This window comes from Camarhynchus parvulus, chromosome 2 (assembly GCF_901933205.1).
Source record: "Camarhynchus parvulus chromosome 2, STF_HiC, whole genome shotgun sequence".
Lineage (NCBI taxonomy): Eukaryota > Metazoa > Chordata > Aves > Passeriformes > Thraupidae > Camarhynchus > Camarhynchus parvulus.
Genome location: NC_044572.1, coordinates 64,500,684 through 64,753,524, shown reverse-complemented (window position 1 = coordinate 64,753,524; position 252,841 = coordinate 64,500,684). Strand labels below are relative to the sequence as shown.

Sequence of the window (252,841 nt, the reverse complement as noted above, 5' to 3'; positions counted from 1 at the left end):
ACTGAAAGTACTGCTTTTAGAGATGGCATTGCAGGAGCTGACTTATGAAGTGCTTAAGGGGCTGCAGAGAGTATAAAACTAGTATGCTATGTCTCAAATTAGTGGTGGGTAGTGAGTTTTTTTTGTTGATTTTTGTCCTTTTTTGGTGCATTTGAAATTTTGTTTTTGGGGTTTTTTAATTTGTAATTTAAAGTTGCTTTCAAGATGAGCTTTTACTGAGAGTCATGAAGCACAAAAAGGGAAATCAATCTAGAGAAAAGGATTAAAAATACCTGAATCTTCTGATTATAAGCTCTGGAGGAAGTTGTGTAAGGCACAAAGCAATGCTATGCCAAAGTCTCAGCTTTAAGAGTAACTGCCAGAAGCAAGCAGCTACTTTGATTTTGCACCCTGCGTGGGGTGGGGTGCCTGCCTCTGCAGAACAGCTGGGCACCCTCTGGATCTGCCTCTGGACACAGCAGGGATGTTCCACTGCCACCCTGCTCCCTGGCTGCCTGCCTGGGACCTCTGCAGGAACATCTGTGACATTTGGGCTGTGTCCCCAGCGGGAGCCAGGGACAGCAGGAGCTGAGAGCACGAGAGCTGCTCCAAGGTAAGTCATCTCTGTGCGCAAACCAGAGCCCTCACCCCAGGAAGAGCAATGTCCAAATGCTATTTCCAGTACCCCACAATGGCTCATTCACAGCTGAATTTTTTTTTCCTTCTTAAAATGTAAGATGTGCTCATTTATAAGACACATACTCTCCCCAAGAACAGATTTTCTTATTTTCTGAGAAGTTTTGTTTGCTAAACGGAATGCTGTTAAGCATTGCATCTTACATTGCCTCACAGAAAGGTTTTTAAATCAGTTTCACTCTTCCTGACACATGAGAGAAATAATATGTCAACTTTAGAATACCAAAAGTAATTAGCCTGGTGGGTTGGGTGTAACCAGAATAAAACTGTGTTAAAGTGTTCTACATATTTTAACATATATAATATGTCTACAAACATATATGTAATTATAGACATGTAAATATATATATATGTATCCATATTTACTTGAGCTTCTCTTCCTGGCTGTACTTTGTATATTTGTTATTTTTCAAGTATTCCTGGTAAGCTTGGGCACAGAATTACAGTGTGGGTGAGCCTTGTTCAACTGTAAAATAGGATATGAGTTTAAATTTTTCAGGGAGCATGAGGACACAATTTTTATTTCAAGTATGTTCCTTTTGTTCAAATAAATTATGGCATGTGTCAGCTCAACTCTGCTGATGGATATTAGAACAACACTGATAATTGACATTCCAGGCATGACAGATACTAGCACTATCAGGGGTTTTTTAAATTGTTAAAAGCTGACTGAAAATATTATTGTAAAATAGCAGCTTGAAATGTTATCAGTGGAAGGGGAGCCAGAGTAATCAGTAGTCTGAGCCTATAGCTTCCTATTCAACATGGAATTTATCCAACACAACTGTTTCAGAACAAGGCTTAGCTGCCCCTTTGCACAGCGCCTGACTATCAGCTGAGCAGCACCTTTGTAATGTGGTTGTATTTTACTTTACAGCTGTCTAAACTGTCCCTGGTGCTATCTAAAAAAAATAAATAAATAATGGTGCCTTAAAAAAGAATGTTTCTAATGCCTGCACTATTTGTTCCCTCTTCAGTGTTGGAGCAGTTACAGCTAATGGATGCCTTTCCATTTCCAAACCTTGCTGGGTACAGCTTCTGCTTTTAGTACAATTCCAAGTGGCCTCCCTCATTAGAGGTTATTTGTTGTTCCCTAACCACCCTGGCAGAGGTGTGCAGCCCTGCTCCTAGCCCTGGGCAGCCTAGAGCCTTAGTCCCTGACTCTAGCCCTCTTGTACTGGCATGCATGCGCCCGACCTGCCCTACAGAGCTGTAACTAAGTGTGAGACTATAGAAAACTGTCATCTAAAGGCAGGATGGGAAGTGTGAGGCCATAGCATTGCTCAGTGTGCTAAAATGATAGGGTTTAGAAAATTGCTTTTTAACAAGTCGAAATTGGGGGTGTTATCACATAGCTTAGTAACTTGAGTGATTAGGGATAAAGCATAACAGTTCTTGAGAAGTCAGTGACTGGCAGACAGTGACATGACAGGCTCACTGGATGTCGGTGAAAATGCCCTGACAGTCCATTAGGTGGCTTCAGTGGCACATACTTTGGAATACCTTGAAATAAAAGCATGGAACTTGGCTAGGGTGGGGAAGCAGGGCAAGAGACAGGGTGGGCAAGACCAGGATGCACTGAATTATGGTAAGGATCTTTGTAGAGTGTGAAAGGGAGCAAGGAAAAGTGTATTTCTCAGAATGGGGGAAAAGGATGCTGCAATAACAAGAAGGGAGGCAGCATGAGCTTCATCTGGAAGGCTAGGAGAGTTTTATTATTCTGAATATAAAAAGGTATACATCCACATCAAAGATCATGCCTCAAGTTTAGCATTTTTAATTATGGCAGTTCTGTACAGGAAGGGAAGGAAAACAGTGAGATATGAAAGAAAAGAAAAATGTGCTGGAAGAATTAAAAACAGATTCATTTTCATACTTCACCCAGCTCTGCTTCAGAGTCAGGTGCTGCACAAAGGTACACACCCAGGGCTGTTTTCCTCATGCAGAAGGAGCATGTCCTCTTTTATGTAGTCCTTATTCTGTGTTTTTTGGGATGCCACCAGTTCAGAAAACTCATGCCTCTATTAACTAATAACAAAATAATAAATTAAAAACCTGTTCAGGTTCAAATAACATTTAAGTTATTTTTATCTAAATTGTTACTTTGAGGAATAGTAGAATAAGTGCTTAAACACGTTGTTCTTCCACAAACACAAGAAAATATTTTCTTGATAGTTTTTAAAATGAGTAAACAAAAAGAACCAACGAAGTGCTACGTACTTCACTCTACCAGGTCATAGGCTATGAATTTTTTGGTAATCTTGAAGCAATGTATAATCCTTCCTTTAGAGGACTGTTATAGTATAAGGGTTGGATGGTTTGTTTCTCCAGCACCAGGAATTTTTCTAATATTTAAGCAAACCCCCTGCAAAGCAGAAGTTCTGTCACTAGGTGGTAATCTTGGCCTATCCATGATTTCTCTCCCTCCTTTCCTCTTTCCTCCCACGCTGCACTTCTAGATAATGACCAAAGCAACAATGCTGCTTTAATGCTGCTTCTGAATATTATGTCTACAAAGGTAAGTAATCTTAACATTTAAAAGCTTAGGACAGACTGAAACTATTCATTCTCACAGTTTTCTTCATAACTTTATCTTTGTTTATGATGTCTGGTACTCAAGGTATTATTTATTATTTATTCCTGGTCGCATGTTTAACATTGTGCTCTATGACATGAATATTTCTAAAATTCAAACTAAAAACTACAGGAGCAGATGAGAAAATCTAGATCTTTAACTCTTCAATGTTAAATTATTCTTTACCTGACTCAAAGCAGAAATGGGGTTTTGGTGTTGATGGTGGTGGGTGTTTTTCCAAATAAAGGAACAGAGCAATAGTCGGTTGGCTCAGGAATTCAGGGCACAAGATTTTGCCCGGTGAGACATAGTAAGGAAACAGTAAAAGTGGGAGTGTGCAACAAACTGGGACAGAAGGGAATCTCTTCTTGAGGCTATACTTCTATCTGGCTTGCCACAGCAGGTGCTTTCTTTGGAACACCTCCTTTTTTTCCATGCAGTGCAGCTCTGCAGGCTGACAAAGTGGGCCTGTAAAACTGGGAGTTTTTCAGGAGCTGAATGTGACAGTTTTGCCATCTGTGTTCACTCGTGCAAGCTAGGACTCAGATTCCCATAGGCCAGCTTCAGGCTTGCCTCTCTCAGTGCACAGCCATTGCACTAAGTGCTCTCATTTCACTGTGTGTTTTGGAAAGTGAAGTCCTGCTTGGCTTTCTAGTTGGTCAGATTGGGATACGAGATACTTCAGGAAGAAGTGCTTCAGTGCCAAGACAGGGTCTGGCATTTAAATCTTTGCAAAGCACTTCCCAAGGGTTTGGCAGTCAGAGTAATTACTTTGCAGACAGAGAGGATCTTGGTCAACTAATGCCTTGACTGGCATGTCTGAGGAAGATGAGCCTGAAAACAGCCAGATTGTCAAAGTCACATTAAAATCTCAGTGAACTGCAAGAGAAACGTACCAGCTCTCACTGGAAGTAGAGCTATTTCACAGGATTTCATGTCTCGTGGGAAAGACTCCAAACAGTTCTGTAGTGAACTTCAACTCCAACAGCTTTACAGTAGAAAGTGCCTGAAATTCCTCATATAAACATTAAACCCCCCATACCTCCACTTATCTGCCTAAACAGTCCCATAATCACAGTGATTGCATATGCCCAGAGCTGAGCCACCCATTTTCATATTGAAGATTAATGACTATTTTTATGTATTTTATAATGTCTTATCCAGGAGCCAATCAAGGGGAAAATAAGAACTTCAGCCTATGACAATCCTCTTAATTTCAAATTAACTCCTTTTGGGATCAGTAAGAGTCAGCTCTTTATATTTAATTTTGTCAGGTTCTCAGTACAGATTTCAAGTAGGTTAATAAGATAAAGAGGACTTCAAATCTCCAAATTTAAAAGCTGTGGAGGATTGTTTGTTGGTGTTTTTCTCCCCTTTTTCTTTCTCAAGTAGGTTAAACAGTCTTTGGAGTGCTTCTTCTAACTGAAGCCATCCAACTAATTCTTTCAACATGGTGAAATCTGTTAAATCTAAGCTATAAACATCTTTTAGATATCCCGTGGAAACTTCCAGTTGAAAAAATAAATGGTGAGTCCCTGTTGTAAACTTTCAACAATGCCAATAATAGCAATATTCTGCCTTTTACCATAAGCCTAAGGAGTGAGTTTTCTAGTGATTTTACAATTCAATGGCTGAATGCTCTTGCTTTTGCTGAGGGGTCTCTAAGCACAAGCAACGCAGTGTGTGGATCATATGCTTGGAAGGTACTTTAAATAAACTGCAAAGGAGAGATTTATTACTTCAGTAATTAAACAGGAAGAGTAAAGCAAGCAGTTTTTTAATGCCAGAGATTGCATGAGGGATCATTGTTCCATGTCAAAACATGAACTTACAAGTGGTAGAATAGCCATTGAGTAAGTTCACATAGTTCCAGTTTTGAACCTGAAACTCATAGAGCTATGAGTTTTGAAGGCGTCACAGCTTAATTTAAAAACAAAACAAGCAAACAAAGGGCTAAATAGTCTGGCCTGTTGCAAAACAAGTCCATATTCAAAGGTCAGAGTGAGTTCAAGAAGCAGAGGAGGAATGAGCGTGGATATCCATCTTCTGAGAGGGGAGAGTCCAGCCTAACCCTCTGAACACCCAGTGCTCCTCAGCAGAGCGGTCAGGGTGAGCATATGCTGCTGGGGCTGGTCAAGAGCTTCTTTCCCTGACTTCTCTCTCCAGGTGAGAGAAGGGGACAACCTCCTTAAGTGAAGTCTCAATGTTAACTAAACAATGAACCCTATTCACCTGTAAAAATGTGCATCTGAGGTTTTTAAAAGCATATCTGCTCTTTGATAAAATGGCTATTACAAATCTTATACCACAGGTCTGCAAGGTACAGCCTAGTCTCAGGCTTCTTAAGTGTTCTGTGCTCTGGTCTTCCTGCAAGTGTTTGACACGGGTCTCCCTTGGTTTGTAAAGGTTCAACCTACCAATTTCACCCTATACGTAAATCAGGGAGTTAGGACTGAACATCTAATAACCCCATGCCAAAAAGAGCAGGAGCAGATGGTGCTGCACCTGTGTGAAAGTATTGGTGATTGTAACACTGCCTGCCCAATTGCTTCCTATGAATAACAGATGGGTCACAAACAGGTTATATCAATCGATCTTTCCAGCTTCTTTTCTGTATTTGCCAGGAAATTTCCCTTTCCAGGCTCAGTTTCACGAACATGTAATTTAATGGGGTCATGGTTGAATTGCTTGGCTCCTATGGTTATATAAAAATAAATGCTGAGAGCTCAACACCAGAGCATGCACAATTTGGGGGGACAGGGTGGAGTGCCATAACATTTATTGTTATTCTGTAGTGAAAAAGTGTGATATTCACATTCTCTGAAAAATTCCTTCACTGAGGATTTTTCTCCTGGGAAGCGAGAAGCCTCAGAGAAAAGGGAAAACAACTATTATCTCATTTGCTTCTCCCATGTTTTGCTCATCTGAAACGTGTTTGGAGATTGTTTACCATAAGGTGATTGTTTCATTGGATTCTGGTGTGAATTGTTTTCTCCCATTAGCCAATCGGTGCCAGGCTGTGTTGGGACTCTGGAGAGAGTCACAGGTTTTCATTATTATCTTTTTAGCATTCTGTAAGTATCCTTTCTGTATTCTTTAATATAGTTTAGTATAATATTCTTTAATATAATATAGTATAATAAAATAATAAATTAGTCTTCTGATAACACAGAGTCAGATTCATCATTCCTTCCTTCATCAGGGCACCCCACAAATATAATAAAAAAGAGCCCTACAAAAACTGAGTATGGTATGAATTTTGGGTGTTCCTTTCTGTGGCAATGAATATTCTCTGAAATCTCCCCACTGCCTGCACAGTTTCTGCTATTGTGTAAACAGCACAGGGAGTGGTGTGTAGGCAGTGGGCAGTGGTAGCCTGCCATAAGTTCCAGGTGTGAATATCTTTAGGGCTAGCTTCTTTCTCAATAGTTCCTACTCACTAACAGCTGCTACTCTCTTGCCTTCTCTTTCACAGGTTCTTGATGTGGTTTTTGCAGCAGGACTCTTCTAAAAGGCTGCTACCTACCTGCACTGGTTCCTGCTCCCCACTGGTCCCCCTGGCCTCCAGTAACTGACCCCTTACAGTGAGCACGCGATTAAGTAAAAATATGGGATCCATTTTTTTCCTCGCCATAGTCAGCTGAGATGTTTTATACAAAGCAATAATCATCTAGGTATACCCTAGGTGTGGCTCATACATACATATATTTATTAGAGTAGCACAAGCTGGGGTGAAGGAGTAATTCCCAGTTTGTATCAAGTCCTGCAACACACACAATCATATTTAGTTGCTCTTAACAAAGCACTCAAAGGGTTTTTCAGTAGCCTTCAGTAGTCTGCCAGGTCTTATTCATGCTGTGGTTTGCTGGCAGCTATGCTGACCTAGCCTCTTTTTCAGTGAGTGTAATTTTCTTTTAAATAACTTTTAATTCTTCCTGGAGTTATCTCTCTGACTTCTCATTTTTTGTTTAAGGTGACACTTTTTTTAAAATGTTTTCATTTATGTTCTGATGTGAAATTACAGCTGCTTTTGCATTCTCCTGCATCACTCTCCCCTCTGTCCCCAGTTCAAATAAAATTTGCTGTAAGATATTCAAAATTATTTTTCTTGACCTGCCTGGGATAGTTGATATTACAAATATGATGCTATGCAAAAGTACTGTCAGATATTCCTTTTCACCTAGTTTAGTTTTGGCTGGATTCCTTAAATGAGCTATGGAGAACAGAGCTTTATGTTCATGCAACTTGAGACAGAAATTATGCAGGCTATAACTGCTTCTTTAAAATCTATTTTAAAAATCAATTAAAAGAAAAAAACCCCACCATTATATTGTGGGCAAGCAAAATTACTGTTTTCTCCCTACCCCTGGGTATCTTTTTCCAGGTGCTTTTAGGACATGCAGTACCTGTCTGACTCTATGCATTTATGACTCAGTTATATAAGAGAAAAAACTAATTGATTTATGCCAGACAAAAGGACACCATACAGAGAATGTGCCTCTTGGATTTTAGGAGCGAGGGGAAACATATGGGTGTACAACAGTAAAATTTCATCTCCTTCTTGTTCCATGGTGCTCTAGGAAAGGCAATCTGCCAGGGAGCAGTAACAAATTTCAAGCTGAAGATGAGCAATATTATTGCAAATGTGTCTATCTTACAGGATATTGTAAGTTGTTGTTCATTTTCTTTCCTGCCATGAGGACTTAGTGTTGCAGTGGAGAAAGGGGGAAAGATGTACTGGTGTAGTCCCATCTTTTATTCTGAGACCGGGGTTATTTTAGAGAATGGCAATTCTAGGACAATAGCTTAAGTTAGCAATATTCCTTAGCTAGATGAGCACTACCACAGCTTTAGTTAGCACATGTACAGGGCTTTAAATTTGCTTTTGTCAATATGCATATCTTAAAATCTCTGGTATCTTTTTCCTAAGCCAAAAGACAGAATAAAAAGAAACACACCAAAGGAAAAAAACCCCAAACAAACAAAAAGAAAAAAAAGCCAAACCAAACAAGTCCCCAAACCCAGACATGGGCATTTCAAAACTTTTCAATTATGGAGGATATATTTAGAAGTATATGGAGGATTTCAGGCTTTGCAGATGGCTGTTCATATTGCAAATGCCACCAGAACAAGCTATTAGTACAATCTGAAGGATGACATGTAATGAACAGGCTTGGCAGTAGAATGATTTTCTTCCTGTAAGTGTTCATAATTTTCCTGGGGCAATGATATCATGAGAAAAAGGGCGAAGGTGTAGGAAAGGAGAACATGAAGAAGTCCTGTTGCTTTTTTCTGTGGCATCTTGATTTATGGATAGAGAGAGTGTTCCCTGTCTCAGTACCAAATAGTATTTGTCAGTCATTCAGGAGAATTACTGTTATTTTAAGCATGCTCTGATTTATTTTCATGGAAAAACTTTTGATAGATGTTTCATGCCACTGACCTTTGTAAGTAAGCACTCCATGTTTCATTGAAGCAGCAGTAAAAGCAAACCATACATTAGAAAATGAATTTCACTCATGATTCTTCATTGCAGCACACTTCACAGGGGCATCGACCCAATGTCAAAAGAAGGAGTCAATTTAGTTTTAAATCCTCAGCCTTGTGACAGCAGTTTGGGATCTGAAGAAGGATGAGGTGTACCAGGTGCAATGGCTACAGAAACAAATTGCCTATGGATAGGCACAATCTCAGACACTTCAAAAACCACAGCGGCTTGCAAGGTAAGATGCGTAGGGCCTGGCTTCCTACGGATGACTTCCACAATATGAAGTTAAGGTGGAAGAGTAATTAATTCTAAGGTAAGAGGGTTCTACAGAAAGTTTCATGGGAGTGCTTAGCCTAGATCAGGTGCAGACAAGCGTTGTTAAAACAGCCCTCTAAAACTCGTGTGTCATGTGAAAGAGTTAACTGATGGGTCCTATATGGTGCTGACAGAGATATCTAAGACCCTTATGACTTACAAAAAGCGATCACACTAATTACTGGCTAAAGCAGCAATGACAAAGCCCTAAACTTTCCCTTTTTTTTCTTTTCCCCCCACAATATCTATAGAATCCAGTGAACATGAAGTAGTTGTTTAGCATCCTACCTACCCATGCCTGCAGTACAGTGGCCTGTTGCACACCCCTGCTCCTCCTCTCCTGTGTGAAGCAGCAGCCTCTATTCCTGCAAAAGTGACTTCTGCTGTCAACACCAGTATGCTATGTCATATCTGGAGAGAAAAAAAGCTCAATGTCTCCATTAGGATATGTTTTGTTATGGGCAGATGAACAACTGATGAGAGGAAATGTCCTGTGGAAAAAGTTGCTGAGTGATGGAGGATGGTGAAAGGAAGCAAATGAGCAGTTGGTGATTTAGAGAGAAAGCCACAAAGATGTTACAGGTTGGTTCTGGGAGTAGCAAACAAAGTATTTCACTCTAATTAGCTGAAAAAATATTGGCAGTTTTAATTTCCTGAACAATTAGGACAAATAGAAATGTCTTTTGCTTGCTCTGAAAAACATCAAAGAACATCAGGTTACAAAAAGAACTAAGGATCTACAATAACAGAAATGGGAAGTGTAATAATCAGCTAATTACACCTGGACAATAGATCCAGACCACATAAATAAGATCACAGTCTCTCTTCTGGTTGGCACTGAATGAAATCCAACCTTTTGCAAAACATGTTTTGAATGAAAGCTAATTCACTTCCATATAGTGTCTGCTTATTTTCTCAGGAAAAAAAGAATATAATAAAACAAAGTACCAGTGAGTTGATTTTGTAAACTGGAAAGAGAAGTGTGAAATTTCAACAGTGAAATTTTATGGAATGCCAGTAATCCTTGGGGGAGCAGGTCTCCAGTGGGTACAAATATTCAGAACTTCATTATTCTGCTTCATTTTGTAGGTGGCTTTGCAGAAGCTGAAGGTTGCCCCTGGGCAGCCCAGATGCCAAGCCAAATTGTTCCTCAAATGGTATAAATGGATAAAATAGTTAGCTGTGTGTTCAGGCTACATGGGAGGGAAGCACTGCTTCTCTTCACAACTTAATGGCTCACCCCCCATTTCATTCTCAAACCCCAGAGCGTCCTCATGGCAACCTCATTATTACTTTGCCAGGAAGTTAATCCTAAATGGAAACTGTGGCCTCCTTGAGTATGATCAGCTTTCTGTCCCTGCAGGACTGTCCCCCCTGTCACTGTGAAGCAAGTGGACAGCAGAGCCCTGCACGTGGCTCTCTGTGTTGTATCAGTGCTACCAGCCCTGCTCAGAGGCCCCTGCACTGGGCTGTGTCCCTCTTCTTGAATTAATCATTTTGGGTTAAGCTTTGCCAGAGTGAGTTCCTGGGATAGGTCTTGTTTTTCACCTCTGAACAATAACAGAACTGGCGCACTACCAGGAAGGGCAGTGGCTGGGCTGGGTAGGAAGGAAAGAATCATATAGGAAATAATTGTGTAGGAGGTTTATAAGTATGAGGAAACAGAAAATAAGAGCCAGGACTTATACAGATTTGTGATGAATACATATGTTCAGCTATAAGTGATATCTGCATAGAAAACGGATCTATTTTTAGTTGGCAGGCTTTGAATCACTGTTCTAATTTGGTATTCTTGTTTTTCCCAAATGTATTAATCCCTGCAGGTGAGTCTAAACTGGAAGATTAAATGTGAACAATTTATAGCAATGGGGAAAATTCAGGCTGCAAATCCCAACCTGAGATTCATACTCATCTCTGATATGTGTGAGACTTTGAGAGATAATATCACCTGGAGACTGGAACTTTGTTGGAAAACTGGATGACTGCCCAGGATAGGGATGGGATTGAGGAGAGGAGACCTGTGATTGTTGCACAGGTTGCATTCTGTTGCACTCACAAAGAATGCATTTTCTCTAGCTGCAGAAACAACAAAACGTCCTGGCTTCCCAAACCCCTGTAATGCTCTGGCCAGTTGATGGATACCTTTTTCTGTCTATCCAGAGCGGGCAGACTACTGCCAGCAGACATTATTTGGGAGGAAGGGGAGGTCTGTGAAAGTGAATGACTGGCATTGCAACTTTCCCTTATTTCTAAGGCTCTGTGTTTCCTCAGAAGAACAGATGGGGGCAGAGGAGAAAGAGAAAGCTTTTTCACTGTGTGGATTACCAGTGAAGCAAAGAGCTGGTTGTCTTTAATGCACTTCTGAGAAGAGAAAGTAAAATTAATGGCAACCTTTGGATTTTTCTTCAGGAGACAGTTATGAAGGCAAATTGCACTTGTTAAAGAGCTTATTAGCACTGTCTGTGATCCAGCTGACACTTTCTCTATTCTTAGTTAGAAACTGCTGGAGTGCTTGAGGATAATTTTTGGTCCTTGCAAGATGTGAATGACTGGTAACTTGTTAGCCTTCATTTATTTTTTTTTTTAATATGGTGGTCTGACAATTCCTTCTGAGAGCTGTTAGAGGTCGTCATGTAATTGTAGTCAGAAATAGAGCACTACATAAACAGTAAGACAGGCAGAAAGATGCCTTAAGAAACTGCCAGAAATGGAAGTTATTACACAGGACATCTACCTGGTTTTGAGCAGTTTGTTTCCTGGCTGTATGGTGTTACACTCTTGCCCAGCAGATCCTGTTCTAGAGGCTCTCTTTGTAGCTGTTTTCTGATGTGGATGTGTTTCATATCCACCTATGCATAAATTCTGGGTGCCTTTGGGAATAAGAAATCAGTGCCTACCTTAGCCTGACTTAACAGCTTTTGGGGATCCATGTGAAAAACATGGCCTTGCTACAGACAGCTCAGCTGTGATCTTGGCAGTCTTTCCAGCCTTCAGTTTTGCTATTTTTTATTTTTTTTTCTTCCAGGTTTTCTACTTTTTTTTTCTTTGCAATTCAGCTAATGATCTCTGGCTCTAGAGCTTGGCGCAAAGGCTTTTATCCCACTGCTGCAGTGGTGTGTTGTGAGGTGCACTGTGATACTCTGCGAGGGAGAAGGGATCTTTGATGATATCAAAGAATTTTTATGAAGCAACACCACAAAGATCTGTGTTGTTTGTACTGCTATTGGCAGGAATATCTGGAACAAAGGAGCATATGAGCTCAGATAACCTTCAGATCTGAAAGAGGAGCAGCAAACCTCAAAGTTGAAAGCAGGGTGAGGCAGTAAGCTTGATCTGATCCACAAAAGAACAGTGTAACTACTTTCTGAATTCTGAGGCACACTTGATCTTTCCTTCCTTGATTCTCAGGACACCATAAGTTATGCTCTACCTGTGGAATCTTGTGCTTCATACACACGTGTCAGGATTTTGTCTGTCACCTTAGCAAGGGTGATTTATTTGGTCTCCCATCCCTTGTGCCCCTCTCCTGCAGACCATGGGACTTGGTCAGTCAGCCAACATCAGTAATTAATAGTAAATAACATCTTCTCTGCACAGTTATTTTATAATCTGTTTGCACAGACTGGTCCCTGAACAATGGCAAACAAAAGGAGTACATATCTTGAGCTGTTTACTCTCAGTTTACGAGCAGCAATGAAGTGACTACTTATTTATGAAAGCAGTGCAATATGCAAATGAGGAAGGTAAGAAAGTGATTAAAGAGATGACTTAGTCTAGCTGGGAGCTAACACTACATTAAAACAGGTAATTATTTGTAATGTACTGTGTAAATATCTGTTTACCACCTCCTTATTGTGGCATTTACTTTATTTTCAGTATGTGGCTGCATATGCATATCAATTTTTTAACCTCTTAAAGGTTAGAGATTCTTACATCTCTTTCCTGCTGTCACTTCCATAGAGGCTTCAAGACAGACTGACCCCAAACCACTCGGTGTTGTTTTCAGAAAATAGCCAGAAGTGACAGAACCTGCCAAATCTTTCCTTTTCATTGAAAGCACAGTTGTCTTGAGGGAGTGCTGCTTTGCAGGGACCTTTGCAACCTTTGTTTTTGACTCCTCTGGAATGTGACACATTGTTATCGCACTTGCCTGAGAAGGCTTTGGTTGCAGGTTTATCGTATACTCCAGGCTCATGAACCATTTCCCTGGGGACCAGCTGCAGTCTTGATTTGCATGGCGTCTAGTGGCCAGCCAGCACCATTCAATTCCTGCCCTCTTGGCATCCTGTCTTAGAAAATGACCTTCTATTCTCCCTCAGTATCTCCAAGTTGCTATTGAAAAAGTGCCTGCTGTTCAGGAAGACCCACAGGCGAGTCTGGCAAGAGAAAACAGCATTTGAGTCTAGGAAGTTTCAGTGATGCATATATACACACAGACACACACACAGACACAGTCATCTCAGGAAAAGCTGAGCTGTTTATGTTCCTGTCTTTGAAATGGTGAAGAATACAGAAAAATTCCAAATATGTACAGTATGAAACAGGTGCAGAGCAGCCCAGTGACAAACAAAGGGCAATGTAGAAAACCCTTCCAAAACACGGGCTGAGTTTGTGCTTTAAAAAGTGCTAATTCATAAGTTATTTCCAACATACAGCTGGGCAGATGCCAAGTTTTCTTTGACTCTGCCTTTTTATTTTTTTTAAGAACTCAGTTTTGAGAGGAAAACAATAAATAATTCCTTTTTAGGAATTCATTACCAAACCATCTTGCAGCTCTCACATGGTAATACTGTAGACATTAAGGCATTTGTACAGTCGACAGGATACCCTTAGAACATATTTTTTAATCCAATATGCACTTAATCAATTACCTTAGTGGAAGACACAGTGAAGCTGTCACATTTTTGGAAACAGGTATCCACTATTTCCTCTCCACCAAGTAATGACCTTCTAAAAATCACACTTTGCTGACAGGAAAAGCTCTTCTTTCCTTAACTACCTCAGGAAAAATGTCAATTGTAATATATTTAGTTTTAATCAATGAGAATTTTCATAACAGTACAGAAAAACATTTCTTCCATCTTACATTCATTAAATTGTCATTCCAAGTTTTAACAGCGCAATCCTAACTGAGAAAAGGGAGCAATATGTGCCTGATTTATGTTGTAGCAGTCCCTTGTAGATCTTACCCTTTCCAGTTTACCAAGATGGGAAAATGCATATTCAGCTGCACACAGCTTGTTTTCAACGAGTTAAAGGTGGGGCACACACTCAAGTTCCTTGCTGATGTGCATCTGTCATGTGCAGTCCATGCAGTTTGGTGTTTTTAACAAACACAGCCAAGCTGCATTCTAGGAGAGCATTGCTCTTATGGAAAGCCAGTCCATAGGGAAGAAAGGAGCAGTTTTTCCCATCTGTTGCAGTCCTAGCTGGGCTCCACATGTGGGGTTAATGGCCCTTGCTAAGTAGTGACCCTCAAAGAGCATGGTTAAGTGAGTTTCTGACTGCAGCCCTTTCACCCACCTGGAGGACAAAGGGATTTCTGTGGCACAGAAACGGGTTCCTCTGGCATGGCTGTGTCTCCCCTGAGTGCCCCAAAGGTGAGCAACTCCCAGTGCTGGAGCAGGAGGTGTCCTGCCTGCCTCCAGTTGCATTCGAGCATCTCCAGGTCTGGTTTAGCCTTATCAAGGAGCATTGTACTGTGCATATTACTTAAAAAAAAAAGTTAAAAACAATAAACTTTTTGAAGTGTTTTCTACAATGTTTAAAAACCCAGCTAAGAAACAGTGCCCTAGGAAACCTTGGCTCAGTACCCAAGCATTTTTCACCCATGTTTCAGTTTCAAAAATAGCTCTTGTTTTTAAGGCTAATCTCAAGACAATAACAAAGTAATGATTATGATGATGATGGGGATGATAATAATAATAATAATAAAGAGATCTCCACTTCCCTCAGAGATTGGGTGGCAGTTCATGCCTCTTTCAAACCTTATTTTAAATAAGGTTTAGCTTTTTCCCGTGATAGCCCTTAAGGCAATTTGAATGCTATCACTGACCAAACAAAGTCACATCACTCTGGAAGCAAGAAGCAGGAGATTTTTCCCTTAATGTTTTAACAAAGAAAAATAAAAATGTGTAAGTTTTTATATTCAAATATTTATCTTCAGCACTGACAAAACTAGCATCAAGAACCAGAGGCATACGTCCACAGGTATGTGCTTTTCCAATCCTCTCAGTCTCAGCAAGTTGTGATGGGCAGGTTTTGTTGTGGGAAAGACCCTAAAATACAACATCTTTCGCTGATTTCAGACTTAGAGAGCACCCTGTTGCTGCCCCATGTCAAGCTGAGCCCTCCCCAACTTTTCACTTTCCACATAGTTCCACTCTTGATGTTATTCCCATGTCTTTGCCTCAAACACCGAAAGCAGACATGAAGTGTGCCTAGGTCTGACATGGTTATATGCTCCTTTGCTGATTTTTATGTTCTTAATTTGATTTTATTTGATTTAACCATGTAGGTTCAAATTGATTATGCAATAAGCTCTTCTGGGAATGTTGAACCTAAATTGCAGCCAACTATCACCACTTTAGTCATTAGTAATATTTGTTCTGATAAGTTCTCAGGTCTTGCTATCAAAACAGACCAGTTGTGCCTCCTCTTACTAAAATAAAACAACATTAAAATGTCAGTAATTCCTTTTCCCTCACAGGAAATAGATGGTTATGATTGAAATTTGTTGGGTTTTTTTTTACTCTCTTATGACACTTTAATGTACCTGTTGAATAGAAAGATGTAAATAAAAAACTTGCATGTAATGTTGCTGAAAAGTTCTGTAACAATTTAAAAGAAAATATTTGTTGTTTGAAAACTTAACAAAAATATAAATATTTTTTCTAAAGCCTGGGGGTTTTTAGCTAAAAGCTTTCCAGCATAGAAATAGTCATATGATTTCCTGAAAAGTTCTTTTTCATTCAAGTAGCATTAACAATAGCAGTACAGTCATTTCTAGATATTACTACAGACACTGATTTTTAGAGGAGAGGCATACTCAGTGAAGAGACTATCTGAAACACATTGCAATTTCTTCCCAAAACCAAATTTTGCTTATCTGATAATGATAAAGTTTAAAAAAGATATGCTAAAATGCTGAATTAAACTGTTCATCTGAAATTTAAAAATATTTGAAATCTGGGAGATTCTTTGCTAGGTGGGATAGAAAGCCTAGTTGAAATGGATCACACTGGGAAACTGTTGATGATAAAGGAAAAAAAAAGATGAGAAATTTCTGAACTGGACTAATACTGGCTCAGTATACAATAACTTTTCATTCCTGACTAGTTAGATGATGTTTCTTTGCTGGAACAATTACACATGCACCTCCCCAGGGGCCCATGTCCTCATGGAAGTGTTAACACACATTCCTCTCTAAAAGATTTTGGGCATGTCCAGCTGAGGTCATGGTAATTAGAGATAGAAAAGACCCTTTGGATTACCACATCGTTCTCCCTGCCAATGCAATTTTGTTTCTTTAGGAGGTGTATTTACAATTGACTCGACAAATCTTTGGAAAAGTGACTCAAGATGAGGCTATGGAGACAGTTACACAACCAAGAGTTCATAAGAATACTCCTTTTTTTTTAATGTTTTCTTGCATTTTCCTTGCTACAATTATTTTTTCATCTGATATGCACCTGGGAATCCCAAGGAACAATCCAGTTTGGAGCTTGTCTGTCATTAGCAGCTTCCTACTTCGTCACATTGCACATTAGCTCACTCCTTGAGCAGACTTTTAGGATTCAGTACATGATGTGGACTTCCTTACCATTTTATTACTCTGTTGTTGAGCCACTTTCTTTCCTGGAAACCCTTAAGATGTCCTGGGCTTAAGTTTGCTACATGTAAACAACAGCATCAAAGTCAGACCTGAAAGTAAAATTATTGTTTTGAGGGAGGTTTGGGTAGGGGGGCAGAAATATTTTTTTCTGACTTCGGCTACTTTTTGTTCACAATACTGCCTCAGTTATAATTTAGTTACTTGTCAACATTATCTCTCCCCAACACCTCCTTTGACTAGATTGAAAAGCCTGATTATGAGCTCGCTTAATCTGGGTTTACATCACTGTAATTCCATATGGCAAAACTGTAACTATAGATGTCCAAGGCAAGAGTGTTTTTTACCTCTTTTCCCTGGAGTTAACTGGTACAAGTCAAATGTCCACATTTCCATTGTCTCCATGAGTCCTTGCTTGTATGTGCTGATGTATTTATTTACCAAGAGATGCTTTTCTTTCCCTGCCTTGTTCACTGCACCATGGAAAAGGCTTCATGTTCTGTCATATTAAAATAAATAACCTTGTACCTAAAGAAGAAAAAGAAATTCCTGTGTAATTGTTTTCAAAAGCTTGATGAGGAGGAGGTTGCTTTCCAGTCCTCAGTGGTGGTTAGGATAGAAACAAAAAGAATTGGGAGATTTGTTTTTTAAAACCCCCATGTTCACAGCGGACTCTGCTTTGTCAGGAGGCTGGACTGGATGATCTCCTTAGGCTCCTTCTAACCTGGCTTAGTCCATGACCCTATGAATCTGTTTGAGGTGCAAGCAGGTAGATTAAATGCATCACTTGAGGATATATCAGTAAAAAAATATTTGGTAGAAGTTAATTTTATGCTTCTTTCTTACACGGCTGTTTTTTCACACAGAGACACAGTATTTTAGAAGTAGGTCTTCTAAAATAATTTTCAGAATTTATCTCCATGTTGCATTTCTATTCTCCATGTTCTATTCTGATATCAGACACTATGAGACCACAGTTTTGTTACTTGAGAGTTAAATTGCCTGCCAAACTCTGCTTTAATGTCAAAGTGTTGCTTTTACAGAGAAGATAAAAGCTCAAAACAAACAAAAATTTAAAAGAAAATCATGCTAATCCACAGCAACTTTCAAATAGCACGCAGACAGCAGGGTGCCTTATAAACATCCCTACTTACAAAGTCACCTTTTGAAATACCAGCAATTATACTGCATGAGGCACAGTTGCTACTCATGTGCCAGTTGTCGCTTTTTGAAAGATGACTATTAGTTATATTTCCTCCCTATGAGACATTGTGAAGCTGCTTAGCATTTTGAGGAAGCAAGCATGTTTTCCAAAATGCATATATCTTAGAAAAAAAACAAAACCCAAAGCCACAACCAAACAACTTGGCATTTACAAATGGCATAAGATATTCATGGCATAAATAAAATTTATGCCATGAATTTATGATTTTCTGTTGTGGGTGAGGGCTGCTGTCTGCACTCTCACTGCAACCTCACCACTGGAAGACTGCCATGAATATGTACAACACATAGGAGACCAAAAAAGAAGAAAGCAGGAGCAAGTTGTGGAATAGAAAGTAAGTCTATAACACCAGCTCTGGTGTTAAAATATTTTTGTATCCACTACACAGAGCTCCAACTGCTGTCCTTGCACCACTGTTGTTTTTAAAGCACTTTAAAAATTTCTAATAGAATGCTCTTTTAGGTTCATTGAACCCTTTACACAAAAAGAAAGAAAATAATTGAAAACCTGGCTCAAAGGCTGTGAAGCAAGGGCTTTTAGATGCCTCTTCAACTTCATATTGGTCTCAACCTGTACTTATAGACATTGAGAATGCAGAGACAGATTTAGCAAAAGGGTTTGGTTTGTAGTAGCTTCCAAATCTCACTCTGTTATACTTCTTTCTTACTCTGTCTGACATTAAAGATGCCATTAGAGATGGAGAAGTGGCAGAGACAGAAATAGAAATACTATTCCTGGGATGAGGCAGGGGGAACAAACTCAACCAAAGACCTTTCCAAAATGCCAACCAAGGCTTTACATCACTGCTCCTCTCTGCTCTCTACATGTGTATAAGTGAGTCAGCTGAACAGACATGGAACAGGACTCAGGGCCATTGCCAGAAGGGGTAGAAGGTGGCATGATCTTTCACCTTTATTTCAGCAGTCAAGTGCCCTTGCACAATCTGTCTGGCACTGTCTGATGGCATCCTACCTCCTGTGTCACCTGTTGTTTCCTGCTCAGCCATCCAGTGACTGGATGCCTGACATGAAGACAGCCTGAACTAGATTAATTAAACAAATGGCACTTGTGCAATAAGGTGTTCTTGCCACTGTTCCTTGAGAAGCAGCAGAGGCCTGGGCTGGGAGTGTCTGCTGTTCTGGCCTTTCTCAGGAGCTCTGTGTTGTGTGAGCCTCGTGTTATGTAATTTCTTGTGCCTGCCAGATTAAATTGCAAGCCTTTTCAGAGCTTGGGAATGAAATGGTTAGCAAAAAGCCTCCAGTGTACAACTAAGCTATGCTGCTCATTTTTCATTGCAATATGAATTTCCTGCAGGGACAGATGAGTTGTATTAGAAATCACTGTATTAGAAAGCTCTCATTTCTTTCCGTAAGTGGCACCAGTTTTAACAGAATGCAAACTGTTCTGTGTTCCTAAAGAACCACAAAAATTTGCTTGGGAAAGGACAACTAGGTGTTTCTCTCACATGAAGTCAAATGAAATATGGTTGATATTTACCACTCCAACGTGGTTCTGAAGGTCTTTATGTCTCCATAAGCTTCCCAGACTTTATTATAGCTACAGCCTTTATTAATGTGAAAGTTAGGAAGGGAAATAAAAAAGTAGGTATAATAAAGGGAGTATTTAAATTTTGGTTTATTAAGAATGAACAGTATTTTTTTATTTTAATTTCTGAACTCATATTCCCAGCATAAGCCACCATGGGGCTTGATACCTATTGCTCTAAAATGTTATTGCTTCTTATTTCCATTTAGGGAGGAAAAATCTTCATTGTTATGGATAAGTAGTCACAGGAGAACCTGCATTAAATCAAAGCTAATCAATACTGTGCTTAACAATGCATTACCTGGGAAAACAAAACAGATGTTTGAGAAGAGCAGAATTACCATTCAGAATTACCATGTTTTGTGTAAGTCAGTTCTTGCACAGTTTTTTGAGGAATCCTGATCAGCTCTCCCCCCTTATTTTTTTTGAGAAAGAACAAAAATTTTCTGCTTGCTATCTCAGATCTGACTTCTAGCCTCTTATCAAAGAATTGCCTGCATCTTTTCCCTTAATGTTCATTTTGGGGTATTCCAAGAATAGTTGTCTTCAAGGACTTGGTTTCATTTGCTCTGAGATCTAGAAAAGTTTGTTTTCATCACCATATTTGAAACACCTCTAATTCTTGAGAAAAGGATAAATCTTAGCATTTAATTAAACCGAATGTGATTTTTCTGTGGTTGCATTTATGAGAAAGGAGGTAACAACTCCATGCACAACAACAGGCACAAAATATTTGGCTAACAACAGACCTGTGTGTCCTACAAATAACCCTTGCTTTTAACAAGTTTTGGTGGAGGGATCACTGCTAGATTTGAGGACAGACGGCAACATTTTCTCTCAAGCTAGAGAGCTCAAGAAGAGCTATTCAAGGTTCCTCTATATGGAGAAGCTGTTGAGGAATAAACTATTGGGAGAAATTAAAGAACAAAAGGTGGTCTCTGGGAAGAGGTTGTAGTACCAGACTGTTTCTATGGAGTGCAGTAGCCACATTGGAAGCCTCTAATTTTCCTTCCATGAATAGGGGTGTCATCTTGGTTTAGAGTCCACTGTTCTAGTGTCACTTAATTATGAGGAAATCTGATTTTCCATAAATAGAGCACAAAAGGCAGAAAAAGAGATTCTAGACATCATTTTGCTTCTGAGAACAGCATAGGGTTTAAGGGGTCTCTGGGCAGAATACAAACAAAAAGAACCCCAGGCTGAAGTACCTTTAATGTCACAGTTTTTCAGCATGGCATTTAAAGTCAGTGAAAAGCAGAGTGTGGTGGCAGACCACACTTATCAGTAACCTGAATCTCTAAGAGGCACAATCAAACTGAACCAAGCATGGCTTAAACAAGTAACACTATCCATAGAAGAGTTTCCAGGTATTGAAATAATTCAATTAACAATCTATTTTAAGCTTTTTTGCAAATTTTGAATATTAGCATTCATCACTGTGATCCAAGACCTTATGCTAGCTCCTTAGAACCAAAAACACAACAGGCTGAATATAAAAGTAAAATGGTCTCATTCAACAACAAAGTCCAAGGTGGGTGAAATGTACATAAGAAAAGAGCCATATATAGCCATATAGCCATAGTATTTTACACAGCTACTGACAGTGATGCTAAGAATGGAGTTGGTTGCACAATTTCAATCTTCTGTGTGCACTTTTGTTTCAAATACCTGAATATGTGCATGTGATGCTTGTTTCTTTGGATTCTGGCTGAGAGTGAAAGGGGAATAGTGTCCAAACCCCTTTTTATCTCTCATTATTGTTTTGGCACAGGGAGAACTCTCAGTCAATCATTTGCATCTACGGGCTACAAACAGCGTGGCTTGAGGTTTAACTCACTGTTCTTTGTCCTTTCCTGTGTGTCTTTGCTGTAATATCATTTACTGCCACGTGGCTGCCAAGGCACACCCATGTCACCCCTTCCCAATGTCACTTTAGATGGGTACAGTGATAGGGTTTAATTCAGCTGCCTACACAACGCAGGGTCACTGCTCACTGCAAAGCTGCAGCACTGCTCCAAGTGGTATGCGGGCAGTAGGGAGAAGGGAAGGCAGGACAAGCAGGTGAGTGTATGGGAATAAAACAAATAAGGAGCTGTAATTGCAAGTAATGTGCTTGGCTTGATTGCTTGATAACCTCTATTTTCAGCTCAGTACAATCATATGAACTTCGTGGCCCAAACTTTGCTGAAACAATAGATATGGCTGTGTAATCTTTGCTAATTAGAGCCACAATAACAGCACATGGCTGTACAGGAGTGCCTAGCTAGGTGAATGGCCAAAGTTAAAGCCCAGTGGAAATGTTTTTGCATGCATTGATCCAAAGCCTAGTGAAGACAAAGGGAATGAATTCTTGTGCCAGAAGTGAGAAGATCCAGATCCTCTTCTGATTAAGTCTGGAATGTTCTGTCCAGACTTTTTAGTTTCAGGTGTTTTGAAGGTAATTTTTGCTTTAAGTGCTCCTCTATTTCTGGGAAATCCAGTTTGGTTATTGGAACACCTTCATGTATGGGCAGAGGGATACGCTGAGTGATAGAGCTGAAGTGGTAGCAGTGGCCTGTCCTGGACATCAGCAGCCCTGTCAAAGAAGAAACAGTGAAGTTCCTTTTGTAGGAAGGTTGAGGAAATGGAATGGGGAAAAACAAAGCGGGAGAGCTGGAAGCAGATGGTAATATTAATCAGTGATTATTCTGAGTTATATGAAATTTTGAGATCATCTAGTCAGGTACAGGGAATTTAGCAGGGCATAGACTGGTACAAAAATGAAGGGGGAAATAGATGGAGAGGTTTGAGAACTACCTGCAAGCATGGCAAAGCATTAGGGCAGACTGAGAACTGCACCATGGGAAAGGACAATGCATTTCAGACTTGAATTTGCCATAATAAAAGACCTTTCCTAAAGCTTGGGTCAAAATGACACCAACAAATTTATTCCACAAGCAAATGCAAGCTGGGTGAAGAACTGTATCCTTTGAGTTATTTTCTCTCCCCTTTAGCATTTGCAGCTTGTGGGGCACACCTGAGGTGCACAGACCTGCTCCCCCACTGGACAATGGATGAGCTGTTTTTCCTCAAAGCCACGTGCCCATCCTGGAGTCCAGTGTGCAGCAGGACACTTGTGTCGCTTGGGCAGAGGTGGAGAAAGCCACTCTTCTTCCATTTCCACCCTCTCCTTCTTTTCATCTAACAGGAATACCCTAATCAGGGAAGTATGCACAGGCTGCTTTGCAAGGGGTCAAATCCATTTGGATGAAATTCCAGGGCTTCAAGGATAACAATGGCAGGAAGAGAGGTTTTTAAACGGGCCCACACAGTGGCTTGTTGACAGATATGGCCGGCTGCCTCATGCTGCCTACCCTTGGAAAGCCCTGGCTCTTCCCGACACCAAGGAGAACTGACAGCTCAATACAACTGGAGTTAAATAAAAGAACCTCTCCATTAATTATTAAATTATTCTGTGACAATACTTCTTGCCCAAAGCTAAATCTCCTCTTCAATGCTTTCGACATTTTAGGTGTTTTATGGAATGGTATGCTAGCAAAAAGGGAATTCTACTTTGCCCCTTGCCTCATTCCCTAGAATGAGGCATAGAAAAACCCTCCTATAGAAACCCCTGTCTAAGCATGGTTTTCATTACAAGCTCAGGTCTCAGATATTTTCCATCTGTATGAGGGAAATCAGGCTTTACTGATTTATCCTCAAAGCCTATGGGGCAACACACAAGGAATGAAGACACAGCACACAGATTTTGTGTGCTTGCTGCCAATGTTGGATACAGTGGCTGGTTTGTCATTCCTTCAGCTGCTGTTTTTCCTGCTTCCTTGAAATTCCCCAACAGTTAACGTAGGTGGGCAAATGGACCAAACCCAGGGCACAGGACTGCATCTGGCATTTGCTTCTGGAATGTGAGTGCTGTAGACTGGGAGATGTTTCTCTATCTGGCTCTGACCCTGGGATGAGGAAGGGGGAGGAACTGGAGGGCTAGTCCAAGTTAGAGCACATTTTTTCATTTCTAACACGCCATGCAGTGCTCTGCTTGCCTGATAGTGACTGTATGGGAAAATTCTGTCTTATCAATTTGTTAAAAATGCCTTTGTCATTGGGGAATAGGAGACGGCACTCACATGCACAGACAGAGAGTGTAGGAGTGCTTTGGGAGGGCTCTGATAATCGGGAAACTCCAAACCCCAGCAATTCTGCAAAACAAAACACAAACTCCTAAAAGGCACCACGACCACTAAAAGGAAAGGCATTTTTTCTGTCAGTGTAATGACCAGCTCAATCTAATTTCTGTCATGACTGTTTCGTTTCTTGGTTTGGTTTTTTGTTTTCCCAGCTGACCACAAGAGTGCACTCACGGAATGATGTCCTGCATTGTTTCCTCTGGGTAATTTCCTTTCCCTCAGCTCTGGAAGTAGCCTGCAGCATGTGGAGGTCAGGGGGTCAGACCTGGGCCCACGTGTTGTTTCTCTGGACATATAGATGCTGTGTCCCGTGGGGAGGAAGACGCTGCAGCTGTACATTGAGTGGAACATACTTGCATGATGAGTACACAGACACGTCACCAGGGACGCACGCTGGGGGGACATCTGAGTGGCACAGGCTTTGCCCACAGGCTGTGCTTGATGTTGGTAATGATTTTCTTCCTTATAAGGGATGGCTATACTTAAAGGGCATATCTGAGATTCTCCCACAGTCTCGTCTTGCTGTATAGTTGGGGTTTGGGTTTTTTTTTTCCTTCCCTTTTTTCCCCCTCCCAGTGCTTCTCTACTACTCTTCTGTGACCTTCTAACACCGAAGATCATTTGTCAAGAAGCCAGTAATGGCTAAACAGAGGCCCATTGTAGCAGGCACTTGCAACAATTTGTTAACAATAAATACGATGTGATTAGTAATACCTCATAATTGAGCTACATTATGTAGAAATATCAGCTTTGGTATTTTTCAGAATGTTGTGGGGTTTTTTTAATTAGCTTTCCTCTCAAATAGTTGTGGTGACTTTTTTTCACTTGCTCAGTTTTTTCCTATACCTCTGATTCAGGACTGTGGTTAAAGTTCAGCTCTGAATTTGTATCAGAGTCTAGGACTGAGACTTAGGATGACTAAATAGATCGATGATTAGAAGTAGAAATGCAAAGGAACACTTGAGAGTCGATTCTCACACCACACACAGTGTGCCTGTGGATTTGACCTGCCTTGCAGGGCTTTCTTTATCAATAAATGTATTGCTGATGGAAGATGCATGATCTTTATATCCGGAGATGTACAACACAGAGAACAAGAGTATGAAGTTCCATTGGTTCATGAAGGAGCTTCTTTCATGGCCTGGACTACTAATAGCAGAAAGGTCAAGCTGATCCTTCACTGGTATGTAATGAACTACACATAAGAAATAAATTAAATTTTTATGATGGCTGCTCAAAATAACTCTTTTTCATTTTTCCCCCCGCCTCAATGCTTAAGTTTTGAATTCAATACAGACCAGACTGCCCATAAGCTACAGGCAATATATATATATTGCTGTGGGTCTGTGACCCCTATGATTTCCAGATAGTTCTTCTTCAGATAATGTATTTCTCCAAGCAGGAATGGTAGCCATTTTATATTCCCTCCCAAATCTTCATTCAAAGTGATTCTTTCCAAAATCAGAGCTGAATAAAAGAATCATTTGAGGTGCAATTGCACAACTACCAAACTCACAAATTATATGCAAGTTGTAGCGATATGAATACTCAAATATTTGTGGTTTCACTTCTGCAACAACACAAAAACAGCTGCATAACTAAACACCTCACTATCATTTAATATAAACTCTTTCTCATAATGCTTTCCTCTCTTTCACCCCCCACAATTTTTTTATTTCTACTCCACCCACTTCCAATGTTCCTACGAGCTTTTCCAATTGTTCTGCTCCTTTTGGGTTTATTTGTACTGTACACCATCCATAAAGGCATCTCTGGAACTTTTAAGTAGTTTTGCAAAGACAACAGTGGGAAGGCAGTTGCACATCATATTGTTTTTGGCTAGACCCTTGAGGAACAATGGCTATTGTTTGGCAAGCTAGCAACAAGGAGACTGCATTAGTGATATAAGGGTTTAGAGCCTGGGGGTGGTTCCACAAATGATTGTGAGGCATTTTGGAGTATGTGTGATTCAAAAACATTTGGCAACATCTGTTTTTTAAAAAAGAAAAAAAAAATAGGGGAGGGAGATGGTAAAGAGAGGAAAAAAATGAAAAAAGTGCAAAGCATCCACAAAACTGAAGCGATGGACAAAAACAATGCGCTCTATTAACTTTCAGGTTTTTTCCTCTTGCGCATAATTGTTACATGTGTTGATCAAAATGACATTCTCTTTGTTCTCCCTCTTCCTGTGATTTTGACTTAATAAGGCGGTGTTGGCTGACTGTGAGGCGCCGCAGTGGGACACCGCGGGGATTTGCTTTCGGCCAGGGGCAGCTTTGGGCTCACAGATGTGCGAGTGCAAGAACGCCGGTGCCGAAGGACTGCCCCCGTGCTCCAGAGGTGAACGCTGCTGCATCCCTGAGCATCCATCAGGCGTGTCCTGATGGAATTACTCAGTTTAGGGGAATTACTCAGCTTAGAACGCTGAGGCTGCTGCACCCCTGAAACGCTGAAATCGCCCACCCATGGATGATGCAAGGAGCTGCTGTGGGGAGGGCGTGGCAGCTTTCCGCGGTGGGAAAGGGCCCTTCCCAGCGCTGGGGGCCGGCTGGGGTGTCCCGGGAGTCGCCCCGGGATCTCCGCTCCCGTCCGCGCCCCTCAGCGCTGCGGGGGCGGGAGGGCGCTGGTGCCGCGTCGCCGCCAGGGGGCGCTGTGGCGCCTCGGGATGAGGGCCGCGCTCCCGCCCTGCCGCGCTTCCCTCCGGGAATTGCCCCTCACGGAGCGGCCGCAGCGCCGGCGCGTCCGGTGGAGCGGAGCTGCCGGGCTCTGCCGCGCTGGTTCTGGCGCTGCCGCTGCTGTGCTGAGTGCGGCGGGTGCTCGGCACCGGTGGGGCTGCGCCTCCGGTGCTGTGTCCGCTTTTGGGCTCCGCGCTACAGCAGGGACATGGAGGCGCTGGAGCTGGCTGCCCACAGGAGTCGTGGAGCTGCCGTCCCTGGAGGTGTTGAAAAGACGCTTGGATGTGGCGTTTTGGGACATGGTTTAGTGGTGGACTTGGCAGTGCTGGGTTAATGTTTGAATTCAATGATCTTAGAGGTCTTTTCCAGCCTTAATACCTCTGTGGTTGAAAGTGTGGTTCTTCCCTGTTTGAAGTGCACTTCCACAATTGTGCTTCTCTCTGTCCACAGCTAGAAAAGCCTGGTGGAAAGAAATGCTTAACCATGGAGATTCTTTTATACACGTGTCTTCATTTCCCCCCTTGAGCACTGGTGCTTTTGCACACCCACTGGGGGTTTTCACACCAAAAAGTTGAACTCACATCTCAAAAAGCATCTCATCTTGAACTAGCATCTCAAAAGTCTTGTGTTGGTATATATTGGTTTCTTTCTCCTCTGCCTACGGAACCTAGTCCATACCAACAGTGAAAGCATATTGTCCTGCATCCTTGAAGGAGATAATTCTGCTCATATTACATGTAAAATAAAGCATTATTCTCTTATATGTTTGCTGCTCTCCAGGTACTGAAGGAAATTACCCTCTCAAGGTGAAAGGAACTTGAAACTTTGCTTAAAGCTTCATAAACAAGGCAGGCAGCTTTGTGTTTATGTTTTGAGAGCATTTGATAGAAAGTGACATTTGAAACACCAAGTATTACCATTAAATTTTATAGTTCAGAACTATTATTGGGCCATATCCTAGGGGTTTAACTCAAACCCTTGTTTTTAGACTCACCATGTCTGAAATCTAAACTGAAGGGTAGTGACATCAAACACTAAAGGAATTTGGTTTGCTTTTCAGGAACATTGAACTCCTTGCAGTGTAGGGTCCCTGGAGACCTCAAAAGGCAAAAAATCTGCTTTAGGGCTTTTAACCACTTGTTCTGAGGTCTGGCCTATTGCAACTGTATTTAGGTTTTACCTGATGCTTCTTTCCAAATGGTTAATTCAAGAACAGTTTTTAGCTGTAAAGCAGGAGCTTTTGTTCAAGAGCAGTTCTTGATATTGGGGTTATTTAAATGAATCCCCACTGCCAATAGCCTCTTCCTCTGAGGTAAGAGGTTACTACAGATAATCAGCAAAATTAAATACTAACAAAAATTATTATGAACTGCAATGATTTTTTCCCCAATATTTACTGAATAACTTGCCTGGGAAGTAGGTCTTAGTTTGGGTCTCATGGTTGATTCTAAGCCATCTCTTACCCATACCCCTGAGACTCTGGTTAATTTTGTGGCACAAAATATTTAATTATATGCTCTGCCAAGTGAATACAAGGTCTCAAATTGAATTTCAGCATCCCTGGGCAACTATTTTAGACACTTCGGTAGAATGTAAATGCATATTTTCTGCATGCCAGATCCTGGCTCCATATCCATCAAAGTAAATCCTCAATAGTTCCACTGAAGGCTTGGAACAATCTTAAATTATGTTTTTGAGGTCACATTGTGACCCTGAAGCTTTGGCAGAGACCCAAACCAAGAAATTTGTGTGGGAAACTGGGGAGGGAATAAATTAGCACTTGCCTATGCTTTTTGTGGAAGTAAACTGTTACAAAGGTGTGAGTTAAGATGAAAGCTCCTTGTGGTGGTGGATATTGCTTTCCAGCTGTTTCTGCTGGAAACAGCTCCGTGTTTGTGTGTATGGGATGGGTCCTTATTTTCTGGTGGTGCTCTGTCTTAAATAACAACCAGTTTTGCATTTCCATCCCCCCACTGTCCCTTCCCACTCACCCCCTCTAAACAAATATCGCTTAATATTGTGAAACGAAAGTCCAGGGGTAGGTTCTAGTCTGGCTGGCTTTTTTTCCTCTGGTGAATTTAATCCTTCATTTTCTCTCTCTCTGGCAAATGCAAATGGCAGGTCCAAACAGTATTAGGAAATTGTGGTTGTCATGCTGCAGATTGCACTGTGGAAAAATTAATTGCTGTTTTTTCGCTCAGGGGTTTGAGCCGTGGTCCCTTCGTCTGCCTGGGACAGCGTCGTTTCCCTGCCCGTTGGGGCTGCATTCCATGGAGCAGCATGAAAGGGCTCCTGTGCAGCTGCTCTGGGCGAGTGGGCAGGCACCTCCTTCGGTAATAACAGCTAATTTATACAGCCATGAACATCTATGGCTATAAATAAACAGTTCTGACTGGCTTTGCATGCTTAAAATGAAATAGGAGAGACTGATGGACTGGAAAGAGAAATCTGGTGTAAATGTCATCAAGGCCAGATCCTTACACAGGGTGTCTCAGTAAAGCCTTTTGAAAAATCGTGGGGAAAATGTTGGTTTGTGAGCAATGACACATTTTCCTCCTTTCAGAGTTTTGTGGATATGAGAGAAAGGAACAAAGCAAATCCAAGATCCCAGCAGTTGTGTTTGGGGACAGACATTCCTCATTGTTTTCCCAAAGTGCATGACTGGAATCCAGCTTCTCTCCATACAAGTAGTAGCAGAAAGAAGTGCCTCTTCTGAGCCCTTTTCAAAGAAGTAAACAACTTCTCCCGTGATTCTCCTCAAAGCCCTGTAGTCCAGGAGCTCAGTCACCACATCAGATCCCAAAGGTACCACTGGTGTGAGCAGGAGCTGAGGGTGAGGTCTGTCATTTGACTTCTCTTGTTGGAAGTGGAAAGACCTATCCCTCTGTGCTGGGGCTCAGGCTTTGTTTTGAGTTTCTGACAATTAAACTGTACTGTAGTATCAGTACAAAATAAATGAATTTAAAAAGAAGAGAGGTAGAGACAAAAACACCCAACAAACCTGTACAGGCAGTTCCCATAACTTTCTCTTCTTCCCTGATTCCCTCCGTGTTTTTTCTTCTGTCTGTCTCTCCAATATATTTCCTCTGACCAGCATCTTTCAGCTTCAACAAAAATGAGGCAGGAGTATGTTTATGTGTGGGCATGTGTAATTGCTTACATTCCCCTTGCAAAGTTAGCTGGAGGGAGTTATCTAGATAGGCTGGGAATTACTGAATGCATGCACGCATCTCATTGAGTTCACTTAGTTTACAGTCTAGGCCTAGCATGTTAACTTCCCAGATTAGAATTTTTATCAGGTGCTTAACACATGAGAAGGACAATCTTATGTATACACATTATCTTTTTATTGCTCACAGGCAGCTTACAATGTGTTTTGTTTTTACTGAACTCCAGCGGCATTTGAAAGGTGAAAATAACACCCCAGTGAACGGCGTGCACAGTAGCTCTAAGCAAGGGGTTTTGGCAATGAGGATGGATTTAGACATTTAAGTACTGCAACTAGTTTCAAATCCTCTTTGAATGCAGGAATAATAAGAGAGATTTTTCTTTTTCACATTGACCATTAAGGAACACTTGTGCTACTCTCGGTTTTGCATGTTTATTGGAGTTTGCAAAGCAGATCTCCAGTGTTTTGGATGTTAACAAAATGTTGAGGCTAATAACAGAAATCAACTATATTGAGGAAAATTAGTAAACATGTGAATGGAGTGTAATTATATGGCAGGCAGCTTTATGTTAAACAGTGCTTTAAATTAACATGCTTTCTGTCAAAGCAATCATACAGTCAGTATAATTAGGTTACTTTTGCTGCAAGATTAACTGAAACCAAGAAAAAGGAAGAAATTGTTGCCTTCAGATTTCCTGTTAAAATGGAGGGGAGATATTAAGCATAATATAAGCATATTAATATTATAGAAAGTTTCTCGTTAGAAGAACTCGGTTTCTTGGTGAACTTTCTGAGCAGACATTTCTAATTACAGTTGCTTGTTAGCCCAATTTGTTATCTAGCTAGCTTGGAAGTCACAGCACTGTTAAAATTATCTCTCCTCTTAATTTTTTCCAGACTTGATGAAGGGCAATCCAAACAAGAGCTGGCTTGCATTCACAGGTCTTTTACAGAGTGGTGTGAGGCTCATGAGGGAGTGCATTTACCAGTGACAACTTTTAACCATGGACACATCCTCACGTACGTTGTGCAAGAGATGAGAATCTGTGTAAACAGATGAACACAATTTTCTTATTCATAGCAGTTGCAGAGTTATCATGAAAGGGGTAAACATTTCATATTTTCCACCAGTTTTCCATATGTCTGATGTCATAATGGCTTCACCAGAAGCTGCAATGCATTGGAGAAAGGATTTATCACAGCTACGTTTATTTTCCTCTACTTCATGGCTTCAGAATTCATGGAGGCATTGTTTGGCTTCAAGAGGAGGATTCACTTGCCTTTCCACTTGTGGTCCAGTATTACTATTGAATCTCCTGTTTGGAGACAGAGGAGAAGACATTATTGGGATCTGAGGGGGAAGGCACAACAGAGAAGTCCTTTTACACATCAGGGATGAGGAGGATGTGAAACTGGCCCCAGCCTCCCAAGATCCCTGGGGAACTCTACCCATCTGGGAGTGGGAGTGAACTGCAAGTGCAGTCTTGGACCAGCTGCTAATGCTAAAGTGCTGCAGAAGTCAAATGAGCCTGGGATGTCCCCAGCAAGTAACAGATTACTCAACGACTGAGGAATTATTCTAAATCTGCCATGGGCCACACCCATTGAGAATAATTGTGCTTTGCCAGCGGGAGAAAGTGTCTGCCACCAAGCAAACCTAGCTTGTTGTAAGAGCATGTGAAAAGCTGGAGGATACTCACATGGCTGGTCAGGACAGCACAAGACCTACTGAAATCCCACAGCTTTCTGAAGCACCAGGTATTTTGCTACTGTGGGGCACCCAGTGTGGCAATAATCAAATGTTTATGGATACCTTTTCTAACACACTGTCTCAGCCTCTCTTCTTCCCCTCTGATGATTGTTCACTCATAGGAAACTCTCCTTTAAATGATCTTTCCTTGTCCATGGACCTCAGAGGCTCTGAAACACTAATTGCTGTATTGTACTGGTGTATACTGACCAAATTGATATTTATGGGTGAGGGAAAAAAAACTCAAACCACAAAGAAAAGAAATAGCCTGGCAGACCAGGACCAGCGTGTTAACCAGCACTTCTTAATGTCTGGCCTCCACTGATGAATTCATAAGCTCTGGTTTGTGAGAGGTTCCGATCCAGTCTGCCTCCAGTGGATTGCCAGATAGACTTATCACCAAAAACAGGACCTGTGACAAATAGTGCAAGTTTCCTTTACACAGTCAGTCATCTCTGCCCGAGAGATAAACTGCAGCTTTGGGGAGTGACAAATATGAAGGACATAAATGTGCCATCACAGGTTTGTGGTACAAGTAGGACGAATGAATGAGTCAAAAGTAAATACTGATATTTAGTTTTCAAACTCTGGGATTTAAATCCTGTAAAATCTGAGTTCCATTAATCATTGGCAATATAGGGAAATTATGGATATAAACATCATTTGGTCACTGAAAGGAATAGATAGACTCTGGACTTTTATTCTTTGCATGATACAACAAATCCTCTGGAAAGGAATCTCCGTTTAAAAATCCCTCCTGGATACTGTAATAACTAAGGGTGGAACCTGTGTCTGGAGTAATAACATCAGCATTTTAACATTCATACAAAACCCGCTGTTGATAAGCCTGTACCAGTACAATGGTAGCACGGCTTCGTGCCCCGCACAGTTGCCCTTTACATCCCTTCATTTGCCATTCGGGTTTCTGCAATCTCAACAGCTGCTCGGAATAATGACAGCATCAAGAATTCAATCTCATTATAGTATTGCTTTGTATTGCACAGATTTGTGAGCTGTCACATAGGCTGGATTTCCCAAGGCTACAGGGTATTAAGGGAGCTTGGTTTCAAAAGCCCATAAATACAAAAATAAAACTCAGGGAAAATAATCAGTTGTGAAAACGTGTTATATGGTTCTGGAAAATGCATTGAATGCAAAAGTACTCCAAAAAAAAGAAAGAGGAAAAACAGGCTAAAGAGAAGAATGTTGTTTAACTTTATTTCAGCCTTAGGTAAATATGTTTCAGTAATGTCTTCCTGAGATATTTAAGAGCTCATAGAAGATCTGGAAGAGTGCATTCACTTCTGCACTGAGCATGAGAAAGGTATTCCACCATAAGTTTTCTCTTTTTCCTCAAAGCAATGGCTCTTATTCCTGTTGAGCTGCTTTACCCCTTGCTATATAGTATATTTAATTTTTGTTTTTCCCCTGACAGTGTTCCTCAGCCAGCTGCTGGCCAAAGCTTTCCCTTCTAGTGGACAGCAAGTGCCTAGGTGGGTTTCTTGGAGCTGCTGCCCACTCCAACAATCAGCCTCCTTTCCTCCCCTGTTTCTCTCCCAAAGGACAGATCCACCACGGTGGAGGTAAGCATTTCTCTGGGATAGGCCTTGGGCCCACAAAATCTTGCAAGTAGAGGCAAAAGCATCAGGAGGCTTTTCAATCGCTGGTGGAGCAAGTAGCTGTTGCTAGCTATAGCTCCTCGCCAGCTGCATTTCAGAGTATTGAAATGAAACAGCTGATGAATGTTATTTTGGGGTTTTTTTCAGATGTGTTAGATGGAAGACAAATGAATGTGCTCCATCTTCAAATGTGTGTTCTAGATAAGAGACCTCACTTGAAAGGTTGCTCTGTCTGATGTGGAGAACTTTGATCCTAATTTTTCCCAAGGATCTGATTGTCCCTACAAGAGCAAACCCCAAGCTAGCACTGCTTTGCTTTATTTTTGAGGATTCTAGTTTGACTGGTCGAAGAAACATTAGATCAGTTGCCTGTGTGATGTTTTCCACCCTTCAGGAAGGGGAGAAACGATCACACGGTTCATCTTTGGTACTCAGACCCTGCAGCCAAGTTCTTGGCTGAGGTAAATTTATGGCAGTAAAAGAATCAGCTCATTGTTTCAAATTATCCTCTTTGGAGTTTCTCTATTGCTCAACATTGTCTTGTACTCTAGAAACTCTGGGATTTAAAACAAAAAGAAGTCATTACTGGTACTATTTTCTGTGCCTCTCAGGCTGTGCAGCTGGGTTGCCTTAGTTACCACCAATCCAACAGTGCAAGGGGAGGGAGAGGAGAGGCGCATGAGAGATAATACATTTTTAAAACCTCCAATACTGTATGAAACAGTTTGTCTATAAATAATAAAATGAATTGAGGGTCTGGCATCCTGAAAAGGAAAAAAATGGTTATGTTATTCTACAGCCTAGATTTTCCAGCTCTCGGAAATGATACTGCATCTTTTCGGTCAAGCACAGGACGTAGATTTAACACTTACTTGCTTGAAGCTGGAAGCTGCCATCTACAGACTTTGGAATAAGGTGGAACTAAATATACTTTTAAGTGTGAAAAAGAGTAAATATTTATGTAGCTGATTTTAGGAAAAATAATAATGGCCTGGAGTTATAAGGGAGTGTGGAAGAGCCCATGAAGCATTATGTGCTGTGGAACAAGCTTCATTAGCAGCCTTTGGTCTGCCACAGGATGCAAGTCCAGGAGGGAGCCAGGCTTTGCCACTCTGGTGGAGCTGTTTGCTAATGCTTGCACCTTTGAACAAACACCTCTGGGGAACTGTTCTTCATTTGAGTGGGAAAGAAATTAAAAGAAGCAACAGCCTCAGATTTTTTCCACTGGGGAGAATCCTGGTGCCAGCAGCCCAGTCAGAGAACTCTGCCTTATCAGATCCCACCAGCATGAGGTTTAATTTTTTGGTGGCTTCACATGTTATTACACAAGGTGTTTTCAGATGTGCCTGTAGGAACCTAATAGATATCTGTATTAACTTGTAACCCAAACTGCCTTTGAGGAATGAGGAGGAAGCAAAAGAGAGATCAAAACTGCCCTTCCATGTACTTTATCTTTTGAGGGAGAGGGAAGGTGGGCAGAGTGGAGAGTATGGAAAGATGAAGATGTCTGTCCTCTACCACCACTGATTGTTTTGCTTGGGGGGTGGGGAGGAATGTTTTTTGGTTGGTTTGTTGTTTTCTGCAGGATCATTTCCACTGCATCCTTTGCCTTATTGTGATGAGAAAGAGAGAGAGGAAAGGGTAGGATGAAAAGAAGTACACGGAGCCATTTTTGCTGTGGGAACAAAGGTATGTTGGAATTGCATCTTCATTCAGTTTGCAGCTCTTTTTTCTCTGGCAATGCTAAACCAAAAATTTGTCTCAGTCAGGAATATATTAAAACTCTGGCACACTGTAATTTGGAATAGCTTCCCTGTGGCTATGTTTCAAGGCTTATTGGGACTTCATTATTGATACCAGCTTAAGGAAGTCCTACTCTTCTCTTGGGTGGACACAGCTGGGATGTGGATCAGTAAAAACACTTGGCACCAGCATGGTGGGGAACTGTAACTCAAGGGGAGTGTCTTGCACGTGGATGAAAACGCCATGTAATTGTTAAGGCCAGGGTTTTGTGGCTCCTTTGAAAAAAAGCAACTATGCATGGAAAGGCAGACCCACCACACAGATGAGGCCTCCAGGGATCACAAGAGCACACCAAATATCAATGGAGAATATTGTGTATTGTTTATATACATACTCTGAGGTTACATCCATGCTACCACAACTGGGGTGCTTTTCAGCCTCTCTGTGTGCACAGTAAAGTTGAGTGCTTGCCCAAGTTTCTTTAGTCAGCTGTTGAATATGCATCTAATTTTTGCAGTTAATTTGATCTCTGTTTGGCACCATATTTTGTCCAATCAGTTAACACATTGGAAATCAAATTATTTTTATTCTGATTATCTCCAGTTTATGCAGCAGGCATACTCTAGCCCTAAAATTACTAATATGTACCCAGTGATGAAAAAAATCTGATACATAAATATATCAGATATCTCATATAAAGACTTACGCTATCATATGGTGGTGGTGCAGCCTTTGACTAACCGTAGTTACTATTTATATGTGATGCCTCTTAAACCAGAGCTAGTGCAGAAAGGCTGCAGATCTGTTTTCATTTACCAGCAATCCTCATCTCATATGATGCTTTTGCAGAATAGAATGTGGCCAAAATCTCCAAACATGGACATGTAGAGTGAGCATCTTGTTTGCAAAGGTAGCAAGCGGTGAAGTTGGTTATTCAGCACATTTGAAAGCCAATCTGCTGCTTTTAGGTAGCAGAGTACGGATGGTGAGAGACTAGCTACAGACACTCTACTTTGGCTTGACAGGCATGTGAGACTTTACAAAATGGATCATGCATCAAATGTTCCCTGAAAACAGAGGGAGGTTGTCTTATTTATTTTCAGAGGTGTTTTTGCAGTGTTTTTTCTTTAATCAGAAAGCTAGTTTAAGAAATTGCAAATGTTCCCACATTTGTCCTAAATAAAATACACACGTTTTCCTGACAGAAACACTTTCATCCTCAAAAATTCAATCTTGAATGAAAAAGGAGAGGAAACCAGAAGGAATAATAATGACAGAAATAATAACAACAATAATAATAATAGTATCCCATGCCAAACCCCCAAAGGTGCTTCCTCAGTTCTCTCTTTCTTCCTTGTTACTTGTTAAATATGCTTTCCTAAACTACATTTTCCCCCCACTCCAACTGCCTATTATGTCCAAGGAAGCTGCTTTACACTTTTTTTAGGTCACTACTGGTCATACCACTACTAAAGCAGAAGGGAAAAATTCTCAACAGTTTATAAAAGTTTCCAAAGTGCTGTTTTAGTCATGGAGCTGCTGCTGCAGTGCTTTTCCTTGGATACACGAATGCATTCCTGTAAATTTGCAGTAAACACTGCTAATCCCTAGTCTGACAAACAACATGTGATGCAGGTGTAAGGGTTTTAGCCCAAGACATGTGGCTTCTCTGGACCCTTCTTTGAGCAGGAATTCAAAATCCAGTGATTATGCTGGTAAGAGGTGCTTCTTGACCCAAATTAGAGGAAGCTGGTCCAACCTTTGTCTGGTAGGGTTGGGATCCTTGCTCCAATCTGTTCTCTATTTGTTAGCACACGGATGGGACACAACAATGACTATCTGACACTCAAGTGCCACCATCCCAACACCTTCCCCAGTGTACTCATGCCCCTCTTGCTCTTCCTGCCTGCCTGGGCAATCACAGCAGTTCATTTCAGGGGTATTTTTTTCATATGCACAGGAGTAATGAAGAAAATTTGGACTGACCCCATATCATACGGTTGAGGAACTCTCCGAAGTTGTAGAAGGCGACAATGATGGCAAGGCTGCCGGCAAAAAAGGCTGCTAGTCCAAGGGGGTTGAACAAAGCAAAGAGAGGATACACCCACTCTCCTGTTACAGAATAAATCCACAGGACCCTAGACAAGGAAGGAGAGAATTTACCTTTGGTTAGGACCATTCAAATAGAAGAACCACTTCAAAATTTCCAGCTCCTGAGGGGCTGAGTTATCAAAACAGGCTTGATACAGAGAAAATTAGCTCAGCTGTCAATACATCTCCTTGGCACTTGGGCTATTTGCTGCGAAGCACACTTGAGCCAGTGCTAAATTAGATGGGTTTCAGTGCAGGTTGAAATGCACACAATATTTTTCTGTCACCCTGGTGGCATTGGCTATTAACAGCAGTAAAAACACAGTAAAATAGCAAAATGCTCAGGAACAGAGATGTGCACTTTTGGCTATGCTAGTGAAGCTTATTCGAATAAGCTCTCACATATGTTTGCTCTTTAGATACAACAGCCTTTCAGCCCCTATCCAGATCCCTAGAGTCTGTGGAGACACAGAGCTGTTCCTCCCTGTCTCAATCCTTCTGCCGTCAACCACTGTTTTGAGGAGTGGAAAGAAGATTTCAGGAGGTGAGAGGGCAAGGGGAATTCTCCAGCAGCTTTTCTTTTGTAAGAGAAGGAAAAGAAGAAGAATGGCTAGGTGGGAAACAGATGTGGCTGCTTCACCCTTTTGTGCCAGAATTGTTTGCAAAGCATGGTTTGGAAAAGAAAGAAGATTAATACGCCTGCTTCATAGGGTTTCTTTTCTTCTAATTCTTCTCTTTCTGCCTTTTTTATTCTCTCAGAAAATATCTTGTAGTGGCTGTCAGTTCGCTGGTAATATCTTCATTGTTTATGGCTCATATGTGTGGTTAATAGAGAATGCCTGAACTAAAGAATATAAAAGTGATCTTTATATATCTTCAGTATAGGAAAAAATGCTTTTTTGTGAATACTTTTTGTGAATAAAATTATTTATACTTGTATTGATTATGTAAAGAATTTAAGAAATAGGGTAAGTCTTCATTGATTGTTATCCGGATGTGCCATTTTAACAGGACAGTACTTCCCTAAAACAAACTTCTGGGTCCAAATGGTCCTAAAAGGTTTGATTCTTCATTTTAAAAACCCATATCTGAGGATTATGCCATACTTTCCACCACCAGTGCTAACATGGGAACAAAATTGCAATTTTTTTCTGATGTCATCCGGCCTGCTACTGAGCATCATGCCTCAAACAGAAGTGACAAATGTGCTGCCACACTATCCTGAAACTGTGTCATGACACTGAGGAATGGGAGAATGCTAAGGAGGAAAAAAAAAGGCTGAAAGGATGCTTCTTCCTTTCTCTAGTATAAAAAGGAAGAAGTGGGGCATGAAAAGGTGGTTTTGTCTTGCCTGTAAATAAAGATTTACTATCCTCACCTGAGAGATAGAGTGGAGGAATGGAGGGGATTAATAGTAGAGCTGTCTGGACTGAGCATGGAAATATTTAAATGTAGGCACTCATTTTTATGATTCAAGATCCTTTCATCTAACAGACAGAGCTGTGAAGCACCTAAGTAATTTAAAAATAAAAAAAGAAAAAAAAAGGAAAAAAAAAAGCCTGCAGGAAAGGCCCCTGAGAGGCTGAGCAGAAACACTGAACTCCAAGTGCTAAGTGGAGTGCAAATGTCAGCATGTGCTCTTCACTGCACAAGAATTCTCTTTCCATATTGTACCTCCAACAGTAAAACAGAGAGTGACAACCACCTTTCTTTTATATAACGAGGAGCTAGGTTATCTTCATGCAATTTGGCCAGCTGGTGTGTCTCATATGAAGCACTCCAACCTGTATTTTCAAACCCAAATAAATGACTGTTCAAAGCCACAGTGACTCCTGCTCAGAGGCAGGTGTCTGCTGTGAGGTGTAACTGGCTGCTCAGTTTCTCGGCTTCCTTGGAGGGACCAGTCACTTCTCTGCCCATTGGGGCTGCAGTGATGGCAGTGACAGTCCAAGGAGAGGCTTGGAGGAAGGACTTTGTTGCTTGTGAAACATATGGTGCCCAAATGGGGCTATTAAATCACCAGGTTGTAGCACCAACAATAAAATATGTACATGTGTTGAGATTTCAGTGCTCAGGCCAGAAAATTTTTCTGTTGGTTGAAAGCTGTTGTCTGTGGTTTGCAGGGAACCATGAAGTAGAGGCAAAAAGAAAGCAGGCAAGAGGTTCCTTGCTGATTTGAAAACCATGTTGACATCCTCATATCTTTTATCCGCTCATCAGGGCCCTGGCACACAGGGGACAGGCACTCTAAGGGACCACCTTCCACTCAGGACCCTGGCCACACAATGCAGCACCAACTCATAGAAGATACTGGGAGGGCTCCAATGTGTTGATTGATGCCTGTGCTGATCTTCATTCTTTGGTGTAGATTCAGGTCCTGATATAAGCCATGTTTCCTGAAGGATGAAATTGCTCAGCTCATAGGGATTTTAGAGGAAAGCACGGCTCACATGGCTGCAAGACCAGTCTGGTCTCAAAGACAGTAAAACCCAAATGTTTTCATAAGACAAGCAAAACAAAGCTGGCATAAAGCAATGGGGTGAATCAGAACATAGAAAAGGAATTTAGGAAGCCATGGTCGTAATCCTATTAAGAGTCTGGGCAGGATTAGAATAAATAGTTCCTAATTTGCTTATGTAATGTATCAGTGAAGTCCCCTGTTTCCACAGCCACTCTGATGGGCTTCAAGTCACCCCAGTGTTTCATCTGGCCAGTTTATTTTCTATTTCAGATTTTCACTCACTGGGCTGCCGATGGTCTCTAGATGAGAGTGAGAATTGGTGAGTAGACATGGGAAGGATGGGTTTCCTCTTAGTTCCAGTGACTTCTCAGAAATCTTTGCATGAGGACAAGTCTCTTCCTCACTGACCAGTATCTTCCTGTTGTTATACACATGCTCTATATTGTCCACCCTAAAGCCAGGATGTTTCCTCAGCTCTGGGAAGTTGTATAATACCCTGAAATTATACAGCCCTCTTCCTGAGTTGAGTCTCCATACAAGGCATCCTCTGAGAGCTTTGAGGTGTTGGCAGCTGCTCACAGTTACATGGGGTGGCAGTGCCTCCATATCCCAGCACTGCAGCCAGGATGCAATGAGCAAACCCACTCCAGGGGTGCATGACACACACACAGCAGGTGGACAGATGGCTATGAGCTGTTAGAGGTGCTGATTAGATATAGTTTATTCTCTCAGGATCATTCTCCAGCAGGTTGGGGATCAACAGGTGCATTGCTGGAAATGGGGGCAGTGTCCACTGGTGGAGTGGGAGGTGGTGGTGTACGGATGTCTCTTTGCTACCCACCAGTTTGCACGTGACTCAGAGTACCAGTTTCTGTCTCAAGTTTCTAAAACCAGCCACGTGTCCCTGCCAAACACTAAACTGAGTTTTACTCCTGCTCCCATGATCCCCAGACCTTTTGGGATTTTCTGGTTTTGCAGCTAGCACGACAATGAGTGGAGGTAAATTTGATGGTACCAGTAGAAGTAAAAACTCTGGCCCAGAAGAAAGTACTCAAATTACCCCTGAGTTTATGGAAATTTAGTTACTTTCCTATAAGAGGCCTTACAAGAGCAGGAGACACTGTGTAAGGTCTCAGGACCTATATTGTGTTTGAAGAAACCTACCTTGTTTACATTTGGAAATCGTTTTCATGGGTCTCAGCTGAAGTTTAAATGATTTCTCCACAGAAAAGACTGCTGTCCTCCTTGTGTCTGGGTGGGAACTTCTGATCTAAAGTACACCATTTGGCCTTATTTTAAAAAGTAGATTACCTGAAGAAAAAATACCTAAATTCTTACCAACTGATATACAGAAAAGCAACAAATCCCAGTAGGATCAATCCCTTCTTCTTTGCTGGGTAACGATGCGGCAAGGCAAGGATTTCCAGGAGAGCAAATGGCAATACAGCCGTGTGCTGGGGAAAAAAAAGACTCTGTCACTGACAGATCACAGTGCCTCGCCTTCAGTCATTGCTGATCATAAAGTTCAGGTGCCTGCTCAGAAGCAAAGAATTATTTAACAATACTGAGAATAATTGTATACAAATGTGCATACTTCATTTTTTACAATGAAGTACCTCTACAGTAATAAGCACAAAAATGTTCTTGTTAATGAGATATAAAAATGAGTCTTGCCTGTAGCATGGTCTATGTTTATAATAGGTGAGCTCTCCTTTTGCATTTTGTAATGCAAGATTTTTTTTAATAGTTCCTATTACAGTACAAAAGATATTGAGCTCTATCATTATGTGCAGCTGAGGATGTCAGAAGAGTGCTCCTTGAACTCACTGAGCAATTGCTGAATTGCCTTCATGTTCTCTTCTAGTCATTATTGTACTTTATATAGTATCATTTATTACTTGCTCCAGTGCAATCCCAGTGTGTTGTGCTTCCCTTTGTAAATGGAAAAATGGGGTTGTAAACATAGAGGAGACTTCAGCTAGCTGTGATTGAAGGTGATGAAGAAACTTCAAGCAAGCTTATCCCAGAATCAGAAAGGAGTTAAATTGATGAAGCAGTGTTTTTCTTCTTTTTTTTTTTTTTTTTTTTCTTGTTGAAGAGTTTGAATTGCAGCTTCAGTTTCAAGGACTTTAATGCTAACTGTCTGAGCATGGAGGATTTTCAGCTCTGGGCAGACAGTTTGGTGATACTGACTGTTTTGTGGTAGGAGCTGCCTCCAAGAAGGATGCTCCTCACCATGGGGATGCTGACAGCACAGCAGAAAGCCTTCTGGGCTCAGATGGGCAATGCAGGGATTCATGGGATGCTAATGCCTCAAAGTTTTGACTGATTTGAAGCAATTTCAGAAAATAATTTGACTGGGTGAAATTTCCCTACTGAAAATTCTGTATTCCCTGTGCAAGCAAACAATAACTTTGAATTACAATACCTAGGACAGATGGCTTAAACAATGTTGGGGAGCAACAAAGCAAAACTAGTCAATGAAATGCAGCAGGAGAAAAACTATAGGAACAACTGTAGCTGATTAGTTGCTTAAATTCCTGGTAATTAAGTAAATAGTTTCATAGGTAGATAGGGGAGGTATGAGAGGAGGGCAACAGAGAAAGATAGATAGCATTTTAAATAGAAAAACTCTGGATTTTTTTTGTCTTTCTCCTTAAAGGCATAACCTGCTAGTTGTATGGTATGAAGATTCCTCTTGTCCCAAAGGAATGGTTCTAACATTTTTAATGCACTTGTTTTTCAGAAACTGTGGTCAGTATCTGATATGGTAATAGTGTCAAAGTTTTATTGCCTTATATTTATGCTAGAGGTTGTGAAAAATACACATTAATTTCTTTAAATGCACAGTGAACTATAAACAGCATGCATGTATTTATCTATTTGTTTAGAATAAGGATGTCCACTTTTGTCTGCTGCTTCCAAGTGACCATTCCCTGGAAGGTGAGTGTCCTTCCTCAGCCCTCCTACCACAACCAGGAGCTGCAATTCATACCTGGCTATCCTTCTATCAAAATAACCATTCCACCTCAGTTATTTATTTTTCAGAGAAAAGAGATAGAAAATATTTCTTTTATGTTCCAGTTCCTTTCAGTCATTGGCACTTTTTTTTTCTTCTATTCTGTTTCACAAAGATATTCTTCAGCTCTACAACCTGCTTGGTTGATTGCAGAAGTTTTGTATAAGTACAAGTGATTCCTGAATTCATTTAACCAGAAAAATATCTTCAGTGCACACCGTTTTCATTTATAATCCCTGTAACTTCTTTTAGTCAGAAATCTATGTGTTAAGCTGCTTTGAAAAATATTTAAAAGAGTTATTTTCCATAGTTGAACAATAGTTTGTCCTTGAACAAATCCCAAAATGCCCATGGCAAGGCAGCAGTGGTGGAAAACCTACACCTTGTCCTCATTTTTAGGCTTTAGCCTAAGCCTTTGGCGGGCACGCTGACTTAGAGCACCTCATTTTGACAGGTATTTTGGAGCATGCCCAGGAAAGAACAGCACAAAGAACCAGAAAGTATGAACAGTGAAGCAGCCCAAAGGCAGGCACAGAAACTGTGAATGCACTGAATGTGTTGTTGCATCTAGAGAGGAGAGGAAAATGAGAAGTTTCAAAGGCTTAAGAGATTGATGCAGTGATGGCTGTGATGGGCGAGTGTTCCATGTCCATCGTGTCCCTGACCAGAGGTGAGTGGCTCAGTGTTCTGCAAGAGAGATGTGGCTTCATGCTGGGAAGCACATAGGCTCCAGCAGCCCACAGACAACGTGTAGACAGCAGGACACAGTCACAGGGAGAGTCTGGGGGTGGTGAGGGGCAGCCTGCTGCTCAAACACGCCATGCATCGGCACTGCTGCTGAGCAGCAGGCTGGTAGTGCCTGCAAAAGATTGCTGGGAGATCTGCTTTGTAGTCTGTGCTGGTTTACAAAAGGCTGATATGCTTTACTACTCATTTTTGTCAGCCTCCTCCACTTATGTAGGAGTTAGAGAAAATACTCGGGGGCCTATAAATCAATAGAAGCTTGAAAGTTACTGGTAAAATTGGAAAATTTGCCTGCTTTTGGGAATAGCCAGGAGTTTAGTGGAAGGGGTAGGTTGAAATTTCTGCTATTCCTGATTCAATGAGCTTTCCACTACTTGTAAGAGTGTTTCCATGTCTAAGGACAGCAAGAGCATTCAGGAGTTGGCCTATCTGCCTCTTGTTTTGCAAAAGTTCTTGGAGCTATCCTGATTTGGAAAAACAAATGCAAAAAAAACCAACAACCCAAAACAAAGAAAGATATTTGTTGTGGCATAGGAAAGCTGCAAGCTTCTTTCTTCCCAAGTCCAGTGACGTCACTGGCCCATGACTGCGTGCTGTGTTTCTGTTCAAATAATTGCATCTTTTAAAATATATTTTGCCAAGTATATTAACTACATGTGAGGGTTTTTTGTAGAGTCATTTAAATTTGCTGTGAAAATCCCTTCTTGAGACAAATTTCTACAAAAGCTCTCAGCTTCCTCAAGCACTCCCAGGATGATTTTAAAAAAAATTATTATTTTCCTTTGTGGATATAAAGAGGCTTTTTTTTTCATTTATCCCTCTGCCCCCCAATTCTTTCTCATGTACACCCCAGGCTCGTAAACATGTGGGAAAATCTTCCCTCGCACTTCTGCTATCCCAGAGCCTATTTCTGCCAAGCCAAATTTGTGCATTAACAGTAAAATCACAGAGGAATTTCTATGGAATACCCAAGCAAGTTTATGACAGCAGATGAGTATTTGTAGAGCAGATACCAGGGGAATGTGTGGATGGCTACAAGGCGCAGAGCCTGCCCCTCGCCTACCACACACAATTGGCTTTCCACATGATTTCCCTCTCACAGCCCAGAGACGTTGACTTTGGCAACATCATTAGTGATAGAGCATATATCATGGTTAATCAGATCTGCTGAAAGGCTATAAAGGCTTCTCATATCCTTTTCTTAAAAAAAAAAAAGGATGAAAAAAAAAGATGTTTTTTCTCATCTGCCTTATTTTTAACTGTAGGTCTCTGGTGCATAGTCATTAAATGTATTTTCAATCCTACTTAGCAGCGTTTCATATTCTTAAACTGACGTATGTCAGAGGAGCACAGTATTTGTATGGGGCCAAATTAAAATATACAGTTTTGCATCTTCCTTTAAAGAAAACTTAATAATTAAGCTCAGATTGACACAGATCAAAACATTGGCAAAACTTGCTGGAAACAGTGACTCATTCTTTATTTCAATTAACAGTTTCTCAGTTTCACATATAAACAGTGAAGCTGTCAAAAACAATTATCACAGAGGGAGGGGAAAAAAACCCCACCTATTTCACTCCAAGATAAGGAAAACAGGCTAAAACAATAGCTGTGTGTACTGATCAGGATATCAATGAACCAAACTGAATCAGAGAGCTTTTCCCTACTCTAGGCAAGGATCCTGTTGCTACTTATTTTTTATGTTCTTTGAAATATTAATGTATTTATTTGTCTAACAACCTCTGTTTGTTGAGGAAAGCTTTCAGCTTACAAATTTTGCAAGAGCAGAATTTTTAAAATTTCTTCCTAGAGTGAAGAGATAAAAGTGATGGGACTTTCAAAATTATCACAGACATTTAGCTAACTAATCACACTTTTAGCCTAAATTCTGCTTCCAAACATTCCATTTTAAAATCCTTTGTGTCTCTTTTTGGCAGTCATTGTGATTTTCCATTTGTTTTAGTTTCTTTGCTTCTTTCCTGAAAAACTCAGGTGAAACTGAACTAGTTATAAAATTACAAATTTATTTTTTGTGCTCATACAAACTCTGGCATATGAATACAGGGGGAAGGATGTTTCTTAAATATATTCCGAACTTTATCTCAAATATTGGCATGTTAACTTTTCTCCTGCAGACAAGAACATTCCCCCGCTTCTTTACTTTTTGTTTCCTACCCTGTGTTGTATGTTTCCCAGGATACATTTCAGGTTCACGAGTTTAAGCTGAGATAAATAGTCCTCTCTGGATATGATTTCCAGTGTTTGCTAAGACCATATGGAATTTTTACTTCCCGTATTTTGAGTAATTCATGTATTTTTTTAATGCTATATCCTCGTTTCGCCGTTGAGAATTCAAGTAAGAGCGAGCTTCCTGGGGCTGAGAAGGCAGGGTTGGGTAGAGTTTGTGCTAAGCTGCAGGCTCCAGCCTAGGCTGAGCTTTGAGCCCATGAAAAGTCTCCCCAGAGCTGCTGAGATCACTGGTGCTCCTGACGCGTGTGTCGCAGCTGACTCGGTGTGACCTTGTTTGACTCCGGAGCGAAGGAAATGATGCCTCGCTTGACCAGCGCTGTTTGTTTCTAATTCGTATGCATTTAAATACCCTTCATGTCTGCTTTCCATTAACATGTGAGACTTTAGGGAGGGATCTTTTCACAAACAGCTACCACTGGCCAAACTAAACTCCACTGGGCACAGTTGGAGACCATCAAGTGCTTTTGAAAAACTGCCTGTGTTTCTCCTTTCAGACCAATTCCCCACAGAGCCTGTGTGCTGACAAGCAGTCGTGGCCAATACTCGTGCTTCTCTCTTCCCCATCGGTATGTTACTGCAAAGTAGGGAAAAACCCACTTTGGTGTTGCCTTATGAGGCTCATAAACCAGTGTTCATTGGTTGTCCTTGAGGTGTTTACTCAGATGCTCAGCTCTTTGTTGGAAAACATCCCCTTGTCTATGGAAATTTCCTTCAGTTGGATGCTTTCACGAACAATTACAGCCTGTGTTATCTGAGCATAATAAAACTAAATGGCTTCCTGTCACCATAACCTCTGTTTAGTTTTTATACTCATAATTTTCCAAATCTCTGTATGGTCTCTACTTTCTTGGCTTAATTTTGGAACTAATTCCCTCTTTTGATTTATTTTGCTATTATTTTGTCTGTGTTCAAATGCCTCCTTCAAAATTTTCTTTTGCAATCTTTCCCTATACATTTTTCCTCTTCCCTTAACCTCTCTTCATTTTTCAGGGTGGAAGGGGCTTAAGCTTTATTGTTCATTTTATTTCTTTAACTAGTACCTTGCCATGTTTAGTTGAAGATATAATTCGCTCTTAGGGTTGCTACATGTCTTTCGTGTTTCCAACCATCAGTGCATTTTCGGGGAACCACGGATTTATTTTATGGATAGAGCAGGAGGCATAGGGAGTCCTGTTACTGAGCAGGCGTGTAACAGATTAGTGAGGAAGCTATTGCTCAATTTAATTCCAGCAGCATTCCTCTCTGAACCTTCAGCTACTACCTGTTTCTGCCCTTTCCAGATCCATTCATCCTCACCTGTAAAGCAATAGAATTTTTTTTTCTTAGATGTGTAGGTAGTTTGGGAACATTATAGTGAAAAATGGATGAAACATTAGAGCAATTGTATGATCAAAGGTAAAAGAGCTTCAGAGATATTTTCTTGCCTGCACACATGCATTTTTGGGAATAAGGCCCTGGCTGAATATCCTATTGCTTACTAGCAAATGTTTTGTCTCAATGTCAATGCCAGAATTTTAATTGCCTTTCTCCCTGACATTAGATATGTAGTCTAAGAAACTGATGTTTCACTGCAGCTGGAGGCTGACATGAGACTGAAGTGACACATCCTTTGCTGTGGAATATTTTTCTCCAGCTGTTCCTGTGCAGGGAGGGTTACGGAGACTGCACCTGTGCACGCTGGGGTAGCAGCAGCCCGGGAGGATTCCCTGCCATAACATTTGTCTGTGAAACACATACTTTCTCCCTGAGGAAATGGGCTTATGTCAACAAAAATGGAAACTTCAAAAAAATCTGTGTAGTGCTGGGAAAAGCTAAGCATCTTTGCTCTTAAATGTGTGGGGTGATTAATTTTGTGTGCCATATTCCTCACACACACATTCTTCTTCTTTTGCCAAAAGCTGAATGTAATTGGCAGCCTGTGAATGTCCATAGTTGCCAGACAGCTTAAAATTGAGATACTGTGAAATGCAAACAAATGGAAATGTTTCTCCCTTGTGTAAATATGCAAGAATTATTAAGCTTTAAATAACGCTTGCAAAGAGAATAGTTTAAGATGGTCAAAGATGAACCTGAGGTTGTTCTCATGTACACACCTGGAGTAGGAGTCAAGTTAGAGTGGCCTGGACAAGAGGGTTCTGCCCTACAAAGTGAAATTGCGCCCCTTTTTTTGGTTAGTGATGCAGCAGATTCCTAAAATAGCTGTAGTAAGATGTAATCCTTCACACAGATACCCTCACATGAGGGTAAGAGTAACTTATATTCACATAACTTACATTTTTTCCAGATGGATGTAAATCATACTGATCCAAAATGCCATTTCTGTTGATGTAGATGTGTCCACACTAGGGAAGCTGAGGTATAGCTAGGTAGGCAGAACACAAGCAGCTCATATATATCAAGATCCAAGATGAGAGGGGACATAGTGAGTCCTGCTGGTACTATTGTCAGGGCATCTGTGGCCTGCTTCAGTGAAGGAAAATTACTTGTATGTACCTTGCTTGTTCTCTCACTCCCTTACATTTTCGTTTTTTATTTTCAGGTACAGCTTAGCCACAACAGGGCAAAGTGCAAAGGAGCTTCAGAAGCTCAGGCAATGGGGGATCTGTTGTCATCTTTGCTGAAAGTCTGCCAGTAAGAGATGTTTCTTCTGAGCCTCCATTTACCTTCCTTCCTTGTCTATTCTCAGCTTTATAGCTTACAATATCTTCTGAACATGCACAATTCATAACCATGTGTCAGTAGAGTGCCTGTGAAACTAAAATGCTGTTTTTGTAAAGGTGAAAGGGTAACACAGCTACAGGGTAAATTAGAAAAAGAGGTGGCCAAATTCAACTTAGCTGCAGTCTGAAAATAAAGAAAACTGTGCCAACAGACTGAAAATATAAATCTTCTTTTACGAAACACAATTGTACCATTTCTATTTTTGTGAACACATCTGCTCAACATTTATATGTATCTTTTGTTATAGATCAAAAATGTTTTTGAGTTATCTCTTCTGACCCACCAGTGGCCTACTTTATTTAGCATTCAATTCTGTCAGACCTTTCAAAGTATAGTGTTCCCCAATACTGCCATTAAGTTGAATAATACATGCACATGGTTTAATCCAAGCTGTCTCCAGCAGTTAGTCTCCTTCTGGAGAGTATCCAGATGTTGCTTGAAAAGTGATGACTGGGAAAGAAATAAACAAATTCACTTGATGAATTGGCCAGCGTATCTTTTGTCTCAGCCATCTTCCACTTCAAAAAACTTGTTCAAATAAAATAATTGTGCTTGAGACATAAGTAGAGTGGATTTTTTTTCATTCCCGAAGGTCAAGGTTTTTTTATAAAGATGGTAAAACATAATTATCCCAAGCAAACAGAAGTGGAAACTGAGACCTGGCTTTTGGGTTAAACTCAGTAGAAAAGCAAAGAGAGAAACCTAGATAGTCTGGAATATTTGGTCTCCTTCAACTATGAGCAAAATTCCTTTCTATATTAACCATCCCATCTGCAAAACAAAACATTTGTTCAGAGTGCAAAAATATGGCTAAATTATAGTGCTCACTCTGCAACTCTGGGCTACCAGGTGGGCAACAACAACCCTTGCCCACTGTAAGAGCAGTTCATGTGAGGAAAAAATCGTTATTCATTTCTGCAAGGAAGCATCACAACAAAGGCAAGGAGCTCAGTATTCCTGAAGTGGGTTTGCATAGTTATTTTTTAGGCTCACTCTCCAGTTACATAACAACATATGCTTTCCCTATGTACAACATTAAAATAGACTGAGATTTAAAAAAAAAAGTACTCCCACTGCAAATGATATGGCACTGATGGTTACTACTGATACACCCGTGTCTTTCTCCTCCAAAGCCAGCTACATGCTGCTTCAATCTGCCATGAAATGCCTGTAATCTCAGAGCCATAATGTAACGGCAATATGCAAGAAAGAAAAAGTGTCTGCCTGGCAATCAGAACTTGGAGATTGTCCCTTAAAGTGTTGGTATGTCTGTGGATCTCCCCAGTGTCTCGATTGGATATTTTGTGTTGGAAGAAGGAAATACCTCAGCTAAGCCTGAAGGCACCTGTTGGAAGGTGTTCTAAAACACAAGGATTGTCAATAGCAGGGATCAGTCTACGCTGGTGGCAGATGTTTTATGCTTGATAGTGACTGGAAGGAAAATTTCCTACCCAGGAACTGTCAAGTACAAGATGTCTGCAGTGTATTAAGAGCTTCAGAAAGAAAATATCAGGTTGTGATAGAGATTTGCTTTATGTGAAGTTTCTCTCTCGTCAAAATAATTTTCAGGGAGAATTGTTTTTCCTTTTTTAACACCTGTTTTTGACACTTCTGATACAGAAAAGCTTTTTATTGTAGTCACAATGAATCTGTTATGAAATGTAGATGTAGGTGAGGTAAGAAGATGTTATAACTGATATGTTTGAGGAGTTCCTGAAAAGAGTTCTTGCACATGAAATAAAAATGTATGCCCTAACACCTCTCAACCTTCCGATGTCATAAACAAATGTGGAAATGGAAAGGGCAAATTCTCAGCTGTGAGCCAGGATTAAAACAAGCAGCAAAGCCTATCTTCTCTGAGCTTCACTTTGTGCTACTCCCCCCTCGCCCCTTGTTCAGCACCTCCACCACTGTGAGGATTTTAAACCAGTTCACCATACTAAATCCTGGACCTGAAACCAGCATGATGCTGAGGACATGAAGAATCTTTCATTTTGGTGGATGATGGTTTTCAGAAAGAGCAGAGCCCTTTTGCACCTGTGCAGAGGTTTGGACAGCCACAGAAAGATCCTGGTGGAAATGAATTGGTGGACAGAGAGCAGGTGATGAGGTTAAAAGTGCATGATGGCTGTGGTTCCCCACTCGGGTATCAGCAATGCGGACATGCCTCTTGTGTCTGGATTCCAGTCACACGACTCTGAATGCACCTGTCTAAATCAAGGGGCTGTTCAAACCTTGAGCTGTCCTCAGCCAGACACCCCAAACCCTCCCAGATTTACCTTCAACACTCACTGGGTACATCCACTGCAGTGGATGGCAAGGCACTGTTCTTAAGAAATGAAGTCTGGAGAGAAATTAGTCTTCTATGTGATTATTTCATACTTTTTGGCTTCTCTGATTCAGCCTAGAGCTGAACCTCTCCCTTCTCTCCCACTTCCCATTCATCCCACGAGGCCTCCCTGACCTTGCAATCCACCCACAGTTTCCATGTTACTGTCAGCCTCCTTTCACTTGACTGAAGAGAAATATGTGATTATTCAACACATCATAAAAACGGCCAGTGCAAATGAAGGAGAAATCTGGAAAGTATTTATAGAAAATCTGTAAACAATCATTGCAATCCAGCTATTCAAAGCTGTGCACACATTAGCTTATTCGCTGTAGAGCTGTCAGATTCTCTTTTGTTATTTCACCTTTTTTAAAAATTAAGGGCTGCTTTGTTACATTCACAGCCATTTTGTATTTCAGAGACTTAAGTTAGCAGACACAATTTCTTTTTTGAGCTACAATAAGTGAGATTTTCTTTCCTTATGACTACACATCATTTCATTGACTTCAGAGGTTTGACAAGCACCGATTAACTGACGCTCCTTGTGTGCTAAAAGGCTTCTTGAGGCAGCTTCAAGCACACGCATCTGATTGCTGCGTACAGCTCAACATAAGATTCAGATAAGCAGGAAGGAGGAGCTGAGAACGGAAAAGTTGTGAAGCTCTTCTGGAAAACGGCACAATGCAGTGGTGGGGCACGCATTGCAAAATCTCCCTTTTCTCTGTAAGAGGCTGAGGTGTTTGTTACTCACCATAGCATGATTTAACCAGAGCGGGATGACTCCATCAAGGCTTTTGGGGTAAACCAGCTCTCGGTTGTAGGTATACAGTGTCCAAAAGGATATACACACAAACTGGAACCAAAATGCAAAATGAAAGAAATTTAAAAATGGAAGACAAACATAACTGATAGGATTTGGTTAGTGCTTTCATTTCTGAGAAGGCAAAATGTCTCCATGCTTTTTTTACATGAAAAATGATGACACTGCCAGATAAACTCATGTTATCTCACATTTACTCAGAGATTCAGTGTTCTGTGTTGATACTGAGAGAAAAAAAAACCCTGCTTTATAAACTGCCAACACTGACATTTTCTGTGGAATCTGAGATTAGCTGTTGGTTTTTTTTTCCTCTTTCCCTTTCCCTTTGCAGATGGGATCTTTTGATGGTCAAATAGTTCTCCTCAAGGGACTGTCTGTTGAGCCTTTGTTTTGCTCAGTAAGAAAGTAAAAACAGATCTTGATAAGGCAGTTCACATAAACTTACTCTTTACCTTCACATCTCATAAGTCTAATTCCTAAACTGCAGATGAAAGCTGCACACTGTGGGCACCCATTTTTTCCCCCCAATAGATCAGGAATTACAGTAGGACAACTTAACTGAAGGAAATGATCTCTGATATCAGTTACTGATACCTGGGAGCTGATTTGTAATTTTGGCCTGGCTTTGTATTTTGGCACACTTTGTGCTTGGGGCTAGAACTCAGGGATGTGAGATGCTGGAAGCGTGAGCCTGTGCCATAGTCCTGTGGGCATGGTGAGGATGCCTGGCAGGATATGAGAGCAGCATAGTGAACACCCTGACTCCATCCCTGGCAGGGCTTTTTTATGGAGCCAGCCAGCTGAGCTGCTTGTGGACCATGTTTAAGCAGTGTTTCTCAGCCCTCTGAGATTCAGTACTGGCTGCAGGCATCACTCTCACAGAGCATACCTACATGTATAAATAACCCATCAGTTCCTGTCCAACACACAGCATTTTGATAAACAGCATTGTCTCTGAGGGAGTAGGTGATCCATGATGAATCTGACGTAGGCTGTGACTATAATTATTTTCTCCATGAATCTGTTTCTCTCCAGGGCTTATTTAAAGTTACTCTGGTGTCAAAGAAGGAGATGTGAGGTTTTGCTGCCTCTTAGGTACTCTCTTGTGTCCTCCTGACCTGTGCTGCCCTTTAGAGAAAAGCCCTAAGTTGATAAATCCACAGCTATTTGGACCATGAGATTAACAGAGAGGTTACACCTCATTCGCCCTTTGGGGTCAATCTGTGTCCCCTCGAGGACAGCAACTCTCATGTTTGTGCAAGAGGCTTTGCTCTCAACCACGACAGGCTGAGCATTGTTTCTTCTTCTAAATGGTCCAAACCATTCCAAATTCAATGGTAAAAGAAAACTTTTAGTTCTTATCTATTTCATACACATACTTTTGGTACTATAGACCCCTAATCATTTATGCAAACGTTATTTTCACATACAGAGACAAAGGGTACTTACTGTGGACACTGGGAAAGCCAGGACACTGAAAAGAAGGTCTCTGCTGGAAATTATGCACTTAGCACATCGCAGTTTCTTAATTAGTCTCAACACATCAGCCAGGAAGGACACCCCATAGAAGACAGCCTGCAAAACCTAAAGTAATTACACCTAATGAGGGAAACTCATCCAGCTTTTATTAGCATGTTCCTCAATGAAATCTGTTCATGCTCTTCAGGGAGCTGTTTTGTTCATGAGCTACAAGCCTGTGTGAGGGAAATAGCTGTTGGCTAAATCTCTTTTACTAACCCAAACTGATTAAATAAAGTTGGTCAGGAGATAACTTTAACAGCATCCCAGTTAACAGATTAAACAGAGATGTGTGATGTGATTCAAATGGGTGAAGCGAAGGGACATGTTGAAAGCCAGCTCCATCATACTTCCTATGTTAATGGTTGACCACTGGATACATCTGAGCAAGAGAGAACAAATTATGCCAGGCCATTTTTCCTGTAAGGCAACTGCTAGATAGCTTTTCCACTATTTAGCCTACACAGGTTCTTCTTTCTAGGGACTCACATTGCAATTGATCTCAGTGTCAAGTAGCTCAAAATGATCTAAGGTGAGAATTAGGTGCAGAAGTTAAAAAAACAGAACCTCTTTTATTGAACTCAAAGGGATTCAAGAAAGGATTTCAAGTACCTAGAAGCAAAGATCCAGACGTCACCAACTAAAAATGAAGTTTTATTTAAGTTTAAATGAGACGATTGATAATGAGTTTTAGGATTGAGAGGTTGTGTTTTGAAGGTTTATTCCTTCTTTCTTTAAATCATTTATAGGTAGTGAGGGTGGGATTTTTTGGGGGGAGGACACTAGGAGGATTTGGTAAGGAATTAGATACATACACAGTGACAAAACAGAGTTCTCCAAATTATGTGTAAAATTGTCATATTACTGTTGTTTAAACCAATATTGCTTTTCTATTTGCTTCATTTTCTCTCTTAATACTACACAGCAGATCAAGATGAACCAGATTTGTCAGACACAGAAAGGCTGAATAGAATCTTGCAGAAAAATACTTCTTCCACTGTCTTGCATTTAACACCAAGTCAGTTTAGTTCACTTAACTCATGGGGTGACCTCTTCTTTTTAAGGCTATGTTGTCCCAGAGTAATGTAATGTGGGAAATGCAGCCTACTGCAAACACTAGATCAGCTAGTGATGCTTAAATGGAAAGAGGGCTACAGCTTTCAGGATGAGATCTCTTTTGCCATGATCTTACTCTGACTCAGATATTTATTTAGAGCAAAGCCTCTGAAATTGTGGCTGGTTATTTCATCAGTTTCTGAAGAAGCTGAAAAGGGTGGCGCTTGGGAGGGGACAGAATTAGTGCAATGTTTTTCCATCAGAAATTCCTTTATTATCAAAATATATGAGGGGGGAGGAGACTATGATTTCACCATGCCTGTTGTCAAACAAGGGCTTCTGCAAGCTTTAGTTTCCAGAGACTGAGTCTTCCTGGGCAAGAAAATTACCATAGTTTGCAGTTATCTGCCACTGTCCCCAAACATTTTGTTTCTTCCCAGCATAGGGAAAAGATACAGTCTTCCTTCCCTATCCTTTCCACAGCCCAGAGAGCCAGGACAGTAAGTACCACTGTTGGATTGTCCCTCTCCCTGTGCAGACCCACAGCAGTGGAGGTAGGGAGGTGCCGACCAGGCTGGGTAACTGGCCCAGGGTCATCCAGGACCAGGTATCAGCGGTTGTGCATCACCCAGCTCAGCTGCAAAGCCACGTGTTTCCTATCAAGGCCTAGGGTGAACAGACATATCTTCACATTAAAAATGAAACCAAGCAGCTTCATCAGAACCCACAGAGGGTTTTGTTCAATTCTGAGGGACTCAAAGCAACTCTTTTGAGTGTGATTTTCCCCTCCCCATTATCACAGTTAGCAGGCACTTTTTCAGTCAGTAGTGATTCAGCCCTCCAAGTCATGGGTCTAGTTCAGTAAAGTCCATGCTGGGGTGCAGTGTACTTAGACACAAACACAGGTTCAGACCAAATCCTTGTCCCAACCCTTGGCCTCACCAGGACACCAACACTGAGTCCTCGAAGAGCTAAGAAAAGCCTGGTAATAAACAGAAGCTCTTGTTAGACCCTGTAGAATCAGCAGCAACTTTCTGTAAAAGGCATGAAAAATGAACGTGAGGGTGGTGACAGTCCAGTGACACATGGTGACTAATTGCCAATAAAGCAATTAGGGAGAAGCCTGGTTCCCAGAGGATGGGGCTATTATTATCTTGTTCATGGTCAGCCTTACATTAATCATGGGACAGGGATAGGCTGCTTCTTTCCCCGCTTCAAAATTAACTAAAATAAACATTACTGAAAAGAAACAGTCCCAAAACAGCCACATTCTCAGCCTGGTAAATATTCTGTTATACACAGGGGAGGACAATGTTATCTTCTGTATGGAAAATGCTTATCTGAATGTGTAACCTGACCTATTTCTCCGGCTAAACATGGAGAAGAACAACTCCTGAAGAAGTTTGAACTCAGCCTCAGGAGCTTGGATTTGTGCTGCTGTAACTCTACCCTTGTTCATCACCATAGTTTCAAAGGTGTTGCAGACAATTTAGTGATCACCCTGTATTTCCAAGAGCAATGGAAGGTTATACGAGTAATTTTCAAACCAGAAAACTGAACTTAGCTAGGATCATCCCAAATACTGCACAGTCTGGCATTGTACACCCCCAGTAAATTAAAATCCAAGCTCCAAACCCACTGGAGTAATTCTTGTAAGAAAGGTGCATCCAAATCGTGTAGCCCTCCATTAAAGGGAAAATGTTGACATAAAAAAAAAAAAAAAAAAGAAAACATCAAATTATTCCAGATGTCCTGTGAATTTCCCAAGCAGCAGTGCTGGCACTCACAAATCCATTGCAGGCACTCATGGAATATAAATCCACTGGCTGTAAATAGAAAGGATTCCCTAAAGTGTTCCCACACGAACAGAAGGAAGACTGGAAGCATTCAGAAAGCTAATGATTAACCCAAAGAGGAGAATATGGATATGATTATTCCTGCTGGAGAGAGGCTGCTTTCCCCTCTAGACCCTGCAGAGTTCCATGGTGCTGGGTGCTGTAGAAACATTTAATTTGGCCAGATCAATTTTCCAAACTGAGACCCACAGTGACAAAGACAAAGCTCAATATTTATCTGGTGCCATGATCAAAAGGGTGTTTCTGTTTAACTAACCTGACATGATTTACTTTTGTGTATAAGATCTTGCCATATGTGTATATTGAAATCTCCAACTAGTACAAATAAATCGGGTTCCAAGCTCTGCCCTTTAGGGAGGGATAAATCCAATATTCTGAGCAAGTTATTAGACATAAAAGTCAACATTTAGTGTAGACACACATCCATGCACATGATAGTGTCTTGGAAAATATCTTTACTAAATACTGGGCCTATTCTGAAATAAATACAAAGCAGCTTTCAGGACAATTTCCATTATGAAAGACAAAAGTATAAGGAATAAGCTGGGCCAGGAACACAAGTAACAGTTTTTAAAGGTGCAGTGTGCTTATATGCAGTGATTTACTAATGGATTTACAGCAGAGAGCAGATTTTTATGAGCTCAGATATTTCAGGCAATGAATGATTCTGCTTGCACTGTTTTGTGTCACAGATGAATGAAATTAATATAAAAGTGGTTTTATCTGTCATTTCTGCTTTTTCAATAATGGGTCAATTAACCTCTTTGATACAAAGCCCACTTATCCTTTCTTTCCCCCTACAAAAATATTTCCTTAGTGAATCTTGATTGCTATGATCATTAAGAAGATGAATCTGAAGCAATGTCAAAGATGTAGCTCTCTTGGGAGAGCCACATGACTAGCAAGGAAGTGAATGAGGTGCTAAAAGAGGGTCATATCTAGAAGGAATTCTTCCAGCGTCTCTCCAGCAAAACTGAGAGACAAGCAGCACTTCCATCCTCTGAAAATGTTAGCTTTCCCAGTATTTATATTTCAGATCACAGTGAGGCAGCCAGAGCAGCTTTCCACAGAAAGAAATTTTTAAATGCTATTCCAAAGAAATAAGAGAAATTTTGGAGGGAAAATTTCCAAGTGATTCAGACAGGCAGTGCCAGAAGGCAGGCAATCCCAGTCTGGCAGGACATAGGCAGAAGAGCTGGACAAAGGCTGTCTCTGTGTTCCTGGCTCTGGGGAAGCCTCCAAGGCTCTGCCCAAGCCTGCCCAGCACAGCAGATCCACTGAACCAGAACAGCCCTATGTGAAGCTTTTGCCAGCTCTTCTTCCCCATGACCATAACTCCCAACATCCCCAGGTGTTTTCTAGGGCTGCATCCAGACTGACCAAAATTCAGTGTGTTGGATGTGCACCCAATGGACAAGTGTGGTTGACAGGCACCTCTTGTTCCTCGATGTTCCTCAGCAACAACAGGGAGTGGCTTAATGCCAGACCATGGGATGAGTCCTTTAAGTCCAGTGGAGCCCCACAGAGAGCACCACAGCATGTGGGACATATTGTCTTCTCACACTCTTCCTCTCTTATACAGCATCTCAAGAAGTTTTTGCCACCTTTTGCTGCTGCTTTACCAAAAAATGCTACCCAGTTCAGCAGGAGAAGGGGAGGTGACACCATTTCTTTCCCTAATGCCTCTTCATTTTTCGGCAATCCTTTCTTGAAATAAATAAATCTCTGAAGAAGAAGGACTACCATCCATGAAGGAGTAATTTTGCACACCCTTTCCCACTGCCACATTTTCTGCATGAGATAGGCAATGTCTTCACCCCAAACCATTTCCCTTTTGGCTGGCAGCTCCATTTCAGCATTGGGATCAGATCAATGAGTGGTTAAAATTTGGGAGCCAAAGGACTGGGGAAGTGGAGCAAGAGCCCTCTCTCATGGAGATTTAATAAAACCTGAGCTGTTCAGCACATCTGTAAATGAGCTGGCAAAGGGAGCAAATACTGAGGTGGTACACTTTCGTGAATTTGGTGGGTTTTTTTCCCTGTCAAAGTGACCTGACTGTAAAATTGCCAAAGAATCTCAGGGTACTGAGTGCCTGAGTGATCAAATAGTAGGCAAAAATCGGTGTTGATAAGTGCAATGTAAAGCATTTCATAAAAAATTTAAAAGCAGTTTCAATTATATATTTTTCAACAGTGGGCTCTATATTAGATGTCACCATCCAGTAAAGAAATATTACTCTCAGTGTCGATTGCTCTCTCAACTTGCTGTCTCCTTGCCTACCAGTGATCAAAAACGACAAATAGAGAGTTAAGAGCAGCCAAGAAGAATTAAACTACAAACAAGGAAACACCTTTAGGCCACTGTATCAACCCATATATACCCATAACTTGACCATTGCGGCCTGCTCCACCTACTCCCTCGTGAAACTTGAAAAACTGCTGTAAAGGGTGACATGGATGCTTTAATGAGAAGCAACCCTTTGTGAAGAGAAATGAAAACAGTTTGGACTTCCAGCCAGCAGAAAACAGTAACTGAGAGGATAATCCAATGCCATTCTAATTTGTGGCAAAGAAAACGTGAACAGGGATGGATAATTAAATTACAACACAGAAATAATGAGGCATCCAGTTCAGCTGTCAAGGAAGCAGGTTTACACCAACAAAATGAACTGCAATTTCACACAAGGCACACTTGCCTCATGGCACAGAGGATAGGAAAAGTACCAGAAGTATGAATAGGCATGTTTTTCCTTTAGATAGATGAAAGGAAGGCTTTGAATAGATATTAGCTACCTTAGCCTGGATTTATTTTTTGGCTGGCTACGCTAGTGGGACAGAAAAGCCATGGAAACTTCAGCTCATGCTTGTACATGCTCTTGCCTTGTGCAGCCTTTCCCTGACCATCCACTGCTGATCACTAAGGAAAGCTGGATGACAATTTCAGTGAGTATTTCTTCATCCCAGAATACTGGGAGATTGGTTACTTGCTTTGTCCTTTTGATCTCATGCTTTAGAGCTGGGTGGTAAATCTCATTATAATGGTGCCAAGGGATGGCAGTGGAGGTGCTGTTTTGCCTGAAAGTATGGGTGGTATTTTAGTGGGGTCAGCTATTCCCCCAAAATGGCAATACTGATAAACAGGCACCATCGCAATTAGCAGTGATACCACCCGACTGCAGTGATATATGTGTGTCCTCATCCTCCCACAGCTGGCTTGGCCACTGAGGAGAGGGCTGGGGCGACCAGAATCCCTGGGTTGTTGAGGTCACTTCACTTGCCATTCACTGCTTCTTGGTTGCAAATGTTTCACAGAGTCACAGAATGGTTGAGGATAGAGGAAAACCAAATTGCCCACCTCCCTGAAGGTCTCCAAAAGCCCCACTTGGAGCTGGGGAGCCTTTAGGCTTCCACTGAACTCCAACATAGGATGTCTCCTTGTGAAGGGTAAAAGTAGAGACAAACATGCCCCAGACCAGACATGTCACTGATATTTAACTCTGATGGTCACACAGAATGGATGAAAAGCTATGGAGGTCCCTGTGGTCATCCTTCAAACTAGCAAGTGTGCTGGAAATTTTCCCCTCATAGGAAACCTCTCCACAAGCCTGGTCTTTCCACCCCACCAGCACTACTTCCCTGAGCTGCTGATGAACGCCTTGGACTCTGAACAAGCCTTCTCCCCTGGGTATCTCACGTACTTTCACTTTGAATTTCTATCCTGTGAAATGATAGCACATTAGAAGAAACAGAACACATTACAGTCTCTCTTTTTCTGTGTGCTTTTAGGAAATGTGCAACCAGTTGAAAGCGCTGCTGACACTCATGTAATAATATCACAAGCAGCTCTCTCCACAAGCTGCTTTCCCTTCTGTTCTCAACTGATTGTCAAATGAAGCAGGTACTCTGAATGGCTAAATTAGCATGGTGCTTTGCTTTGTTTCACTTTTTCTGTAATTTAGAGGACATAAAAGCCTATTTAAAAATTTAAGTAAAATTCCAAGTAGTGTTGAAATGTTTTGAATCAAAGGTTAGAAAACAGGCACCAAACTTGTATGTGTCCTGGCAGGACATACTCCCACTTTTCTGTCCTTCTCCCCACTGACAATGTCTCTTTTACAAGGAGGCAGCTAGCTTTGAAGTACTTTCTGAAAACCAAGCATCTCAGCAGTCAATATTCTTTCTGCATGAAACCTGTGAATACATTTCACAGCACAAGCACAGATCCCTCCTTAATTTCCTTTGGGGTAAAAACCACCAAAGGAAGCAGTTTAACAGCAGCAAATACACCAGCTGCATATGTCTTGAGGCGCAGATGGCAGACAAACAAACAGACATATTGGTATCACTGTACAACAGGATTTGCTTACCAGATTGAGGACTGTCAAATATTTCCACTGCCCACCGTAAAGGAACACTTCAGATGGCCGCTCCTCTGTTTTTACGTGTGTGATGGAATAGGCAACGAAAAAGTACCAGACAAAAGCAAGGCAGTGGTACGTGGCGAGAGTAGAGATTTCCATGCTTCAGCCAAGAGCAACTGACAGCTGCTCTGAAAGCAGCTTTTCTCTTAAGGTGCTCAGAGCATGGGATAAGGCAAGCCAGGAGGGCTTACTTCAGAGCAGCCTCGGGACACGATGCCACTTTACTCTGGTCAAAAGGAAAAATCACAAGGCTGTGAACTTTGCTTCTATTTGTTTCCCTTTTTACTTTACAGATAGGCTGGGGGGTGGCGGGGATGAGAAGAATAGGCTTAGCCCCTGGATTTAAATGCCTTGCTCAAGATTACCAAAGATTAGTTGCAGAGTTACATAAGTTTTGGGTTGGGTTATTCTTTTGCAAAAGTGGGGGGGAGTTTTGCTGCTGATTTTGTGTAACAGGCTGTCATGTGTCGGGTAGAGAGTGAAAACAAGTGGCATTTTCCTCACTTGTAGCTGTGTGTGCAGCCATGTCTCCAACTCAGCTTGGGAAGCCTCTGTGACTGTTTTTGCCTTGTGCCAAAGAAAGAAGTGGGAAATATAATGGCCTGTGAGAGAAAAACCTACTTGATTTGTTGATAAGCTATGGAGGTGGCAAGGAAGCTGACAAGATTCATAGGCAAAGGTCCTTGGGGCTGAAAATCTCTCTGGCTGTTAATTTTTTTTTTTGTGTGGGAAAAGGCTCTGCCACCTTTATGCTGCTCCCAGCATCTGGAATTCATCACAGCTGTGCATGGCAGGTTGGACAAACCCCGAGTCACTCTGAAGCTCTGGCAGGGATGGAGACACAGGGCATAGGCCTTGGGTGACCAACAGGAAATGCTGAGCAGCCTGTCTTGCCTCTCTGCTTCTTTATTTGCTGCCATTCACCTTCAGACAGCCCCTCCTCCCTGGCACAATATCATCACATCATCAGGGCTGAGAAGAAGAGAAGAACCAATACAAAATGACACTAAAATGAAGCAAACAAAAAAATTCTCATGAGAATGGTTGCTTTTCCCTCTCCTCCTCCCTCACCAAGCAATCATAACTAGCACTGTAAAACACACACAGCATTTCCTAGAGTCTTCATAACTCAGCAATAATTGCCACCTGAGTGTTTCATAGGGGCCTTGATGGGGAACAGGTATCACAGCCCCCAGCCCACAGCTGGACATTCGTCATGCAGGATGGGGAGGCAGGATGCTCTTCCTGCCCCTGCAGACAGTGGCCCATGAGCAGGGCTCAGTTTTGGCCAAGCAGACTGCATTAAGAGATCTCCTTTTCCTCCCCTTTTAACTGGCTTACAGATGGCATTGAGCAATCTGCTGTGTTTTGGTTTGGTTTGTTTTTATCTGGCTTTTTTTTTCCCCTCCTACTAGATGCAAGGCTCCATGTGGGATAATTTCCTATGAACTCAGACAGCAATGTGCCTGCATGTTGGGAAACAAACCTCGCACTAAGGCACTTCAGTAGTCTCCTGTGTTTCATTGACTTCTCCTCTAATTCATATTGGCCGCACCCAGATCCCCCAGGCATTCCAGCCACCACAACCCCAGTGAATTATTGCTGCCTCACTTATGAAAAATAAAGATGTGGAGCCTTCTGTGGTTGTTTGAGGTTGGAAGAGAAAACTCCCTGCCAGGAAAAAAAAAAAAAAAAAGGAAAACAGGATGGGATTATGTTTTTTGTACTCTGACAATGTCACCAGTCTTGTCATAAAATCACAGAATCCTAGAATTATTTGGGTAGGAAGGGACCTTATAGATCATCTAGTTCTATCTCCCCTGTCATAGGAAGGGACATCTTCCAACAGAGTAGGTTGCTCAAAGCCCCTTCAACCTGGCCTTGAACACTTGAAGAGCTGGGGCATCCACAGCTTCTCTAGGCAGCCTGTTCCAGTACCTCACCACCAGTGAAGAATTTCTTCCTAGTATCTAAGTTAAACCCATCCTCTGTCAGTTTAAAGCCATTCCCCCTTTCCTGTTACCAAATGCCCTTGTAAGTCCCCCTCCAGCTCTCTTGCAGAACCCCCTTTAGGCACTGGAAGGCTGCTCTAAGGTCTCCTCGGAGCCTTCTCTTCTCCAGGCTGAACAACTCCAGCTCTCTCCACCTGTCTTCATAGGAGAGGTGCTCCAGCCCTCTGAGCATCTCTGTGGCTTTCTTTGGACTTGCTACAACAGGTCCATGTCCTTCTTTACAAACAGAACTGAATGGGACTGCTACAGGTGGGGTCTCATGAGGGTGGCATAGAGGGGCAGAATCATTTCATTTGACCTGACTGCCACACTACTTTTTATGCAGCCCAGGATGCATTTGGCTTTCTGGGCTGTAAATGAACATTTCCAGCCATGCTGAGCTTCTCAATAACAACATTCTTTTGGGGCTGCTCTCAATCCATTCTCCCCCAGCCTGTATTTGTGCTTGGGATTGCCCTGACCCAGATGCAGGACCTTGCACTTGGCCATGTTGAATTTCATGTTGTTCACACAGGCCCCCCTTCTCCAGCCTGTCCAGGTCCCTCTGGATGCCATCCCTTCTCTCCAGCATGCTGACTCCACCACACAGCCTGGTGTCAGCAGCAAACTTGCTGAGGGTGCACTCAATCCCACTGTCCCTGTCACTGACAGAGATGGTAAGTAGCACTGGTCTTGATGCTTTAGGAATGCCACTTCCACTGCTTTCCACTTGAACATTGAGCTGTTGACCACAGCTCTTTCAGTGCAACTATTCACTCAATTCCTTATCCCCTGAGTGGTGCCTCTGTCAAATTTGTGTCTCTCCAGTTTAGCAACAAGGATGATGTCATGTGGGACAGTGTCAAATGCTTTGCTCATGTCCTAGAAAATTTAGCAGAAAAGGGTTTTCATTTGCCTTTACAGAATTTCTGCATGGGGCAGTGCCGTTATGAGCTGCTTTTCTGTGCCTAGACTCATCCCTGTGACAAAAGGCAGGAAGAGAATAGGACACTGGCATGGAAGGGTCCTTTTTATTAATAGCTTGCATACCAAAGTCACCAGGCAGTCAGCTCTTTTAACAAGTAATCTTCACACCAGTCCTTCTGAGGTTGAGTGCAACTTAAGAAATGGGAAGGCTGAGCATTCTGCTCAGTAGGTGCCTGAATGCATGCAAATGAATGTAAATGTATGCAAAATGGCAAGGTGTGTTTTTTCTTTTCTGGAGGATTTTGGCCAGTATGACTGGGAAGGTGTCAAGTGCGGTGACAGTTTTCTGATGTGGACATCTGTCCCTCAGACTGAGACCATCTGCTTTGTTTTCCCATATACAAGAAGGAAGATACATTTCCTTCAGCCTAGCTAAGGGATACGATTTGGATACAGAAACATTGCAAAGAAAGCATGAGCACCAAATAGTATCTGAAATCCAATACTCCACACTTCATGAGTCTTTCTTATTTCACAGCCAGTGTGATGTAGCAAGCAAATACACGGGAAAGGTCATATCTTATGTCATCTCTCCATGGGTCTGAACATCAACTGAAGGTTCAGTGGAAGAGGGGATTCAGTCCAAATCTTTTTGCAGTAAGTGGAAAAAGGAAGAAGGCACACACTGGGGTGCAGCAGATGTGCTGCTGCAGATCTAGTGGGACTGTTTAGGGAAACACCGTTTTCCATCTGCTTAGTACCACACCCCAGCTTGCATCTGCTTCTCCCCTGGAGCTGAGCCACATTCACACACTCTGACAATGCTCCCAATCCACTTCAGGGGCTCATCTGATTTGTGCAGCAATAGCTGACTTTGTGCTGAAGCAAACTGGGAGCTCCCAGTTAGTTCATTAACATGGTTCAGCTGAAGGATAGAACAAGTAACTGGAGGCATAAATCCGGTTTATGTCCACAAAATGTCCTCTGCTTATTCCCAATTCTATGAGAGTGACTTAGGCCAGCTTGCTTGGCTGCACCGAAATGGATTTGACTCACTCATGTTATTAGTATGGTTCAGGTACAGAGGTGACAGCAAACAGTGTGAAGTGGCAATATAATTGTGTGTCTTCACTGATGGGCATGGTATTTCCAGGCCATTGAGCAGCCCCCAGTTAAGTCCATCATTATCATAATAGTGCTTAATTACCACCTCAACCTGTGCTAATGAAGCAGCTGATAGAAACAAATATTCTTGCTTCCTCACTTCTGACAATTTGTTTAGAGACCAGATAGGTGCCTTTCAAATCTTCTTCAGTATTTTGCACTGGCAAGGCTTCCTCTCTGCCATGGCAGCATCCAGTGATGGCAAAACAAGCGACAGTAAGGCAGGAAATTACTGGCAGGTGACAGCAGTTAGGATCAGATGATAGGAACAGATTCAAAACCATACAAAAGCCTAGGAAAGGTTTGGGGACTTAAGAACCCCTGTCTTTGTGCTTAGCTCTCTTTTCTAGGCACCATCTAAGAATAAGAGACTGGTACACCAGGGGGTCTTGCTTCTGCCAGAGTGATTTTATACGGTGAAAAGAACACAAGGAGTTGGGCAAGTACATATTTCTTCTAGTTTTTTGATGCATGTTTCTGTCCTTGACACAGTTCTGCTATTTCACACGTCGATTTCCTAGTTTGGTTGTTTTTAATGTACTGCTGTTGTCAGCTGGTTTGCATTAGGGTCAGCATCCCTTGCAAGGGGGCCCCGGGGCTGTTCTTGTGCAGCATCCTCTGTGCAGAATGTGAATGTGTCTGGGGGCTCTGCTTCCCTCCTTCTGGCTCAGCTGCAGGTAGGGCAGGGCTCTGTGTGGAAGATATTTTTTTCTGACAAGCCCTGTCTGAGAAAGCTTTTTAGCATGTAGTGTGAGGCTGCCTGAGCTCTATGTCCCCAGGGACATCTACGGTAACAATTCATTCTATGACAGCCCCAATGTATGAAATGAAACATAATTGACAAAATTGCCAGCTTGGCATAGTCTGCTCCAGGCATCATCAAATCCTGAGGCAAAGTGATATGGTTGGTGTAATTCACAAGACTTAATTCTCTCTGGTTTTATTTGTCTTGGGCTTTGGTAGCTTCTGGGAGTTCTGGTTGAGTTAACTTTTCTTTGCAGCGGTGCAAGTAACAAGTGTAAAAATATTTTAACTTCTAATAAAAGCTGAGGGCTTTGCCCAGCAATGCAGCAGCAATAGCAACAAGCAATGAAGATTGATTAAAAATATCCTGAAAGATTTCAGTACAATTTTGAGAATAAGCACTGCTGCAACATCTACCTAATGTGTGTGGCAAGCAGGAAAATTTTACGGTTCTTAGACAGCTTATGCATCCTCCTGCGTGCAACTCTCCTCTCTCTCTTGTGTAAGATTAATATTTTTAATATGTATTTTTAAGGAGAAGGCAAGAAATGGCTTACCTAATCTCAATATCTTTGTTCTGAATTGAATTAAAAGGTTGTTCCAAAAAGCCAAAATTCAGAGGGATTTCTCAGTCCCAAAGGGATGACTTGTGTACAAGCAGAAATTGGATTCAGTAGTTGGAAGTATTTACTTAGATTTCAGAATGTATCCTTCTCATTGAGTTGGCTTTTAAACTGTGCATTTATTCAGACTGCTAAATGAAATGTCACTTTGATCCAAGCCAAAAACTTCCTGTGTAACAATGATTTGACATTTCTGACTCTTTTAAATGAATGAGAATTATGACATCAATCAAAACAAAATCTTTTCAGCTAACAACTTGGATTCTAAAAGTAGATATGTTGAAATTAAGGAACATTTTATCAGAAAAAATGCTTGCCTATCTCATTATCTCCTACTCATAGGGGAAATTAGTAATTGTTTACCTTACCACCAAACCCCAAGAGCGTGTTCTCTCTTGGCAAGGTTAATATTGTTTAGAAATAAAAGGCATGTGTTTCACTTATTTTCCACAGCTTCCAAGAACTTATACACTTTCTTTTAAAGGGATATATAAGTTGCTTCCTAATTTTACCTTTTCCCTTTTCTGTCAGAGAGGCAAAATTAATATATGACTATTTAGAAATATTGTGCACAAACAGCCTGAAGTTCAGAGTGAAAAAACCACACCACAGTGTACTAGGGAAAAATGCCAGAGTATTTATCATGCATGCACAAAGTATAACTGATTCTCAGACTCTGTCCTTCTAGAAAATTTTGTTGGGCAAGCTAAGATATGAATTTATATATTTTTTTTTTTACTTTGGCCTTTCTAGAGGAGGGTCAAGAATTTGTCTTGTAAATAGATGTGTGTTTGATAACATACTGCATATCATGTTACTCTTAATGTGATCTATTTATAACCATAAGTAATTATTCCACATACAAGGCAATAGAGATCCAGCACTGACTCCACTAAGTGCTTGCTGAATTAGTGTCATTTATGTGCAACTCTATCTTAGATAATATTGGATTATCTATTAGATAATAAGATCTATACTGTGTATTAGTATAGTACCTAAATCTGTTTTCACAACGTTTGGTACTTAGATTGCAACAAATGCAGAGCAGAGCATGGAACTGCTTATCCCTGCCATGCTCAACCCTACCATGGAGAAGGGTAATCCAGAGCAGTGAAATGGTGTTCCAGTCACATGGAAATCTTCTGCTGAAATGTAAATTAATGATTATTCCCATTAAGCCCTGATAACTTCTGAATCATGTTGGAGGAAAGGACATAATTCTGCAAGAGATGTTGAAGAGGTTCTGGTTTGCTTCCCACCACTGGTATAATCTAGATGGATGACTCAGTGGGTTACAAAACATGTGTAAATGCCAAGAATTTCCTAAACCCTGCTAGATGCTGGGACCTTGCAAGGTGGCCAGAGTGGCAAGTGCAAGGATCTTCTCTCCCTTGGGACACTAATATCCTTTGTACGCCAAATCCATGTCCAGTTCCTGCTCCAGTTCCTACCAGGCACTGAAGAACAAAGTAATTTTTTCAGTCTGTCAAAGACAGGATAAAACAAAGGTTGCAATGTTTTAATGATGATAACAAAATAATGAAGTTTGAACCAGTGGGCTGGTCCGACTGCTGTTCAAGCAATGGGTACAGAGAGTGAGTTTCCTACATAAGAGCCAGTGCTGTGGTTTTCACAAGAAATATCAGCAGTGTCTGACACAGCTTGTGGCTCTGAATCCTACTTGTGTACTGAGCAGTCAGCTGTTAGTAGGCCCTTGCTGGAGCAGGGGTTACTCAGAGGGCTATTCCGGCTCAGGCACAGCCTAAACCCCCGCTCAGCTCTTCAGGGAGGCATTGCCATGGCAATCAGACTCTAGCTGGGCACCGTCAGCAGGCAAACGTTGGGTTTACCAAGTCAATGCTGCTCTTCATCTCCCCCTTCTCAAACAAAAAAGCAAATCCTGCAGCGGAAGCTGTGTGTGATATCAATGATATCTCAGTGTCTTGGCTGTTGTTCCTCACCAGAAATGTATGAGTATTCCTGCAACTGCGAAGAGCTGGCAAATTGCCCCTATTGTTCAGACCCTTTACCCTGGGAAGTTCTCTGACTTTTCTTGTTTCTTTGGTGAAATTGGGATGGGGAAGGGGCAAGCCCTGCCCTGCTTCCCCAAGCTGAAGTGGCCTGCTGCCTCTGCTTCATTTCTTCTTATCCTGATCACCAGGACCTTGGTAACCCCCACATAATGATATTTCCTAACACCAGCACCTTTCTGACTATGTCAACCCACTCCCTCCAGCTTCCTCTTAGTTATCACATGTATCCACACTCACTGTAGCTCCTAATTTTCATAGGTCTTCCTCCCTGGGTGGCTTCTCCTACCTCCTTCAAGTGCAGTGGTGATGTGTATTGCCCAAAGAGCTGTGCCAGGCATGACCAAATTCTGGCCCACAGCACCTGCCTGCAGTAACCTGTGCTCTAGCAGCGCTACATAAGAGGGAGGTGGCAGTACAAGCACTTTCTTTGTGCTTCTGAGCCTTTCTCTTGCTTTGCAGGCTGTGCTTTGGGCACAGCTTGAGTTTGCCCTCTGCAAGGGAGTGAGAGGCAATGGGGGAGCCCTGTGCTTCCTGTAGCAGCTGTGGCTTACCTTTGCATCTGCAGCCAGGGCCTCTTTACTTGATCTAGCACATCACAATTTCATGGATTGGATTGATTTAGTGATGGCTTCCCACAGGGCATTTTGCCATAGCTGTTCATAAGACTGGCTGTCTCCCATAACAATGTGTTATCCTTCAGGAGTTATCCTGTGTAGAAATGAACTTGAGTGAGGGAAAGAGGGAGGAAAAAAAAGACAAAAAATATTCTCCACAAAATTCACTTTTTCATACACCTAAAGTTCTCCTTTCCCACTGTCAGTTCCATTACATGATGCATATTGGCACATTTCCTTTCCTTACAGCTATTTTCAGTGCTGAGGAGAAGTGCGTCCAGTTTTTGCAACATTTCACTTGATTACTGGTCAGATAATCAGATGTATTTCTGAGGAATTTGAAAGTGGAATTAGGCCATTTGGTATGAAACTCTTGCACTGCCTCCTTTTCCTTGCCCTCTGAAATCATGCTGTGCTTCATTAATACTAAATGTTTTTGCAGGATCTGAACCTTCTCAGTCATGTGCTTTAGCTGCTTAGTGAAAACATAGGAAGTTTGTACACCTTTATGTTTCTGGGATCAGCTGGTGAAGAGAGGCAGTGTTTGCTGTTCACTTTCCATCTCAAAGCCTTGGAGTTTTCATGCATTCTTGCTTCCTAAAAGTAGGGGTGGAAAAAAAAGTGGGCCTTTGCCAAATTCAAGATGCTGGTTATCAGCTAATTCTACTGTTTACTGTTCACACAGCAAGAGAACTGCTTGTGTTTGGCAGTGAGTTTGAGTTCATCTGCAGAGTGCAGGACAGAGCTGCCTGCTTGTTTTCTTCAGGAGCTTTCTGCTGGTGGTTAATTGTAGCGCTCAGCGGTGATGTGCTGTACTGCTTTCTCTGTGTGCGTTCCAAGACCCTTTAAGGAAGGAGGGTGTCACCTCCCTTGCTCTGAAAAAGGAAACCTGAGTTGCTAGACAAGCAGTGCAGATGTGCTGGTTCCAATACATTAGATGGAAGCTGGTAAAAAGACAAAGAACAGTTAGGAGTTCAGAGAGTTTTGTTTCTTCAGAAATTTTGCCCCATGCTAACATGGACTGATGCTAAGTGATGCCACTGCAGGTGTCTGAGAGCAGGAGTCAGACTTGTGGTGATTCCTTTCTGTCATCTGCTGGTGATCAAGGAAAATATATGGTGGGGGGAGGATAAGAGTGTAAAAATAATCAGAAGTACCTCAGATCTGGATGAGGCTTTCCCTGAGTACCATCAGAACCAGCCTCATGCAAGCTGAGCTGGCATCTTCCTGGGATACCACACCTGGAGTTTTCTTGCAGCCAAATGTGTATGGGTCTGGGCAGTGCTGCCTTCCAGTGGTGCTGCTCTGGCTCGGAGAGCAGTGCTGCTGTCACCTAAGGAGGTGCCAGCACCAGCCCTTCTCGGCACTCCAGGATGCCAAGAGGAAATATCGGCCTCTGCGTCATTAGTGACAACTTCGTGTTGTTGAACTAATCTTTGATCCCTTCCTCCTCTGCAAAACTGCACAGTGGGTGGTAAATTAATCCCTGGAGTTGAGCCCAGCACGTATGCAGAAAGCACAGGAGGAAAAGGAGGTGATGCTGTGCTGATGCTGAGAGCCCAGAGCTTGCTGGTGTCCTTGGTTTTAGCTCGGTGTTGCGCCACTGACTTGGGTGGCAGAAGCTCTCACAGCCATGTATGTCAGTAGTCTATGCTTCTTTCCTCATGCCTGCTGGTGCACTCACACAAAAAGCATGATTCCAGATGCCACGGCTCTTCTCACTAAATGCTGGAGTCATTGCAGAGTAAGAGAACCTGGTTGAGACTACCCTGGCTGGAAGGAAAGGTGGTGGTGTCAGCTAAGTGGGCTCAGTGCTGGGAAACTGGACAGCATTGCTTCATGATGAAGCCAGGAGCAAAACAGAGGAGAATGACAGCTGAGGAATAACCAAATAGCAGACCTAGCAGGTTAAAGGAAGGGACTCGCAGTTCACACAACAGTGGGAGGAACAGAGGCTGCCACATTAAAAGGGTGAGCCTTCCCAGTTTCACATATTTTGCTCTTTTACCCTTTTCTTTGTCTTTCTCTCCTCTCCATTGAGATGCAGATTTCTGAACTCAAAATCTAATGTGTTTTAGGACACTCAAAAGGGAAAAAACTTTTGCTCTGTATGTGACTGGAAAATTGAAAAAATACACTCTTAACATGTAAAAGGTTATAAGCTTTTAATCTGCTAGCCAGCTTGGTGTGAGAGCTGAAGCAAACTGATGCTCTTCCAGAAGAAAGGCTTTGCTGGGACCCCGGTGAATGGATCTAACTACTGCCTGCTGACAGTGTCTGGTTCAATCCCACTATCTGTAGCTAGGATGTAGCACATGCCTGCAGCACATGCTGAAGATGCTTTGAAGTGTCTTTTTTGCTTTTATTTTTGCTTTAAAAAAAAATCGAGCTGTAAAATATGCAGTTCAGGAAGGTCAAGTATCACATGTGAATATTGCTGACTGCACAGCACAAGGAAGGTCTGTGCTGAATGAAGTTGGGCCTCTGGTTCTTTGCAGATATTTAGTAACAACCTTAAGCAGAGCGTCTTTGCTTTCCACAACAGTTCTGATAATTCAGCAAATGCATATTTCCCTCAAAGACAAATCTATACACCCTGGCAATTGCTATTTTTATGTAAAGCTCTATTTCATGTATTATTGCATAAGAGTTAGCCTGTGCACAGTGCACAGTTTCAGGGAGCTTGTCCAAGGCAGAATAGCTACTCTAAAGACAGTACCATGGGATAATGACTTCCAGACTGTCCAAATCTACATTCCTTCGAGCTTCTCCATCAGTGCAGTAATAAAAACTCTGAGCCACCTGGGCTGCATCTGTTCTGTGTGGGAGGTAGAAAGGGCTGCACTCTGCAGCCCTGCTCCCCTGGCTATCCAGATGAGGCCTTCTGTTGAACTTCCCCCCTGCCACATGCCTGAGAGTCCTTCCAGTGGAGCCCTGACATGCATCCTGATGGGGTGTGTGCACACAGGCAAAACAGGGCATCATCCCTGGAGGTAGCAAAGATCATGTTGGAGATGGTTTCCATGAGCACAGTGAAAGTCAATTAGGAGAGGCCCTGCAAAGGACTGGAAGGGCTCCTTCCCAGGACAGCTTTTGCAGGTTTGGGACTCACAGCTGGCAGAGGGATTTGCTGGTGCAGCTTTGCATTGCTCTGCTGGAAGCCAGTTCCAGAGGAGATTCTGAGCAGAGTGAAATTGAAGCATAAAATATGCTGCAACAGAGGTGGCTTGCATCTTTGTGGAACAGAAGCTTGTTTTCCAACAACACAAAAGTCAGGGCATGTGAGGACTTTGCTACAGATTAGTGAAAAACAGGGATAATTAAAAAAAATAAAATAAAAAGAAAGCTAAGCAGCCCCAAAGCTGATTCTTCCACAGAACTAGTTTTTGTGACTTCCAAGTGACTCCACAAAATTCATGGCTATGCAAGACTTGCAGAAGCTGCTCCAGTAGTGGCTCCAGCTTACAGGAGAGAGAAGATAACAGATTTTTCATTCTACAACAGGAGCCTTGCATTTCAGTGTTGGGACTTTGAATACATACAGTCAGCAGCAAATGGATATCTCATTTACTCTTTGGTCATTTTTTCTAAATAGATAGAAGAAAATATTAAATAATGCCAGAAATACATATGGAAACATGTAGGAGAACGTAGACTTAAGTGGGTTACGAACTGACTCAGTAGTGCACTGGTCTGGGCATCTTTAACTGATGAGTTTGAGGATTGCTGTTGCAAATCTGAAGTTAACCATGCAATCCTGTGGGATATGCATGGACTCTTAAAACTTACTTAAAGTGTCTTTTTGCAGTGGAGAAATAGGCTGTCTGTTCTGTGTAATTGGTTTCACTCAGTGTACCTTCTCTTTCAATGACCCTCAATGTTTAGATTTGAATTTAGGTCAATGAGAGAAGTGTGGCTGGCAAGAAAAGGTGAAATCAAGGATTCAAAAATATAATGAGAACTACAGGAAGAAAGAAGGAGGGCAAGGGAGAAAGCAGCCTAAAGGAATGGAAAGAGGAAAGAGCAAACAATCTCCAGGAAGCTGGATCATAACTTTTTCCAAAGTATTCTGCTTTTCAAACGTAGAAGATCACCTGTGCAAGTAGGTAATTAGGTCAGGAGCAGCAGTTCAGAATGCCCTTGTTACCTCTGGATATTGATTCCTTAAAGAAAGATGTACTGCTAAGGCTGGGTGAAGCAGGGAGGAGCATTCTGTCTTTCTGGAGTCCCTGTGTTTATTTTATTATATAATGTCCATGCGTGTGGATGACATGCTGAATGGCCTTCCACAGGCTACTCCATTTCTATCAGATGCTATGATGGAAGGAAGAGTCTGTCTGCACTGGACTCCTGTATGAGACCCTGGTGATTGACAACCACTCTTCAGTCAGAACTCACATTTCACCGGTAGGTTGCTTTTTCTTTGGTTAAGCCCCTACCCAAAGCAGGGTGAATTGAAAGCTTGAATAAATCCAGTATATTGCCAGTGTGCTGCTAAAGATCTGGATCTAGAATTAGACATTAATTAAAATGACAAAGCATAGACATATCAGCCTTGTCCCCAGTCCCAGAACCTGACCTGCCCTCAAAATTAGGTGATACTAGTGTGCTTGCCCTAAAGTGTTAACTCCTTTGCCCTCGTTTGCCTTTTTTTTTTTTGTCCCAAGGACCTCAGGAAAAGCTCTCTTGATGCTGCTCCCTGGAACCTGGTGAGATCTGTATGTCCCCAGTGCCCCAGTGTCAAAAGTAACTAATTTCCCTTGTTTCTCAACTGTTGAGAAGAAACAGCAGATAGTAATCAGTCTTTTCCTCTCTCAATAGCACACCCCCCACCCCCACCCCCAAAATGTGGGAGACTCCATGTAATCCTATCTTTCCTCTGTTTCTGGTGGAACCTTCCACTGAGGACAAAACTGTTTTATTTGGGAGGTAGGGAGACAGAAAGTAGGTATCATCTTTCACTTTTGTTTCTGTTTTGGTAAACCTTGTTTGAAAGTCACTTGAAGCTCACTGGCCCAGAGTGCTTATTTTGGAGAGAATACAATTCCTATTAAGCTACAGCTGTAATTGTATGTAATGTGTATTTTTTTAAGTGGATAAGTTATCCACAAATCCCAGATGATGATATGTCTTTCAAAGAAGATGCTGAAGAGGGCCAAGATTCCAAGAGTACTGCACAAAGGAGAAAATGTCATCAGAGGGTGAACAAAATGGAAATGTTTGCTAGGAGAAAAGAACCATCTATCCAACCTGGTCTTCACAGGCCTCTTTTTACTGTTGCTCTGAGCCCTTGTCCCTTACCTGTCCCAGACTTTCCCCTGAGACTTGAATGCATTTGTTTTGCTCAGTTTGTTGTGGGTACGGTGAGGAAAGGTGAAGTGACCTGTGTGGGGTAGGGCCAGTGCCTCACCTGCAACCTTGGGCCCCCTGTCCCGAGCTTCTACCACAGGTACCTCCTGGGCCCTTCTGGAATGGCTGAATTTTGGATGCTGGAATGATGGTGTAAATTGAAATGGATAAATGGACGAGTTGGGCTCAGACATGTTACTGGGTTGTGATGTTCAGTGCCTGCTCCACAGGGCTGTGCAGCCAGTGAAGGCAACAACTGCTGCTGCCACACTGGGAAAGCGGTCATTAAAACAGAGACCATTAGGAGGGGCTTCTCCTTCTGTGTTCTTTACTCTTTTTTTTTAATAAAGAAATAGAAAGTTTTGAGACTTTCCATCTGCCTGGAGACTCTCTAAGCCATCTTTTCTCAGGAGTTACCATTTTTATCCTGGAAATGATTGTTGTTGTTTTAATCCTGCTTTTTGTCCCTCACAGCCTCATTGCTTTTTTGGACTCTGCTCCATCCCTCCCCACTGCCTTCTCCTTACCCCTTTTGGACAAACTGCAGCAGCGTTTGCCTCGGTTAAGAAAAATGGGGCTAGACAGGGTCGGGCAAGGCTCCTGACTTGTCACAGAAGGGCCGTGAGGAGGAAATGCGGCCGCAACTGAGTTTATTTTGGAGCCCGCCCACTGGTGCCCTGCCCTTTGCCCCGGGCCCTGACACAGGCCCCAGCTGTGCCGGGCAGCCCCGCAGCGCTCGGGGGCCGCTCCTCCTGCAGGAAGGAAGGTCCTGGAAATCCCCAGCGCAAAAGAGCAAACACTGCATTATTTCATTTCAGCTTGGGACATGGAAGCTATGTGGTTTTGGTTTTTTAAATTTTCCTTCCCTTCTTCTTTGAATTCAGAGCAGAAGAGAATCTGCAGATCTGAATTTAAAAAACAAACAAACAAACTGAACACTTGCATTCCTTTCATTTTCACATGCACGTCATGATTTGGATAATCCTGCCATGCTAAAAGAGTGGGTCTGAATGTGCCGGACTGAGGAAAGGCAGTAACCACTGGGATGGCCCAGCGAAGGACTGGGTTTCCCAGAGCTGTGCCCTCCTCGGGCTTCGCTTTCCCCTTGCCCTGCCGTGCCGTCCCCTCGGCGCTGAGACGGGACTGATGCAGCCGAGAGCTGACAGTTCTGTGCAGCAGCTGCGAATCATTTCAATCCCATCCCGGGGTGGCAGCGGGGCGGGGGAGCGTGTGCCTTGTTTTTGTTTTGCTTTCCCCGAGCATTGCGCAGGCTGCGGTCCGCTGGCCGAGGCGCCCGGCAGCGTGTGACTCAGGGCGCTGGTGGTGCTCCAGGGCTGCAGGAGGGCTGCCCGCAGCCCAGCGGGACCGGGGAACCACGAGCCTACGTAGGCGCTGAGCTCAGGGATGGGGATGTTCCTCTCCCGCCACGGAGGAGCCAGGAAGATCCCTGTCACCGCTGGCAGTGCTTAGGCACGAGGCGCACGTATTTACAAAGGTCTTTGGGACCTTTAAAACACACTGCCTTTGCTTTTTTTCCCCTTTGCCTTTTCTTTTTTTTCCCTGCCACACTTAAAAGTCCCCTGGTGCTTCACCCTCCCTCGTAACACTCCCACAGCTCCTCTGCCAGCATCTCCCTTAGGATCGCAGCTGAGCAATTACCGCCGCTGCTCCCAGGGTGCTGGCTCCCAGAGGGATGAGTGAGGGGCCCCGGGAGATCTCCCTGCTTGCCTGCCAGTTAGGTTTACCAAGGATGTAACATCAGGGAAATCCCATGTGCCTCCTACAGGAGCAAACCAACCAGGCGTGCTATACACTCCCTGTGTGTGTGTATGTGTTTATATATATGTATGCATGTACAGAAAGATATCATTTAGTGGCATAAGCCCTCATTAATGGCAATGGGATTTGTGTGGTTTACAGCCCCTAGGAAGCTATTTGATAGCTTACTCCTAATTTGCAAATCTTTGAAGCCAATCACCGTACCTGGTGATTAAGGGTTTTTTGCAATAATCCGGTGCAGAGAAAAACAGAGGCCTCTCAGTGGTTTGCATGAAAAGGCTGCTGAGCGGGTCCTGTGATTCACGGGCCAAAAATAATGTGTTCTGTTTAAACAACGTTCGCTCTGTGATACAAACTGACAAAAGCCAGTGAAATTTAAAGGGACCCTGTCAAATCGGGTCTAAAAATAACCCCAGCCAGCTGTGTTTTGGTGAGTGGGCGTGTGTGCTCATGTGCTGTGCTCCCTCTGCTTTGCCAGTCTCGTCCTGGGCTATGGCTTTTTTTCAGAAACAAGCTAATATGACATTTGAGCTTTGCCATCTGGTCTCTCGGTGTATGAAATTACTCTGTTCTGGGAGAAAGGGTCTGGTTTGGCGTGGGAAAGAGCCCCCTCATCCTTGGCCACAGCATAGCCCTATCTCCCTGAAGGAGGTGAAAAATTGCTAGTGTGGGATTTAGTATCCCAAGAGGATGCTGCAGCAAGACTGCAGGGTATCATCCTTTAATTCAGCAGGATGGTGGCAGCACAGGGTCTCATCCACGCCCAATTTTGCAATGTTTAGTAGGAAGCCTCAGGGTGGAGTAGGACTCCTTCTTCTCTTCGCTCCTCTCTGGGATTTGGAGGCATCACCTTTTTGGGGAGTGTTGTGACTCTCACTTCCCTACAAGCACATGGGAGATGGGCTCCTCGTCACGAGATAGCTCCTATTTCTAGGATAAGGCTCACTTTGAAACTGGGGTTCCCCTTCTGCCAAAAATACCCCGTAGCATTAAAAGGCCTAGCTCTGCCAATTTGCACCTTGTCTGACCTCACCTTGCTCTCTTCCCAGGAAACCAATCTAGGCTTTCTACCTCTGTAAATGTAAGCATTCCTTGTGCCCTGTCCTCCTCCTGGGCATGTGAAAAGATGCCTAAAAAGAAATATGCACATAAAGTCTGTGTATGTGTGTGATGCAGCTGCTTAGATGAGCAGAAGCAGGCTTCAGTTGGTTTCCTCATCTAAAGAAGAAATGGGAGATGGAGGGATGGGTATTTCTCAGCACCATCTACCCCTGTGCTGTATTTCCCCGGGTCTTGTCTTTTAAAGTCAGAAATGGCAATAAATAGCTGCTGGGGAAATCCCTCCTGCAGAAACCTCAGGAAAACACCTTTGCCTCATATCCAGAAGCAGCTGGCCCTGTTTGCTCTTCCCTTTTCCATACACCCACCAAATTTCTTGCTACCATTTTTGCCCTCTCAAGGTTTCTATTGCAGAAGTCCCAGCCCTGTGGTTGCTCCATCACTGGCAGTATGATGTTGAGCATCTTCTTCCCCCTTGTATAGAGACTGCAAACCCCAAAAGATCCTTAGATCTTCCCTGCCAGGCAGAAGTTGAACATCTGCAGCATCTGGACAACTTTCCCCTTGCTGCCACACCAGGAGCTGAGTGCAGGATTGAGGTTTTCTTTAAATACCCCTTCTGAATTTTTTTTTACAGCTGTGACTTTATGTTAATTCCAACTAACGTTCCCAAATTGCACTATTCTTGCCCAAAATATTTACAATAGTAGAAGTCAAATCTTCCTCTCAGTGTGCTTCAGTGTAACTGGAGCATTTCCATCCCACTGTTTTTCTTGAGGATTTAAGTATTAAATCAGGTACCACAACTGACTGAAATTTGAAGCAAAGGTGGCTTTGGAATTAAGTTAAACAACTTTATTTTAGCACACTGAAACTGTAAATACTGCTATCAGATTCCTTTTTGGTATTGACAACATTTACTTTTTGATGTTATTTCCAAAACAAAATGTCAGCAAAACTTGATGTCTTGGCAGGATTTTGTGCTTCTCTGATTTTGCTCTAAGGCTGTTTTCCAAGGGAAGTTGTGCTCTTCCAATGGTGGTTTTGCTTTGCTGTATACTTACTGCTTCAGCCATCTCCCACATGGGGGTGAAATGTGCATTTTGCTGTAACAATGGAATAAAACTGATTACAAATGAGGTATTTATACTGATGTTTACCTTCTAGTAATTGATTTTTTTTTTTGTTCTAAAGCACTCTACCTTGACTCTGAGCTTCTAAGTGTAGTCCAGGACAGCATTGTCTAAGGATGAAGAGACCATCTGCTACCAGGAGAAAAGTGGCAGATATTCAGTATATTAGATAGCCTCTGGTGTTCTTCCAGGTGTTCACTGAGGGGAAGAAATAAGAAACCCTTCATTTTGATCTCATTTCTGGCACCGAAGTGCCAATGGAGTTCAAAAGAACTTTTCATCTTAAGAAGGAGAAAGGAAACTTTCAAGACGTTCCTCTGAAAATAGTTAAATGGAAGACATCCAGATTATGGTCTTTCATATGTACTGATCTGATCCTAGGAAAGAAAGATGGGGCAGGGAGAAGAAAAATAATTCTAAAGCACTTTTGACTTGGTATCATCAAATTGCACACTGTTCATCAGCATGAATTCATTATTTGCCTGAAAAATCAGAGGTCAGAGCAAGTGTTGCAGAAAGTCAACTCCAAATTTCTACCAGAATGCATCCTGGAATACATCCTCCTTTTCTGTTTACTGTCTGCAAATGGATTAAATGGTGAGAGAGTTATAGAATTCAAACCAAAAAAAAGGGAGGGGTGGCAAAATCACAAGCAAATATCAGTGTAGTCCCAAAAAAGCAGATTCTGAATTCATCATAATCATAAGTGTGGAGTTTTTTTCCAAAAACTATGGAGTTAATCATACAAATACAGTAAGACACTGGCTGATTTGTGTGTTCAATCAAGACTAATCACCACAGCTTGAATTTTGAATATTAAGTGTTTGTGGAGTCTGCTCCCAAATTATGTGCATAATTTTTGTCATGTAGATTAAGTTATTTGATGAATTATGTCAGACGACACATGTCTAAAAGTTAGGAAATGCTGGTGAACAAGATGCACACAGAGGAAGAGAGAGGTAATTTCTTATGAATCGTTTATTCATTTCTGAGTTTGATTCCAAGATATTCAGGTCTTAATTTTTCATCAATAGCAATTGATGGGCGACTGACTTTTTGCTGAGTAGCATTTATGGGGAAGCTGTCTCCCTTCAAAGTGAAGATATTGGGAGCTGCTGTCTGCTGCTGTACTGCAGAGCTGCTTCCTCGGAGCTGTGTAGCCACAGACTGTTTGTTCTGCTTGTGTCCTGTATCTCCTCATGTTGCTGCCAACTGCAGCCTGGGGAGGTAGACAGAGCTAGTGAGAATTGAAATTGCAGGAATAAAACCAGCAGCCTTTGGTATGTGAAGCTGATGGTTACTCAAGTAGAACTAGCTGGCTTGCTGAATCGCAGAGAAGCAATGGCCTGATTAAAGAAACTAAAGTGAGTTGGGAGGTGAGAGACAGTAAAATGCAGGAGTTCATCAGTGTGTGAAACCAAATCAAGCAGTGAACGATGGAGAAGAGAGAATATGAAAACATTGTGTAAGACATAGAATCACAGGATAGTTTATGTTGGACAGGGACCTTAAAGATAACCTAGTTTCACTCCCCTGTCACAGTCAGGGACACCTTCCATGAGACAGATTACTCCAAACCCCATACAACCTGGACTTGAATACTTGGGGGTAAGTGTTGGATGCAACTGTGGATGGGGTATCCACAGCTTCTTTGTTGACTTCAGGAAAAAGATGCAAACAGTACAGTGCTGCCCCAGGGCTGTGTGAGCTGAGTTAAAAGTCATATTCTTTAAAGTGTGGCTGAGGTGCTCTCACTGCCTTGTGTAAATGGGATGATTTATCAGTGTCTGGCTGACAGCTTCCCTGGGATGTCCTGGCCTTTCCTTGGAGTGAAGCATTTTAGCACCCCTGAGGTTTGCATGTAGATAGTATTTGTTGCCAGTAGAGGCAGGCAAATTCTGTGCCTGTGCCTTGCTGTGATTCCCTCCTGGCTTTACTGGGCATCTGGGTGGGGCTGTGGTCTCTTACCCCCTTGGCTGGGCGGCATCATGCAGGAGAGAGATTTTGTGTGTGATATCAATGTGTCACAGCTGAACCCCATCTCTAGGGTACGAGCTTTTTGAAACAGCATGATTCAGATTTTCTAATGCACTTTATAGGGTTAAGGACAAGAGTAATGCTGTGATTTGTAGTCTGCTTACAGGATAGACTGCACAGTTAATAGAGAATTACATGTTTTGGCACTTCTTGTGTTTGTGGAAAAAAATATTTTAAAAAACCCTGGCATAACAATCAAATGTATGTGGTAGAAGTGAAAACATATGCAATATCTTTTCCAAGGCATTGATTTTGAAGCAGTTTTGTTAGCTTAAATTTCACCTTGTTATGGACAAATACAAAAAACACTAGAAGTATCTCTGTAGGGGAAACTTGGGTCCTCCAATTGCCCCTGAATTCCTGATTCCTGTGACCTCTGGAACAATGAGTCTTCTGACACTGTCATCATCTGCATCCTTAGGAATGTGTCTGGGATTTGCTACAAATTCGGCAATGATAGGCAAAGAAATGCAGAAGATGTTTCTCTCTCTCTCTCTCTCTCTCTCTCTCTGCCTTTTTTTTTTAAATTCCAATGTCAACAGCTGCTTTTCATACAGGATTCTGTCCCCTCCCTATTTCAGCCTTTGCAATTGAATTGGGCAGTGACACTTAAGTGTAAATAAAAATAAAATCAACTTGATTACCAAAGCTGAGATATGAGGCAAATGAAAAATATAAGCTGACACAAGCCAAATGTATCATGCTGATTTTTTTTCATTAATAGGGTATTTTCAATTCTCAGTCTAGGCAAGAACATTAATTATTAGCCGAAATATTTGGGCTGCTAAAGTCACACCATCCTTCTAATGAAGAATTAAGTTAGGATAGCAATTGGGATAAGCAAACCTGCAATCCAAGACAAGATTGTTTTAAAAGTGCAGTCACTACAGTGAAACAGTACTATAGATCTCCCTGCTAGTGGTCAGGGGGCCTCAGCCCCAGCTGCCCCAGACGCCTTCTTGAGTAAGACTCACACCTCAGGGCAACTTATTGTGTATAATTTTACAAAAAGTCTCAGAGAGCAAACTGGAAGATTTGTTCTCAGCCTGCTGAAGCCCAGAGAGATGTCTCCTAATTATTTCCACTCATGCTGGAGCAGGGATATTCTAACACCTAACAGGAAAACTGGAAAGTTCTGGAGAATCTGTGCCAGCTTCCAAAGAGTACTTTGTTGAGCATATGGTGAAAAAACTTCCTTAAATAAGGGACAATTGTTTGAAAAGCTTGTTACCACCACAAGTCAGTACAGTCCACAAGTTAGCAAGCTGCAATTAAAAAAAAACAACAAAAACCCACCAAAATAAACCCTCCCAAAACAACAACCAACCAAAAAACCCCCAAAAATCAGGCAAAGAAAAATACAAACAAACAAAAGCCTCCCAAGAACAGCAAAACCCACAGCAAAATCCCCACTGTGACTCCCAAACAAACAGTCCCAAGGTTAAGAATATTCAGAGCTGCACTAGTATATGTTATCAAAATTCAGGAATGTATGTACTAGTGCCTGAAAGAATCCCCAAGTGTGGAAGACTGGTGAGAGATCTGGTCAGGTAACCCCATATTTAACCACTTCTTCATTCTTACATGGGCTTGTATTTCCCCAGGGGAAGAGCAGGAAGGTGGCTGAACTGAAACTTGCTTAGTCACTCCTTTGTCCACAAACCTCCCATCTGACCCATGTAAAAATTCTAGGTCTGTCACCCCTACTGCTCCTCGTGATGGGACAAGATGATTAGAAAGTTCTCTCTGTGGTTATTGGGCATCTTAGTAAAGGGCTCCCTCCATCTCGGTAATTCCCTTCAGTGGGCCAGTGCCACAGGCAAAGCGTGGGTGTTTGGAGAGGCAAAAAAGGTAAAATGCAGAAAAAAGAGAAAGTGAATTTGTTTCTCTCACAAGAAGTGAAAGGATTGATTTGTGTCATGGGAGAAATTAATGCCCACCCTGACCATGCAGGCTTGCTCTGTTTTCCCTTACATAGGAACCTATCCATGATCTGTGAGATTTATTTCTTGTGGAAGGACAGTTGGGGTAAGATAAGGCACTTTTGTGCATTTACGTGAGGTAAACAAATGCTTCTAAGTTCACAGATATCCATCTTCAGAGATACTCAAAAATCTGCTGGACATGGTTCTGAGCAACCACCTCTGGGTGACCTCACTTGAGCAGGGGAGTTTGACCAGATGATCCCCACAGGTCTCTTCTCACCACAACCAGGCTGATGTGATCCACCTCCAGAGGTTGCACGTAATGCTTGCAAACTTCCCATGTCTTCATGGGGAAAGGATGGGTGCCAGATCCCAATAACTTAATATTGGATAGAGAGAGGGAATACTAAGAATGGCAGAGCCTTTTCAATGCCTCTGGGTAATGAAAAGTGAACTCCCTTTGTTTTAGACCATGCTGTTGTAATTGCATGTATGCTTTCTCTATTGATAAATGTCTCCCTAAATCTGGCTGCCACTTCTCATAACAGGAATATCAGGGAAACAGATTAAATATATGTCTAGCAGCACAACTAAACTAACAAAAAACCCCACCCTCAGTGCAGCCTTTTCCAACTTGAAGCTTGGAATACAAAAGGGGAAACATGCCAGAATCCACTTTGTGCCTTTAAAAGCTGTTCTTTCTCTACAACTTCACCCGCTCTGGAGCAAATACAGGAAGAACAGGATTCTGACCTTTTTATTTTAAGGCTCTTTTTCAACATCAGGTGATGTTTGTCTAGGGTTTCTCTGACCCTTGCAGTGCAGGCAGTGTTCATTAAGTTAGAGAAACCTGTGAAGTCACCCCCCTCTTAGGTCTGACAATAGCAATGGCTGAGGTAGGCAATTAATGAGTACCTGCTGCTGCTTCTGTGTTTGCTGAAGGACCAGGGAACATTAGAGTATAGATTTTGCCAAAGACAGTGCAGGACAGGCACCTTATTTTGGGGAGAAGTGACATGATAAGCTGAGAACTAGTTGGAGAAAATATGTAGCACAGGATGTTGAAGCCCCACTAAGCAGAGCCTTCTTGGTTCTCACAGTTCTGCCAATGAGTATTTTTCTGGAAATTTTGAACTGCAGCATCTCAAACTCTTCTCTAAATGCATGGTCCATTTCTCCTCTTCCTAAAAGACAAAACAAAAAGGAAATGTTTTCAATCTATCACTTAAGGAGAGCAGGGAGTCTTGTGGCCCTCTTTGCTTTCTTGCTGGGGAAGAGCAAGATGTGGCAACTGGGAACAATGTTGTGGAGTGACTAATGGAAAGGGAGGTACTGTAACTTGGCATCTTCCATGGCACGTGAGAAGTAATTTTAGAGATGCTTTTACCATAGGGACAAATTTTAGCATTGCTAGCAGTTTTTTCTTTTCTGGTTGTAATCAGCTTTGTGAACAAGACCCAAAACTGTATTCACAACTGACTTATACATATAAGCATGGCATACAATAGATGTGCAGGCTTCAAAATAAATTCAAAGAACAAATTGTCTTTGTGATTGTTCTTGTTATAAAACAATTTTATGATTCCAGAATTTTACTGAACAGATAATATGTTGTTTCTCAAGCTGGCTAAGAAAAAAAAGTCCTGGAAATGAAATGTAGAGTTTTCCACCTGGCAGATCAATAGCTTTTCAACATTTTCCTTTTCTTGTGTTTCCCAAGTGGATGCCCAAGTGAATGTTATTTGGAAGCATAACAAAAATAAGACAGAAAATGACTGTAGGAAAATTCGAAGCAAAGTCTTTCATTTAAACAACTGTAACACATAAAGAAGCGATGAAATCTGATTTCTTTTTTTTTTCTTTGAGAAAAGAAAGTGAACAATGCTGTATTACTGCACAACACTCTTGATTTGTGGGTGTTGGACTGAGCAGGCCCTTTTCTAATGGCAAGCAAATAGCTGGAGTCAGTATCTGGAGGAGCATACTCCGTGGTGGCATTTCCAAAGCATCTAATGTAGATGTCCACAGCTTTTGCTACGTGCTTGGCACTGGAGACCTTGATGGTGTTTTTACATGGATAGCTGAGTGCATGAAAAGAGATCCCCAGTAATGCTTAAGTACTGCCAAAAAAATAGGATTTACCCATGGCTGCAGAGATGTCTCCAGGAAAGTCTGAGTTCTGCTCAGAGGGAGGAAGATCTGGCCAAGTTGTTCAAGCAATAATGCAAGAGCATTGTTAGCTTTCAAACTTCTAAATCTGCCAGTGAACTTGATCCTTTTGAGGGAGCAGAGTTACCTATGTGGTGGTTTGGGGTTTTTTTCCTTCTTTCCATCTATATTAATCCATGACATTTGCCTTCTGCACCTCCTGGCTTGTGTGCAGCTGTGATCTGCTGGTGATGCTCAGGAAAGCACCAATGTCAGCAAAAGAGTCTTGCACAGGAGTGCGTCTGCCAGTGGCACTGAGCAGGGGCAATGGACTGACTCCATGTTTCCAGTGAGTTAAGAAAGCAGTGCCCCAACAGCAGCTTTTAGGGGGCGCTTAATGAAACTAAAACAGCAGTGGAAACAAACTTAAAAGTGTGGCCAAGCCCAATATTGCTGCCCTACGAGATCCTGGAGTGGCCAGAGCAGCGTGGTTGCTTAGCTGAGCTGATGAGTGCTGGGGAGGGAGGTTGCTAAATGCTCAGAGAGTAGATCTTGGAGCAGGGGTGTGACTCTGCCCAGCATCTCCTCAGCCACCAGGTGAGTCCCAGTGGTTTCATGCACAGTGGGTTGCCCTGCCCCACCACCCACTGGGCCTTCTGTAGGGGAGCTTTGGACAGGAACAACAAAGGGTTGGGATTAGGATTAGGGTTTGGTGGGCCAATGCTTCAGCACCGCGTGTTTCCTGGGAAAAGCGGTTCATTTCCATATGCAAGCAGGGAACGGTGTCTAAAACAAGGCTGCAAAAAATCTGCCAGCTGCTTGGAAATCCCTGAGATTGTCTAGAAAGCTGGATCTGTCCTTGTGCCAGAAGATAAATCTGGCCTTACACTTTCTCTTTGGGAGAAGAAATTTCTACCCCATAGTGTCACCCACAGTGCCTTTACAGTCATGTCATGGGCACTGAGACAGGACCCGAGGAGAACACCTGAGCAGGTGAACAAGCACCAACTCTAGCAGGCAACTGCAGCTCTCTCTGTCCAAATCCAGCAGAGCAACTATGGGAACATGCTGGATCTGGAGGGCATCCTTGATGAAGGAGTGAAAGGAGCATGGCTTCTGAGACACAGTTTGCTTACAGAAGCATGTGCTGCTTGGGAATGCCAGGGGCATGTTTGCATCACCTTTCCGCAGTACCTGCTCTGTGCTCACCCTGTTACCCAGAGGGGGAAGGAGAGCACAAGAGCCAAGGGCTGGCGTGGAATGCATGACAAAGTTATGAAAATCTGAGGAGGAATTTGGGTGATAATTGTGGGACATCCGTGGGCTGTGGCAGCATCCTCTCCTGCAGAGGGACCTCTCACAAGCAGGACTGCTTCATGCAGACCCTACTGACCCTTCAGGCTCCTTCTGTAAGCTCTTCCCCCTGACTGTCCCTGAAGGTACTGTGGTATCTGCTCGACCCTGCAGAGGAGGAGGGCTCAGATTGTTCATCACCATGCCTGTCTTCAGCCTATGGCCACAGTCAGCAATTATGTTTGGCACTGCACACCCTCTGTTTGATTTGATTTAATTTGATTTTAAAACCTGAGGAGCAACAAGTTTTGCTTGATGACTGCACTCACAAAGCCACAAAAAAGGGTAAAGAGAGTGTCGTGGGTGAAAACAATGGATCTGGATTTCTCAAACATCTGGCAGGCGATTTTGAGGACTCAAAAGGAAGCTGATTTAAGGAGAGATGATTTTCAGCAGGCTGTAGGCTACTTTGGCTATATAAGGGTTATTAGGCAAGACTTGATGCATTCCAAATCACTAAAGCTTTTAATTCCAATCTTGGCTATGTTTTATCCTAACCATCACCCTGAATGCTACCTTTTATTCAGGACAAGTTGTCTTTTCAGCAGTGTTTGAATGCATTCTTAAAGTGAATTATCATGTTTTATGGTAGAGCATCTGAAAAAGAAAGAGGCTTGGGGAAAGCTTTTTGCTGGCAATAAATTAGATCCAAGTTTCTGTGATAAGCTGTAATGGCTCTTCAGAGCAGATGTATTTTATCAATTTAAGAACACAGACGGAGAAAACATGTACTGCGTTCAGACTTTTAAAATAGTATTTTCATGTTAGTGTGTTCACAGTCAACAATAAATCCAGAGAAGCTATGATTGTCTTCCAGTTAGACATGATGCAGCTTGTGCTGTGTCTGTTATTTATATATAGGATGACAAAGTCACTTTTCAAGCCACAAGTTGCTCCTCAACACAAAGCTGGGTGCTGTTGTAAGTGATGGGCTGTTGGCCCAGGTTTGGTCAAGGGGCAAGGCATGCTCCCAGGCAGAAAACTCACCCAAGTGAAGGTTTATGGACCCCTGGGACACAGGAGAAACCACTCTCAGTTATCTCTAATCCTGTTTCCTGGCTTGGGAGCCTTCTCAGCTGCTGTGGTTCTGCCATATGTGTGAGAGATGTCACGGACACCAACTTCCTCTTCCTCCTCTTCTTCCTCCTCCTCCCAAGTGTCTATGTTCCCAGCCCCCAGGGAGAAAGGCTGGCATTATCTGCTAGCTTGGTCTGTTCTGGGCTTGCAGCTGTGTCCTTTGTGCCTGCAGCACATGTGCATCTCACCTGACTCAGAAGGGTGGCCCTGAGGGTGGTAAGGCTGTAGGGGGTGTGGGAAACCCCAGCCAGGCTGTCCAATCCTGGAGTGCTGATCCACTGAGAAATCAACGCAGTGCCATTCTCCCAAGTGTTTCTGTGGCATTTCTCTGAGCTTCTTCAGAGGAAGCAGGTCCAGCTTCCCTGGATTTTATACAGTGAGTGTGGAGCATGGTCCTTTCCCTTGCTCTGTCATCTTCCTCCTTTTTACAGTGCCAGCCTGTAAGTGAGGTGGTTTTGCTCACCCTCAGCTATATGGGTTGATGAACACCATCAATCAACATTTTTCTTGCTTTTTAATTTTTTTTTTCTTGAGAAGAGAGCATTTTGAAGAGAAGTATGCTCAGTTTTGCAGATTTTTATCTGTTTTTCAACTGGGCTGTGAAAATACTCAACAGAATTTTCATTACTTATTCTCATCAAAAGACACTGGCAAACAAGGGAATATTTTGCTAAACACAGGGTTGATTTCCACACCTCTGTAGAGGATTGAGCACCCACAAATTTCAGCAAATCTCTAGGACCTTACAGATACAGATATGTGACTTCTGTGAATGGAAGAATTTCCAGTCCTACTAGCAGACTAGTTTGTTAGAATTAGAGAATTAAGAGAACAGAAAAGTAGCTACTTTGAATTTCATTGTTTTCTAGCATGGCTTTTCTAAGGAAGCAAGTCTTATGCAATCACTTTGGCTGCCTGGCTTGAATCTCTCAACGTTTGAATCCTTTGGTCATTTTTAGGCACATTTTTCAGAGGAGGAAATGTCTGAGATGTCACTAAATTCAATCAGTCATATGAAAATTAGAGTCTCCATTAAAAAAAAAAAAAAAAAAGTACGCTCCAGCACAGGCAATGTCTGCAACATGATTGCAGATGGTGTTAACTGCTGGAACACCCACATGAGAGAGAGACACTTTGTGAATGTCCCAACCACAGGAAAAGCTTCCCTGGGAGTTTGAAATCAACTGCTAGACACAGATCTTTAAGAAGCCAGATTATGTTGAACTGGGGTGTCTGAGGGGGTGGCTCTCAAATGTCTGCATTTTCCCCTTGCCAAGGCCATCCCTATATTGTCTAATTTGCTCTGCATCCCTGAGAAATTTACTCAGATCTCAAATATATGAGAGAGTTTCCCTTGAGCAAGGCAATGGATGCCAATAGATGTGCACATCCAGAGCACACAAGGGATTTTTCAGAAACCCTGCTGAGCTGAGGACAAGCAGAGTGAAGAGACATTTTCTCTCCTCATTGCCTCATTCAGTCTTCTCCCGCCCACAGGCAGGCAGACCTGGGCGAGGAGGTTTCCAGAGGAGCAGTGCTGACGTGACACTTTGCTGGTCACGTTGCTTCCTCCTTCAGTTGTGTTTGTTTCTGTTTCACTCTGTGGTTGGACCAACAGGGGTTGTCCAGGGTTTGCACTTTCCACTTCAGTTCCTTCTTTCTGCGTGGCGGAAATTTGCAACTTCCGCTCATGACATGATGTGATGTAGATCATTACTGTCTTTATGAAAACCCTTCCCTAGTCCTATTTCCCTTAAAGCTTAACGAGCGTGACCAAACCAGATTTGTTCACACGAAATTATTTGGCACAAAGTGGAGCAGCTCCACCAGGAAATCCTGAATCTTTAAGCAGAGTAGCCAGCAGCCTTGTGGTTCAGAAATCACTGGGGAAAGCCCATGTTAAAATCCCCAATCTGCCTGATTTGGAGAGGGAAGTTGAAGCAATACTGCTGAAGTGCCCCTTTCTGCCAGGGTGAGAGCTTCTGTCCTTTGTGTTGAGGATGGTAAGCTTTAAACCAGGTCTAGATTAGAAAATCAGATAAAAGCCCACATAATGTGTAGGAGAAGAGGCCTGCTTTACCTTGTCCCTACCCTGTCCATCTCAGTGCTGTTTGTACATGGTCACAGAAAATTAGATCCAGGATAAAATGTAAAAAGCACATGAGGATGGTATGGGAGATGGTTTACCGATGGTCTTGTCAGTGTCAGGCTTATGGTTGGACTCTATGATCTTAAAGGTGTTTGTGAAACTGAATGATCCTGTGATTCTCTGTCTGATCTGTCTGCTCTTCTGTTCTTTGGCTGCTGGGCTGGGTCGTCACAGGCATATTTCCCCACTGAGATGAGCTTTTCCTCTCTCTAGGCTCTGGTGCTCCTCAGGACAAGTATTGCCTCTTATGGTGGGTTTCTGTAAGGCCTATCACCATGGGCAGTGTTGTGAGACCTCTTACCATGATTCTAAAATGCAGAATAACAGCCCCTGTAGAGTCTGTTTGTTGCCTGTACAGGCCTGGTTTGTGTCTAAATAGGGTTGGAAGGAGATATGATAGAAGCTGCATAAAAAACTGCTTGCTTCTCCCTGGGCTGAATAGCCTTCTGGGTGGTCAGAAACTTCACTGGCAGGGAAATGTGACATTTGCCTTTTTCTCTTTACTGGATTTGGCCCCTAGGGGCGAGAGCTGGAGGCTGTGGTTTCTGCAGTTGAAGATTAGTTTTCTAAGTCACTGCCCCTGGCAGATAGGCATATCTATATATTTACTCTGGAACGTGATGATGGAAGTTCTATGCTGTCAAGGTGCTCTCAAGGAATAAACATTACACATTTTAATTTTACATTAAGATTGGAGCAGAAATTTCATTTCCTCTTAGATGCAATATGTGTTTAAAACAAAATCTCCATGTACCAAACAAAATCCTGGCTTTGGGTCCCAGAAGGAAAAAAAAGTCATGGTTGTACACCACCATTCTCTGAATTTTCTGCAACAGCTGAAACTTCCAAGAGACAGCAGTCAAGGTACTGAGCCAGATAAACTCTCTCATCCTCAAGCATCAGATATCTTCTAGACACATTCAGGTGAATGGCATATTTGAGAGTTCAGAGGAAGAGAATGAGAAGACATTTTTGGAAGAGCTAAACTTCATACGTCACTGTGTATCCCTTCACACCAAAGGAGGCTTCCTTATTGAATACATCCAGTCCCAAGGGTGTTACTGTGGCTTACTAAAGGATAAAACTTGCATGAGAGTTTGCATATAAACCCCTTGACTAGAGCAAGTCAAATGGTGAATTTAAAATTGGCCAGAAAAAATTCTTAGCAAAGCCACAGGACATTACTTTGTTTGGGAAAATTCAAGGACATGTGACCTCAGGGTGCAAGGAGCCTGAATTTTTCTTAGGGAAAGGGACAAACCTGTAAAAGTTCCTTTTGCAAATACAACAGCAGAGCCTCAGACAACAGAAACAGTTTTCTGGACATGTTTCTATTCACAAATTCTTCCATTCTTCTGTGATCTTTTTGTTTGTTTGTTTGTTTTGGGTTTGGTTTTTTTGTTTTTGTTTTTTGTTTTTTTTTTTTTTTTTTTTTTTTGGTTTGTTTGGGGTTTTTTTTTTTTTTTTTTTTTTTTTTTTTTTTGTTAATTAAATACCTCCTGAAAAGAAAACTGGTTACTTTCCAGTGCTTAGCCTAAAACTGCTCTGCAGGTCTGCAACATATACGACCCGTTGGGTTTCACAAAGCTGCAGCTTGGGGCACACAAGGTCTGTGTCCCACCACTGCCCTGCAAACAGGCGATGGATGGAGCAGCCCTAGCTGCTCCTGAGTCACTGCCGTGGCACAAACAGGTTCTGTGTTCTCACGGGTGGGAAAATGCTTGTCCCGGTAGTGTTTGAACTTTCCATAGCTCCAAGGGTGCTGGTGGTGTTATAAATAGCAGCGGTGGAGCTATTCAGGGATGCAGGCTGTGAGTAACACTGTTTGAATAGCGCGCTCTCTGCGGTAGATTTATGTTTTTATTTCCAGCGTTTGTCCAGCATTTACAATCTTTCCTTCCTGGAGTTCATGATGAATCTGGAAGGGAGAAGCTTTGCTTTCTCATTTTGTGAACTGGAGCAACCCTGTACATTGGGACTCTTTACAGATCTCTGTCCAAATGCACCCCACAGTATAAAGCAATGTACTTTATCCTCCCTCTTTTTTTCTTCGTTGCTTTAAAAAACGCCTTTCACCAGATTAGCCTAAGTGGTAATTCTCTGCCAACCATCTCCGAATCTCACCCTCCTACGTGTCATCTCTGACAGGGTAGAATGTTCTCCCTTCCTAAACGCTGGGAAAGAGGGAAGACAAAGGCAAGAAAGCCTCTGCCGGAGGCTGTGGGAGTGGCTGAAGTGAAAGCAGCCGGTGCCTGATCTGCTGCATGTGGCAGGTCACGCTCGAACACGAGAAGGTCTGAACTCAGCCCGGGGTGTAGGGAAGGTCTGAACCCAGCCCGGGATGTAGGGAAGGTCTGAACCCAGCACGGGACGTAGGGAAGCTGCCTCGCGTTTCCACAGCTGCCACTGCCCATGGCTGGGAGACCTCCCTGCAATGATGTGTGTGGCTGCTGTGTGAGAGGCAGCAGGGGACAATGAAGTGAAATCCGGGATTCCTCCAGCACAGCCCAGCATGCCAGGGGAGGCTGGGATCTGGCAGCAGGTAACAGCTGGCTAACACCGAGGAGGTGAAGCGCCAGGGACATGCCAGCTCCCTCCCTCCACACGCAGCTAAAGCCCAAGACATCCCTTCTAACAATGAGCTCTCTTGACAAGCAAAATTGGGAAAAAAACCCACAAAAGCCATTGCAAAGGAGCTGACACAGATTAGATATTCAGGTGAAATATTCAGCAAGAATACCTCCTGCTGGGTTAGCTTGGGGGAAAAAAGCACGGAACAAAAATTCACTGCAAAGGAAGAGTGCAAATTTTTAGATATGGATGCACAAATTTGAAAAGCCTGTTTCTTAAAATAAGGAGGACTCAAGGGTTCAATGTATGGGCTAAAATATAATGGGGAATGTAACTCAGATATGCAGATGTAAGAGTATCTTTCAGGATTGGATGTTTTGTAAAAGCTTTTTTTTTTTTGGTAAATAAATGGAGCTAAGAAGCCCTACTGGCACAGACCTCATCTAACAAGAAACAGTCTAATTATTCCTCAAGATTTAATGGCTTTTAATTAGGATCTCAAACCTCAGTAATAGGAGTGGAAATATCCATTGGAAAACATATTCTTAATTTTCTCAAAATAATGTAAAAATCCTAGCTTTTTAGTGGGATTGAAGTTGGCCTTTGAGGAACAATTGGAAGCAAATAGGAGTATAAGAAACATCTTTGTAGAAGCCAACAATGACATTTTTCCCCAGCTTTTCCCATGTGTTTCAGGTAGGCGCAGATTTATTAATGCAGACAAGTGTTACCAATTGCACCCTGAGAGAGCAGGTCCAGTCAAGCAGAAATCTAGTTTACATACCTTGCCTTCACCCCTCTGTGATTATTTTGCTCTCTATTAAATGGTTGGTTGGATTACTAATTAAAAAGGCAAAAACAAAAAGAGGCTTTCCATTTGCAATCATTTCGGGGCCCTAATTTCCTTGGAGGTCTCACAGTGTGTGCTGTTGACGCAGCTCAAACATTCACATCTCAGTTATCCTGAAAAAGAGCTGCAAACAGGATAATGAACTTAACACGTGTATCAGCGTGGGGAGCCGGAGAGGCCGACTCCGACCTGTTGCACTCCCGCTGCAGCAAGGAGTGGAGGATCATGCCCTGCATGGAACATCTGTGCAAACACTCACTGCCATGCCTGTTGAGACATCCTGCCCTGCTCTGACACTGCCCTTTGTCACATGGAGCCGTCACAATCTTACAATGAGGCCCACAGCCTTGCAGGAGGCTGAGTTCTGGGGACGTCTTGTAAGGCGGCAGCTGTTTTTCCGCAGATGCAATGGCATGGGGGAGGAAAAGAAAGCTTGTGGTTACCCCAGTGAGACCAGCAGAAGATACTGGCAGGTGTGAGACCATCTGGTGAACGTGGCACAGGGGTCTCCCATTGTGTTTGCCTTTTTTTAAAGCACATTGGCAGGTCTGTGTGTGAGCTCTTTCCCGCTCAGCCCATCTGAGCAGTCTCTGCCCAGCACACACCACTGCTATGGTGGCACATTTTATTTCCTCCTGCAGAGAACATGATCTAGTGGCTGTGGCCACTCTTCAGGAAAATGCAAGTCAAGGGCTTGTACAGCCTGACAGAACACAGCTTTCTACAGAGATGAGAAGTGAAAGAAGTTGTAGGGGCAGGAAAGTGAAGCTACTCTCTGGTAAAAAAATCAGCATGCTTAATTTTGTAATTCAATCCTGGGGTCCTCTGCCATCACTTGGGAGGCTCCCAGCAAAGCACATCTGAGCTGGTGACCCTTGTAGCAGTGGGATGCCCCACAGGAAAGGGCTCCATGGAGAAAAACAGCTGCCATTTAAAGCTCTTGGCTTCTCTGCCATGTTCAAGCACAAGCTACTGTCACACAAGATGTGTGACAGTAACTCTGGGGGCAGAGCCCAGCACTGGGAGATTTCAGATGAGCAGCCAGTGGCCTCTGCACTCCTTGTGTTCTTAGATGTTCCAAAGGGTCCTGAAGGAGATCTGCATCTCTGAAGTTATTGATCACAATCCTCCAGCCTCTCCACGTGTCTAACCTTGAGTTTGAGGGCAAAAGGAGTGTGCGCTCATGATGCAGGATAGGTGAAATCTTTGCCTGGGGATTGCCATAGGGTGCTGTCTTAGACACGCATGTGTTCATCCTCTAAATGTGTCAGTTTTGCTCAAAGTTCAGAAGACAGCCGTGTTGTCACCTCTAAGGCAGTTTCTTTCCAGAGAAGCTGGCAATAAAAATTGGCTTCTGCTCTCTGCTTGCAATATTTCTTGGGCCAGGGCAGCACCCTGCAGGCAGTCAGGAGCTGCAGTGCTAGACTGTGATTTCTGACTTTAGGACTGCCTGCCCCTGACACCAGATCTGCCCAAGGAGGGCTATTTAACCCTTAAATAACCTATCTGCAATCAAAAAACAACCCAAATCCAAGCTGCTTACATGCCTTCCCAGCTTGGCAGGAGAAATGGAGGTGGATTATAATCAGAAAGGGAACAGGTTCTGCCTATCAAGCTGCCAGAGCAGTCATCACTCTACATGGGATAGTTATTTGCTGGCCTAGGAGTAACTATGCAAATGTATTCAGTTTTTGTGAGGAAAAATGGACTTGTAGTCGGTATTTCAGGTGATGTCCCAGTATCCAGGCTTCTCAGGGGAAAGCAGAAAGAATCCAGTGGTCATATGGTCACCCCCTAAGCTGGTGGCTGTGACTCCTTGGTGATGCTTCCTCATGTCCCCAGGGACAGTGCGGTGGCCTAGAAAGTGGCCAAATGCTCCAAGTCCCCATGCAAACAGGGAGCAACAGTGCTCCTGCCCTCTGTGCAGTGTTTGAGGGATGGGAAGGAGTGGGAGAGAGGACAGTGTTTGCTGGAAGGGGATGATGTCTGCTGATGAACAGATGTCATGAGGGACCACAGTGCTGGTGTGGCCAAGCTCAGCCCTGTGGCTCAGCACCAGAAGTGACAGATGCTCATTTGTGAGTCCAGCGTGTGTGGCACATGCTTTTATAAATGTACACACTGCTCCCAGGCTGTGGTACTGATTTCACCCAAGTTAGTTTCAAATTGCTCTAGTGCTGTTTACTGTAATAATTTCTTTCACTAGATCATTTCTGCTTTCACAAAAGTTAAGAACATTACAGATTGTACATTAGTGGGCAAATACTCTAGATTTTGTTATATATTCTTTTTTACCTTTTTTTTTCTTTTCCATGCTGTTCAGCCAGCTCCAAAATTTACATTGGGGAAAATAATTTCAAGAGCTTTTATTCTACCTACCTTTGTGCTATTGAATGCCAATACAACTGCAGATTTCAGTTTCGTAAAAACAGGTTAAAGGCAATATGGAGTGTAACCCCCTTTCTGCCCAGCTAAAAATTAATGGAATTCCATTGTTTCACTCTCCTGTGATTATAACAATGCTGCCTTATATTGCAGTCTGCAAAAGCATAAATACGTCAGTGTTTTTATATATGTAGACGGTCACCTACCTGTTTCAGAGAAATGAATCTTTCCAGATTGCTCTGTCTGGGTATAGGAAAAACATAATGAGTAATGCAAGTAAAAGAAGCAGCAAAACAGTAATTCTAACTACCCTACCCTAAAATATCAAATGTGGGCAAGAAAAAAGGGTTTAATCAGTGTTTGCTCCAATGTCTCTCAAAATGGGATTCCTTTTTTCTCCACTGGGACACCGTTTATCATGGCACAAGTGCAAGTAAATAGTGGACTGCAGGTGATTCCTTACTTTGAACTGTGGGTAACCAGCTTTACTGGGTACTTGGATGTGACACCTGCTGGCCCCTAGTCAGGCACAGGGTAAATGTAAGAATAACTCTGCAGTCCTTCTGTCTGAGCTGATTTAATGCACAAGTCTATCACTAATAATAGAGCAAGCAAAGCCAAGGAGCACTGCAAAGCAATGCAGGGATTTACAGCAACCAGAAAGCACGGATTTAAACAGTCAGGAAGAGAAATAATTGTAAATTGCAGCATAACTTAGTCTTAATGTCAGGTGCAAAGCATTTAAGGAGCTAACCTCACAGCATGTTCTTGTGCAGACTCACACAAAATGCTTAAGGGTTTTGTTGGCATCCACCTCAATGATCCCCAAATGCAGGTGGAGCAGAGACCTGACCCAACAAGGCTCTGGACATCCCTATGGATGTAGTTGGAGGTTGAGAGCTCTCAGCATCCTGCAGTGCCAGTCTCCTATTTAAGATTGATTTGACTACTCAAAGTTCTGTTAAAAATGCTTTGTTATTGAATCCATTTGGAGAGATGAGCTGTGTTTACTAGACAGACGCTCCTCCCATCGTATGCATTGTCCTATTTTATGCACATAAGTTGTACTGACACTGGACAAAACCACATTTTGTGGAGGATTTTAGAAAAGTTATTAGTAACTTGAAAAAAAATAGAAGCCATTTCAACAGCCATTTGTCTTTCAGGACCCCATTGTCACCACTCCCCATTACTCAGAGTCAGGAGAGGACTCTCTCAGTATCTTCTGTTCTGTTTTACGAGAGCTGAATGCTGATTTCAGATCTCTGGTGTGGCACTGCTTGATGCTGCTGGCTTTTCTGCTTTGGATCGTCCATGTTTCAGTTTGCTGCTGTGCTTGTAAAGAAAGAGCCTTTAAACGTGTCCTCTTTTCTCCAACTGTCTTTGGGTTTTCTCTGTTTATTAACTATATATGTATAAAAGCAGTGGTTTTTAACTTAATTTTGTATTCAGAAACAGAAAGCGTTGAGTTGTTGTGGTTATGCAGGACAAATTTAAATAATATCTGTGGCAGCCTGGCTTGGAGAAACATTCAGAGTTAGAGATAGAATAAAGACAGCAGAATAACAATGCATGGACTTGAAAGCACAGATTCTTTCTCCTTTAAAAATATTCACTACTTTTAACACTTTGAAGGTTGTTAAAATAACAACATGATGGCTGTACCACTGCTCGCCTCACAGGACAGGATGGAGGACAATGAGCTTCTGCTGCTTTGTGTCCACTCACTATAAACCCCGGAGTAGGTCAGAAAAATGTTCTTGTTGGAAAAAGATACTCAGTTGCCCTTGGTCTTGATGGGAGCTGTGACCTAACCTATGATCCAGCACAGTCTTGTTTTCCAGGCCCAGTCATAATAGCTGCTGAACTGACACTCTTGCTCAGATGTGTCAGGCCATGCATCAGCTGGTGATGCCCTAACCAAAAAGTATTTAAACAATTGTCTCTGTGTCTCAGAAAATATTAGGATTGCTAAATTAGCCTCTTGGGCAGCACACCCTTTCAGTGATTCTGGCTACCCAGCCTTTATCTAAACACCTTGAGAAGCTTAAATCAGTGTTTGTATGGCAAATCTGCACTTGGTTTAAATAGACATGATTTTATCTATTTTAAAGATATGCTATTTCATACCAGCCAACATAATGGTACTTTCTTTCCAAAAAACAATCCTGAAAACTTTGTTAGATAGAATTTTCCTGAAATGTACACCCCAGATGATTTTGCAAAATCATCAATGCTGTGTTAATGCAGAAAGAAGGAGTTTTACTCACATTGTATTAAATGGCTTTGTTTTTATCTCCTTAGAGCAATTATTTCACTTGATTATCACAGAGGAATTTCATCTGACATTGAGTTTAGGTGCACCTGAATTCATTATACTATCTAATTTATATTTGATGTAAAATGACAATAGCTTGAAATTGTATTGACAGATCTTTATTGAAGATAATTACTCAACAAGAATCATTCTGAATGAATTACATTGAAAATTCACTTCAATTTTACAGCACTCCAGCGATAAGAAACAGAACTACACACGTTTCCTTTGCTAAATTGTAGCTATAATTTTGTTTAAAACTCTTTGAATTCTTTCAGGTAAATTTGAGCTCCCCAGAGAAGCTTATAACACCTAAGCTCAACTTCTGAGACTTGATTAATTCACAATTCAAGATGATATTACTACAGGCAGATGTCTCACTCTTTTCCCTGGAATGGCAGGTTGTCAGCTGTTTCAGGGAGACAGTTTTGTGGGAAGGGTAGGAAAAGTGGCCATTTTCCCTGCTCTCACCCAGGAGAGGGTTTGCTCCCCATCTGCAGAGCAGGTAGGAAGCTGCTCACTGCTGTGTGAGTCTGGTGATGTCTCTCCCTCTGCCCAACTCCAGGAAGGAACTGGAGGGCTCAGGTTGCACACCCAGTCCCTCTCCTCTGGCTGTTTCAGTCTCTGACTGCCACAGAACCAGCTGTAGGTTCAGGACTGAGCATCTCCATAACTTTGGGATTATAGAGGCCTTATGCTCAGCACTTTGCAGAATCAGTACATAGAAATGCTAAGTATTTTAGCTACAGTGGGTAAATATCTCTTACCTCAATAGATTGCAAGGATTGATTCCCTCAATTTTGATCTTTTTCTAACAAAGACAGCTGTCATAAATGAAAATCTAAGATTTGCCTTCTGTTTTCTTAATCTATTAGAAGAAATATGAAAACACAGGTGTGTTACAATATGTGTGATACAATGGTTGTCATCTATCTTGTATTCTTTGGCTACAAACTGGCATGTGTGCAACTGGCTTTTCAATATCTTACTTTTAGAGAAATTTTCTAAAATTATACTTGGCCAGGATATAAAACAGCAAAAAGGAGAAAAAAAATTAACAGTAAACCATGGGAGGGGAGAGGAAGGAAGAAAGATAAAATATCATCTGTACCTCTGAAATACAATTGTGGTGTGTTCACACAGAGAAGGTATTCAGCATCCACAATAGCTTGACCTAGTAAGTAGTATAATTGTCACTCAGACATATTGTAGTAGTATTTATTTCATGTTGTGTTTAAAAATTAACACAAAAGTTGAAAGTGAAGAATAGGAATATTTCTGAAGACAGGAATATTGAGGTAGAAGACAGAAGAATACGGAATGATCACACTGAGAAATCATACTGGGATTGAGTGTGCTGCAGATAAGTTAATTCCTTCATAGACTATTAATTAAAGGTTTATTTCCTTGTGTTGAAGTATCATTGTCCTAATGGAGTTAGAAAGGAAGGAAAGGAAAGAATAGGATGGATGTAATTCATCATCAGAAGAGGAAAGTCACTGCATGTAATACAGTCCTTCTATCCACATGGTCTGTCTCTCCTAGTAAAACACTTCTGGATTTTCCTCAGCATCTTAGAAATAATTTATATTATTGTGTTTCAGCTGGTTTATTAGTATTCATTTTCCTCTTAGCCAAATGGAATTGTTTATTGAGAAGCATTACTGCACATCACTGAGGATCCAAGCTATTTTAGTTTGGCTGTGCTTGCTTCCTTCAAGTCTCAAAGGTTGCCAGCTGCTTTGTGCTAAGGATCTGAGCCAGCAAATTGTTGGTACCCATCTAAACATTGACTGCTAGGGGCTTATGTGGCTCTGCACAGGAATGCGACCCAAAGGCTGCTCTCACTTTCTTTGCTATTCCCATCTGTTCTACCAGCCCTGCAAAACTCTTCATGAGGGATGCTATGTATGAGGCACTATGTGTGTGGGGAAGAGGAGTGGTCATTGCCTTAGAGGCTATGCACATGCTCTTTTCTTGTTCTTCACCCCTAATGGGACGGCTTCTCCTCTCTAGTTTTGCTCTTCTGGCTCCAGTGGTATTCTCCTGATTCATTCCATTGTGAGAAAGTAGAGGAACAGTTGGATTTTGAATCCTCATCTTGCTAGCACCATTTGGATAGCTGTGTAACTCTGTTAATTTCAGTTGAATGAGTTAATTTGGTGAGAAATGAATCAATTTCAATATTGCAAAAGTTGCTGTATCTTTTTTGTGTTGCCCTATATCACATGTATTTTCCTGTCTTTATTATAACTCACCTTTACAGACTTAACAAGGGTTTGCAGAATTTCCAGAAGACTTTGGTTAAACAACTGTATACTTTGTGCAAACTTGCTGAGCCTTTCTAGGAAAAGAAATAAAAATATTGTGTAGGACAATGCAAAGTATTTTTCCATACCTTTAGGCTAAGCACAGGAATGAAAAGCAAAGTCTTATGTGAGAAGATTTTGCTCATTTTCACAACCCTAATTACAGACCTGTGAATTAGATGCAGAAATAGACTGATACATTCTCCATCACATTTTACTGCCAGTCAAGTATTTTCACACATGAGTTATTATATAAAACCCATAAACCACCTGAAGGAAAAAGCAGAAACCTCACTGGAAAAAGATGCATGTGTGCTGGCCAGCTGTTGTTCCACCAGGAACCAATTTTAGCCAATACAAATTCCCACTGTAAAAGCTAATTTGGAAGCTGCTGAACTTTCCATCCATATAGATTTTGCAAATAGAAGATGAGGAGAAAGGTCATAGAGTTCAGCAGGTGGACTTAGTCTACCCTGTGGAAGACAGGAGCTCATGGATAATGCTTAGATGTCTTAAAGAATAAAAATAGTAGTCATAGTCTATTCAAGTATGTTATAGTACACTGATAAAGTATAAATCTGGTTTCAAACAGAACTGCCAGCCATTAAACACAGTATTTTAGAAGAATGATTTTAAAAATAAGATTAAAAGCAAAGAAATATTCAAAAAATTTAGGTCCTACAGACTGAGGAAAAAACATATAAAAAACCCCACTGGACTGAAAAGCCTGAAAACAAGGCTTTTCAGTGTATTTTTCTTTTGCCCTCTGTTTTTGAACCTTTGCTGATCTACACTTGCCAACCTCAGCTGGTCTGGGGCAGAAAAGGCACCAGGGGAATATGGAAATGTAGTGAGAGAATGTTTACAGAAAGGATGCAGAAAATTAGAACAGAGTTGAGGTAGCCGCTTCCTCTGGGTTTGGTGTTTGGTGAAAGGAAGCCCAAGAGAACCTAGAACATGTCAAAAGATGGATGGAATATCTTTTTTTTTTTTTTAACAAATTCATACTTGGAAGAGAACATAGAGAAGTAGATTACTGTGATTTTCATTTTCCCTATGTCTTACATGTTTGTAACAGCCTTTTGTAAGTAATGAGCAATTTTAAAAATTAAAGTCATATTAGAGCAGCATGAATGATGAATATGACTTCACCTGAGACATCAAATTGAATTGGAGCTGTCCCTTGCCTAAAAAGATACAGCACAAAGATTTCTGGGAGAGAAGAATAAAACAGCTTAGTTTGGGCAAGAACACAGTTTGTCCTTCTTCAGGAAGTGAGGGAACATTGGACTTCTAGAACACTAGAAAAAAATTCCTCTAGCAGGTAGAGTTAGTTATCCCTTAGTTATCTACAAAAAAAATTCTTGTGTGTCCTGTAACCCTACTTGTATGGGTTACAAGACACACAAGATACCATACTTGTATCATGGCGATACAACTTCCAGCAAAGGAAATTCAGTGCAAACTTTTAATACTGCACATCCTCACTAAACCATAGTTTATGCTTTGAGGAAAATTCCATGAGACAAAAAGTAGACAGTCTGACTATACCCCTTATTTTTATTGCTCAGTCTGTTCTAAGGCACCTCCCAAGTCGAATTTGCAAGACTCAGTTTCAAGTTGCTCACACTTTATGATAATCTGAGAGTAGCACCAAGGTTTAGGGCTTTTTATCCTTTCAGCAATGTTCCTATCTTTCAAGGTCTGCAATAGAAAGTTGGTCTTACCCAGGTGCCTTTGCATCACTGTTTGAGGAAAGTTGGTTTTGGGAGTGCAGATACAATTCTGCTTGACTTAAGTATGAGGGAGGCTTTCCTTGTTTTTTCATTGGAAAGAGCATTGGATTTGGCATATGTTCTGAAACATTTTATCGCGTGGTTGAAAACTGGGCTTTTGAGTTGCATATATGGTTTTGCTTAAACTCGCATCACGCTGTACATGGACTTTCTGAACTATTTTATGGCAATTCTTTAACTTAGCACTTGAAACAACTAACAAGGTAGACACATGAGAACTAAAGTTATTTCAAGTGTTGTTTCATAGGCAAGGACACTCATACCAAAAGAATTAAAGAAAATATTAGTGGTTTAATTCTAAAAAACCATAACTGGCTGTTAAGTCACTGTCATTGATCATAAAATGTCCTGGAGTTGAATTATTTCTCCAGACTGTTGTGGAGATACTTTTTCTTTCTCTGACTTATCATAGAGATATCCCAGGAATTGGAAGCCTGAAGGCCGGATGCTGAGATCAGATGAAGGATGTGTAACTACTGCACAGTAATGGCTATCATATAAAATAAAAATTTATAGGGAGAGTGAAGAACATCCATGCTTGAAATTTCCTATGATCTGATCTTGGCTTATGGTACAGGATAATTGGTTAGCCTGAAGCTTTTTTCAAATGCAATTAGGCCAAATTATCAAACTGAAGTACACAGTTTAGTAGCAGTAGTGAGACAATGTACTAAAGATGTGCCAACACTGAGGACTGCAGTCCATTAAAACAACAAAAAACCTCAACAACAAAACCTCTAATGGACCATCCCCTATGTTCCTTAAAGAGGTAAAATCCTTTATTTGCCCTCACCGGAGCAAGGGCAAACTGCCTAAGTAAGAAATATGGGACTGGTTTATGTATGTGTTATCGTTCTTCCCCCAGCTTGACTGAAACAACCCAGTACCTCAGCTCAGCCTGTCTGTAGCAAAAACTCATGAGCCATTTTTCCACTACTTGACCCTGACACCAACAAATAAATCCCAGGAGCTGAAAAGGACAGTTAGAGTGAGAAGAATAAGAAAACATATGGCAAGATCAAGAGATGTGTCTGGTTTGTAATCTGAAGAAATACACCTTCGGATTTTTCCTCTTCCTCTGAGAATGCAACTCTTAATCTTCTTTCTGCCTTGGAAAAGCTTGGTCACCCTTCTTAGATAAAGCAGTCTACTTATCTCATCAATTCCCACTCACCCATTACTTATTTCACAAGTTAGAAAGCTGTCAGCATTGCATAAGAACCATCAGCATGAATATTTGATGACCACAGCTGCCATAAGCATAACAAATCTGATATACTGCTAGCAGCCATTAAATATTCTGTTTACTCCATAAATGTACACTTTTAGAAATCTATGGAGAGACACTGTCCAAGGAGATTTGAAGCTGGGTATTTAATATGAATCTTAGTTTTGAACATAAATTATGAACTTTCCTGAGAATCTGTACAACATTTACATCCTCAGTGCATATTTCTGCATTTAATGAGTGCTTAGAATGCGACATCATTTTTTGCTTCTGACTATTGTGTGATGAAATGCAGTGACTTGTCAGTTTACACTCTACTGGAATGCATTTTAAAGCCACACAAATATGTCTGTGTTTTAATAGGCACCAGTATTTTAAAAGGGTGGAATAATTTTAAATTGTTTTTTATGAAATACTAGGTTGTAATTGCATATTTTTCCAATTTTTAATCCTATTAGAACTTCAGCAGCTTTGCTTTTATGAACAAAATTCTCCCTGGATTTGTAAGCAGGCTTCTTTTTGTTTTGCTATCTATGTTTAATGCAGCAGAGATTTCATTTGTCTGTGCTGGAATGTGCTCCAGTGGCTTATACAGTGAATAACAACAACTCTTTCTCTCACGTTTAAGAGTTACTTTTAGATATCAAAAATCCCCCAAATTTTCAGCCTGATTTTATTATATTTATTTTTTTATTACAGAACTCAAAAAATGCTAATGGTTTCAATTAGAAATCCAGTCAAGGGTGTTTGTTATGGACCAGTACTCAGCTTGTGAGACATTCAAGTGAAGATGACAAACTGAGGCAATGATCAGAAGAAAGTTTGGCACTCAGTAATTCCCCCATAGAGAAGCTGTTGAGCTTCCTTGAGGAAAAAAAGGCTATTTATTTCTATAAAGATATTGAGTAATAAGTCTTTCTTAAATTATTTTCATTCTGGTCTTAAAATGAAAATTATTTGCACAGGAGTCTTAGAAAGCAGGAAATAAAAATTGTTGTTGTTCAGTCAGGGGCCAGAGCAGACAGAGATGGTTTTCCTGGGGGTGCCAAAATGAGCACCACACACAAATTGGTGATTTAATGTCCATCATGCCCACGCCCATTCTTCCATCTTCCACACTGTTGCTCCCAAAGGCTACAAGACAGAATGGAAAATCTGCCTGGTTATAGTTAACATGCAATTTTTACCATTTGAGATGAAACCTCCTTCCACCAGTGTTTACAGATTCCAAAACTTGCCACGTTTGCCAGCAACCTCTGTAAACCTTTTAGCCACACTAACTGCTTCGTGTACTTTTACAGATTTTTGTGGCCATATTTATGATGTACGTTCTTTATCTAATATCAGATTATTTTGCAGGAATTTTATTTGAAGTCCAGTTTAAATAGCTTGCTATTAGATCTATATAGTTTAAAAACCCTAAACAGTGAACAGAAAAACCTTAATGACATTACTCTTACACTCATCAAAAGAAATAAAAATTTTCCTGGTTCAGCTGTGTCTGTCAAAAAGCAGGGCAGTGGTAGCAGTCTGAATTCATCATGCTGTATTGCCTCTCAGGAACACTGGCCTTTTCTTCTTTGCAAACAAAGACTATGGATCTGATTGAACTGGAAATTTTAAATCTGCATCTTTAAAAGAATTGTTGACACCATTTTAGTAGACAAGGAAAACAATGCAAAACATTCAGAATGAACATGAAGTATCAGCTGTACTTTTTAAAATTATTTTTCTCCTCCTTGCCAGTGTTTCTAGCATCTCTCTAGGAGCCTGAAATTAATCCATTTCCCTGTTGATTTGGGTTGACTTTTTCCAATTGGAAAGAAATAAAAGAATATGCTTTCCTTTTTTTCTTCTTTTCCTAGCATTGCAAAAGCCCCTCAAGAATTCTCTTCAAAGAAATCTGGTCAGTGATTTAACACAATATAAAATGTTATGTAAAAGGACTAAGAAATATTCTCATAAAAGCCATTTGGGAACAGAAAAAGAGACAACAACAAATGTTTCAGCCAACATTTCCAAAGGAAGATCTATAATTTTTATTATTATTATTTTTAGACTCAATCTTTTTCCTCATTCAAGCACATGAAGAATTGGCTTTTCATATGCATCTTATGCCAGAACCCAAGCTGGGAACAAGGTGCTTGTCTGCTCTTCAGCATTTGATATGCTGGAGATGAGGATTCTGAGGGGAGGAAACAAGGCTCAAAGCGACATTACAACCTTGGTCTTCAGGAGAACAGGCTTTGGACTTTGATCTGCTTGGAAGAATCCTACAGGAAACGCCCCTGGAGAGAAGAGTGGTCCAGTAGAGCTGATTGGTTCCCAGCACCAGAATGGTCCATCCCAATGAGCAGGATGTCAAGCAAAGGTAGCAAGAGATGGACATGGATGAACAAGGAGCTCCTTACCAAATTAAAATGCAAAAAGGAAGTGTGCAAAAAGTGGGAGCAGGTGCAGGTGATTCAGGAGGAATACACAGACACTGAGAGTGCATGACTGGGGAAAGAAAAGTCAGCCCATATGGAGTTGAATCTTTAAGGGGCACTAAAGGTTGACAAGAACAGCTTCCCTGGGTACATTATTAGGAAAAGAAAAACTAGGGAAAATATGGCCTTGGTGCTGTACTGGGGCAGAAGGGCAGGAGACTTGGTGGCAAAGAGCATAGAAAAGGTCAATGCCTTCTTCCCATTGGATTTTACTGTAAGACTGGACTTCAGCAATTCATGGGCCCTGAGACCAGAGGGAAAGCCCAGAGCAAGAGAGATGTGCTCTCAGTGCCAGAGGACTGGGTTAGGGAGCATTTAAACAAACTGGACACACTTGAGCCCATGGGAGCTGGCAGGGTGCCCTCACAGGCACTGAGGGAGCTGGCTGACAAATTGTGAGACTGCTCCTGATAACCTTTAAAAGGCCCTAACTTTTGGGAGTGGAAGAAAAAATAAAATTCCCTCCCTGTCTTCAGGAAGGAGGATCTGGGGAACTACAGGCCAGTCAGCCTCATTTGAATCCCCAGGAAGATGATGGGAAAACTCATCCAGGAGGTAGTTTGCAAGCATATGAAGAACAAGTGGCTAGGAGTCATCATGGACTTCAGAAGGGCAAAAGTGTGCTCAATCAATCTGATAGCTCTCTACAACAATAGTAGTGTGTTATGTTATGTGATAGGTGATACAAGGGAGGGAGTTAGATGATTTTTAGTAGAAACAAAAGTGGGAAAATAGCAGGGCAAAGGTATAAAAAGGGGTGGTTGTCCATAAGCTGTTGACTGATCAGTATGGTTGTATGGCTGTGCCCTGCAGCTGTATTTTGAAAAAGATTAGACTCTTTCATGCAGAGAAAAGGAGGCTTGAGATGGGCCTTGTGTGTATAAATATCTGAAGGAAAGGTATAAAGTGACAGGCTCTTTTCAGTGGTGCCCAGTGACAGGACAAGAGAGAATGGGCACACACTGAAGTACAGGTTTAAACCTTCATTCCAAAAGTGGAACACTGGGATAAGTGTCTAGGGAGGTTGTAAAATCTCTATCCTTCAAAACCCAACTAAAAATGGCTCTCAAAAACTGCTCATAGTTGTCCCTACTTTGAGAAGGGAGGTTATACTGGATGATCTCCATAAGCCCCTGTTATCAGTTTTGTAGTTTGGTGGTGTCAGTGTAGCTGAGGTGCACCACAGCAAAAGCTGGGAGCACAAGACCTCCTCTCCTGGACTGTCACCTCCAACAGCTCCACAACTGCCAAAGGAATTGGTGAGCACATCACTTGCCTCTGAAGGAGGGAGCAGAAGAGGTGACAAGGAAGAGCTGCAGTCTGTCCCTCATAAGTGGCAGTGGGAAAGCTTCAGCTCTGCTTCCAAGGCTGGCGTTGAGATTTTGCTGCTGGTGTTGCCCTGCAAGTGCTGCTGACACCTTCCTGCTGCTGCACACCTCTGCCCCTCACCCTGCCCCAGCGAGGCACAGCTGCCTCTTGGCATGTGCCTGGTGCGAAGCCTCTTCATGGAATCACAGAATCTTTGGGCTGGAGGGGACCTTAAAGACATCTGGCTCAAACCCCCTGCCTGGCTAGGGACAACATCCACTGTATAAGGTTGCTCAGAGCCCCATTCAGCCCATCCTTGGGTGGGTTAGGGTGTCCAGGGATGCTGCTAGAGAGACAAGACACAGGCACGAGCACCTTCCCCACGTTGCAGGAGGTGATGCAGTTGGGAACATGTCCCAGACCGCTGCCAGCATGGTGCCTGGCCACACTGCTTGATTCAGAGGGGGTGGTCACTTGGGAAGGTCCAGATACCTTTCACATCCCCTTCCCTGCCACAAGCCAGGCTCCTCTCAAGAGGCATCCCACTTTAGCATAGGGTAAACGTTATTTTAGTAAAATTTCTTTGGATTGCTCTAGACTCTTAAAAAACCAAAAAAAAGCTGCCTGCTAATTTTGGGCACTTGTTACTGAGACAGTTAACTCCAAGGGGAATTTTATTGGCCTTCTGTAATGCAAGTTAAATATAGGGGCAGCAGGAATTTCCCTCCAGGCCAGATAGGTCTCACACAGAATATTTGAACTTTGCAGGCATGCACACCCCATAAGGCAATGCCGAGTATTTCACCCAAGTAACAACATACTCTCCAGTATTGCAGCAGCCCTGTGTGTGAGTGAGGGTGGCTGATTCCCTTTGTCTATGTTTCATTCTTATGCTACTATGACAAAGTCTGTGTACCATCATCCTTACTCCTACCTGATCATTCCTCTTCTGTGATCCTTTCTAGCACTGTGAATGAATTTTTAATTCATACTTACTCCTTTGTGTGTAATTACTTCAATAATTTCATCTGGGCTACTCCACATTTCCACCAGCACACCAGAGAGAATTCTCAGTTTATTTACCTGTTTTGTAAAGTTCTGGAATTTACTCTTTCATTCATTAAAATTCCATGGGAGATGTTTATTTTGCCTAGCATTCAGTGTAAAGTTAATTTGAAACAAAATAATAGAAAAGGGGAAAAAAAATTAAAAGAGAATGGGCAGCTGCATTTCCTTCTCCTTGATTATTGCAACTAATTGGCCTGTCCTGGAAGAGCTCCTCTTTGGGCAAACTAAAGACCTCCACACCCTGTACATACATCTGAAAGTCCCCAGAGAAATGTTACTGTTCCAGCGTAAACTACTACTCACATATAAGTATTCACAGACAGCTTGCAGCCTAAAGAGGAGGGCAACAAAAGATGTCTGGTATGAAAGAGCAGGTCAGTGGAAATGCTCCTAGAAACTTTTCAGATATTTTTCAAATGAGCTCACTGTGTTAATCACTGTGCTTCTTCTTTTTTTTTTTTTTTTTGCAATGGTTGTGTATTCTGGTAGAGTAGAAGAGGAGGTTGTGCTACAACTAGGCCTGGATTTTGTGTGCCTCACAATCCTGGCCAAAGAGAAACACTGTCTTGATTTTTTTTGTAATTTATTTATTGCTAAACTGAGATCCCAGACTGAGCTGAAAAGATACATATTGCTCCAAACAGCACCTGTCTTTGTAGCAAGATACTAAGTGGATTAAATATGTAATGCTTCCCAAAGGAAAGAGTATGCTTGTAACAAATACAACTCTTAAACCTGACATTTCTGCAGGATAAAGGAAGACAAACAGTTCCCATTAGCTTTCCTCCCTTCAACACTACATTTCACTGTGAATGGAAGTTCACAAGTAATTAGATACATTAAGGAGGAGGTGAAGTTCCCAGAGAACATTGATTTTTAAGTAGTGAACATACTTTCTTGCTTACTTTGTTCAATACAGATTTCTCGTTTTCTGTCTGCAGAAAACCTTGCTGGGAGCATATTTTCACTTGCCTTGGTCATACTGATGCAAGTTGGTTGCCACAGTAGAGAGCTCCAGGTCTAATGCAAGTGTTTGCTCTAAGTACGGGCTGCAGAGCTGGGGCTCTCATTGTAAAACTGCATCCAGAAAATCAGAACTTAGAGGGGAATGGACAACAGGTCTGCCATACTTATAAACACCTACAGAGAGGCAGATTTTCAACAATCTGGGACACCTTGTCATTGGGTGTCTCAAGAATAATATTATTCATTTATTTTATTATTTAAACAATTTAAATGGTTTAAATAAAACCCATGGGAAATCTGTGCTCCCTGTGTTTGGGTAGCTTGAAGGAACAGGTTGCGCCTCAGTTTCCTCAGGTGGAGAATTCCTTCAAGGGGGACCCATTTCTGCTCTTCTTTTGGGGAAGAAGGCTGTCCACTTTGTTGTAACTGCTGGTGGTAAACAAATTAATAACATGAAAAAAGCCAGCAAAAAAACAACACCTACAACAGAAAGGACAACATATACATGCAGCTAAACTCAGGATTTGTTCCAGAGGTGAAGAGATGAAAAAAGGAATACAAGTCTGTTTCTTTGTTTTGTAAGCTAGATTATCTGGTAAGCATCATTTAAAGTCTGTGCTTATTCTTTTCTAATCTTCTTCCAGTAAAATAAATAGTAAAAATAAGTATTTTTAACCCATCTTTGTGGCACCAGCTTTTTGATATTTAAAGAGAAGTGAGTTTAAAGTAATGATCTTGTACAAGGGAGAAGTTTTATTGTCTCAATCATGTCTTAGAGCCTTCGTTTCAGAAATATTACTCTGCAGCATTCTCCTGTGCCTCCTGCAGATATTAATAACGCTGTGTCGCTCAGACCAGACTATCAAGCGAATTTACCAAACTAACTGTGGAGTAGAATAATTGAATCCTCCTCACAGTCGAGTATCTTATCATCCATACGCAGCAGGTAAGTTGGGCAACTGCTGTAAAAACTGAAGCCATGTGTGTGAGCTTAATGGTGATAAACAGAAGTCATTTCTGTGCAAAAACATCTGATGCAGCATTCCCTCATCTACAGAGCTCCTCCATCCCCAGTTTATTTTCCTGTTTATTCACCTTAAATCAGTTACTTTTACTGGTGAGCTTAGCCAATCCCAATTGCTGTAGCTTTGCTACCTGCAGTGTGAACACCTCTAAGCCAAGAGAGCCAGGTAACTGTGCCTGTGTCCACGAGGAAGCAACTCTCACCACAGTCTAGGCATGTCAGCAGCACCAAAAAGGGAAGGTGCAGAGTGTGAACTGACCTTTCCTGAGAAGCTGTCACACTGGCGGCAGCAGCACCCAGACACTGTGTAACATTGCACTGATGCTGTGCCTGAATCTGCTTTCTCACCACCTTCCTGCAAATCTGTTCTGTAGTGAATTGTCTTCTTGGAAGTGACAGACCAGGAAATTCTGATTGAAACACCCACTTATCAGGCTCTTCTCAGTTACATGCAGTCTGCATCAATCAGTAAAGCTGTGCTATGAAAAGTCACTTCGTTTTGTGGAGGATTTTGATATTGCAAAATCTGGTTTTGTTTCAAATTGGAATGAAACCTAAATTTCAACATTTTTCCATGAAAGGGAAAACCCTTGGGTCACTGCATTTCTGGCAGGCTGCTGAACAAGGGAGGGTGCTGGAAACCCTCAGTCTCTCATCTGAGGGCTTTCCATGTGACTGGCAGGACTGGGACCAGTGAGCCTGAAAATCACAGCATCTCCCATTTTCCCAGGCAGCTGCAGGGCTGCAAATTGGTGATTCAATTCATCATTCCCCAGCATTCCACATAGTGATCTCTGGAGAGCTTGGTGCTGTAACCCTTCCCTCCCTCCTCCTTGTGTGACTTGGTCCGGTCTGCTGCATGTCTTTGCTTCACGACTTTGGATTTCTCAAAGGATTCCCAAAGTGCAGACCCTCTCTGAGCATCCCCTTATGAGAACTGGGACCTTGGAATTCAGTCAGCCTTGGTATTCAGCAGGAGTTTTGGAGATGAGTGCCAAGTTTATGAGAAAAAGCTTTGTAGTTGATTTGCCTTTGGTGCCAACTCAGATCTTTAGTCAGAGTGAACTTGACCTCCGTGTAATGGTTTGTTCCCGCTGATGCAGACCCTGAGACTGGTCTCAGGTCTCAGAGACTCCCTGATGGCTTAATCAAACTCTTTCCCAGAGCACCAGCTCTGTGGATATTCTGGCAGGCCACCTCCTCAGGGACACATGATAGCTGAAGTGAATACTGCAGCATTTGCATGAGGTTTCCAACCACATCCCAATCCTCCCCCTTACAGCTCCCTCAACACTATTTTAGGCAGCACAAGAGAAATAGAGATCTAGGCAAAACAATAACATGTCTGTGTGCCATACTATGCCTCAGTTTTCTAATCATGCTGAACATTTTTGAGAGTTTTCTGGAGTCTTGCTCTCAGAAATGCAGAGCCTCTTATCTCTAGACCTAACCCTACAGCATGGACTAATAGTTTCCCTCTACCTTTTGTGAGCCCTAACCCCTTTTTTCTTCCAACATTAATAACAAACACTCAAAATTATGCGTCTTTGCACTACTTTTTTTATCATATCTATTGCATATCTTTACCATATCTACTGCAATGTCTAAATCTGTTGAAAGTGCCAGTGACCCATCTAATGCCTTACCAAAGACAGAGCTTCACCTCTCTTTCACCTACAGTATGAAGATTTCATCCATCCATCCATTACCCAAGTACAAGTCCCATGAAAGATCTCTGAAAGTAAGAGGGTCACATAGCATCAATAACTGGACATTTTCTGTAATCAGTCACTTCAGAGGATTTCGTGTGCATGAGTCAGCTTTCTCCAATGGGCAAAGAACACTTCCTTCAGAGAGTTTTTGACCATTTGTGATTCACTTGGAGAATGAGAGGACCAAGTTGAAGTGATTGGAAGAGCAAAAAGGCTTCCTAAGGGTGTGAGAGCTTGCCACCATTCTCAGCTGTAAATGTACCTGAGGACATGGGATGCTGTATCAGACTATTGTGTGAACACAGACTCATTCTACACCTACTTCAAGAGCCAAACTGTGATTTTAAGGGCATTACCTGAACATCTTCAACTCCACCTGAAGTCGAGGAGGGTCGATGCTGTTTAACATTTCTGAAAAACAGGCCTAAGATGCACTGGGTTATGTTGATGTTCAGCCAGGGGTTTAAACAATACAGTCCTTTCCCTCCCTTTGGAACATTGGGCCAGTCTGTTTTCTTGCAACAACACAGAACAGTACTGAGATTTTATATGATATTTGCAAGGTGACAAACATTTGATGGAAACCTCCATATGTAAGTCTGGATACAGGTCTGCTTTTGTGATTTTTTTGTTTCTTCAGTTGGTTAATTTGTTTTGATTTTGTTTAGGGTGGGGGTTTTGTTTGTTGGTTGGACCATCTAGAAACTTTCTGGAGTATACCAGAAGAGTTTAGATTGTTTACCTTGTCAAAACCAATGCTGTGAGAGATTATGGGAGTGGTGTATAAATACTGGGTAAACAGTGGGAAGATCACTGGCATGAAAAGACTAGGTTAGTTAAGAAAAGTTCAAGCTGGCAGCGAGGTGTTTCTGAACAGTATCTTTTTAGAGGAATTAATGGAAAGAATTGCCTTACCCCTTCCTTCCTTGGCCCTTCCTTTTAAAGACAGGGCTTTGTTATTTATACGAATTCAGATGCAGTGTGTTCTACAAGCCACAGCAGGGAACAATAATCAGACACAAGAAAATCTTCCCAGCTCTAAGGTCCTGGAAGTATCCTTTCCACAAGGGTCTGGGCTATGGAACTGACAGAAAGCTGATGAAAAAGGAATGTTATTTGAACCCAAGCCTGCTCCTGGTGAATTCATTTGAAAATTCAAGCAGATGACTTCAGGGAAATTATTATTATGTTGCTTGCTTAGCTGCAGCTTTGATTTCCTTTTTGCATAGCGTAGACAGAGTTTTACAGAATGTTTCCCAGCACCTCCTGTGCTAATTGACAGCTATATCTAAACCCAGACTATTGTTTCCAATAGCACAAAATCTTAATTGCAGGTTTCAGATTAGAAATTTATTGAAAAATGAATAGACAAATAAAGCAGTAAAGTATTTAGAATTTGTTTCACTCATTCATTTTTTATATGCACTCTTGGGTATATTCTCCTTCTGCCACATGCATGTGAACTCAATTGGTGTTTAATGGAAGCTTTGTGAAAATGTTGAAGAAAAACCATATTTCTCTGAAATGCAAGTAGTACTTTGATATCAGGTTGTATCATATGGGCATATGAGAGACTTTCTGTCTGAAGGAATATTGTCTGGCTTATTTCCTTTACCCTGTTATCTTTAGAGATTATTTATTTTTAATAAGGCAATGGCATCAAAAAAATTGCAAAGCTAGATTGTGCTGCCTACGCAGAATGGTGTGTAGGAGTCTAATGACTGTTTTTCCTCAAAAAAAAATCCCACAAGTATGCAAACTGCCCCCAGATGACCCTGCTAGGATGAAGGCTGAATCATAGAATCATTTAAGTTGGAAAAAAACTTTAAGATCATTGAGGTCAACCATTCACCCACCACTAGTGAGTCCACCACTAAACCATGCCCTCAGGTGCCACATATACACTTCTTTTAAATATCTCCAGGGATGGTGACTCAACCACTTCCCCAGGCAAGGTCCTAATATCCAATCTAAACCTCCTCTGACACAACTTGAGGCCATTTCCTATTGTCCTATTGGTTGGTACTTGTGACACAGCTGACTCCCACTCACTACAATGTCCTTTCGGTTTGCGAAGACACACGAAACCTCTGCAGAAAGTTTGCTGTAGGAATGAGGAGGTGGAGGAGACAGAAAAAATATTTGGATATAATGTCCCTTTCTCCATTAAGAGGATTCTTACAAAACAGGCTTGAATAGAGGATTGAGGGACTTACATTTTTTTAATTGTAAAACAAAATCTGAAACACCGTCACTAATCCACTAGACCACCAATAATCAGAGAGCAAGAGAGTACTGTATGACACTGGAAAGGATTTTATGCAGATGATGTCATTCTTTCTTTGAATGAGTGCTATTAATCTGCATCTGAAGCATAAAATCATGAGGTAATGGAATACATTAATTACTGCAAGCTGCCAGTGTCTCTAGGCCAGTGGTTACCAACATTTTTGAAGCCAGCCTCTTAGCACTTTTCCTCCTGGCCCTTATCCCCAGCAGATAACTTCCACCTTTGCCCACATCAGCTGAAATTTCCCATTTCATCTTGCCAGACAGAGTCTCTGCTGCTCACCTGTGTCCCAGGTCCCCATGCTCCTGCTATTTTTTCTGACTGCCAGCTCCCAAGAACAAGGCCACAGACACCAGCAGATCTTACTCACTTGGCCCCTTGCACTGTACTGAGCCTCGCCTTCAACGTGAACATACCTCACTGGCTGGGAAGGGAAATCCTAAGTTACCTGGATGGTTCTGCTAGCTCAGCAGGAATGATGGAGGGAACGTGAATGCCGAGGAACAGTGCAGTGTGTGTTCCATCCCAAATGATGGAAGTGTGTGAGAGCTCTCTGACAGGAGCTCATGATTGCATCCTTCCAGGTCCTCGGCACCTGCTCAGGAGGGAACCTTGGGGGATTTTCAGAGCATGGTGTAAATGGCCTTGCAGAGCAAGCTATCAGCATTCCCAGAGTATGTCCAGAACTAGTAAATTATTCTAAGGCAATAGCACTTCCATCTAGGTTTGGAAGGTTTTTTTCCTGGTTAGTTTCTTGGGACAGGTATTTTTGGTCTAATTAGATTGTACATCCTTTGAAACATATTTTGTAATTTCTAATGTAAGTACAGGCAGGTAACTGATCCTGATACTGAATATAGGTTTTATAGTAATGTATTCAAGGATAAAGATAGTCCTGGCTATTTTTATAATGGTGTAAGTGCCAGGCCTCTGACCCCATGTCTGGCCTGCCATTCCCTGAGGACTGGAGCTTAAGCTCTCAAGTTGTAAGCAATCAAGAGACTTTATTTGTACAGCTGACATGCTGAGGTACTTAAGGTGTCTGAGATCACGTCAAGGTGTCTGTCAGGACAGAGCCAGCAGCAGCTCCAACTCAGGCCTTGGGTTGAAAGGACAAAACTAGACTGAGTCCCCTTCTTTCCATCTTTGATAATCCATCCACATGCTACCAGCCAAGCAGTTGGTAGCTCCAAGAGAGAGGAGAAGTTGTGGAAGAGGAGTCTGGGAACCAGGGTTTAAGTGATAATGAGACAGAGGAAGCTAAAAGGAAGATGGCAAGCTTCATAAGGAAATGGAAAAGAGGGATGAGTATGGGAGCTGGGAGAGTAGAGTCAGAACTGGTTCAACAGTGTGAGATTGTTAGGAAAATCAGAATGACCGTGGGACAGGAAAAGTAGTCACGATAAGAAAAGGCAGAAGACTGGAGCTGGATGAAGGGTCTACAGAGGCACCCTGGTGGGCTCAGACTTTTTAGGAGGAAGCTTTGGGGTAGAACTGGGACTGTCTGGGCAAGGCAGCAAAGGCAGAGCATTCATCAGGGGCAGGAAGACTGTAGAGCAAGGGGGTGCTTGTGAAGCAGAAGGACTGAGGGGAGGAAGAGAGTCAGGTAGGGCAAAGTGCAGTTTGGCAAAGAGCCTCAGAAGGGGATTCACAGCTCAGAGGAGGAAGGAAGGAAGGGAGGAAGGAAGGGATTCAGCTGACAAGGAGAAATGGATAGGGCTGAGGAGAGCCGAAAGAAAAGAATCAAAGCAGAAACATCAAAGTGGGGTGTGACCAAGTCAGTCAAGCTTGGGAAGGAAAAGCAGAAGAGCATGTGTCTCAATGGACATCAGTGATAAATGCTGTCCCTCAGGGGCCTGTACTGAGACCAGAGGTATTTCATAACTTCATTAACGACACGGACAAAGGGATTGAGTGCATGCTCAGCCAATTTGCAGATGACAACAAGCTGAGTGGCGTCGTTGACATGCCTGGAGGACAGGATGCCATCCAGAGGGACCTGGATGTGCTCAAGAAGTGGCCTATGGAAATCTCATGAGGTTTAACAAGATAAAGACCAAAGTCCTGCATATGAGGTAGGACAACCCCTGATAGGCTGGGGGATGAACAGGTCAAGAGCAGCCCTGCTGAGAAGGACTTGGGGGTGCAGGTGGATGAGAGGCTGGACATGAGCCAGCAATGTGTGCTTCCAGCCCAGAAAGCCAAGTATGTCCTGGGCTGCATTCAAAGCAGTGTGGCCCGCAGGGCAAGGGAGGGGATTCTGCTCCTCTCCTCGCTCTTCTGAGACCCCACCAGGAACACTGACTTCCAGTTCTGGGGTCCCTAGCAAAGGAAGGACATGGACCTGCTGGAGTGAGTCCCGAGGAGGTCGCCAGGATGATTAGAGTGTTGGAGTACCTCTCCTGTGAGGAAAGGTTGAGAGAGTTGTGTTTACTCAGCCTGGAAAAGAGAAGGGTTCAGGATGACCTAATTGTGGCCTTCCAGTACTTGAAGGGAACATACAAGAAAGATGGAGAGGGACTTTTTACAAAGGCATGTAGTGACAGGAAAAGGGAGAATGGATTCAGATTGAAAGTTCTGATATTAGGGAAAAATTCTTGATTATAAGGGTGGTGGGGCACTGGAACAGGCTGCCCAGAAAAGTAGTGGCTGCCCCATTCCTGCAAGTGCTCAAGGCCAGGCTGGATGGGGCTCTAAACAACCTGGTCCAGTGAAAGGTGTCCCTGCCTTAGCAGTGGGGTTGGAGCCAGATAATCTGTATGGTCCTTTCATAGCAAACAATTCTGTGATCCTATGACCCTGTGTGCCTCTTGCAGCATATATTTTTTTGGTTTATACAGTGTCAGCAAACAGCACTGAAACCCACTTGCAAAGTGTGTGTGTGTTTGTGGTGGACGCACTCACATACGCAAACGTGCATGCCAGGTGAGAGCCTGTCAGATACACCAGGCCATGGTCAAACACTAATGAAAATTGTCCTTTAGTTAAATAGGTGATGCCTTCAAGAACACTATGAAGGCTCCTGTGTGCTGGGGTGCTGAGAGAAAACAGAAGCACATTTCTGTGCTTTCAGTGTGTTTTTATAAACTTAGGAAATAATGGCCATTTTTTTTCCCTTGTTAATGTTTAAAAATATCAAGTCCTTACTTTTTGGGCAATGCTAGAATTAAGGCTGCAAAATTCTGTCAGCCCTGAGACCTACAATTTTAACTGCGTCATCATACATACTTTTCCCCTCAGGACACTTCTTTGCTGAAGACACAGGATGGATCTGCTCTGGGACATATCCAGGGTCCCCTTCCTTACGGTATATTATAGAAATTGGCAAATGGGTATTGCATGAGACAAAGAACTGAGGACAGAGACTAGAGATTGTCAGAGTTGTATCTTGGTTCTGCTCTAATTCCTATAAGATGTTAGTCAAGCTTTGACAGTTTCACAGATTATTTAAGCAAGCGTGTTTCTTATGTACTGCATTCCAGATTTCAGGTGCTGATCCTTATGTTTGCAGCAAAAGTCAACGTAAATTGTTCCCTTGTCAAGTAAAGTGCTGTATAATGCTAAAGCTTCTGAAAGAAAAAAAAAATCAAACTGGGCATTTAAAATTAATGAACAAATGAGTATTTGTGATATTAGAGTGGCGGGTGTTATGGATATTAGTAATTCTGTCTCCACCACAAGGTTTGAGTGGCACCATTACTAAGGTTTGGTACCATGCCTTGAGCAGGATGGTAAAAAGGAATATTGAACAGGAGCTCATTAATGGTGCAATCACACACAATTTTCTGGCTGCAGCAGATCCTGTCTCACGGGTTGCTGACCTCTCAGGTCTGCTCGTAGAAGAGCACATCTCACTGTTCCTCGGCTTTGCAAAAATGATCTGCCTCAGCGTGGGCATTGCTTTGACTGCCATTTAAAAGAACACACACCCCCGTGCTGCCTCCCCAAAAAACTAGATCATTTGACAGGATTTGAGTTAGGAAATGACTACAGATGGAGCTGTGCTGGCAGATCAGAAAGTGTGATTATGTCCCTGGTAGAGAAGGGGTGATGAGCAGCTGGTGGTAGTGCCAGGGCAGTGACTCTTTCTTGGGATGAGCTGTGATCAAAACACATCTGATCCTTTTCACGGGGGTCCCACCCTCAGCAACATGCAGAGCAGGGGTTCGCCTTCACACACAGCAAAGGAGCACAACACGATGCTGGGCTCCAGTACTCGCTGCACAGGACTAAACTATGCTGCACAGGTGACATTTCTTATGGTGTTTCCCAACTGCTAAGTGGTGAACTTTACAGTGTGAAATGTATTCTGAGCACATTTTTATATGTCAGTACACATGGAAATACATGTTACGTAAGGTAAATGTGTGCCATGCATATGTATGGAAATATATTTTTGCTGCCTTTTCTTTGCTGTGCGCTAGGAAATACTCAAGGGGCAGATGAATCAGTCCTATGGCCCAGTCAAAATTACAATGAGTCTATCAAGTAGACCTCACAGAGAATATTTAAATCCCATAGGTATTTCAGAGACACTTACTAACTTCTGGTGCTCCTTAAATGTTAACAGCTGCTCTAGACTGCCGGACAAAAGATAATTTGGAAAGTGTTTTGTGCAGATCCATGACATAACGGTGTCTCAGTTGAAAAGGAGTGATTCCTTTAATCAAATCATTGTGTAACATGTTTGATTCACCATGGAGTTGCTAAGTAGCGTGTCCCAAGTCTCTGCATTAGATACATGGCATAACTGGGCTGGTTGGTGGTGGGGAGAGTTGAAAAGGGAGATGTTTTTTAAACCATGCCCATAACCTAAATCTTAGGCCAGAAGTGGATAAAACAAGTTTCCTAACTGAAGGTGGAGTCTAAAAGCTTCTTTGATTTGTGCCAACTGCTGGTCCCAAGAGCAGTTTGAAAAGAGAAGCAAATAGGCTGAGGGCAGCAACCAAGCATCAACTAGTGGTGAGGATGCCAGAGTCTAAATCTTCATGCCATCCTCCAAGAGGTTAAAAGGATATATAAGGTGCTCTGCTAACTTCATATTAGCAAGTTAGGCAATTCCCCCAGAGTGAAACCAGATGGTTTTCAGGACATTTTGGTTTTTCTCTGCTATTCCAAAAGACTGTAGTGAAGATACGTGGGCTGAGCTGGGAAACCTGCCCCTCTGCTCTGGTGTACCTTGAGTGATATTCATGTATGAAATGCATCTGTTTTGATTGAGAAGGATTTACCAATGGTAAGGAGGCTTGACATTGGCAGAACTATCATTCCCACCACCTGGTACAGTTTTCTGCACTGAAAGAAGGATTGAAAGGTAGTTAGAGCTCAAGACCCATTTTATAGAAATTTAAAAGACAAGAAGTGCACTACTACAGTGACATGAGTGTTGTGCACAAACCTTGAAATGCCTTAAAAGACACTTTACCACTTTTCCACACAAACCTTTCCTGAGGGAACTAATTTTGCCTGTTGGGAGAAAAATAATCTATTCTTCTTTGAATGAGAAAAACTGAGTTTAAAAATGGAAATCATCTTCTGACAAACTGCACTACAAAGGTGGAGAAAGCTTCCCGTGGCACTCTTGATGTGATAACCTGAAATAAATGCCAGTTGGTTGAAGAGGCTGTCCACATGGTAACCATTCATGCTATGTACAAGTGATGCAATTGATTTTTGTAATCCAGACAAAAGTAGACTCTTCTGAAGCATTGTCAGCCTATGAAAAGCTTCCAAAGACCAAAGCTGCTGCTGAAAAGCCAATGGTGTGGCCAGCTTCCAGCTTGGCATCTGCTGCTAATGTTCCATCTACCTAAAATTGCCATTATAACATAGTTAGAAAAGGCGTTTTTCATTTCCTGCTCTGCACTGATGTGTAGAGTTACTATGTGCTGTTAGCAACTAAGTGCTGGTTTTCACTTCAGGAACAGATGCCTTTTATTGAAGGCTGGATCCTGGCAGCCCCTCCATAATTACAGAGATGGAAAAGGGTGCAAGAAGCTGCCTGGACTCAAATGTGCATGTGCAATGCTCTTTCTATCAAGTTTGGTTTTCTCTTTTCACTGTCCTCATCTTTGCTTTCTCAGATGTGAGGCTTCTCTTCTGATAAGAGAACATGCTCATTAAGTGAGAAGAGTCCTCACTGCACCTCTCCAGGATGTGAGAGTGTTCCTGGATGCAGGTAGCTGCAGTCCCTGCCCAAATCTTCTTTGTGTAAAATTGTTGGTTCCAGCCTAATGGGCTGCTCTTTAGTTTCTAAAATATTTCAGACCTCCTCCATCAGGTAAGCAGCTGCCAGTCTCTAGAGAACAGGGTGTGATGGGCACTCATGGTGGCCAGAGTTTAGTGTCAATCAGATGCATTTTCTCTGAAGCAATTTGAGAAGCTGAAACTGTCCTTGTCCTCTCCCTGGATAATCTCCTCCTGACGGTGGTCATGAATCATCCTTGAATAACTCTTCCATAGAGATGGTTTTGACATTCTGTTGAGTCATCTGTGCAATCTGGGAGGGTTCGCTGTATACTGGCTCCACACCTGCATTTTCCAGAACAAGCCAGTGGGAAATGGCCTGTGCAGTTGCTCATGGTGTCCTGCACTGCACTGCACTGCAGTACCATGCACTGTTCTTGGTCACCCCACATCTCTTTCCAAAGGTAATGCAGCTTCTGCAGCATTCTTGCTCTCCGGGTTTTAGCTAAGCCAGGTCACAGGCACATGGTTACTGTGAGGCTGTCTCTGCTGGTCAAAGATAATGCCTCTGAGAAGTACTGGTGACTGTTCAAGCACAGAGGTCTCCATTCCCACTGATGAGCCAGCAGGTGGAAATGTGTTTACATACACGATTTGCTTCTTTACAGAATGAACTCAGTTATCTCAAACCACTGAAGAAAGCAGTCTGAACCAGCCCATGTGCAGTGGAGCAGCTCAAGGAGGGTCCAGACAACCCCTACTGCTGGCAGAGAAGGAGCTGTGAACTTCTGGTGGGACTCGGACACACACAGTCACAGCTGAAAAAGTAATGTAAGAAGAAGACATTTATCCACAGCCTGGAAATCCATCTGACTTCAACATGGTCCAGTTGAGGTAATGGTAGCACATGGACAGGATTTTAAATATTTAAAAATTCCAACATAAACTAAATTAAAACCTAATTACACAAACTTGCAACGAAGAGGGAAGAATAAACATAATAACTGAACTCTATTAAGGGATTTGCATTTGTACGGGAACATTTGCAAAACTAAATGTTTTAAAAATAGTTTCAGATAATTTGGCCAGGAATAATTATCAAATAAAATCAGACTGTAAACACAGAGAAAACCAAATTAAGCTGAGACATGAGGTAAAGTAAGATATTAATAAGAATCATTGTTTCATATTTTGTACACTTTTTTTCAACAGCCCTGAAATGTCTTATTGCAGGATAATTAGAATATAATCTTGTTCCAGGAAATCCAGCACTTGCAAGCCCAGCCCTGTGTGTGTTTGCATTTAAGTCTGTCCGCACACTGCTTGGAATTACCTGACTGATGTGTCAGATACTCACTAGTATCTACTAGAGAGCAGGGAGAAGGCAAGCAGAACTAATTTTTCAGTTGATTTTTAACTTAGGAAGGAGTACAGGTGCCACTAAAGACCACAAAAAATAGAGAGGATCTTGGAAAAGTTATTATCCTTATGGAATGGAAAGATCAAAGGGACAATCATTTTGGGGAAAACAGTCTAAAAGTGAGCACAACAGGTAGTGGTAGAAGTACAAAGCAGTAATTCAAATTAAAAAAAAAAAGAAAGAAAGAAAGGATGTATGTGGAAGTATGTTGGAAGTGGAGACCAATTCTTTCCAGATTTATAATGATTTGTAGACAAGCAAATTAGGAAGTCCTTGAATAGATTTTAAAGTAGCCTGGATGCAAACTGGAATGCAGGCCATATTATCTGGAGTTTGAAACTTTTGCCTTAAAGTACTTGCAATCCCTTTATTGCATCTGTGTCTTTCTTTAACTTCCTAATCTTTTGCTTGCTTTGTGACATCAGATAGATTTTTAGAGTTAAGGTCTATTCCAAGCCTTAGAGGTTCTAAAATCATAAGCCAGATGTTTGGAAATGGAGAGGGGGGCTTAGAGAAACAGAGAATGAACATAGTGACATATAGGTTATGTGTGTGTATATATATATACACACACGTGTATGTTTTGCAGCTTCTTTTGCTCATTCTCTCCATCAGGGTCCTGAGAACACTTAACAGTTCTCAATAAACCTGGCCAGCCCCATCTGGGACCTCCACCCAACCCTCTTAAAAGGGAGCAGAGCCCCTTTTTAGTTCAGCTGGGGACTGTCAGCCTCTGTTTGAGGTGTTGTGGGGTATTTTGGTCTCCAACTCAGCCTGTCTAGGGCTTGCTATGGAGACCTTTTCTCTGGAACTCATTGTCTGGACTGGTTTCCCAGCCTAAACTGGGCACTGTCCCATCATCATGGCCCTGCTATCACTGGACCTGACTTATGAACTGGCTGCCTGGTTCTGCCTTCCTGGTTTGATCTTGGATCTGCCTTGTTAGCATGCTTTTGCCTTATGGTCTGGACTCTCGGTTGCTATCTCTGAGCCCATTCTGCTTGGCTCCCTTGAGGCTGAGGGGCAGGCTATGGGGTCAGCTCAGGTCCTGGCTTGCCATCTCTTGGAGAAAAGACCTGGATTTGCTGCTCTCTCTTCTGCTTTTGTCAAGTGTGTGTGTGAGTGCACAGAGGTGAGGTGCTGTGCTGTCACAGTGACAGAAGGTGGTGGCTCCTACCTGCTCTACAGAAGTGCTGTAACTGAAGCCATCTTTTTGCCTAAGGAGGATGGAGCTGTTGTTAACTGTCTACTCTTCCCCTGGAAACAGGAAAGCAGCAGAATATACAGCAGAAGTCTCTGGCAGCAATGCTATATTATCTGCACCACAGGAGGAAAATCTAGATAACGGGTTTATTTTCAGATGTGAAGATCTGTGGTTCAGATTTAGCTAGAGGACTTTGCCCACAAATATAGATAATCCTCTATTCAATGTTTCACTTCACTGCAAAGCCTTGCTTGTCTAGGTAAGAAATGTGCACTGGCATGCCTCTTGTGTTTCCGGAGCTCAGTGTTCAGGTCATACTCAGTACTTCTTATCTCTCACACTGATCCACGTGTGTTTTACAGGGCAAGGGGACTGGGATTCTGCAGTAAGCTTCCAGAATCACCTTTTGATCAATTTTTCTCACTGCACCCAACCAACTCCACAATATCAAGGAATATTTTTGGCCTCAGTAGTAACAGAGTTGGGCAGCAGGTCCCAAATTTGTAAACAAGAAGCCACTATTTGTATTTCCATGCCTTCTCTGTGCTTTCACTGGGAGATGCTTAACAGGTATCCACCAAATGGTCAGCCCAGAGGGAGGATGATAGAGAAATGAGTGAAGGAAGCTTCAATCCTTCCTTTCCTAACCTGCAACTTCTCAAGATACGTCCAGATTGGGAAAAAAAAGATGGAACACAGTGTCTCCTCACATAGTCTCGGTAGGAAAAAGGTGCTTTGAAACTGGGAGAGAAGTAGTGTAGAGAACAACTGGATAAAGAGACAAAACACAGCAGGAAGACAGGCCCTGGGAATTGGTGTAGGGAATGAGGAAATAGTTTAAAAGTATGTGTAAGTGGAAAGGGTATATTAAAAATAAAGTTTATGTGCAGCCTGTGGGGCAAAAAGGGGAGATACAAAGGTAGGTACCATGACTTTGGCCTCCACAAACCAGACTGAATTATCCTGTTTACTTTATCCTGCAGTCCATAGCAGTGGAGTGAAGTGTTTCTGTATCTCTTGGTTTGTGTGAATAATATGTTCTTGGCATCAGCTTTGGTTTTAATGTGATTGGTTTTTAAACATAATTAGAAGTGGTTTTACAGCTTTGTGTATTTCTGTTTAAGAGACAACAAAAAGTAATGCACGGATGTGTTTTTTTAGCAGAGAAAGATCTCTAAAACATTACACCAGAAGGGCACTACTGTCTTGATAATAAGAACATGCATGGTGGATCATTGCAGAATTGGCTTTGAATGTTTGCCAGCAAAGCCTCTGACTCAACAGAAAGCACAACCTGTGGTTTGTTAGCCCCGTTGACCTCGGTGCCTTGTTGTGCAAGCTGTTCACAGGATCAGATACCCCAAAATGGAGCCTTAGATGGGGGAGGAGGTGTTCAGTAATGTTTCAATTTTGAACTTTCTTGATTTAGTAAAATTCACTTTCCTTTTTCATTTGAGTTTACTGTGGAGGCTACAGTAAGATCATCAGAGACTCCAGGAATGCATGGTCCCACATAAGCCAAGGGGATAATACATATGCTCAAATGATGCCTGTAAAACTTGATACAAGACCCCCTTAAGCACATGCTCTGGTTTTCTGAGAGTGCATTAGTGGGACTTAACAGACACACAAATTCTTTACTGAAGATAGGCACAGGAAAAATTACTCCACAAAGGAAATGCCTCTCCATAGAGGGACTCACAGCTGTGCTATGTACTCTTCCCCCTCACTGCACTCTGGTGCCTGAAGCCTTTGGGGAGCTGAGCTGTTCTTCACAGGCTTGTCTCCTATCTGTGTCCAGCATCTGCCTCATGTGGCTTGGTTTTCTTTATCTCAACTGGCCTGGCCTCCATACTGGATTTCTTCTGGACAAGCAGACAAACCCAGTATTTTTAAGAAGTGAGTGTACACCATTTTTGGGGTTTATGGTCTGACTGGCTGCTCCTCCTGTAGCATTTCTATGGCAATAATATAATCTAAGTATCTTGAAGAAACTTTGACAATTTAAGCCAGTGGAGTATTCAATATCTTAACTTCTGCTTTTTCTTGTGTTTCCATGAGCTTATTTGCAAGATTAACAGTGCATCAGTGTCAGATTCTACTTTCCACAAATGTATACACATTTAATTCACCAGAATAGTTGTTCCACAGTTTGGTCAAAATAATATGTAAACCACATTTTTGTGACTTAAAAAAGGCCTTAACATTTGCTATAAAGACAGGGCTGGGGAATGATTCACCTCTGAAGGAAATAGTGTGCTGTTTCTGTTGTACCACTTCTTAAGCCAACAGACAAACAGCTTTGAGACCTGCTGCTGCACCCTAGAACATGTTTTGATGTTGCCTTTCAAGTGTTTAAACAGAAGATAGAGTCAGTTGTGAAATGTCTTACTCCTTTTTGATGAAAAGGAGCTTCAAATGGAATGTGATGAAGCCATGGCACAACTTTCTAGAAGGGGTGCAATGTGCCGCTGGAGCTGAAGAAGTCAGCGTGGAGGCTGCCAAGCCAGACTGGAGCAATAGCTTGGGTCAGGGACAAACATGAGAGCGTGTTGCAGCCATCAGCTGCCATCAGCTAATCCATGAAAAACCAAGCCCCAATTATTTCTCTCCTTACTGCAATGAGAAGCCAGCCTTGACCCACGTTTCTTATTCATATCACTGTAGTTCCCCTTCATCTGTCTTTCCTCTGTCTTGTACGCTACGTGGGTAATTGTTTATCAGTGTGTGCAAATGGGTAAAGGATGCAGTCATACTGCTGTGATAGGATTTTGGAAAATGAGATCCATGGCTTTTACAGTGTTGGCTTTGTGAAATTTTGGGACAGCTGCAAGATTGCAAGCGCTGTGTTTTCAACTTGCATTTGTTTCCTACAGTGTGTTCTTTAAATTTTCTACACTCCTCAGCACTGAAGCTTGACATTCTTAGCCTTAGACTAAAAAGATTTATAAAATCACTGGCCACAACTAGAGAAAATTATTTTTCAGGAGACCCCTTAAACAGGGAAATTACATAGAACCACAATAATTCAAAGCAAAGCCATATGTTTAATTATTGTAGCCATTTGGATTTAGGGATGACTGAACATCTTTAAATGATAGAGCATGGCTTATAAAAGGTGAGCTGTGTGGTTTGTGATGCACCACTGCAAATATTCTGTGTACTATTTGAATGCCACTTCACAGTTCTGAGGAATAAAGGCTAAAGGAACTTGAAGCTTTGTTGTTGATCTGTACACAGTGATCTGCAATATGCCTACAAAGTAAACATTCCAGTCATCAAATAAATTTTAATATATTTGACAATTTTCAATAGAATGGGGATTATTTTCTCCTTTATGGATTTCTTCTATTCATATCTGTACTGGGAAGGAGGCAAGGAAAAACATTTCCACAGAAAATAACTCTGTTTTGCTTATTTCCTTTTAACCCTGCAACCTTTGAGCTGCTAAGCTAACTTAACGTGCTCAAAAAGTGATATTTAAAAGAACTCTCCCACACATGTCTGTGGCAAACAATACTAGAGGGCCACTGAATGGCAAAAATACTTGGGGAAGAAAGCATGGGTTGGAATGCTTTTTAATCATTCAGATATGTTAAAATGTTTGTGGTCAAACCTAAAGAAAAAGCATACCACTGAAGGCATCTTGGCAAGGTGCACTTGTGTTAAGTGCCTCGTGTCTCCTGTTTCTTTAACTGATAAAATAAAAGGCTTAGGAAAACATGCTGGCAAGCCATGCCATATTTTAATGAACAGTTCAGAACCTAGAGCTACTGAGAAAGAAAGATCAGAGTGAACTGGTGTGGTGAGGTAAAAAGGAGATGCAGTGGAAAATATGAGCAACTTCATGAAAAAGTTCAGAAACCTGTCTAACTCAAGCAAAAATACCAGGGTGGAAGGGAGTAAAAGGGCTGTGAAAGTGCAGAGCCTGCTGACCTATAGAGAAGCACCTCTTTGTGAAAAGACAGAAGCAATTTTCAGTGGAAAGCCAAAAGCTCTGGGACGTGCTTTTCATGGGTACATCTACACTAACTTCAGAGCACCGGCCCAAGCTCAAACTTGCCTCATGTTTGGACACAAGACTCTGCTCAGGGCCTTGGGCGAGCTCCATCTCTGGGAGGAGGTGGGGAGTCTGTGCTGGCTCAGCCCTTTAATATAACCCAAACAGTATCATACCATGCACTTCAGATGAGCCTTTGCCTTCTCCCAAATCCTCCATTCCAGAGCTCCTAATTCTGTTTGGCAATTATCTCCCTCCTGGAAGTGCTTAATGTCACATCCCACAAAACCCTGCTGGATGTGTGGTGTGCTGAGTATGAGGCATTCACAGCTTGCCAGTGGTCCAGCCTGCTCCTTATCCTGCTAAGGGCACGTCAGCAGCAGGGCCACACCATCTGCCTGCCACTGGGGCTTCCTCTTGGACAAAAAGGCAACAGTGGTTCAACAGGTACAATTTTAATTATTTTTTGTTTTCCTCCTTAGACACTGGCATGCCATCATAAATGGTTTGGCCAGACAGGGAGTGGGGCCAGCCTGGAAAGTGCTGAGGGTGACTCCCTGTCTCTTGGCCTCTGCAGGTGTCTCTGCAGGGAGGATGCTGCATGAGGTGTGGCCTCAGCACTGGTGTCACCGGGGCTTGCAGTACTGAAGGACACCTCACAGAGACTCTGTCAGAAGGTGTTCTTCTCATTGGCTGCTTTGCTCTGTCTGATCTGTCTCTTGTCTGATCTCTGTCCTGTGACCAGCCACATGAGGCCTCATGTGCTGGGAGGAAAGAAGGCTGATGTCAGGCTGTGGTGGTGGTAAAAGTAGGGTTAAATTAGGATTTCTTCTCCTATCTCCTTGAGCTGTCCTGTGATTACCCTTGGGGAAGCACCCCAGCAGCTGGGACTCTTCAAAAGAGGGAGAAGGACAAAAAGTCACCAAAAGAGATTTTAGCATGGCCTCTTAAACAGGTATTCTTGTCTGAGATGCTCTGATATCATTAAGATGAACATGATATAAATAAGTAGATATGGTATCAGTGACATTGAAGTCCATTGAAACGTTTGGTTAATAATACCTGGAAAAAAGGTGAAGCTCTGTCAGTGAACTGTGCCCTATATCACATGATTAACCTGAAGCTGGACAGATTTGTACCTGTTCCTGGCCACAGGACTACCAGGTACCACCACACAGAGCTGCAGTGTATATGCATAAATAAAAAGGAAGCTTGTGCCAAAATTCTTCGATGGAACAGTTTGCAATATTTAATACCAGTTTCTCCAAATCAGAAAGCACCGAGCCCACTTATGGGACAATGAAAAGCAACCCATCTTCAGGACATCCGGAGAAGGGTGGAGATGAAGGATATTGCCATGCAAAGTGTCCCAATGAACACCAGCTTCTTGTTTGGAGCTGCAGGCTGTGAGGAGTGGTGCATGACCAGGTCCCTGCGTGTTGCCTTTGCCTACCTCCAGGAAAGCGTCTGGCTGCTGCTGACAAGGGAGAGCTGTGAATATCTGGGGTGACAGCTACTGCTACATAAAAGGGGAAAGGGACCTCCCCTCACATCAGTGGTTCCTGCCCTATCTCTCCAGCCCCGCTGCAGGAATGGCAAGCCCTAGAAAAGCTCTAAGCACACGCTGGTACCTGGTAAGCCAAGATCCTCTGACTTTTACATGTAGTGCTCAATGAGAAGCCTCAGAGCATAAGCTAATAGACAGCAGTTCTTTTAGTGAAACCTTTATGTTAATTCAATACAGACTACTTATGGAATTTCCCTTCTCTGAGAAAATCTCAACTTCTGTAGAGAACAGCACTCAGTCTTGTTCTTTCTCTTTTCAGAACTTCAGAAGTTCCCTCGAAAATTCCCTGAAGCCTTAATAATAATGATTCTCAGTTGCATGTCAGGATGTAATGTACAATGTAAAGTTTTCACATTTGACGCTCAGCATAGTTAAATTTACCACAGTGCTTCACATTCAATTTATCCCAAGAATTCTATCAAAATCACATACTGTTCAACTAGAGATTTATCATGGGGTGCTTAACAATGAATTATTCAAGACAGCCTAATGTATCGTGGTTTCTTGAGAGCCTAATGTGTGTATGTGTATATATTTATACATAAAATACCTGTGAGCCATTACAGAAAACCAGTTTCTGAACGAGGTTTCAAGAGTAAAACAAGAGGATGTTTAAAAATAGGTGTCCTCCTGAAAATACAGCGGAGTTTTAAAGAGAAGAAAACCTCAATAATCTTCCTTGTTCAGCTGTACACATAGTCATTTAAAGAGGATCTATATCCTGCAGGACTCCTTTTAGGTGAAATTTTAAAAGTATCTAAATTCTGCAGTGAAGGTGGTGTGGTTTTTTTTTTTCCCTATGTGCATATTGATGTGGCATTTAAAATCTCGCTGAAAAGTTTTAAAGAATTTCCCTCATTTGCAGGTTTGAGAAGATTACTCTGTGCCTCCTACTAGCAATCATCCACAGTATTTTTCCCAAAGTACTTTACTGAGTGGGTAAGCACTTCCTTTTTACTGATGGAAAAACAGACAAAAAAAGATGAAGTGGTCTGCCCGGGATAAACAGCTTGGTATGCTGCCTTTTCAAAGCCCTTGGGATTGCATTTTTTACCTGGCCAGGGGGCAGCCTGCTGGAACGACATTGAACTGTGCTCAAGGCAGCCCTTTGGCCCTTAGCTGTGCTCGCTGGAGTGGAACAGGTTGAGGAGAGTCCCCAGCTCACAGCTGCCTCTGGCTGATTTTTCAGATGGCCCTGGAAATAATCCCAAGGGGCCAGACTTTCAGTTCTTGATTTTGTCCTCTGACCCAAACTGACTTTGGGATGACTGGTTTTATGTTCAAGGGAGGATCAGCTGCCACCATATGATACACATCCCTGAGGACCTGTCTCCTCTTTGACACCTCATTGAGTCTTTCTTGTTAAGACAGTTGTGCTTGTCTGTTAGAGGAAGGGCACTTATTATATTCCTGTGCACATAGGTGTGGTGAGAGGGCTGGGTTTTCACTCATGGGTGGGAGACAGTTTGACTACTTCTAGCAGAAGAAACCTTTCCTGCTGGCTGCAGTGGGTTTGCTATGGTCTCATTTCAACTTGCAGGCTGGAGCATCTATTTTGAACTTACTCAGGTCCTTGTGAAAAGATGAGTGACCTAGAACTGCCTTTGGCACCAGCAGCAGCTGTGATGGCTCCTTCTTCCTAAGGCACCTTGTGAGGAAGGGCCAGTATCTGACACTTTCTCCCTGATGACTCTGGTGACCACAATCTGAGGCTTCCAGACAATGAGTAGCAAAGAAGGATCTAGATGCTATGTGTCCCAGAGGCCTGCAGGACAGACTTCAAGGGACAGCTGAGCAGAACAAGTAGAGGCTCAGACCTAGCTTCAGAGGTTGCGTGGTCCTGGGTTTGTGACTGGTGAGACTTGGTACACTAATTTAAGCTTATGGCACCTGTAGGATCATATTCATGCTGATGTGTTTAGGATAACAGCAACTCTGTTCTTTAGCAAGTCAGAGTCCCAAGTCTAAAAGCCAGACAAAGGAAGAGCAAGGTGGGGAAGGGGGGGACAGACAAGGGACAAGACAAGCACTGTCTCTAGCAATAAAGAATCGTCATTTGCTTGTCCAATAGGAGCAGCAGAACACATTTCTCCTGAAGATACTCTTTGAGGGTCTGATTTTTCCAGGAATCTCCAGTTCAGCAATGAATACTATCTCTTGCCCTAACCACCAGTTGCAAACTAGCCAGGGATTTCACTTACATTTATTTGCCTCCCGTGTTGGCTCTGGGCAGGACATAGGACAGGTTACCCACAGCAGAGAACCTGCCACCACTGTAAGCTGGAAGTGTTCTCAAGGTATAATTTAAGTGAACTCAAGAGGAAAAATAGCCCAGAGACAGCGCCTGTGGCCAAAAGCTCTGGCAGAAGTGGTGTCATGTCAGTCCACAACCATGCAGCGAGCTACTCTGCATCTTCCTGCCTTGGTTTCTCCCCTGTGAAATGGAGATTAAAATACTCATCTGTCTTACGAATATGATTAAATGTAGGTTGAAAGGACTCCCTGTAAAAACCTTGAAAACTCTGAGAATGGTGGTCCTGTTTGCTTAAGGCACGATCTGGTCTGGACAGGGGACGCCAAAGGGAAGGAGGTAGCAGGGCCAAGGTGCTCACAGCTGAGTACACAGACTGCCAGGGGAGTGCAGGCACAGGAGGAGGGAGAACACGGAGGTGATGCAAGAAATATTTATTTGGGTTTGTTTGCTAAAGACATCATGTACTGGATTCAAAAGCAAAACCCGATCGAAAACCCAAGGGGCAATGAAAAGCTGCCAACACTGCTTTTCGGGGAGTTTGGGTGACAAAAGAAAAAAAAAAGAAAAAAAAGAAATGCCAAATTCCCCTCCTCAGTACCCAAAGCCCATCCCGGGCCCCCTCGCCTTTTGGAGGGCGGCCCAGCGCTCGCTTGCCAGTGGTGTGGGAGAAGGGAGGGCAGCCCTTGGCCGGGTAGTGTGACCCGGCACGGCGAGCGCACACGCACACAGACACACGTGTGTGCTGTGCACACACACCCCCGCAGCTGATGCAGGAAACCAACCGCGGCAGCACAGCCCCCACCGGCAAAACCCGCGTCCCGGGCCAAAAAAGGGGCGCCGCGGCGGAGAGCACGACGCGCCTCCTCCTCGTATTTCCTCCCCCGCCCACTTCCAGCGGCGGAGGGGCTCGCTGCCGCCGCCGGCTGCCGCCCGGGATGGAAAGTTGTAGCCGCGGCGGGATGCGCGGCGCGGCGGTGAGTTTCCCCGGCGGCGCCGGGGTGCGGCGGGCTGGGCGGGCGGGGGCGCGGGGAAGCCGTCCGGGCGGGCGGCAGGGAGGAACCTCCGGGATCTCCGCGTCAGCCCCGTCTCTCTGCGTGTCCGTCCGTGTGTGTGTGTGCGCGCCCGGCCGTGCCGGTGCCCCGGGGGCCGGGCCCTGCCAGGGGGAGCGCGACGCGCACCGCGCAGCGCCCCGAGCGGCGGCGGCGGCGGCTTCGGCCGTCGGGGGGAGGCGCTGCCTCGTGTCGCGCCGAGCGGGGACCCCCCCTGAGGAGACCCCCGGGAGCCGCGGCGGCGAGGTGCCCCCTGCCTCGGGGCAGGAGCAGGGGCCGGGGCGGCGGCGCCCGGGCAGTCCCATCGGTGAGAAGGAGGAGGAGAAAGAAGAGGGGGAGGAGGAGGCGGCGGGACGGCAGCAGCAGCGGCGGTCCCCCGGCCGTGCCTCCCCCACCGGGCCGCGAGGAAACCCCCTCGGTGACCCCTCCCCCGACCCGGGGAGGGGGCGGGACCGGGAGACCCGGTGACGTCACTGCTCCGGCCGCGCTTCCTGCAATAGAAAGTGAGAGAAGGTAAAACACCCCCCGCCCCCCCGCGCTCCCCCCGACGGTGACCGGGGCGCCGGGGGGAGGGGCGGGGCGGGCCCGGCGGGGAACGCGGCTCTCCCCGAGGGGACCCCGGCGGATGCGCCGAGCCCGCCCGTCCTCCCTCCCTCCCTCCCTCCCCGCCGGGCCCGCCCCGCCTCTCCCGCCTGCCAGGGGAGGCTCCCACTCCCCCGCCCCCCGTTCCCCCGCATTGTGTCCCCCCCCGTCCCCCGCCCCACGGCCGAGGGGCAGGGCCGCGATGGGGGCTCCCGGGTGGGACGTGGGGGATGGGGCTCCCGGAGGAGGGGTCTGCTGCCGCGGGGGGCGGGCGCGGCCGGGGGCCGGGGGGCTGCGGAGCGGGGCCGTGCCGGGGGGCGGCGCCTTGGCCGGCCCGGGGGACGGTGCATGGAGGAGGGGTGGGTGCCGCTGCCGGGCTCTGTGTGTGCGTGTGCGTGTGTGTGCGGGCGCGGTGGCGGCTGTGGCGGCGGCGCTGGGTCATGTTTGTGTTTGAGGTTGTCAAGTGAAGGAGGCTCCCGGCCCCCGCTCCCCCCGCTCTTTCTCTCTCCCTCCCTCCCTCTCCCTCCCGCCGCCGCCGCCGCCGCCGCGCGGGGTCGCCGCGCTCCCCGCCGCTGCCGCCGCCATCAGCCGCCGCGCCGGCCCCTCCGCCAGGTTTGCAGCGGGCCCCGCGGGGAGCGGGAGGGGGCTCGGGAGGCGCTGCGGGGACCAGGGTGCGGGGCGGGACGGCCGCCCCCCGCCGCCCCCCTCGGCGTGGAGCTGCGGCAGCCACAACACAATGTGTCCTCCACCGGCGACGGGGGGGGAACGGGCGGGCGGGCGAGGACGGGGAGGACCGCAGGCCCCGATCCCCCCCTCAGCCCACCGCGCTCCGCTGCAGCTCCTCCGGGACGCGCGGGGACTCCGCGCTCCGGCTGCGTCCGCGCTGCCCCCGGGGGTGCCGGTGCGCCCCGGCTCCCGGTGGGCTTGTCCGGGCGTCCCCCCCCTTCGCCCCGGGTCTGCAGCCGGGGTTTCGGGGGCACTGGGAGGCGCGGAGCCCCGGCCCGGCTCCTCTCGGCCCCGCCGCCGTCCCCGCTGGGTGCCGGGCCGCGGCCGCCCCCCGTCCCTCTGTCCCCCTTCCCCCCAACCCCCCCGCGGCATGTGTGCAGCGCTTTGTTCGGTGCGGCGTTGCAGAGGGGTTTTCCCAGGCTCCTCCCTCTTTATTCATTCATGGATTTTTTGCCTCCCTCCCTTCCCCTTCCCTTCCCCTCGCAGTCCCGCTCGCACATACCCGCGGCTCTCCGGGCCCCGCGGTGGGCTGCCTCCCGCCCCGCTCCCCCATTTCTGGGTGGATACGGGGGATGTGACCGCTGCGATCGCAAAGGCCCGTTTCTCCCTCTCCCCTTTTTTTTGGTTTTTTTTTTTTTTTTCCTTGTTCAAGCAAGGAGAGAGGGAATGACTTTTGGCGTGGGTCCTGCTCGGTGTTTCCGCCGTGGCTCTCACACGGCCATCTCTTCCCCGAAAGAGAGGGTCCTGCTGGCGAGCGGGGAAGCTTGGTGGCATTAAAGCGTCAGTAGGATGTCATTTGTGCTGCAGGAAAGCGTCGGGAAGGGGCTCCCGATTTACGGAGACACCGGGGGATTTCAAACTCTCGCTCCGAATAACTTGTGTAAAGAAGTGACGGTGTTTATTAGCGTCTTTAAAAACCTCAGCCCAGCCCCAGGGACTTTCCCAGTCGAGCCAGAGGAAAGGGGGGGCACTGGGGCTCAGGGAGTGCTGGTCGCTTCAAGCCATCCAGCCACTTTTCTCCATTTCCATTTCGTGCCTAAGACCTGGAAAATTGACCTGTTAGCATAAGGTTTTATTTAATTTCTAAATATTTCTGTTATGCTTGCAGATAAACTGGTATGAGTTAACAGCTTGACAGGCACTGTGCTCTGTTTCGGATTTTTTCCATCTTTTTCCTTCAACGTGCAGTAATACCCTAATGAAGAATCATTTAGTCAGAATAACATTTTCCAGCTTTCCTTTGTGTCAGCTGCAGTAATTTTTTTTTCCCTGTTTGGGTCTTTTTATGCAGCAACAGACAAAAGAAACATTAAAAATTAATGATTATATTCCTCAACAGTATGTAGACTGAAGGGGTGGTTGGAAGTAGTCTATTTTAATTGGGTTTGAATTAAATTTTCTCAAAAACATAGTTGCCTTGAAAAACAATGTAAGTGCCCCTAAATTAATATTACAACAAATGCTAAAAACTCTACATCCTTCCTCCTTCAAACAGCTGTCCTTTATCACTTTGCCTATATTAGGGGCCATTCCAAAGTTCATACTATTTTAAAAAACATTCTTCCTAATGTTCACTAAAAAGAAAAATCTGTTGACATGAAGCAGAATTACTTTAAAAAGAAGCAGAAACTTGTTATTTTTTTAATTTTGTTTAGATGGAAGAGTGTAATTACACCAGTCATTTTCTTCTTTAGGTTCTTGTGTGTAAGTAGTTTTCTATAGGTCTTTGAGAGATTTCACATCCTGTATCAGAAAGTGAACAAAACGCTCATTGAACTGTTAGCAATTCCTAAGAATGTCTGAAAAGTAAGAAAGTGCAGGTAGGTCAAGAGCTAGTGTGATCCTCAGCTGTACACTGATATTTCAGCAGAACTATCCTATGGGGAATTCTTCCAAACTTACATGCTGCATGTAAGGATTCAGTCGGTAATGTTACAAATAGGGTGATGCTTTGTGTGTTTGCCCTTCCCTCTGTACTTCCCCCACCGAAGCTGAAGATGTGTATCTGAAAGCCAGATGCCAAATTTTGTTTAACTTTTTGGATTTATTTGCATGAGACAAGGATTGTTGGAAGATGTTTTCTGGCTAGAAAACAGCTGACAAATGTGGAAAAGTGTTTTCGTTTTCTCATGCTTCCTGAGTAATCCTAAAAGGAGTTTCAGCCTCACGTGGTTTTCTTAAGATACTGGAACGCTTGCCTCCATAAAACCTGTTGAGGAATCCGTTCAGTGCAGGTTGTGCAGCCGCCCTGGGAGCTGCAGGTTGAGCTCTGGGTGGCGGGAGCCCGGGGCAAGAGGCCGGGAAGTGGTGCCGACGCTTTGCACAACAAAGGGCACCAGGATCTGTGGCCCTGCCAGGGGACAGGGACACAGCGGGAACCCGGGACTCAGCTGGAAGAACCCCGACTCTGGCACGCATAAGTCTGGGAGGGTGTAACAGCCCAGGGGATCCTTGAGGATCCCTCCTCTGAGGCACCAGCTTGGGCTGTTACTCTGTTCTTGCACCGTGAAAAAATTACTTAAAGGGACCAGGGGGCTGTGACTCTGCTCTGGGAAACGTGGGTTGAGCCGGCAAGGAAATCTTGTCTGACTGTGAGAGTGGAGAGTGGAGGGAGTCAAGCCTACTGTGAAAAGAATTCGGTCCCAGCAGTGTAACTCTGGTGGTCGGAGTGTGACTGCCAGGGTGGCTCCTGGGCTGTCAGACAGGAAAGTTTCCTTAGCAAATCATAGGTGCAGAAATATTTCTTGCTAATTTCCATAGTCATTTGAGGATGAAAGGGATCAGATAGGTATCTTTGTTTTTCTTATTGATGCCTACATCTCATAACTTTCTCTCTGTTTTTTTAGCATACGGATTAACTGAGCCCTTTGACAAGTTTATGGAGCTGCCATCTCTCTGCTTGCTGTACTTTCCGTTTCTGAGAGGAGAAAGTGGTGCATGAGATTAGAGGAAAATGCCTCGGACAAAGCAGATACATCCCAGAAATCTGAGAGGTATGTAGCTCTCAGTTGAGAAGGAAAAGCTCTTGGGAAACTCGGTTGCAGTTTCAATTATGAGGTTAAAGGAATATGTATTTAAGAAGTTGGTTTTGTTCCAAAAGTAACTTGTAAGCAAGTTTTAGGAGTTGTCTGTGAGACCGCTCTGATTTTCACAGAGAAATAACTGGAAGATGTCCTTATTCCTGCAGTCTGTGTACTTGACAGCATTCTTGATATTCTCCAGCTTACAGCAATAGCCAGCATGAACTTTGAAAATGCGAAGGAAGAAGCAGTTTCCTTATCAGAGAATTTACAGTTGAAATACAGGGGGAGGTGGGAAATGGGTGTGACATGGCAGAACTTGACGTCCTGCAGCCGGTAGTTGTTTTTCTTTAATAGTTGTCAGTTTAGTTTGCTTTTGAGGGGATCAAAACCTCCTCCCATGCATGGCTTCGCACTATTTGTCTATCACCTGTCACCCATGCTACCTTGAGTATTGCTAGGTTTGACTTTGGTCTCTTTGCTCTCCTGCCTTTGCACAACCACATGGTAGCTGGGCTGTAAGGGGCAAGCAGGTGAGAAAGCTGCTTTGCAAACTGGCAAGCTTACATGTCCTGGCATTTCTTTGAACAAAATCCCAGTTCACTTTACCAATCCCGTGTGAATGTGACGAATCTGATCCTATGCATATTTGTTACTGCCTTGGTAGAAGTGGCCCTAGAGGAATTAAATGAGAGGAAAAATGCAGGTCAGTTGAAGAGCAGACATCCGTGTTGAAGGAGAACACGCTTCCATCCCTGCCCTTTTGCCCAGCTTTTGGAAGAACATGCTTCCACCTGCACCCTTACATGTAGCTGTCATCAGCTTTTTTTCAGGTTAATTTTACAGTTGCAGTACGGAAGCATCCCTTCAGAGGAAAAAAGCCATTACAAAACCACAAACATCGACATAAAGCTTTAGGGGAAGGAACAGCATTTGATTCTGGTTTTAACTTTTTTATGTCAAAACACAGCAAACATTCTCATGTGTCTCAGTTAGTTTACAGTTGAGAGTCTCTCAAGGGCTTGTGCATACAGCTGTATCTGAGGCCTCATGTTTGCAGACTGTTGTCATTGCTACCACTAATAGTCTCTGCTGGAGAAGACATTTTTGCAGTGTCTTTATTCAGGAAGTGCTGAGTAGCATTTTGGTGTGATGGATAAACCTCTCTCACAGATCAGGAATTTTGCATTTCTCCTTCTTACAGGACGTGAAGTAATAAATCAGAGCTGAGTTTTCAATATTGCTGCTTACCAAGTTGCTGACATAACTGAGCTTATGTTTTCTGATCAAATATGATACTGATCTAATTTTAGTACTCTGACTGATATCTACTCTTGTATTGCTTGAAACTTAATAGGAGTTAAATCTATTGTAAAGCTGTCTATTCACTTAAATAAATAATCTAATTAAACTCCTTAATTGTGTAAGAAATTAGTTGCCTTTTTTTTCCTTGCATAATTTCTCCAGTCATTTAGCTTTTATCAGCCCCATTACAGCAGTTTTCATCAGTTCCTATTTTTCTGCAACTAATGGAGTTCTTGAATGAATTGAGATGGGTTAAATGTTGGGAAGGGAAATGGCAGTGTATACAGCAAGTCCATAGTTAGAAATTATGCTGGAACAGCTCAATGATTGTCAAAACTACACAGGTTGCTGTAAACTTTAACACCTTGTGAGCAGATATTACTACTGTCATGGGTTGTTAGAGGTGAAGTGATTTGAAAAATCAGTTTACTTCTCATTAGTTATACACAATTTCTAGTCTAGATAATGAAGAAAACTGGATTTCACTTTCTTTAGTCTCCTTATCGGTCCCCGAGAGCATTGCAGAAAATACTTGCTTTGAACCCTCAGTTTGTGCTGGAACTTGAAAAAACTGAAAGGTTTCACAGGTCTGTTTTCTGACAGCTTATTTGTGCATATGCAAAGTTAGACACATCTTAAATTGGTGCTATTAATTAACCATTAAAACTTTTTAAAAAGGGTGGTTTAGCATGTGGTTTAATCCATGAAATTGGTATTGATGACAACTAAGTTTGCAAAAAAGCATAAATGTATATGGTCAAAGGTGAAACTCAGCTAACTTGGTAACCAAAACAATATGTTCTGTAACGTTTGAAACACAAAGGTGTAAGATTAAGTAACATGTGTTTTTACAGGTTTTTAGGTTAAAAGCTATTTTTACATTATCTAAACCTGATTGTCACCTTTTGTACTATGTACAAAGAACACTCCATGGCCTTACCTGGCTTCTCCTTCCCTGCTGCCAGCTCCTCTCATTGCCCCATAGCAATCAAATTGCCAACAGCTTTAACTAGACTTGCTCAGAGCCCATCAATGTTTAACTTTTTTGGAGATCACTGTTGAACAACCCTTGAGACTCTCTCTCTATGCTGTTGTGCATTAGATGAGTTATTTGGGTTGCACTTGCAGTCCAAATCAGCCTGGACAATAAATGACCAAGTTCAAGAACCTAAAGTATTTTCCCTTAAAAAAACCCCAACACAATCCTTCTCTCCCTTTCTGCCAAGAAAACACGCAGGAGAAAAACCACCATAGAGATCCCCCACGCACACTCCCATTAGTTAATTTGAGTTTTGCTGCAATGTAGGAATAAGTATTGAAGGTTTTAATATTGGCTGTGTTTACTGTAAGCAACCTTATTGTCTGGGGAAAATAAAGTAACATTGTTTAATATAGAGAGCTAAATTTAAGATTTTGTTAGGAAACCTTAAGGCTCTTTGTTTTCTGTCATGGCTTGATTTTGCTCGTTTTGTATATTCTGTGAAATCTGACAGCCTTTGGCAGAAAAGCTGCCACCCTAAAGTGTTAGGATCAACGAAGATCCTAATATTCTGAAGATTTCACTGTCTGCTTATAGATGATTGAATATAGTGCTATACTGACCTGATTTTACAACAGGAAAAGAAACCTATATAAGCAAGATGGGGTATGGGAAACATTATTTTGCAAATAAAAACTAATATAATTAGTTGGCCATTTGTTTTCGTGAGTGTATTAGTGACATGACTTTGATGCCTGTTTGCATCTGAAAGAGCATATTGAATCTGAAGGTACCACTAAGACATGTGCTGTGCTGCCCTTGTTTCATTAGGCTGTTTTGTCACATCAGCCTTCCCTGCTCCTCCCTGCGAATGCCTCCCTAACGTGAAGCACATTGTCATTACCAGCGGGCTGCTTTGGTAAGAGGAGTCATGCACAGTGTCAGGCTGAGTCTCCTGACCAACTTACAAGTCGTTGTCATCCCCAGCAGTGGGGCTGAGAGGCTAAAATTTGAGAGAAATTACAGTTTCCACTTCTCAAAGAAAGGTGTGGATTGGATGCATGGAAGTTCTGGAGAGTGTTTAGTGGTTTCAGAGGTGAAGGCCAAAGGTATGGGTGGGAAAAGCCTGGCATGGGTTGTCCGTCAGTGATGTGACTGGAGCTGAGTTCATAAGCAGGTGTTCCTGATGTTGTCCTAGTCTTTTAAATATTAAGGGTGTGTATTGTGTTGCTAATCAAAAGCATCATCATTCCTCCTTCAGAAAACAAAAAGGGAAATATTTGCAAAAGGGGAAAATACCTGTCTTGCTCAGACACCAAGAGGTCTCATTTTCTTATTTTTCTTTACTGTTTTAGCTCACTAAAACTAACAAAAAGACTCCTTTGCATGTATTTACATGGCCAATTGATCCACACGTGTAACAAAATATTTCACGGAATCTGTAAGGTATTCCCAGAAGTACAGTTACTTTAGAGAATCATGCTTTTAGCAGGGCTGAGTGGGCTTGGTTTGTTGTCAGACGGTTGTGAGGATATAGAAGGAAAAACTGCTCATGTTTTTGTTTACTTAGAAGTACCCAATTGCAGAGTTTAAAATGAAAAGTTTTGTTATGTGTACCCTGTTTAGCACAGTGCTGTGATTCACCAAAACAAAACAGTAACAAATATTTTGAATTTTGTCTCTTTCTTGATAAGCTTTCTGTTATTTTTTCAGAAGACAAGTTGTTGCTGTTTTTGCTTCTCAATCAAGTATTTCTCTTTGGAAACAATGGCAGACAGGCCCATAATGTTCAACAGCCGCTTCCAAATCTTCTAGTGCTTTGCATTTGATCAGGAAATGCAAGTATAATATAAGTAACTTTGCTGAATAGGTTGATAGCTTTGCAATAATCTAAAAATCATGCTTAAGTTTGCTGGAAAGCTGTGTGTTTAATGGCTTTAAAATGTCCAGAAGAGCTGGGCATCTTCTGCTTCTCAAGTGTGAATTAACAAACTCTCTCTGTGTTGTTTTAAGATTGTAATGTGCTTTTAGTGCTGAAATAGGTCTGTCTGCGTTGAAAGCTGACAGATTGATATTCCTTATTAGTGTTGGTTTTGTAGTCTGTGTAAGTTATGAATAGATTTGTGTGCTGTGCTTTATTCATGATTTTCATCAAATGACTTAATAAAAATATTGAGCTTTCTCAAGGCATGCTTCTAGAATTTGTGCTTGCTTGAGTCAAAAGAAGTGCAAAAGCACACTTGACTTTTGGGTCTTTGTATTGTTTCTGAGACAAAAAATGATGCCTTAGTTTAGGATGTTCCAGAGGGGCTGCTGGTGCAGTATTAGTACATCAGAAGTGCTGGTGGTCTGTACTTTGTAGCTTACTTGGCATCTATAAAGGTGTTACATATGTGTCTTGCCTAAGTTTCTGGAGCAAGAGTGAGACACAGGTGGAACAAGAAATCAGTTTTGACTTGGTGACTTTGCTACAGAAAATATCCCATGATTTGGCAGCAGTTTTTGTTTCTGTATGTCAGATAGTTTTGTATAATTTCTTCTACAAGCCAAATCTAAGCTCCAGACGTCTCTCATGAAGGTAGAGAGAATGCATGGCTCTATTGATTTATCACCGACTGAAGTACCAGCAGATCCACCTGTAATGCAGTGAATAGACAGATCTCTTGTTGACCACAGAAGTACTCTCTTCCTGTGTGTCTTGAGTTTCTCTTTTGGGATGTGGAAGGATAATGTTTCTTTTTTTGCTTTTTTTTTGTCTTACTGGTTAAAGGTGTAGATCTTTAGTCTGCGTCTTATGGTGTGTATGGTCCAGCATTTTGCAAATTGTATATCAATGTGCTTGCAGACCTCAAATTTTATTGTAATGTGAATGATGTCTAAATGCAATAAACTGTCCCACATACTCCATGGTGTAAGAAAGGCTATGTTTAAAGCTGCAATTTGCCACCTTTTCCAATCACCTGTATTGCTTCTGTCTCATTGTGCCATGTTCCCAAATTTGATCATGTGTTTTCAGCAGGGTGTAGACCTATTCACTGCCAGGATGGTTGGGGTCTTTTGTCAGTAGCCACAGCTGATGGACAAAAGCCTGTTGAGAGTGGATTGCAAGAGGGGAGAGAACAGTAGGGTGGATAACACTGGTCACTGTTGCCTTGAGACAGGTGTGTTGAATTTCTGCCTCTACCACTGAGTTGCTTGTGTTGACACTGAGAGATTCTGTTACACCAAACCTTTGCAGCCACCCACTAATAGTGAGTGCTGCACTTTGCCTTGAGATACCCAGGTACAAGTTCTGAGTTTATGCAACAATAGTTGTTCCACTATAGTGACAGTTTGGTGCAAAATACTGCAAAAGTGCAAAGGACATTAAAAAAATAAATCAAGGACTAGGTGATGTAAGCTGAAGATCCAAAATTAGCCAACAATTTTGGCATATCTTTTAATCTCTCTCTGTCTCTTAATCTCTCTATGCCTCTGTTTTCTGCTGTAAACTGAAGATACCAGTTCCACATCAGCTTTTAATGACTCAGAAGATGAAGTTGTTAGTGTTGTGAAGCAGACACTTGGTGGCTAAATAACGGAAAAGATGATGAAGAAACTGGTAGTAAACAGAGCCAAGCAGTGAGCACAGCTCAGTTTGCAACTGGCTTCGTTTGCATAAACACCCTTGCTTTTGGCATCCTCCAAGTTCTTGCTGCTTCACCTCACAGTCTTAACATTTAGAAGGTATTCTTAAAGCTTACTTCTTAGCTTCTGAAATACCAAACTAAAACCCCAAGACATTCCACCATATTGAACCACAGAGTTCTTCTGTGAGTCATCATCGACGTTTTAGGACCTCAAGCTGCAGCGCAGGTTTCTGTTGAGTGAGCTGGGCAGCTTGTGCTGGTGTGCCCTGCCTGGACCTGGCACAGGGCTCTGGAGAAAGGAATCTCTCCCATCAATGAGTGTTCGTCATCATGTGTCAGAGTTTCACACTGTTGCCGAGAAAGCCCCTGAAGCCGGGAGGGAATACTCACTGGCAGGAAAGGTCTCTAGAGAGGAACACATTTAATGTCATTTCCCAGTTGGTTTTGAGACTGGTTTAAGCCATTGCTGCTGGAAGAGGAGGTGGTGTAGTGGTCCTGCCTCCTGCCCACCTCAGATGCTTGTTGCCCTTCTTGCTTGTCTGTTTGCTGGCCCCACCGTGGAAGTAGTGGCACTCAGAGCGAGTTATGCCAGCATCATTATTTTGGGCTGGGTTGGTTGTTCCCTGATGCTGTACACCCTTGCTGGAGCTGGTGGCAGTGGCAGACAGGGAGAGACAGTGCAGAGGCAGGAGTTGCCTTGAGCCTCTTGCTTGAACTCACGGTGAAACTATGTTGTAAGCCTCTATTTGCCATCCGTGAGCAGCAGGCTTTTTAAAGCTTCTTTAATTGCCCAAAACCAGGTCTAGATTTTCATGAAGATAACAAAAGGTGTGTTCCCTGTTTCTGCTTTCTTTGCTTTGCTTTCCAGACCCCTCCTTCTACTGGCGAATTTCCAAACTTCACAAGTGATGCAGGTTCTTCATGGATGACTTTAGGAATTCTATTGTACTTGTAAGCCAGCAGGAAACTGAACTGGTCTCAGCTGACACCTTAATGAAAAATAAAATAAAACACTCTCTCTAAAATTTGGCATAGAGCTTTCATTCAGATTGAAAAAAAATCAGCTAAGATTTATCAAATTAATAAGGAGGTCCAGAAAACTAAATTTGATTGTAGCTGGCACTGACAGCTCTGAATATGTATAGATTTTTGCATATTCATGCTAAATATTGAGAAAAGAGAATTAGAATAATACAAAGAGGATCTGCTGGATATAGACCATGGTGAAAATAGGTGCTCTCAGAGGGAGTTAAAATAATAAGAAGGAGGAAGGTGTAAGAATGGTATTCCAGCTGACAGGATTGCAAAGAAATACCTGCAAAAATGTTGATAAAAAATGAAAGAATGGAGGAAGGAGCTTAGTTCTGCTCTTTTGCTTTCAGAAAACAACAAACTGTATTTTTATGGAATAGAAAACCATTATAATTGCAGTTAGATACCAGTCTTGAGCTGAAAAGGGATGGTCAAGGGTAATGTCAAAAAAATTGAATTCCTATGGAAACAAAAAAGTAGCAGTGAACTGGGTCTTGAAAGCTATGTGTAAGCCACTTTAGATTTCTTTCAGAATTCAGTGAAGTGGAAAAAGTCCACGTCTTTAAATCTGCATCACCTTTACATCTGTATCTTCTTTATTGCTAATTGAGCATGGAGTAAGAAATGCTACAGAATTTGACATTTGCTGAAGCATGAGCTCTAGTGTGTTAGGAAGGTCATGAAGAAAATGGTAGCTGTGGAAAGAGAAACAAAAAGTAAGATTTCAGCAGTTGTTCTTGCAAGTATTTCTATTACAGCAGGCAGTTGACCTTGGGATGAAACTAAGACCAGTCTTTTCAGACCAAGAACAATTATATTTTCTAAGAACCAAGCTTTCTTATGAGCATTTAGGAGAATATGGCTTTTTGTTTAGTTTTCTAGTTTTAGTTTAAATTCTCGCATCTCAGAATCCATATTTGGGTTGCTGTGTGTATGTAAGGTAACTTTAAATGGCGGGAGGGTGTGTGTGTTTGTGTGTAAAAAACCAAAACAAACAAATGAAAAACCCAGCAGCCACCACTAATATGTAACCATCTGAAAGAAACATGTAAATAGCGAAATTCCAGAGAACCTTGGTTAAGAGAGCCTTCTTGCAGATTTATGGTCAACTACAGCTTAAATGGCTGTTTTGAAAAAGGCAAAGGCTTGTGGTCTGGTGTTTTCACAATTGACTTTTTAGGGCTTCAGAACTATGCAAGTTTGTTGACTCCTGTCAGTATTTGCAAACTTTGAAGTCTTCAGTCCGCTGGGCTTTGCAGTTGTGGTAGTGTTACTGCCAGGTCTTATATCAGCCCAATAAACTATCCAAGAACATTGTTACCATTTAAAAATACCTTGTTCTAATTAATTCTCCTTAATAAAAATACCAGAGGAATAAATAACAAATAATAAATAATAAAGAAAGTGTTACTATGATTGAAAGGGCTTGTGTACCGAATACTTGCCTGCTGCTCCAGGTGAGGATTCTTACCTGTGGAAAGAATTCCCAGTCTTTAGCTGGGCGGACAGGCCTGCAGGACCTTGGGCTGGGAGCTCAGTAACACAGTTGCCTGTGTGTTAGGTGGGAGCATCTGTTTGACCTAACCCTTTGCAAAATTTTTTAGAAGATGAGAACTGGTTTTTTTCTAGCCACAGTCAGCTACTACATTCAAAACAATCACTCATAGCCTACCTTAATGTATTCAGGAAACTTTGCAAAAGACTGTTTTGAGAGTTACCTTGTTCTGTTTTGGTTTTTAATGCAGGAATTGTTCCCGTTCATGGTGTGTATTCTGAGTTTCTTCTTACAATCAGATATTTTGATTTCAAATTGCAAACTACTGTAAATATTTATGCTAGAAAACATAAAGGAGACTTCCTAGAGCCACACATTTTTAGAGAGCTGGTTATACCAGTACGGAGTTCTTAGGCTTGTTCATTCTTTGGTATGTTGGACTTCTGTGTTAAGCATTTTAGTTCAGAAATGGCTTATGAGATTATGGAGAGAGAAACTGGGGCTCTTAGTTGGAAAAGTAAGGTTTTCCTTGCTATGTTAAAACGAATGAATAAACTGGACTTTAGGTTTCCAAATCACATGTGTTGGGCAAAGTGAAGTCTTTCCCATCACTTGTTTAAATGTATCATAACTCAGAATATTTACATTTAGAGGAAGGAGGGGGGAAATAAAACACCATGGCAGATTTTTGGAGCCTTCAGTAAAATATTTATGGGGGAAGTAGGGAAGCTCTAGTTCAGTAGGTGAGGCAGTGCTGTTTGTTTTTAAAAGCTTTTTAAATGGCTTTAAAGCTTCTCTCAGAATGAGGCTGCTCAGAGACTATGCTGGCTTAGCAAATCCTGTACGACTTTTGGTTGCAGGCTGAAGAAGAAATCTCTTTGTAAGGATCCGCAGGTTTTGAAAAGCAGAAGGAGGATTTTTGCTAAGGCAAAGTTGAAAAAGTATCTGTATTTGAAAATTTAATCTTTATCATATACATGTGGCCAGTTCAGTAAACTGGACTTAACATCTTTGATTACCAACAGAAAGTAGAGAATGCATGTTCATATTTTAAATACCCATGAACTTTCTTCCCCCTGAATTCCTGTGTGTTTTAAAGATAAGTTCCCAGCAAGTGCCCTTTGTAAATTCCAGGATAGACCTCCTGAGCTGAAACTGGGAAAGGTTTGGAATGAGCTGCAGGGAGGAAAAGCAGCAGTGCAGCAGGAGCCTGTGGTGTAGTGTCGCTACAAAACAACTGTGTGTGTGTTCCTAGTTACCTATGAAATATGTGGCTTACTCCCTGCCAGCAGTGGTAGTCATGGAATATCCAGAGCACACCGCATGATTTCCTCTGATTTTTGGCCTAATTTTGGGGGCTGGGAAGTAGGGTAAGTTAATATTAAATGACATTGTTTTTAACTACTGAGCTCTGTTAAGTCAAATGGGAGATTGCAGGCCTGTTCTTACGCTAAAGGTTGCAATGCAGACAGAATACAGAGCCAGGAAAAAGAAAAAAAGTGTATGGAAGTGGCACTTAAAATATAATTGCTGTGGTGGTTTTGTGTTCCATTACTGTAAGGAATCTCTAGCCACCATGCTTTTTGAAGTGAAGTGCATGTCTCATACTCAGTAGATGTATGGATTTTACCTTCCTCCCTGCTTTAGGATTTCTTACAGAAATAAGTATTTCTGTCACAGGTCCATGGAGAAAACACAATGGTGTAGGTATTAATAGTGTTTCAAATACTATATTAGTATAATTTTATTAGAAGAATACCTAATATACCCAAGTGTTCCTATAATTCTTCACTGTCAAGAGGCAGAGCATGATATGTAGATGGCATAGTTTAATGCCTGGAATTGTAAAAGAGTGTAAGGGCAGTGCTTTTGTGGCCAAGAGGCAGATTAGGAGCTGTGAAAATACTAAACTTTATTGCAAGAATGATTTAGTCATTTTCAAACATATCTTTATGTAGTTCACGATGAGGACTTGCTGCATTTTTCTCAAGTATTGCATGTATTTGTTACAAGGTGTGATAGTACCCTTTTTTGTGTTAACAGTTTATGGAACATTTAATTTTGTCTTCCCCTGTTTTTTTTTTTTTTTTTTTTAAACGGCATACATTTCTGTGACAATAAAATATTGCATTTATTTTAGAACACTGCCTACGTGTGCTATATCCAGATATATGCGTCCATTAGTATGTTCAGAATAGTGTTTTCCTTACGTGCTTTTTTTCCCTTTCTTTCTTAAAATTCTGAAATGGTGATGTAACTTTTGGAGATATCAGGAGAAATTGCTGTTCTCATACCAGATAGTTTTCCTTTTGTCAGACTTAAGAAATGCAATTGGTCCTTAGTGCCCTTTCAGCAAGGTCTGGTACCAGAATTGCTGCAGAACCTGGCTACCATCCCTGTTCATGTACATGAAATCCATTGCTGCAGTGGAAGAAAGCATGCCAGTTTGTCTTGTTTGGCTCTAAAATGTGGGTCTGCCTCTCTGTTAAAAGGGTCAATCTTCTCTCTCTTAAGACTCATTACTTAGCCTAGAATCCTATCCTAGAGTGAGAGGGCATCACACACAGACACATGGGGCATGTACCAGAGCTCGTGGGACATTTTCATAGGCACCCAGGTGGGATGTGGGCTTGGCAAAAAACACATTTTAAACACATTTTAATTATTAGTGTTTCCCCAATATCTTATGACTGACTTTTATCATGCCTTTTCAAAAATAAATAAAGAGCATATTCTCCTTTAAGAATTTATTTTTTAACAGCTTCTTTTTTTCTTCTTCTTCTGTGCTTTTTTTCTTTTCTATGATTCTGCCAGCTAATGCAAGTATGACAAACAGTCTAATGGGCATCTAGGAAACAGAAAAATTCATAGTCTGGTCTTATTCCTGCCAGGTTTTTCCTTCTGTTTCAAAACCCAAAAAACCTTTGGTACTGAGAACATCTCAGACATTTCAGTTTGCTCCTTGAACAAAGTTGTAGATACAAAAAAATACAGTTAAAGCATGTTCTTCAGGAGTAACATCTGTATAGTGCTTTGAAAAAGCAGAACAGGAAGTTGGCTGTGGAGAAGCCAAGTTTGAAGGATGGGATACCTGTATGCAACGTGCTTGGGAAGCAAGGACAAGTAATGGATTTTCAGGATATCTGAAAACTGACCCCATTATTTTAGGCAGTGTTTCTACAAACAGTGTCTCCAAGATAAAAGAGAAAGTGTGCATATGGCTGCATTTCTCATAGATCTGTATAAACACATTTGGGACTGCTTGAAAGTGCAAAAAAAAAAATCCAAAACAACCAACAGGTTAATATTGGAATATTTTCCCAACTTTTACAGTAATTTTAGTTCTTTTATTCTTTTTTGGGGAAGGGGAAGGAGAGGGTGATTGACAGAGCAGTTCTCTCTGTTTTCCCATTTGTAGGAGATTGACATTCTGGCAGCTTTTCTTCTGAATGTTCAATGTCCATGCTTTAGCAAAACACTGATGAGATTTTCCAGTAGATCTCTTTAGTCAAAGGAAACTTGAGTGTGCTAAGCAGGCTGATGTGCCCCACATGCCTGGCAGACTCCTTTCTTGTGTCACTTTGTAGCCTCAGGGGTAAAAGATAGATTGAAGCCATTCGAATATATTTTCCTGTGGACCTTAGTATTGCCTGCAGTCAAGTGGTAAAATATTATAAATGCTGCTTGTGAATTTCTGATTTTCAGTTTGACTGCTAAATCATGATTTGCACAGCATGGCCAGTGATGGTCCTAGCTCACCAGCATTGGCCTTCTCTAGTTGGATGTATTAATTTATAAAAACTGTTAAAAAATACTTGGAAACAGGTGAGAATCTGAATATTAATGTCATACAAGTGGGAACTACTGGCCTGAAAAGGATGTAGTGGTCAGTGTTTTCCAGAGCTGAAAGTTTCTGGCTAACCACATAGTTCTGCAAGGGCATTCAGAAATATGAAATATTTTAAAATCATCTCTCCCTTTTCCTCACAACAGAGGAGACAAAGCCTGGTGTTCAGATAACAGAAAAGGGTTAATGCAAATGCACATTTATGTAGCGGTTACCTGCAAGTAAATTGCAGTCTTACATTTCTAGGAAACATTGTCCTAAAATGTGTCTCTTGAGCCAATGTTGTAGGTAATCAGCTTTTTCTCCAAGAGGCTTTAAAAACACAATTTTGGCAACAGTAACTAAGGCGGTATTTTACAGAAGAACCCCCAGTAAATGGAAAGCAAGCTGGTAATCAGTTTTGATTAACGGATCTGCATTCTGTTATTTAAATGTTTATATCCTGATTAGCATTTAGGCTGTATTTAAATATGCATTTTTATTTTAGCAAAATATGAGGCATGGAGAATGGAGATTATCTTTCAGATGCTAAATGCTGGGGATGTAAGGTGAAGAATGTGCACTTGTAAAGTGATATTGATGTGACTGATATTTTCACTTCTGTTGTGGGATTATGGAGTTTCATAATCAGATATGACTAAAGGAAGAAGTGTTTGTGTCATTTAAGTTACAAAACTAAGTTTTAAATTAAATATTGAGACTTCTTGTTCATGAACTAAATTTCTCCTGCTCCTCATTTTGTTAAACACAAAGCAAGTTGAGCTGGTACAAAAGTTTGTAAGTTTTTTCTCGATTATTTTAAGAATTGCCAAACTATGATAGCATCTGATCATCTAAATTTGCTTCATATATGTGTGGAGAATAGTTGCTTCTGTTGCTTATAATGTGGTTTGTTTTCCATGCAAAAGCACTGATTCTGATGACAGTTGTTAGCTACCAGAGATGGTGGTTTGCTTTGCCAAATCACTTCGACTGCAAAACTGGTACTTTATGTCCAAAGGAGCATGCACATCTTTCTGGGTTAAAGAAGATCCCAACTTCATGAAAAACTGCCCGATTCAACAGAAAGGTTGGCCTGCCACGTAAGCATGCCATAAAAAACGAGCATCTGACAGCTCTGTGGCTTGAAATAGTAGATCTGACACAGGCATATGGAAAATTCATGCAACAGGGATACTGTATCAAAACAATTTCTGTAGAGAAGCAAAACGGAATCTTTTCCCTCCCTTCCTCCCCTCCTTTGCTTTCTCGTGACTCTGTTTTTATGTTGTTTGCTTCTTACCCTTTGCCTTTTAAATTATGCCTCTTTAAAAACTGAGATCTTGCACAAGGATTGAGCTGTTCGCAAAGAAGTTTTAGGTAGAGTGACTTAACTTTGAAAGGGGATATTCACACAGGGATAACGTCAGGAAGGTGGGACACTTCTGAAAAGCCATGGCTCCTCTTCCTCTTAATGTGACTACCTGAAAGGAAAGACAATGTACAGTGCTCATGAGTTGGACAGAGAATTCCTGCATAGGATGACTTGACTCTTCCTTCTTCCAAAGCAAACTCAATATCCTTTGTGTGCCTTCTGATGACACAAACCTTTTCTCCCCTCCACCTGCTGTATTTCTGTTGCATTAGGTTTGATACCCTCTGCAAGGTTTCAAATTAGTCTTCTACCTGGGCTTGTAGAGCAAAGACTTCTGTTTACACAGAAGGACTTCTGTTGTTGAGCTGGCAGAGGTTTTGAGGACTGGGAAGGAATAGAAAGTAAACATATGCAAGCAACAAATGGAACAATCGCCCTCCTCTCATGGTGAGCAAGTCTATAACTGATATTACTAGCTTATTTTTTTCATAATTTTCTTTTTTTTTATCCTCCCCTTCTGCTTTTCACATTTTTCACCAACTGTCATTGGGGTTTCCATAATTTTAGCTGCATTTCTTTCAACAGACCTTTGAAAATAAGATATTGCTTTTACAGCTACCACGAAGCAAAGAAGCGGAGGTGCAGAAGAATTAAGAGACAGCTTAACCAAGGTGTGTAGGCACTTTGGAATGGTCAGTTAGGGTCATGCTGGGAAATGAAGCTGGGTCTTTCCTGGTTGGCCTGGGTAGCAGTGGTTGCTGTTGACCCAGTGTTTTCCAACAGATCCTTTCTTAAATGTTTGAGTTCTGTGGTTCTCTTTACAAGAGCATCCGCTCATGTATTTGTGCCTACCACTACAGGGTATAGATTAATGAAATATAGATGTGTTTGTGCAGGGGCTCTTGTCTTAAACTGCCAGTGGGACACGACTGAACAGCATCACCAGCTGCCCAGTCTGCACTTTCCTCTTATGAGTTTTATCTGAGGGAAGCTCTCTGTGGTGAATGAATTAATGAAGTGAAGTGCCTGAAGACACAGTTAGACTTTCATTCATCCTGAGAAGTAATTAACATCTGGATATCTTGCTGCTGAGAATTAATTTCCTTCAGTAGTGGCCAAGTCCATCTCTGTGTCCCTGCAACTGTGTTTGTGTCTTCTGTTCGGCTGGGCTGTTGCAGTGAATGTGGCAGGTATGCTGCTGAACGTGAAGAACTGTGTAGAGCAAGCCTGTACAGTGGACTAGGGCACATACTCTTGATTTTGAATCACCAGCAGGTTCAGTGGAGCCTGGCCCCAGTTGTGTACAGGCTGTGGAATTCTCATCTGTATGCAACGTCCGTGAAGCAGCTGACTTCATGCCTGTGGAACTGCACTAGCCTAGGAACCATAAAACATGAATCAGGGGAATGAGATCCTCATGCGAAGATATAGGGAGTGGACTTTTGGCTGCCCAGAGGGAGGAAAACTTATTCTCCACCACTGTGTGCTCAGGAGTGCTGAGGACCTTGGTGCAATGCTGCATTGGTGAAAATTGACATGGGTTTATCCCTCATGTGTGGCCACGTGAGAAAAATGTGTTTGGCAAATGAATTTTAAAAGGCCTGGTTTGTTCCTTCTGCTTCATATGTAAATCCCAATGTTAGAACTGCAGATCTGCTTACTTAGTGTTTAGGAGTTGTAGAGGGCTAATGATGCAGCAGCGTGGGTGCGTGAAGCCACACTGCTGCTTTTTGTGTCATGTCAATTTTTTTGTCCTGTGCAAATCATCCAGGGGTCTGCCAACGCATGGAGAAGGGGATGTCTCACTCCTGGTAAGTTGCTTCTTTGGTCCCTTGGTAAAACTGCTGGATCCACACATTGCTTAGCTTCTTTTGGAGCTCTTCCTAGCTCTTCTTAATATTCATTAAAATAACAATGCAGCCTTCTAAGTAAAAAGCTCATTGGAAAAAAGCATGAGCTTTTTCCAGAAGCAAATCCAGTCACCCCACCCATTTTCTTCAGAAACTGGAGCTGAGGCATTGCTACAGAAATTCCCTTCCAAATAATGGTGGTTGCTTCATCCCCTTCCTAATAACTGCACTCCTGTGGTGCTGAAGTACAGAAATGCTTCCAGGCTCAGGGTCAAAATTATCCATACAGTCACCAAAGAAAAGTAGTTTGCAGTTAAGTGAATAAATACATTTTCAAAGGAAAGCTTTGTCCATAACTGTCCTTATCTGACACTAATGGTGGAGCATGCAGCTGAGAGAAAGATGGGGGTAAATATTCCAATATTCCAGCTGAGTCATCTTTGCTTCTTCCTGATTATCCCTTTCTATTCATGATTAATGCCCATGGAAATATTTTTAGACATTGTTTGCTCTTCTTTTCCTTTTTCTCAATAGAAATTATATATAGAGTATCCTACCTTAAAAATTAGATTAAAAGGACATATTTGAGCAACTAAGACAAGAACTAGAAATCAGAAAATCAGATTTGTGGGTTTTCATTCAATATTGATTCATTTTACATGTACTCCTGTCCTGTATCGGGCTGAGTCTTTTTCTCTGCAGAAAATGAAAAGCATGTACTCATGTCAAGAGCATAATTCGTAGTTATTTTCAGCAGGTGCTTAAAAACATTTGTAAATTCCAGCTTATAACTGAGCAATTCACCCTCCACCTCCTATATGTAAATTTGTAACAGAGGATTCAATAAGGTGTTTGAGTGTATAAATGGTACCTTTATTTTCAGTGTGGAATTCCCATTGAGAGGCCAGGCCTAAAAATACCAAATGTTTCCACAAACAATTCCTGCACACTGCATGTTGAGCAATACAGCTACAACCAAGGGGAGAGCTTCTGCTGACAGTTGAATGCAGGAGTCCAAACTGAGTTAGGTTATATATAGTTTTTATGGCTGGTCATAAGCTCTTACCAGAAATCCAGATGTGTTTGAATCATGCAACAGATTAATGACACAAAATGACTGTGGGTGCAGGATGAAGGCTCCTTTTGTGTACCAGAGAGGATACTGTAACTTCCAGTTAATGACTTCAGAATATCTTACAGAATACAAAGGAGCAAGTTAAGGCATGTAAACAGAAGTTGCCAGACTTCTTATCAAGGTAATTACATGGTATTGAAATGTGTGACTTGATTTAAAGAAATAATTTTGTATTAGTGCTGCCCTTTTCTAATGGAGTGTTTCAGTAAATATTTAAAAAGAAAACCCCCCAAAAAACCTACCTCAAAACATTCTCAGTAAGTAAAAGGGAAATTCAAAAGGGAAAAACCAAAGGGAGTAGAGGAACTTTACAGGGCAGACAATGCGTCTTCTAAAGTAGTAGAAAATCTTGTATAAGGGAACCCAAAATGCTTTGGTTTTGGGATGTTTAAACATAGCATATTTTTGAGTGGTTGCTAATTTGAAGTGTTAAGTTCTGCATGGAAGTTAGTAAGCTTACGAGTCTGGGTGTTTCTCAGTGCTCATGTCCAGTAGGTAAATAGGCATGTTTGTGCAACATAAAAATCCTTTATTTTTCTTTTTCCTGCTCCTGACATACACAGTGTTCTCTGGGGAAAATCCTGGTTCAGTGATTGTGGAATTTCATGTCAAAGTACACCCTCTCCTGATTAAATCCCTGCAGAAACAGGTGAGTGGTATAGGGAACCTGTTTGTTGTGGCTGCATGCAGCAGGTACAAGCTGCTCAGGCTTTACTCACATTTACTTACTTATTTGGCGAAGAAGTCGGTTAGGGTCAGGCTGTCACTGGATTGATTTCTCCAGTATCTCTATAAGAATGGTTTAAAGTACAATATGTAATTGGAAGCAATATGGGAGAGGTCAGCAGCCCTTTTGGGGTTTTGTCTTGATTTTTGCCACAGCTGATACAGTTTCACCCCTGAAAGTGAACAAAAGATCCTTGTAGGCCTGTCAGCACTGCCCTTTGGCACTAAGGTCAGTCACTGTGTCACAGAGTCAGCTCAGGACTGTAATTTCTACTCCAACAAATCCGGTTTAAAACTAGCATTGGGCACTACTTACACCAGCAGCTGTTTTAGCCCAACATGTCCCCATGAGTAGCTGTATTTTTCAGCCTGTATTTAAAGTCTAAGCTGTTAATAATGGTTGAACTCTTCCTAAGCTTATTTTCAGGGTTTTTTTGGCATTTTAATTATTGTCATAGACTGTGATGGGCTGCATATTTCCTCTGTGTTGTGAAGCTTTCACATAGTGACTTTTTGCTTGCCTTAACTTGTGTAGAAATCCACCTTTGAGAAAAGGGTAACATTTGCACCAAATTCTCTGCTTCCTTTGGAAACACAGAAAAAGGAAAACATGGTTCCTGTTAGTGACTGTTTTATTTTGTATTTCTGTTTGCATGAGAATATATCCCAAATGTACAGAGGAATTTGTTTCAGGGTGCTGTTAACCTGAGAACTTTCAGGGTACTTTTTTGTTTTTTATTCCTGGCAGGAGGATTACATTCACTGTTTCTCCAATTTTGAATCTGATTTCTAAACATTATGGAAATTGTAATGTAGTCATCTCCATGAAATGTCATATTATGAACACTTCCAGGGTTTTTTGGGTTTTTTTTTGTCTAGGCTAGGTATAACTAGGGCTGTTCAGCCAGAGGCGCTGGTGACTGTGTTGGGCATGGTCAGGTACCCTTTGGTCTTCGATCGCCGTAGTTCTTACTGGTACTGTAATGGTACTGGGTGTAATCCTGATAAAACTTCCTAAAATAGCCAAACATTTGTGCATGGTTTGTTGTGGGTTTTTTGTTTGTTTGTTTGTTTGGGTTTTTTTGGGGAGATGGTTTGTGTTGCTTTGGGTTTATTTTAGAGATAATAAGTATGCTGATGAGCATTTCGTTGTTCCTAAGGCAAGCATAGTATTGATACAGAAGTGTTTTCTTTGGAGACATCAGAATTGAGTCTGGTTTTTCTGTATGCATACTTAATCCTTCTAGGCTTGTAATATTCTCTGGAATTCCCAGTTTTCTGCAGACAGCTTTATTATTTGATATGCATTTTCTGAAGTCTCCACTTAGGTTACCTTCAATATCCTGATGATATTGAGCTCACACCTAGCAGCCAGACAGCTCAGGTCAGATATATATACATATGGGGGAAAAAGGAGAAGTGGACAGGGAACAGGGGTAGAACAAGGGGTTATGGAGGAGTCAGAACTGTGTAATTTACTTAGCTCTATGGGAAATGTCTACATCCAGTTATGAAATAAATTTTCTTAGATGTTTCCTCAAACTTATTTTTTTCTATTTGCCTGAAGTAAAGATAGAGATAAGATATTACAACAGGCTGTGGTGGAGTTTCTCATAGGAGTATAGATTTTCCTGTTCCAGAGAAGATTGTTTTGTAAACTACTGATATGCTCTGAAAATATGTAGAAGAAAAGGTAAGAATGAGGATAGATGGTTGGTGCAAAAACACCCAACAAAATTCGATCCAGATGGAGGAAGCGGGATCTATGTTTTTGAGCTGTGCAAAGGCTGTCCCACATTTATTTCCCTTTCCCATTATTTTCAGCACAATGTGAGGAACTCTATGCTATATTTATGTATTGGAACTGAGAGTAAGAAGGTAGTAATGAGTCTGTTGTCAGCATGTTGTGCTTTCTTTAATTTACAGCATCATCACTGTGCTGTGCTGCCATAAAGGAGAGAATATAGCCTTTGTCCCCGCTCGGCGCTAGCGGAACCGAGAGTGATGCACGCGGTTGGCAAGGGCTGCAACAACAGAGTCCCCATTCATCGCTGCCCTCAGAGCAGTTTGGTTTAGCTGTGTTACGTAAGCCATTTGTGGTATAACTCAGGACATTGCACAGAATAATATTGGGCATGGATATCCAGCTGTTGTGCGAGATATTGAGAAGGGAATTAAGGTACCTTATTGCAGTTGGGGGCTGGGGCACACCTTCAGAAGCTCATTGAATTGAGATATTGCGACCCATTCCCTCAGCAACCATCACATGACAAGTACTAGAAGCAGTATTGAGCTGCTGCACTAGACATCCTTCTTGTACAAAAAATACTCAGTTTTACCCTTTGTGAACCTAATGCCAATCCATGTAATTTTGTGACCAGACTGGTAAGGGAAAGCTTTTTCTGAAAATACCACATGAGTTACCGACCTTATGCTGTAGGAACTATAAAACACATAATATATTTGTCATTGACTCTGAACAGTTACTGCCATTAGCTATTGGGCTTCCTGAAGGTAAATCCACCTGACTTTTGTAGTTAGTATTCTGCCTGAGATTATGCAAAATAATATTATTAAGTAGAATGTTTTGGCTTGTCATGGAAAGAAGGAAAAGAACTGCTGAAATGCATCAGAAGTTGGCAATGGTGAAAATACTGCCTTGTCATCCTGAACATTATCTGATGAAGTAAGATGCTGCATAAAATTCTCCTCAATTAAAGTAATGGGTCTCGGTGTTTTCTTTTGGAGGGCTAAATAAGTGAAATCAGATGTTTCCCAGAGTCACGGATTGTCTTTGCCTTTGTTTTGTCTGCCCTGTGCCAGGGAGGCACTGGACATTGCCTGCTTGGCAAAAAATCTTGCTTTTCCTGGCATTTGATATCACTACTCCTCAGTGTGACCTTGTGAAGTGACTAGAGATGCTGGAGAAACTTAGGTAAAAACTAGTTTTGTTTCAGCCAGGTGGTGGTTTAAGTCTTTGATTACTCAGTTAGCACAAACAAAAAATATAAAGCATAAACCAAATTACACAGAGACCATTGCTATATGTTCTATTCAACCAGTTTCTCTATGATTTTGACCAATGTGTTTTATGGCAACAAAAATCTGAGAATCTGGCTCTGCACAGGTGCCTTTTGCCTTTATAATCTCCCTTTCTAAGGGGAAATCTTTCCTAGAGTTAAAGAAATAAAATTTCAGATCATGTTTCTGTTGATTTTTTTTCAGCTCCTTTTTTCCTGTTTTGTTTTCAGTTATGTGGCAACCAAGATGCTGATCCTATCATATCCTTAAATCTTATTTAGGAACAGGTCTTGATGATGAAGAGCATCCTTAAAATTCCTGTGTTTTACCTTATAATAATTTACTTATATCATGCACTAGAAGCACTTTATTGTATCATGTAGCACTTTGTCTTCTAGAGCAGTAACAGTTTATTGTGATTATGTATGATATTAACATGAACTATTACTTTTACTTGAGGACCAAACCTGATGGATTAAATCCATGACAGACTTGGGCTTGTGGGGTGATACTTCTGAATAGTCTTGGGCTACTAGCCTGTTCTACAGTCAGTAATTTTTGGGGGCTCTGGCCATCACAGTGATGAATTACTGAAAATAACTGGAGAGTCTATTGTAACTACAAATTTTGGTATTCATAAATATATATGGGCAGGAAGTGCTGATAAAAATTCTAAGTAATTTTTCATGGTTTTGGGGCCTTCTTTCAGTGGACTGTAAAATTGAAAATAACCAGTTGAATCATTTTATTAGGAGGCAGCATCCGTTCTTTATGTGTATAACCACATCTGTAGTTGGACCATGCAAAAAAAAAAGCTTTGTTTTGTTTTGTTTGTTTGTTTTTTTTTTTTGCATTTGAAATTAAATTTAATTTAAAGGATGTATAAATGTAAAGTTAGGGAATATTCCAGTTCTGGAACAAAACCAAGTGTTCTGTGTCTGTTCAAATTTACCTATTTTTTAAACAGAATAATTAATTGAGAATAGCTCCTAGCTGTGCTTAGCTAGGATTTGAGTGTACAAATGCTCTCTGTGTCTTATTTGGGTTCCTAAGGAGACAATGCCCAAGTCTTATTTAAGTATTGGGTTTCAGGCTGAATGTTTTCTCTCTGCTTGTTTTGCAAGCACCTAAAATTATTGTAAGTGAGAGAAGGGGAAAAAGTATAGTTTTTGCTTTTGCTAACAATATGTATGTAATCAGCACCTCCTGGTTAATGAATTAGCTGGCTGTTTCTTTCATATAGCAGTAGCAGGGAAAACTGCTGGGATAATCAGCAAGTGTTGGCAGAGGGATTCAACAATGTATGCATCAGTTAATATTTCCTTTAAATAGTTTTCAGGTAAACTAGATCGAAATTTTGAATGGGCCCCCTATGTGTCTAAATATTTTTCAGGAGCTGAGGTGAATAAAATATTATAAACGTGAAGTATTTAATTACTTTTTTAAACCTTAAGGAAGCAGACAGAATGGTTTTATTCCCCTTTCACAGTGAAATCACAGTTTGCAGTATAAACTCCTAATTTTGACTTTAAAACGTTGAGCATAATTGAAGGTTTTGCTTGGGTTTTTTTGTAACCCGAAAAGGCCTCCTTATAATGTCAATATAAATAGTTTTTTCTTCTTACATGGTGCTAAAAATATGTTCTTTCTACACATATCCTTTGCAATTGCAATGTATTAAATACCTTAGGCTCAACCTTGTGTGGGGCCATCCCACTCAGGTGCTAAGTAGATGCATCAGCCGAGAACAAATTGACCTTTGGTGATGGCTACCAAACCTGTGCCCTCAGCAGTGTCATGTTCCAGCACCCAGACTTCTCTTTAAACATTGTCTCTTACCAAGTGGACTGACAAACAGGCCAAAGAGGGCACATTCCCTGAGAAGAAAAGAGAGGGTAGTGCATGGATGACCACCAAATGATGGCCATGTCTTCCTCACAGTGAGAGGAGCAGCCGCACAGAGCAGTTTTGGCTGAGGGGAGGCTCTGCCTTCAGCCTCACTCCAGTGCCTGTCTCCCCTGCCCTGTGATGTTCTTCAACGCAGATCTGCTTCTGACTGACTCCACACTTTGGGAGGGAAGGGCTGGTGAGGAAGGGAGCCAGACAGCTCCTAGGACAGGCTGGAATTTGGTACTGCAGGGGGAACAGCCCTTTGGAGGGAGTGTGTGCAGGGGATGTTTGACATCAGCTTCCTCGTTATCTGCACTTAGATGCTTCTGCTGGTGGTGGGGATTTGGGGGCTTTTTGAGGGTATTCTTTGGTTGTTCGGTTTTTTTTGTTTGGTTTTGTTTTGTTCCTTTTGGTTTGGCTTATTTAACAGAACCAACAGTATCTTTTTATTTAAAAGAGAAATACTGTAAGCTTAAGATAAGATTCTTTCAACTTGGCTATAGCAAAACAGTAAGCCAAGCAGCTTGGACTGGGTGTGTTTTCCCAATTAGTGAGCCTCATTGCTAGCACAGTGGTTTTGTAGAGGTCATTATTTGCTGTACATGAGTGTAAGGTACAGATTCCTTCCTCACTGATGGTAGCTGCCCCCCAAGGACACTATGCTGGAGAATAGGGATTTTCTTTGGGCTTGGCCCAAGCCAGGTGCCATGTAGGGAGGCTGATCCCTGTCCAAGCAGGGAGCCAGGCTTCATGAAGGGCAGAAGGCTTTGCTAACTGTGGCTCTTGGGAGGATCCAAGACCTCCGTTGCTTCATGTGTGAAGGTAATTCAAATAATTTTAGCCTGACCTTGGGGATCACTGTGCCACTTTCTGCTGGGTGGTAGTGACCAGGTCTCAGTGTGTTCTGGTGATTTGGTGTGACCACTTTCCTTCTCTGCTTTATTGGTGACCCAGTGAAAAACTCATTATTTTCTGTTTAACAACCATACTGTCCTGTAAGAGATTTGGTAGCAATATAGTAAATGATAACAATATTTTTTGTCAAATGTCCAGTAAAAATAAGTTTCTGGAAGGACTCAGAATTGTGGGAAGGTGTTTTGCAAATGTCATTTTCTAGTACAATGCAACAGGAGAAACCATGGTATGTATTTTGCATTTAGAAATAAGACTTAGGCTATGAATAATTGTAGAAGTTGGGATCACCAAGATAAAAAAAAAGGTCCACACAAATTACTTAAAACTTTTGCGTCTGACTGTGTTTTTACTTTTCTCATGTCTAAAGACTGCCAAATTCTAGATGCTGTCTTTCCTGGGAACTAACCAATGCTCTCTGGCATGATTTTCACTTCCCCTTATGTCTATATTTGAAAAAGCATATGTGTAGTCCCTAAATGAATATAGTGGTTAACAAGCTATGGATGAGAACTCACAAAACATATTTGCTAAAGCAAGTTTCATACTGCTTAATGGAAAACAAATACCAGAACAACAAACCAGGGGTATTGCTATACATGCATATATTTCACGTGTGAGAAAAGGTGAAGGCAAAAATCCCCTTCTGAGTTTTTCTTGGGCATGCTTCTTCCCTGCTGGAGTTAAGTTACTGTAACTCTGGGGGCAGAACTTGATTCTTCAGTACATATTTATGTTTTCCCTGGTAGGGCAGGACATGCTATATAGCAGAAATGACTAGTTACTGTCGTTACATGAGTAATAGCTTCATCCTTCCTAGCTCCTAAGGAAGGAATCATCCTTTACATCTGAAGGAAGTAGGGCCAGCAGCATCCTGCTAAAGCAGCACTGTTAAGTCATTCTGTAGTAAACAGTGTCTCTGTTGTTCCTAAAAGAAAAGAGGCCATGCAGAATTTTCAAGCCTTCAACACATGTGTCTTGTGTGCAAGTGATGGTATGTATGTGATGCTGGAGGGTGGGGGAAGGACTGCAGTGTGTGGGGAAAACCCCTCCTTGCAGTCAGTGAGTGCATCATCCTTGGCTGAGGGGTCACCTTGGGGGCAGGTGGGGACTGGCCCATGGCTGGGATAGAGCAGATCTTTCTGCATTTTTCTACAGCAGATTGCCACAGGTGCATGGAGCCCTTGCTGCCCAACCCACTGAATTTAGAAGCTCATTCAGGTTGTAACTGCTGTCTTGAACACTGCTTGAAATTAGAGGTTTTATTACAAAACACTAAAGCTTAGTAGTGTTCTTACCCTTGGATGCTCAGTCTTCAGCCAGAAAGCTGGCTTATTTTATTAGATTTTATTTTAATTTAAAAGTAACTTAAAATGTATTTACTTGCCTTCTTTCTTCTGGTGACTCATGTTAGTTTCTTTCACATGACTGCTCTGCTGAGAAGGTTAGGAACCTAAGAAGTAAAACTGAGATTTCTGTAACTTTCTGCTTCCTATATCAAATCCCTTAAGAAATTATCAAACAGTGGCAAGGTTTATGATGTCATTAGAGTCTTTTATAACCACCTAATGCTCCAAGTAGAAGAAGAAACTTGGTTATAACATGTTGTGTAACCAAGCACACTGGTCTTCAAAAACAGAATTTAAAGCCCACTTTTTTTCAATTACTTTTCAGGTGCCTGTATTAATACAGTAAGTTCTGGTGGAATCAGTGAAAGTTGTTAAATAGGCAGCACTTTCTCTCATATAAACAATGGCTTTGTTTTGTTTTTCTTTTTCCTTAATTTTGGTCCTCACTTTCCAAATAGCTTGCTGATACTAGTGCACTTGGTATTTGGGAAAAAGGAGGTAACTTCCATATTAGTTACCTGGTTTTGGTAAAGCAGATGTTGTAGAATGTGCACCCTTCTGACAGGGTTTAGTCCATAAAACATTTAAGAAAGCAGCCTTGCACATGCATGCCCATCTAAGTTTTTTTTTAGTTAACTGCTGTGGGAAATAGTGGTTTTCTGATGAACTTTATACAAACCAGGAAGTGGCCTTTCTCATTTTCTGTAGGTGAACTTGCTGTAGCAGGGGGGTTGGACTAGTCCCTTCCAACCCCAACCATTCTATGATTTCAAAATGAGTTGAGGAGTGGCTGCTGTGTACTTTCCAAATGAGTGCAGTGTGACATCTGTGGCCCACATGAACCTCACTCAGGCCAGCTGTTGGTACCCTGTCCGTGAAGCCAGATCTGCCATGCCCTTGCATGAGGCTCTGGCTTCTTCAGCAAAAAAGGAGGGTGAGTAGAAGTGTAAAATAAACTTCTTTTTATTTTCTTTTAAGTTCAGAGAACACGTGTGTGTTTTTGAGATATATATATAAACATATATACATATATATATATATAAAAACCATAAATTTATATATATATATATATACAGAGGAACAAAGCCCAGTGTTCCAACAATCCTAATGCATGTGCAGGGGAGAAAAATATGCTTTTCAGATAAGCACCCTTAGTTCTGGCTATACCACCTAAGTGTCTGCCCAATAATGGTTCTGATAAATTTTTTGTTAAAAGCAGTTAAAGCAGTTAATTTTTTTGTTAAAAGGAGTTAAACTCAAGAGTTGCTTTGCATGAGATGTGACTCCAAAACAAGATGCTGAAACTTAGTTATGCATGCGCTGTGGACAAGGCTGGGCTAAGGCAAGCATGTGTTAGTAATATCAGTACTGTTGTTACCGAGGTGTTCTGCTCTGCCTGGATTGTTTTCTCAGAGAACTTCAGTTCTTAATATAGTGCCAATTTCTGTGTTATGGTAAAAAGAAAAGCCAAAGGAACGTGTATGTGTGGTGGCTGAGATCTTCACCCAGACTGCAGTCCTGTTGATTTTCATCAAAGTCCCCCAGTCTACAATGTTTTTAATGGGATCTTTGACAAAGGGTAGTGGCTTTAAACTGACAGAGAGTGGGTTTAGATTCATATTAGCAGGGAAAAAGAACTTCTTTGACTGAACCCAAACTTGTAGCTGTAACTAAATCACAGTTAGGTGGGAGATGTAACTTGTTTGGACAGCTAACAGCTGGTTAGTACTTATAATCAAATGAGCAAGATCCCTGGTTTTCTGAAGGATGGTGTAAATAAGTAAAATAGGTTTTAGCCTCAAACCACTAGTAATCTGTGCAGACAAAATACACATAAGAGAGGAAAAAGCTATGTACTTTATATAGAGGCAGGGTGTCATGCCAGAAAGGCTGATGTCCTCAAATAGTATGCATTGTGCTGGTAAAGTATAAAGAAGTGAAAGGTAGTGTTGCAGTAGACTTTTTCCCTTTCTTATTTCTGGATCTCTTAGCAGCTAACTGCAAACCCCTGATTTTATTTTCTCTGTAGCTGATTGGAAGGATGCTGGGGCTTTTGTGCAGTTCAGGTGACTTGCAGTACTCCACATGGCTACCTCATCTTTCATCATTCTGCCTTAGACTTGCTCTTGATGGGCAGGCTGTGCTTGGCCTTCACCCAGGACTACCAGGGACAGCAAGACTGAAGTCTCTCTTGTTTCTGTGTTTTAAAATAAAGGGAGTGCTCCTCTCATAGGCCTCAGTGGTCACTTAGTGCTGGACAAAGGGCAAGGCAGTTTGCATGCATGCAGAACCAAAGGGCTGAACTGTGTGCCCAAGGAATTATCTAACCTGCTTACCCTAAGACAGGGTTGGCAGAGTCATTTCTGATAGCAACTGGCATCTCTCTACAGAACATATAGCTATATATTCTCATCCCAATAAAAAGATACAATATATATATATATATATGATATATGATGTATGTATACATATATATATACACACATATATATGTATGAAATCTATTAATGTGCTTTTCTTTCTGTCAGAAAGCTTTTCTCACTGTCTCGGTAAGGTCTTTCCTCTTTAAATTTGAAAGTACATTCATTTCCTCTTTGCATCTTCCTTCTGAACAATTGAAGACTGTTACCTTCTCTGCCTTCAGCCTCCTTTTGTTTAGATTAGATATTTAATTTATCCTCTTTCTACTCTTCTCTGAATATCTTCTGACTTGTCCACATATCTCATGGAGAGCAGCAGTGAAACTTGACCAAAATGTTCCTGTTGACATCTAGTGATGGTGAGTACAGCAACAGGCTTTCCTCACAGACCTCTCTTGCTGTCTCTTCCAGCACAATATTTGCTTTTTTGCAAGAGTCTGATATTGTTGATGCTTATCTAGCTTATTGTGTGCTGTAACCTCTAGCTTTCTTCCACAGAACTCTTGCCTATCTGGGAGAGTGCAAGTTGGGCTGAAAGATAGAAATGTGGTTGTGAGGCTGGCCTGGGATAGTGAAATAGAAAAAGGGCTAACAATGGCTTAGAGGAAAACTACCTGATTAAATACTGGAGTAAACATTTCACTGAAAAAAAAGGACAAGACATGGAATATTTTTTTTGACAGTTGCTAAAGCAGATGCCAAAGGGATTTTGGCATAAAATGTGCTGAAGTTCAGTTTGGATATCAAGGTTATAAAGTGTTTGAGGCTAGGAGACTGCCAAAGAAATGTTTTGCTTGTATATGCAAGACAGTGTTCTTAATAGTATTAACACTAACATTTGCCTTCTTGCACTGGTGCCTGCTGAAGTCTGTCACTTTGCAGCCCAAGCTGCTTTTCTTGTTACCTTTTCATCTTCCTTATGAAAAAAAAATTCAGTTCAAGTGATTTTTGTATTAGATGAATTCAGTTGAGTTTGTGTGTATGCATTTTCTTGTAACAATAGTAGTTTTGTATGTTTCAAGAAGTGGTACTTCAGATTTTTGTATGATCTTTTTAAAATCCCATGTATGGAAGAGCAGTGTTGCCTTGCAGTGTCTGGAGTGGGGACCTACGCAGAGCAAGTCCCATGATGGTTTTGGTTATTTAGAATGTTCTACACGTGCACAGTGAGTTTTTTCTTCCTGAAAAGAGGGGAAATCCTCACTCATTGAAACAATTTGTCTTCTAGATTGGACAAAAAAACATGGGTTTTTTCTAGCGGGCTAAAATCCTGCAAAATTTCAGCACTGTATTTTTTCCAGTAATTCCCAAGATTGTTTGTTCAGCTGCTTTCATTCAGTGTAACACTTAATGAGAGTATTTTTAAAAAAGAGAGGTGGTTAGAGCACGGAACTTTTTTTTTTTTTTAAATTCTTTGACATATACTTGTTCTTTCATACCCCTTTCCACATTCACATTGTGTGTGTGTGAAGGAGTGTGTGAGAGGCACTCCCAGAAGGGATGTCAGCAGCCTGTGCTCCTGAGTCAGCAGAAGTTGCTGGAAGAAGGACAGAAGTGTAGTAAGTGCTGTGGCGAATGCCGCGCTTCGCGTTGTGTTGCCTGATCCTGATTATGGGTCTTAAGCCCCTACTGACAGCCACAATCCCCTTGTTTATGAATCTGTTTCTAAATGCTTTCTTTCAGAGAGTCACACAGCTATGACTGCACCCTGCTTTGTTTCGACATTTCCTCGTTAGCCTGATGGGAACTCTCTAAAACCTGCTACCCCACGCTGCTTCCATCCTCAGCAGGACAGGGGATGGTTTCACAAGCCTGTGCAAGGGCCAGAGGCTGCGGTGGGTTTGGGAGCCAGGAGGGAAGGGTGCTCCATGGTGGCTTCAAAACCATGTTGTCAAATATCAGCTATATTCCTTTATAATTTTTGATCCAGCTATTACTGTCTTCGCCAAGGACAGGGTTGAAATCATATGGGACTCTGAGAACTTTACATCCCTTTGTGTCTTTCACCTTGGGCTACTTCGAATCAGAATGGCAAAAATTTAATTAAAATATATTGTTCAATTTAGTGCATCTTCCACCCATAATGTGGTCTAGGTGAGGGGGTTGGGGTTGCTTTTTTGTTTTGTTTTATGTTTCTAAGTAGCTAACCACCTGAATCCACAAAATAGTGCTCTTAATAATCCTACTTTGCTTCTGTCCTTGAGCATGTGCACTACTACAAACGGGACAATCACCTGTAGAATTGACCTGTGCTTCATCTTTCAAGGCTTGCACATTGGTGACTACCTTATTTGCTGTTTAGCATGTTCTGTGATCAGTGCTAAAATTTGAGTTGCAGTTTGCAGAAATGCTGAGTAACTACTGTTTCCATGTTATTTTGTTCTAAATAATTCAAAAAGATGCTTATACAAAGCTGTGGGCGCTCTCCTGCATAATTAATACTACAACAAAACCATGGCAGCATTTAAATGAATAGTCAAAAAGGAGCCCTGCCAGTCTGCTACCTACAGAGAAAATTCTGTCCTACCTTTTTATTGCTCTGGAAAGGTCTCTACACCACCCATTTAAAATAGATAGCTTTTGCTGAAGTCCCTCAGCTGAAATTTAAGGAAGAGAGGAGCAAAGAGCTGACATGCCCCTGGAGAGCTCAAAGGAAGGAGCAGTGGATGCTAAGTGAAATCAAGTCTCTGCTCTCAGGAAGGCAGGATCTGTGTCCATCAGTTTCCATAAAGGTACAGTAGGGTTTGAGCCATGTGTGAAGCTGGGTGCAGTAAGGCAAGTCTTGGAGTAAGCCACCAACTTTTCCTGAATTTTTTTGTAGAAGAACCCAAAATGAACTCTCAAGTGTGGCTGAATTGTGATTTTTTTTTTATCGGTACACAAAAAATACTTTTGATGCTGAAAGTTAAGTTGAAAGTTAACAATGATTCCTTTGTAGCAATCTCTTTTGAAGTAGACAGTCCTATAGCTAAAAGAAAAGACTATGCAGAGGGATAAAGTGTGCTTTCAAGTCTATATTTTATATTAAACTATTCAATTGAATATGTCCTTGCTTGATTTCTTTTTCTTCAAATAATCAGCAGCCTTTGGCATTTCACACCCTTCTTACAGTAATTTTCTGTAATTTCTTCCTGAGTGCTGATACTTGGTTCTGTCTTAGCTATTTGATACTTCAGTTTCTCAGAAAGCTTTTACATCTGTATTCACTGGTCAGAAACTGGCTGCTTTTTTGAAGTTCCCATCTTAATTCCTATCACAACATTTCCTAAACTCCTAAACTATGTCACTTTTTTTTTGTTGCTGGTTGTTGTTGTTGATAGAAAACCACTGGTGTTCTCAGCTGTGGCTGTGCTGCTATATCCAGCAGGTTCATGGCAGGGCTGTGACCTGATGAGAAACCCTTTCCCAGGCTGGTCTGAGGACGCTAGTAATGGTGCTGGTTGCCTCTCCCAAACCAAGTTTAGCACCAGGCACAAGGGAAACACCCAGGCCATGCAAACGCAGCCGCCTTGGGCCCGTCACAAGCTGCATTGCCTCATGTCATGCAGAGCTGTTGTTGGTTATTAAAGGCATGCATGCTCTCACGTTGGCAGCCTACCAGACCTATCTTCTTCCAACTGAGCCTCAAGGCTTATTGTATCAGAGCTCAAGAGAGACGTGCCTGCCCTAGCTGTGTGCTGATAGTGTCAGTCAGACGGGTGATGTGGGGTAACTGGCCACTCTTGATCACGTATTCTGTGCCTGATTTAGAGGCCCCAGTAGATCCTAGCTCAGGGGAGCAATGCGTGTGGCTGCTACTGGGCAATGGGGTTGAAACCTCAGCCTGATGACAGTCAGAAGAGGTACTGTTTGCTTGGTCCCCACAGTTGGACCCATGATGGTGATACACCAGGAACTTGCAGTGAATCATGTGAGTCATTCCATTGACATCCCCATTTCCTATATACCTTTGTGCTCAGAGGGAGCTCAATCACTACCCCCAGTGTCTTCTCTCTTCTTCAGCTTCATTCTCCACCCCTGTGTGGTCTGGGCAGGCAAGACACTTGTTGTAGGAAAGAACGTTGATTTTGACCACCACATTGAAATCCATACTGGAGAACCAGCATTAGCGTGGAATGAAAGCCATTCTGTCACCATCTTCCATGAAGTAACTGCAAAGTTGTGTCATAAAGAACATGAGATTCTGATCACCACTACAGAACATGCTGTGTGACAGACAGCCTTGCTTAGAGGTCTGTGTCTTAGGGATTGTGTTGAGTCATACAGTTGATAATCTAAATGTAAATAATAGTTGATGTGTGTTAAAATTTGAATTTCATTAGGTGGAGGTTTTTAGACTTTAACAAATGGATTTATTTTTTTTCACATAATGCTGTAACATGCTTACTAGCTTTGACAGAGTGTTTCCCCTGATACAGAAATAGCAGATAATAATAAGCAAGCAGACAAGGTTATGCAGCAAGGGGGTATTTTAATCATCTTTGTTTTGGAGAAGACAGGCCAGAGTGAGGTACCTCTTAGAAACAATCTACTTACTGATACTTGGCTTCAACAGATTGACATCATCTCAGGAAAGAAAATAACTGTTTGCTATTCCTGTCATAGACTTCTTTCAATCACTGCAACAGATGTTCTAAGCATGTTGTTCCTCTGCTAGGTTTTTTTAGCAGTAAAAATACTGTGGTCTAAATATACTTTAAATTGGTTGAGGTACCTTGTTTAAATATGATTCAAAATGGTGTTATACCTGCTTTAAATCAGAGTGTAATAGGACAAAACCATTGGAAAGGCTAGTTAAGATAATTACAAGCCCAGATAGGAATTCTTATTCAATCATATTTAGAGTGAAACGCGATCTTTTTCTAATATATCTTGCAATCCAATTTAGGATGAACCTGGATAACATAGTGAACTTCCCTTCCCCTGCTCATTATTTGGAATTACCTTAGATCAAAAATGGGAAAAGTACTTAGTTAAATAGTTCTCTTTTATGTTGTCTTTTGTGACAGCTGAATGTTTTACATCAGGAATACACAGATTCTGTTATCCTCTTTTTTCAATGAGTGGAGTTTCGTGCTCAGGAACAATTGAGGTGGCTGAGATTAGAGGGAGAACCAGTATACATGCACAAGGTACCCATTACCCCTTTGGGGACTTTGGAAGCTGAGAAAGCTATGGTCCCTACAACCCCCCCACCCTTTCCTCTGCCAGTGAGTTACAGTTCAAAGCTCTTCTCTCTCATCCTTCCTGCTCACTTGCTTCTGGGAGAGCTAACAGGATGATGCAGGCTGAGTTCTGCTGAACTTGTTGGTGGTAAATAGCTCCTCCTTTTCATTCTCCCACTCATTTTGTACCTAGATGATTGGTTGCTGCCACTTTTTGAGACCACTGGGTTGGGAGCACAGCTTCCTACCTGGAACTGAGTCCTGGGGGTGTGACAGTAATTGCAGTGGTGTGCATCCCTTCCAAGTGCAATTCCAGTCAGTGATGTTGATCAGGGGAATGCTCTTGTTTGGATACTGGCTGGCTGGAGCTTTCTGCTCCCTCTTTCTGACACGTATACAGATGAAGTTGCTAAATTGTGGTGTCTGGGACAAGGTGCTCTTTTGTTTCAAAAAATGATGAGTAAAGCAACAAAGTTCAAGGCTTATTTCATCACTTGGACTTTTACTCCAGTGATAGAGACTGAGAGTTCAGCTTTAGAAAATTGAGATCCTCAGTTTGTAATTGGTTTTTGTTTCATTGCTAGCTAGCGTTATTTAGTATACTGTTAAAATAATCCTCCAAGAAGGAAGTAAATGTAGGGAGTTACAGTTGCAATGATCTCCAGTGCCTAATGACAATGACTGTTAGCATCCTTCATTTTTTGTGCTTGTTTTTGGGGGAGGAAAGAGAAGCTCATGTGGTAATTACATGCTGCCAGGTCATTGCGGGGAATCTGGTGCCAGCAGTAACACACTGTTCAAGGTCCTGCTTCTGTGGGAAAACTCATGGGTGGTTAACTTGAGCATCCAATTTTGAGCCTTCACAGGGGAGAGTGGTTCATGTATGCTTTTTTTTTTTCTTGAAGCCATTTGGGCTCCACTGTGATCCACATAAGGAGACATTTTCTTCTAGATTTGGCTTACAAATTTGGAGTTAGGATCATTCATATTGATCGTTGGTTTCAAGCTTCTTTGTGCGCCAGTGAAGGTTGTAGTTGTTTACTTACTAATTTCATCATCATACTTGTGTTGATTTAGTGCCCATAGGTATTTAAGCTGTGAGAACAGTGAGAAAGACTTTAACATCTAATTTTCCCCATTTTTGTTCTTATAATTAAAAAGAAATCCTACAGCATTCATCCAAGGAGTCACTCTGTAAAGTTCATGGTTAATTTCACTATCCATGGACAGCTGAATGCACTTTTGGGGCTTTTTTGCAGCACGATCGGGGCCTTCTCTTAATGTTTCTATGACAATTTTATATTCAGTTGGGTCTAGAATGAAAGAACAAAAGGATTCTTCAGCATTCAAACCGGCTGCCTAGGGAAGTGGTTGAGTCACCATCCCTGGAGGTATTTAAAAGATGTGTATACATGGTGCTTAGGGACATAGTTTGTGGTGGACTTGTCAGCACCATGTTGGCAGTTGGACTCCATGATCTTAGAGGTATTTCTAACCTAAATGACTAAATGGTTCTAAGATGCAACCTACTACTTCCTGAGTTTGCTCTCCTGTTTGAAGGGCTGAGTGAGGCACATCAGGAAAGATGTGGTATCTGGGTTTCAAACTTCATCTCTTTTGACCACCTTCCATGCCAAGTATAGGAGCATGGTGGACCTTTAGTTCTTGAAAGGTAGACTGGTTATTTAGGGACAGACATTTGAGATTATTCTTCATTTCTTTGTCCTTATTCGTTTATAACAACAAGGCTTCCAGGAAGAAGATACTGCCTTTTGTTCAGGATTTAGCCGGGCAAATTACTTCAAGTGAGAAGAAGTTTCTTGGAGGTGAATGTAACAGAAGTGTTCCTGCCTGCCTGTAGCATTTAGATATACCTAATAAGGATGGGAAACACCCTGACCTTAAAGTAACCTTCTGCCCTCCTACTTTGCCATCTGTTTCAAGACCTGCAAAAGATTTCACTGCTCCTCACACGCTCTTCTACCAAGGTTGTCTCCCAGAAAGGGAAAAAGAAGAGTTACATAACAGTGTTTTCCTCTAAAACTGTGTGTTATGGAATTCAACCAAGACCCTGATTTTAGCTCCAGTAGAAGTCAAAAACTGGCACATATTGCTTTCCAAGGTTCCTTTTTCTGTGTGTATAAAGAAAGTAAATGAACCAATAGTTTAGTATGTGGTAGAATATTCCTAAATAGCAGCAAAGTAGAATGGTTCTTGGGAAGAGCCACAACCACTAATTCACTTGTTAGTGAGCTTTCCTTCTCCATCAGGGGATACAATTTCTTTCTCAGAAATCACCAGTGGAGAGCTTAGAGGAGAGGAAATGTGCTGTGATACAGAAATGGAACCCATTTCAGATATGATACCCTCCTGTTGAACATTAATGAACTGCAGCAGTTGTATGTAAGGCTTGTGGCTTGTTACATATGCTTGCTTAGCTTGTCAAAAGTTTCTCGGGGCATTAAGGGCAGGCAGTGTCATTTGTGCAACAGGCAGAGCTCTCTGCCTGTGGATGTAACACTGACCTTACTCGAACTGATAAATAGCTGTCTTATCCATGACCTTTAATAGCTGAAATGTGTACATCATCTACAGCCTTTTTCAGATTTGCTTCAAAAGAGATCACTGGATAAAGCATATGTGTGTATGTATACAGTGCTCTATGTGATCTTCTCTGGCTTGTAACAGCACATCAAGAGAATTCCAGGGTTTAGGAGTAGCAGAGCAATCACTTTTCCATGTGCTCTTTCTTCCTCATTCATTCATAGGGATCCATAGAGTTGTGCAGCCAGCTGATCTTAAAAAAAAATAAAACACAACAGAATGTAATGTTGGACTTTATCCTCTTAATGTAAAATAAGTATTACCTTCTGTTTGCATTCTCTGGTTTAATTTGAAAGAAGACAGAGACAATATTAAAACATAATGAGGGCAATTAATTTTGTGGTTCACAGTGGCTCAGATTTAGAAGGGAAAAAACCCACCTTAATCAGCACAGTACTTAAGGGCTCCCCGTAAGAAGGTTGTGCTTAACCTTCAGCAAACGCTTATGGGCTGCCCTGAATAGTAATGGGTTTAAGCACATGCTTAAGTGTTTTCCTGAAGGAAGACCTAAGCATCTTCTCAAGTGTTAGATTACGGCTTCATTTACCTTATTCATAAATCCCAGCATCAGAGGCAAACTCTTCTTTCATCTCTTGGCAGATATTTGAGTGTATAGATTTTTCCACCTCCGTTTGCCCTGCTTTCCGTGGTTCTCTTGCTGCAATCTGATCAGCCCAGGCTGACCTTCAGGGGTGCTCCACATGGTTCGGGAGCCTGCCCGCATGGCTCCGATTGCACGATCAAAGTCCGTACCTTGCCTTTCATCTGCCGGCTCTCTGCCCTTCCCAGGGTTATTAATTTGAAGAACTCAAAGGCGCAAGCGCTTTCTGCTGCGCCCGTTCCCCGGGAAGTAGGAATGGGAATTGGCGGGTTGTCCAACGGCTTGGCTGCGGTCAGTTTTCCATGGTGGGAGATGGGATTGGAGAGGGTTAAATCTGTACCAGCTGGTTCTTGCTTGGCTGTCGGAAATGCAAAGAAAAAAAAAAAAAAAAAAAAAAAAAAAAAGGAAAGGAAAGGAAAAAACCCCACACCAACCCTACAAAAAATATGGGGGGAAGGGAAAGGAGAAAAAAAATTAAAAAAGGGGGGGGGAAAGGAGGAAAGAAGAAGAAAGAGGGGAAAACAAAATAAAGAAGGTGGAAAATGGGAAGAAAAAAGGGGGAAAGAAAAAAGTAAACAGAGGTGTAAAGGGATAAAAAAAAAGTAAATAAGAACCAGGAAAAAAAGAAAATTAAAATGGGGGAAGTAAAACAAAAAATGGAATAAAGAAAAAAGGGCAGGGAGGGAAACGAAGGAGAAAAGGGGAGAAAGAAAAAAACTATCACGGGGGAAAGGGAGAAGAAAGAAGAGAGAAAAAATAAGAGAAAGAAAAAGGAGGGGGGAAAAGGGGAGGGGAAGAGTAAGGAACAAAAAAAAAAAAAAAGGTGGGGAGAAACCCCCCAGGCAAGCGCGCCGCCCCCCGCGCCGGCAGGAGCCGCAGGCCGCAGCCCCGGCCGGGCCGCCCCGAGGCCGCCGCGGGGGCCCGGCCTTGCGCGGGGCCCGGCCTTGCGCGGCTCTTGCGTAAGCGCGGCCCCGCCGCCCTGCCGGTGGTGCCGTTGCCATGGCGAGATAGCGGGGGAGGATTCCTGGGATCCGTAAGCCGGGGGAGAGGGACAGATTACGTCTTAACCCGTCACTCCGCGGCGCCTAACGTGATGTGGCAGGGTCGCCCAGGTGTCCCGGGGGGGTGACCCGGCGGGCAGCTCCGGGCTGTTGCAGGCATCGTTTTAAATAAAATAAAGCTGGGAGGGAGGGAGCGGGGGTGGCTATCGGGGTAAGAGGATTAGATGCGTTCGCATGGGGGCCAGGATGAGAAAAAATACTGCAGGGCTTGAGTGAGGTGGGTTTGAGGAATTGGCCTCGATGGAAACGGGAGGCATCCCTCTTTATGAACATTCCTAGTGCCTGCTGAGAACTGCCTGGCAGGTGCTGGAAGGGGATTCTTTTAATCTTCATCTGCATATTTTATTATCACATTTAGTTGTCAGCGTTTTAATCGTAAGATGTGCACATAAACACACCCTGAGAATCTCTTAAGCAGCGAGTCCAAGTACCAGCCCTATGCTGATACCAAGCCTAGATAAATCATTGACAGATGCCTTTTACATGAATGGAAGGAATGACGGGAGAAGGCATCAGTGTCTGCTTGGGTAAGTTTCCTTTCCCTTATCTTTAATCATTGTTAGTATTTTACACTGTCTCTTCCTCAGTGTCAGAGTGGGAGCAGTCAACTCTGGTGGGGTCTTATGCTTTTGATCTTCTCACTACTCTTTGCCTGCTAGAATTCCTAGAAGCAGGTGAGGATTTATTGAACCCTTTTGCCATCGTGTCTTCTTTGTCGCTGCAAGGATGTCATTAGAGCAGGGAAAAACTTTATAAATTCCGATTTTCGATTTTAAATTTGGAAAAGATGATGTCTGGTCTAGAATTGAGTATGAAAAATACTGGTCTCCAAATTTACTGTATTGTAAACATGTTTCTTAAGAGAGCAGCCCCTACCTGTGTTAATAATAATATTCATTGCCAGAAAAGAGATGTGTGTGGGGAAAAAGTCTTAAGTGAATTTAACATTCTTAAACAGTTTTCCAGCAGTGGGGTAAAAAATGTAAGAGAGAATACTACTGGGAAATGAGCTTGTGTTCCACCCACAGAGCATATACTGTACATTAGTTATAACCCTGTTGTTTTTGTTGCCTGCAATTAATTGAGTAATTTCTTCCATGACTGAAACTGCAGGTTAAGCATGTTTGCTTTGAAAGCCAGTCTTCTGAATTGAGACGGCTTTTGCACTTACCATATATTAACAAGCTTTTGCAAAGTACATTCTGTGCGCTATGGTTCTCAATTCCTGAAAGGTGTCAGTGGGGGTTAATTCACTGTTACATAAACAGCCAATAACAGCTTCCGACTGTACTGGAATTGCTCTAAAATAGTTATTAGCTTCAAGGCCATTATGGAGGAAAAGGCATTTCACTTTTGCAGATATTATTTCTATGAAAAAACCAGAAATGGACTATAAGAACTCTGAACCATTGAAGTGAGGACGCTGCTGTATAAATAGGCAAAGCTGTAGTGTAGCTTTACCACTGGGTTTTACAACTCTGACAAGGCCTTTACCTCTCAGTTATACTTGGAAACCGACAAAATCTCAACCAAACCAGTTTTCCAGAAGCCGAGCATTTATTGTATGAAGACATTCGAGTAGAGCATCATTGCTTTAGTTAGCAAAGCCTGGCTGCTACTTGTGTGCACGCATGCTGATGTTCTAAAAAAGCAGAAGTCGGAGCCGGCATCACAAAAAGCCAAATCTTTGAGCAGTACTGAGCTGTGGGAGCACAGGGGCAGCACAGAGAGCCAGATGCTGGGGTTTATTTTGCAGCAGGGTTATGCAGCAGTTCAGCTCACTCCAGGTGGTGCAGGAAGGAGCTGGGAATCAGTTTCTGAGCTCCCTGCCTGGGAAGCAGGGGTGCCTGGAGGGTGGAAGACACGCCTGCAGCCATTTCTGGTGCCTTCTGGTTTTGAAACTTCCCATGGGGAATTTGCTAGATAGTTTTGTTGCTGGAGTGTTTATTTAGCGAAGCAGGCCTGGTACCTGTTGAAGCAGCCTGCAAAATTGGCTCTGTGCTCTCTGGGCATGAGCAATTGTTGTTTGCTCAGAGAACTGGAAGTGTTTGGATATGCGATCTTTGCTTGCATTTAGACATCTTCGGTTGCCCCCAAACTAGCTTACACCTTGACTTTTCAGAAGCTGGAAATACTGCTTCTGCTGCATTTCTAGAAGTAAAAGAGTACAGGAAAGGGTTTTATGCGTAATTCAGCTGGGTTTTGCGCATGACTTCTCATTCTGACTGCTACTTTCCAATAGATAAAGTAACTTTATGTTTTGGTTGCTTCAGCTATAGGAGTTGACTCCTGTTTATTTTAAATGCAGCGTTGTTCTGCATCACCAGCAAGTTATTTATTTGGGTGTCTGAGGGAAACACATGACTTGGCATTAGCCTTTCTTTTCCTCCCATCTCCCCTGACCCCAAAGTAGTTCAGCCTGAAACTTGATAAGTTAATCGCAGTTACCTTAGCAAAATTATAAACAAATTAAGATGGATGAAGCCTGGCAGTAAAATTATTTTGGATAGGCTGGGAAAATGCAGCTGAGAGCATTAATTGCTGCTACTTTCGCTGCTACCTTTGACAGTGTAGGGTTTCGGTAAGTAATTCTTCCTTGAAGGAGGGGAAACATGCCATGTCATCTGTTTCAATTCTGTAGCCTTTCTGAAATTCCCTGGATTTATGACTTGTGTTAATCGATGTTGTGTAGGTAAGTCTTTCAGATATTTTCGCTTCCCTGATATGGAGCCAGTCTATCTCTGTATCTTTATTTTGGTATATGCATGATTGTCACATGGAGTTACATGTTTTTGCATTGTTTAAAAATGGCAGACCCTTACTACAGTCAATATAGTTTTAATGGAATTAATGATATTTTAAATTACGAAGAATTTTTGCTCATTTGTCTGTTATGGACCATAATTTGATTACAACCCCCAGCAGTGCTGATGGCCCTGGAGATGATAGATGACAGGACACAGCACATGCTGGAGGATCAGCTGTTAATGTTGCTTCATCCAGTCCTGCTTATGTTGTGGAACGACATTTAGGGGGTGCCTAGAGCTCAACCATGGAATTTATTTAGAGGGAGATTTTAGAAGAACACCAAGCATAAATCTTCCCCTATTTGCAAGTTTTTTTGTGATATTAAATCTGATGGTGCGCATTTTTGTAGTATATTTTACCAAAAGTGATCCTAAAGATTCACAAGTTGTCTTTCATCCAGGAGGTGGGTAGTACAGCGAGAGTGAGAAGCAGGGATAAGGCTTTTGAATCTTAATGAAGCTAGCTCAGCCAGAGGGGATGTGTCAAGTGGGAGGCAGAGCTGTCTTTAAAGAACCACATGGATTTCTTTTGTGTGGTCTAAGTGTCCATTTGAGACCTTCTACAGATTTACCATACTCTTTCGGTCTTTACTTTTTTGAGTATGATATATTATAAAGTATATGGTTGTAAACCACTTCATACTGAACACAGTATTCATTCTGGTTGAACATCTATGCCCTATTATATGTCTTTATCATCATTGCAAGATAAATATCAGGGCTTTATGACTTAATAATAAGTTTTATCTTTAGAGATCATTTTCTAACAGATTGAAATGAGTTGTTACCTCACCTAGGAGTTATGAGTGTGATTGTTGGGAACACCTGAGATTTGAGTTAGCTGAATGCTGTTTTAATTGGCAGGAGATTACCAGTTTCTATGGGAAAATGAAATAGTTAAAACCCGTCACAAAGGCCTTTTGGAAATTCTCAACTGTATTATGAAGATTGTTGGTTTTGAAATTAATTACTACAAGCTGAAAGAAGAGGGTACTTTCTAAATACCCCAGTTTTGCACTGTCTGTACAATAATTGATTTACTGTATTTAGGAGACACATACAAAACAGTTGTGTTTTTGCAAAAGAGTTTTAGCAGTAGCTTTATGTGGACCCACTCTGAGACAATCTGATAAGGTCTGATTTTCAGAAAACCCCCTGCTGAAAACCAAGCTGGTTTAAGAGAGCTGTGGTTTTGCACTTTGATTCATTAGCTGTTCTGGAAGTCTCTGATCTCACTAGTTAGTATTACCTGTCAGAATATGTAAGGGCAGGAGGAGTTTGTGGCCACCCTTGGATGCAATAATAATACCTGATGAGACACTGGCACAGGTTGCCCAGAGAAGCTGTGGATGCCCCGTCGCTGGAAGTGTTCAAGGCCAGGTTGGATGAGGCTTTGAGCAGCCTGGTCCAGTGGAAGGTGTCCCTGCCCATTGCGTGGGAACTAGATCATCTTTAAGGTCCCTTCCAACCCAAAACATTCCATGATTCTATAAAATAGTGAAAAAAGCTGCCTTTAAATTTTTGTGTATCATTGGAAAGGGCACAGGTAAATGAGAAGATAGGCTCAGGAGGGCAGACAAGGGGTTAACTCTAGAGTATCTCTATGTAAGTAGTTGGCAGTAAAGTATCTAAATATCTCTGTAAGTCTTCATGTGTGCAGCCACTATGTTCCTTAGGAATATTATCTTTCCATTAAATTCTTGGAGCGTGGAAATCTTGTTTCATGGACTAAAACTACAAAGTACACAGGAAGGTTGTGTTGGACATTGGTACCAAACTCACATATCCCATGTCAAATTCCTAAACCCAGAGACCAGACTTCCCCTCACTACAAAATTCCCTCACCTCTTCATCATCATCCCACACATTCTCTTCTGCCTTCCCATTACTGAGCTATGTGGTCAAAAACAAGAATCCCCTTCCCTTTTCCCTCTTACCTTAAAAGAGGGAATTTTGAGCTTCTGCTAGGTGACTTGCTGCCTGCTATTTTTACTGCTCTGTGCCTGGACATTTTCCAAGGCAGTCAGTCCTGACTTTCATCTACACCCTGGGGATTCCACAGGTGTGATGGAGAAGTGAACCTTTGTGTGAGATTTGGCTGGTTTGCAGTCTCTTGCCACAGGGGAATGGAAGTAATAACAAGGGAGTTCCCACAGATAGGTGGATGTTGTGGGGTTGTGCCAGGAAGTTTTGGTTTCCTAATAAAATTGAAAGACCAATTTCTGCTTCTCTTAAAATCCTTGGGAACTTTATAGTCAGCGCACTGTCTGAATTTTGGGCAGAGTCAAATGCTCACCTGAGACTGGAGCATGGGGTTGGGGGAGGCGTTTCAGCTTCATCTAATTCTAATTTACTCTGTGTGAGATATTCACTTGTGTGTGCCTGCAAGGGACGGGTGGATGTACAACAAAGAAAAAGCCCTGCATTTTGACATCCATAAATGTCACTTTACAATGGCTACAATGTTGTTAGTGCAAAAAGCAAAACATATCCCTACTGAAATTGCTTAAAACAGGTGTGTTTTCAGGAGGAGTTCCCTAAACAGTAGTAAATTTACTCACAGATTGGAATAAGCAATAGATGTTAAATCCACTCCTAATAAGTGTGTGCCATGCCATTCATTGTGGGTTTGTCAGATGACCTTCAGAGTGGATTTGTACTGTACTCAAACATCTACAATTAAAGCTTATTGAAATTAGATTCATAGGACAGTGTTGACATTATTTTTATAAAAGTTACCTTGTTTTCTTTTATAATTTGTATTTAATGGCAGAAAACCAACAAAAACTAAAATGTTAGAAAACTCAAAATTTGTCATATTTCTATAGTTTTTCCGTTTTTCTGAAATTACCTGCATTAAATGAGGAATTCATTGTTATAAATTTTACAGACTTTGTACTGAATTTGAATTTTCAAAGTCTGAATGGCTTCTAGTTTAAATTATTAAAAGACTTGAAGCAAGCTTTGGACAAATGTTTTTTGAGGTTTTTTGTTGTGGTTTTTTTAGGAAAGATGAAACTCTTCATTCCAGAAAATATTTTGTAGTGTGAAACTTGCTGAAGCTCATCCTTTCCACAAATACCTTAGATTTTGGTAGTGAATTTTTTTGCCAGAATTTTTTTTTGTCAGATTCCCTCTGGCAGCACCATTTTGTCATCTCCATGGGAGCTTACAGTTTTAGGGAAAGATAGGTGTCAGCCACCATATACTATAGATAAATGCTGTGTTCTTTGTTAGTATTGGAACAGAAGAAATGACCAGTACATCATTAAAGAAAATTGAATTTAGGATTTCAAAATGCTGGAATATCTTAGTAAGAGTCCCAGTAATGACTCTGGATTTAGGAAGTCTCCATGTACCTTAACAGTGTGTTTCCCAACCATGATGTGTATCAATTTATTTTGCTCTGATTTTATGGATATACATTACTTGTTTTGGGGATAAATGTGAGGATAATGTGCCGTATAATGCATTTTAGTCTCAAGTTGACATTTATTGTCAACCTGTTTTCTTAAAACCTAGTTTTTGTAGGGGAAATTTCAGATGAGAGTGTATGGATTGATATATTTGATCTGCTTCTTGTTACGCAGGATTTGCAGTATAATACTTAAAGCCCCTTCGATAATACAGCACAAAGTTTCTTATTGGCCTGTACAAGATATTCCCAAAATGTGTTTGCTAGCATGGTTTAGTGCAGCCTTCAGATTTTCCTTGGCATTATGACTTGAGGAAGCTTTACTGTTCCATTGTTTGTTTTCAAATTTTACTTCTTAAATATTAATTAAATGTGATATAAAGCAAAAATTTGTAAATTAACATGGCCAACCATCTCAAATCTGAGCTGAAAATGAAATACTGGAAATAAAATTTTGGTTTGCTCTGTCTTGTTGATCTGTATGAGACAGAAGGTATCATTTCCTGCTGTGTATCTTCAGCAATCAGCAGTAAAACAGCAGACTGATTGGTTATTTACTTTTTATTTTCTATCCCATAGATCTTATGTCAACAGCACTCAAGCAGAATGTAGCATGGTTATTTTTACTGTGTCTTTATTGGTTGCATAGATTAAAACATGAGCAGTTTTATGGAGGTTGCCTTTTTGCATCCTGACAACTTCATATTTGTCCTTGTCTCTATTAAAACATTTCATTTCTCTCAGACAATTTAACCTTTTTCTTCTACTTCAACTAATGAGAAGGACAAATATTTGTCAACATCCTTTCAACATGATGCATTCACATCTCCATCAGTATCTTGGGGGGTCTGGAAGAATGTTTCTGACCCTTCCTGTAGCCGAGGTGATGCCAGGTGTGCGAATGCTCATCTCTGCTTCCATCTCTGCAGCAGTTCTGGTGGTGATGTGCAGCTGCCCAGGCATCACCACCAGCCCTGAGGGCCACCTGGGGAGCTTTCCTTACTGATGCACTCTCCCAAAGCCCCAGGTTGCTGTGGGAGCATGGCAAGGAGCAGGCTGCAGGTTGGGTATACTTCACATCTTCCTTTCTCCTAAGGTATTGTTCCAGACCTCTGAGCTGTCATCAGGTACAACATAGCAACGAAGCAAGCAAATTCCACAGTACCTCCAAGCCCACTATAGTTGTGGAGTTCCACCATTTTGCTTTGGATAAAATGATTGAAAATAGTGTTTGGGGTAAGAATGAACATCACCCGAACAGACACAGCAACTTTGTCAGGATGTGTAGGGTTTTGAGCAGAGATACGGGTTTTGGGCATCTGCAATGTTTGTGAAATAGAAACAGTATTTTTTAAGAGTATGGATAAGTTAAACTTCTTGGGAGAAAGGGACCAAGTATTTTTTTCCCTTTTTATATGTGCTGGGCACACTGCTCAGTAAATATGGACCTAATCCTGCACTAGCAGACTGTGATGTGGACACCAGTGATTTCCCCATGTCTCCTTCAGACCTGTGTGATTAAAAACCCATGTGTGTGATTAAAATCTTACATCAGCATTGGAATGATTTGGATTCCTTCATGCTTTCAACTATTCAGGTTGTCAGTAAAAAAGGCCTATTTCTACCAACATGTGATCAGAGATTTCTGTCGCACTCTGCCTGGCACAGACCTAGTGATGATGGATGTGACTGGTACCTACACAGAATGTTCCTGCTGTGTCTTTTCCTGAATGTGTGCCCAAAGGGAAGCTTTCCATGGTTTTTGAATGGCCTTTAGCTGAAGACTTGTTCAGGAGGCGGAAGGTATTTTAAGAAAACTGTGGTAGGTACAAATCCTGGTAATAAGGCTCTTGTGGTCTATTCAGTGCTGCCTGACAGGTCTGTATTTGATTTCACTGATGGCCTTTCAAATGCAGAGTTAGATTTTTCTACATGCTATTATAGCTGAACAATTGTAGGTATCTCCGCACAGAAGGCCCCATTGCCTTTTCCTGGGCAAATACTCTCTTTTTTCATATCCTACTCTTTCTCTTTCAAAATGAGTTGAAGTGTTTAATTTAGGAAGAGCACAGTCAAGTATTTTGTGCTGTGAGATGGCAGAAGGGGTGTTTGTTCCTGGTGGTGGGGCTTGCTGGCGTAGGTGTCTTCTGTGGCTTTGGAAGGAATGTTCAGCAGATACTTGATGACCTTCTGTGGGAGGAAAATAGGTGCACAGGTGAAAATGGAGGAGGTTCTTGTGAATGTCGAGGTCTCTTGCAAGTCTGGAGCTCAGCCTACGTTTCAGTACACAGGGAGAGAGTTGTGCTGCCAAGAAATTAATGTCTCTTTTACTGGGATAGTGAGGGTCTCTGTGCACCATTCAGAGCACTTCTATGGCTTTGCTTACAGACCTAGGTTTGAAAAAAGCAAAAATGTTCCAGCTGGAAAGGAACTGATTTTTCTTTAAAAAAAAAAAAGCCTTGGAGTGCCTTGGGTGTGTTGGGTAATTGTGTACTCAAGAAACGCACTTACATAAGTGAAGACACTCTGTAACCCTCGCCTGCCAGGAAGGCAGGCGCTGCAGAAAATCCACTCATTGCAGAGGAACCTCCAGTAGGTGCAAAAGGGAAGGAGAACCTTTGTTCTTTGTGCTGTGTTTATTCACAAAGAGAAGTTGTCTTTGGCATGTGTGCTTGGCACCAGAGGATTCCCGTTTTTTATCCTGCGGAGCTGCTTTTTCTTGTCGGTGTTGCGGGTAGGTTTCCTTTCCTGACGCGGAAGGGGAGAGGTGGATATTTTCAATAGCTCATCCCAAGGCTTCGTCTCTGCTGGTTGAAAGAGCCCAGCAAAGCACCTTCTGGAGGCAGGGTAGGAGTCAGAAGCAAAGTCCTGGACAGCAGCTCTGGTGGATTCCATTCCAGAGCTGTTTGATGAGAGAGGGAAAAGATATGGGAGGATGTAGAGGTGGCATGCAGCAGGGCACAGGGTCAGGATATCAGTCTGGGTTCCCTAGTTCAGTAAGGAAAGCCCACACAGATGGGGAGGGACTTTATACAAGAGCATTAGTGATAGGACAAGGCGTAATAACTTTAAACTGAAAGAGGGTGGATTTAGATTAGATATAAAGAAGAAATTCTCTACTGTGAGGGTTGTGAGACATTGGAACAGGTTACCCAGAAAGTATTAGGTGCCCCATCTCTGGAAACAGTCAAGGCCAGGTTGGACGGGGCTCTGAGCAAGCTGATCTCATTAAGATGTCCCTGCTCATTGCAGGGGATTGCTTTAGAAGACCTCTGAAGGTCCCTTCCAACCCAAACTATTTTATGATTCTGGCACATGCTCAGTAAATATGGTCCTAATCCTTCACTAGCAGACTGTGATATGAACAGCATTGATTTCCAGATCTGCTTCTCATGCTTAACAGTGTGCATTTAGGGGAGTTCTAAAACAAGGACGCTTTCTGGGCAAAACTAGGCTATACTGTATTTACCAAGTAAGCACATTTTCCATTAATGTAGTTTATAAAACATACAAACAGGCCTTAGTGTTTGCTTACATTGCTTACGGTACAAATGTCAAATTTAAATGCATGTGAAACTTTATTTCATATGTTTATTTCAAATGTAATTTGATTTTACTGTGAAAACATTTCGGGAGTTAAGTTTGAGATGTGTGACAGAACAGCAAAGATATTTAATACTTAGCTTAATTTAGAAAAATGACCTTTCGGAGGAAAAAACTGTGCTTGTCAAAAATATACTGATGAATTAATTTCTTGTGATGCCACTGTGATAGCTGACTTTTGAGAGCAACCTTAAAGATAATGAGTTTTATTTTTATCTTAGATCTATCTGATTGTAGTGCCTCTCACAAATCAAGTCACTTTACTGACTTCTGTGGCTATAAATACGTAGCAAAATTTGGAAGCAAAACAGAGCAACCAGAAAAAAACCCCAAACAAAACCAAAAAAAGCAACTCCACCAAAATTAAACCAAATCAGAGCAATGCAAATCTGACTGACCGGTGTGGATTCATACTTGGGATTTTAAATGACATTGTAGTTGTAAGATCAGTATCCCCTTTCACCACCACCACCTCCCCTCTCCCCATCCATAAACCACCCTTGCAATGCTATCTAGAAATACCAGCATTGTAATCGGTTTTTAAATGTCCCTAATAGAAATGTGGTAGCAATGCTGTCTTAGAAAATACTAACTTTGTTTCCAGAGACTGGAAACTTTGTTTCCAGAGACATGTCAGTGACTTTTATTTTGTAAAAATCTGCAAGGAATTTGAAAGCAATTTTAGTACTTGTAGATTTCTGACTGCTTAAATTGATTTATGTTTAGAACCTAATCTTGCTCACTTTGACAAAGCTGGCAGCTTCAGTAGGTTTATTTGTGCAGATAGAGTGAGAAAGATTCAGCTTTTGATATAAATACTTTAGCTTTCTGGTTTCTGAGAACTATTTTCTTACAGTTAATTATGCATTCTTAAAAATGTGTACATTCATAGGCATATGTAGAGGGAGACATGGCAGTTTAGTTTGCAAAATATTGAGCTTCATTTTGCCTATCAATGTTTTTAATTTTAGTCAGAATAATCTGCAAATTGTTAAGACAGATCAAGACTTAGAAGTCACGTCATATATATTGTCACATGTATCATTGTAAACTGTATAATCATAGCTATTACTGGAACATCAGTATGTTTCAAAACATTGTTTTAAACATTTTCTCTGGGTTGATTCAAAGTGGTCCTTTGAAGTTCATTTTGGGAAGGACAGATGTCAAAACAGGAGGTTTGTGTTCTTGTGGGCCATGGGTGGCTGTCAGGTGGAGGGGAGAGCGTGGGAGATGACTCAGCGTGGATGGGCCTGGGAATGGGTTTGTGAAAGCTAAAGTATTGCAAAACAAAAATTCCTTTCCATGCTTGAATTATATTAGTTGAGATGGTTTGAAATAAAGTGGTGCCAACTTGAAACAGCTTACAAGTTTAAAAGTCTGTATTGTTTAAAAGAAATACTGACATATCAGTGATGAGGTGTGCTTCTGACTACAGCTGAAGTGTTTGTATCAGCAAACAAGAGAATGTGAATTCATCAGTGAGATGCAACCATAAAAATGCATGGTAAAACCACATGGGTTTACCTTAATCATTAAATTTTAGCAGTATTTTAATTTTCTTGTGTAGAAATGTCATCTTAGTTATTTGGGTTGAGTATCAAGTTTGCTGAAAATACCTTTTGCTGCAAGCTGCTGTTGAAAATAGAAACACTCCCCTTGCTGTTTGATCACTGTGGTTGTGAAGGAGTTGGTGAGCAGCAGTAACTGTCATGTTTTGGTGGTTACACTGAGGTCACTCCCAGCTAGGCTTGGCTGAGCATTTTTGGTAATGTTGCAAGTATAATCCAGCTTTGCAGCAGCAAACCTACTGTAGTTCTCCGGTGATCTCCTTTTGGGTGGTAGTTTCTTAGAATAGCTTTAGTTATTGTTGGAACAGTGGCAAGTTTAAAGAGTATTGCATTCATGTAATGGTATTTCATCTCAAGCAAAACAAAGGATGTCAGTTTCTAAAGCAACCAGAATTATTTTTAACTCTTTCCTCAGTTCTTTAAAACAAATTCAGAGTGATTTGTCAGGATCTGGTCTCAAAGTGACTCCTGTAAAGTGATTCTGAGAGAGAATAACAAGGAGTTCAGTGGGGAATTTTGCAAGAACCAGCTGTGGACCATGGTATTTTGTTTTGTGGATTTTTAAATCTGTAGGCAGTGCAGTTAGTAGCTGGGCGGTGTTCTGAAAGTCATGTTTGATCTTCACTGAGAGTCTTTTCTGTTTGCCCTTACCTAGGATGTCTTCTTCTTAGTAAAGAAAGTGCTGAGATTGCCCAGTACACAGCTTCAGTATTCCAGGACAAAAGCCCAGGAGCTCATATCTCATTGTGTTTTAAAGTGTTTCTCAAACAGAATTATCAATGAATTTGTTTGCAGTGGGAAAGCTAGATCTCAAACACATGCATTTTAAATATCTGCCTGAAAGCAGGGAGGAAATGGGAGCTGAGATAAATTGGTGAGAAGTTCAACTCGTAAGACCTACAACTTGACATAAGAAGTGAAAGTTACAAGGCTTCACTTTGGTCTTCTATTCCACTAATGCTCAGTTTGACCTTCCCTGTATCGTTGATTGTTTAATATACCCTTATTTCAAATATTCCTCACCTCTCTGTAAATTAAACTGCTGTAAACTTTCAGACTCTTCTCACTGGGAGTCATCTACAGGCTTGTAAGTATTTGTATTGCTCTTTGAACTTTTTTTATTTCTGATATAGTTGTATTGTCTGTATTTTTCCTGAAGCAGCCTAATATTTTATCTGTGAAGACTGACCCTTCCTACAAAGAATTAAAAAAAAAAAAAAAAACAGCAAAGTGCCCAGGAATGAACTTTATGTGCTATGTGGTTATTTTCAGAGAGTCATCAAGACCTGCAGGTCAGTTCTTCAGCGCCACAGACCAAAAGGTCATAAATTGAATGTTATGAGTAGTTTAAAAAGGTACAGGGATTTGACCTATTTCTCTCTTTATGTATTTCAGTGCTTTGACTATGGCTTTTTACCTTAGCATTCTTGTTGTAACACAGCATTCCAGGTACAAACACTTTCCCATAGTCCAAAGTTTAGGCTGCTAATGTGCTGGTTGGGTTACATTCCTCCAGCTGTCCTGTAAGGAACTGACTTGCAAGGTACCATATGACAGCCTGTAGTTCAGCCAGGAATTAAGCCAGGAAATTAAACTATCTGCATGCTCAGAACTATATCCTGGTAATAATTTTAAAACTCTGTCTGTTTTTCCATATTTAAATCCTGATTTTTCAAGGGGTATTTAATGAGTGCCACTGGGTTTGTCCTTGCTTTTGTGTTAAATTTGGAGTGATAATTTCAAAATCTTTTGTTTACTGTAGCGTGTGAAGTAATGAAGTTAGAGCCACCAAAATCTTAAAGATCATCTACTAGGGGTGTGAAATTTTTATCTAGTTGATAATTGGTAATTAAGGTTGGATTCTGTTACTGAATCCTGGCTTGAGTTGTTAATGAATAGTGATTGAGTATTCAGTTTGAACAAAGCATAATTTCTGGAAGTTCTTAAAAATAAAACTGTCTCAGTTTAATAGGGTTGAAAAGTAATTACTAAAATGATTAAATGAAAACTGAAGTATTTAAACACCTAAACCATAAACTTGATATGAACGGAAAAGGTGTGGGGTGTGTTGTTGACTTTCGGATGTGGTTGGTTGATTTATTATTTTATTTGTTTCTCTGAAAGTATTTTGTGCTTAAAATTTATTCTACAGCATGGAACCAAAAGCCAAATACTTGACAATCTATAAGAAATTGGTTAGTCTTGTCTCAGGATTAACCCAAGATTATTCAGTTTGTATTTATGAATTGTAGAAGCTGTATAGAAGGACTGCCAAAGATATGAAAGCATCGGGTCATCTGATGTAAGAGTATTTATTTTAATTAAATTTAATCACTGATAAAATATTGTCCAGTGTTTTGTTAAAAAGGGAAAGGAAATGGGAAATCATGTGTTTAGTATTTTCCTAGTTGCTGTGATTTCTTCTAAGTAGATTCCTCAAAATATGAACTGATCTACCATTTTCTCAGGAAAAAGGAAGCAAAAGAAGCAAATCATTTCAGTGCATCATTTCTACAGTGCAGTCTCTTTTTATATGCCTTGTATTGTACTTAATAATATTTTTCTTCTTTTTTTCCTTGTGCTATCTTTTATGCTGCCTTTGTTCTCCTATGTCCTTTCCTTCTTTCATCAGTCTCCACATGGAGCAAACTATTTCTATTTTTGAGAACCATAAAGAAAGAGAGGAAAATGAGGCCTGCCTCAAGTCAGAGCTATCAGAAGCCTTTGATCTACTGTAGTTCACATGGGCAATAACAGATCTGTGCATTTGGTGGATGCCCATGACTCACAGCCCTAAATATCAGCACCAGGTGAATCTGGTGGCAGTAGGTGGGAGGAACTTGGTCTTGCTCTGTGATTCTTGGCTGAGGAGTGGTTGGCAAGAGAGAAAACTTGAGAGAAGCTGAGGAGCACGGAGCCCAGCCTTTCTCCTGTTTCTTCTGTGCTAGAAAATCCAGTCATTCTAGCAGTTCTGTGTGATGATTTGTAACAACAAACAAAGTGAATTTGGAGAAGATTATAAGTGGAGAAGAGTAAGTCTTAGGGAAGCAACATTTGTTCCTTGGCAGGCCATCACTATGATTTCTTAGCTTGGTTGAAACGTTCAAGATGTAAGCTTTAGTGAGAAGTTGGCCAAGCCTTTTCCCTCAGCACAACTCCAGGTGCTCAGGCCCGGGAGGACTCAGTGGTTTAGCAGTCACTGTGAACCTCCTCAGAGAAGAGAAATCAGAGAGCAAGAGAGGTCATCCAGTTGGCTTTATTCTCTGTCCTCCTTCCCTTCCTTATGCAAGTGAAGTTTCCAATGTTACTTTTCTTCCTATTAACCATGCACAATTTTTGTCTCAGTTAGCCTTTCTCTGCCAGGAAACACGGAAACTTCAAGCAGGAATTTATTTTAGCTGAGCTGTTGGAAAAAAAAAAAAAGAGAGAAAATAACTTCTGTAAATAAGTACAACATTTAAAACTGAAATAAACAGATTAGAGTATATATAGGGATAGGGAGGACATGCCCTTTAAAATCTGAATACTTCAGGAAATTTGGGGCTGTTTCTTTAATCATTAATTTTAGTGCTACTGAGAAAATGTCCGAACAAACTTAATAAAAACAAAACCAAAAAGCAGTTTCAGAACATTCTACTGGGTTTTTGTTTTCATTGTTTTAGTCAAGTGTCACATTCTGATAATCTCTTCTCCCACACACCAAATTGTCCAGAAGTCATTGTTCCAACAAAACAAAAAAAATCTTACCGTAAATTAGTTAATAAAGTTGGATGTAATTCTACTTTGTTGTGGCACGGGGTTGACTAATGTAAAATTTTTATGTTAAAGGCCAAAAGCAAATTTATTTGAGGACTTGAAATCCTTGGATGTTCACTTTGGCACATGATTGTTGAAGTAAGCTCCCTCCAGGTTGAATTGTTCACTTCCAAATGCAGGATCAGGATGGTGTGTGCAGCAGCTTGCTGTGGCTTTCTCCCCCACATTCCTCACCGCCCCCTCATCTTCAATCAGACAGCACAAAATTGAGTGTGAATTCTAAATAAAACAGAAAAAAAACACTTGGGTGATGTTCACATTGCAGAGTGCCATCATTTCGTAGGTGTTTAAGAAGTATCTCATTAATTATCTTCCTAAGCTTGCAAGTGCAGGAAGAAAATTTCACCACTAAGTCTAGAAAGAGAGGGGAAGAGGGCTGGGTTTTCAATCGGTGCAGATTTTGCTTGTTGGGTTTTTTTTTTTAATAATTCATAGTAGCTTGCTGTTCCATAGCAATAGGAACTGTACTTCTTGTGGTATGAGGTGAATATGAATTCATCTATAAAATTGTTTCTTCATCTTTCAACACACTTCACAGCATATCAATAATACACTTAACAATCTGCACTGCCATATTTGTTTTCTAGTATTTATTTACTGAACAAAACCTTCTCAGCTACTTGTAATAATTAGGATTTTTTTGTATAAAAGTCAATTAGTTAAATTTACAGTGTCAGTATTCAAGGATATTTTTTTTCAAGAGCTGATTTCTTATCCAAGGGTATCTTGGAGATTATCAAAAAAGGAATGCCAGATACTTCAGCCTCCTTTCTTTTATTTCCTGGGAGGGAATGTATTATCTTCCTTTGAGGAGAAAAACAGCATTTCAGGGTTTTTTTGTTTTTCAGATTTCATGCTGATTACCAGCTAGGGCAAATATTTTAAAAACTCTCATCCCTCTTCGAAGAGAGAGAAAGAAAAATCATTTTGGTTGGGACTGTGCTTTGGAAGATTGATTAAAGATTTCACTGTTCTATTCCCTTTCTGTATAAATTCAGTTGTCTCTATTGCCTTTTACTGAATTTGTATGCTCTGAGCACTTTTGACTTCTTGCAGTGGTCAGGGACAAGGGCAGTGCTGTCCATATGGGTGAGCCAGGCTGGGAAGGGTGCCTGTGGGTGGGACCAGGAGCAGGGAGGCTGCAGCAGTGGTAGCCCTGGGGCCAGCCTCCCCTCTTGGCTCCTGGTTCCAGCTGGAGCAGGCATGGAGGAGGAGACAGAGCTGGCTGTGCTGAAGACAGGTTTTAACAATTACTTTGGGACCAGCACAATCCTGCTCCAAGCAGAAATCTTTTTGAGAAGAGAAGCAGAGGGGAGCTTGAAAATGGCTCTTGTGGTTTGTAGGGTAGCAGCTTGGTGCTTAAAGTCAAGCACAGCTTCAGCAGGCTGCTGTGTGGTTGTGACCAGAAATTATCCCTTCATAATGATGTGAACTGTCCTTTCAGTACCAAACATCTCCCTGGCATGCCTGATTCCTCACTGAAAGCCTGCTGATTGGTCCCCTCCTTCCCCAAGTCATTCCTTGGGGTGTGTCTGGGAAAATTTGGGTGATGTAGGGTAATCACCACACAGCTAACTTGTTCTGCTTAGGGTCTGCCTAAACCCAGGTAGCGCATGATCAGTTTCTGGAGAGATGCTTTATCCTCACTCCTGCCATCTTTGTCAGGAAGACAACTCAGGTTGGAAAAGACCCAAGTGCTCACTGGGGTACTTTAGACCTAGTTTTTAACTCAGGTCTTGAAGGAGGATGGGAGCAGATAGAGGAAAACAGTAAAATCAGTCACTGAAATGAGGTATTGGCTTCAAATGTATATTTATTACCACCAATTTATAATTTGCCCAGAGAAAATAACATGAACTCCCTAGGGTAGTTTGGTTTGTAAGCCTCTTAAAGTGGCTAACCCCCTGTTCATGGCTGCAGCACATTGTTAACATGAAAAATGTCATATCTTTGTGCCTTTGCTAAAGTTTTGTGTTTCAGGTACGCCTAGTTCTACATCAGCTTGTATTGACTATCTTTTCAAAGGTGTTTTTCATTTTATGAATCCAATTTCTGATGTTTTTTCACTTCAAAGCTGTAGCTAGTAACGTTTTATTTGGCATATGAAATTCAGGGCAAAAATAGAAAATTACTATGGAAAAATAAGCTTACAGAGTCTGTAGGGCAAGGTCTAGTATAGCAAGTGAATTGTGGATTTTTAGGTTTTTTGGTTTTTTCAGCGAGCACTAAGACTCACTGATGCTAGTATGACAGTTCATATGTTAGACTGACATTAAGACTTACTAAGTTCTTGGAAAAACAAGTAAGCAAAAAAAATGAGATACCTTAGTCAAGTTAATGAAAAACTTTGAGTTTAATGCTCAGTCATGCTAGAAGAGTAATTTTGAATTCAAAGGTGTGATTTTGCAGCCCTGCTGGAAGGGGATTTACTGCATAGCATAAGAAGGCAGCTGCCCTTCAGTGTGGAAAAGGCCCAAGCTGTGTGTCAGAGTCTCTCCTGTTGTTGTGGTATCACACGAAGATGTTCCAGCACAGGCAGGAGCTGCTGAGGAAAGAGTAGGCAAGGTGGCTGGAGGCAGCGACCCAGAGGTGCTTTATGCTTTGGGCTGTACATGGTGAAGGGATGACAGTGTTTCGGCAGGCTGGATTTTAAAGACAGGTTGGAAATAAGGGCAGAGTTTTAAAGAGGACACAGTACCAAGTGAACTCCCCCAACATACCCCAGCAGAAAAATCCATTGTGTGTAAATTTACTGAGAGGCTGATATTTACACATTTTGCAGTCAATACCTGCTCCTTAGCAGACAAACATTGCCTTCTGTTTTACAGTTAATAGAAATGTGCTACTGTCGATTCCCATTCGCTTGAGTGATCCAGGAAAAGAGCAGGAATAGTGAAGTGACAGTGTTGCTGATTTGATGGAAGTTATCAAGGGAGGTAAAGATGAAGATGCAAATGAAATTGCAAAGGATTTCAAAATGACATTAGGTTGCTGTGCAACCAAATTGCAAAAATGACAAATGAAATTCAGGGCAAATAAATGTGAAGTGATGTCCACAGGAAAATTATTTAAACTCTTCATTTAAATTGAGTTGCTTGTTAACACTTGGGCATGAGATCTTGGGGTCATGTATTTGTGTGGCAAAGTCAACTGTATACTCCCTAGCTGTCAAGAAGCAAATAAGGCATTAGGAATATTTATGGCTGTAGTACAGAAAAACATATCTGTCATGGTAGCATCTGTGGTATGCGTCATCTCTAACAGTGGGATTGATTCTGATGTCTTCCTTCTAATTGTCTTTCCCTTCTTCACTTTCACCTCCAAAGAGGATAAAATAGCACTGCAAAAGCTGCCAGAGGTCATAAGTCTGTTGAACAGTTTTTGTGTAAGGAATGACTCAAGTAGATGAGACCATTTGGAGTTTGAAGAAAGATGGGAAAAGCTTACATAGATTCAGTATGAAAAGCTCCCATGGATTCAAATGTTACTTGGAGAAACTAATATAGGAATAATCTGTGGGACCCATGAAGTTCAAGAACAGCTCCTGGGCTCACTTCAGAGCTGCCCGGTTTCAGAATCTGCAACTTACTCTTCTGCTTTTCCCTCAACTTATGCTGTCAACTTCTGTTGGAGGCAAGATGTTGGGCTGGACATCTGGCTTGTCTTGTGGGCTTTCAATTTGTTTTGGTTTCTTGTTAGTCATAAAAAACTTCCTTTTTCCTTAGCCAGCAGTACTATTTATTGTCCATCTTAGTATCAGGTAATTGGAAGAACTTCAGTATCCAAACACCTACTAAAGATCTCATATTTTAAATCATTTCTGTAGACACTTGAGAATCTCGGTGAAGAGATAATTTTTAAGGGTATATGCTAATCTTAAGAAAATTAATCTCTGCTTAAACAGGGTTGTTGGTGCTGTAGGTTCCTTGTGCTGAATGAATCTACTTACCTGATGTCTGCCTTGTAAACTCAATAGTGTTTGAGGAAGTCCAGAAATAGAAGAAGAAATTACAGAGAAGTTTGACCCCTCAGAGAAGTTGCAGAAAGCCTCTATACTGTTGTCTCAGGTGATGAAACACGAACTCTTGGTGTTGCTCTACCTGTTGAACCAGTTTTGTGCCTTTTTCTGTTGAGCAAGCCGTCCTTCACCAGCCATGCAACTGAGAACAAGTGCTTTCGGAGTATCAGACAGATACATGGAAACTCTTTCCCCTTTTCCCCTGTTTGGCTGGGGAGTGACTGACTCCACTGTTTGTTGCTTTGGTTTATGATCTGCATTTGAGAAAATACAGAATTTAATGAAGTCTTTTGGGCTCCACATATTATTATTTTTTATATGTTTCCAGTGAGTAGAAAAGCTGTCAATTTGATTTGTTGGGTTTTTTTTAAACGGTTTCAGTTATTTCACTGGCATTTATTTAATTTCTGTGTGAGGCTTAAAGAAAAAAAAATATATATATATAAAAATTGAAAACCTCACTTTTTTCCAGTTTGGGGACAACAGATCATAGGCCAGTAAACCTGCCAAGGGAGGGAACCTGTCTCAGTGCAGAAAGTATGAAGGTGCTCCTAGCTGCAGCTTGGACTAGGTGCTGAAGTAGAGCAACTCAAGGCTTTAATATTTTAGCTTCAAACACTGATACTGGGTCAGATATAGAAAAAACACCCAGAAAGCCAAAACTTGTGAACAGTGAATACCCTAGAGGCTGTTAAGTAATTATTATGCAGATTTTACTGATAATAATCACCCTGTCCTAGGTAGGCAGCTGAAATTTGGCAGTGGGATAGAACAATGCCCTAGGATCAGCATAGCGATGGGGTAATTATTGTGCTAGATGGCTAATTAGGAGCTATGCAAATTAAATGCAATCAGTACTTGTGTTTGTGATTCAGTACCGGAGGGAGACAATGTGTAAAGGAATTATCTGTGGCGACTCAGCTGGGTGCTCTCAGAAGCACACACAGAATTCAGGATAACCTGGCTTTATGGGGCCGGTGGAAAAGGAACTAGCCCTGGCAAGAGCCACCCTTGTGCGTTGGCTTACGCAGGCTGAGAAGGTGCCAGGCAGGAGGTATTTCTGAAGATACTTCACCTACACTTCTGAAATCTTATGCTTGGCAGCTACTGTGCCTCTCCCCACAGGTGCCTCGCTGTTTGCTATACCCTTCTGTAAGGCGACAGTCATCCAAAAATTCTCTTCCTCCCCACCCCCTCCTGTGCTCAGTTTTTAATGAGTGTAGAAGCCTCATAATAAAAATTCAAATCATGGAAACAAACAAACAAACAAACAAACACAAGATTGAAAGCTCCCCAATAACAAATAAATGACACAGGGACAGAGTTTGAGTTCATATGTAAAGTGCTTGTGTAATTTATGCACATACAGCTTGCCAACCTCATCAGGAGCCCTTACCATATTTGAGTAATATACGTGATGGCAAGGATAATGCCTTTATATATTTAATTTATATACAGCCTTTGCATTGACTGTTTTATTGTATATACAGTACAGCAGATCATTGCTGATACAAATTTAAACTGGAGATTATAGATTGTATTTTCAAATATACAAACCTCTTTCTTAAAATGAAGAATAGTAAAAGGAAGATTTTCATTTTCTGTTTTCAACAGGGTTATATAAAGTATCTGTCATGAGTTCTTCATTTTTAAATGCAAATAATTATATATGGCAGGGAGTATGATGAGCATTCAAAGTTGACATTAAAATGAAAATGCATCAAATTTTTCTGAAAAACTGATCAAATAGGTCATTAGTCAAGGTTATAATGACTAGTGGAGCATTTTAAATTGTTTAAAGTCTCATTTCAGATGTTTAAAAAGGTAATTTATAGCTATTAATAGCATGACTACTGCTGCATCACCCTACTAGTTGTTAAGAGTTTTGAATTGACATCATTTTTAAGAAGTATTTTTTACGCCCTCTCTTACAGCTGTACAAACAATCTTCAGACCCAGTAGTACTGGACAAACTTGAGATTTAATCTGTTTTACCTTGCATTTTTGATAGGCTGGGGACATCCATGCTATCCGTTATCAGGCTCAGGATTTGGCAGCTCGCTAAGCTGTGGTCCTGTGATTCTCTAAGCCCCAACTGGGAAGGGGAAACCACAAAACAAACCATACGCCAAAAAGTGTCAAGTTCCCACAGTATGAAATTATAAAGATGAAAAGACTGTCTTTCCTCATCTGATCTCTTCCTTTTAATCTTGAGTGTTTCTCATTAAACTGGAAAAAGGAAGTGTATGGGGACAGAAGAGTGGTTTCTAATTAAAAGTAGATTTAAATCTGAGTGAGAAGAGTGCCTGGTCCAGTGGGTTTCATGCAATGCCTTCTTGCTGCTGCCTGCCACCTTTGAAGGTGTTCGCTTTGTGGCAGGAGGGTGGTGGTGGAAACTTGGGGCCATCAAAGGCATCCTCAGCTGCCTGTGTCTGCCAGCCCTTGCACCCCTGGGTGCAGGGTCCCCTTCTTCAGCACAGAGGGACAGTGCCATGCTCAGGGTGCAGTCAGGACCCCAGCTTGGCTGGTTGGGTTTCGGGTTTGGAGGCTCTCCTGCAGTGTGGGGGCGTGCAGGGGCCTGCCGAGGCGGCATCCCACTGGCTGCACCGCCTCCCAATTAACCTAATGGGCTCCTTGTACAGACAAGACTCTGGGGTTTTGGGTTAGGGGTTTTTTTCTTTTTTTTTTTTTCTTAATGAGCTGGTTAAAGGAAGTCTTGGGATTCATCTCAGTTAACCAAAACACATTAGGACAACAGCGTTCTTGTTTTAGCAGGTTGTAAAGAGCCTTTCCTCCTCCTAGCAAAAGGGAAAGACAAGCATCACAGCCCCCTTGCAGTGGAGCGTGGGCGCTTCTGCATGCTCCCCAGTCCCAGGTGGGTACCCACAGCTGCAGGCAGGGTGCCTTGGGATTAAACACTGCCTCCTGTGCCAAGGGAACCTGCCATCTGGGAAATGCTCCAAGCTTGCATCATCTTTGCGTCGTTCGTTGGCTTCATGTGGCTGCCCTTCCTGCCCTGCCTGCACTGCATGCGCACTGCTGCTTCCAGCAGCAGAGGGTCTTCCCTCTGGGGGAGGTGTGAAATGGCTCAGATGGGATGTGGGGCTGGGTTCAGGTCCTCCGTGTCAAATCTGAGCTCTGGAGATGTTCAAGGCCAGGCTGGCTGGGGCTTTGAGTGGTTTACTGGAAAGTGTCTTTGCCTGTGGCTGGGGGGCTGGAATTAAATGATCTCTAAGGACTCTTTTCAACCCCAAACCATTCTATGGTTCATAAGATGTGCCATTTGCACCACCTGTCTGGTGCTGAGAGTATTTTTTAATTTGTTTTTTTAATTTATTTAATCATAAATGCTTTCAGGCACACTTCTCATCCAGTGAAATGTGAAGCACTTTGTTACTTGCACATGAGCCTGGTGGGTTTCAGTAGTCTGAAGATGGAGATTTTCATGCAGGGACTCGGCTTCTTTTCACTTGCTCTCTGAATTTATAGTGGTGGAAAATGCAGCATTTTGTACTTTCATCAGTATTTTTCTTAAGCTGTGCACAGCCCTCTCCTTCCCAAATAAAAACAAATTGACAGTTGTTTTCAATAATACTGCCCAGTGCATACAGACTGATTGCATTAATGTACTTCAGCTGAAGAATATTTTGTCACTTTGATTTTCTTTTCTGCTCCTGATCTAGATGATCAGTGCAAGAAAAAATAATTGAAGTGACATCTTTCTTTGTGTCCATCTTAAAACCAATGCAAAGTGATTTTCTAAATTACTTTTCAAATGTCTTCTGATGCAGCAAGGTAAGAGAGAGTGTGATTTATGAGAAAGCAAGAAGAAAATCTGCTGTCATCTGAAGCTGTTTTGCAGGAGGTATTTTTAGGATGACTCAGGCCTGAGGCCTGAGAATTGTTCTTGTCTTTAACTGAAGGGGAAAAAATATGCTGATATTTTCCTTCCAGTTGTTTTGGTGAAATACTTGAAGATATAACTCTAGCCTTTCAGGCCAGATATAAGCTTGTATTTTTAAAAGTTTTGATGTCATAGCCTGTTTTCAGCATCCAAAATGGTCTAAATCTTCTAATTTTCCACTTACCCATAAACAGAGTATTTGCAATTAAAAAACCAAATGCAACAAAACACTGTTTCAGAGCAGCAATTGTATGTCTTAAATAGGAAGCCAAAAAATCCCTGTATTTGCAGTGATACAGACCCATGCAAATATGTGCCATGAAAAATCCTCCTGTTGGGGTGCTTTGCAAGAACTTAATGAACTTACACCAACCACTCCCTTGTAAGCTTTCCTGGAGGCTTAAAAGTAGATCTTCCTCAGTGACTTAATTCCTCTGTGTGCTGTCATTGTGTGGGGCGGGGTGACTTGTTCAACAGGACAAAGTCATCTCATTATGCTGCTGTGGGGACACTTGTCAATGGAAAAAACCCCAGAGAGATGAAACAAACCAAACCCACAAACCCCTTACTAGAAAATATAGCGTGCTCCAGCTTAAATTGCTGTCATAAGTTAATGGCTTTATACTTTGCCAACCTCACACTTATCAGTATTTCTGCTTTCCCTGCTGAAATTAGTAAACCTTTATTTTCCTTAACTCACCATATAAGTAATGCCTTTAAAATCTCTCTGAAAATTTGTAATGCATATCTGATACATAGAATACTAGACATATTCAAGGTTTTATACATTATTGGGATAACCCCTTTGAAAAAAACCCCTGTAAATTACATTTTATTTATGAATTAATTAAAATTGTGAGGTTCTATCTCTCAGTGAAGACCAAAAATAGAGAGTGTAAAGCTGTTGAAAAATCTGGTTTATTTTTTCATTTAAAACCCCACCGCAGCACCACCATATCTAATTCAGACTGTTGGTATCCTTGTAATGATCTATCACAGCAGGAGGTGTGTAAAACAAGAAGCATATTTTACTGCGCACCAGTCTCCTTCCTTGCATTCCTAAAAAGCACAGTTACACTACATATTTAAAACCTCAAGGAATTTGATGGTATTTCCACACAGCAGATACCTGCTGGGAGAGCTGTGGTGGAGAATAACGTGAAAAGGTTTAATGCTAGAGTAAGAAAAGCCATCGTGCACGTTGTTTCATTTTCTTTTACGCATATGCAGGTATGTGTGTGTGTATATAATTTATACCTATAATGTATAAATAAAACAATTTCATCATGCTGCTTGTGATTTGCATTTTTGTGGCATGCACCTGCCTGGGATGGCCAAGAGCTGGCTCTGTGGCTCATTGCAATGCTATCACATGGAGTCTCTGTTCTCTACAGTGATGCATATGATTTCCTTTTTCATTGCACCTCCACTAGTAAGTGCTTGGTGACAAGTGTCCCATCTTCAGTGAGAGTGTGTCTGTCACTGTCATTTGCTTCTAGATGTGTGCTAGTCCAAGAGGCTGTCTGCTGAAGGTTGGGGCCATTGGGATAGGTGTTACAGTAAAGTAGTCAAGATATGTACTATTCTGGCACTTAAGGGAAATGAAGAGAGTGCTATACCTGCCATGTATTAGAAATTCCCATTAGTTAAATGGTTTTCTCTTATCCTAGTAGAAGTAGATAATATTTCATTGGTAAGGAAATGTTTCCTTTGTAAAACGTTCAGGTTAGACAGTATCTCAGGTTTAATTCTGAAATAATATTAGACCAAACAATTATTGGATTGGATAACATTATTTGCAATTAAATAGAGGACTTCTTGGTTTTCAGTTCCTCCTGGGCTTTACAGATGATGTTTTGTGTGGTGTGTTTTTGCTTACAAAGCATTTTCAAAGATGTGTACCATTAGAGCACCTATAATATAATTATGACAGAATGTGTTATGTTGTCTGAAATAATTTTCCTTAAGATGTTTGACATACAGCTAATTTCATGGCACACAAGAGAAGGAGATGACTGGATAATATAAATTTGTTAGCAAGTTATTTCTGGCATACGTGCAAGTTGGCAGAAGACCTGGAGAGGCTGCCTTTTGATGTTGCTGGGGTACTTGGCTCTAAGCCTGCTCCTGCCACCTGCTCCACGGCCCTTAGGGATAACCCAGTTCTTCCCTCCAGCCTGAAACACAGCAGTCTGTCAGGCAGTTGCTCGTGTAGGATCTGTAGCTGTAAAATGCAGCAGGGTGGGAAGCAGCTGCTGCAGATTTTGTATGATGGTTTGGACATGCCTTGGTGCAATAGCCAGAGCAGGTAACATGTGATGCTGGCCATTAGGAGGATGTAGGCCCTAACAAAACATTTAGCCCCAAACTGATGTTAATACCCATGTCTCATTTACAGTCCAGATCACTGCTTTAGGTTTCCAGCACCAGCACCAAGATTTTTCAGTGTTCATAATGTTCAAAACTGTTCTGCACAGAGATACTGCCATAGATATGAAGAAATACACACAGCAAAAATAACTCCTTGGGGAAAATGTATCAGGAGAAGCAGGAAGTGTAGGAGACTTTCTGGCTGTGTACCAGTCACCTGTTTACCTAGCTATTATTTCTGTTATCTGTGGTTCTTTGTTGGGATTACAGTCTGACAAAGGAATGGCTGGGAATTACTGATAGGAACTAATTTTTCTTTTCCAATAAGAGAGACAGAGTATTCAGTTAAAGAGTTCAAAGCCTTTAATCTTTCTGGCAATCTCATGTAGCATGATTCTGAAATACTTAAGTAATTTTTCTCTAAAAAGTAGGATGATTGTGAATTTAAATGCATGTATTTCTTGTAGCATTTATGTGAACTACGCAGATAATAATTTTAATAATAAAACTACAGTTGTCTATGTACTTAGATGTAAGTTTTGTTGACAAAACATTTACTCTTAGAACCGAAACACCATATATTGTGCATTAAATATATCTCTAACATAGGGAAAGTGAGTTTGAGAGCCAAACTATAGGTTTGATTTTTTTGCTGCCTTTTACTAAAACCTACACGTCCATTTACATAGGTAATTTGTTGATTTTTTTTCCCTGTGTGTTCATATATTTTATCAGCTGTCCTGCAACTTTGTAAATTGCTTATTCCATCACCTTTCTGTAAAGCAATAGTCTGTGGAAAAACCATGTAAGATTGCTAGATACATTTTCCTCTGAGAGTATTAGTGACGCATGTATATAAAAGATGCTTTGTTTACATTTCCTCCTTTTTTGTTGGAAATGGTTATTTACATCGCTTTCCATTAAAAAAAAACGCATGAATACATGTAGTATTTCAGCTGTAGTATTTAATCCAGGAAAGCATTAAATATTGAGTCTTCTGTGTTTAAAGTAAGCCTGCATATCGGGCTTGGTAAAGAGATAGTGAAGGATTGTGCTCTTTTTGAGTTGTGTTGGTCTTCAGTGGCCAGTAAGACAGTATAAAAGAAAATGTGATAAAATTTTCCATTAAATATGTATGTATGTCTCACTAACCCCAGGGAAAGAAGGAAGAAGTTTGGCTTTTCAAATTGCCATGGTTTCTTTCTTTCTCATGAGGAGCTTTGGGAGTCTGCTCAGTTAGCACCCTTGTGAGATGTTCTGGTTCATTCTCTGGGACAATGTACAACAGAAAAATTACTGAGCTTTAATGAGAAGGGAAACCTGGTACTTGTTCTGAAAAACAGAAATGCAGAATCAGAGTGAGCTCAACAAAACTCAGTCTTAAAAGCTGCAAGAGTTTGATTCAGTTGTAATTATTTGGTTCTGTGGAGGAAAGAATCAAGAAACCATATCAGACTTCAGCTGTGAATAAATGGTTCCAACATGCTTGAGTGATTCAGCTGATAAATAATAGAGAAGTCATTTAAACTCACTTTTTAAGAATTGTGTTGAAGAAAGATCCATTTTTTGAAAGCTTGTTTTGTAAAAGTCAGACTGAGCAAAGCCTCCATGCTTGTAAAGAAAGAGGTGAGGGCTTTGCAGAGCTGTCATACTCCTCTTGTGTATGGCAGCCATGAAGTCTGGCATTTCTTGAGTTGCACCAATAGAGTCTGGCAGATGTAGGATGAATCCAGTTACATTCTGTTCTTTCAATTTAGTTCAATAAAAACCGACCCCACCAGGGGAAAAGAAGAAAAAAAGTAATACAAGGAAAAAAGTTTTCACAGGTGTTTTAGAAAATGACCGTTTACATCTGAAAGCCATGTTCCAAGCTCAGATCTTGGTCAGTCAGGCCATAGTTTGATGCTCAGAACACCAACAGAGAGAGCTCAGCCTCTCCCAGTGCTGCTACTTCTTACCAACACAACCTTTTATCCTGAACCTACTCAGAGGACTGTTTGCTATCAAAAGAAGATCGGTCTTGAATTTTTATTCAGTCCAGTTGCACCTTTTCTTGCTTCTTGCTCTGCACATGCAAACATGCACACGTGCAGAACAAGGACCCCCACTTTCCATGGGAGCTTCTGTGCAACAGCAGGTGAAGCACAACTCTCCTTCCAACACCAGTGTGTCTGAGGGGCAGCAGGTGAACTGCCAAGACAGACTGGGAGTAAAGACTCAGGGACTCCTTTTGCTCCTGCTTTGTGCATGTGGGAATTTCTGGTTGTTTCACAAAGAGATAAGGTGAGGGCTACCACTCACCCCCTGTGCTCCCATGTGAGAGGATTGGCTCCATTGCTTCACTTAGCAAATGCTGTTTGCTGTTCTTCTCACTATGTTTAATGCAACATTGACTTGCTCTAACAGCATTTTTCAAAAATGTATTAAAACACTCTGTAATGCACCATAATACCTATTCCCTGACTGCACACATTATTATAGATGGTAGGAAGCTGCAGTGGGATTTGTTGTTAACTGCAGATCTGATGCCAGTGCTTTTCTTTTGGTGGTTCCATGTAATTTCACATGTCAATAGCCTCTCTGGTAAAACATGATAGAATTGTATATGGTTGTATTACTCATAATGTACCACATAGTTACACATGAATGATATCTATCCTAAATAGAAACAGATATTTCAAGACTGATTTCAGTAAATGACTTAATGCAATATTGCCTTTTTTATATATGTATTTTAATAGTAACCTCTCTTTCTTGCAGACAAAATTGAAGAAGCACAAAAACAACTTAATGGAACAGAAGACCAACAGAGAGGTAATAACCACCCTCAAAAAATAAAATAGAAAGTAAATAAAGTATTGTGATCCTAGAGGCTGGTCCAAAGCCTTCCTGTGTCAGTGAAAAGACTCGGTTGGGCTGGGCACTGGATGAGGTCCCAGGCATGTCTGTCTGCAGATCGGGGGCTGTGTCTGTAATGTCCCACTTCAGCTGAGACACAAAGGTTTCGTTTTATCCACTCAAGTAACTGCCTTGACCTTGATGAGATTGCTGAAGCTCTAGCATCAGGGCCATGCACATTGCTGACCACAGCCTGTACTAACCCTTAGTTCATTATGTGATTTACCTAATTATTAACAACCGTACTCAGTTTATGATGAGCAATATGTGATGATTTCCAGCAAGATGCTGAGGAAAGAGACTGATCATCACAGCTTATTTTAAGAAACAGATGACCTGTGGCAGATTTAATCTGCATGATAGACCTTAGAAAGCTGGTGCAAAGTCATTGCTTTTCAAGAATGGCTGACTGCAGTGATACATGATGATGCCCAGACACAGAGTGGGGAGCCAAACAGAACTTTGCCAGGTTACTACTGGGCCCATCATGGGAGAGGCATGAGAGGTCATCTCCACAGCTTAGAGGAGCAAAGGGGCAGGAAGAAACACAAATTAAGGACTCAGAGAAAGAGTGATCCTGCCCAGTCTCCTCTCAGGCCTGTTTCTGCAGAGCCCCAGCCTGTGTCCAGGAATGAAACTGTCACCATGTGGAGTCGGGGAGCAGCTCTGCAGTTCACTGTTTGGACTAACAGTGTTGCTAGCTGGGGGTGTGGGACACATGAGGGGATGCAGGGCAAAAGCTTCTGGGCTTGTGTAATGCTCTGTACCAGCAATTAGAGTTGGGCTGCAATCCTGAGGGCTGATATGTCCAGGCGTAGCAACTGAGGAGTCTGGGATCGGGGTGGCTACTAGGCAGACTGAGTTTCTGAGCCAAGCTGCTGGTGAAATCCACCTTGGAGACATAGAAATATTTCCATTAGTGGGCCTTTGCCCTGCTTAGCCAGATCAAGGAGCAGGATGAGATAGGAGTGCTCAGAGTGTCTGTCCAGGATCTGTATGTCCAGCCATATGTATGTACGTATGTATGGGGGGGTGTAGGCATTCACCTTTCAGTGGTGGTGGCCTGTGACACATCTGTGAACAGTGTTGTAAATTGTTGATGCTCTGTCCTGGAAGGTTTATTATCTTTCGAAACAATGAACTTCAAAACTTTTTAAAGATTAGAGAGCAGAAGACATACCCAAGTGGATCTCAGCAGGGTCTCTCTGGCCCAGCATTTGGCCTCCCATGGAGGGAGTAGGATGTACTATTAAAGGATACCACATAAGCCTGGCCACTTTCTTTAGTGTCTTCCCCTTATGAAGTCCACATACATTGAATTTAGGGCTGTCTGCCTCATCCCTTTATTATGTAGACATTCATGGAGCTGTTATCTGTGAGTACAGTTGATTAAATGCTACTTGCACCCAACATTCTCTGGCAGCAAGTTGCAGTAGTTCACTAACAATAACATTAAAAATACAGATTTTATCTTTTCTCCTCAATTTCCAATTTTCCTTCCATTTTCAACAGGAAACAGCCCTAGCTCAAGCACTGTGAATTGTTAAATAGCAGTTCTACACTCACCTTATCCACTGCCTTCACAATTTTATAAATCTTGTCCATATTTTGCTCAGCTTTTTTCTCTCCTAACTTGTAGCTGGCTTCATATTTCAAGAGGTTTATTATAAACTGTCTCATATGAGTACCAGGACTGCTCTATGTATTTGTAAAAGGTGGAAGAGATAAAACATAAGTGGCTAGATAGCAGACCTTCAAATGTTTGCAGAGACTTTTAAACAAACTAGACCTTCTAGTAAGTATTTCTTATGTATTTCTTTTTGGTGTGTCATAGATAAGTGGTATTGTCATCCAAACGTGAAAAACTTGGCATGTAAGGTATAGCTGTCTGTTCTTGTTGCTGTTGGTCTCACAACATTAATACTGCTCTGGATGATTTTTTGTGATGGATGTGTTCAAGCTAAAGACAAGCTAACCTCTGCTTTTAGGCATTTGTTCTCACGTGTGGCCCAGTAACATCTTTGCATAAAGGAAGATAAATTCTCTAGGGTAAACTTAGCAATGTACTCTGAAAGGGATGGGGTTACAAAGGTTTATGTGGTGGTAGCACTCAGCTTTCAAGCATCTCAGAATCAAAGAGAGATTTGACTTAACTTTTGGCTTCTAGCCTAAATTCTTATGGCTGGAAATTGAAAAATAAAGTTTTACATTGAAAACTGATACATAAATAACTGAGGTGATAAAGTTACTCGTTTCAAATTAAAACTGTCCTCTGCCCCTGTGGGATTTTTTTAGTTTCGTAAATGCCTGAATAGATCACATTCTTGGTAATAGGAAGTAAACAAAATTATTTATTTGAAGCTTTAGACTCTGAAGGCTGCTAAAAAAAAGAAAATACATGTTTTGAGCTAAAGAAGTAAACAAAAATATGCACATATTCACATAAGTTATTGTAAATCACAATCCTGTGTATACAGATTCGTGTGAAGTATGATTGTATATTTTTCCTCTTGTTAATTTATTTTGGTTTTCAGTTCATCTAGATCACTTTAGATTTGTTTATTTCCTATCTGAAATGATTAAGAAATGTAATTTTGTGGAATTTATCATAAGTTAAGTGTTGCTCTGTCAGAGGAGCTGTCAGTGGCACAATGTATTTGTGGGGAGGAGTTTTTCATAAGTTTATTCGTGCTGAGTTTCTGCTGAATAGCTTTGTGCACTGATCAGTCATAACTTTATACATGTTTGGTGTTTAAGTTGAATTTAATTGACTACAGAAATACATGTATCTAACTCCTCATTTTGCCATTAGCAAATTGGAGTAGGACTCAAGCACAAATGAGGCAGTAAATGGGCAGATATAGTTTTCAAGTTTGCACTTTAGTTATTTAGTATAAAGTTGCAACTGCTTTTTTGTTTTTTGAAGTGATAGTCCACAAATTATTCAAATGGCCTTGATTCAAATAATCACTTGAGACCAGCAACATGGTCATTAGGGGCTGTGCTCAGCTTCCTGCTCATCGAGTGTGGAAGGTGGCTAATTCTCATGTAGTTTCATTTTCTCTCTGCTGCCCAGTTGCCACTCTGAATTTTCAGGAGGAGGAAATGTGCTTCTCCTTATTTTTGCTGCTGTCTCCCAATGCTCTTTTACACCCTGGGTGTGTCCCCATTTTGGGGCTGAATTTTGTCTTCTGACACATGTACAGGGTTTAATTAATATGATAGAGAAGGTCTTGCTCCACATGGTATTCTTTAAAATCTGGAAGGGATGGTGAGCTTGAACTACACAAAATCTCTCCTTGAGAATGCAGTTGAAGTTTTCTGTGGTGTGGGACTCAGTGCATATTGTGGGCTGGAAAACATTCAGGTGAATGCAGCTGCTTTGTCTTTGATCTGACAGTGGCCATCCTCCTAAGAAAGCCATTCCAAGGGTGTCTCTCTGTCTTCTCCCTTCCAGACAAGTCAAGTTCTATCAGATTGTGATCACCACAGAGGCATCTGATTTGGTCATCCTCAGAGACAGTCCAGCCTCTGAAGTGCTGTAAGCATTTTGTTTCCTGCTTTAACCACTGCAGCAGTTCTTTGCCTGTGCCAGCACTCTGGGCCCTAGGTACATCAGCGCCACCGACACTGCCATTGTGTTCCTTAGGGCTAGTGGAACTAACTTGGCTGTCTCCATACCTGGTGTCAGCAATGCTGACTGCCACCTAAATCTCTCTCTCTCTCTGCTTTTGAATGTTTGGGGAACATTCAAAACACTCAAGTTGGTGACAAACTAACAGCACCAAGATTTGCCAGAATATGGATGAAAGGTTTCCAAAAGGACCATCTCATCTCATTGGTAGGCAATACAGATGTATACTCTGTATTGCCTACCAATCCTGGGGTCTCTCAGGCTGTTTGGACTCCCTCATTTCAGGTAACTGCTTCTTGCTGTGTCACCAAAAGGGTCATTGGTAAATTTCTGGGTAAGAAGAAGATGGATTTCTTTGTTCTCCTTGTCATTCATGGCTATTTTTGTGTCCTCAGACTATAGGGTGGTCTGCAATGGACTGGAGACATGCATGTGTTTATCAGCCTCATTGGAGTTTAGACTTGCAGACTGTCCTAGCTGTTTGTTAGGTGTGAATTAATCTCTCTAAATAAGCTGCTGCTTATTGTTTGATCAAGTTTTTGACTTTCTGCAGTATCAAGGTTTAACCCCAGCTGGCAACTAAGCCCCACACAGCCACTCGCTTACTCCCCTCTAGTGGGATGGGGGAGAGAATCATAATAGTAAAAGTGAGAAAACTGGATGGAGATAATGACAGTTTATTAGGTAAAGCAAAAGGCACTCAAGCAAAGCAAAACTAATAACTCATTCACCACTTCCTATCAGTAGGCAAGTGTTCTTCCATCTACAGGGGAGCAGAGGTCCACTGTCATTTGTCCGGTGACAAATTACATCATTCCTCCTGTCCACCTCCTTTCCTCCTTTTCCCCCAGCTTTATATGCTGAGCATGATGCCATAAGGTCTGGAATATCCTCTGGGTCAGCTGGAGTCGGCTCTCCTGGCTGTGTCACCTCCCAGCTCCTTGTGCACCCCCAGCCCACTCCCTGGTGGAGTGATGTGAGGAGCAGAAAAGGCCCTGACACAGTGCAAGCCCTGGTCAGGAGTAATGAAAACATCCCTGTGTTACCAACCCTGTGTTCAGCACAAATCCAAAACACAGCTCCCTATGAACCTCTTTGAAGAATTTTGACTCTATCCCAACCATAATTAACACATGCAGGAAAGGGGGAGATTAGTGTACTGTCTGTACCTATTCAATAGGTAAATTTTAAACAGGTTACTCATTGTCTCCGCAGGCTGTATATGGTATAACAAATCCATCCTAAGCTCATACTTCCAGACCTTCTTAAGTGTGTGCAGGCATCTGTCAGTCTCTTCTCCTGATTTCTTCCCAGAAAGGTATCTCTGTGTCTAGCTTCAAGGAAAAGCCTTTTTTTCTTTTATGGATTTGAGGATTTGTATCACATACCACCTCAACAATTGCAGCTGACTTTGTTCAGACAAAGCATGGGAATAGTTACATCTTGAATAACACCTTTCCTTCAAGGTCTGTGCTCCATAGCATGAACGACGAGGATCCATGTTGCTGTGGCTCAGTTTGTTGCAGCACCTAGTCTCACCTCCAGAAAAGGCAATGCCATAAATAGCAGAAAGGAATAAGCTGTTACTTGTGTTTCAGGTCAGTGCCTTATGTTGGTCCCTTGCAGTTTGCCAGTTCTGATGGTTAGTGCTCATTATGGAGTACTCACGTGCATTAAAAGGTCTGTGCTAAGGTCTATTTAGCACTTATTTTAGTCTGTCATTTGCCTATCAATCAAGTTACTGTAGTTTCTCACTCCATCCTTTCCACATTCCTTAAAGACCTTTTTCAGTTCTTGCCTTCAGCTGGAAATGCAGGAATTTAATTACTAAGCTGTTCATTCTTCTGTGTCGTCAGTTTCAGATCCTCAGCATAGCTGTTCACTTTCTAGTCTGTGAACTTGAATATCTAAGTTGCTCTCACTTATTCCAGAGGCCATTTGTGGCAGATCTGTTTCGATGATAGCATTCCCTTTCAGAGGTACTGCAGTTTGTCCCGAGATAGTAGCAGAATTTCACCCGGCTCAGCTCTCTTTCCAGAGTCCTATGCTTTGATATTAGTAGAGCCTCTTCACGTTTATCTTGAGATACAGAAACACTGTTGACCGGTTCAAGAGTTTTGCTTGGCTTGATCAGTGATTGTTTGAATGGCCGGAGGTTCTGTCAGTGGTCACAAGAAACCACCTCAACAGAACCATTCAAGGCCCTGGTTTGGACTCCAGCAAGGTCCAAGCAACTTCTGGGTGCTGTTGAAGAACACCTTTATTTCCAGCTGCTGTCATGGAGCTGCCTGAAGCTTCCATCATCATTTTCAGTGGATGCTGATCTGTCTCTGAAGCCTAAAGGTTGAAGCACTGTTTGGTAGAGTGGCTCTGTAGTCACTGTTGAACATGACTCTCCATTTGCCCCCTTCAGTCCCAGTATAGCTGTGTGGAACCACCCCTGGAGTGAGCGGACCTTTGAGCTGTCGTGCACAGAAAGAGGAATGAAAGGAGAGATTGCATTCACCACCAAGTACTCTCTGAGATGCACAATCCACATGCACATATGTTCCCCTCCCACACTTGCAGTCCCTTCAAAGCAGTGTGTTGGCATGGAGGAGAGGCAACCAGAATTAAATGCCCTTTACCTTGTTTGCCCATCTGCTGTTTTTTTAACTGGAATGTTATTTTTCTAGTAAACTGAACAGCACTGAGATTTGAGTGAGAAGATTTGTCTTTATAAATGTGAGCATGAGACTTTAGTTCACAAATATATGTTCTGCTGCAGATTGATGGTAGACATATTTTGTATCTTGAGAGTTTTTCCAAACCCTCCCTGCTTTATTATCCCTCTTGTTACATGAATGCATGTTGTTGACAAAATCATAGAGGGAGTTTGAAATCAATTATTATAAATGTACCAGCATTCTGCTTAGATAAACAAAGAATTGCATACGTCTTACCTTAAAGATTGCTGCTGTTTTCATGTTGTCATGTCCCAGCTTACAGATGACTCTCACCAGCCCACCATATGGCCCCAAAGGAGCAACCAGGTACCTTCCCTCCTCTCCTCCTCACAGGCACTCCCATTCCTGCCTTCTGCCACTACACCTCTCCAAAAAAATAGCTGGGAGCACTGCATGCTGGTGATGTGCCCTGCTCCCTAGGCCATCACAGAATCATAGAATGGTTTGGGTTGGAAGGGACCTTAAAGTCATCTCGTTCTAGCCTCTTCCAAACCCCCTGCCATGGGCAGAAACACGTTTCACTAGGCTGGGATGCTCAAAGGCTTATCAAACCTGGCATTGAGCACAGCCAGACAACTGCAGTCAGTACCATATTCTTTCACTTGGGGGAAATGGGAAGTGGAGTGAGAAGGGGAGGTATCAGACAAAAATCGAAATGGGATGCTAAACAATTTACATGTTTTGATTTACTAGCTTAGTGTGATGTCATCTTCCTCAGATGTTTCCTTGAATTTTTCCAGGAGGTTCGCAGGCACAGGAACTCTCTGGATGCTTTGCTGTTGTGTAGTATCAGTGTAGTATCATTAGTCCAAAACATTTTCTTTCCATTTTGTATTTGTAGGAAACTGCCTTACGTTTTGGACAAGGTACATAACCAAGATCCAGAGTTTCATTTGATTCTTTTCATCTTCTCATCCTTATCTTCACCAACCCTATAGGCTAGAAATATAGTAATTCTAAATGGAGGTATATAGTCTTCAAAAATTGCAAATTACAGTAATGTCATGTTTGTTACTTAATGATGATGAGAGAATTAGCTTTTTAATTTTTTTTTACATACACCAGAACTGCCTAGCTTTTACTTTCCAAGTGTTCAAAACTATCACTTAGCAGTGAGATTTCGAGCAATTCACTTGTGCATTTTCCTCATACCTGATTTCATCAAGTATTGGTATCTGCATTTAAATATGTCAATACATCTATCTGAGAGGTGGTTTATTTAAATTGTTCTCTGTGTGTCAATATATAGGGCTTTCATTCAAGACTGATATGTCTTCCTAAAATATTTACATCAACTCAGACATCTATGACTGGCTTAATGCAGGAACTATTCATGTCTACAGCTCATGTTGTACAAGATCTCACATTTTCATAAAGTCACATCTATTCATGAAATCTCTGATGTTTTCACATTGAAGGAACATTGCATACTGCTAATAACAACAGTGACAACTTGAAAGGTCCCTTCTGTTTTCAGGCACATTCAATACAGGGGTTTGTGCCCATGAAGAGCAGTGAGAAAACTCTCCTGACTTCTGCAGGAATAGAAATAGTCTCTGATATCGTTTAACCTCATTTTTCTTTGCTCTTGTCTTCAATGGTTAAGTACATTTTAATGTCCCCACTTAGCCAGTGGGGACAAACTGATAAAAATGAAGATATTTACTGTTCTGTGCTCTGAGAGACAGTGTTAAAATATGGGCTTAACCCAGGGAAGTTTTCCGGCTCCTGTAGACCTCCTGCATTGTGAGTCAATGTCTGTATCTGTTATTTCTATTTTAGTTTTCTTCTGTTAGTACATTTCGTTTAGACAACTAGCAGATGAAATCTGCTCGGTATATCCACTGCTCGTGCTAGACATAGCAAGAGCTGGTGTTGTTTTGACAGGCAGACAAACAGATTTACAATTTTAAATTGAAAATTTCATCCTTTGGAGCTATTAGGAGAACTTGGTTAAAACATTAATGGGATATTAAAGTGATAGTATTTTGACTTCTTCTGACAAGTGTGGCAAATTTTCTGAGTGACAGTTCAGCAAAAGAGATTCCAACCTGCAAGTACAATTTTCAAAGGGACATTTTACGAACTAACATTATAAAACAATTATTGGAAAAGCATCTTCCTGATAGTAAATGGAAAGTATCTATTCCAAATCCACTGTACAGTAAATTGTTAAATCGGGGGCTGTGTTTTCAGACACAGCAAAATTTTGAGCTTAGTCCTGCTTTAATGAATAGAAGGATTTCTTTCAACTTCATAGAATCTGAGGCCAGAACAAGCTCATTTTTGTGGTGGGAGGATGCTGAGCTAACAAACTGGCTAATTTGAGAGCATACCTACACACACGCGCGTAGTGAATTCAATAGGGTGCTAATTTTAGCTGATGTGCACTGGGAGCAAGCCAGTTGTGGAAATGCAAGGTTTTTACTTGTTAGCTTCCTTGCAGTCTGCCTTGCATATGAGTAATGAGTGGTTTTTTTCTTATTTTCCTGATACTCCCTTAGCTTGGGGAGTTGTTAATTTCCTTTGGTCTGCTTTGAAAGGGAAAATATAACATATAAATGGATGAGTGATGAGTTGGATGAAATGTACCACTCTCTGCTAACGATATGCTTATGGGCTGACCTGCATGGAGCCTTTCCTGGGAATCTCATTGAACGTGTGGATGTGTGAGAGGACAGAAAGAGAGACTGTGCACATTTATGGATAAAGGGCAGGTGAGGCTGGGGGAAGGACTCTGAGTAGCTCGGAATTGGGGCTTCCCACTGATGCTGAAGGAAACCTACCCTGGGGAGATCATAATTTCCACCTGCAGCATGACAAAACCACAGTCTGGATATTCATTGGTTAGGACATTTCTCACATCTAGATTTCAGTCAAATGGACTTGATTGCTCTACTTCTATCATGTTCACAGCACCATTTAGTCCCAAAAGAAAGACCTGCTGTATGGGACTTTTCCTACTCTCTATGCCAAACCTCCTAGTCCTTTCTCTGTCTTTAAATAAGGTTGTTAGGTGTGAGCTCTTTCTACTCTTCATTCCTGGTGAGTTGCTACAGGCAGTATGGAAATTGCTCCATTTGATCCCCGCTTTTCAAATGGAAGATTATGTTAAAGAAATGCAGAGAATGTGACTAAGGAGCTTGTTCTGTTTGAACATCATTATGTGCAGGGTGGTTTAGTTAACATCTTGTTCCTTTCATTTCTGTTTTTTCTCCCCAGACTCATGTTTGGATATTTTGTATTCAGTGTCTCATCTGACCATGTAGCAATTGCTCTCTGCTGAAAATCCTTGAAAATACTGGCTGCTGTTTCATGAGCCTGTCTATCATTCTGTTTCCATGGCCTTCCTTCTTCAGCAGTGTTAGAAGTGGAAGTTATTGTAATAATTTGCTAGCCAAACCCTGACTTTCCAGTAACAACTGGATATCCTTAAATTACAAACAGGTACTTTAGTTGTGAAACTGTTCACAACTTTACCTGACTCAAGGAAAATTTCTGGATGTCCCTGAGCTACTTCTGGCAGTGTAGTTTCTTTAACTATTTATATTTAAGTAGCTTTTATTTTCACATGGATAATTAGGTGGAACTGGTTTCTGCTTTGGCTTTGACTGGGAGCTCATTGATATGCCTTTTGGGAGGCATCCTGTCTTTTTGCTTGTCTTTGGAGTGCCCAAGCAAGAAAGAACTTCTCAGGCTGTGATTGCTGGTGATGTGAGTTATCATACCATTGTCTCGCCACTTACTTATAGTCAATGTGCTGTATCTTAACAGCACTTAAAATGTGATTACTTTTCTTAGATTGGTGTGAAGGGTTCTGTGTAGTTTAGGAATATAGAGCTGTTAAAGGGCTATAATGCAGGGCCAGTACATGAATGCCATAGGGCTACTTAATATAGCAAATATTTTACATTTTTTCCAGATGTTTAAAATTCTGTAGTATATGCCCTTGCTGAATATTCATACATTGCCATTTTATGTGTGTAGTTAGGCATTAACCATAGCCTGTGTGGTCAGTGTCTGCTGTGTTTGCATTGCTTTTCCTCTGTCTTTCAACGTCAAGTTTTATGAAACTTCTCAGTGGTTCAGCCTCTGCTGGTTTCTTACACCATAATGGTGGGAAATCTTGATCAGTATCAAATGTCATGTTTCATTTAATGTGTGTCATGCTGGGCAGGAAATTAATTCTTTTGGGGGGAAAAAAATCCTATTTCACTTTGGTCAGAGGTTTTCAGATGTCTTGCATTTGATTGCTGTTTGCCTATGGACGTTGGAATGTCTCAGTTGAGGCTCTCATGTTACCTCAATTGTCAAATGCTTATTGTTGTTTGATCTTCATGGTCTTCCTCATCAAGCATGCTGATTTGATGGCTAAAAATCTGCTGGTTGTTACTTTCTTCACTTGAGATCCTAGATGCACTAAATTAAACCAAACTGTTCTAAAGAAGGTATTTCTTGGTCCTGTTAGCTAGGGCAGTTATGTCCTTTACACCTCATCAGAAGTCAAGGGTGTCTCGATGTGAGTAGCCACGACTTGAAAAGGTGCCGCAGGGAAGACAGCCCCAGACTGCAGCTTATCATTTCCTCTTTACCTGTCCCAAGGCCAAACAAGGGTTGGCAGGCTCTCACATCTGAGATGAAACTGTATCATGGGAGAGCTTCCTGATAAGTCCAAGCCCTGCGCCTGGGGGCAAAGGTGTCTCCCTTTGCTTATGCTAAAATGTTATTGCACAATTTATAAAGCTAATCCGCTCTGCCCTCGCAGTGGTATTTCACCGTATGTGAGGACTAGCCCAGAGGACACCTTTGTGGCTGGAAACTTTAAACATGTCAGTTACTGTATTTCACTTAGGAGGTTATGTGTGTTCCTGTTTCTTGGGGAGGAACCTTTTGTGGTTTGAATTAATTACTGGATCATATCTGTATCTCTTCATTGTACCTTCAAACAGTTCAGAACATTATTCTCCCCTTTCAGTTTCAGTGTAGCTTTGCAACTTAAACACTGGTGAGGGAGGTCGTGAAACCTGGGGGCTGAGGAGCCCCTTGCTCACTCCCACACCAGCTTCTATCTCCCTCACAGGAGAAATATAGGCAGGCCTATTATTTCAGGGAAATATTACTTAAAGGCAAGAAATGCTTCTTCCTTTCCTCAGTGTTACCTTCATAGGTAACGTACCTTCACAATTCACTCCTGTAAATATGGAATTAGTAGAAACAGTAGATTGTGTAGTTTAAACTTTGCCATTTGTACTAAACATTGCTAAAGGATATTTGCCAGTTCTTAGCAATTGCTTATTTTTGATAGCCAGCACTATGGGTATTTCTTGGAATGTCTGCAGTTGAAAACCCCAAAATTCCATATGAGCAGAATGTTTTTATATTGCATTGATTTTATTGAGGTGCCTGTTAGTTTTGCCATTAGTAAGAAGAAATGTGAACAGAATTTAGTGGTGGGATTTGTTTCATGATGGAAGTCACAAGTGGGAAAGGAATTAAGCAAAAAGGAAAATAGAAAAGCAGGATTCCTGGGGATGCTGTTCCTGGTGTAGCGAGAGAAGTTTCATTGGTGTGTATTCTGATCATGATGACTTAACAAGATGAAGATCTGTGGAAGCATGCAAGCAGTGTCTTGGGTATGAACATGAGCAAAAGTATTTTGCAGACATTCAGCTTAATGTATTCCAATCTCATAAGCATGGAAATTGATGCAAGCTCTGATAACTATGATAAAATGGCTTCTATTATAGAGCTGGGGACAAGGGGACACTGTTGTCCCACAATATTGCAATATCCAGGTGAGGTTGGTAAGGTCTGGCTAGGTGGACAACCAGAGGAGTAGTTCAACAGGTACAAATGCACAGCCCTGCGCCCAGGCAGGAGGAGACCCGGGCTGGGGACTGACAGGCCAGAGAGCAGCTCTGTAGAAAGGCCCGGGGGTGTGGTGGGCAGCAAGCTGGGCACCCACCAGCAGCACACCTGGCTGCAGGGGAGACCACAGCATCCTGGGCTGCATGGATGAAAGCATGACCAGATCAGGGGAATGAATTATCTGCCTCTACTCAGCAACCCTTAGACCACTTTTAGATACTCCAGTTATACCAGCAGCACCCCACTCTCCCCAGTGCAGGGGGAACATCAGAAACCTGGCGTGAGTTCAGTGTTGAGGCACCACAGCCATCAGGGCTGGAGCATTTGCACTCTGAGGAGAAGCTGAGGGACCAGGGCTCGTTCAGGCTTGAGAAAAGGTGGTTTTGGAGGTGGTTATCATGGAGTCAGACGTCATGGTGGAGAGTGGTGAGAGGATGAGAGGCAATAGGAACAAGTTGAAACAAGAGTGATGCACACTGGCTTGTTCCCCATGAGCACAGTCAAGCAGTGGAAAATGTTGCTCACAGAAGCTGTGTAGACTCTCTCCTTGGAGGTTTCCAATACTTTGTAGTTCAAAGCCCTATGGACTCAGGTCTGATCCCATAGCTGGCCCTGATTTGAGCAGGAGGGTGGACTAGAGATTTTCTGAGGCCCCTTCCCAACTGAATTGTTTCGTGATGGTATGAAATACCAATTTTCAGTTTGGAAAATTCACTCAGTGGCAGAGGAACTGGATGTGATTTCTTGGTGTGTATCGATCAATATATATTTTTCTCAACAATTACTTTTAACATATGAACTTGAGAAACACTGATTTTTTGGGCTTCCCAGGGTGTGATGGTAGAGGGCATTAAAATTTAATTTGACTTTACAAAAATGTGTGTTGTCATTGAAGTTAGTGGCACTACTCAAATGGGTGCAGGTACTACATTTTAACACAGGTGCACCTTTCCTGGAGCTTGTGTTAGTAGAATAGTTAGTATTTTGGTTAATAGTGAGAAATTATGCTGATAAAATAGTCATTCCAGTACAAAAATCTGTTGGAAATGACCCTTGAAAGAGGACTGGGGAACCTGTGCCTGACAGCCAGCACAATACCTTTGATGGGTCACATATCAACATTGTCTGTTAAAAACACCAAGAAAAATAATCATGTGCTTACAGACAGTGTGAAATCCTGAAGCCATACTCACTTTATGCATGCCCTGTGGAATCATCTGCTGTTGGCTGGTATGAACAAAAGGACAAATGTTGGCACAGATGAGATGAGCACTTGATCCAATCCCTGTCATATTGCTTTAGCCTTTAAATGTCAAAGCTCCTCCTTACTTTTCTTTTTAGCTAATCCATGTTAAAATGTGCTTTACCTACAAATCCAGTGTTTTTAAGGGTCTGCTCTAGATATGTTTGGACTGGTGTTCATAAACATGCATGAATCCTGCTGACAGGGCTTCTCAAATAGCACTGCTGGCTTGGAGTGCCCCAAGTTCTGTCACTTGCCTCCTGACCTCTGAGACAGGGAGCGACCACCCTCTGGCCACTTCATGAAGCCTGAAATTAGGCACTGAAATAAGACTGTTCAAATTGTTTTGCTTTAAAATCCGATTTTATTAGTACTTGAAATTAAGCATGGCACTTGTGTTAATCATGTTCAAATCTTCGTGTTGACTTGTTGGCTGTGAACATTTTCATAGTTGTATGGGTCAGTTATGTAATCAAGGTTTTGTTGTTAGGGAAAATATTTATGGCTGTACTAACACATAGGAAATGGTATGAAGCTGAAAAGGTAACTTATTAAAAATGAACATTTAGTTATTCCTTGCTGCATTTAATGTGAGTCCTGGTGGCCTTACATTTGCCAGCAAATATATTATTTCTTATTTGTTTATTTCATAATCATGTTCTTATTCATGGAAACAGACCCAGTGAGGTGATTGAGTGCTTTTGGTAGTTTTGGTGAAATCAAAATTAAAGAGTATGTAAAGCTTAGCTTAAATCAGAATAAAGTCTTTAGTAACAGTCTCTCTCTTTTGGGGACCCTTCCCTCTTTGGATCACTAGCATTGCTGCTGTCACAGCAACCTCTTAGCCATTCATTTAGGACAATTAGTACTTGAAGACTTTCAGAAGAGACTTGGTCTTGCAAAGAGCTAAAAGATCAGACACTTGGATTTTAAAGTCTGGTCTTTGTATGGGAGCCAAGAGTGATTTTTTAAAATTCTGCGACGTGAAGTGAGTACGTATGATGAAAATTATGGGCTCATTGGACTGCAGGGATAGATAGTGGTTGCTTGCTCCATGTTCATGGGGTGGCACTGAGGGAGAAGGGAGTGGTGCCCTTCCTTGTTTCCCTCTTACTCTTTTCTTTAAGTTCAAGCCTGTAGCTCTATTAGAAGGGAGAGAAAGAGAGTGGGTGTTATAATAACATGTAGGCTTTGAGACAGGCAGTTCTGGAAGTTACTTAAACAAAACCGTTGAGATCATTTTGTCAAGACACTGTCTGGTTCACCAGTAAATGCTTTAAAACAAAAAATCAGATCATTTATAACTTCCCTTATTTGCTGTGTGAGCTACTCTGCAGATTGCTATCTGCACCATCACACCTGTGTTCTGTTGTTCTATTTCCTGTGCATAGAGTGAAGCGCATCAGAGAAATTGTAGGTGAACAAAATCATGTTTAGAAACATCAGCTTTCTCTTGTCATGTTTTGAGTACAGAATTCATCCTGAAGCAGATGAATTAGTGGAGAATCTTGAGAACAGGGAGAACAAAGCCAACTAGGCAAAGCACAAAAGAGATGCTCTGGTGTCCGTGGAATGTGAAAAGCGAGGTATTGAGCACAGTGGCATTGTCCCCTCTTCTCCTGGCCTGAGTAACTTAATCCTATTTGATGTAATAAGCTTATGAGAAAAGTTCTTTTTTGACATCTGATTGAGATGACAGCAGTTCTCAAAAATACCACTTCACCACCAGAGGAGAGGGGAAATTACCACTGAATTATGAGAATGGCCGGGTGACTGCAGAGGGGGTGAGCAGAGCACATGGCATGGCTGGGAGAGAAAGAAAAGCAGATCAACATCACACTTTTGTTCCACATCAGGGTGTTTTTACACTCTTTTTGTTCAGTGTCGGTTTGTGAATGTGGGTACACGGACAGCCCTGGCAAGTCATCGCACTCCTGAAAGTTGCAAGGCAGAGGAGTCTTTAGCATTTGGGGACCGATGCTTTCTGCCAGTTTTGTTGATGCCTCTGGAAACACTGATGCAGTTGACCTTTGTGCAATCATGTAGCTGTAGATTAAGAAACGTGCAGTGGAATGTCTTCAACATAAACTGGGAATACAAAGCAGAGACTTATTCAAAAAGAATGACAAGCTAAAAATAAGTGAAGCAAAGTTGTTGGTAGTTCCTTTTTTTCTCCAGATATGCCAAAAATTTGGTTATTAGCAAACATAAGGTGAATATTTCCATTAATAATAATAATATTAAAGATTTCTAAATTATCCAGGAATAGGGTAGAAGACAGGACTTAAACCTTTTTTAAGCCATGTAAAGTCATTGTCAAGTAAGTACATTTTACAAGATTTTATAGACAGGTACACTGAAGCAATTCTGTGACTCCATCTCTGGGATCAGAAAATCTGTAGAGGCAGAAATACGAATAAGAAATTAGTTCTCATGATTTCTGTAGACTGGAATTTTATTGGTATAGAAGCAGTACAATTATAGTGAAGACTGAAAAGAACCCCTATTTTTTTAATATATAATGCAATGCATATTGTTTATTCTTTTTTCTTTTCTTTTCAATTTCCTAAACAATTTTTATACTTTGGCAGGTGTTAAGCAGCATTTTTAAAAACAAAGCAATAAAGATACTATGCAAAATTCTGATCTTGTTATTCGTAGTGAGTGAATCTTTTTAATTGTATGTTGATTAGATTAGAGATACATTTTTACTTCCGTTAAGGCTTTTGTAAGCCACATTATATCTTTCAGCTGTGTTGGTTTCCAGTTCACCCGTACATTGTGCAGGTTTGAGTATCCTTGTTCTTTGGCACTGTGTGGTTGAAACCCAGAAACAGTAGCTTTGAATATTCCGATATATCAGGAAGCACCACATCATTTGATTGTTCAATTGCTGCAGTAGGAAACAACTTAGTCTTTTTTGTGTACATTTGCTTGGATGTTTGCAATTCATGGCACTCTTACTTTCCTAGCTGTGTAATCTGCCCAGCTCTTCCCGTAGTGCTCGGGTACAAACACCGGCAGTATGATGGGTGTGGAGGCGTGATTGTGACAACACAAAAGCTACAGCGTGTGCATAAAAGGAACCAAATCACTTATGTGCAATTAACGTGGCCACGTTTCAGAGAGATCGCCAAACCATGGCTAAAAGCACGCTTTTATGTAATTACCTTGTTATTTTCTCTTTGATTCGTATAAAACTGGTTTTTGTTGTTATTGAAGAAAAAACAGTTGCAGTAGACTGTGAATTGTAAAGAATTCACCCTTAATAATATGAATGATAAATTATTAGTTTAAGTCACTATTAAATTGTGAAGCGATGGAAAGTACAAAACGTTGTGATGGAAGACTGCTTGGCTTTGAATATGTTAAATCCAGCCTAACAGGAATAGGTTTTTATGATACAGCAATAAATCTGAAGTTCATTTAAAGGTTAAGTGAACAATTATCACAGAAATTTCTTTCTGGAAGCCCAAGAGGAGCACAAAGTTACCAGAACCAGGAGCCAGTAGTTCTGGCAAGGGATTCAAGCATCTCTTTCATGGGACTGCTGAATGTGGCAAAACACACTTACTCTTACTCTTCTTGCTCTTCATAGGTAAGCTTTGTCTAGTGGGGCTGGGAGAGGTATGGGTGAGGTTCTGCGGAGATTCCACACCTGCAATGAATTATGTATGCTGTGGTTTCACCCCAGCCAGCAGCCAAGACTCCATAATTCCCATTCTAGCCACTGTACACAAAGTTAACTCTACCCCAGCCAAAACCAGCACATTGTGTGATATGTAGTCTTTAATCTTTCAGTTTGCAGAGTAATCTGAATATCCATTCACCCTAACTGAATATATGTGTATAATTAAGTTGGCATTGAGGCAGATCTTTGGTTTTGAAATTCCAAGTATCTGGCATTACCACACATCCCAGTTGGGTTGTGCTCTGGCATGGAGAAAGCATAACATCTTTGCTTTTTTTCCCTACTGGTCACTTTGCATTCTCTTGTGCTAGGCAAGCTTTAGGCAGGGCCTGGATTTCCTCTAAATGGAACAGGAATTTCACTCTGGATTCATCAGCTGCAGTATCTCTTGTCAGATGCACACAATGCATTGGCTTTCCTCCCACCACAGTATGCAATTCAGCTGGTGTTTCTGCAAGAGGACAGTGTTTGCCAGTCCAAGGGGCTGTAGGGTTGATGAGTACTGGGAAATCTGAGATTCTTCCACATGCCTCCTTGACTGTGAGAATTTCATCCCTTTATGTGTTGGTATAAGGCTGTTCTTCACCTAGAACTGCACATAAACCTCTGTTCCTGAGTTACTCATACAGGAAAAACTGCTTGGGGTTACTCAGTGCTGCTTCCCAAAATGTGTATGTCTGAACCTTCCCAGAGCCATCAGCCCTCCAGTCATACTGGATTCCTCCTTTGCTATTAATATTGGCAGCCAGACAAGTAGGGGGTTTGCTAACAGCATAATGAAGGAGTTGTTAAAGCCTAAAAAAGTGAATTTACATCCATTTAATATTTAGCTTCCTCTGCCCTACCAGTGATGCTAGTGGAGGAAGTGGCTCTGACTATGTTAGGATAGAAGTAAAAAAAAAAAATTAGCTGATATATTATCATACATTTGAAGTAGACAAGGATGTGTAACTTGGGTATCCACTAAAAAAAGGCTTCTGTGTATCAACACTGAAATTCAGTCTATTTGTGGTTTTTGTTACAGAGGGAATTGGACTGTCTACAAATACAAGTGCTTCCTACAAATTTATTCTGCTGAATAATGCTCCAATTCATTTGCTATTCCCAAACCCCCTGAAACTCTGCATGCATATCTGCTTAAAATCAGCAACAAGTGTAGCTAGTAATGAAATAATTCAAATTTAGTTTATTTTGTTTCATGATGCACAAATAGGAAGTCATTTAAGTGTGACTGATTTTATTCATCCACAGTAGTTGCTAATCTGAAATGCTATTGAAATTCAATAATTGGGGCTCTGAAATACAGTATTTGACAGATGGTGTGGGTGGTTGTGCCATTTCCATGATAAATCTACTTACAAATATAACCATGAGGAAGTTGTGTTCATTCCTTGACTATGGGAACATATAGATGGAAAAAGTGACAAATATGACATGTGTCTTGGTTCTTCGTTTTCCTCCTATAATAATTTGAATTCTTAAACTAGTGCAAGAGAGAGGCTTCTTTTACATGTTTGAAAAGGAGTTGCTGAAATATTCCTTCAGTAGCCTTCCCTTTCTTACATTTCCTTTGAAGCTTTTCCTACAGTGAATTACTTTTGTAATGTCTTCAAGCATTAGTTAGAAAGCATTGCTCATTTTAGATGAAAACATGGTAGATCTTCTCTAAGATACATTTACTGTTAGCTGAAAGTATTGGAGGCTGGAGAGACGGACAGTCCTGTTGCCCCAGGGCTTACTGTTGAAACTTAGAGATGGTAAAACGGTATAAATAAAAAATATACTCCATTATCCAATTTGAATTTTTTTAAAATTCTTTTTATGCTTTTTGTATTTTAACAGAAATCACCGATGCTGGTACTAGAGGAACCCAAGATACAATTAAGGGTGTGAAAAGAAAAAAGATTGTTTCTGAAAACCATCTTAAAAAAATACCAAAATCGCCTTTGAGAAGCCCTGCTGAAGCCAAGGTTAAGCAAAATGTAGACCCTTCACCGCTAAAAGCTCTTCCGGATGCCTCCGAACATGCCACGGCACAGGATCACCTGCCCGCGCAAAATGGAAATCAATGTACCAAACAAAATGGGAGAGCACTTAGCAGTGAGATAAGTGTTGAAACAACCAAATCTGAGACATCAATGCAGACAAAGCTTTCACTGACACATCAGTCCTTAGATTTGTGTAAACAGGCAGCGGGGGATACTGATGCAAACCAACTGAACTCAGCAGAGAGGAAGCCTCCCTCAAGCTCCTCATCAAGTAATACAAAGACTGACAGTAATGAATGTATTAACTTTGTTGATTGCAGTACGTCGTCCCCATGTACGCGTACTGCATTCGATGTCTTACTAAAAGCTATGGAGCCTGAACTGAACACCTTAGCACAAGAGTGCCCCCCTTATGGGATGCAGATAGAGAAACTGAGACCAAATAAAACTGTAAGCACCTCTTCTAGTCTCACGTCCAATACAATAAGTGTCCAAAATCAGTCGTCTTTGTCACAACAGGAGTTTGCAGCTGGACCTCCCTATTACCCATGTACGTTGAACAATGTGCATGTAGCGACAACAGCCAAGACTGGACAAGCACAAGGCCAATCAGTTTCTCATTCACAAGACCTTATTACTAAAACCAGTCGGCAAAATCACCAGGTTGTTATGTGTCCAAGTTTATCTAGGTCGCTGGTGCAACAGCAGAGTCAAGAAAACCCCAAGCTCCAGCAGATCTACAGCATAGCAGTAACTTCGTCTGTCGTTCACACCTCATCTTCCACTGTAACTCAGGTTTTTTCTCAAAACCCCTTAGTAGCTAGTTCGTCTTCACCATTGTCGATTAACACATCAAGTTCAACACACGTGTCTATAGGTCCCATGTATAATTCAGCCCAGATAGCATCAGTTGTAAACCATGGTGTAGAGCAAATATGTAACCTCTTGAAAGACCAGAAGCCTAAAAAGCTAGGGAAATACGTCTGTGAGTATTGCAATCGGGCCTGTGCCAAGCCCAGTGTTCTCCAAAAGCACATCCGATCCCATACTGGAGAGCGACCATATCCTTGTGTGACGTGTGGGTTTTCATTTAAAACCAAAAGCAATCTCTACAAGCACAAAAAATCTCATGCACACGCTATCAAACTTGGACTTGTCCTGCAACCAGATTCAGGTGGCCTCTTCTTATCTCATGACTCAGACAAAGCACTTAGCATTCATTCAGATGTGGAAGAAAGCGGTGAAAGTGAAGATGAAGGCACTGCAGATGAAAGACAAGATGATCAAGAACTGGAATCTGCACAATTAGTGAAAGTCATTTCGAGTGCAGAAACACTGCAGAAAGGAAGCCCTATTCCATTAAGCAACCCAGACTGTATATCAGGTGACTCTTCATTACATGATGCAGAACCTCAAGTAAGGGCAGCTTTACCAAAAGTAGTAGTTCATTCTGTAAATGTTTCTCCATTGAGGGCTGATAGCCCAAAAGTCACAGAGCCAGCACCTGAGCTTACTGCAGCACAGAGAAAAGGAGATTCTAAAGTCACAACTCTTCAGTCAAATTTAACGCATACAGCCTCATTCAAGGAGAATGACATAAAGCAGCATCAGAAAGTAGAAGCAGGCCTGTTAGACGAACAGCCAGGATCTACGGGAGGACCTGTGCATGCTCAACTACAGAGACAACAGGCTACTGATGGTTCTCAAGATCAGCAAGGAAAATGTCTTTTGAGCCCTAGAAGTTTAGGTAGTACTGATTCCGGTTATTTCTCTCGTTCTGAAAGTGCCGATCAAACAATGAGCCCTCCGGCTCCTTTTGTAAGGGGATTGTTGACCTCTGAGAAAGACCCAAATAAAACTCTGCCCTGTGTGCCACGAGCAAGTGGCATGGTAGCATCAGTGGTACAAACTGTTTGTGCTGACAAAAATCTGATTCTCTCTGGCCAAATGCGACCTCCCTTGGCAACAAAAACTCTTGAGGAGCGTATCTCAAAGTTAATTTCTGATAATGAAGCTGTTGTGGATGATAAACAATTAGATAGTGTGAAACCAAGAAGAACATCTCTTTCAAGAAGAGGAAGCATAGATTCACCAAAATCTTATATATTTAAGGATTCTTTCCAGTTTGATTTAAAGCCCATGGGAAGAAGAACTAGCTCAAGCTCTGATATACCAAAGTCTCCTTTCACACCCACTGAGAAATCCAAGCAAGTTTTTCTTCTTTCTGTACCATCCCTTGACTGTTTACCTATAACACGAAGTAATTCCATGCCTACCACCAGTTACTCAGCAGTACCTCCTAATGTCATACCTCCCTCTCATCCTCTTCGAGGAAGCCAGTCATTTGATGATAAAATTGGCTCTTTATCCGATGACGTTTTTGTGTCGGGACCTGCTACTCCACTGAACCAAGGTGGACATCCTCGGACCCTGGTCAGACAGGCAGCAATAGAAGATTCTTCTGCTGGTGAAAGCCAAGGTCTTGGACCTGTGCGATCTGTAGAAGAAAATTATCTGGGGTGTAACTTATCAAATGAATCCTTATTGCAAAGGAGCAAATCCCTGGCACAGGGATCAAATTCAGAAAAAACAAAGAAGTCCCCTCAGGTGCGAGGAACAATGTTTGAATGTGAAACCTGCAGGAACAGATATAGAAAACTGGAAAATTTTGAAAACCACAAGAAATTTTATTGTTCAGAGTTGCATGGACCTAAAACTAAAGCAGCAATCCGAGAGCCTGAGCACAAAACTGCTCCAAACAGTACACAGCCTCAAATTCTACACTACAGAGTCACAACTTCAACTGGTGTCTGGGAGCAGACACCCCAGATAAGGAAAAGAAGGAAAATGAAAAGTGTTGGTGATGATGACGACCCACAGCAAAATGATACGAGTGTACCATCGAAGAACACAGAAGGCCAGAGCAAGCCAGCAAATTCTTCCAGTCTGTCAAAACACAGCACCACAACTGTGGTAGGATCACAACAACCAAGTAAACTTCTACTTCAGAATTCCCAAATTCAGCTTGTGGCTCGTGGCACAGATCAGACTACTGAGCCAAAGGTGGCTTCCCTCATTGAAAAGCAGGCAAGTTCAGCTGTGCAAGAAAAGGTGGAGTTGAAAAGACAAGGGACTGGCATTTCAGTAATACAGCACACAAATTCACTGAGCAGAAATAGCTCATTTGAGAAATCAGAGTCATTTGAAAGAGTATCACCAGTTTCTTCTCAAGAGCCCAACAAGGGTGCAAAGCACCGCTCTTTGAATACAGTTGTAATCCAAGAAGACAGACACTGTCATCTGAGCACTCCCCAGCGTCACCAACCCTTGTCATCAGAACCACCTAGAGGGGAAGTTCAGGGAAGCCAATTAGTTTCTAATGAGAGAAGTGCGCCACTTCAGCCATCAAGACTCATTCGCCAGCATAACATCCAGGTTCCTGAAATACTGGTCACAGAAGAACCAGACAGAGAGCAAGAAAACCAATGCAGTGACCCAGAAAAGACAGAAAGATTTAACTGGCCACAACGCAGTGAAACACTGTCAAAATTGCCGACAGAAAAGCTTCCACCGAAGAAGAAGAGAATTCGGTTGGCTGAAATGGAACATTCATCTGCTGAATCCAGCATTGACTCCACACTTTCCAGAAGCCTAAGTCGGGAGAGTAGCTTGTCTCATGCCTCCAGTTTCTCAACGTCACTTGATAAAGATGAAACTGTAAAGGCTGAGAACCCTTCCAAAGCAGAGCCTGTTAGTAAGTCATCAGAATTCCTCATGATTCCTGCTGGCTCACACGCACTGGCAGTGCCTGGACCTCATTACCGGGAAATGAGACGTGCTGCCTCAGAGCAGATCAGCTGCACACAGCCCTCAATGGATGTTGTGGACTACAGGAGTAAGTCTTTCGACTATGGAAGCATGTCTCCATCAAAACCTGTCCCTCTTGTAGAGGTAGCCACTCCGAAAGTGTCGTCTGCAAACGGAGCTGCTGGACATGTGCCTCTGCTAGAAAGGAGGAGGGGGCCATTTGTAAGACAAATATCTTTAAATATTGCTCCTGAAAATCAACAGCCTCAAGTGAAATCGACTTCTTCATTGCAGGCAGCTCATGCCACAGATGTGCCCACAGTGCCATTGCACAGGCTGCAGACCTCTGGCAAACCCCTGGTGGAGTTTCCTTCAAGTACTCAGCATTCACAGACTAACTCCAGACCTCATTCAACGATTCAAAATTGTAATCCTGTTAGCCTGTCTTCGCCTCAGCAGCCTCTAGATCACATGTTGAATAATCAAGGCCAGCCATCCTTGACTCATCAGCCTTCTCAGACGTCTACTAAAGCATCAGCCCAAGGGGAGCAAGCAAGCACGAACTCACTTTCTTGTCATCCTGATGAAAAAAAGGACTGTTTTGCTCCAAAGTATCAACTTCAAGTTAAAACTTTACATATAGGTCAGACATACTCTTCTGAATTACTAAAAAATACTTTATCAATTCAGACTGGTCCGAGTCAAGTTGGGGTGGACCAGAATGCTTCTTCCTTTGAAGTGCAGACAAAACTCTCTGACATGTCTAGTCCATACTCTGTGCCTCCTCTAAAGCAAATTGTTCCTAATAACTGCAGCAGTCAGATTCATCAGATTCCTCCTTTTGTGGTTCCCGTCCGTATTCAGAGCAGCATGCCATCCTATGGCTTCGCAACTGTTACACCCCTGCCTCACATTTTAGTGACCCAGGATCAGGGAAATCAGTCCCTCTGCAAAACAAATGTTGTGATGGTGCCAACACTTGAAGGCAAAACTCAGCTGCCAAAATCTCACAAAGATCATGAGAGGACTTTGCCAAATTCATTTGAATTTGAAAATTCACCACTGGAAAGTGGAACCAGAAATTCACCTTTGTCAAGCTCTTCAAATATCATTCAGAAAGTGCCAGTTAGCGGACTCTTCCCTCAACCAGAAGTTACAGCTTCAAGTAAACGAATGCTTTCCCCAGCAAACAGTTTAGATATTGCCATGGAAAAACAGCAAAAACGTGTTAAAGATGAGAGTGGAGCTGCTTGTATGACAGATGCTAGACCATTGCATTCGCTGAATGTTAGATCTAATGACTCTACTAATAAGCAAAAGAAACCAGTATTGGTAAGACAGGTTTGCACCACAGAGCCTCTTGAAAATCACCTCTTGGATCCTGATATTGTTACACAGCATGAAAAAAGCAGCAAGGCCAGTACTTCAGACCTGCCTGACCATCAGTCATCTGACACTGGGATTTCAGAAACCCTAAAGAAATCACCAGAATCTGAAGACCTTAAGTCTTCCACATCACCAGTGTTTGTAGTTAGGAAACCTTCTGAATTGTCTCCAGTGAATAGCCAGAGTTCTTTTCTCAAGGCTGTGAGTAGCAGCCAAGAAAGAAGGTCCCCAAGTAACAGTGATGAGAGCACCCACATCAGCAGCCCGGGCCAAGCAAAGCCTGTAGCAACACTGACTGTGATGAATGTGGGAGAATTGCAGAGGTTGTCATTTCCAAGCCTCAAGACCACAACGAATTTTACCTGGTGTTACCTCATGAAGAGAAAGCCATTGCACCTGCTGCAAAATGATCAAAAAATCTCTGCCTATTCTACATGGACCATTAGTCCCAACAACCCCAATCCACTTGGTTTGTCGACAAAGGTAGCTCTCTCCCTCCTAAATTCCAAACAGAAAGTTGAAAAGCCACTGTACACTCTAGCAAGAACTACACACCCCAGATCTGATGTATTGGTCTATTCAAGCAAGTGGAAGAACAGCTTGACCAAGGTACTTAATCTATGTTTGCTGTATACTGATCATTTACAGAGGATTTGCTTTGGAAATCATGCTTCTTCTTATTTTAGAGAATGTAATATGCCTGACACATACCATATATGTGCTTATTTATTCTAATTATGCTGGATCAAACTGCTAAATAGATCTTAAGTAATTCATTTAGGAAACCTGTTCATAAGGATTTATAATTTTTTAATGGGAATTAGTCCCTGGGCTTAAATCTGTGTATTGAGTGTTGTAGCAGAAATGTGTCTGGCTATTTTTTTTGTCATGCAAAGGGTAGAACAAAGTAAGTCTGATATAAATATTTTTTAAACACTTCTAACTTAATTTAAGATCATAATTACATATTTTGCCTTAAAATTCAGCTAAGGAAAGAGCAATGAGGGATTTTCTGCTTCAAAAGAGTACTCAGCTTGAGCAGGTGTCCATGGATACACCATGAAAACAGTTTTCACATCACTGATCACCTAATTGTGAGAGGAACATTTCCCTTTCTTCCACCTTGGTTAATCAGCGGTGTGAAATAATGACAAAAATAGCAAGGTTTAAACAAAATTGCCACTGCCATAAAACCACTGACAACTTCTTGGATTGATATGGCTCCAAAGATAACATTAAATCTTGTGCCGAGGAGTGTAATCCAGGCAAAGGTTGTGACCCACATAAAAAACCCACATCATTCCACAGTCCAAAGTGGCAGAGCAAAATAGTCTCTTGTTATTTCCTTAGCTGTTTTGGGGCTGCACAGATGTGATCAAGAAACTTGCTGGACAGTTTTGTTACGGACAGGACCAAAGCTCTTTGGTTTAGACTGGGTTTGGTGTTCTTAGTGATTGAACCACCGCTCTGTATGGGTGAAGGTGGCTCTTAGCCCTGCATTATGACAGCAGGTGTCTGTGTCTCTGTAATGGACCCAGTAGTGGATTTTATTGTCCCATCTACTGAAGCTGTAAAGGTCTCTGAAGCATGCAGCATGGTTTCGTGCTTTTCCTTCCTCTGCACTGCATAGGCTGTGTCTTTGGTGCCAAACACATTGGAGCTGGCAAAAACAGGGCATCCACAAAGCCATAGACCTTCCTTTCTCCATGATCCTTCAGGGCATGGAGTTTGTTTGGCAAGGGGGTAGAAGTAACTGAAATTTGTCCTACTGCCATCAGCAAAAGGTCCCAGACATTGGAATTCAGGGTCCATAGACCAGCAGTCACTCTAGAGGAGACATTCCACAGCCTCGGGAAAAGACCCCTGTTTGTGTGGGTGTTGAGGGACAGAAACTGCTGCTGTCAGAGGTCACCCTGGAATGTTTCTGTGCTAAATGTTTAGCTAAAATACAACATTGTCAGTGGGGAGAAAAGCAATAGCAAGAGAAACTGTGTGATAAGTGAAGTAGTTTCAGAATTACAGGAAGATATGCTGAAACCTTTAAGGCCAAAAGGACAGTAAAGTTAAATGTGGTCCTCCTGAAATCAGTGGGAGACTTGCTAACATTTATATTGGAGTTCAAAACTTTATCCATAGTGTTCCCTGTAGAAAATGCATGCAGGCTGCTGGTTTTGTTTTAGTGCTGCAGTTGAATCAAATTGTTGGTTCCATGTTAGTGTGCTGCCTTGGTTTAAACTCTTACTGCCTTTTTTTTTCAGTCTGCTTCCTCATACATTTCATGAGATGTTGCACTTAAATAGTGCTAAATTAAAAAAAAAACACAAAAGGAAACAAATGTTTTGCTTTTTTCATTGTATGTAGTTGAGCAAGTCTTTCTAAGGCAAGTCTCACATCCTTGGGTCATCGAGTCATGTTTGTTTTATTTTTGAAGAACAGTCTTTCAGAAGAAATAGTGTGATAGCAAAGCAATTGTATGCCTCTTGAAAAACAGATTTTCTGTAGAAACAAATTCTGTTTAGAATACAAATAATGGATAATAATATTTTTAAAAAATATTTTGACAGCACCATTTTAAAACACTCCAGGAGTGCTTAAATGCTGTAATAGGCAGCTGTCAGGTACACTTACAATGCTTCTGCCACAAAAGAAACACATTTACTAATCTTTCTTCAGTCTTTCTTGCTGACATATTGAATGAAGCACATGAGCATGATGGAAATGAAGAGTTTTAAAGCTCTGCTTGGGCTGATTTACAGGCTTTGCTTGGAGCCATTACTAAGGAAAGAAGTGCAGCAAATGGCACCAATTAAAGTTTAATTGGCACCTCAGATTGTATGAGCAAGGTGTACCATGGCAGAAGTTAAAAATTTCAAAGACCTGATAGGTTTTCCTATCTAATACATCCAGAGATTGTCTGCTTTCCCTTCTAATGATTACAGTAGCAGGATTTCAGCTGTTTTCCAGAATGATGTTGTTGCTGCTGTTACAGTGTATCTCTGTGTTACCAGTCTCCAGTTAGACCTGGTAATGGAATAGCTGATGCCGGCTTGGAATCTTCCTCCCAGAAGCTATGTTTAAAAAAAGCAAAAACTGAAATTCCTCAGCTCAGGCCCAGCGATTCCACTGGTTTTTTGTTGTTGTTATTGTTGTTGTTGGAGTCTGAGGATGGAAAACATTGGAGATCATTTTGGAAATTAATATTCCATTAAAAAAAAACAAACAACAAACACAAAACCAAAAAACTCAGCACAAACAAATAAAATAGCAAATAATTCTAAAAAAAATGTAGTTGATTTCCTGCTTAGAAGCTTGGCAGGGTCCTGAGTTCCTTAGGGAACCATGGTTTGGATTGCAGGTGTTGGGGGTTGTGTTTGCTCAAGTGGTTTGCAGATTCTAACCCTGATCTGACAGAGAGCTTTAAGTGTTACCACAATCCAATTTATTAATAATAATAAAAATGCAGTACTGTTATATCTCACCTTCTCTCTCACAGCTGTAGCCCTTTCCAGACTCATTTGGTGTATTCTGCTCATGGGGCTCTAACTGCTGATCTTGTCACAGAGATAAACCAACTTTCTGAACTGTTCTGGGTTTGCCCCCAAAACTAAACCATGTTTACAGACACCTCGTGCTGCTGCATAACTGCTACTAATCACTGTCATAAAAAAAGGCAGCTCTTTCAACAACAGGTACCATGGGAAAGGAAGATGCACGTGAACAAAATGCAAACAAAAAGGAACCCAGGGACTTTGTTTGCTCTTCACAATTCATTGCTCAGCGGCAATAGGTGAAGTTGCCACGTTCCAGTGATTCAGAAAACAAACCACAAAATGTTATTGTGAAAGAAGCTCCTGGAATGAGTGCAGCATGTTAAAATGTACCAGGAGGAGGTTTCACCTGCATGGAAAAGGCTTTTTTTTTATCTCCATCCTCTTTTTATTTTATTGTTCAATTTATTACTACTTTTCACCAATTTTTCTCACTTGAATTCACTGGTGTTATATCTTTCTCAAGCCTCCACATTGATCTTGGCTCTTCTCACTAAAGTGAATCAGTAGTGTGTGCAATATTCCAGGGTGATGATTTTTGAGCAAGGGTAGGCTGAAGAATGGAAAGTTTCTCCTAACTGTGGAAAGCTTTCCTTTCTTGGATGATATGCCACAACAGTCCAGCTCACCACTGGAAAGTAGTTAAATGCAGAAGATTTTTATGTGTAAATTAGTAAAAGGTTAAAGATATTAAAAACATTTTCCCCAAGTGACTGCATGCCAGTGGGAAAAATGTTTAATGAATATTCTAATCTGAAATTTATAACTTTGATGATTCAGGCTGCGAGCACGTTTTTTTTCCAAAGGATGTTGTAAAATACCAGAAGTATCTGTTGAACTCAGGTCTCTGGACAGCCCTAAGAACAATGGGGTTTTTTCAGTTTTATACTAGTAATTGAGGACAGTGGAGTTAAATTGGAGCAAAATGAGTAAAGTAGAAATGAATCATGGCCCTTTTCTCTATGGCAGTAGAGAGACAAGTGTCTCTTAAAAACAGAAGGCAGAAGTAATCATAGAGAGGAGCATTTTACAGCACTGCTGTTTTTCTGCCCTTTCCACCAGTTCATGTAGGGTTTGGGGGGATTTCAGGTGAGGTGCATTAAAGGATTTCCACACAAGAAACCTGTGCTGGTTAGAGACTGGTTGCTCTTTAAAATGTACAGAGGGACCGAGTCATTTTCATCATCAGTTTGAAATTTTGTAGAAAAACCTAAACAGACTTTTTTCATTGTCAGTGAGCATTTCTGTAGATCTCTGTGATGGAAACTCAATGCTTTTTTTACATCAGCATTTTACATGTCCAAGACACTGAAACAATTTCCTAAAGCAGCAAATAACCATTAAACTTAAGTACAGCAAAGGAGGTAAATAATTTTAACACATAAGTTGGGCTGTCTTATATCTGTACATAGATATGTATTTAAAATAAAAGATTGGGTAGTGGGAGCATCAGAGGTACTTGGTTTCATGATAGTTTTTTCATTCTAAATACTTTTGTAAATATACAACTTACTTAACAGTTTCATCATAGTTTGAGTAATAACGTGGGTCTAGGACTTCTGTAATCTTTCTTTTTCCTTTGTCTTTTCACTACTAAAAAATCAATCTGGGAAAAAATAATTAGTATACAGTATTGAAGGATCAGGCACTAAAAGATTGCATTATTTCAGCTGCTGGAAATATTTATGTGTTTAGTTTTTGTGTGTATTCTGTATTTTCCACAGCTCTTTTCCAGTTAAGCTACAAATCTCACCTTGTTACTCTTTGTTTGCAGTGGAAACAAAAGCAGTTCATGTGCCAGGTTGCGTATAGGAGCTGCAGAATGGCTGAGTTGTGATTATTGGAGCAGGCTTCACTTCTGATATTTCTCATCCAAAGCATCATCTCCTTTCACCTTGTATGAGTGCTGTTAAAACATGCAGGGTGAAATTTCTTTCTTCCTACACACAGGCAGAGTTGTCATGTGTGCTTTGGTAGAAGTGCTCAAACATTTGAAAATGCAGTATGGATTGGGGTAGTGCTTGTGCATGTGCAGCTTCCTGGGGCTTTCAATTGAATAGGAAGATGCTTTTCCTCTGATCTGTGTTAATTCCTTATCCTGTGGGAATTAGAAGTGAAGGCAGTGTCTGAGGCTGCGTGAAGGACAATGGGCAAGAACCAGGTGCCAGAATGATGTCACCCTTCAATGTATGTAACAACCAGCATAACTGATCAGTCATTTTAAGCCAGCCAGTGAAGTCATTGCTCTTGCCAAGAATTCACAAGCTTACAGCATTAAATTTTATAATGAGTGAAAAACATAAGGCCAGACTTTTTTTTTTCTCTCATCATTTTATTCACTTATCAATATGAGCAAATGAGGTAAATGTGCCAGCTACGTGGGTAGAACAGTTTATAAATATAGCAGTAATAATTGCTGGCTAATTGGATCATTCCTTCATTGTTGCCCATTTTATAAATATCCTAGAGTTGGAAGGAGTAGATTTTAATTGGCAAATGTTGGAGGAACTCATCCTCCTTAAAACAAACAAAAAAAAGTTCCTTGACTAACAATCAGGCAAAGTGAAGAAATAAAATCTTGTTCTGCTAGACAACTGTATGCTTTTTGTTGTAATTTGGTCTGGCAGTAGGAAATTAAGTGTGGAGTCTTGCTTTGGGAGGGTTCTGGAACCACTGTTAATAACCGCACCAAATGGGGAGCAGTCAGTCTCCAGAGCAAAAGAGCTGTAGTTCTTGGAAAGCATTAGCACTCAGAAATGTTACCTGTTAATAACCTCCCTAGCTACACCCCTTCTTCCCACCCTTCTCCTCTCTGCTATGCCATGGGAAGGCAGCTTCTGCAGGCCATGGGGTGCTGCTGTATCCTGGGTCAGCAGACAGGTTGGTCCAGGTACTGCTGTTCAGGAAGCACTTCAGTTTGATTGTACACATCTTTCTCTGAAGGCTATTTGTGAGCTAAAAAGCATCACCTTTATCTTCCCAGGACAAGGAAAAGGAATGTCCTGCTTCAGACTCAAAACATTCCTCGTTTCCTACAGGGTCATAATCTCTGGATAGATTTAGCAGCCCACAAACAGACAATGCATAATAGAGAAGAAGTTTAGCAAAAGATATTTTTTGCTTCATATATCTTAACAGTTTTAAAAACCAATTATTAGAATTGTGGCTTTTATGATGCTTTTATTCACCATAACTTGAATGTTTCAATAGCATATGAAAGACACTAATGATAAGCATATCTCATTTTCTTTCAGAGAGGATTTAACAGGAAAAAATTGACTCCAACTGAATTCAGCAATAAGGAAAGCTCTGAATCGAGCACTGAACATGATAAAGAAAACTCATTTATCAAAACTGTACCAAGAAGAGTTAAAATATTTGATGGAGGGCAAGTATTGTACTTTGTATACTAGATATCATTGGGAAGATATTTTTTCCTAGATTCTAGACTTTGCAGAGATGTTGCTTCCTGATTGATTTATTTTAAACAATGGTTGCCATATTGTGGTCTGTGGATGTTGGTTTATGTTTCCAAGAAAAATGGAAAGTCATCAGTAGCATGGAGCCATGAGAGTTATGAGAAGGGGTAATAAAATAAAGAACAGTAGGCTGTTCAATTCATTTTTTTTTCCAGGGAATGAGCATTAATGAGTGCTAAGAGCAGCTAGATACAGCCAGAGATGTAAATTCTGTTCCTATGTTTCTCTTACATGATAAATAATACCTATTCTGCAGCAAGGTTGTATAACTGTAGTTGGAGAGGAAATAGTCCAGGGACTAAGCAGCAGCCTGCAGTGTCATGTCTGTCTGGCAGCTTGCTGTGGCATACACAGGCTGGAGAGCTCTGATTTGAAAAGTGCCATGGAAATATTTACTGAGAGCCCTCCTCCCTGCACCATAATACTTCAAATCTGCGGCCTGATGTAAATATCTGTTGCTTTAGCTACAGTGTTGCACTATGTGCAACATCTTATAAAATTTTTAAATAGAAAAATGGATTTTTAAATAGAAAAGCAGATTTTTAAATAGAAAAGTGCCAGTGACACCTGTAAAATTTTGTAACACAAATAGTTCACATTTGATTAGTCTCAATGGTCAGCTGTAGGGCTTTAGTTACTGGTTCCCAATTTGAATCTAGTCTAGGCCAGCAGTTAAATCATTACCAGCTGCCCAGGTAAAATATTGTTGTGTCTCTGATCAGATGCAGACATTTCAAGGACCAGGTCACAAAAGCTTAACACAACATTCGGCATCCTTGAGTGGAAATATGAAGGGCATAATTGAATCCGAATGACTTTTTCTATCTAGAGACAGTCCCTATAGGCTGAGTCCAGAGGACATTGAAAGGGAATTTTAAAGACTTTCTCATCATTGAAACTAATGTTACTCCTTTTCTGCACAAGGCAGAGCCTCCAAGATGCTCTTTTAAAGCTCCCTCATGGTGCTCAAACTTGCTTCCAAGAACTGATACCTTTAAAAGATATGTTCCTGTGTTGCTAAGAAGAAATTTGAAATCTTTAAATACTTATTATCAACAGTACCTTTATTTAAAAAGATTAGCTTCTATTCCTAAACATGTCTATGATTAGCTAGTGATAAATATAGATATGAATTTAACAAATACATGCAGGAGTGAGCAGACAAAGACCATGATTGGTTTTGTCAGTCATGGATTTTCATCTAATGTGTTATTTTAAAAACTCTGGTAGATGAGGGTTTCTAGCTGGACTTATTTTTCCATTACAACTCTTTGCCTACTCTCATGGTACTGTTACTAGGTACAAGTCAAATGAAGACTATGTATATGTGAGAGGGAGAGGGAGAGGGAAGTATATCTGTGAGGAGTGTGGAATACGTTGCAAGAAGCCCAGCATGCTGAAGAAGCACATTCGCACACACACCGATGTCCGTCCTTACCACTGTAATTACTGCAACTTTTCCTTCAAAACTAAAGGTAAGGCTACATTACCTTTAGTGGGTATGTTTTTCCCTTTTTTTCTTTCTACTTTAAAGTACAATTCTTTCCTTCTCTCAGTTGACTGTTCATGCACTAAAGAGGTTCCCTCTCTGTGGCATTTTATTATCTAATGCTTCAAATATTTGTAACTTATTTCCTGCTTTTCCTTTGTATTCTGTATATTTATTCATATGATCACATCTTCATATGGATGAACTGTCTGGTGTGCCACAGTGGGTGAGAAATTGGAGTGGAAGAGGGAAATCATAGGAGTATGATGAAGGTTAGGTGAAGACAAGTGAGATGGTTAGCTGCTCATCCTGGATAGAGATGGGACACAGAAGTTTAAATACCTTACAGTGTCTTTTGGAGGTAGGAGATGGGCATATATTGTACTCATATTGGCATTCAACCAATTGCTCTAGGAAAGAATTTGGCCTCTAATAAATTACTATATTGAAATGATTTTTTTTTTACTCTTGAAGGACAAAGATTTGCTTTTCACTTGACCTTCTAAGACCCAGAGTTGGATGTCTACTTTTTAAAGCCTGTTTAGAACTTTAGATACTTAAGTGTATCCCACTTTATGCAGGCAATATATTAAACAGTAGAACATCCAAGACTCAAGTGAAACAGACAGGAGAAGTCCACAGCCAAAATAATTTCAGGGAAAAAAAAGCAGTAACATTTTTCTTGGCTTTGAACATGATTTAGCAACAATTCCCCCAAGCTGTAACCTCAGGAACATTTGTGTTTTTAGTGGGTTTGAGACTACACAGTGGTTGGGTGGAAAACTTCCAAGAAATAACGCAGTGCTGCACAAAGTGGGATGAATAGGCTTCAGATGTGTCAAAACTCATCACTGCATCCTGACAGGCTGGGTCATCCAGATGAAATGCTGGAGTGCAAACCCAGTAAATTCTCATTATGGTTTTTGCAGAGGAGGGGTGCTGGCCAAGTTCAAGTAATTAAGTACTGCCCATGTAAATATCTCCCTGGTTTCAGTCATAGCAGATATTTGTATTCACATCCTCTTCTGCATTTGCTGTGCCTGGCTTGTGCCATTGCTGCTGGCAGTCAGGTCACACAGTTGGGTGTTAGATGTTTGGTAAGCCACTCTTCATGACAGGACAGTGTAGCTAGCAGCTTCATGAAGTGTGCAAAGACTGGAAAATTTGCTATTTGTGAGTCAATATATTCACAACAATTATTTCAACATTTGGGATGAGTTACCACCTTCATTTCAAAGCAGAAGTAAAGTACTCCATAACCATAGAAGAGTCAGCATTACACTTTAATTTTTCCTATTTAAATATCTCCAAGAAAAATTTTTTGTGAAGTTTAAGGTGGGCAGTTACTTCTAGTGACATGCATTTTATCATTTAGATAAAATCTTAGCCATTTCTTGATATTTACCGTATTTTCTTTTTAAAGGAGAAGGGGAGAGCAGCCTGTGGGCCTCTCAGCTGCACATTCACTTCTGAGATTCAGATCAATTATGTTCATGCTCTGATTTTGAATAAAATTAACATGTTTGCTTAAGTTGGCATTGAAAGTGTTTACACTAAAAATAGAATTCATCAAATACTAGAAGAGCCGCAAGATACGAGCTTCAGTTTCACATGATAGGTTTCTGTCAACATGACTTTGAAGACTGAATCACCCCTTTTTGTACTTTGCCATAAACAAAGGAGGGATCTCTTACACCAGTACAAAATACATAATAATTTAGAATTTCCATCCTCTTCTATTTTACTCAATAAAAAACTTCCTAAATGTAGACAGCCAGTTGGTGGCATTCAGGATAGTGAATCTGCTGCAGCCCTTGACAGCTTGCATTGAAGGACAAGGTTCTAGCAAGTGTGAAATCAAATTGTAAGGTTGTTATAAATGTACCTGAAGAAGATGGACACGTTGAGCATATATTTGTAGACATTTGTATACTCACAGAGCAGATAATGTTTTTGGGTTTTTTTTCTTAAGGAAACTTAACAAAGCATATGAAGTCAAAGGCACATAGCAAGAAATGCATGGATTTGGGAGTCTCAGTAGGCTTAATAGATGACCAGGATGGAGAAGAAGAATTTGGTAAGAAATTAAAGTCTTCTTTATTGTGTCTATTTTGTAATCTCAGCTTCTTACCCTTTATTTTCCAAAGCTTTTTAATTATTGCACAGGGAAAAGATTCAGAGATAAAAATCTTAAGAGCTCGTCCAAGGGAGCCAGAAACACTGGAAAAACTTTCACTGAAAGAAATGACAAGCATATGCTAAGGATAAATTGCTGCTGAATTTTTCACAAAGTGTTATGCAGTTTAACTTTATCACTTTCACAGATAAATATGACAAGATTGAAAATACCAGAAAAACATCTGTTTGCCTAGAAAAAATGCAGTCAAGTGTAGTGCTTCTTTGAAAATAGTTGTGCATGAAATGGTCCAAGTTTTGGGATGCATATTTCATGGAAATTAAATCATTAACATGCCACACAAATCACAAGTATGTTGCTGAGTGCCTTGCAAGGAGGTTAATCATCTTCCAGCATAGAATTCTGTCCTCCTTCACAAATAATTGGGATAAATCTGCAGATAGAGAACATATAGAAATTAAAAACATTATTCATCTTTACTTGTTCTACTTCTTCATTAGTGATGAGAATGTTTTCAGAATGAATGTACTTGCTAAAAAACTTGAATTCTGCACTTCTCATATCCCAAGAAGATTCTACTGAAGAGGACATGAGATCAAGGACAGTCAGAGAGGAACCAAACCAGGTTCACGAGTGACTTGCTTGTCATGATAAGAAAGGTGTGCCTGCAGCAGAGCCAGTGAGATGGAGAGCAGGATTGTGCATTAGGACGTTTGGAATCTCAGCATGTCTCAGTGCAGTGATGGCATTTTTCCCTCCCTCGCATTCCTCTGTGGGGAGATGAATCGTGTTGCCTTGCCTTGGTGTATTTTTCTCCCTCCAGTGGAATAGTTTATTAGATTGTGGATGAGGCTTGGAGAAAAGATAGCAGTGGGGGGTCTTTATTTAAGCTATAAGGGAAAAGAAAAATGAATGCACTTGCTTCCATATGACAACCACTGGCAGAATAAGCGAATCATCTTGAATCTAATTCTAAATAATGCTGGGAATATGACTCAGCTGCTGTGATTCAGTAGTGCACTAGGTAGAAATTTTTGGCCTTCTTCAATGTACTCTTTTTTGTAAGCAAAAATATGTCTCCCTTCACAATTTGAGGTACCAGATAAATAAGACAGAAGATAAGCAGCAGGGCAAATTACTGTATTTTTCTTACAGAGGAACAATTTTTATTAATATTTTCAGTCTTCATATGACAGAAAAATTGTCACTTTTTTAAGCAGTGTTCTCTAGCATTTGACATTTTTGTGAGTTCTGCTAAACGACAGGTGAACAGATATTTCCACTTACTAGAAACTGAAAACATTTTATTGATTGATAAATTGATATTCCCAATTGCATGCATTAAAAGTTGCATTTGTGATTATAATGCAATGGGAAATGTTTCAAATTTAACTGAATTTTCAGTAACATGGGGTCAAATAAAGCCACTTCAAACATTTGTTGAAAGAATGCTTTCCTCTGACTTCAAGACTATTTGATTGAGAAAGAGAGAGGCTTTCCCTTTTTACATATCATGTACAGGCATGTTTGACCATAGCATAAGTATATTATATATGCCCTGAAATATGTTCTTTGCTCAGCACAGTAATTACCTAATAAATGAAATACTCTATTTTGGAAAAAAAAAAAAAAAGCACAGACACATACAGGATTTGTTACATAATCCTTGAAATTCTTAATGGAATTTAATTTTATGGCTGCAATGCCTATTTTTTTTTCCACGAAACAGAGGATGTAGGACTTCTTTCTTTAACTGGAGCCCCAAACCAAAAAAAAACTTGGTGATAAAACCCTGCCTTTTCCAAAGGATCTGGCTCAGGTACCCATAGCAAAACCAGCAGTGCAGCACAAAGTTCAGCACTAGAAACCTATCCAAGAATCAGGATAATTAAACCCCTGATAAAGGTGCATTTGCTGCAGCCAAACCAGTCCAGCCTCTCCAGTTGCTGCCGAGCACAGGGCATTTACAATTATCCATGGAAATTCAGCGAGCAACCCTGCACTTCAAAAATGTGATTTCATCAGTTTGCTCACTGGGCCAACCATGAAGGTTTTTCTCATGATAATTCAGAATCTTTTTTGTCAGCCTATTTTTAAGGCAGAATCAGGAGGGGGAAAAAAGTGTGATGTATTTGCATGTGTGTTTTTTGTTGTGTGGGTCAGTTGCCCTCTCTGAAATCCTGAACGTGCTAATTTTAGGCAGTGTTTGAATCAGCTTCAACCACCTCTTTGGCTGCCCTTTCCCCAGGGCAGAGCAGCAGAGCTCACACTGGGGCCAGCACCCCTCATGCCAGGTCTGGGCTCCAGGGACAGCCCTGGCAGCAGTGTGTCACCCACAAAGGGCTGTGGGTACTGAGCTGCACTTGTGGCGTTACATCTTTGATGCTTCCACCCCTTCTCCCTCTGGCATGCATTACTGGCACAGCTGTGACACATATCCTTCAGATGTTTTAAAAACCAACGGCTTCAAATGCTTAAATGTTTGGGGTTTGGTTGTTTAAAATGTTCTGTCTCTTAGAGAGTGATCTGTCTATTCCCATCGCTTTCCTCAGCTGGAAAGCAACGTGAGAAGCAGTAGAGGAAGGTGCAGAAAATCTGATAAGAAATAATTATGACCTCAGAAAAAAAAAACCTTCTTCCTGAAGACTGTGTGAAATTGGCCTGTTTCCTGACCTGTAGGATGTCTGTCTGTCTATCTGTCAGTCTCCACCTAATTCATTATCTGAACATTTGGAATACTGATTATTCTTATGGTAATAGAAATGTCTGCACCTTTGCTTAAAATAACTAAGCTGTATGTCTTCCACTAGAATTCCACTTTGAATTAGAGAATTTACCCAGAAATTTAAGAAAGCCACAAAAGGAATTTGCTGGTTCCAGTCTTTTGTAGCTTTTTTTTTAAAGTCTGGGTAATCACAGTTATTTGAATATACAATTTTTTAGATTCATATGAGGAGCCAGCTGTGACCGACAGCAGTATAGATTAAATGGATGCAAACTGAACCAGGAGAGCAAACTCATGCACAATCCTGAGCACAGGCAGGCACACACACACAGAGTCTGTTTTTTCAGTAATCTGAGAAGCTGAAATTTTGTTGTGCTGTGGTGTCTCAGGAAAAAAGAAAGATGCTCTCTAGCTGTCTGAGACTGTATGTGATCAGAGCTTTTAACATAGCATTCTTTGTATTTGGACTTGTCATCATTTGGGTATTAGTAAATGCTTTCTGGCCTGGGTTTTTGTATTCAAAACGATTCCCTCATCCATTTATCTTTCATCTTCTGTTCTGTGGAATGTTCTTGTCACCAAAATACAGGGTTACAATGTGAGGAATGTTAATATCTGAATTAAATTGTCAGAGGAGGTGAACTGTTTAGTGTGACAGACTGCAACTGGGGATATCCTCTTTGGCCCTGCTCACACGCTCACACAACATTTTGCTATCTAGTCTTAAAAAAAACCAATAATATGTGTTCAAATTACAACAGTTAAAAACTTTGAACTTGTAATAAGCTAAAGTATGAATGGTATGGTATGTCTGAGTAAACTTGCACAAGAGAATTTCTTGATAATGAAATCAGTAGATGGGCAGAACATTTAAGGGGTTTCTCTGCAGAAATTCTATCCAAAAATTTTCATTATTTTTACCAGTAAAAATACATAATTGTCAGTTTCAGATACATGTTTATAGATATTTACACACATGCATATTAAGAAAATACTTTCATTTTCTGCAGTATTATTGCCACAGTTCTAAGCTAATTAGCTATATGTTATTTACAATAGATTTTAAGTCAGTTTCAATGGCTCTTCACTAGCTTAATCATGACTCAGTCTATTTTCACTGAATCTGCATTTAAGAAGTGAAAATAAATGAAAAGCCTTGCAATAATATCCTCCTTTTACAAAGAGAATGGAAGGCTGGTTCTGTGTAGTTTACAATAATTATTTAATTTTTTTTTTTGTTAATATCAGTGTCTGTTTTTCAACTAGATGTACATTAGGCATGCTGAAGCCCTACACCCACAGCCTGACACTAGACTACCTTGTGCTAGGTTTGATTTACAATATACAAATTACTTAAGAAGGTTTAGGTGTAAATAATCTCTTCAAGCAGAGAAGATGCTCTTACTTTTTGGTGTACTTTCACTTCATTACTTTCTGTTATCTTAGGAATGAAAGTCAAAAACCCACAGATTTTCTTCTTCTCGTTTCTGAGGAGCCCTGGTGATCACCAGTCTGAAGTTAACCCAGTAGATGTCACTGTGAGTCCTGTAGAGCAGTGGACAGTAGCTGAAGCAAGACTGAAATCCAATAATTGATGCCTATGAACAGGCCTAGAATGACAGGAGGACAGCAGGGTTGGGTACAGATGCTGGCATTGTTTAATCATATCTTTTTTACTGCCCTTTAAATTCGTGTGGATGGCTGTGGAAGGATCTGTTGCAAGTCTAATACAACGGGTGAAAGGCAAGTCTAAGTTGTAATTGTTTAGAAGAATAGAGTGAATTATGACACACAGACCTCACTTTCTGATTTATGATCATATTATGACATGCTGAAAAATACTTCTGCCTTTCTTGCCATAGTCTTGAGACTCTTGCCATTTTTTCTTGAGTTTGATGGAGAATATATAAAATACAGAATGGATGCTTTATTTTTAAATGCTTTTATGTAAATGCCAATCCATAACTGAAGATACTTCCAGAACTTGAGACAATGAACACTGCTTTGTATTACTCAGGTGCTAAAAGCCAATACATGTAATAAATTTAGATTTAGATACTAATAGATAGTGAATAGATACTTAGTAAAGTCTGCATAAGTAGAGCTAATGGCAGTCATATAGTTATCTACATAACTGCACATTTCCTTAGGAATCTGTAAAACTGAGCAGTCCAGCCTTGTATTTTCAAGCTGTTCTTGTCTTCCTGCCACTGAAAGAATGAAAATGAACATTTTTCTCTTTATGTGACAATCTACTTAAATATGATTAAGTTGTAACTAAATGTGACAAAGTTACAAGCTTTTGAACTTCATCACTGGATTTGGTGCAGAAATTGCTGTATCTGTAGCAGGTCCTCAGTAAGTCAGGTCATGTGGCAATAATACTGCAATTAAAATTAAAAACTGTAAGTTGAGGTTCTGAAGAACCTTTATTTTAGTACTTTGCAGTATGATGATAATTAGATGGCTGTTGTTAAAACCGTGTACTGTAAGGATTCCTATAGGAAAAACTTCTAATAAAATTAAAAGTCAAAGTACATAAGGAGACATATGTTTCAATTACCCGATTCATAGCATCCTAACTATGGAAATAGCAGTATGTGGACTTACTAGCCGCAGGCACTTCACAAATGGACATGTTAGGATGCTGATAATTCCAGCTAATGCTATTGTGCTAAAGAACTTGGAGTTCTTTCTTTTCTGCTCTGGGGTAAAATGTCACTATAACAGAGCCTTGTCCAAGAAGCTTAACACCAACACCACAAACATGGTACAGAGCTGACCAGCTGAGGACTGGAATAAATGAAGGACTAAGGTATTTTTGCCTATGATTTGTGGACACTTCAATACGCAGGATAAAAACTTCCGTTTTCTTAAAAATAATTGTAGCTGGCATGTGAACAAAATCCTCAGTCAAAAGTTATGTCCATGTTTCTGTTAAGCCTTTACTTCCAGCTGTTCCTAATTTCTGCAGAGTTCAGGTCTGTAAAATTCACTTACTCATGTGAAGTCCAGGAAGAAGAAAGAGTCTTTCTAAGAATTTAAAAGATTGCAGCAGTTGACAGAGGATGAAAGGCATCACCTACTCTTCCAAAAAGACTCTTTGTAAAACATTGAGGCTCTCTTGAACAGTTTGTCTGTTAAAATGGGGAGAGTTGAGTTACAAATTTGAAAGAGAAGTAGCTTTCATAAGCCTTCACTTAATAGTGTGATACTTTTTCCTGTTTTCTTTTTTAAAAAAGAAACTGAACTTTCATGCTGAAAGCCATTTCTCCATATGTTAGGAGCCTTTAAATTTATGATACATCCTTCATTTGAAAATACCGTACACCATTTTACAACCTCATACAAAGTTAAACACAGAAGTAATTTTGTTCCCACTGGAAATTGAGTCAGTTTTAGTTATATGTATGTGTGTGTATATATATAAGCTACATAAGCATATGGTTATAATTGTGCATAGTTCAAGATAGGAAGCAAAGAATTAATCTTTCCCCAATTAAAACTGCCAAGGAACTTTAGTAGGCAGGGTACAATTACCAGAATGGGATTGGAGCCAATACTGCTTAGTTAAAAAGACACTGCTTGGAAGAGAATCTTCCACCACAAAGAATGGTCACAGCCTCAGCCTGATGCCTCCTTCAGAGGAGACCCATAACCCTGCCTGGGTCTTTTAAAACTTCAGCATCAGGTCCTCTTGAACTTCACAGCAATGCTTAGTGGGATCACTGATTGGGAAAGCCTGCGCACCTCTTGTTTCAGCAAATGTGCACTCAGGTATAAAAGCCAGAGCAAAGCATTCCTTTGTGCATTGCCAGAACAAGCAAGTCAGGAATCTTATTTTTTACTCATCTGATGTTGCAAAGCAGTGTGGGAGTAAGGGAACCACATTCATCGCTGTCACCTCGCCTACACTGCAGGCTCTGGCTCCAGGTAAAACCACACTCAAATAGAAGCTGGCAAATGCACAAAGGGTGGAGGTAAACAGGGAAACAATAGAGGGAAATGATATCCCATGGAGTCCTGCATGTAAGGAATCTGTGTTCCAAACACAGTTTCCCTTTCTCTTTCCATGGCTTTGTTGTAGAAAGCTGGGATGTATGCAGAAAATTCCTTCATAAGCAGCATCTGCTGGTAAATCCGGTAGCATTTTAAAATGTTGATGTGAAAGAAGATGGTTTCTTCTAAATCATTGTTTGCACATATGTTTTCCTTGCTTTACAAATGCATCAAGTCAGTCTAATCACTTCAGGTAATTCCTCCTGCCAGTAGAAACAACCATTCATGATTGACATCAGCTTTAATAGAAAATGTGATTCATGTGGAGAGAGGGAGAAAAAAAGCAAGAATCAGTAGGATTTCATAGAGAATAGTTATGTGACATTGGTAAAGAGAATGAATTTAAGAGCGAGTCCAGAGTGAATTCCAAGACTTTGCAATGTGCCCTGCATTATTTAAAGCGTTGCAAGAAAGCTGTAGGCCACCCTTTAGATGTGACACATGGAGAAGTCTTCAATATCTGTTACAGAGGCATTGAGGAAATCACAGAATATTCTGAGTTGAAGTGACCCACAAGGATCATTGCAGTCCAGCTCTTAGCCCTGCACAGCACCATCCCCAAGAGTCTCACCATGTGGCCGAGAGCACTGTCCAAATGCTTCTTGAACTCTTTTAGGTTTGGTCCTGTGACCACTTCCTTGGGGAGCCTGTTCCAGTGCCCAGCCACCCTTTGGGTGAAGAACCTTTTTCTAATATCCAACCTGTCCCTTCCCTGACACAACTTCAGGCCATTCCCTTGGGTCCTGTCACTGGTCACCAGAGGGAAGTGTCTGTCCCTCCTCTTCTCCTCACAAGGAAGTTGTAGCCTGTGATGAAGTCTCCCCTCAGTCTCCTTTTCTCCAGTCTGAACAGACCAAGTGACCTCAGTCTCTCCCTGTAAGGCTTGCCCTCAAGGCCCTTCACCATCTTTGTTACCCTCCTTTGGATGCTATCAGCTTGATATCTTTTTCATATTTTGCCTCCCAAAACTGCCCCCAGCACTGGAGGTGAGGCTGCCCCAGCTGAGAGCAGAGCAGGACAATCCCCTCCCTTGCCTGCCTGGCCATGCTGTGCCTGATGCCCCCCAGGACAGGATTGGCCCTCCTGGCTGCCAGGGCACTGCTGGCTCATGTTTAGCTTGCCACTGACCAGGACCCCCAGGTCCCTTTCCATGGGGCTGCTTTCCAGCCTCTCATTCCCCAGTCTGTCTGTACATCCAGCGTTGTTCCGTCCAAGGTGCAGGATCCAGCACTTTCTCATGTTGAATTTCATACAGCTGGGGATTGCTCATCTCTAATCTGTCACGGTCTCTCTGCAGGGCCTCTCTGCCTTCGAGGGAGTCAACAACTCCTCCTAGTTTTGTATCAGTTTTTGCTCAGTGTCCCTTCCAGTCCTGTGTCCAAGTCATTAATGAAGATTTTGAAGAGCACAGGGCTGAGAATGGGGCCCTGTGGAACCCCACCCCACTAGCGACAGGTTACAAGTCTAATGTCACCTGATTCACTGTAACCATTTGAGCCTGACCTGTGAGCCATTTGTTCACCCATCACATGATGTGTTGTTTATCCAGCTGTGAGCTGGACATTTTATCCAGGAGGATTCTGTGAGAGACACTATCAAAATCTTTACTGAAATCCAGAAAGGTTACATCAGCTGGCTTCCCTTGGTCAACTGCATGGATTACCTTGTCATACAAGGGAAATCAGGTTTGATAAGCAGGACTCTCCTCCCATGAAGCCATGCTGGCTGTGACCAACGGCTGTGTTGTCCTCCAGATGTTTTTCAATACCTCCTGGGATAATCCTCTCCATAACTTTACCAGGCACAGAAATGAGACTGACTGGTCAATAGTTTCTGGGGTCCTCTTTCTTGCCCTTCTTGAAAACTGGGGCAACGTTAGCCAGCTTCCAGTCAGCAAGGACCTCTCCAGATTCCCAGGACCACTCAAAAATCAAGAGAGGCCTTGCAATGACATCAGCAGCTCTTTAAGTATTCTCAGATGAATCCCATCAGACCCCATAGACTTTAGGTGTCCAGCTGGAGTAGCAGTTCCCACACAACTTCAGAGTCAACTGGGAGTTTATCATTCTCACAGCCATGGTCCTCCAGCTCAGGGCACTGGGACCCTCCTCGCTTGTCTTTGGTATTGAAGGCAGAGGTAGTTGTTTCCATTCAGAAATCAAACAGATGTAGATTTTCTAACATGTTAGATATGCTTGCTTTGCAAGTTACTGAAAAAACACTGTTTATATGAAGAATGGAAATGACAGAATTATAGAGAAAAAAATACCAAAAACATTTAGTCAGTGCACATGTTGTTGTTAATAATATCTTTAACAATCATACTTGCCATAATTTTGGAATGGAAGTTAATGAATTAATTTTTCCACTAAAATGTATTTTCTATTTTTAACAGCTTTGTCTGTGGATGAGAATTATAAATTAAAACTATTTAAAATTCTGATAAATATTTTTGTTAGGATCATTCCAATGACCTGGAGGATTTGGGGTATTTTTAATAACATGTCTGACCTGTTCACATCTGCTGTAGTAAATGTAAGAAATCTAGTTTCCATATTTAGCTAATGTACAAATTATTGTGTAGGCAAAGAGGGGGAAAGTCATTACAGAGGGATATTTCCAAAGAAGCAATTGCATTGCTCATTTGAAACCATAAAGGCTTATGATGGTGGGTAACTTACTGAAAGCTAGCTCAGTTGAACCCATTTATTTCATCTGGAGTTCTAAATGTTTGTTTTGGTTTTGGTAACTTAGCAGCCTAAAGTATAGGCAGTATATTCAAATTCTTTTAAGGGTCTGATTTTTTCAGAATTGTTCATTTTAATGGTAAGTTGCTGTGTAAGTAAGTAAGATGCTGTCCCCTAGAACAGTATCTCTGAGATTTTATCTAACCAGACATCTTTGGTTTTACAGAGCCAAATTATTTTTATGCAGATATGTTTTTTTGGACAGCTCAAGAGGCAGACCTTTAATCAAATACAAAATATTAATGTATTCAAAGCATTTTGTCTTTTATAAAATGGTCCCAGACAGTCTGGCTTGGAATCAGACATAGCAGATGGGATTTTCTGTCGCTTTACTAAAGACAACACTCTTTCCAAGATAGATACAAAAGAAGGTGAAAAGCTGCAGTTTAACTGTATTTTGTAGAGAAATTTACCCCTAGACAGAGGTTTGGCTGTAAGGAGGGCTTCTTTATGCAAAGAAAGATTCATAGGTAAGTTTTGATACAATTAATGCTTTCTTGGCTCCTAGGACATCTCAGGTAATTTTTTAATAAACCCTTCAAAACATTAGTGAAGTGAAGAAATCTACTAGGGTCTAATTTTGGTCTCCTTTGCCTGTTAACGAGAAAAGATTCTTGACTAACAGCCTCCAGTCTTTCTGTTTGCATCCTTCAAAAACCTTTGCAGCCATGATTCATATTAGGTACAAGGACACCCACTTATGAGTCAGAGCCAGCCAGAAAATATCCCACTTCTAAGGTTGACAGACCAGCCCCTCATGACAGCACTGGGAACCTAATGAACCAGGAATCTGCTCAATGCTCCCCAAGCAGAAGAGTGAAGGGTGACTTTGAGCAAATGGTTACAAGTGGCATGAAGGAAAACAGCCAAATCCAGAGGGTTAAAAACAACATAGAAGCAGAAGATGAAAGATTATGTAGCTGTGCAGTTAAATATGTAAGCTGGAAAATAAAAAGCAAAATTTAACTCTACCCTGTTGCTTTGCTGCAGTGGGGTGTGAGTGGAAAATACATATGCCATGTGTTTTTTTGGTGGTTTTAGTTGTTCTCTCCTGCTTCCTTCCCAAGTCAGCCCAGGGCCTTCATTGTCTTAACTTCTCCTTCCACTTTTGCAGGTGAGAAGCAAAGATTTGGCTATGACCGGTCAGGATACGACGTGGAGGAGTCTGATGGTGGCGATGAAGATGAAAATGACAACGAGGACGATGATGAAGACAGCCAGGCTGAGTCAGTGCTATCCACAACACCCTCGGTGACAGCCAGCCCCCAGCACCAGCCCTCTCGCCACAGCCTGCAGGATGCCGCCAGCACCGACGATGACATCAGGCTTCCAGACTGCTTCACCGGGGCTCACACGGACTCCATGGATGGTCTCCCAAAAGCACTGCTGACCAAGATGACTGTCCTTAGCACAGTGCAGTCGGTCAGCAGGACCTCCAGGTCGCCAGCAGAGTCCACCCATCAGGAAGCACATGAGGACAAAGCCCAGGAGAGAGGAGTGGGTCCCTGCGGTGCTGATACGGCACTAACAGACATTGCTCCTGCATCTCCACGTTGCCAGATGTCTGTGGATTACCCTGATCCACATACAGCCTTGGGCCACTCCTTAATATCAACTGCAGCTCTTACGAAGGTAGGAGTGTCTGAAACCAGGGAAAGAGTGGGATTTTAAGTCCTCCTTCTAAAAAGATCTTCTTGGAGATTTTTCAAAGAATAAAATGTTTGCCTTTCCCTTTATTCTTAGAATTCTTGGTGATGAGTCTTTCAGAAGAGTTAAAATTAGTCCAGGCACAATATATAGGACTGTAGACACAAGGATGTTGTAGGAGCGTTGCTTTTCAAATTCTTAAATTTGATTGTGTTCTTCCTGAAAAGTTTAATTGTAATATGGTCATTTCAGCTGATTTTTGGAGCTGGTAGATTGTATTCCAAATCAGAAGGAAATAACAAATATGGTGGTGGTTATGTTTTCAGGAGAAAGTGGTAGAATTCAGCAATCATTTCATTCTGAAATATGATGATACAATCATTGGTAATTCCAAAGGGAAATTAATCTAGTCCCAAAGTTTTTTGCCTTATCACTAAAAAAAAAATGGTGCAATTGTTTATCTATCCTTCAGATATGCTTAATGGTAGAATTAGAAAGAGCACCAGATGTTCAAGGAAACTAGGAGATTGCCCTTGCACAATAACAAAAGGAGAGATGAACACAGGACTGAGACCTGAGTTCCCAGTGCTCTCAGCTTTTGTCCAAGCTGAAAGAAGATTTTAATCAGAAAAGGATGTATTTTGCCCATGCATGTGTTAGACGTGTGGATTTTCAAAGCAGTGTGCAGAAAGATGAGGTCAGTCTGTATGCAGGTCTGTGGGAGCATTCAGTAATTTTGGCAAATGTTTTTTAAAACTGTGCCCATGAAATCACAGAGAGAAATGGCACGTGCTGAGCCTTTTCCAATTCAGCAATGGCTTTAATGGACTGTGATGGGGGTGGTACAAGTCACTTACTAGACTGACCCTAAAGACAGTTTTTGTAATTTTTAGTTCTTGCTACAGACCATGAAGGTATTTGAGCTTTCCAGAGCAATGCTCAAAAAAATGAGATGCACAATAGTTTAATTAAAGGGTTAATAAAAGCACTGCCTTCTCCATGATGAATGCAATATTTAGAAATATTATATAGAACCAATTAATCCTCTAGGTTGGAAAAAAAGCTTGAGATCATCGAGTCCAAGCCTAAACCTAGCTGCATGCAGTTACTGAAAAAAAGTAGCAGAAAATTTTCAAAAGCATAAAAAGTAAAAATTTCAATCTGTTTTAAGTACTTAGTGGCTTGGTTTTTTCCTTTGAAAATTTACACTACTAGATTTATTTTTTACACAGTTTAAGATAGCAAACTGTTGACAACTGGAGAAACAGTAAAAATTATTGCTGCATTGTATTGTTTGACGCATGTTCATCCCTGCTTGTAGGAACTGTGAGTTCATATGGCAAATGTTAATTGCAGCGAGTTTGTAGTGTGACAGAGAATAAAATGATCTCTGATCACTGTATATGCCTGCCATAAAATGGGAAGGGTCCTAGTATTTGGAGTTTAGGTTCCATTGTTGCCAGTGGATACCAGAAGGACATTTAACTGAGTGTACTCCCTCATTAAATAGAACCACTGAAGCCTCAAGTAAATATTCATGCAATTAAAAATGTTGAATGGTATTCATTTATATAGCTTTAATTGTCTACATAATATATAATTGTCTACATTAATATATTAAAAAAAAAGGAAGGCATGTAAGTAATACGAGGAAGCAATTCCTTTCCAGATTTTCTTTTCCTTTCCTAGACCAAAAGAAGCATCAGCCTTGTGTCTCCAGTGGTTAATCTGCAGTCTGTTCCTGTTGCGAATGACTGTGGATCCCAGATCTTGCAATTGAGAAAAGGATGTATAACAGCCTTCCTCATAGCCCAGGAAGGCTGTTCTACATTCCTTTGAAAGCATCCATAGCAGTTTATCAGGATGTCTTGTGAGGTGTCAGTTCTGAGAAAGATGTTGATTTCTTTCTCACACCCATCTTCTCATTTAGACAGGATGGCACTGCATAGCCAGTTAATCATATTCTTCCTTTGCTAATACATTTTGAACAAGCAGATTTCAAAAGCATTGCTCTCTGATTTTGAGGTTTTTGCCTGCTCTAGGGAATTTTTGAGAGTTAGGACTGTAAAAAGCTAAGTAATGTTGCACCAGTGCATGTGTGTGATCAATGTGCCAAAAAGGAAAAGATAACCATGAGATTGCAATTGTACTTTCAGACTACTCGTTTTAGGAGGTTCCAGGAAAGGAGTTGCAAGCCTTGGTCAGTAACAGGCTGTAGGAGAAAAGGGAGGATAAAAATAGGATTATCAATCCAGGTGTGTGCACCACAATGAGCTGAGGCAGCAATGGGATGTGAATCCCACATCTCCCTCCAGTATCCACCCATCACTTCCACCTCTTCAGGAGCTGTAGTTGTCAGCCATCTCCTGTCATTGCATACCCTGTCTATCACACTAGAAGCACCTATGACAAATGTGCCATGATGCTGCCTCTGGCTGCTGGAGGCTGTAATGCCTTCAGGAGATGAACACAGTGCATCAAAAAAGCCAGCTTATGCTTATTTAACCTTCTTGCCTGAGGTGATTTCCACATAAAACAGGTCTCCAAAGCCTTCTCGCCACTTAAAACACACGTGCAAAAGATATTCAGCAATGTTTTTGAGCACGAGTGTTTGAGAGAAATTAAGCAAGGATAATTAGGAGAGGAAAATGCAATTAGTGGATGAGGAAGGAGGTGGAAAAAGAAAGGAAGGAAATCAGTTCATTGTTTAAGCTGAGCACTATATACTATGAACCATTTTGTTGCTGTTCTTTCTGAAAAAGGGGCATGGGAAGCACTCCCAGCTCCCTCGTGTTTTCATGTCACCGAAGGGCAGCGGTGGCTGCCACATTAACAGTCCTGTGTTGTTCTCTCCCAGAGCACACCCTCCATCAGCTCCCCATCCTCGCTGGCAGACCACAGCATGCCGACACCGACAGCGCCATCACCCTACAGCGAAATCCCGGAGGAGAAGCTGGCTGCCGAGCCGAGAGCTCCCCAGACTCACCTCTTCAGCCACCTGCCCCTTCACTCACAGCGGCAAGCCAAGGCTCCCTACGGCATGGTGCCTGTCGGGGGCATCCAGGTGGTCCCTGCTGGCCTGGCCACCTACTCCACCTTTGTTCCCATCCAGGCGGGGCCGGTGCAGCTCACTATCCCAGCTGTGAGCGTGATTCACAGAACTACCAGCGCCCTTGGCGAGACAGGCGGCACGGCCCCCGGCACCACCGCGAATCCCGTGGGAGTCGCCGAGGTGAACAGCGTGGTGCCGTGCATTCCCATTGGCCAGGTGAGCATGCCAGGCATTCAGGGGCTCGGCACGCCCAACCTGCAGCCTCTGCCGCCGCTGGGCATGGAGACAGTGAACATCCTGGGCCTGGCAAACACCAATATCGCCCCGCAGATGCGCCCTCCAGGAATTACCCTCAATGCCGTGGGCCTCCAGGTGCTGACGGCTGGCGCAGCCCCGCAGGGCACCAACCCCAGCCCACAGGGACCCCTTCCCGGCCTGCAGATCCTGAACATCGCCCTGCCGACCCTCATCCCCTCTGTCAGCCCCGCCAGCACTGAGGGGCACGGAGCCTCCGAGGCACCCACCGCGGGCTCCAAAGCCAGCGAGGTCCAGCTGGAGCCTGCTCCTGTCGGCTTCCCTACAGCCGAGGCCGGCCGGGATGCTTCTCCTCAGGCGGTGGCTGGTGGCCAGCGGTATGGCGGGAAGAGCCATCCTGAGCCCAGCCCGCTGACCAACGCCGCTGGTCCCGGGAAAGCTGATCCTGAAAAGACTGACCTCGCCAACCCCAGCAAGCCAAAGCGTGACCTCCCTGCCCTCCAGGTGAAGAGGGCTGCCCCGGCAGAGCCCCGCTCCAAGGCGAATCCCAACATGTTAAGCAAGTCCCCAATCCACCGAACTGTCACCCCGGACAGACAGGTACCCAGGCCGGCCGCCCCGCCCCAGCGGCGAAACACGGTGCAGTTTAGCGATGGCAGCAGTGACGATGAGGATAGACTTGTAATAGCAACCTAGTTTTCGGTTTTCATTGTGTTTTTATTTTTAGAGTTTTTTGGGGTTTTTTTATAACACTTGCAGGTTTCTTTGCAAACCTTCCTTTCCTTAAAGCACATTTTTCTGACACAAACCCATTACTAATCTTCGTGCAATCATGAACTCTTGACCAATAATTGTTGTTTCTTGTCAGCTCCAGCCATTTTTGTACATGTTGTATAGACGATTGTGCCTTTTTGGAGTTTTATGTTTAGAAACCTGTACAGATTGTTGAATATATATATATAAAATATATATATATAAAATATGTATATTAAAACCAGGTAGTTGCTTGTGTTTAGTAAGTAAACATCCTATGTCAGATAAATAAAGGATTAAATTATATGTTGCACTGCTAAATGTAAATTTTTATGGCTGTGGGACAAAGTTTCTGTGTACAGATCTAGTATGTAAAACTCCATATTTATTGTATCCATATTAGTCTTGGAAAAGGGTCTGTCCATCTTTCTTGTGTAAGACAGTAGCTTTACACTTCAAAGAGAAATACAGTATCTGTGTTACAAAATATTACAGTAAAATTTTGTTTACTGACTTTACCATTGCTTATGTTGTGCCTTTTTGATGCAGTCCGGTAGCTAGAGAGGTGCTTGACTCGTTCCTTTCAGTGCCCTTCCGTGCCCTTCCAGCTGGTTCAGCTTGAAAGGATCTGGTGGTGGTAAAAGCCCCTGTGGTTTTACCTGCCATGGGAGAGAGAGTAACTCATCGGGCTTTACTTGGAGTAAAATCTTCCATTCAAAACATCTGGCAAGTGCAGAGTGGGGAGGGAGTCCCTCAGCTTTCCGCAGAGCGAGCATCCATCCACCTTGTGTTTCTTTCCTAGAATTTGAAGACTTGCCTGAGGGAACATGGCAAAAGGGTCACAATGAAATATTTTTTTATTTGTAATCTTGAACTATAAAACCACTTTTTACTGACATTAAAATGTTGTTACACAAGAAAGGAATAATTCTTTGTGTGTTAATTGCAAAATCCGCCACACGGTTGGTGAAAATGCCACTACTGTAATGAGGGTTTGGCATAACTGATTGCCATCAACCTCTTAGGAGTCTGTGTTTCAGGAGATCTTCATTTACAGGTAGACAAAGCCATTTTCTCCCTAAATACAAGTTTGTCTTACTCATGCAGGGAAAGAAGAAGGGACTAGAGGCTTTTCACATACAGTTAATGTGCTGTTCTAACAAACCTGTCATACTGGGCATACAAAACATGGATGGATCCCAGAATAATGAAATTTAATACTCCTCTGTTTGCACGTAGTGAAAACAATGTAAAATTATCACTGAATTGTTTGGATGTTCCAACAATGGCAGGAGACATATCTGACAAGTTACAGGGCTACACATTCCTAGAATTTTCGAATTGACTTGGGATTCATGCTACAATTTTTAAGTAGAGTTCGTTTCCTGCTGTGTCCTTTTATCACATTGTTACAGAAGGTTTTATAACCCCTTTAATAACCAAATTCCAGTTGGAAACTGGAAGGTGTAAATTAAAAGCACAATCACCTTTATGGAATTAACAAGGATGAACACATATAAAACAAGTGGAAGAAAAGGATGGGAAGCAAATCTGGGGAAAAAAGGGAGCAAATTTGAATGTGAGCTGGGCTGCATTGTTCACAGATTAACTCCTGTATCCATCTCAAGGAGGTAATTCATACCTTGCACTGCTCATATTCAACAGCAGCACTACCCTAGATCCATTTTTAACTTTACACCGGCTTTTGTACAGTACTCACATTGTACTCATTACATTATTCCATTATGGCGTGTTGTAAAACTGTAGGCGATGTTGAATGAGCTTTATTAACTTCCAGAAAGAGCACTTCAGTAGCAGAAAGCCATTTCTATTAGTCGTGATTATCAGGCAATTGTACTAATCTAGCCATTAGAAACACACACATTGGAAAGGGGAAATTACTCCTGTCTCTGACAGGGCTGTGCAGAGCCTCGCTGAGGGCCCCAGCACACTAACTACCAAGCACTCTCAACTCACATTGAACTTCATGAGAGTTAAGAGTCCTCGGCTCCCCGCAGCACCGGACTTCAGATTTGTGAGTGTCTTATGTGCAAGCCCTGTGTGGAATGTCACTGTGAATTTGTATGTTCTTTTTATAAGTGTAGTAGTGGTGTCAACGTGTCTTGTACCATTATCATTTTTACCTATGTGAAATTACCCCAACCAGCCAAAGCTAGAACCAAAACATTGCCATGTTACATGTGCTTTAAGAGCCTGAAGCTTTTTCCAGTACAATCAGGTGACAGTTTGCAGTCAATGAACTCAAGAAATTTTGCAATAGTTTTAGCTCCTTTAAAATGGACACCTACCAGCAAACTAGAACAATGATAATTAATTTGAGCATATTTGTCTAAAGCATGACCAAAAAAAGATGACAGAATCAGATAGCTTTACAGCAAAGTAAAACTATCCCCAAAATTTTGAATGCCATCGCAATTTATTACCATTTTCCTGAATTTTATAAGGCAGCAGTGGGTAAGGAATTGCTGTTGCACATGCCCCTGAGTCTTGATTTTACTAAACTCCAGAGATTTACTGTATACACGTCTTAAATATTTACTTGATGAGCAATTTTTGGTGTGCTCATATTCTGCTCAGGATTAATTCCAGGAAGTCTCCAATTTACCAGAAAATTCAGTCTGGTCAATTGGGTGATCTGCATCTGTCTTTTCTGTTCTAGGTGTTTTGAAGATGCCAAGGGCACGAGATGGAAGCAAATCTTGAAGAGTAAGAATGGCATGACAACAGATATATCATAAAGAGGAACATTAAGATGTGTCACTTGGTAAGTTCATTTTAGGACAACAGGGAGAAAGGACCAAGAGAGTAGGCACTGATTCAGCTGTGAGATGGGAGCGAACTCCCAGAAGATGGGAGTTGCTTCTGGGGATGTAAAGCTGCAGGTCAAGAGATCTGAGGACAAATACTGAATCATCACTTACCCAGGCAAAGCAGATTACCCACATTTGAAGCAGGAACTCTACTATTAGCAGGTAGTTGCAGATATATCTAATGTTGACATCAAGGCTGCAGGAAATCACAGTTTTGTAGAAGACTGTGGTCCTGAAAATTACGCTGTTTCCCTTCCCTCTAGGATGTTTCCAAATGGATATTCTTTGAGTTGCCTCTACAGCTTGTGCAACAAGAAGAAACAGATTAGGAGTGTGACCAGACCTGAGAGAAGGTTAAACTCTGTATATCTCCTCTGTTAGTGCCTGTAACCAACAGCTATAAATATGTCAGCACACATGGGTGTCCTGCATGAGCACAAGCCTGTAACTGCTGCCTTAGCAATTACATTTTCATTCTGAATTAATTCCCTTTGTTT

The 252,841-nt window shown here is 41.7% G+C and overlaps 2 protein-coding genes across 6 annotated transcripts; one reads left to right on the top strand and one right to left on the bottom strand.

The window, feature by feature from the left end:
* Positions 1-30,924: 30,924 nt before the first annotated feature.
* ADTRP (androgen dependent TFPI regulating protein) lies at positions 30,925-60,175 on the bottom strand. The gene is made up of 6 exons (XM_030943699.1): positions 60,023-60,175; positions 52,676-52,810; positions 51,158-51,259; positions 40,682-40,797; positions 36,778-36,929; positions 30,925-30,995 (listed from the first exon to the last, which is right to left on the bottom strand). The coding sequence occupies exons 1-6, from the start codon at positions 60,173-60,175 to the stop codon at positions 30,952-30,954; spliced, it is 702 nt and encodes a 233-aa protein (XP_030799559.1). The 3' UTR covers positions 30,925-30,951.
* Positions 60,176-119,548: 59,373 nt separating this feature from the next.
* HIVEP1 (HIVEP zinc finger 1) lies at positions 119,549-251,444 on the top strand. Of its 5 annotated transcripts, none has more exons than XM_030943325.1 (9): positions 119,549-119,574; positions 134,329-134,475; positions 199,142-199,195; positions 218,284-224,231; positions 230,425-230,558; positions 231,949-232,124; positions 234,111-234,215; positions 244,921-245,438; positions 248,311-249,456. In XM_030943325.1, the coding sequence occupies exons 2-9, from the start codon at positions 134,436-134,438 to the stop codon at positions 249,454-249,456; spliced, it is 8,121 nt and encodes a 2,706-aa protein (XP_030799185.1). In that variant the 5' UTR covers positions 119,549-119,574; positions 134,329-134,435. The 5 variants fall into 5 exon arrangements, with proteins under 5 accessions (XP_030799185.1, XP_030799187.1, XP_030799184.1 ...); XM_030943327.1 differs by lacking the exon at positions 119,549-119,574 and adding an exon at positions 129,842-130,099 and having other exon boundaries at positions 248,311-251,444; XM_030943324.1 differs by lacking the exon at positions 119,549-119,574 and adding an exon at positions 130,345-130,687.
* Positions 251,445-252,841: the final 1,397 nt, after the last annotated feature.

Excerpts from the sequence above, each read along its gene's own strand:
- ADTRP (XM_030943699.1), bottom strand. The coding sequence starts at position 60,175 with ATGGAAATCTCTACTCTCGCCACGTACCACTGCCTTGCTTTTGTCTGG. Across the intron at positions 52,811-60,022 it reads ATTTGACAGTCCTCAATCTG|GTTTTGCAGGCTGTCTTCTA; the intron begins GTAAGCAAATCC and ends TAATTACTTTAG. Across the intron at positions 40,798-51,157 it reads TCTGGTTAAATCATGCTATG|CACACGGCTGTATTGCCATT; the intron begins GTGAGTAACAAA and ends TTTTTTCCCCAG.
- HIVEP1 (XM_030943327.1), top strand. The coding sequence starts at position 134,436 with ATGCCTCGGACAAAGCAGATACATCCCAGAAATCTGAGAG. Across the intron at positions 199,196-218,283 it reads AACAGAAGACCAACAGAGAG|AAATCACCGATGCTGGTACT; the intron begins GTAATAACCACC and ends GTATTTTAACAG. Across the intron at positions 230,559-231,948 it reads GTTAAAATATTTGATGGAGG|GTACAAGTCAAATGAAGACT; the intron begins GCAAGTATTGTA and ends TACTGTTACTAG.